Source organism: Apostichopus japonicus, chromosome 19 (genome assembly GCF_037975245.1).
Source record: "Apostichopus japonicus isolate 1M-3 chromosome 19, ASM3797524v1, whole genome shotgun sequence".
In the NCBI taxonomy this organism is placed as follows: Eukaryota; Metazoa; Echinodermata; class Holothuroidea; order Aspidochirotida; family Stichopodidae; genus Apostichopus; species Apostichopus japonicus.
Window position 1 is genome coordinate 29,947,708 of NC_092579.1, and position 271,435 is coordinate 30,219,142.

Below are 271,435 nucleotides of genomic sequence, written 5' to 3' on the forward strand. Positions count from 1 at the left end.
TGATGTACCAATTGAGAACATATCGATTTTTTTATTTTATGTAGGCCTATACAATGCAGAATTCTCAGTTTTTCCCATTGAAAATCTGTCGTGTCTACAATATATTGATTGTATTCATATTTAGTCAAGGTTGACATACATTCATTCCATATATGACATTCAGCTCTTGTTTATGGACGAGGTCAATGTCATTCTCTCGAGTGTTCAAAGGCTATCTCTCTTTTTTCTTCTTTTTTTTTGCATCTCTTTTATTTCATGCCTTTCTTTACAAACTTCCATATTTTTTTTTATTACATATGAACAGTATATGGTATTTACAAAGAAAAAGTCTTACAACTTTCTCTTAGTAGTGAACTATTGCTCCATACACAGACAGAAAACCTTAAGGTGTGAGCAAGAAAACAAAGGGAATGATGCACAGTACCGCAAATCCAAAGCAATTGAAGAAAGACTTGCACTTTCTCAATCATTTCAAGTGACTCTTGTTTGGTGAGAATGAAGAGTTCAACCTCAAAATATGAAGTTTATCTTAAAATAGAAAGTCATTGCATCGGGAACTACGGCCCTGTTCTTGCGGTTAAATAAATAGATCTTAAAATTGATTGCATAACAAAGACGTTGATAGGACTGTTCATTTGAACTAAATCTCCGAAAGTTTACAATTAATTCATATTCATGACACTTTTCTTTCAAACAGTACAATGTTCTCCTAAACATTCTCAGGATAGCTCCTTTCCGTCAATGCACATTAGGTCAAAAATATTTAAAGTTTGGTCCCCATTTGCCACTCTGAAAGTGACCAAATCCGCGCCACGTATTCACGGTGTCTCCTTAACAGCATCATTATAAAAACCAATGTCTTACAGCATTGAAAATCTCTTCAATGGTGTACGTCTACTGTCTTTTCTAAATTACCGCGTTAATCGTTTTTAAATAGCGCCCTGTATTTTCTATCCGGTTTCAAAAACCGCCCTGATTTGTAAAGAACTAAAACTTTTCTGTAATCAAACTGGATTTGCTGGACTTCCTATAGGGCAGCTGATTGTATAGTACGACTCAGTATAGGAACCACTGATGACATTGGAAGGTTAGCCCGCTGAGGAAGAACGCATAATTAAACAGGCCTGGTGAATTTTGCATGCCAATTTACTAGCATTGCGCTTTTCGATATATTGATAGTTGAAATTGTCGCAGTGTGTACCATATGTGAATGAAGCAAACTGGTGTGATGGCATATAGTTACACGCTGACAAGAATATGTGTTTTTTTTTTTTAATCTTTCACTTTAGCCTTTGACCTTGGATTTGAACATAGGAATTGCAAGAATACAATTTTCAAGAAAGGTTGCCTAGAACAATGTTCCTCTTTCATCAGCCAAAAATAATTGTTTACATCGGCTATACTATTAATTGAACAATAATAGTTATGGAACTGCATTTTTTGTTTGTTTTTGGATTAACCGAATAAGCAGTTAATATCTCACTCATTAAAACAGCTAAATGATTACAAATATTCATTAGATAGAACTTGCTGGACTGGGCGGGTATGAAAAGGGGAAGTGACGTCATCATCAAATTTGTCATTCACATTACCGTGCAGTCTTACGGCGAGTCTCTTGAAAAACAGACCCTAGAGATTTTTTCGTTCTGAAGAATTACAAGTCGAAAAACGCAACCGTAATTATAGGGCCAAAAGTCGTCGGGTCCAAAATGTTCCAATCCGTGTAAACCTATACCAATATCTGTTATACAGACATGGGACATGAATTAATGTATCTACTTTTTTTCGTACATAAACCATTTTTCATACTTTAGCTTATTCGGAAATGAAAACGGCTAAGTTTGGGACACATAAGCCTATCAAAGTTCTGACGCGTATTTAGTTAATCAAAATAGCTTTTTGCCGCTACTGTACGTGTTGTCACGACAATGCTGTAGTATACTTTTTAAATTTACCAAACCTAAAGTTACTGAGCTCCTTGATCAACCAATCCGAATACTCTCCTAGCGAGAAATTATTGATTGAATTTATTTGTAAAATTTCGCCGCATATTGAAAGTATATCAAATCTAATGATTTAAACGTGCACAATTCTTGACTAGATGTATTCTCAAAGTTTCTTGATAGTTGATCATGGTTAACCGTGTGTTTATAGTTTATTGATGCATGTGGTCGATATGTTGTCCACGTAGAAACTGTAATCGTCACCGCATACCCAAATAGAACATTGAATCAGACCTCTTTTCAACTACAGCAGCCTAGCCTAGCATTCATCAGGTGACCACAGTACGAAGGTTGATCCAGCTGTTGTACTTGACGACAACAGGGCCTAAAATTGAGAGACAAATTTGGAATTTTGAGCCGATATCAAAAAAATCAGCAGAGGATTGGCTATCTCACCTACAATTTAACCAACGTGAAATATCTTTACAAAACATGGACGTTTCTTCTAAACGATACCTTGCCTGTTAAGATAATAAGAGGTTTATCTAACTAACATTACCTACATTGGCCGAACAGTAACACTGCAGTCACCGACTGAGCTTCATTAGACTAATGTTCCCGTCCGTTACATTTGCTTGTTTAGCTGTTAACAGTTACGGCTGAAGTAAGCGCTTTTCCGATCAAATAGAGAACAACATGGCAGGACCAGTTACAGATTCTGGCGATGGATACAGTCCATGGGTAAGCCTCACTTCATTGATAACTATACCAAAAGCTCTGTTACGAAGTTAGGGCCTTGCTACAGATTGTAGCCAAATTCTAACGTTAGCCTACGTGAGCCTAGTTTTTGTTAGGCTAGACCTACTGTAGACCAAGCTTAACCATGGTGACTTCGGTAAGGTGACAAGACGTCCCAGATTTTCGGGGACAATCCCCGATTTAAATGTATTCTTCCTGGATTAACAAGTGCCCCCCAAAAAACTGTCCAGATTTAACAATCTTGAAGAACTTTTCTCTCAAAGGGGACAGGGACACCCCTCCCCTAACTCATTCCCCAGGCCACACATTCCACCTTCGAAATTTTGTCCCAAATTCAGCACTATTTAAAAAATATGGTCACCTAACATAGTTAACAACAAGACATATTCACATAGCCTTAACTTAGGCTATATGTGAAGCCTTAGTTGGGCTACGTTTATAATAGAAATGTCCTACTCTAACAATGATGATTTGGGGGCCTACTGTCTGCCACAGTTACATTTTCTGCCATAGAAAAACATTAGTCTCTAGCAAGAAAATGCACTTGCCGCCATTTCGTAAAGCACCATTCACAATAACGGATTACAGCTTACCTTTGTGTAAGGCAAGATGATGTATGTTAAAAGACTAAAACAAAGTATGGTGTGTACGGTAACTTCACATGTCCCCGAAATATGTGTACTGTGTTATACATGTAGTTGCACTGATAGTCAATATGGTTGCAGTGTTTGTAAATAAAAATGTAACCGCTGTTTCAATCCCAATTTTAATCTACCAAGCCTTGGCGGAATGGCCAAACTTGGAAACAAGGATACATAGTTTTTGTATTTCGAGACACTTTCAAGGATTACTCCACGCATTAGCCGAGATGAGTATAATCTTTCTATTTCTGGCGGAATCTGGTCAAACCATCAATGAAATCGTCTAGCTTAAGGACAGAACTAAACCACTGAGCATATCAGCCAGATCACCATGACCGCTATGAAAATTTACCGTAAATACCATCATATTAATATTACAGAACACTGGCTACTTTTTTTGTGGGGGGGGGGGGCAGGGCATTATTTAAATATAGAATGTAATGATTTTTTTTGTTCATTTAGAACAAGTTTTTATCAGAGACTAATTAATTCATTAATAGTCCCCAACTCTGTGTGTGAAAAATCTTACACATGAAGATGTATTGTTTATGAGGCTAATTATGGTATATAGTTATGTCATTGGTAATCTTCAGTGGCCAGTTATTACAACAGAATTGACATTCAGATCTTCCAATCTTCAACGTATTGAATGTTGTGATAAATTTCTCCTTGATTATGTTATGTCCTCGACCAACTTATGACGTCAATCTAATTGATATATGAGTCAGGCAAGGTATGTGAAGGGACCCAGTTCATCAATGCTGTGGAATATTGGAGTTTACACATGTTGAGAGGAAGAACATCCTGTAACCTTGGCTGTGAAAAATTTGAAGGTTGTATCAAAGGTCCCGAATCAGAATTGCAGTATGATATGAGCTACAAATCAATTAATTGGTTTTCCGACCTTTTTCCGACCTTTCAGACCACTCGTTTTCAGACCTTCTTCAATTGTTTTACCTCTTTTTTAATTCTTTAATTTAAACATTCCTCAATGTCTGCGACTGATTTTGAGTGTCGTCTGAACCTCAAAAAATAAAGAGAAATACTTTTCCAGAATTCAAAGCAATTTTCAACTTTCAGGATCGCAAACAAACTTGATTTTGAATCAGTTTGAGCTGTATCATCAGCAGTCTGCAGGTTTGTCGTGGATCCCCCAACCCCCCCCCCCCCATGTATTCTAATGTACCCAAATCTATGGAGAACCTTGCTTGCAAAGAAATTTCTCATGAGACTCTTTCTTCATCACTGCAAGCACTGGATAAGCTAATGAAACACATCTGATAAAGTCATTTATCAAAGAAAGAAAATACTCAACATGTAGTAGCCTGTAGATTCCATCCAGTTCTGCCACAAATAAAAGTTGAAATCTTACAAACAATACTTACATAAATCATCTCATTGGAAACTTCTCTTTCATATGTTATGTAATAACATTCATATAGCTTCACACTCCAGTATAATGATATGATATGTTAGTTTAATACTCACATTCATGTTAACAGAATTTTCCAATTAATGACCAAACTGTCACACTTACGTGCAACAAGATTTTCCGACACAGGATTCTAGTATTTGTAACGTTCATTTTTGGTGATAATAAAAATGTATATATTTTTTACTGGTAAGCTGTTGGTAATATTTCTATGTTATTCTAATAAATACTTTTGGTTTATTAACTTTATATAAAGGTAAGGTAGGAATAATAATAATAATCAGGCAGCGATGTTTACGACGCTTCAGTGACCTCAAACGTGGGAGAAACCTGCATGGGCTTATGGGTTACAACTCATGTCGGGTGGCTCCAAATTCAACATTTTAACTCAACTTTTGACTCCTTTCAATTTAGAAAGTCATTTCAAATGAGGAGAACAGTAGTTTGCTCTTGGATGAAAAACCCACCTTGTATAACCCAGCTGGGGATCGAACCCGAAACCTCATGCTGGCTAAGCTTCATTGCTTCAAATGATAATTATATGTACAGTACAGTAAAGTTGAGTAAACCCTAATGCACTTTAGATTAACCATAAGTTTGCAGGAAGGAAGTGTTAATTCAAGGTTCTTTAAAAACTCTGACAAAGGCTAGCTAGATATTAAAGTACCATTGATTTTTTTGGTTCAATATCTGGATTGTTCTGTTCCATACAGCATATTGTACTGTACTGTACACTGCCTAAATGAATAATGAAGTGTAGTAGTTGTATGCTGTGTTCAACTAATTGTTCAAGTTCTATGTTACAATATTGATTTTCTGGCTAGTTCAGCTCAATATTGATCAATGTTTAGTAGTAATAGAACTCTGTTTATTACATATGTACAATTTTTGTTGTTTTGTCAAATTTTGCTCAGAATGATGATCATGATAACAAAGAATTAAATGACTTATTTCCCCTCCCCCCCCCCCCTCCCTGGTTAATAATACAGTCAATAGAGATACTGGTTCTGCTTCATTCTACATTATATCAACTAGCATATACAGTGTGTATAGAACTACCAACTTAAGTACATGTATGTATCAATTCCAGATTGTTTCTAGCAGACGGCTCTCAGTTTGTTTCCTTGTGCGCAGTGCTAAAACTGTTACAAGTCTGCAACAGTACTGTACTACTGTAATGAGCAAAAGAGCAGCTCAAGTCATGACTGTCCACTGATGAAGGAATGAGGTCCTATCGCTACCACAAAGTGATTGTCTCACGAAAAATAGGAGGCATTTTAATACGTGATACTGTTGATAAAGAAGCTGTGAAACAAACAATGACTGTATAATTAGACTGAAGGCCAAACCCGAATTTGGAAAGGAAACAGCATTGTATCATAAATATGCACAGATATATGTAGGAAATGGTACTAAAGAATAAAGACCTTGTAGAAATGAAAGAAAAGTACTTGATAGCTTCCTTAATAAAGGGAATCCGGGATCTTATTGATGAATACAGGTTGTACGTACAGCAAGCCAACAACTGTACTTTTGTACATTAATAGCAAATGTTGTTTTCAGGTAATCACAGTTACAGTACTGAACTACTGTACTTAGCCTCCATTGGATGTGTATACTGTGTACATACAGTACAGCAAAGCAACATGTACAGTACAGCAAAGTAACACATACAGTACAGCAAAGTAACACATGCAGTGCAGCAAAGCAACACATGCAGTACAGCAAAGCAACACATGCAGTACAGCAAAGTAACACATGCAGTACAGCAAAGTAACACATGCAGTACAGCAAAGTAACACATGCAGTACAGCAAAGTAACACATGCAGTACAGCAAAGTAACACATGCAGTACAGCAAAGCAACACATGCAGTACAGCAAAGTAACACATGCAGTACAGCAAAGTAACACATGCAGTACAGCAAAGTAACACATGCAGTACAGCAAAGTAACACATGCAGTACAGCAAAGCAACACATGCAGTACAGCAAAGTGACACATGCAGTACAGCAAAGTGACACATGCAGTACAGCAAAGTGACACATGCAGTACAGCAAAGTAACACATTCAGTAGTACAGCAAAGTAACAAAGAATGAGGTCAGGGAATAATTTATCTGGTATTGCATCCTAAAATGCTATGCAAAGTTGGTCAAATTATGATACAAGTCCAAAGATCCATCACACTTTTTTCTTACACATGAACCATAGAGACAAAATTCAGAGCCTGCAAATACTGCTACACTAAATTTGAACACTAAATTATTCTCTGAAGGTGTTTATTTATATGTAGGGGGAATGTACAGTAATGTCATGTGCTTTATCATTCATACTAATAACAGGGAAAGTACTATATTTAATATAGCTATATACATGTACACAATATTATACTTCTTCTGATTATGTCTATGTTCAGCACGGTTTTCAAAACTTAGTATATATTCGGAATGCTCAGTTCTGCACATTTACAACTTAAAAAACTACTTTGGTCTTCCCTTCTGGCTATTGTTTGATTTGTGCATATATACTGGTTAATTTGTAACTACCATTTATAGGTTTGTTTGTTGGTTGGTTGTTTGTGATTGCTTTAATCTTGTTTAGGTCACACGGGAAGGTCACTTGATCCATGAGAATGGTTCAAGTAATGGCCATCAGTGGTGTTGCCTCTCCCCCCTCCCCCTCATTTGTTGTGACTGGTTAATGAAAAATTATTTTAAAGTTCAGTTTACAGTAGATGTAGGGACTGATAAGACATGTGTTAGCACAATCACAATATTACCCTTATGACAATCATTAAAATATGTATTCACTCATAATAGTTTTATTTTTTCCCCCATAATTCTTGATGTTGGGACATACTGTACATGTGTGTTCAAAGTTCACAGGGGTGGCCAGTGAATTTTGCCCTCAAAGCCTCGAAATATAGCGAGTATGTTTTCATGAGGGCTATTTTGGGTTTCACAAGGGCTATTTTAGCTCAATAGACTTTTCTTGCTTTTTTCAAAAAGCTGTTAAATCAGTCATTTTGTGACATACATGTAGAGCACGTGCATGTAGATGAACTGTACTGTATGAGAAACAACACTCTCATAGCCTAACGGTATGCAGTCTATTGTGAACTGTATAGGATTATAAAATGTACTATTATTTATACTGTACATGTAATTTAAAAATAATGGTCTTCAATCGGTCAAATTTCAGTAGCTTGTGCTGCTTCCTGGATAAAGAACACAGTCCAACTCTTACTTTCTCCACTCAAAATTCAAATCCTTACAATCTCTCAGATTCTAAAGATTTAGCAAGTCCGATGCCACCTTTATTTGCCGTATATTTGTAGCTGCATCACATTGTCAGAAGGTAACGGTATCGATCCAGGAGTTTTTACCGTCGTTCAGCCTCTTTGGCTACCAAGTGCTGAAAAGTTCATTTAGTCTAACTTACTGTTCTCTACTCTTCTCAACTGAAATGTCTGCTTTTCTGTTACTTTTCTTCTCATATATCCATTATTTTATTTTTTTATTTTTTTTGTCAGGTTGGGCTGATTTACATCTTCAACCTGATCGTTGGGACCGGGGCGTTGACGATGCCTCTAGCGTTCAGCCAAGCTGGTTGGCTTACAAGTATCGTAATTATCTGTTTATTAGCTTTTGCTGGGTGAGTATATATTAACTGGGCACCTGGATAATAGCTAATATTTATCATGATTTGTAACGATATCTTTGAAATTTGATTACTTTACATGCTGTGGTGCAGTCATGCTACTACTGTACACAGCTAGGGTACTATTATTTCAGACCAGGTAGTTTATACAAACTGTGTTAGATCTTGGTATAGAATGTCTGTATCAACCGTACAGTTTGTTGTACAATTTCGCATACGCAGTAACAAAAGTTCAGGGTGAGTGTAGTTTTATATGTAATCGAGTGTATTAACTAAATCAAAACGATTTTTGAGTCTCTATTTGAGGAATTGGTTGTAAAAATAACTAGCTATGTGTAAGGCATAGACTCTCACGAAACAAATGTAAGAACACAAACTTAAATCACTGTAGGCCTTTCTCTACTTAGACCAGTTCGATAATTCCATGTCAGAGTTTAGCTATGCTCTTGCGGTCACTGATTGTAAACCAATACTTTTATAGGTTGGTGTTTGAAAATTTTCTTCCCAAGATCAAGCTCATGCAGGTTCTCTCTTTAAACTTTGGTTTGGAAATAATAAATTATATATATTTTTTTGGCCCCGCAGGTTTGTCAATGCGACTTTCGTTATTGTAAACCAATACTTTTCGGTCCGTGTCTGAAAATTGTCTCCCCAAGATCAAGCTCATGCGGCCTGTTTAATGCATCATAAAAATTTGTGAAAAGTATTTAAGTTGTAATTACTTCTCTTTAAACTTTGTTTGAAAACAAAAAATTATATTTTGGTTTGAACGCAATTTTGTTGTTTTTCTTCTCGCAGGTTTGTCAATGCGACTTTCGTTATAGAAGCAATGGCGGCAGCAAACGCCATCATCAAACATAAGCGCAAAGTAAGAAAGAAAGAGGTACGGTCATCCGCTGGTATAAGGCAACAATTTGAGTTTGAACATTGCTGAACCTTCTTAAATACTTCTTACTTCTTTGTTGCATTGGTATCTCTCCAAGTCTCTGCCTCCTTCCAATGGCCCTACTGGCCACCCTCCTGCCTCCCCCCTTCCCCCTTTTTTACACATATTTGAATTTCTTTTGGGCAAAGTCATTAGACAAATCTGCTGAGTTTCTCATTTAAGACAAAAGGGTCTTTTCCATTCTTATTTGGAAGTTTAGCTATACAATTATAATTTTCCCAAATATATGATTTTCTAATTTTACATTGTCCATTCACCTTTGACTAATTGCACTTTCTTCTAATCCAATATTAACTTTGTAACTTTTAGTTCTGGGAGGTGGAATGTTCACATCTCCAAAAAGATGACCCTTACTTCCATACCAGGTCAGTTTTAAAACAGACCCTTGGGTCACAGGGGTGGGGGGGGGAGTTATTTTCCATGACTCTTGGAATCGTTCAGCATTTCAGACTTGAATTGCGGCCTTATGGGAAAGACTGGAAATGAAGTCTGCCTGTCTGTCTATCTGTCTGTGTTACTGAATTTACAGTTTAGGCCAATCCTCAATAGCAAAGACTGCAGTATTAAACAGTCTACATTAAAATGTGAGGCCATGTCATGTCCTGTCCATTTAAATGTAGTGGCTTTATTCTTACTTTATTCCTCAGTGGAAATAGTTCAAGAGACATGGACATTATTGGCTACAGTCACATGAAATAGAAAGTAACTGAGACTGAACTTGGAAAGAATAGTACAAATTTTGACAGCGGGCAAGGTTTCCAGTCCTTCCATTGCATCATACATGTATTGCACGTCATTGTATCACTACACACACGCATGTCACAAACCTATGTCATTATTCATTAGTGTTGTTGTTACCTGGGCAGGGTGAGGTGATGGCTTGGGTGGAAGGGAGGGGATGGGGGGGGAGGAGGTGGACTAGGATGTGGGAGAAAAGGGAGCATTTTCAAACAGAAACATTTGGTGTCAGAGAATAACAGGTGTAATGGACCCTTTTTGCACACAGAAGTATTTCTTGTGAGTGTAGTTAACTGTGTGTTGTAGTAGAAAATATATGTTTGGTGGTTTTGTGCAAGTTTTTTGCTTTGCAATATTACCTGGTGAAATGGATTGCATTGGTGTCTTATCTGAACTTCCTCATAACACAAAAAGGTTGCCTTAGTCTGCAGGCTGCCGTATGAATGTGAAAACTACTGTAGTAAGTATACAGTGCTACTAACAAGATGTTGTAGGCCCTCTCGTGTCCCCTTATCAAAAATAAAATTCCTGTTGTGACCCTTTTCGTGAGCTATTTCCACATTCATCAAAGTAAACCTGTCCCATGTTCATTGCAAGACATTTTTTTCTCCATATAATTCAGGTTTTATAGCATCGTTTCACAAGTTTGCAATGTTGTCACATTTAGCATTCAAAATATTTTGCTAAACTTTCCTTTTTTCCCCCCTTTCCTATTCCACATTGTTCCTTTCCTGTAATAGCCACAAACGTGTCATGCATTTTCAAATATATCGTCATTCACAATTCCCGGACCAGTAAGTTTTTTTGGGGGGGGGGGGGTTACAGTTAATTGGTAAATGTACATGATCATTATCACACCGTTACATCATTAGTACCTGGTACTAGCCAGCTGCCACAGAATGCATGCCAGCATCTATGGCAGCCTGCTATTCATATCTCCTCACTGCTTACACAGACCATGACCAAACTTCACTAACATAGATCTGTTTCCCTGATGACTGACATTGTGGTCATGGGCCTATAGTAAATTATTATTTATAATTATAATATATTATAATTAAATTATAATATATAAGTAAATTATAATATATTATAATTATTAATATAGTAAATTAATACACCTCAGCGGCTGGTCACATGATGTATCTGAATGCCGTCGGTCAATACTTCAGTTTCACTTTATTTATTTCCAGTATAAATATAAATATTTATAAAAAGGACACCAAAAATTCAAAAAGTACATTACGAAAATTGAAGATAAATTAGTAAAAAGTACATTTTAAACATAAAATTAAAATATGAATATTAGTATAGAAAATTAAATATTAAATATTTAAACACATTTTCTGAATATTAAAATTACAATAAAAGTTTAACTTTGCCATTTTGGATATATATAGCAGCTTGGTATACAAATGAATATTTGTAAGCACATATTCTGTATTTGTGAGTTATTGACTTGTTTCTTAGATTATAGTTAGTCATTTTCAATAGAGATTCAAACATACCAAAATCTCTGTTCTGGTAATGCATTCGGCATACGTCTCGGCTGTATGCCAAGCTATAAAGTGAGACTGAAAAGACAGTATCTGTTAGCACTACCACCTTATTCTTTGTGCTGTGATGCTTCCTGTACAAAGAAAAGCCTGTTCCTGTACAAAGAAAAACCTGTTCCTGGTCAAAGAAAAAACTGGTTTCCCAGAATCAGAAATAAGAAATGTTGGCTACTATTGCTCTCATGTGACAGTAACAGTTTGTTTAAGTTCTGAGTTGCTATATAAGTGATGGAAGATTATGTCCCCCCCCCCAAATTTTTTTTTAATTCATGGTTTCAGTAATGGACCCTTATGGAGGATGCATGAATATATGCCCCTCCCCCCTCCCTCAAACAAAAATTCTGCCCCTCCAAACAACACTCTGCACCTCCAAATTTGACAAGTTCTCTTCGTGCCAGTACCAAGTTTTGGAAACGAAAGCTCTTGTGATTTACAAACTTGCTTTCAGTAATGATAATAGTATTTACTAACGAATACTTTCACATTCAATCTGCTGATGAAGATAATAATTATATACAACTATAGCGAATCTTATGAGAGATAAATGCTGTGTATATCCGCCTTATCAACAGTTCGTTAATGAATATAAACAATGGCGATTCATAATCACTTGAAGCACTAGTACTGAGAACATCGAATGACAATGTCAGTAGAGTCAATAACCTTTGGCATTGTTGGCGTATTCTTCTCTCCCCCCCCCCCCGGTCCTCAAATATAATCAGTAGTGCCCATCCCTAACCCCCCCCCACCCACAAATAGTCTAGTAGTATGCATTACAGTTGTCATTACTCTCAACTATTAACCTCAGATTTTTTTTTTGATTACAGTTAACTACAATGAATATTGACAAAGTGAAGTTTCTCAATATTGATTCATTTAGATGGATTTATATTGGTCACATCAGACCGTTACATTGTCACTTTTGATAATTCGTATATTTTCGTGAATTGGTGAGTTTATCGATTCAGGAAATATTAAAAGCACCCTCTTCATGCCTGATACTTTGTTTCGGGGTATAGGGTCATTTAGGGAATGTTGTGTATAGGGTGGTGGATTCAATTAGAATGTTACTGTAGATGTTCCTTGGTCCCGTTAGAAACAGTTCAAGATATTTGAGCAGTAGATTAGCTTCCTTTGGTGAATGTAAAGTAATCCTAACATTAACAAGAGATATCTGTTTACGCAACCTAATTTGAAAAAATTTGCCAGCATGCATCTGCAGAACTTGTGAGAGAAATAAGTCAAAGATGACGACAGCGTGTGGTGTGATTAGAATTGTTGCACAGTGTGTGAGGTTCTGGGTTTGATTCAAAGAAATATTGTCAGATACTGTTACATGACGGTACGATTTTTTAATTACTCCACTGGTAGTTTAATTCCTACGAGTATGGGAAAGACATCAACTGTTTGCAGCACGAATGAACTGAAACCTGTTTGAGCATGCATGGCATAGTATGGTTTAGTTCCACTAATCTCCTGTAACAATATGAATGACTTAATGAAGAGAAACCAAAGAAAACATGGTATTGTAGTGGTGGATGTTATAACATGGAGCTCACACATACTGTAATGTGCCTTAATTATACATGTGTGCGGGTATTGTTTACAGTGTACACAGATAATACGGGCGAATGAGTTACAATGTACATGCGGGCAGGTATTGTAAACAACATACACAGAAAAGGAAAGAAGCTACTGTATAATACAGGCGAATGAGTTATAATGTACTTGTTAGCATACATCGGTGTTTAAAAGTTTATGGCATTCTTTATGGCATTCTTTAAACCATTTCATTGATTTTAGAGTAGTCAGCCTTGAAAAAAAAACACTGAACTTGGCAACCTATTATGTATGCACAGAATCCTGCAAGGTTATTCGAAAAAGACAATCAAGACATACAACAGTAGTGTAATGATAGAGCAGTATCACTGATTTCAGGTGTAACAGCTGGGTGGAGTTGAATAAACATGGAGTAAAACTTAATGTTGGAACTATATTATCGTCAAAATCATGTTAATTATGCAACTTGAATACTAAACGGGATTTTAATGCTCAATGTTCAATATTTATATATATTTCAATATAAATATATATTTCAATATATATATATATATATATATATACTGTTCTTTATGAAGTTACATGAATATTGTCTGTGCACCAATTTGTGGCCAATGCAATTCCCTAGATGTACAGTGTGTAAAACAATAGTTTCACCATATCATTTTGAAAACAGTTGACTATTGAATGGTACTAGATATTCAGTATTGTATTAAGATCTGTAAAATAGGATCATTTATACATATACCACTCATGACACCACTTATTTGGAATTTTGCCAAGTAGCTTTCATACCAGAGTAATTGTTTTTCTTGAAAAGCCCTTGTGAAGTGCAAAGCAAACATTATTAAACTGCAAAGAGTAATTGTGATAATCAAACATTGCTTGTGTTGTTCATTGTATTGCTACTGCAGGCATGTGTTAGTTACAATGGGCTTCTATTGACTGTGGCCTCAAATTGGCTTTAACAGTCACAATTCAGTCGGAGCCGTTATTTTATTCAGTAATGCATTGTCATGGTTATTACGTGTATGTTGATGTGTCAATGGATGTAATAGTGATAATGCTATTTTGTTTTTTTATTAAAAAAAAAAGAACAAAATTTTTGTTAATATTTTCTATTAAAATGTTGGCCATAACACTACATTGCTCTTTCTTTTGTAATCACCAAAAATATTTCTGTAGCAAGCTAAGCAAGTTAGAAAAACGTGATCTTGTGATTTAAACCGATTGTGCTACCTTCAATACCAAAATTACACAGAAACGTTACGTCGAAGTTCTGTATGCAAGTGTGAATATTCATGAGGGCTGTTGGGGGGATGGGGGTGGGGGAGGAGCCACCAGAGGCCAATGAACATTGGCCAAATGATCCACTTAGTTTCCTTATTCAGTTTGCCAGGTGATGGTTGGAATAATTTAGCTTAGGCATTCAAGTAACGAGCACCATACCCTTGAATTAAGTGTGTGTTTGTGTGTGTGTCCTTGTGAAGCTTGTAAAAGATAGACCACGGACAGCTAATCGCACACTTGGCATATCGCTTATTTTGGGTTGCTCATATCTTTGATTCGAACCTCTGATTACAACATCTGTACGTACAGTATGTTAGATCCCTTCATCATGGGAACATTTATTAAATGAGGTTAAAATAAAATCGTTACTTTTGCTTTTAAAAGTTGTCTCAGACGGTCATATATATATTATTAATTAACAATGTTGCGTAAAAGTGAAGCTTGATTATTAGGTAGTGAACTACATCAATTGCAACTTCATATGACCATCACCTCCTGTTGAAATTGACCACTTTCATTGTTTAAAGCTGTTTCAAGTAGGTTCAGTTTTCATGGCAAAACATGTTAGACATTTCATTCTTTTTTTCCCCTTTTCTCTTTGTTGAGATTTCTTTCATCTTTGGCAAATGTTGTTGTATCCAAATGCCATAACAGTAGCTGGATGTAATATACATATATGCAAACAATGGATCATATATTGCTGAGTATCTGAAGTATGGAAAATCTAATCTACCCATTGTTTCAATGAAGTCAAAAATAGAATAAAAACAGAGGGGGTGGGGTGGGGGAGGGGAAGGGGAGAATTAAATCATGTGTTTCCTTTAATTCTGGATTCTTTTCCAGGTTTGGCCAATCTAGGTGTCGATGATAATTTGTCATAAAGTTTTTGCAAAATTGTATTTTAAAAGTTGGCAATGTACAAATTAATTCCTACAATTTTGAGAGAATGAAAGAAGAAGTAAAGATGGGTGAACCATGTTATCCTTCACTGTTCCTAGTCATGTTAAAAAAGATGGAAACTAAATACGAAGAAAATGAAAAAGTAGAAAGTCTGATTAGGTTGAAGTTAAACCCTTGCGCAACCCTTAGGAGGAGAGGGACCCAGCGAGAAATAATTTGATCCCTCTGAGGTATATAGATTATGTTGAAGAGATGCGATGGATTCTTATAACACTCCCATTTATCGTCTCCCCAACAGATGGAAGAGACGGATTCCACCACCAGTGAGGCCAGTCAAGACAATATAGTAGACGCCACAGAGAACACCTCTCTACTCCATTCAACATCAATAAACAACCCTGTGTCAGGTTAGTTCCTTAGAGATATTCTTCACGCCCTCCACACTCTCCCTTCTGTCTTCACCCCCTCTGCCTCCCCCTTCCCGTACCCCTTTTCCCTGAAGTTAGACAGGGTTAACGGGGAGGACGGGAGGGCGTTGTGGTCAAGTGGTTAAGGCAGTGGACTTGTGATCTAAGGATTACAGGTTCGAGCCCTGGCCAGATCATTGCGTTGTGTCCTTGGGCAAGGCGCTTTATCTCCATTGCCTCTCTTCACCCAGGTGTATAAATGGGGACCTGCGAGGTAACTTGTAAATATGATGCGTGCGCCGGTTTGTGGCTGCACCCTATGGGAAGTCCCCCGGGGGACACGTGGTTGTGGTGCACTGTGGTGCCCCAGGAGAGATTGATTGAATTGTGCACACTTTGGTGTGTGGGTGTGACAAGTTACCAATGACCAGGGGTTAAGTTGTAAAGTCGTGTGAGGAGGCATTAGCCTCATACAAGACTGTAAACCTTCAACTTTTTAAGATTTTGCTGCGCGATACTGGACAGATTCCTCTGTAGCAAACCGAAGGTGCGCATTTTAGTTACGTTTGTGTAACATGACATTGTATGTCACTACAACATGCACAGTACTGAGTGTGGTGTAGTGTTAAAGCAATCGTCGTGTGTGTATGAGATGTGCACATCAATATACCGTTATACCGGTGTAGGGTTGCATGCCACATGTACATGCGATGTACAACACACAGTGCAAATGGTCTGTCATATCTCCAATGTATGACATGTAGGCACAGTGTGTACATACACTCAATGATTAAACAATGCATTGCACAAATTCAATGCACGCTATAAGTAGCCACTGGAAGGTCATTCATGACTGTGGTGTGTATAGTACAGGTAGTTAATTTGTTAGATCTAACGATTCTGTCAGCAGTCGATGGGAGTCAACGGTAACAGTCATGAGAGTGCATTGACCCTAAGACAGTGTAGATCCTGGACACAGGAAAACAGAAATGCAAGCTCATCAAGCTATAACATATTTCCTTGAAATCTCGTGCGATTGGAAAACCTTAGTTTCATTTCGGCTGATGTTCAACAGTGATTGGTCAGAGCTATTTTTTAACATACTGTTGGTCTGTTAAAGCTGCCATGGTTCTGAATTAGTATGTTGTATCGATTCCATGTTAATATATCTGTTGACCGCTCTCTTGCTCCACATTTCGGTTGGAATTGGAAATTAAGCTATTTGACCTGCCGATATGGAAGAGTATTCTGTTTCAAGTGTCTTAATGTCTATCCTTAATGCCCTGATAATATTAGTCTGTACTTGGTTAATGTATTTGGTGTTTAATAGCTCTAACCTAACTTTCCCCACAATGACAGGAAGTTGCTTGGCCTGTCATGGCAATGGTTGTCTTGTAAACAGTGTGCAGTGTGTAGTGTAAACATAGTCAACAGAGGAAGTTGACTAGGTTTGAGCTACAGTTCAGAATGTAGATTTTTCCCACTGACTCTTGCCATACAGGAAATAGCTGAAAGTTGGCTGCGAAGTGCTTTGTTTGTCCTGGCCTGCAGGTCGATTGTTTTAATACAAATCAAAATGTAATAAAGATATAGTAGAATAAAAGACAATGTGGCACAGAAGGAAAGAAGAAGGGGAAAAAAGTAAAAAAAAGGCAATTTCCACCCATTAGTTTGAAAGCCGTAGGTCGAAACGTAGCCTTTTGAGTCTTGTTTAAAAAACATTTTACTGAAGCTAGCGTTTATTAAACCAGGATTAAAAACTTGACTAGTCAAGCTAATGACTTAACACTAACTTGGTCATGGGATTTAGGCATACAATAAAAAAAACTAATTAAAAAAACTCTCTCCAAAATCAACTGAACGTGATTGCCTTGTATGGTCTTGATGATCCCGTGATTGTTGGAAAGTAGACAAGTGTTTGGCCTGATGTTGAACACATGTCTATTCTTCAGGAAATGGATCACATTGTCATCAGTTTTATGGAGACCTGGGTTTTACGATCAATCACTTTTAATAGAGGCTTATATGATGCTCTTTAAGTAATTATCAGCTGCCCACAAGCAACACATACAGAATTTCCTTTTAGTTCTTTCTTTCTTTTTTATAGGGGGGGGGGGGGAAGGGGGAGGTACAATAACATGTTTCACTTTGCATTACAGAGTTTGAGAGATACTGTAAGTGTCCTTGAAACCTTTGAAAACCAAAAGTTGAGGATTCTAAAAGGCAGTCTTCTTTAGTTATAAATATTTATAAAGTTAATTGATAAACACAGATACAGGACTGCTTTAGCTGAGGAGGGTGGCAATTGTTGGGAAACCAAACATTCTAGACTTTGATATTAAAAGTATCTATGAAAATCAATATAAATTGATGCAATCTGTAATGCTGACGGTGATGATGAACATAGGACAAGTAAATCATCTTGGAAGGATACTAGCTGTAAAAAATTATTTATGGCAAATTCTTGTTTTATTCCTTACTCAGGGGTGCCTCCAATACCCAAAACTTCTGATTACTTCGAAATAACAGAAACAGTGGAGATGGGGAAACTGGCATCTCTCTTCTTTAATAAAAGTGAGTATCTTGTGTCAGTCCGATGGTTCGTTGGTCACTTCAACTGTTGCCATAATGAGAGAATGTTTTATCTACCGATCTGCTTTGAGGTAACAGTTTGAGGAACAAATTATAGCTTAAATAAATTGGTAGTTGATCAGTCAGAGATTTCTGGGATCTTTGTTATAAACCTGCATCAGTTTCCGTCTGAGTATGGGAACAGATTGATATATGAAACCAGAGTTAATTGTTTTTAGCTCTCCGATGGTGTAAAAACTGTAATCTTTACATTCATGTGGTGTTAACATCTATTCACCAAACTATTTATGTCAAGCCCAGTATTATATAATGGTAGCATGCTTGGTACAGCAGTGCTCATCTAACTGGATTTAATATGCAACACTTGTTGATAATTTTGTTTGCTCAGATCATTAGCATATAAGGAAATTTGGAAATGAAGATGAGAATTAATATTATTTTTAAATGATTAATGTGTCAAAATTGAGTGAAATTTACAAATTTCCTGTAGTCAACAATATGCAAAACCGTCAAATTGTATCTGCTCAATACCATGCCATGTTTTTGGCAATAGTAGTAAAAAGTAGCTGCTAAAGAGAAAGTTACCAAGGGATGGCATATCTGAATGGGGTGGGGGAGGGGGGAGGGGCTACATTTTCTTGGCTGTCAGAGGCCATCTCTGAACATGAAATAGTATAATTGTGCCAATCTTATTTTTCACTTTCCCTTCTCTTTTTCTCTTTCTGCAGTTGGTGTTAATTTCTTCTACATTGTTGTAGCTATTTATCTCTATGGAGATCTGGCCATATATGCAGTGGTTATACCAAAGTCTCTTACCAACATCACATGGTAAGCTATCTAACTCACTGCTCTTGAAAATCACAAATTTAGAATGAAAGTGGAAAGAAAAGAATGGACGTTTTCCAGTCCTTGTCTATTCTGATATTTCTCTGTTAGATGTATGTTTTTGGTAACTTTGTGCCATTCTATTATAGAAGAAAAGCTAAAACATAAATCATGTGTTGCATATTTAATTCATTTGATCTTTTTTCATGTTACTTATGTTTGTCTCTAATTACTTTGCATACTTGTATCAAACATATATGCAAACATGCTAATTAAGATAAAACGTTTAACTGTCTTTCTGTCTACATATTGGTCCTGCCAGCCGCACTACCTCAGCAGTTTACCCCTTTCCGACAAACGTCACAAATCTCCATAGCAACCACTCCCATATAAGATTTCTTATATACCTTCACTTCAGATACACTTGGCTCACAATAGGAACTTGCAGCAAAATTTAAGGGGCAAAACCATGACATGTTCTGTCGCCATGGTAATATGTAATGTTGCTAATGGAGACGGTGGAATGTGTCAATCCAGGCAGTTCTAAGATATTGAAACTTACTCATCCATTGTATTTGATTGTGTTAATAGTTTAAGAAATAGGTTATCATTGATGTCAGAGTATATACCTGTTAGTTTGCTTGGTATTTGATTGTGTTAATAGTTTTAGATATGTGTTAGCATTGATGTCAGATTATATACCTGTTTGTTTCTTGTTATTTGATCGTGTTAACAGTTTTCGATATATACGCTATCATTGATGTCAGAGTATATACCTGTTTGTTTGCTTGGTATTTGATTGTGTTAATAGTTAAAGATATATGTGAGCATTGATGTCAGTGGTATCAACCTGTTTGTTTTCTTGTTTTTCAGTAAATATGCGGGCAGTGGTGACGATCTATGCTGGAAGCATCTGCAGATAACGCACAACGATGCTTATAGATGTTATCTGGTCAGTAGAGCTCTCTTGAATGTGTTTGTTAGATCTTAAAGTATTTATAGGGGAGAAAGAACAATACAGGGTATATGCAGAGGGGTTCAAAGTATGAGGGCAAAAATGGTTCCCTATTCTCAATATTCTCAAAGAAGGGAGAGACCTTCTCCCCCTCCCTGCAGTCTTCCATTTTCAAGATAAAGAATATTTTTAGACCTGTTTTTTTTTTGTACTTCTACTATTAACATGTAATGGAAATGAGAACATAAAATGTCAATATCCTGATCATGATTATTATTACCTTCATGGGTCCCTAGATTAGCTCCCTTTTGTACCCATGTCTCTTGTGGTTTTAACACCCAAACTCCTCATACAAGTTTCTAGTTCACCTGTGGCACTTTGTTAATGATCTTTGTTGGTTTGAGGTCAAAGGTTATCTTGAGGTTAGCTTGCATCATTCTATAGTATATAACCACTTTTGAATTGTGAAATTTTGATTTCTCAAGACTATTCACCACACTCACTTAAGTATTCATGTTGTTACTGGACGATAACTCTTCCAACAATAACTCTTTCAACGATGACTCTTTCAAAGATAACTCTTTCAACGATAACTCTTTCAACGTTTCTTCTCTTCTCAGACGGTATTTGTCATCTTGGTCGGTCCCTTTGTCTTCTTCAACATGCAAAAGACCAAATACCTGCAGGTTGCAACGTCTATCTTACGTTGGATGTGTGAGTAGTTTGCTTCTGTTGCACTAGTTTATAATGTTCTTTTGCCTTCGTGAATCACCCACTAAAATGTCCTTTCCTGAGGTGTTTTAAAAGTTGATATCTTAGTCATAAGCCAGGTAGGTGTATGCTTCCTCCTTGCACTGTAATGAGAGGACCGTCCACCCTATAAATAAACACCAGTAGTATATCCTTACAGCCTTGTTCTGTAATGAGAGGACCGTCCATCCTATCAATCAAGACCAGTAGTTTACCCTTACAGCCAGGCTCTACTATGAGAGGACCGTCCACCCTTTAAATCAAGACCAGTAGTATACCCTTACCGCCAGGCTCTATTATGAGAGGACCGCCCACCCCATAAATCAAGACCAGTACGTACCCTTACAGCCTGGCTCTGTAATAAGAGGACCATCCACCCTTTAAATCAAGACCAGTAGTGTACCCTTACAGCCTGAGAGGACTGTCCACCTCTAAGTTAAGACCAGTAGTATACCCTTACAGCCTGAGAGGACTGTCCACTTCTAAGTTAAGACCAGTAGTATACCCTTACAGCCTGAGAGGACCGTCCACCCTTTAAATCAAGACCAGTAGTATACCCTTACCGCCAGGCTCTATTATGAGAGGACCGCCCACCCCATAAATCAAGACCAGTACGTACCCTTACAGCCTGGCTCTGTAATAAGAGGACCATCCACCCTTTAAATCAAGACCAGTAGTGTACCCTTACAGCCTGAGAGGACTGTCCACCTCTAAGTTAAGACCAGTAATATACCCTTGCAGCCCAGCTCTGTAATGAGAGGACCGTCCACCTTTTCAATCAAGACTAGTAGGTGGAAGTTACCATTCACATGCTACAAACTATTGCATCTCTATAAATAACATCTAATAAGTTCACCCTTCAAGTGTCTAAAATACTCTATAGTTTTACTCTCTTTTCTCATGTTTTCATTTGTTTATCTTTCTCTCCTCACAGCATTTACACTGATGATTCTCCTAGCATGCGTAGTCATCTTCGAGGGCAAGGGCAGCGGTAAACCAGAGATGGTTGGCCAGTTCAAATACATTCCCAGCTTCTTTGGAGTCTGCGTCTATTCCTTCATGTGCCACCATTCCTTGCCATCTCTGATCACGCCGGTGCAGCCCAAGAGCCACCTGACCACCCTGGTCTTGAGCGACTACTTAATCATCCTCTCCTTCTACATGGCCCTCTGCCTGACCGCCATTTTCTGTTTCTCGGAGGACGCTCTCCTGAGCGTGTACACCCTCAACTTCTTCACGAGCACGAACCCAGTATTGAATCACGTCGTCATCAAGTACTTCTTAGCTCTCTTCCCGGTCTTCACCCTGAGCACCAGCTTTCCGATCATCGGGATCACGCTACGGAACAATCTCAGAACTCTTCTCTCCCGGGAGAACCGACCGTGTCCGACTGCCCTGGACCGCTTCGGCTTTCCGTGCCTGACACTCATTCCACCCATTACACTGGCGTACATCACTCAGGACGTCAAAGAACTTGTCGGATACACGGGGTCCTACGCAGGCGTGTGCATCCAGTACGTCATACCGGCCTGCCTTGTGTACTATTGCCGCAAGGAGACCAAGAACTACTTTGGCACCCGCTGCACAAACAGGCACGCCTCGCCATTCAGGAATGTATTCTGGGTCATTCTAGTACAACTCTGGGCGTTCACGTGCCTGGTCTTCGTTTCGTCCGATCACATTTTAGAAGCCCTTGGTAAGGGTTGAAATCGTTACTGGTGCAATTTTTTTGATACTCTAACAACTTGCTTTTTTTTTTTAAGTGCAATCAGTGTTCCTCAATGCAGAGAAGTTTCCTGGAAAGCAAACAAGACTGCCACAGGGAATTGTAACTTGCATACTGTAGCTTACTACCTTCAGAATTCATGGATATATTTTTGTTGAAATTTCAAGCAACAGTAAAATAGATATTACACTTTAAAGGACACACAGACCCAACCATCATCTATAGCTTATATAATAGATATCTTTGTGAAGAACAACTCCTCCCCCCCCTCCCCTCCCCCCAAACAGCTTTAAAGGACACACAGACCCAACCATCAGCTATAGCTTAAATGATAGATATCTTGTGAAGAACAACCCCCCCCCACCCCTCCCCCCAGACAGCTAAGCAAAGATCTTGCTCCCTTTGGGAGATATCCTAGTTTAAATGTCATATCATTTTGTAAATCTGTGATATCACAGTACCACTGGGATCTGACATCCCTTAAGTTTCTCTTGGTTGTTCATTTCACATTTTCAAGGATAGAATGTTGACACTGAAACCATTATGCTGTCATTAGCTCATGTTGAGAGGATCAACATTGTAGATTCAGCATGTTTTCTTGGCAGAACCACTTACATTGTAACAAATGAAAGAAAAACAGAGAACATTGAAACACACATGACGAGATCATGTCACATTTAGACTTGATCAAGTCTTCAGCCTTGTGAGTGTCAAGAAAACATTTAAATCTGTGATTTCTCCCAAATAGAATCAGATATCTCTTAGCTGTTTAGGGAAGTTGTTCAGGACAGTTATATGTACCACAATGATTAATAATGATGTTTGGGTTGGTGTCTCCTGGTTTTGGGGGTGAGGGGAGTGGTGGGATGTTCTTTGCAGTTATCCTATCACATACAGTAGACCAATAATGATGTTTGGGTGTGTATCTCCTTTAAGATAAATTTTACAAAAAAATAAAAAGAGATGTAATTATCACTACAACAGCAGTAATGTGATGCATGGTGTGGATATTAATGACCTAGACAACTCTTAGAGGTCAGTATTGAAAGAGTTTTAGCAACGATCGCATACCTGCAGTATGATACGTCACTCTGACAATTTACTATGTGATTGGATGTAACTAGAACAGAGACAACTCTTAGAAGTAAGTATTGAAAGAGTTTCAGCAATGATCGTATACCTTCGGTAAGATACGTCACTCTGACAATTTACTATGTGATTGGATGTTACTAGAACAGAGACAGTAAAAATTCTCACAGATAGGTTATAATGACAGTAGTGGCTAACATTGATATTTAACAAATATAAAAATTGTTTAATTAAATATCTCTGTGTTATTAGAAATGCATGGAAATTGGCTCTGGAAAGAGTAAAAAGGAGGGTTTGGCCAGCACCAGATTCAAAGCAGCCACTATGACTTCAACGTTGAGTTCTCTGCTTTCAATACAAACTGAACAATCAAACACAGGAGTTGTGTAGTCCACTGACCATGGGATGACGCTTATTAAGCAGTTCTTTACTGGGGGGGGTAGGGGAGCTACTTGCTTATTAAAAAATAATCAAGGTCTTGGTTCTACAATCAGCCAGTTTCCCAGCCATAAGTTAACAGTGAGATGATTGGTTCTGCTATAATGAAGCTTCCACTAAAATATAAAAACAGAATATGATTATTATTTTCTCATCAGGTAGCTTTGCTCAGTTAAATAATTGTATGAAATCATATTTTAGAATTGAAATTAATATTAACATTTAAAGGAAGAATCTATAAATATTGTATTTAACAAATTCATGCTTTCATTACTTTTGCTAAAGTATACCGTGTACGTAAGTTAGATTTCAACCGCCTGGTTTTACCTCATAGGCCATAACAGTTTTAAAATGCAAAGTATTTCAATAGGCAAAAACAAAGAGAAACTGCCTATGTACTGCTAAATAGCTTATGTAAGTAGGTATGTATAAACATCAGAGGGACTTGATGTTTGGATCTAAGCAGGATCTTCTTATAAGATAAACTGTTTATCTTTTGAAGAGGATCCTGCTAGCTGGATGTAAATATCAGGTTTTTGCAATCCATCAGTTTTGTGATTCACCTAACATATTACAAGGAAAGATTAGAATGTAGGGCTGAAATTGAAACTGAAAGGCACGTTTTGGGGGGTTTTTTTGCCTTAATGTTCAACAAACTATGAAAAAAGTAATCATGCTAATTAAGCTGTGTTGTTACAGTAATTTACATAATGCCTAATGAGATGATTTTTGCATAAACAAAGGTCAAATTAGTGTTAAACCCGCTAGCTACGCAATAAATTTTTGTTTTATCAATTTCTTTTTTAAGATGTCTTAAATGCTAAGAAAGAAATATGAATATTCCTCATCATTTAGATAGCGAGGATAATTTTTTTTCTTTATCGGATCTATATTCAAGCTAAATGGGTTCTCTTCATTCTCTCGCTTTACCTCATCATTGATAATTATGAGAACCATTTGTAACAGATAACAACCATGACAAGACAGGAAAAAAAATCCAGTCAGCCATAAATATTTAAACTATTAATACAACTCCAGTATTCTCTCTACTAGTTACTAAACTATTTAAATCTATACCTTTCCTTTCTTGTGTAACATTTGTCTGTAACATTTCTCAGGTCTCTTGATAGTAACTCTTAAAACGTATCCAGGCCCCTCACCGTGTGTACAAAAACTTCACAACTGTTGGAGGTCCTGGCTACGGGCCTGTTCTGACTCATGCATGGTTTATGCAATGTTAAAAGATCTTTTTAATATCTCTTATATCTCACATAATCACATTTTGTATCCATTATATTAAAGTACCAATATCAATTAATTTTTTTTCACAAAATGAAACAAAGATTACACTATTTGTCGATACTTGGGAGAGGGTGTATTCTTCTTGCTGGCATAGCCCATTTGTTGGCTCCAACATGTAGTTCCATGAACAGGCCTTTTTTCAACCTAAATGACGGTATTCGTGGACGATTTTATTCGTTTTCAGCCACAGTTGCTGTATGATAATTACAGAAAAGATCGCTCAGTTGGTATGATCAAACTTTATGATTTAGCCTTTCTTGAAAAGATTTTTTTTTGGGGGGGTTTTATTTTCTGGTTGGTTTATGAACAAACTGTTTAGCAATGAGATATGCCTGTGATCAAGAATTATAGCTAAATATGCCAGGAAAATATACAAAATTATTGTAAGAGATCAAAAGGTTGCATTTATTTTTGATATTATCTTTTTGGTAGTGCAAAGTACGTTATTTAAATAGCTTATGAGTTCAAATACCAGACTGTTTTAATCGAGTGGTGTAGAAATGGTTGCCTTTTGGAAACCGTATGAAGAAGCACCATTGATAGTATAATATGATGTGTGGATAAAATGCTCTCTGAAGAGAGCTCTTGGTAAAACGTCTTACTTTAGCTGTGCTAGTTTGTCAAAGAAAATGCAATTGATGTCACTTTAAACCACCAAAAAAGAGATAATTTCTCTGATTATGCGTGTGCTCTCGAACTATTAAAGGGAAACAAAATAATAAAACCACGGTGATGATAGGAAAGGGCTCTGAAAAATCGTTCAAGAATTTCAGAAGATGTTCACATCAATTGTCAGTCACATTAAACATCGCCAAGAAGTCAAAATCTGAAATAATTTGTTTTCCATGTATGACAAGTGTGCTAAGCAGGTAATATAAACTTTGATCTTCATTTTTTTTCCTTCTGGTTATGTAAATACTTTATGAATAATAAAGTTGTTTCCAAGAAAGAGTTGGGGGTTGGGGTTCGGTTGGGGGGGGTGGGGACATCGTGTGGTAGGTCTAGGAAGGATAAGACCTCACAGAAAAGTTTAAGTACTTTTTATGCAATGCTGTTTCAGCATCGTGCAAACTATTAGTTGTTTATGTTCATATCGTAACGTCTGGGATTATCTTGCAAACTTTGATATAAGCTAGTACTATTAAATGCATACTTGTAAGAACCTGTTTCTTTTTATTGTTGGTTTTTACTTTTAAGATCAACAACCTGTTTGTTGAGTTCAAAAATATATAATTGCAATCATGCTTAGTAAAGCTTCTTAATGAGTGATACATCATTAATTGCGTCCTATTTTGTAATATTATTATTATTTTTATTAATTCAGACCATGGTCACATGATCGAAGGTTTTAGCAGAAATGGTTACTAGACTATTGTTTTTATTGCAGTTTCTACAAATTTGTGAAATTTTGTGCACAAATTTGAAGTTAGGAGGTTTCTAAACTTGGGTGCTTTTTTCTTCAAGTCATCACAGAAATATTAATGGTGACATATTTTCTTGTTCGTGGAAAGAGGTCACTTTTCTGGAGGTAACTTTGCAACCTCTTCATGTTTGACATCTTCAAAATATTTGAACGATGAGATACTCCAGTCAGGTATCGTATCTTTATAGGACAAATGAAGTATGTCTGTGTTTTCTTTCTCTGCTAAAACGTGAGAGATTTTGACTGTTTCCCTTTCAAATATGAAGTTTTGATTTATATGAACATTCTGAACAAAAATAACGATTCATAATAATTTGTCATACATTTTTAGCAGTTGAAATCAACCTAGCTTTTTAAAAGAAATTTACTTTTCTTTAAGTCTAATGGTATAAATATAAAAAGTTTCTGAGGTTGTTATGTGCTATTTTGGGTCTGAATTACTTGGTTTTTGCAGATTATTGGGGCAAATTTTTGAAAAGAGCAGCCTAGTGTTTCTCCAAATTTAAAAACCTTGGCTATTAAAAATGCTGGTAAATATGATTTGAAGCATCTTCTTATAAATTGATGTAATACTCATAAAATGTAAGTAAAAATGATGAGTCTATATTTAAAAGGTGTAAATTTCAACTATAAGCACCCGTCTTCCTTATCATTGATTTCACTCGGTGTTTTGTCAAGATTTTGTTCGGAAAGAAAGATAGAATATGTTTGGTTCTCGAAACTTTACGATGAAATGTTAGCTGTTTGGCGGATATATATACTGGCCTTGAATGCCTGTAAGTAGAACGGCACTGTGACAATGTTTAATGTGGTTTGTTAGAATGGCTTTGACGTCCCTGTATCGCTAAACTGCCTTTGGTGTGGCACGATATTTAAATCATTGGGAATATTGTGAGAAATACTTATCGAAACAACAATTTGGACTTTACTACATGCCGTCATATTTATATTAATAATCATCAAAGATGCTAAAAGGCATTGCGAGAGATACTGAAATTATGGCAAAATCTCCTCAATTATTGCCAAATATTTTATGTAAAGCCCCAAAAAGCAATTCCCACACAGAGTGTTAACACTCTGAAATGGTAATTTTTTTAATACTGTTTGAACAATTCTGTACAGAATCCACAATTGTGGACAGAAGGTCTCGAACAGTATTCAAAATAATGACCATTTCTTGTATTAACTTTAATGGTGTTTTGCTCTACGTGACATGCATTAAATTTAATGACAGGTTTGGAGACTAACAGTTTTGAACATATCAAGCATTGTATACCTTCAGTAGTAATTCTCATAATTAATATAAATCTGTCTGTATTTTCTGTATTCTGTGTGTGTATTTGTCCCTTCTGTTACTGTTACTTGTCATTTAGCCTCTGAAGAAAGATCCTGCTAGGATTGAAATGTCAGGCCAACTTACTTTTACACATTATATAAATCTACTACTATCTTCATATATCCTTTTCTTTTCCTGTCCTTTGCATTCATGAATCAGATTTAGTTTGTGAAATTCTATTGTAAGAGGCACAGATCTGCAGATCAAATTTGTTGAAATACCTCCAAAGATTAATATTGATCAAAACAAGGGACGCAATGGCAAATGTTTGCATGCTTTGCAAATGGGCATTCCTTACTTTTCTATTGTGCTGATGATGATGACGATGATTTCCGATGGGTGGCTATTTGGGTAATAGTTGGATTTGCCAATAGTTAAGGTTACTGCAGGTGTGGGAATACCTTCTAAAGTGCCTTTCAGTTCACTGTGTTATTCGTGGCATCATACCTGTGGTATTCCTTCATCTGTGGGCCAGGTACTTTATAAGTGAGAAGCTGCCTTGCTTTGCATGTAAAAATATGTAACAAAAATATAGAAGTATTTTTCTAGACCTTCCTGTCTGTCTTTATTCGAGTCACAGCTGTTCTTTTTTATCTGTAAAGTGAAGTTTAAAAGAAAGACAATACTAACGTGGTGATTGATAAAGTTTCTTTCAAATTGAAGTTAAATTTTTGACTAATTAATTATTCAACTTTTAACTACAAACCTTTTCCATTTGTGACTTTGAAGACAATGCCCTTTATCAGTGTTCTCTGCAAACCTATCATTCTCATGCACCCCTGATGATAAATGAGGTAAGGGCAGACTGTAACATGATTGTGATGTAATACCATCCATCCAAAGAAGCCAATCTTTCCATGTTTGGCCGTACAATCCTGTCGGGAAGATAGCCTACCGGACGGTGACTTACAGATGGTCCATAACAACAAAGAAGTCTCTCTCAAAAGTATGTATAAAAACACTATTTTACAACAAATATTTAACAAAGTATCATTCAAATGTTTGATATCATCGGGGATTATCCCTCTGGTTCCGGACTCCACGTTCGCAGTCGATGACACGCTGGATAGCCTGCACTCCTACTCAGCTTGGCACTTCTCCTAAGATGATCCTGTTCTGGGCCCGGTTCGTGTTCCTTCCAGAAATCTTCCACTTTCCTCTTGATGTCCGCGTTCTCCTCTCGCCATTCTCTCTGCCAGTGGCGTAATTCCTGAATCTCTTCCAGTTTCCTCACCTGATGAGTAAAAAATTTTTTCAATTTAAAATGAAAGCAGGATGAAAGCAGCAGATAATTCTCAGTATAATCCCTGAAAATACCGACCTTTGACCTTCTAATACTTAACAGGAGAGAAATTATGCTGAGCTTCAATTCATGACAAAAAGTTGTGTTGATTACAGCCCCTGCCCGTTCACTGTCTCACAAAACTTCTGGGAGATAGTTTGAAATAATGTCATGTCTTACCGTGGGATTCATGCAAGGGGATGAGGGTGGGGGCGGGTGTTGGGGAAGGCAGGACTCCAGCCAAGTGAAGCTATAGGCATAAACAACAATTTTCCTGAAAGAGTAAGTTCATCCACTGCTGGCAAGAGGGTGGGGGTGCAGAGTGTTTGCAGTTACTAAGGGGTGCGAGTAGTGGATACGGTTAAGAAACACTGACCTTGTACCCTTTCCAGAATGACTGAATGATGACTGCTGCCTCTTCTTCTGTCCACACCAGCGAGAGAGGGAGAGGGGGTCTGGGACTGAAGAGAAGACCGCAAATTAAACAAAGGTTAGTACAACAAAGGACTCTCATTGTTTCGCAAAATAAAAAAATAAAAGCTGTAAACATTGAGACAAATTTTCTTGGACTAGTGTGTATTTAATCTCTATACATAACTCAGATCAAGTCATTCTTTTTTGTCATAAGCTACTCCTTAAAGCATTCTTTACCCCCCTCTCCTATCCCCTCCCCCTCCCTCCTCTTTTCCCTTTGCTATATTCAACATTATGTCTTAAACATTCGCATTTCGCAGTCAGAGCTCTTTTAGTAAATAGAAATTTTTCAATTCGTTATCAACTCAATAATTATCTGCAAAAACTTGGAAAAGAGTGAGAAAAATATTAAACTCCAAACCCAACAAATCGAAATTAAAGAAAAGAAAAAAAGGAGAGCATAAGTAAAACCATTAGGACAAGAAACTAGCCATAGAAGAGGGATATGTCTATATGTTATTTAACCTGTTCCTTATTTCTAATTTATCTTTATTTCCATGTATACCTCCATGTTATAAAACAGAGAGTATATAAAAAATTCTTACTTTTCTGCAAGAAGTCTTTTGACAAATGGTATGTCCTCCAGATTGTCACTTGCCCTTTCTGGGTGATTTTTGTTATATCTGACAAATAAGAAATCAAGAAACATGATAACATGGTAAAAGAATGCTCAATTAGTTTGCTCTCAATGTTAAAAAAAAAATGAAATAATTATTCATCCATCAGTATTTTAAATTGAAAATGAGAATCATTTGTAAGGTTTGTTTAATCTGTAACATATAGAAGGTAGGCTTAGGCTATAATCACCAAACACCCAAATTCTCATAATGTATTCCATTATCTTCAGCCAACATTTCACAGCTTTGTATCTTTATTCCAAAATGTTCACACTTTTACCTTAAAATTCTCCCCCAGCTAAACAATTTTCAAATGAAGCTAAAAACTTTTTAATCATGCATACAATGTTTATACCTTTGCTTTTTGTTGTTACAACCCTACCTGTATCTGATATTTCAACAGAAGATTACAGTTTCTAATACTTTCCAAGCCTACAAACTTCTTTTTAATGCTTCGTATGTTACTGACCTCCAAAGGAACTCTGTGAGGAAATCACAACCGTTGAATCTAAATCTCTTTCTCTGTGGAATTCAAACCAAAATGACAAGAAATCAATTATTTTGAAAATAGATCAGTTTTTTTGCACAACCAGTTCCACATGATATTTATCTCTTACTCAGTGCTCTTGCACCTTCCACAGTCAATTTTTTTATTCATTTTCTCATTATTTTAAAATTTTAAGAAAAGCTGGACTTTGATCAGACAATACTGAGAATTATTTTTAAACTTCTGATTGTTTCTCCAAGCTTTCTAATTGCTGATGTAATGACAACAACAAAGCACTATTCCTGAATGTTGCATGATCCTAGGATCCAAATTGTATAACACATTTTTAATTATTTTTAATCATATATTATATATTGTGACAGAAGAAGCATGTGTGTATTTTGAAAACAAGATGTTGCATTCCTTAGAATTGTGGGTGGGGTAGCCATTGTTAGTGCCAATGAGTTCTGTCGATGTTCAATGATGAAAATACTTGTACAGTGAGGGAGCTGATTATATTGCCTACCTCATAACATCTCTCTTTCTTGGCCATTTTGAGCATTGCGAGCAACGCAGGTAATAAAACTGGAAAGATATAATGTTCTAAATATTCCCTGGGTGTGCCTGCAATACAAATAGCAACAACAAACAAAAAGTTTTAAGAAATGTTGATGTTTAAAATTTAACACAGTAAACAGCATCTTACATGAAATGCTTATAGAGGTGTTAAACTTCTTTCCAACCATTGTTGCCCATTTTGTTATCAAGCACTTGTTGAAAATTCCAGTGTCTATTTCCCTTCACATGAATAGGTATAAAGTTGTCCATTCAAGTCAAAGTTCATCACTCCTTTTAATAATTCATCATCTTTTTGATAAAGATATAAATGTTGTCCCGATGTCAAACTTGTAATTCCACATATGTATGATGCATACAAAGCATATGGAGTAATATCAAATTCAAGTATGTACCAAAGAAACTAACTCGGCATAAACCTAGTTGAATGACAGTTGAATGACAAAATTCAAAAGCAGTGTGAAAATTTTGTTAAATATGTAAATCAAGCAATTTACTTTAATCTTGTTTTGGACAGAAATATTTCTTCTGAAAGAAAACAAAGCAGTTTCAGTTTGTGGTGCCATAGCAAATGAATGGTTAACTAACAAACACAGCTAGTTAAATAATAGTTCTCAAACATCTCAGGACGTACATGTGTCTTTGGGTGGTGCTGGAGGAGGGGGTGGGGTAGGGGTCCTGGGGGGCTTCTGCAACATAGTGTAACCGACACATGCTGGATGTGACTTGCTGGGGTCGAACTCTTCCAGTGCGTCCCCATCGACAGCTACTTTCTGTGCCATGTGACCAAACATGACAGGCGAGTGAGACGCCGGGTCATAGTCGATGATCTCTGTAGCCACAGATTCTGTATCATCTTCAACATGAAATGGTGGCCTCATCAGAGCAAACTCTGTGCAAAAAAAGGGTGAATGGGGAAAGCAGTGAAGTTTTAAACACATTAAACAGAAATTAGCCTGGGTTTTAGGCTTACTCGTTAATTGTTATTAAATTTACAGGATGACAAAATTGGTTGTTGACTAATGATATGTGATGACCAGAAAGTGGATGATATGTTATTGTTCTATTATCTGTTTAGGTTTGTTATTAATCTCATTTCAATACCCAACATTCCATTAAAGTTCTCACATCCATTGTACAGGACCAATCATTAGTAAAACCTTGCATCCTCATCTCCCACATACTAAGCTTCGATCCTACATTCCTTCTATTCATGTTCATCACACTACAAATTTGCATTTGTTTAGTTACACCTGGGTAGTCAGTTCTTAGTTATAGAATGGGAAAGTGCTTCAGAACTGTGCTGGATGCCTAGGTGTGAGGGTGTGCGTTTCTTTATCCAGAGATTGTAAGTCTAAAAATACTATCTTCTTGTTACATTTCACTTACTATTTATATTAGGGACTCAATTTTATTTATTACAGGTCTATAACTACATGTTTTTTTTTTCTTTTCTTAAATATCGGATACTTTTCAGTAGCCTCTATAGGTATTTTATTTGAGTAGGCCTACATGTGCAGATCATCATTACAGTTTCTAAAGATCTATGTTAACTGAAATTTTCTGGGCTAACTAATTAAGCTGCACTTAGGTCTACTGTGGGCCATATCACTATAATGTTTTCTTACTCCAAACACTAACATTCATGTTCAGCCTGAAAATATATTATAACATTAAATATATGAATTTGGCTAGCCTAGCCTAACATTAGAAGCGCTAAACATAAGGACCCAATAACAAAATATCATGGCTATTTGTTTTAAAATAACAATGTATGCCTCAATATTCTCTTGGCAGCTGCCAAGGGAATACGGAAACATGTCATGTTATTGGCTCAGCAGCAGAATGAATTACAACAGAAGTACACCTTATTTGTCCGGCTGTTGGGACAATAGTGCATGTGTTACACAGCAGTAAAGGTTTCATATTTCATAATTGAAGCACCTTCAAATATCACTAGCAACGATACAGCAGGCAACCTAAACTTATTGCAGTCAAACAGAGTTACATATTTGATGAGTTTTGAAACATTTCAGGTATATGCTGATCAAATTGTGTATTTTATTAAGCTTTTATTATACGTTGTGGCTATTCGCACGAACGTAATCGTGCGAATAACATTGACTATTAGCACGCATGTAACTTGACCAATGGGCGCTCGTGGTTGATGTAACCAATGAACTGTCCTGATATGTGCTGGCCGGGAGGGATGAACAGGACATTGATGGACAATAACACAGCAGTGCATGACAATGGAACAGGAATTTGATAACTATGGGGATTTTCAGGGTTATGTTCAAAGGATATGGATACTTTTTCTATTTTTGTAATAAAGGATTCCAAAACCGTCGAAGCAGCAAACAAGCTACTAGATGAATTAAGTTCATCATATTCCTTATGCATTTTAAGAAAGTTTTGCAACAAATCTTTTCTGAAATATTCCAACAAAATCTTTAATTATTTCTCTGAATTTTCCCAGAATTGATCACATCTTTGATTTCTCTCATATTTTACAGATTTGGCTATTGATTTTGAAAAAGATAACCTTTTTTTTGAGAATCAGCAAATTTTCATCGACCAAAATCTTCAGGGGGGGCAAGTGGGGGGGGGCAAATCGACCGTGCACACCCAACACTGTGGTTGGGGCCATGGTTTACCTTCCCCGCCTACTAAGTGCTTTTCTAATCACTACATTCTAACATGCCTACTTATACCCACATACACGTTCGTGCGAATAGCAATCCTTATTGGCACGCTTTCGTGTGTAAAGTCACTGTCTATAAGCACGAGCATGTTCGTGCGAATATCGATGTTTATTGGTACGTCAACGTAACAATAACGGTTGTTATTGGCACGTGCACGTGCCAATAGACACGACCTTTATTATATCCTCCCCCTGTTTTGCACATATTTTGTGGCATTTGGTAATCTTACTCACTAAAAATAACCAAAATTTCTTCAATATAATACCACTACTCTCTGGGACCTGGCCTGTCTGAGCTTAGAGGCTCAGAGCATAGCAAACTGCATCCAAAGTCAATGGATGTATGTACTTAGGCCTACACTACAGTTAGCTTATCGATGTGTTAATTTAGGGGTATGAAAGAACTTGACACGGCAGACTTTTTGTGGTCAAATTCTGCTCAATTGTACGTTGCGTAGGCACAGAACAATAGATATTTAGAGATTGTTACATTTCTGAGGAAATACACATATAAAGAATGAATACAGTTGAGTGATTTGGACTTTTCTTTGATAGACATCGTTAATCAAATCATTACTAGGTGCATCAATTATAGGCTAGTCCTTATCATCCGGCTGCCAGGAGAATAAGGTGATGCGTTCTCTTATTCGCTAGGCTTATGGATATATTGGGAAGGCACTAAGTTACACATCATTCATCCCGCTGCCAGGAAAATAACATTTTCTCTCATTCTGTCTGCTGCAAGGCGAATATGTGCTAGGCCTAGGGGCCTACCAAGCACCATAACAAAATGCTTCTTAACCGTAACGTTAGCTAATGCCTACCTTTGCATATTTCCTCCCACAGGCTTTTCTCTGGCTTTATACCGATAAACGACATAGTAATTCCACGATGCTTTATCATAAAATCATAAAAAAGACTAAACTTGCTAGACTTAATGTGCAATTAGGCTATTGTGGCAGCTCGCTATTTTTTATTGTTAGCCTGACTGCTGTGCAAGAGCCAGTTACGCGATAAACTAAGCAGTCTGTTGTTTCGGTAGAATATCATGCCTCTTTTGGCAACGGCGGTATCTTGTCCTTCCAATTTGAGATTTCTGTGATTAAAAGATTACATTGAACAGGGCTACATATTTTCTACGGATTTATACACTTAAATGGTTCAAATGATCAAGACTAAAATTCTCAATGAGATTCGTAACCATTGGTTACATAGAGCACTGCACTATGACAATAACTATACTGTCTTTGTCGAACATTTTCTCGTATTGACTTTACACAACCTCGAGTGATAGAGTGCGAAAGCCGAATATAATGGTGCTTAATGGATACCGTAGAAAATACTACCCGTATATATTTTTCCGAGGTGGACTTTACGGCGACCGAAATTGTAATCTTTGAACCTAATGTTATACCCGGTAATTGACGTTGTACGGGTGGGCCTAACATGCAAATGTACGGGAAATGTAGACGTCAATATATCTTAGATATAAAGCATTCATCCCATAAAATGTTATTCATATGTCATTAGGGGATCTAATACTTACATAATTAATAAAATTGTCCGAAACTATGTGTAAACTAAGCAGAACGGGGATACAAATTTAGCCGCAAAAATAAAGCCTGTACGGATGCCCCCTATGTACATTGTATTTTTGCCTATAATATATTCTATGTAGACGCTTTCAACTTTGAATTCAAGCAAACATAAATGGTGGGGCTTATTCGCAGGGCAGCCCTGCGAATAGCCAGACACATATAGCTTATTCGCATGGCAGCCCTGCGAATAGCTGGACACAAACATCTTATTCGCAGGGCAGCCCTGCGAATAGCCGGACACAAGTATCTTATTCACAGGGCAGCCCTGCGAACAGCCGGACACAGACACCTTATTTGCAGGGCTGCCCTGCGAATAGCCAGAAACATACACCTTATTCACAGGGCAGCCTTAGACTGGGTTAATGGGCTCAGTAACTTTGGGGCTATTCGAGTTTGCTTTTGAGCACCAGCTGGCTTTTTGAGAGTCTTAATCGGGAGCTCCTATAGTTTGCCGGGGGAATTTATTAGCCTTTGGGATTCCTATCTTAATTCTGTTAGGATTGGTTTTGGGAGCCTAGGGCCTTAAGATTGAACCAGTCTAGCATTAGTACCGCCAACAGAAAAAAAATGTCATCCCTCATTTTCACCTTTGTTTTTGCAGAGTGACTGCTCATTTGCATGTAAAGGTTTGGGAGGGGGGGGGGGTGTCACACCCTTGACCATATTGGCTTTCGGGCAATGTCGGCTTTTGGGGAATCCCAAGATAAGCTCCCTTGAAATAAGCTTTTAAAATTGAACTGCTGGGGTTCCAAAAATTAGCTTATGAAGTAGCTAAGACTATTTGGGCCCAAAAGGTTGGCTTTTTCAAGGCCCCTAAACTGACTGGTATCAATAGCAAAACCGGCCTTCCAAGCCCCTCAAATAAGGATTAAGTAGCTACCTATATTTGACGTTATGGGGCCATAAAGATTGGCATAATTGAGGACCCCAAAATTGACTTTTCAGAAGCCCTTTTTGCATCTCATAAATCTGGGAACTTGCAAAAGATTCAATCTCATGATTTGGGGCCAACTGTTCTATCCTTTAATATCCTTAATCACTGCCTACACCTAACGTTAGCAAGACTAGGCAGTGGCTAACCGTTGGTCAGTCCATTTAGCCTAGCCTAAAAGTAACGCTTATGACATGTATTTTAGGCTATATATAGCCCTGCCTACGTTAGAACTTACGTACACTCTTAGGCCTGGGGCCTAGGTCCCTAGGGCTGAATCGTAAATTTAATGTGCAATGCAATTAAGTTCTTCTTATGTCAGTCGTTTCAAAAACCATATTTTTCTAATAATTCATGACATTTAAAATGTAGCATCTGTTAACATGTAAAATGTAGAATCTAATTTTGTAAGTCTGAAACTGAAAGACATGAAAGAACTTCGGGTTTGCGCGCCGAGACCCAAATGAATGACGTCACATCAAAAATGATGTCATCGAAAGCCAATAATATACCTATTTCCAAAATCGTCACAGCCCTGCGAATAAGGTGTCTGTGTACGTTATTCGCCGGGCTGCCCTGCGAATAATCACTTCGAACATAAATTATGCATTACTAACTTGTAAAACAGGTACGTGGGGGTTGGAGAAGGGGACCATATCCTGATATCTCCAACCGATATATTTAGGCCTCTGTTATATATATATATACGTTCCAGTGTATGTTTCAAATGAAAATGATTGGGAATTGCAGCTTTCATCTTGCTGCTGCTTCCCCCCCCCCCCCTTAGTGGAACTCGCTTCCTGTTGATATATGGTCTCTGGACTCGTTAAATTATTCCGTTTAAGCGTCGTTCTTTGAACTAATTTCCATGAAGGGGGGACTGCAGGGGTCCTTTCCTGCAAAATTTAGATGAACTGTCTTTCCAGCACACTAGAAATTTAGTTCTACGCGGTGTTTCTACAAGACGCACAATTCAACACTGACGGGTGATGTCAAAGTTCAATGCGTGTTATGCGTAACCGACTCAACGAGGTAAATGAATCTGGAGGATTCATGTCAATTGGGTGCGCGCGTACCATGTATGGAGGGTCATGTGATGTGTTCCAGGGTGGTACTATAGTGATATTTCTCTGTAGCAGTTCGAGAACAGTATTAGTGACTTCGTGAAAGATTGGTCGGTTCGGACATGGGAACTAACGGCATAAGAAGGTACTGGTACTTCAGGCCTACGAAATAGTGCTAATATGCTAACATTCAACCTTATTCTCTTGAATGAAGGCAGGCCTTCTACATAATAGATCTTACTTATTAATACAGCTCTAGGGGCAAGCTTTGTCTCATATGGCCTAACGTTATTACAACACGCTAACACGCTATAAGTGAATGAAATGTGGGGAAATGTTTAGTTCAGTGCAACCACGGAATTCTCCATGGAACAGAGCCTAATGCTGCTCGACGGGAATATAGCTAGCACGTTAGGCTACAGGCACGGTTATTGCTAGGTAACGGGTGTCGTCTGCTGCTCTAAGCACGCAAACACATTTACGTACTAGTTGGGTGAAATCATCATGCGTAATAGGGAAAGTAGTATATTAGTACCACCCTGGAACACATCACATGACCCTCCATACATGGTACGCGCGTACGCCCGTATTTACTGTGTGATAGTTTCTCCAGATTCATTTACCTCGTTGAACCGACTAGGCTACCTGGATGCTTATCGAGATGCAGCGTAGGCTATGTTATACTGGTCAGAGCTCGGGTGACCCTTTAATCATAATGCACAACTCTCACAGAAACGGAACATCAAAGAGGCTATTGATGGCTCCAAAAGTACTCTAGTGTGCTCAATTCATAGGTAGCCTACCGTATATGTACGTTATTAGTAATTTCTGATGCACCGAAAAGGAATAATTAGCTGAAAATATGCAGGTTAATTTATTCAATGACGTTGCATGGTAGCATATTTGCATTCGCCTCGATTTGTGTACGATTGTAGTAGACAAACAGAAGCGCACAGCAACGCGCAGCAGCTGTAGACCAGATAGACGTCAGTTTGTTACACTGACGGACGCAATATCGAGCAAAATCATTTCCCAACATGCGCGCCTTAGGGCAGTACTGCGCGCGCAAGTATATGAAACATCTCAACTAACGCGCACTATTCTGTATAGTAAATAGAACCGAATTAGAGTGTTTCACACGTGTGATGTTCTTATCACATAATATGATTATTACTGGTTGATATCGAACAAGTTAATTCAGAGATTCTCGGGGTCAAAGTACAAACAACATGTTTCAGTCCGTAAGAAGAGCTCTTGTTCAAGGGGTGGAGAAAACGTGGAACACTTTGGCCTCTCATACCGGGGACGGAAAGGGCGATCAACTCTGGGATAATGAGACAAACCTCTACAGAAGAGAAATATTGATAAACGGACAACTTCTCGGAGATAACCAGGATGTGGAGGTTAGAATTGAAGCCGTTAGGAAAATTGGCCATTTAGCATACACAGGTAAATTGCTTAGAAAAACCTGTAACATAAGTAAATTATATATTATCGGTATGCTAGTTAATGTGTGCTTACTGAACGATAGTCAAAATCCGTGCAGGAAGTGACGTCATCCAATATAGGCCTATATCGGGGTCGGTTAATTTTAACCATGTCGTAACATTTTGAACCACTGCATTACACTGTAATCACTGCTAAATATATCTTTGCTTTAGGATGGGGGAGAGGTGGGGGGGGGGGGGGGTCGTCACCATGGTCTAACAGTGGATTCGTATTTCAGTTTTCGCAATGTTAACACTTGTTTTCTAATTTAATTGTTCAACATTCAGGCATAAATGTCAATTATTAATTTATCATACACACTTCAAGCAATTTTCATTCACCGTGACAAATTTATTAGTCTAATGTATCACTTCTCAAAGTCATATAAGAAAACCAGGCTATTTATGTAGCTTTAAACACAGTCAAGGTAGTGAGGGAGAGAATAGAGGAGGTACGAACCCTATTTGAAAATAAAGGTTCCGTTTTTGCAATCACTATTTTCTTAACTTTGAGATTTGTGTGCATTCAGTAATATTGCAGTGATCTTTATGTTGGCAGGTGGCCAAGATGCCGCTAAGCTAGCTGGTATGTACATTGAGAGGATGGCGAACTACCTGACTGATGCTAGAACTCCGCCACCTCTTAGACTTCAAGTGGTGAAAAGTATTTCTGAACTTGGTCGAGGTCATCGTGATAACGTTCAGACTATTATTGACATGGAAATACACGAAGAAATACTTAAAAGAGTTCGCTCAGGTACCGTGACTGTTTTATGTGGTGGAATATAGATTCGATCATTTCTAGGGTGAGATGGAGTGAGCATGCGTAGTACTGTAGTAGAGTGAGCGTGCGTAGTACATGGGGAGGGGTCGGAGAGGGAGGTGGTCTGGTGGGAATAATTTCAGTTTAATTTCAACGTGAAAGAGAAAGCTTGAAAGGTCATAGGTATTGCCACTAAATTTTACAATTCATATTTAAAATATATGTGACAACTTAGCCATGACATTGAAGTTTCGTAACAAGTAGCATTATTTATTCTTTCAAGTAAGTTAGACCTATCCTTTCACGATTACTGACAAGTAGGTTTTCTTTTCTCCTGTTTTCTTTCAGTCCACGATTTCCGTCTAGTGAGATGGAGTTGTTACACCCTGGTGTCTCTATGCTCCATGTCTCTTCATATTCTGAAGACTCTCCAATCATATTGGGACGATAAAGATTTAAAAACACAGCTGATGGTCATTTCTGGATTGTCTTGGAAGGCGTGGCCGAAGAATTATGCTCAAGTATTAATAGACCTGATCGGATTTAGTCATCCATATGATGATCCCAGTTAGCAAGATACTTATAGTCCGATAGGTGATGGGGTGGCGGGGGGGGGGGGAGGGGGTGGCAGTGCCATCATTTTCTCAAATAGAAAAATAACTTCTTTTTCCTGAATCGGTTAATTGTTGCCATAGAGATATGTTGGTCTCAGCATCTGTAACTTCAAATATCTAATGATTCCCAGACAGTGACATGTTTGTTGAATTTTTGAGCGTGGGGTGACCATTATTCGTCTGTCTATCAGATTAGTGGTAATGCGGATGGTTTTAAATGGTTCCCTTTGTCAGAAATCAGAGAAACAAAACTTTACCAAGAACTGGCTAAGCCATCAATAAAACAACATTCAATTGAGGATTTGGGAATAGCTGGCTATAAAGTTGAGATGGATTGAGTTAATTCAGAGGTGGGATATCTTGTTTGGATTATATTCTGTTCACTTCATAAATCGGGGTGTGCAGGGAAAGGAGGGGAGGGGTGGGTGGGAGCAGGGGCGTAGCGAGCGGGGGGGTGTGTCACACCCCCCCAATAATTTGGTCGCTGTCGGCAAATTTTGGGTCTGTCGGCAAAAGGAGAAAAGGTGAAGAGAGCGGAAGGGGAAGAAAGAAGGAAAGCTGAATAGAGAAAAGGAGAACGGGAGCTTCTTCCGTGCCAAATTTGACTTAAAATATGCACCAGATTGCATCTAAGGACGTTTCAAAACTAAAAATTTTCCAAAGGGGAGGGGTAGAACCCCTACCCTTAGACCCCTCCCCCATTTCAGTCACCACTTCCAGATCCGTCGGCAAATCAAATTTGACTTAAAATATGCACCAGATTGCATCTAAGGACGTTTCAAAACTAAAAATTTTCCAAAAGGGTAGGGAACACCCACTCCCCTTAGACCCCTCCCCCATTTCAGTCACCACTTCCAGATCCGTCGGCAAATCAAATTTGACTTAAAATATGCACCAGATTGCATCTAAGGACGTTTCAAAACTAAAAATTTTCCAAAGCGGAGGGGGACCCCCCTCCCCTTAGACCCCCCCCCATTCAGTCACCACTTCCAGATCCGTCGGCAAATCAAACTTGACTTAAAATATGCACCAGATTGCATCTAAGGACGTTTCTAAACTAAAAAATTGCCAAAGGGGAGGGGGACACCCACTCCCCTTAGACCCCTCCCCCATTTCAGTCACCACTTCCAGATCCGTCGGCAAATCAAATTTGACTTAAAATATGCACCAGATTGCATCTAAGGACGTTTCAAAACTAAAAATTTTCCAAAGGGGAGGGGGACACCCACTGCCCTTAGACCCCTCCCCCATTTCAGTCACCACTTCCAGATCCGTCGGCAAATCAAATTCTCTACACCCCCCAACAAAAACCCCTTCGCTACGCCCCTGGGTGGGAGAGGGCCAGTCAAAAAAAAAATGCTATTTCTTTGACTGATATAATAATGAATTTATTGACAAGTAACACTGAAGAAGACAATACCATATTGAGAACCTTTAACTTCTTTATTTCATTATAAAGGAACAATACAGAAATTTCTCTCTTGTTAATTCTCATCGGTTAATGCTGTTCGCTGTATCGTCACAGCTTACTTATATATATACATTGTAGATACATATTTCTTATTATTATTATAATTTTTAATGAGATTACATTTTACAAGAAAGAAGGATGCGATTCCTCCTTCTTCAACTCTTGTTTAAACTATCTAACAAGTATAAGACCCACAAAAATATGTTTTTTGTATAAAAATGTGTAACATCTTGGAATTTAATTCCAATAATAGAATTTCATCCCAATTTATCTTATCTCGATATAATGATGGTCAATTTAATGACTAATTTAACGAGCTGCTTTGCGCCTCACTCAGCCTAAAGATAATTTGCGCTGATGATGATATAAAGTTTGAAACTATTCCATACCAAACTCCTATAACAATGCATTCATTAGACATTTGAAATAATAGAAATTGGCATGTGTTTAATACCAATAAAAACGAGTTGGGCCAACAAAATTTTTCAAAATCAACATGGACTAATACATTTAAACCATTTTAACATATATATCGTAACAAAATCTCAGTGTGTGACTTACTTTGACCAAATGCAATTTCAGATTAAGTAGGTTTGGTCAATTTGGCGACGCCCAAGGTATTAATTACACGACGTAGTAGATACGGAAATTTCTCTTTTCCGTTTGTTTGAAACTTAAAAACAGTAAATAAAATGCTAGGGTATCAGATCATAAATTCAATTATTAATTAAACTATTAAATTAATGAATTAATGATCTTATGGTTCTTATGGATCTTATGATAAACTTGCAAAGTAAAGGCTTAAGTAATTTTCCTTTCTTACAGTTGCAAAGGTAACATCGATACTGAAATATACAAGATTTTAATTTAATGAATTTGCTGTATTTTTGCTCTTGAGAGTTTTTTATGCTGTATGCGGTGGGTACTCGTGTTCTTTGAAAATTTTGCTGAACACTGGTGTACAAATCTTTCATGCTTTTACCTGTATATTAAGTAACTTACATAAATAATGGACAACTTACTTGTATACATTGTGCAAAAATCAACTAGGATATTAGAAAGTGGCAAATCTGAAGTTACTTGCGCATCGGTGTAGATGGTGGAGAATTAAACTGGCGTTTATACTAGAAATACATTTACATGCAGTGAAAAGGAATACAATTTTTCCAATCCTTTAGCTCAGTCTGTTAATATCATTAGCAATAGTCTTTTGAAAATCCTCCCTACCCACCTCGATGGAACCCATCATGTAAGACGTATGCAACTAGTTGATACTTGGAAAATGCCACCTACCATCACGGCAGTTTCAGAAGAACATTTTTCATTTATATAACACTTCTAACACAGAGCAGCTGACGAATGGCTGAACCTCTCATGAGGAATTAATAGACAAAGAGAAAAACATTTGAGGTGAAACCCAAACAATGGCAAACAACAGGCATTGTAAATGCAGCTTCCAAAAAACAAAGAATAACTCGAGATATTCTTACCAATTATAACAATGGCAGCTTTGTGAAGATAAATATTTTATGGCAGTTAACAAAAATCAAACAGTTAATATTATTGGTAGACACATATTGGATAATTGGTTTGGTTAATTTAACTATGCTTACAGCTTATTTACACCCCCCCCCCCATAGTATGCTAAATGACTACGATACTAACCTTTAAAACTAAGCTCAAATCTCACACTTTTTCATTCATTATTTCTTCATCCATGTTCTACCTATTTTTCCTGTCTGATCATAAAGTGTCTGTTTGTCTGTCTATCTGTCTGTTGGCATCTTTGGCCTATGCATGTATCTGTGTCAGTCTATTTGACAGCTAAGACGGCAACTCAAAGTAATTCTCTTCAGAGGAGCTAATAATGATATCTTAGAGAAAAAGACAGAAAAAAAAAGCAAAAGATTGACTTACACCAATATTTGCTCCATACATACAACAACAAAAAATTTTAAAGAAGGAAATAAAAAAAGGGGCAAATCTGACCCCCCTCTTACATTATTGATTAACGAAGCTTTGAAAGTGCAAGTTGTAAGATTTCACGATTGAAAGTCTGGGCTTACTAACTTTTAATTACTTAATTACTTTTAATTTGTTTATAATTTATAGCAAGTAAAGCCGTGTCCTTCTCTATTCATTCTTGCAAAAACACAAAATCTGCATAAGAAAGAAAATGACACAAAAATTGGGACGATTTGGCTTAAAATTTGTTGGAAAATATAGTCATGAAGGTTAACTATGGAAGTTATCTTTATCCATCAATTAGTCACAGCTATCTTCTTGAGGTTTTTAGAGTTTGCAGGATAAGACATAAATGCCGACAATGTTTTCATTGCAATTATAGACATTAAATGTATTTTGGGTGTTGAGAAATTGGCTGGAAACAATTTTTGTTTATTTTCATTTCATTTATGACAAAGTGCCCCAATGTGTTACTTGTATGTTACTGCCACACAAGTTTTCCCTCAGAAGACTCTGTTTATGAACACCCCCACCCTTTTTATAAACATTTACAGTCTTTCTGGAAGTAACATTAGTCACAATAATTTAATATGATACAATAAATCCAATATTGCTGTAATATGGGAAGTAACCAAATTTCAAACTTACTCTTTATGATTACAAACTTTTGTTTCCAATTGCTCATTTAATTACTGATATTTTAAATAATCAACATGATCATGTTTAAACCAAAACAATATATGTCAAATGTCAAGACATGTTTTTCGATACCTACATGACTGGACGTTGAAACTTCCATATAGTTGAAAGTTTCATATAGTCACTTAACATTTGCAGTTTCAGAGGCTAGTTGCGTAGCCAACTTATTCTGAGCCTGTCACAGAGCTCACAAGCGCCCTCACTTTGTAGGTACCTACATGACTGTACTCCCTGGTGTGTTGTTATTGCTGTAACTGCTTAAATATATCACAAGTTCATACGACTTACAAAGGGCCTAAATTGCATGCAGAAATAAGTTAAGGATATTTTCATAGTGAATATTTGCCCAAGAAGCAGTAAAATTTCAGGTAAAATAAAATCATCCCACATTTATTTTGTACTGATTTCTTTTATGTATCATAATAAAACTCAAGTTGCAACGCTGAAGTAATTGAGCAGATACTGAGGTAAATTTATTGGATAAATGCAAACAGTGATATCAAATGAATTTCAAGTTTTGTTACTTAGATGACATCAAGGTTCATGTTTAGGTTGTCTTAACCTGAAGCTACTTCTAGGATACAAAAGAGAGTAAAACCAAAATAAGACGATAAATGGTCAATGTTTGTTTAGCAGAAAATACACATTTGCCAGAGAAAGAATGATAGATTACCACGGCGATTTATACTCTCTCAAGATAGTGTTATATCACTTCTAGAAAATTAAAGTAAAAAAAAAAAAGCAACTAGAATTTTACAAAAAGAAAAGAAATTCTCTATACACAGTTAATCACTGACAACAGCCATTATTAGTTCAATGGGAAATGTTTTAGCACAAAAAAAAATAGAATTAAAGCATAAAACTGACAAATTGTACTCTAACATAACTGTGACAAACTGGAAGCCAATATCCCTGTTCCTAGCTGTGATGGATGGTTAAAAAGGATTCCTTGAAACCATGGAGGGTCCAACTTTGGCTTACCGATTAATTAATCTTTCTCTGATGTGATCAGAAATATACGTCCTAAATTTTGCTTGTACAAAAAAAAAATGTGCATGAATGTACAAAGTGTCCAATAGGGGGAGAGATAGGCGAGGGTAGGTAGACAACCTTTTGAGTTACACAACAATGACTGTTGACCTGCAAGCTTGTCCTTATGACATCTGTCTACATTTAGTTATCAGGGCGAGCACCAAGAAGTAATATTAAATCAACTTTAGAGACTGGGGGCAAGACTTTTCTTTATATTAAGCTTTTACATTCATACTACTCACATTCATTCCAGGAAAGAATTTTCTTTTTTGGCCTGAGAATGTCAAGTGATATTCTCTTGCATTAGGAGGTAAGCCTTCCTGTCCTAGTTTATAACATCATTTTCATATCCTACATTCTTCCAAGAATGTTTAATGCAATGCAATACATTTTTTTTCAGGGGTGGCTTATTTTATTGCTTCTAGCTTTTGATTAAGTGCTTGAGTATTTTCTTTTCCAAGTCATTTCCATCACATCGACACATTCGTCACAAGAGATCTGACTAGTAGGACATTAGGCCCTTAGTACCAGATCATCGGGGAGTTGGGGAGGGGGGAGGGGGAAAAATAAATATGCAAATCTAGCCCTGGTTCATTATTTGGTCATGTGATACAAATCTCACTTTGTGATTGGTTGTTCAGCTTTTGGCATCATCGTCTGTCATTTCTAGAAACTGTGTGTAGACGTCTCGAGTACACTCCCCCTTGGGATTGAAGACGAATTTATAGTAGCTTCCATCAGCGCAGATCGCTGTCAAATGAAAGAAGAAAAACAGAGAAGATGATGTCACTGATTGCTGTAGTTTCAGTAATGCTGCAGTTTTCCAAAACAAAATCTGATCAAAAACTCTAGAAGCAGTTTATCGCAGTAGCAGGAGAATGAGGGAGGGGAAAGTAAGAGAGGGGAGGGGGATAAGGCAAGGGAGGTGCGAGAGCCATCTATGACCTCCCATAAACAATAAACTGTTAGTAAGAATGTTTTTACTCAAACTGTAGCGGCTTATATCGATAATACCCACCAATGACAGAATTTGTGTCAGCTCCGAAGGCACAGATACACTGGGCGTTATTGGGAACTTGGAACTTGGAGAAACTCCACTTGGAGCTGAAGTATTTCGGCAGGAACGTGGCTGATGCAAGGCTGTACAAGGAGAGAGGAGAAAACAAGAAAAGTTGAAACACAGGCAGTTTCCAAGGTACACATGTATGTAATAATATTGGTTAAGTGTCTTTTTAATGATGCTTAGTTTTATGTCTAGTAATTCTTAAGGGTCAGTTAGGATGCCGACAGAAGTTGATTTGAAACTGAGATGACCAATGTGATTGTTGTGGATAAACACTGGTTTAAGTTAAAGCTAAGACCCCAACTCCACCTCTCTGAACTGGACTTCCCACAAACCTCCATACCATCAATTAAACTCACAGAAACGAACACTGTGGTAATTGATTCAATGTAATCTCATGATCCATTTCATAAACAAGTCTCAGAGAAGGAAGCTATTTTTTCCTTAAATTACTTCCAACAGCACATTAACCTAGATATGCTTGTGATATGTCAGTGATAATGTGTTTCTCGAGATTCAAAAAGTTTGTCTGTTTTACTGCGTGTTTAAACCTTGGTAGATCAGCCACTTTGACTAATGAACAATAACGTATAATTTTGTAATCTTCTCAAAAATAAAGAGATGGTCCTGTAACTGTAAAATGCACGGATTAACGGTCGTTTCTAATGTTCTGTTATGAATAAACATAAACTTTACCATTTCAGTTCTTTTAAATGTACATTGATTGATAGGAATGAGTTACACAGAATTCAGGATGGCATTCTCCAAAAAATTTTCCCGGTTCATCAATATTTCTGTCTGGGTGAGTTTGTTTTTCTATCTGACCGAGGACTTGAACAAAAGAATTTCAGGTCCTCGGTTGTGATTTCTAAAGAATCACCATGTCCTCGGAAGAATTCTATTGTATGGGGTACTGTTAAGATTAGGGTATGTGGATGTGAACAATGGAAAATACAATGGGGTCCTCGGTCTGAATGTAATACAAACATGTATATGTGTGTGGGTGTGTAAGAGGGGTGAGGAAGGGGAGAGGAGGGCCAGAGCATGCATAGACATTGTGAATTCAGCCGTTCTTTCTGCGAGACTTGGTACTAACCTAGACTGCTTGTTTTTAGCAGGATCCTCCACGGCGAAGACGTGCACCGTCCCGTGATCGCTGGACACGCAGAGCAAGGAAGAATCTTGATTGAAACTGATGCTGTTGGCACAGAAAATAAAGGAGCAATTTTTAACACAAATTACAGTACAAGTGGTAAAAGGAGTAGTTCATACTTTGAATGAATACATTTCTTGTACTTTTTGATAACTTTTCTTGATCACCCCAGTTGAAATTGATATCAGAGGAATGGTGTGTTTTATGTTACCTTTTACTCCCCACTTTCCCCTCACCCGACTTCTCTCCGCCTCCCCCCCCCAACGGTCTTTGGTTCTTGTAACAGCCATGGATACAGCAATATGCAACTTACAAGTTGCTACTTACCAGTAAATGGCAGCACTACCAGACCCCCTCCTCAACTCTTGTAGTTGAGTCCCAGAGCTGGTGTCAAAAATTCTAATCAATGTTCCCTGCATTCATGGAACAAAAACAATACCAAATTAAAAAATAGGCACGTAAATCCCGGTACTGAATATCTAAGTACAACTTCCAAGTAATATTTGCCTTTAAAATATATTACATGTGGGGAGCCCTAGGTCTCAATCCTTTTATTTTTCAACATTCTCAATGACCCTATCATAAAGTCTTAAATATTTGATGGCCAAGGATGAAATTGCAACACAAATTATTCTTAGAAATTAAAATGATAACATTTTCTGCTTTTCTTCGGGTATCAGAGTATGCAATTGTGACTCTTACATGACACACAGGCAATTTATTTTTCTCATGGATTTTGGCACTGAGGAGATAATGCAGAGACAATGAGGACACTATACAGACAACCATATGCTATTACATAGAAAATACTGTATCATAGATTTTAAAGCAGTTGGCTCAATTTTTGTTTTTTAAAGATATAGGCTTTGAAGATATTTGATGCTCAAGTCTCAGAACAATGTAACTCATTAGCTAGTATTAATCAAGTTTGATTTCAACTAATGTAATCTACTGCTAATGTAAATTGAGTATCTCAACAACAAAATGTTGCAGTTTAAAAGAAATCATTACTTAGTTAGTCTTCATTTGGTGATAAAATTCTAGCATTGTCTCTCAGTTTGATCAAAACCATTTTCATTTTTTAGTCCTTCTCGGCAGGTTTGTTAAAACTGAAGCCCAATCGCAAACATGCCGCCTCGAACGCAGACTGTTATATAATCGCAAAATGGGTGACATCGTTGCTTACAAAAACACTGAACAGAAGAAGATCGCTTTTGTATCATAAACATTGCAATTGCTCAAAGCCAGTAGTGGAGCTTGTTGTAGTATTACATGAAGATAGACAGGCATACCTTCTCAGATGCTGTGGCAAGTCGTGTTCCCTGGTGATTGAATGTTAAGCAGCAGAGCGTGCCCTCGTGGGCCGATATCTCCAACGGTGCCTTCTCTGTATTTGCGAGATCGACAATTTGAACAACCCCTGTATGGCGACCAGGGAAGGCAAGCAGTGAGTTGTTACTATTTGGGCAGAGTACACAGAGACCTATGCAAGGAAAGAATGAGATTTGGTGATCTCCCTGTTCTGAATGGGGGGCACGGGATAGTAGAATCCCATGGGTACAATGCAACCCCACCTCCCTCCCCTCTGCCCTCACCATCCCCCCACCCCCCTCCCAAGTGAACATCACTGAATGATGTCAACATGTCAACTATACAAATGATCAAATTCATATGTACAGCTAACAACCATACTTGCTGATCATCATTTTTACGCACAGGATTGCAAAGGCAGGGAGGAAGGGGACCAAACTCTAAATTGCCCTGAATTATTTATGGAGAGGTCAGTGGTGGATTCAACAGTTTTACAAAGGAGGGGTTTGGTTTGGCCATTGAAGCCACCTCTCTCCAGGAGTCCTCCCCCCCCCCCCTGAAAGTACTTATTAAACGTTTAGACTTCATGTGATGTCCTAGATTGATCGGTTAAAATCTTGCTTTAAAGGACGCATCAGGAAAGGTTTGGCAAAACTGTCAAAAAAGTTGATGAATCAACTCAAAAACAACTGGTTTAATAACTTACGAAAATGATTTTGTAAGTATTTAGTCTGACTGACCTTTGGAGTTAAAGCAAGTGTCAAAGACGTGTAACTGCTGTGGGTTCTGTGTGAATGTATACACCTTGATCATCGTATCTAGCACCACCACTATCCTGTTGAATGAGAGATGGAAGAGATAAAAGGTCATGTTTATTAAAGCCGGTTCACAAAAAACATGTTGAATGATACTGCATATCTATCCTGGGATTTAGTTTATAACTTTTGAAAAACTCACTGGTTCCTCTTTCGTTGGTAGCAACAATATCAGATTTGTGTTTATACATGTAATCCTGTGATTTCAAGTTTGGATTGTGATCATGTGACATAGCAAATGAAAAAACACATTAATAGTTAGTGCTATACTCATGAATGCATTGCACAGATTGGCTAATTTGCATTTCCTAATTGCTTGGTAACGATCTGTCTCTCTCTCATATTTCTAGTTTTCCAGAGGTTTTCTCTCCTCTTGGCTTTGGGTTACATACCTATCTCGTCTCAGTCTCACAGCTTTCACTTCTGTTGAAAATTCCAACTCGATAACTGGCTTCTTTTTCAAGTCATCCCAAATCATCGCTGCAAAGTGAAATAATCCATAACTTAGTATTGATTATAATTACCAGTATGGAGGAAATAGTAAGCATAGGTCAAAGGCCCAGTCAAATGTGTCATAGGTCAAATGCCCAGTATTTTATTTTACCAAATTTATATAGCGCTCTTTTCATGCTTAAGCATGTTCAAGAGCGCTTTACAATGACAACAAAATGACAAAACCCTTAAAATATGATTATGAATAATAAAATTGACTCAGCTTAAATATTAATATAAAAATATATAAATATATTTAACAAAGGAATAATTTAAAAATAAAATAGATTTACAGTGAAATTCCTAAAAAGAAAAAAGTGAGTTTTAAGTAAATTTAAGTAACAAAACCACTTAAAATATGAATACGAAAAATAAAATGGACGCAGCCCTTATATTAGTATAAAAAAATAAAAAAAGTGTCATAGGTCAAAGGCCCAGTCATATGTGTCATAGGTCAAAGGATAAGACGAATGTGTCATAAGTAAATGGCCTTGTCGAATAACGATAGGTGAAAGGCCTAATCAAATGTGTCATAGGTCAAAGGCCCAATCAAATGAGAAAAAATGTCAAATCATTAATAAGAGACATCACCAAGTATGATAACTATATATATTTAGGTTTTGTTTGCTTAAAGTACTGACTTTGAGGACCATGTTTAACTTGATATGTTTAGCTATAGTTCTACACAATTTTCAGAAAGTAATAGATTTGTGTTTGAGATATGGATAACCATGAAGTCTATTTAACGAAACCTCACCTACATCTGCCATGTACCATGCTTAGTACTAACACCTCTATGGCCTTACCTATATTTACATGTTAGGTAACTAAACACCACTAGTACATATGAATATGACAGATACCTTTGTGACCAGCTTACCTTTATTTCGAGGATAAAATATAAATGCCTTCAGACACCAATGACAGCTCCGTTATGTCACTAACATCACTAAAAGGTTTACATGCTTACTTTTTCTTTGGAGGTTATGTGTGAGCCTCCTTCCTCCTTTAATGGGAACAAGGTAACTCCATGTATAGAGCATGTTAACATTGTTTAACACCTCAACATGCTTACCTTTCTTTGGAGGTTACGTGTGAGCCTCCTTCCTCCTTTAATGGGAACAAGGTAACTCCATGTATAGAGCATGTTAACATTGTTTAACACCTCAGCATGCTTACCTTTCTTTGGAGGTTACGTGTGAGCCTCCTTCCTCCTTTGATGGGAACAAGGTAACTCCATGTATAGAGCATGTTAACATTGTTTAACACTTCAACATGCTTACCTTTCTTTGGAGGTTACGTGTGAGCCTCCTTCCTCCTTTGATGGGAACAAGGTAACTCCATGTATAGAGCATGTTAACATTGTTTAACACTTCAACATGCTTACCTTTCTTTGGAGGTTACGTGTGAGCCTCCTTCCTCCTTTAATGGGAACAAGGTAACTCCATGTATAGAGCATGTTAACATTGTTTAACACCTCAGCATGCTTACCTTTCTTTGGAGGTTACGTGTGAGCCTCCTTCCTCCTTTGATGGGAACAAGGTAACTCCATGTATAGAGCATGTTAACATTGTTTAACACCTCAGCATGCTTACCTTTATTTGGAGGTAATGTGTGAGCCTCCTTCCTCCTTTGATGGGAACTAGGTTACTCCATGTATAGAGCATGTTAACATTGTTTAACACCTCAACATGCTTACCTTTCTTTGGAGGTTACGTGTGAGCCTCCTTCCTCCTTTAATGGGAACAAGGTAACTCCATGTATAGAGCATGTTAACATTGTTTAACACCTCAACATGCTTACCTTTCTTTGGAGGTTACGTGTGAGCCTCCTTCCTCCTTTAATGGGAACAAGGTAACTCCATGTATAGAGCATGTTAACATTGTTTAACACCTCAACATGCTTACCTTTCTTTGGAGGTTACGTGTGAGCCTCCTTCCTCCTTTGATGGGAACAAGGTAACTCCATGTATAGAGCATGTTAACATTGTTTAACACCTCAACATGCTTACCTTTCTTTGGAGGTTACGTGTGAGCCTCCTTCCTCCTTTAATGGGAACAAGGTAACTCCATGTATAGAGCATGTTAACATTGTTTAACACCTCAGCATGCTTACCTTTATTTGGAGGTAATGTGTGAGCCTCCTTCCTCCTTTGATGGGAACTAGGTTACTCCATGTATAGAGCATGTTAACATTGTTTAACACCTCAACATGCTTACCTTTATTTGGAGGGTAATGTGGGTGTCTTCCTCCTCCAATGAGTGCTAGGTTACTCCATGTATAGAGCATGTTAACACTGTCTAACACCTCAACATGCTTACCTTTATTTGGAGGTAATGTGTGAGCCTCCTTCCTCCTTTGGTGGAGTCTAGGTAATTCCATGTATAGAGCACGCTAACATTGTTTAAAACCTCAGCATGCTTACTTTTATTTGGAGGTAATGTGTGAGCCTCCTCCCTCCTTTGATGGAGTCTAGGTAACTCCATGTATAGAGCACGCTAACATTGTTTAACACCTCAACATGCTTACCTTTATTTGGAGGGTAATGCGGGTGCCTTCCTCCTCCAATGAGTGCTAGGTAGTTACACCTGAAGAGCATCTCCACGTGGCCAATGCCTCCATCAAAATCTGTATAACAGACCAGAAATGAGATATTTCAGTACCCTATTAATAAATAATTTATCCCAGCTTTTCCAGCGTGCTTTTGCATTAAATCATGCAACGTTTTATATACTGTATTTGCAGTGATAAATTGCATATTTAAAAAACTGGCATTTGGAAAATTTTCATAACATTTTTAGTTAATTTTTGACAAGAAATAAATAAAGGATTTTGCCAATAAATTATTATTTTAATAAGAAAAATTGATAGGCCTTAATTTTTGTAGCCATTTTACAGACAGTCATAGATATCGTAAAGGTATTCACATAGAACAAGGTTGTGCTGTATGGTCTCCAAAAAGCCACATACCGGGCACACATATGGTATCCACATAGAACCATGCTGTGCTGCAAGGTCTCCAAAAACACATACAGGGCACATGTATGGTATCCACATAGAACCATGCTGTGCTTCATGGTCTCCAAAATCACATACTGGCACACATATGGTATTCACGTAAAAACCAGGCTGTGCTGCATGGTCTCTAAAAAACACATACTGGCACACCACTGATTGCATTACTAACAATTACTGATAATAGGACTGTGTGAAAGAGCATTAACTCATTTATTTTTGTATAGACAAAAGTTTCAAACCTTGTCTTTCTTTCTCCCTCAGAGGATCTGTGTTATAGACACGGAAACCAGTCTCCATACCGCAAGCAAAGCAACCTAAAGAATAAATCATAAAAAACAAAAGAGAGAATTAGTCAAATTTCAGATAAAATTCCTCCCGTCACATGGCCCATTGATACATATATGTAGTATGCACCATTTCTGTTACACATGTATATGACTGTGTAATTTTCAGTTACAAGTGTAATATGACGTAATCATGTTATATATCATTGGTTGTGCTGTACAGTACAGTACTTCTATTCTTTCGTGTATGGTTCTATTTCCTGCATGGCCAGGAAGATGGTTCTTTATAATCATGTTTTGATTTGCTTAGAACTACGTGCTTGCAACAGTACCATTTTGAAGGTCTTTCCTTGTTACAAACTTCCGCCGAGTCCCCACTCGTCTTCTCGGGTACATACTGACTACACTAACCGTGGGGAATGTTCTGTGATTGACATGAGCTGATGTTAAACATGTCCAGCCGTAAATTACTCTGGTCTTCTGGTTACCACCGTCCAGACTAAATCTTACTATATAGTAAAATCTCAAAATGGTTTACCATGGTCCTGATTAAATGCTGCATGTAGCAAGCCATTGCCAGAGGAGGAGGAGTTGGTCAAGTTCATGGCAGAGTGGTGACGTTATATCGGCTTCTGGGACTGATCTCAACCAATCAGAAAGATTAGTCAGGGCTTAGGAAAATGCCACAAGAATGAATCTTGGACCTCTGCTGTTGGAACAAAATAGAAGTATGGTTACATTTACATGTACTCAAGTCACCTCTTCTGTATCCAAAGACATGTTTGTTTTGGACAAAAATGAAACATACAGTACACAACCTGTGGTAGTTCAAATAATTGACTGCACTGGTAACTGAAACACTAATTGTGAACTCAAATCACTGCTGCTAACTCTTTAGTTCCATTTTCAATGGGATGTATGAAGTAGCTGGTTCACTGTGCAGTACATAAAGTAAGCATCTGGTAGTGGTAGGAGAATAAATATATGAGGATGCCACCTCTAGAACATTTGTATGGAATGGTGCTACACACCTTCATTTGTCAATATTCAAAGGCAGGGAAACTTCAAACCTTAAGATTGCATGTATTGGCCCTAGAGATTTAATCATTTATCAGCATCCAGTACTTTGTGAAGGATTCAATGCTGCATTGCCTGAGAAGAAATTCTGAAATTGGCACATATTAATAATAAGGGTCAGGCTACTGTGGGTATTCATTCCTAACTAGTATGCCTAGCTACTTGTGTTGACAACTCTTCTTTTTAAAGGGTGTGAAGAATCGCGCAAAAAGAAACGTCTAATGCCGGTAATCTGACCTAGTTTCGAATGAGGTGTAACAGAAGTGTAAGACACTACGATCGATCCCAGAAAATACAAACACAGCTTGCTACCGTCATTAATTAGACACTAGTGTACAGTCAGTACATACAGCTGCGGTCAATACCTACAGCACAGTGTATAAACGATACAGCGATGGACATCTCAGGTCCAGCTAAAGATAACAAGTTATCATGTTTCATTACTGTCTACATTTTGTAGCGACACAAACAAAACGTCACTTGCAAGCAACAGAAAGTGAACTTTTTCAGATGGCCGCACGTGATTTGGGAAGAGTCTTCAATGCCTTTAACTGTAAATCCCTTAAACTGAGAATAGGTTAATGAAGGATTATTGCAATGGCTGGTTAATATTATACTTTCCTGGGAGTGTACAGTAGCCCAACCTTAATAAATATTAATAGGCCTCTGGTAGCAATACTAAATTACCACTATTTTAATGAAATCTAATGTATTTTTGTCAGCAAATTAACCTGATTAAATAATATAAGGTCATTGAAAACTCAGAACAGCATATTCAAGATTATAAAAAGATGGCAATCAATAAGCTGATCAATATTTCTCAAAAGTTGGATAGCATTTACAATACTGTTAGACAAATCGCCAAGGGTCAGAAGTATCTAAGGTGCCGTTCACCACTTCTTGGTTAAAAAATTCTTCTTACTAACAACATCGAGATGAAAAAGGTGAGCCAAAAATTAGAAAATACATGTTCCAGTCAACCACATGAAAATGATTGGTAATTGAGTCATAGCAATTCTTCCCAGGATATTTAGATTTTACCTTGAGATCACTACTGTGAATCACACCATTGAGATATGCAATCTAACTGTCAAAGCTAACTCGCTCTAAACATGTCAAAGTAGCATAAAACTAACAACTGTAATGTTACAACTGGACACTACATAGACCTAACGTTAGGCTCTAATAGTCTAGGCTACTTAAAATTGTAAAGTTTCCTGATTGCATGTCTGAGCATAGGCCTAGGTTAAGTCTCAGTCTGGGTAAAACACAGAACCTCACAAAATGGTTGGCCTAATTAGTGGTAAAAATAATACTTAAAACCAATGGACATAGTTCTACGTTGACCTTAATAATATTCACAAATACTATATGTTGATCTAGGCCTAGAATTTCTCACAAGGAAACATGCAATTACGTTCAGTCAATGATCTCACGATCTCAATTATGACGGTGATATAATTAGGCCAAAATGTGTTAAGTTAGTGGAGTCAAATGTAAACTGCACAGTACAGATCTATACTGATAGTGATACTGTGGTAGATTCTACTTCCCCATTACACTTCACTACGGAACTACTTGAGATTGTATAATTGAGGATTAGCTTCAGTGTAGGCCTAACCTAGGCTAAGTAATGTGTACAGAGGGCTATTCTAAAACTTACAAGTACAAGTCAAATGAGTGGAACACTGGGAGTGACTAACGTAAAGTTTGTCGAACTTGTGAAATTCATACATGGATAGATGGTGTTAAAGTCCAGCAGTCTACAAGTTCTGAAGTTTCGATCGGCGTTCAAGCAAACTCTTAAAGTAGTTCAAGAAGGGAATTTGAGAAAAATCTGTCAAAGTGGCGGTTTTGACGTCGTGTGAAATAGTGATTAAAATCCTAGGCTTCTTATTGAAGGAAGTATTTCCGCGAATTATTAGTGGGGGCGTCAACATCTCAAATTCTTAGTATCTTGTCCCGAACTCGACCTCAGTACTGATTGAAGGAAATCTAACTTTAGACTGGTTAAAATCTCCCTTACTGCTGAAAAAAATCTCGCCTCAAATTGTCACTTTCTTATTGCAATCTTTTTTGTGAACTTATCGTTAAAATTTGATGCACATGGATGTTTAGTACCTGTCAAGTTTTGTCTGCATGTTGCTTATATGTCGCATAAACAATATATTGTTTTACAAATGATATATTCCTCTGTGGTTGAAAGGGAAAACATTTCAAGTTCAATTGCGATGATATGCCATTATTCAGTATACGACTAGTGTTGCCAGATAAACAGATGTCACAACATTCGCAACATTGATATCTTTACCATGTGTCATGAGTATGTGTTTTTGAACTAAAGATGCAACAGAATTTCCAGAAGTAGTCTTTTTGGTTTGTTAAGGAGTTATCTTGATCCACCGGAATTGTGCTGTTGGGGGTGAACACTACAACAAGACATACAAACAGAAATTGTGATTCGCCGATCCTTTGGACGGAGGGGGAAAAATCATACAAATCGTATGATCAAATATCAGATTCATGTGTTCGATAAACCTTTTTACGGAAATGTCTTAATTAATATTAAATTGTCCCTTATATGGGCGCCGGAACTATATTGTATTGGTGGGGTGGGGTGGGGCACGACTTGGCTTCATGAACTTCAAGGGGCACTGTGGACGTCAAGGCCGGCGGAAGCACTTTCCATCTGGGGGGGGGGGGCACCGACATCAAAGGGCACTTTGCAGAAATTCGATTGGACCGATGCAGCCTTATATTTAGTACCCTTTATAACTCTTATTGTATTATCTTATTTGCGTATACAATGATCACTCCATCAACGCCCCCCACCCCCTCAAGGAAAATATGCATACTAGCACTGCAATATCCAATGTGCTAATTGGGAAACAAGGAAGAAGTTTTCTTTTGAGACAAAATGAGGTGAAATCATACTAGTTGCTAATGTAGGAATCCTCCGAATTAGAGTTTATTTCTTGTTAATATCTTAACAAATTTTTTCCATTCGAAATAGCTTGAGTTTGACCCACAGAAATTCATTAAAAGTCATGGGCGTAGCCAGGATTTGCAAAGTTGTGTGCATGACTATCTGAGCGGAGCGCCACCATCGGTTGGAGGGGGGGGGCAAGAAAATTTTTGGTTTTACTAACCCCTCAGATGGTCGGAAACGGCCCTTCCCGAGTGTTCATTCTGGTTCCCTGGCCTCTTGCTAACTTGAGACACCTCAATTTTTATTTAGAAAAAGGGCAGATTTTTAACCTGAGGAAAAGTGGGGGGGGGGGGCACGTTCCCCCTGTGCCCCCCGGTTCCGCCGCCCTTGGTGGACGTGCGACCTGAATTTGAGGGGGGGGGGATCCCAAATCAACCCAAACCATACCGAACAACATATCAAATCATAGAAAGTAACACACCTGTATATTTCATGTGCTCTCAACGAGCTAATTGTTTCAACAAAAGGCCCTTGTAATTATAATTTCCGAGAAAGAGCCCTAGTTGAATATACCAAAATGTTTAAAGGAGATTTTGCATTAACAAACAGTAGCACTGACCATTTTCAGATATTCACAGAAATATGTAGTTTAAGGAAGTGGGGTAGGGGTGTTCCATGTATTCTACGGTTTGCATCCCCTTTCTCCCACCTTCTAAATATTAAGCTCAGTGTCTCCTGCCCTGTAGAATTATGGCTGAGGTTAGTTCCAAGGTGTTTCGACAACAGGGAAGTTGAACTGTGACGTACTTCCGTTTTCAAAAGCCCTCACTAGTATTCCTACGGCACCTCGGAACTAACGTCAGCCTTGCTTTGTACGGCAAGAAAGTACCAGCGCGAAGTACAAACACTATGCGGTATGGCTTTGACATAACTAAAGTGATAAAGTTTACATAAATCACTCCAAATGGTGATATCGTGTGCCGCATTTCGCCAAAAATGTGGCAGTGTACTGCAGCTTCACAGGTAATTATTAAGAAGCGATAGCAGAAGCATTTACATAGGAATATAATTACTTTAGTGTCGTCTGCCCATCTAATGATCTAGTGAGTAGTGCTGTATTGTTATTCACTGGACCTTGGAAAGTTGGATGTAGGCTAGTTAGCCTACTGTAGGCCCCTAGGCCTAGACCAGCTATACGGCTGACCTTTTGGATGCGAAATGACTTAAGCCTTATGACAGCAATTATCACCACCTCATTTTACTTATCTTTATCCTTCTTTATCCTTTATCCCTAACGATAGATCCACATGCCAGAATAACTGAAGATGACATTTACATAGCCTACCTTGCCCTTGGTCTACTGAAGAGCCATACTGGAAGTACGACCTTTCACACAAAGATCTTTGGCGTATGGAAGTGTACGCCAATAAATTTGGCGTACGGCGTACATTACTGCCCCAGGGAAAAGTACAACAGTTGGCGTATCGCGTCAGCGTGGAGGAAATTCAGCCGCAACAGTGCGAGTGACGCAACATGGTTCATACCATCGAGTTTAATCAATCTGGAGAAACTTTCACAGTAAATACGTGCGTACCATGCATGGAGGGTCATGTGATGTGTTCCAGAGTGGTACTATTACTATCCCCATTACGCATGATGATTTCACCCAAATTTTCATTACACGAAACCTCCAAATATACAATTACAGATGTAAGTTATAAGGTCCGGGAAGTGCCATTTCCTGCAATCTGGCAGGCATTATTGACCAAAACTTTTTGTGTACACTCCGCGCCAACCGAGGGTGGTGCTCCGCTTAGATAGTGTGGCGGACAAATACAGAACAAAACCACATCCACCTTGGCGTATTTCTTTGGCGTATGGTCACAGTTCTTTCCAGTCTGAAGAGTAAGATTCTAATGTAGGTTCGCCTAGGTCATAACGAAGCCTACAATATTTCAGTCTATTAATATATCTACTAGAATTGTACAAATATTCAAACACATTCTCCATTTGCAACATATTCCCAACAATGTACAAGTTAGTGTGGCAAAAGGGTATAGGGCCTAAGCAGTAAAGCAGGCTAAAGCCTAGCCAGTAATCTGAGTCTTGAGGTAGGCTAGGCCAAAGCCTATAGCCAGGTATGTTCTGGATAGTAACTTTAATTACAGGCAATTTGCATAAATTTACTCAACTATGATTTAAAGGCCTAATGATCTTCACTTACCATGTTTGGACAAAGCTTTGTAGGCAATACAACACACTCAAGCCACTACTTGTGATAACATCTCATCTATTGATGACAATATGTGACTGAATGTAGATATGCATCAAACTGTTTGCACTCTCACTTCATAAGGTGGGATTCTGTTATCCTGCATAATCTACTACCCACTTTGCAACATTTACATTTATATAACTGAAAACTGCATGCACAGACTAATATGGAAATATTACACAAAAGTAGGTGTGTGGAAAGAGGGAGGGGAGTGGGGTGGAAGGTGGAGGGAGGGTTGCTTCTTCACTGCATTTTCCTGGGACAACTATGACACTATCTGAGTGGAGCACTAAAATAATACAAGCAAGAAAATGTTTGCCATATGCTTCTCTGATACCGGAAATGACACTTTCCAGACATTAAAAGTTGCATAAAGCACTCCACTTGTTCATAAGAGGCGAGAAAATGTTTCAAAGTTGGTTCTTATAAGTCAGGAGTATAGTAATTACTACTCTGATCTGGTCACCATAACATGTCTCTCTTGTGAAAAGTACACCTACTCTTTCGGAAAAATGGGTAAAATCAAATTCCGTTTTCAAAGTCTAATGGACAATGTATGTATGACGACTTATATTTGATCTGGCTCTTTGCCTCACTTTTCTCAAGGCTTCACCGCTTCAACACCCGATTACTTTAATTATGTCCCATTGAGATACTCTTCTTGACTCACAGGCAAAATGTTTATCGATCCTTCCATACAGAATCTCATATAATCTTTGATACAGCAATTTTTTTTATTCTCGTATATTCTCCTATAGGCAAATATGGAGAATAGATGTGCAATACAGTGTCAGTTGTGGGAAGCATGTCCTCTACCTTGCACACCATGTAGCCAGACAACACCAGGTGAAGGACAAAGGCCAAAGATTGCGGCTTAAGTACTAGTGAGGACAAATGTAAGTAGGAAATGTTTGTGAAAAGTATCATATTCACACAATGTAAGAAGTAAAGTTCTAATATTTTGACAAGTAAAATTTAGTCCATCGGGGCAGGCCTCAAAATGTGCTTAAAAAACGAGTTTCGTTGCACATATTGAGTACCAAGGTTTGTTGCTTGGAAGTTGTAGAGGGATGTCCTAGGAACATTTTTCACGATGTTGGATGATTGGAGAGGTGTTATTTTTCAAGTAAACAACAAACAAATGACGTCACTCTTATACGGTGTATGACGATTACAACAAAGCAGTTCCTTGTCACAGCAACACGAAAATGGCATTAAATGCATTTGAACTTATTAGAACCAAGATGTTTGTTGACAGGTATAGAGGGATGTCCTGAGATTATCTTAGGAGTTGTTGGATGCTTGGAGAGATGTTATCTTGCGGGTAAACAACAAATTACCTCACTATGAAGTGTGGGCTAATTTAAAAATCAGCAACGACTATTCACAGCAACATGATAATAGTTTTCAAATGTTACTAAACCTATTTAGAACCAAGGTTTGATGGTTGGATGATGTGAAGAAATGTCCTTAGAATACTTGAAGAGTTGTTGAATGCTAAGGGGGGGTAATACTTTACGAGTAAACAATAAACATATGACGTCATAGTCCATCAAGGCAGGCTTCAAAACGTGCTTAAAAAACGAGTTTCGTTGCACATATTTAGAGCCAAGGTTTGTTGGTTGGAAGTTGTAGAGGGATGTCCTGGGAACATTTTTCGCGATGTTGGATGCTTGGAGAGGTGTTATTTTTCGAGTAAACAACAAACAAACGACGTCACTCTTGTACGGTGTACGACAATTACAACAAAGCAGTTCCTTGTCACAGCAACATGAAAATGGCATTTAAATGGTCTTGCACTTATTATAACCTACATGCTTTTGTTGACAGTTTTACAGGGATGTCCTGAGATTATCTTAGGAGTTGTTGGATGCTTGGAGAGATGTTATCTTGTGTGTAAACAACAAATGACCTCACTACGAAGTGTGGGCTAAATTGAAAATCAGCAACGACTATTCACAGCAACATGATCATAGGTTTTAAGTGTTACTAAACCTATTTAGAACCAAGGTTTGTTGGTTGGATGCAAGAAATGCCCTTAGAATACTTGAAGAGTTGTTGGATGCTAAAAGAGGGAATACTTTACGAGTAAACAATAAACATATGACGTCACTGTTATAGGTTGGACGACAATTAAAACTCAGGAGTTCCTTGTAAAAGCAACATGGAAACGACATAATTTAAATGTTCGTGCACTTATTTAGAAACAGGATGTGTTGGTTGAAAGTAATCGAGCGATATCAAAATGATATTTAAAGAGTTGTTGGGTGCTAGGAGAGGTGTTATTTTACGAGTAAACAATATACATATGACGTCACTCTGATATGTTGAAAGATAATGAAAATAGAACAGTTTCTTGTCACAGCAAGATGATAAAATAATTAAACACAGTATTAAGAGCCAGGATGTGTTGGCTGAAGTAAAAGAGGAATGTTCGAAGTATATTTTAAGAGTTGTTGGATTCTTAAAGCAGTGTTATTTATCGAACCTACACTGGTGTTGATTTCATTTCTTTGTTTCATGACAAATAAAACATGAAATAAATGGTATCATAAAATAACAGATCTATACCAGTATGTAGTAGCTGTCGATCTATCCTTCATGGGTGCTACGTTAATCACTTCTAGTCTAAGGCAAACTAGTAGTAGTATAGTATTGAAGTTATGTATACTTTCTTGTCACAGTAATGCTCTAACGTGAGTATTAGTAACAGGCCTTGAAACCTTCATCGTTCGTGTACTGAATCATGGAAGCACCTTCTAGGTATGAAAATTTGCCACCCTCAATACTGCTTCATATCTCGGCACATTTGACGTCGGTTTGCCAACTGTTGGCTGTAAATTTCGTTAGACTTTCAGCCCATCGTTCTCTTGTTATGCAGTACGTTATGCAGACTAATTGTAAACACGTACCAACGTTACATACACACAGTCTGTGCATATACATCACGCCGAGCCGAGCCGAGCAGTTTCTCTATCAGCTGACATATCACATGCCATACAATAAGGATTTTGATTGGCTCTTGACTGAAAAAATCGCTGCGTTCGGAGAAGTCCTAACAACGCAAAGCGGACTAAATGAGTCCGTCTTAAACTGCTGTTTACTCTTAAGATAACACTTCCCGAACCATCCAACATCGAGAATTGTAATTAGCATATGAAAACACACCATAATATGTGATCAAACCTTGGTACTAAATATGTGCAACGACAGTGAACGATATCGAGCCTGCCCCGATGGACTAATTACTGCCTTTTTTTATTAAGGAACTCACATTCTTCTTCCAATTTGAATGACAGCATCTAGCTCTCTCCTTTTCTGCTCAATCAGCATGCAATTGTAGTAGCATCCTGTACTTCTGCCCTTAATCAAAAGTACTTTTATTGCAAGTTACTTTCAGATATAACCCTTCACGGTTCAAAAGGTCTCCTGTTAGAAATAACCCTTCACAGTTCACAAGTTCTCACCTTTTAGATCTAAAGATGCAGTACTTTAAGTGGCTAGACCATGTTTCATATTGTGTGATGTGACTCCAGTCAGTCAGGAACTCTATTCCAGCTTGATCTGAAGATGTTGTAAGTGGCTAGACCATGTTTTGTGTTGTGTGATGTTACTCCAGTCAGTCAGTAACTTTATTCGGCAGTGGATAACTTTGATTTGTCCAGTGGAAAATCCTGGAAAAGTAAAGAAATTTCAGTTTCAACCCTGATAGTTTGATAGTCTGATAGCCAAGTACTGTAACAAATTTGTGTTGAGATAATTACTAATAGTATGAAATGTTATAAAAAGGTGAAGCTAATATGTATAATCAAACCAGGTTTTGAGACTGAAGAGTTTTATTAACTTGGAGATAGTGAGCTTGGTGTCTTGGTAGCACATGCAATAAAAATACTATTTTTATGTCATAATATTTACTCACAATACTTTTGTTAAATTTTGAAAGTAAATATTTTATCAAAATGCCACACTTTTGGACCCATAATGTATTGAATAACCCATCATGTAAGTTTCTAAGATAGTAACCATGTTTTAATTTATTTGTATCTTCACAGAGGGGCAATCCTATACTGTACAGTAGTTACTCAGATTTTGATGGCAACTAGAGTAAAGAATTTAAGTGATCACACACTGGAAGGAAAACCTGCAGATAGAAATAGATGGAAGTATGTTGAAATAAATTATTCAGAGAATGAATTGTGACTTGAATATATGGCATATTGCAGTGATTTTTTGATGGACAGGAGAGTTTGCAGCTAATCAATTCATTTTGCTGCCATCTTAAAGTGTTTAAATGATTACCTGCTTAAATATTGATATCATACAACATGGTGGATACCAAATCAAATTCATCAGTTGTGCTATTTTGCCTTGGTTAAATATTTTGTAAAAAGTGTGATGTTTGTTGACATAATTTTCAAATTCATCCTCAAAGCATATAACATTGTTGAACTGATGAATTTCAAATAGACATAAAATAGCAATGAAAAATGAACTAATTGACATGATTATAGCAAAGTATGGTCTGTGAAGGGGTGTGTCTCTTGTCTCAGGACTGATAGATGGGAACCTAGGTAGACTCACAGATGGCTGGAACAGTTAAGGATCAACTTACAAACAGTTCCAGTCTGAGACAGTGAGTATGGTTTATTATCCTTGGTCAGATTGTAGGAATGAATATCTCTGATATGGGTAGTCAGTCTGTCATTGTACAAGCCAAGGATGAACCTTGCCATATCAGAGGCTGTAGAATGTTTGCATTTTGACAAGAGTGTCCTGTTCATCAGTAGTTTAATTCCCTAGCCTTTTGGCCATATATTGTATGTCCAGTTAGACTTTGGCAGAAAGCTCATTTGTGGCATGATGAAAGTGGTCCTTCCAGAAATTGGTGAAGTAGAGGGGTTAGAAAGGGATTTTCATGACATCTGTAAAAGGGCAGACTGTGTCCTATGGATATATACTTGATTTAAGTCTGCTATGAATAGAAATGATGTGTGTTTTGTGAGTCTCGAAAATTCAGGTTATGGAGAAAGGACAGACCAAGTTCAGCATTCTCTTATTAATGATAGCCTATATAAATATCAGGTACGCCTAAGCAGTTCTCACTGGTCAGAGGTTGAGCACTGGTGCATGAGTTGATGATAATTTTGGTTTGTAACCTAAAATATTCCCATCATCAACTCTCAGGCTGAATTTACTTATGTTCTTGTTTGATGATTTGTACATCTTTGGTTGTGCCTATGTGCATGCAGGCATTTCTGATTATTTTTTTTATACAGACTATATGTTTGAGCTAACATTGGCTATGCTTGTCCAGTCAGGCTGTGAATCGGAATTCCTGTTCATGGGTCAATTATACTATCTTTCACTTGCATCATTTCAGGAAAGCAGGAATTGTTGCTTGCAGTGCTGAACTGTTTTTATCCAAGCTTACAGTGGCTTTTCTTATTGATTAATGTTGAATGTGTTTCTGTAATTTTTTAATTTTTGTGGTTGTAATTTCATGTTTGTCCTGTAATTTTTATTTCTGTTCTCTTTCCTTTTTAGCTGTCATTTCCTTGCCCAACATGCTGATTTACTTCGCTCCTCGCTTACCTGTCTCCTCACAACCTTAGCACCTCATTCTACCGTGCCTATAAAGTCCTGGTAAATAAATAACACTGTGCGCCCTCTATGACCGGACCCCCCTTCCGGTCCCTCCTCCTTTTTCATTCTACCATTCCAAGTGCCTACACGCATATTTTTCTTGTGGATAGTTTCCTTGGAAAATTGTCTTGGTTTTCTTCGACGATCGCCGGAAGTTTTTTAGCTTCGGATCTTTAGAAGTTTGACAGTCCTTTCCTGACCGATAAGTATCCTTTTTATCAAAAAGGGAGGGTTTTGGGGACTGTTTTCGTAGTGCGTTTCCTCCTCGGGTTGGTTTGCGGCGGGGTTAGCAGTTCCGCGAAACTGCCTAGGTTCCCGCCCTATTCCTCCCCACGCTATAGCGTGTTGTTGTTTTTGTGTTTTCTTAGCTTGTTTACTAGCTTTCTTCCCCCCAATTAGTTTCTCTCGTCCCCCTTTTGGGGATTCATATTGCTCACATATATTCACTCTTTTTCGTATGTATTTCTCGCTCTCTCATTTTTGTTTCAGCTTGCATTTTCATGTTAGGCCACCCCGTAGCGTTACCTTGTTTACCGTTGCTAGGTTACGCTACGCTCCACCTAAGCCTAATTCCCTCCCTAGTTCTCCCCTCTTACGTTAAGCTTCTATTGTTGTTCATTTACCACTAAGAAGTAATCTTCCTTAATCCGGTTATTCAGCATGTCACGCAATCCATTGAAGTGCATCAACTGCTCTATGTTTCGTCCAGGCAGAGCCTGGGACGAACACGACCTTTGTCCAAAATGCAGATCCTGCACTCGACGAGACCCCTGCCTGGTGTGTATTAAGTTTACACCAGCTCAGTGGCAGGACATCGACCTGTGGCTTGAGGGCTTACGTAGCAAGCTCCAGGGAAGGCTGGACTCGATCCCGAGCGCAATCGGGGCGCCGGAGGTTCCAGGAATAACGGGAGATAGAGAGGAGGAGGGAGTAGTAGAGAGAGAGGTGGAGGAGAGTGGCCAGGAGAGGGCCGAAGGAGAGAAAGAGGTAGAGAGAGAGGAAAGAGAAAGAGAAAGAATTCCCCTAACGGCCCCGGCTACGTCCGGATCAGTTACGGCCAGAGGGAAGGGCAGGAGCAAAGGCAAGGCTCCTGCCAGGAAAAGACCTCCAAAGCAGAGGCACAGCTCGGCCGGGCTGGAGACTCCGTCTCAGTCCGGGCCGCAGCTAAACAGACCCACAGAGCGCGGCCCCCCGGCCGTGGGAGGCTCGGGTCCTAAAGAGAGAGCAACCGAGGGGACGCGGAGACGGAGCCGGGCCCGTTCCAGGGAGCCGGACAGGGAGCCGGAGAGGCGGGTTCCGACGGAGATCCCGGCCCGAGAAAGTAGGGAGAGAGAGTCCTCCCGCCGACCCAGAAGGGAGAGATCGGGGTCGCATACAAGATCCCCAAGACGTAGAGAGAGGAAGAGATACTCTCCAATCTCCGACGAGTCCTCGGACTCTTCCGACGATGGATACAGAAGATCCAAGAGGAGGCGCCGGTCCCCGAGACGGCGTCAGGAAGAGGAACCAGCTTGGCTTTCCAAACTCACCGGCCTGCTACGGCCCCTGCTGGAGCAAAGGACGTCCACGGTAGCCGACGTGGCACCGGGCCCTACCAGCCCCGTATCGACCATGGCCCCGCAACCGGCCCCGGACCCGGACGCTCTGGATTGCAGAGCGTCGGTGAATCTTTCCGGCTTGGAGGACGAAGGGGAGCCCATAGATCCAGATCCTCTCGACTACGATCCTATGGAGGACAGCTTTGGTCACAATTACGAACCGGAGGAAGCACCCGTGACAGGAGGAGCCCTCCCACAGGAGCTAATAACACGGGCGGCAGACATATTCAGAAGACACCTGGGGTTCGAGGAACCCGAGACGCAACCGCAGAAGGCGGGCCGGGTATCAAAATTGACGGCGACCGGCGAAGCGTCATATAAGCCCAAAACTACCATACCAGTAGACGCAACCTGTTATGACAGATTTGAGGCCATTGCCAACAAGACCAAGTGGACGGCCTTCCCGGCCAGGGCAGATAGAGCGGTCAGGGTACCTGACGAGGCATGGAAGGATCTATTCAGATGCCCAACCATTCCCCAGGAGGCCAAGGAGAGATTAAAAGCCGAACAAGGGGCCTCATCCACACACGTGTTCAAGACCCCGGACCAGAGGAAGCTAGAAGAGCTTTTGGTAGAGGTGGACATGGCAGCCCGTTCGGGCATGAAGTTCGCATCGGTACTAATGCTATCAGCCGAAGTCCTTATGCGACACCACCAACAGCCCCCTGAGGACAGCAGCCAAGTATCCAGGGACGAAGCGGGCCAGCTCCTCCTGCTGCTGGGCCCCCTCGTCAGACTCGCGTACGATCAATTTGCAAGGGTCGCTACCAGGTCCGTTAAGGCCCGTAGACAAAACATCGTCTCCGCCATCCACTGGCCTTCGACGGAGGCGAAGGACAGAATGCTGGAACTACCAATCCTCGGGGAAGACCTTTTTGCGGGCTGCTTCCAAAAGAAACTCCAGGAAGAGGTAGCCCGAAGGGAGACTCTGGCCAAATCAGAATTCCGACCCCCACCTACCCAGAGAACCAGACCCTTCCGCCCGAGGGAGAGCAGAGCACCTAGGGGAACGAGAGCAGCACCCGCCAAATCTATGAGCAGAGGAGCTCTCAGAGGCCGAAGCCGGGGGGCAGCCTTCCGTCCAACCCGCCCCTGGGCCCCCAGAGGAGGCAGAGGCTCCACGTCGACCAGACGGGACAGTGACCGCTCCTCCAATCGACCAGCGTTCGCCGCCCAGCCCTAGGGGTGCCCACCTCACCGCGGCCATTCCGCCGGTGGGGGGAGACTAACAAACTTCTCCCAGCAATGGGAATTTATTGGCGGGGACAAGTGGGTGTTGGACACAGTCAAACACGGGTACAAAATAGAATTCTCCTCCAGCCCACCTTTCGGGGGCGGAGGAAGGCAGACACTCACACCCACGGACCCCGTCAAACGCTTAGCCCTAGAAGGGGAAATTCTGGCCCTGCTGGCCAAGCAGGCAATTACAAGAGTTCCGGAAGAGACGGGACCACTCTTCCGGTCCTCCTTTTTTCTGACCAAAAAACGGGACGGCACCTGGCGTCCCATTCTAAACCTAAAACCCCTGAACACAAAACACATCAGACCAAAACACTTCCGTATGGAGACCTTAAACTTAATATTACCCCTACTCAGAAAGGGCATGTGGGCGGCGACCGTAGACTTACGGGACGCCTACCTGCACATCTTGATACACAAAGAACACCGACGATTCCTAGCGTTCCGGTACGCAGAACAAGACTACCAGTTCCGGGCGCTCCCATTCGGCCTAGCCACGGCTCCCAGAACCTTCACGAGAGTCGCGGGAGCAGTAGTCGCCTACCTCAGAAAAAGAGGGGTCACCCTCTACGTATATCTAGACGACTGGTTGGTAGTAGGGAACAGTCTATCGGAAACAACCAACAACGTCCACAAAACGCTCCAGACCCTTCAAGAACTGGGCTGGATCGTGAACCAGAAGAAATCACGGCTATCACCCTCCCAGACGATCCAGTTCCTCGGGGCCATACTGGACTTCACCACCGGGGTAGCCCGACCCTCAGAAGAAAGAGTCGCGGCAGTCAAGGCGACCACACAACAGATCTTGGCACACCGGGGGTCACCAACGGGGACATGGCTCCGGGCCCTGGGACTCATGGCCAGCCTCGTCGATATAGTGAGACTGTGCAGGCTACACATGCGACCTCTGCAACTGCACCTGCTGAGGTCCGCAGACCCTACAGACCCAGACAAAACAACGCTCATCTACAGGTCAGAGGAGGTCACACAACACTTTCGATGGTGGCTCGACCCAAACAACGGGAGTTCAGGGGTACCCTTTGCGATACAGCTACCAATGACATCGATAACGACGGACGCGTCACTGTCCGGATGGGGAGCTCACTGGAGCAATCGCACAGCATGGGGGACGTGGTCCCAAACAGAAACATCTCTCCACATCAACATCCTGGAGATGATGGCGGTCAAAAGAGCCCTGGAAGCTTTCAACGACCACGTACAGGGAACGATAACCACAATTTTCACCGACAACACGACAGTGGTGGCCTACATCAATCGGCAGGGGGGCACCCGCTCAGAGAGACTGCCGACTCGCGTGGGAGGTGATAACAGCGGCCGAGGACTCCGGCACGATCCTAAGGGCTTCCCACATCGCAGGCAAGCTCAACGTGATGGCGGACGCCCTATCCAGGGGGCATATAGACCCCAACGAATGGTCTCTGGAACAGGAGACTTGCGACAGAATCTTTTCGATCTTCGGCAGGCCCACGATAGACCTGTTCGCAACACACAAGAACAACAAACTCCAGACCTTCTGTTCCAGACGATTCCACCCCCTGGCCTACCACACGGACGCAATGTCCCTCTCCTGGGACCACATGGATGCGTACATCTTCCCGCCGCTATGTATGATCGGACAAGTCCTCAGGAAAATTCGGAACTCCAAGGGCAGGTTCACACTAATAGCCCCGTTCTGGCCTCGCAGACCCTGGTTCGCCGAGATCCCCCAACTCCTCATGGACGTCCCAGTGAGTCTACCGGACAAGCCCCACCTACTGTCCCAGAGACAGGGAACTCTCTCCCACCCAGACATCAAGGGGTTACAATTAGTTGCCTGGAGGCTGTCCGGTCTTCCCTACGACAGAGAGGCTTTTCAGAAGCAGCTGCCGCGATGGCAGCCGACGCTAGAAGGGGAACGACCGCAGCGACTTACGATTCCCGTCTGCGGAAGTTCGACCAATGGTGCCGACCGAGACAGATACTGCTGCCTGCTGCCTCTGTGACACAGATAGCCGAGTTCCTCCTCTCACTCTTCGGAGAAGGGAAACAAGTCTCCACTATCAGGAATTACAGGTCGGCCATCGCTGCCATCCACCAGGGCTTCCCAGATGGCTCCACACTGAGCAATAACCCGTACATTGCACAACTCATCAAAGGCATGGCGAATCGTCGCCCACAGATCAGACGGCTGGCCCCCTCCTGGGGACTCTCAGCAGTGTTACATGCCCTGGCAGGACCACCATACGAACCAATGACTAACGCCTCCCTGGCTGCCCTCACAAAAAAGACACTCTTCCTCGTCGCAGTTGCGTCAGCAAGAAGGAGGAGTTGCCTCCACGCCCTATCCACCAAGCAGAATCACATCAGATTTGAGGGCCACGGGGTGAGGATGGTTCCAGACCCGTCATTCATTGCAAAGAACCAGACCTTGACCTTCTTGCCAGGAGACATTTTCATCCCGGAAATTAAGACCATGTCATCAGTAGCCGAGGACAAACGATGGTGTCCAGTCAGGGCACTGAAGTGGTACCTGAACAAGACAGAGAAGTTAAGACAATCAACTTCTCTCTTCATCATACCACGACCACCCTACGCAGCGGCCTCCAAAGACACTCTATCCAGGTGGCTAGTAGAGATCATACGCCCGTTCACATCGGGGACCTCCCGACCAAGGGCTCACGACGTCAGAGGGGTCGCGGCCTCTACAGCCCTATTCGCCGGCATCCCGGTAGAGGACATACTCAAAGCAGCAGCGTGGAAAACTCCAACTACGTTCGTCGCCTGCTACTTGACCGACACTTTACACGCCGAAGCGGCATTTGGTAGCGCGGTGATGCGAGGTCCGGTGGGTAACAGGTCCCACCCCTCGGGCCTCCCACCATCGGGCAGTGCCACTCGGTGCTAAGGTTGTGAGGAGACAGGTAAGCGAGGAGCGAAGTAAATATTCCAAAACTTACTGGTTTGGATATTTACGAGTGACGAGCTTACCTGTCTCCATTCCCGCCTCCCTCCCCCGAGAGGGTGGTGGGACACAGCCGGACGGAGGAGCGGTCGCTCGACTTGACTCATGACTCCGAGCTTCACACCAGATAGACAGAACCACCATCCACCAGAGAGCCATCGACTATGTCTATCGGTGAGTGTACCTATGTGTTTCCGTATGCGTTTGCGTACATAGTCTTCCACTTACGTTCTCACCTAAGTTGATCTAAGGGTAACAAGTGGCGGACCGTAAATCTTTAGGCTCCTTGTTAGTGTAAGGGGTAGTTCCGCCTGCAGGGTCCAGGAGAGTGTCCCCCCTTCCCGCTGCGCCGGGGAGGGTTACACTCCCCCCTGCTAAGAAGGCGTCAGTGAATTTTTTGTTAGGGGTTCACTTTGGGAAGTTAACTCGACGGGGGTCGTTGGGGGTGGCCAGACCTTGCCACCCCCACTCCCGTGTCCGTGAGGCCACTCTTTAGGAATGGTCTCATGAGAAAGGAGGAGGGACCGGAAGGGGGGTCCGGTCATAGAGGGCGCACAGTGTTATTTATTTACCAGGACTTTATAGGCACGGTAGAATGAGGTGCTAAGGTTGTGAGGAGACAGGTAAGCTCGTCACTCGTAAATATCCAAACCAGTAAGTTTTGGAATTTACATTGGAAAAGCACTTTTATATATGGTTCATCATTGTTTATACAACTACAATCATGGCAATCTAATGTTTTACAAATATCTAAGTAAAATCACAACTTCAGTAGCAGTATCTCGAGGCCAGCCAATTTGACGAAGTTCAGATTTACCATTTAAAAATTCATAAAATATAGTATTTTCCCATGTGACCTAATTAATATGATCTGAGCAACCAATAGTGAGGCATATAGCAGGGCTCTAAGCCAGGTTCACTTGTCCAAAATCAAGTCCAAGTCAACATGTCCTGAGTCCAAGCCATGTCAGAATCAGAGTAAAGGCCGGGACAAGAATATCAGAGTCGAGAATCCAGTTGAAACATAATTTTGATTTTTGTTGATCACACCAACTTGGCTGGCCTGGATGTATTGCCATTGCTAATGTTGTTTGTGATTGTACTTAAATATTTGCAATATTGGATTGCCATTGTGTTATCGATAAGGCATGATAAGTATGGACAGTTTGTCAACTGCTTGTGACAATTAGGATTCAAAGACATTTTAAAACTCTTGGCATAGAAGTGTTAATGAAGCAGTCTATGAGTCATGTATTACAAGTTTTCCCTGTCATATTGTATCGGAGGGGCAGAAGAGAGTAAAGGAGGCTATTGGGGAATGGTGGGTACGGGTGTGGAGGAGGGGTAGGGAAAGATTAAACTTTGGAACAGGAGGACTCCCAGAAAAGTTGTCCATAGCTGTTTAAAACTATGAATGCATCATTATAACCTCAAACCTTGTTTATTTTCAGTGTGATAATCACCATGCAAAGCTCAAAGATCATCATTCAAGGGACTCGTGCGAAGAGACCAGCAAGAAAGTTAAAATCCTAGATTAGAGGTGAGAGGTTTGATCAGACATAGTGAAGTCTGCATGTTTTTGTGTGATTATGTGTGTGTGTATGTCTTATAATGGAATCTTGGGTTATATAGTTAAATGAGCCAATATGCCATGTTATGTTGGATTGTTGGTACTCATACCATAAATTAATTATGAATTAAGTTTTCAATATATACACAACTATAAAGTAGGTAAAATTTCATCAAGCATGGAATGTGCTGCTGTACAACATAAATTGACCTTACCAAAATTTGAAAACTTTATTATAACTCAAACATAAAATGTAAAAACTAATTTTATGGACCAATACAAGATTTCTACATGCCAATAATTGGGTGAATGTTTTGTTACATTTCATAAAGTTGTATTTGTGTTGTGTGGATCATTCCATTCTAATGCCAATTAGTCCAAAAACATATCATGACTGTTACATTTAATAATTGTGGTTTTTTTACCAGATTTTCTTGGTTGATTACTGTAGGTGTTTACATGTACTAGTGAGAAATTATCATATTGGAGAATATTTTACCATTTTGTTAAATTTGCTAAACTAGAATGTTAATTCCTGTATGGCTATAACATTATTTAATTTTTTCCATTTGGATTGAACTCATGTAAATATGATTATTATCATTACTTTATCAACAATGCAGATTTGAATAATTTGCACTTTTTAGTAAAAGTTAATTAATAACAACTTTTGTGGCTAATAGCTCATTTTTAGCAAGGAAGTCATTTCTATTGGTGGTTGATCATATGCAAACTCATCCCTTACTAATTTAATTATGTGATTAATTGTTGGTAAACAATGAAAAGTTCACACTAACTATCATTTCATGCGAAGTAATGATCAGTAGTGCAAGCAAGCCATGATATTTCTACTGGTCTAGGTTGTCATTACATATTTTTCTTTTATATAGACAAAATGATTGATGCCAAAGATATAAACACAGTAGTTATGATGCTGAAGAAGGAGAATACACCATACATCAGTGAGTTGTATTGTCTTGAAACAATTGACTGGCTCCTTGTTAATTACTTCCCATACTGGAGGCAACTAAAATTTATGCAATGAAGTTGGTGTCTGGGTGTGTATGTGACAATGAGCTTGTGAACAAAATATCTCTACAAAATGCATACTAGAGTGATACCATACTTGGTTAATAAGTTGGGAAGTTGGTGATCCCTATTGTTTTGGTGCACAACTCATGAATATTAGTGATTGGGCTTGGTTTACTGAGGCCTATAACAAATAGCTTTGGCCATGTTAGTTTGCGTTTCCAATTTTTAGTGCTAATCTATTGGTATCTCAGTATCTGCCTTCTACTTTAATCTTGTCCCACTAAACATCTATAACATGAGAAGGTGTGATAGGGAGGGGGGGGGGGTGGATTGGATAACATGGGAGTGAGGAGGGAAGGTAAAAAGGGTGGACCATTGCACTTTTCCCCAAAACCTTCAGTTTTGTTTCTCTGATTCACTTTGTGCAGATACCATAATTTCAGAGCCAAACACATGGCTAAATCTGGGAAATAAGCTATGGACACCCCTCCCCTCAGACCCCTGCCCCTTATTCAGACATCAAGGCTCTATGCAGCTATTTGTGTGATCCAAAGAAAATATCATGATGTACTTGTTAAGTGAGAAGATTCAAATTTGGCCACCCCACTTTCCAAACCCACTGCTGATGCCGTCATGAGGTGATCCAAAAAACTTTCATTCATGAAACTACACAAAATCTATAAACATTAATTATTCCTTAACAATTACCAGCAAGAGTCTAATCATGGATAGTACCATATTGACTTTTAAGTCTAGCTAGTTTTCCTTGTTGAAAACAATTCTCCTCTCCTTATGACCCTCCCAGTTTAGTAGGGCAGCTGAAAGGGCTGTCAGCTGGGGCAGGTCTCACCCAGAATGCCCAGGGCCACTAGGCAAGTGTCTATACAAAGATTACACAAGTGGATAAAATGCTCATTTTCCTGTTGTGATCCTAATGAAGAAAAAGATTGATGAATTCAAAATAAAATTTACAAAAATTGAACCCCAAAATGACATGTTTGTTGGACAGTACGAATGCATATATTCCATTATATTTCAGTAACTAAACTGATTGAAAAAGAACCTTTTTTCCTCTCTGCATGCAAATTATTATTTTTGTTTTGTCTAAGGTTAACTTCTAGCTAGGCTGACTCCTACTGGCTCCTGCTCAACTTGCTCACCACATGGTAGAGCAAAGAAATACCATCATAAATGCATACAATTCAGCCATTACATCTTAAAAATGAAAATAGTGTTATTGAACTAAAATGTTACAAAATATCTTACTTATATGATGAATATTAATTATCCTTCCTGAGTGGATGAGATTGCAAGTCTCAGCTCGACACATGGTCATTGTCATTGATGGAATGTGTACATGAGTACAGGTGATATTTGATATTAGAAAGGAGGTTTGAAAAGTTTGGTTTGTCCTATTGCTGTTGTCTATCAGGTGCCTGGATGACTCTGATGAATTAGCTGAGAGTATTGATCTTAAAGGGGAGCATTGGTTTAATTCCTTTTAAGTTGCTGATGTGATTACAAGTCTCAGCTCATCACCTGATTGGTTGTTGGCATTGATGGCATATGTTCATGAGTTGCCAAGGCCTGTGCCATTTAAGTAAATTGTTCATGTGGAACATTGTCCTTATTTACAACTTTTTATATCTAAACAATGAAATTAAAACTTCATTGTTACTTAAATCACATCAAATTTATGCATGTTGATGACCCACATTTGACCTTCATCACTTCTCAGCAATAAAGTACCTGTCTGAACATATGATATTCCACTCTAAATTTGCTGAACATGACATTTTGTCACTAATATCTGAGAGTTAATCCTAATATTTGAATATTCATAACAGCATCTGGCAATTTTTAAAAGTACACATTGGATAGATGTGAGGAGGCAAACTGTTAGGTATGTGGGAATTTGAAAGGATTTCTACTTGGGAGGCACACTGGTAGTGTGCAAACTGGTAGTGGGACAAAATGACCTGTTATCTTCTCAAACTGCCAAAATGTTGATGAATGAAAACATAGTATAGAAGCTTCTACTTCTTAAATGCATTTTCATATATTTTGATAATTACTTTCAAGAAAATGTAACAGTAATTTCAGTCCCATACAGAAACTAGAATTTCTTCACACATTTACTGTGCAAAAAATGTTTATATATTCAAAGCTAATTGTTAAGTGTACATTCCAGTTGGTTCATGGTGAGTCACTGTAGAGATCACAATTTTGTTTTGAAGTACTGATCAAGTTAGGTCTATAAACAATTATCTCTACATTTGACAAATTTCACCATGATGTCTTTGTTGGTATTTCAACAAAACTAACAAGTTAGTTTTAAGCAAAGTTCTGCAAAAGTTTATCAGCTGCAAAACCTCACTTTAAACATACAGCCGGCTGTTGGCCAACAGGTACTGATAGAGTGCTGCAATATTTCTGTACCTTTAAAGTAGGGGGCTACCATGGACCATGATATTTTCTAAACCAGCCCCTTACTATTAACCTCAAAATAACAAAATAAATAACTGAATGCAAATGAAAACTCCCATTTTATAAGGGTAAATTTCCACTCCAACCTGTTTTTTATTATTTAACCAATAAACTCATTTGATTATAAATGAATTTGGATTCTACACTTGTGCAAAAGGAAATATCATCTGCCATTAGATAATCACTAGTTATGGCTGGTACTTATAGTGGCTATCTTTGGTGTGGAAGCTATAAATAATCAAAAGTTGCTGTGAGTCTTAACTACTCTGTATTATACCTTGCCACTTGGATTTTTTTTTAACAAATATTCATTTTCAGAGCAACATGTCTCTGATACAAAATGGAAAAAAAAATCAAACAAACCATATTAAAGAATTCTTTCTTAAACTTTCTACCTATTATTAGATTAAACAGAAGTAATTATTTCTTAAGCAGCGACTTATGGGACATCATCCAGTTTTGCTTCTGCTTTAAACTTACTGCTTTCAATGTCATTGCATGTGTATTGTTTTTATGATTTTAAATGTTTTGTGATGTTATCTCTCTTTTTTATGTAGTTTCATAATAAGATCACCCTACACCAGGACTGCCTCCATCATGTACAATCAGAGTGTGATAAGGAAGACTTTCAAGTGAGGTTCATCATTGATACCATTGGTAAGATGTAAAAAAAAAATCATTTAATGCCTTTTTAGGATATTCTGTATGATAGTGCATCAAATTCAAGTGGAAATGATCCACAGCTTAAACTATAAAACTAACACTAAAAATTTCAACTTGAACGTTGGTCAAATTCCTTTTGCTGACATTGGAGTACAGTATGTTAAAGTAGTCTGTATTGGCCCTAAATTTTGGCATGCTTAAATTGCTAGAAGTTTTCAAAAAGCACTGACCTTGAGGTCTTTACTTTCCAAACTGTTCTCATATTCTAAATGAACACACAAGATGACTGAATGTCCCAGTGAGGTAAATTGATTTAGTTCCAATATGGAAAGTACTGCCATTTACTGTTGCTCAATGGAATACTATTATGAATACAAAGCAATTTTTCTTCCTGCCACTAGGATTGGGGTGGGGTGGGGGGATGAGGGGGTCATGCCCAGTGTCTCTCTCATTTTGTTTTGTCCTTTTTGTGAGTGGGGGGATGGGGGGTGTTCATTTAGAAGAGTTGGTCTTGATAACATTACTGTTTCATTATAATGGTTGTACAGATGGAGGGATGGGGGTGAGCAGAAAGAAGGGAGATTATTTAAGAACAGAATCACTTGTAGAACACCAACTGTGTATGGCCTTCTGTGATTGTTCCCAATCCGATATGGAACGCGGGAAGTGAGGCTGTCCAAGATTGAAGACATTGGACACAACATCAAAGAACTCTTCTATTTTCTTTCCCTGTATCAGAAAATCTTTTTCAATCCATTCCTTTTTTTACATCTTGACAGGAAGAGGAGTGTTTGCAACAAAGTAAATCAGGCAAGGTGATTTCTAGCTAGAGTATAGAGGAGAAATAATTTCTCCTGAGGAGGTATCCAAAATAGCTAGAACCAAGGAAGATGGCAACACCTTCTTGTACTTTTATGAGAATGGTGGACTATAGAATGGTAAGTTAAAATGTTTGCTTCCCATATTATGGTCTGTAAATGTTTATTTTTCTTTGACTATTCACAACATTAAGGATAACAATTTAAACTTTGAAACGCATATTTTGTTCTATAAATATTCACAAAATGGAGGGTTCGAATGTCACACTACTTGCTAATTTGTGAGTAGGATTTTATTATTACCAGGAGAAAATGAAAGGCACTACTATTTTTCATGGCGTAGCCTAAATTCCCTGAGAATATTCGCTGCACATTTCTACAAATAAAACCTAGTCTACTTTCCAAAGATTTGTCTGATGGAGCGAGATATCACCTTTGAATTACACTGATTTTTCACCAGAAGTGGACTTGAAGCAAACAAGGGTGATGTCAGAGTTACGCACTGACAACAAATCGTTTTTTTTTTACTTTTCACAAACTACTGTATGTTTGCACCTTGGAATGAATAACTTGCAAATCAGGAATCATACTTGATGCTTGGGGTTGACTTTTGTGTGAAAAGAGACAACTTCAAATGTACATCAAAACATATGACTTGAATCAAATTCCTCCAGAATGTTACATTCATTTTCCTATTTAACCTGTCAAAAATTCATTTTGGCTTGTACTATCATATACAATGAGTGATCTGTCTATGTAGCTCTCTATACAGTGTGTCAACTTTTACAGTTGTTCAGTCCTGCTCCTTTGGTTTCATAGTCATTCTGAATTGTTTTTATAATCCACTTAAACTTTCAATTTGTTGCCCTCAGTATTGATGCTACAGACACAGCCTGCATTGCAAAGATGGTAAATGATGAGATTGGCAGGGAGGCCAATTCTGTTATGAAGAAACAAATACTTGCAAATACTTGAAGGAAGAGTCTGTCTCTGTTTGTTTGCCCTAAAAGACATAAAACATGGTCAAGAACTTCGGTACGACTATGGGCAAACAGATTTACTGTGGTGAAAGATGGTAAGAAAGAAATTGCAAGGCATGAGTAAATATTTACTTAATAGTTAAACTTTAATAGGGTATGGAGAAATATGTTTAAGATAAATTCCAGTATACCCAGTATCTGAAGGAGATCGTTCACTGAATACCACCTGGCTGAGGATTCTGTTTGTTACAAAAATCTTGGACATTCCTCCAAACAACATGAATCTTTATTCATATAAGAGATGCAGGATTTGCACAAAATTGCTATGCCATGGTGATCAGTTTCTTACAGAACAAATCATGAGGGTGGGATGCAGGACATACATGAATGTATGAAGGAGTGAGCCCTTCTGGCTATCTGCTTAGCTGCTTCACTTTACTTTGGCAAATCTGCCTTAAAACATCGAAAAGACCGTTTAGCTCAGAACGATAAGATAACTATTGAGAAATGTACAAGACCCTAGGAATGAATATAAACATCAAGTATGGAGAGTGGGGGGGGGGGGGGGGTACTCTGAGCAAAGATGTGTTCAGCTTTGTGTAAAGAAGGAAGGTGTACTCTGTGTACACTGAAGCAGCTGAAACTATGGTCTTAACAAGACTAAGTATGATAGAGGGTTTTAACCTTTCGCAGGGCTTCAAAGATATCTCTAACTTTTTCAACCTCTTACTGTAGTAAGTGTTTCCTGAAGAAAGACCACCATTAGAAATCAATTAGCAAGGTAACAGAGAAAAGTATTTTAGTAAAATAAATAGAACTTGACAAGAAATGTTCTTATTGATTGTGGGATTCAAATGTTGGAAAAGTTGGGGCAATAACATACCTGAATGATAAACCCTAAACAAGAGCTTACAGTAACCACTTGAAAGTATTCTACAGAATGTAGTTTTGGCTTTCAAAGTGTAATTGATCAAGCATTAGCTTACATACTACATAGGAAAGGCCAACTGGAAATCTTTACTTTCCAAACTATTCCTCATATATTCTACATGAACACATAAATTGATTGAATGTCCAATTGAGGTAAATTTATCAAGTTTAAAAAAGGAAAGTACCTCCATTTATTGTTGCTCAATGGAGTACTATTATCAAGACAATCCAATTTTCCGTCCTGCCACCCGTGGGGAGGGGTGGGGGTGAGGGTGATTGGATCATGCCCAGTGTCTGTCTCATATTTTGTAATATGTATAGTACCAGGGTAATGCAGAGTACTGTTGAAACAGCTTTATGGAACTTTATGACACTTTCCTTTTCTGGGGAAGGGGGGTGAGTTGGTCTTGATAACATTACTGTTTCATTATAATGGTTGTACAGATGGAGGGATGGTGTTGAGCAGAAAGAAGGGAGATTATTTAAGAACAGAATCATTTGCAGAACACAAACTGTGTATGGTATTCTGTGATTGTTCCCAATCCGATATGGTATGGAGGAGTGAGGCTGTCCAAGGTTGAAGACATTGAATGCAACATCAAAGAATTCTTCTATTTTCTTTCCCTGTTCAACCCATTTCTTTTTTAAGGTCTTGACAGGAAGGGAAGTGTTTGCAACAAAGGAAATCAGGCAAGGTGATTTCTAGCTAGAATAAAGAGGAGAAATCATTTCTCCTGAGGAGGCATCCAATAGAGCTAGAACCAAGAAAGCTGGCAACACCGCCATGTACTTGTATGAGAATGGTGGAATTATAGAATGGTAAGTTAAAATGTTTGCTTCCCATTTTATGGTCTGTATATGTTTAATTTGTTTAATGACTATTCACAACATCAAAGATAACAATTTAAAATATGCATATTTTTTTGCTATAAATATTCACAACATATAGGGTTCAAATTTTGACTATATCAATCACTAATTTGTGAGAAGGATGTTATTATTGCCAGGAGAAAATGAAAGGCACTAGTAATTTTTGGGGAGTAACCTAACTTACCCTAGAATTTTAGGTACACATTTCTACAAATAAAAGTCTCCTTTCAGAAGATTTGTCAGATGGAGGGAGAGGGGGGGGGGGAGGACTCAGGGTAGCATGACCAGAGGTTGATATTTAATGTTTTGAAGAATGTGGAAGAGAGGGAGGAACTTTTTTTCTGGAGGTAGGGAGTGGAGTGGCTGGCACAAAGCAATCCACTAAGTTAAGTGCAGAAAATCTAGCCTAAACATTTGTTTAGAAGAAAAAACAATTTTTTTATGAAAAACAAAACAAATGCATAGCCATGCTTACAAGTTTTACATGTAGTCACCTGTAAGTGGATCGTGGGAGCTAAGAATAATAAATTGGGAAGAGGGGAGGACTGGGGAGAGAGGGATGGGTGTTTATAAGGTAGGGACAATGTAGGGAGAATTTGTGGAAATTATTAAAAATATGAACACTTTTGAACTGTTCTAGACCTACCAGGAATTTGGACCCTAAACAAAGACCCAGAGAATTATAAAACTTATAATTTAAAGCAATGTTTATAATATCACCTTTCATGGGATTAATTGTAAGGTACATAACCTTGAGAATCTGTAAGATAAAATATATACTTTACCGCAAAATAGCTAAAACTACTTGCTACTAAACTTTAAGAGTCTTGCTAAACTGTGAGGTTTGTGGTACAAATTGTAATGGAAGTTGTCAATACTTGGTAAACTATTTACAAGCTAATAGTGGCCAAACATGATGTGGTAGGAATTAGAAAATATGCAATGAAATATAAGCAAGATTTGTGTACAGAAATAAATGAATTTATAACAACCTTCTAGAACATCTGCTTAACCACCAAATCTGCTAGAAATTAAATAATGGTCACTAATGCTCTTTGCTTCATTCCTCAAATAATTTTTCTGTTGCACAAAACGTTTAGAACCATTTATTGTGAATAATCTTTCTCTTCTCAAAACAATAAATAAAAGATGTAACTGTAAGTAAATGATAACAAAGGAATATATTTCTCAAGTTTATTTTCCTTTAATAATGTTGAAATCAAATATTACAAAACGATATAATGCATTGTATGAAATATTACAAATTTTTGTCCCTGGCACCGAATGTTCCTATTTTCACCCATCAATCCTCGTCTACCCCCTCCCCACCCCCACTCACTATTCACTCATCTAGTAACCTTTGTTATCTACATAAACAGATTAAGAGGGAAATATTCTAAATATGTTGCATGATTGGATAAACTTGGAAGTAAATAGTTAAAAGCCCATCTCTGTGATTTCTTCCTAAAAAAAAAGAACTATTTCACACATTTTTGTAGAAAAATAATTATTAAAAAGTTTACTTTTGATAATAATAACATGGGATTGCAAAATAATATATATCTGGAAGTTAAGATTTCCCTCAACCACATAAAAATGACAGAAATGTACCAAAAAAACCCCCCAAAATCTTGCTATTGTTTGAGATCTTGAACATAACATACATCATATTGCATCTTGCTCATATCCAGATGTTTAAAGGAGCATTTGGAGGAAAAGTTCAATTTTTTTTTAGGCCCTGTCAAGATACTAAAATCCCATGCAACTGAAGGCCATTAATTTCACTTAGACAACTTTAACCTCAAATAATGTATTCCAAGTGGAACAATTTCAAACATGATCCATATGATTTCTGTGCTTAAAATATGAAAAGTATCTGAGTGTTAAATATTGAAGATTAATGGATTTGTTAACCACTTTAACCACTGTCGGCTTGATTAAATTTACAATTAAACGCATAAAGCTTCTGTAATTGCTCCAAGAAAGTTGTTGTTTTTGGTTGAAAGCAATTTATTCCTTTCCTGTTGTAAGTCGTATTCATATAGGGTAAAATGAATTGGTTTGTTTACGAGGTAAATACCCCCACCCCAATACAGAAATCATTGATACAAATATGTAGCTAACCTGTTGCATTATTGTTCAGCATTATTCATGGCTTTAGAACTCATTTGTATACATTTCCTCCAGTTCTGCTTGTGTTAATTCTTGTTAAGAATGAAACTTCATGTCTTCTTATGGCATATATACATTTTTGTTTCGTGCGCAGTTTTTATCAAGTTTTTTAGAAACACACTTAGAAGGAAGTGAAAATACAAGGAACTCTTTTTCTGATACAACAAACTTGTTCCCATTGAAGAACAGAAAGTAAAACACAAAGTGTGTAATGTAGTCTAAGAGGTAAAAAATACTAACTTTGTAACACAAAAGAAGAAAAAAACTTTATGAATGTTGGTCCGTCAAATGTAATACAAACTATTCCTGTGTAAATAAAAAATATCTACAATGGCAGAAAAGGAGACAAAAGTCCTCCAAGCAATTCTGGGATACATATAAATATTGCAAAATTATGATGAGATATCAGAAATGAAAAAGTTATCATGTGTGACACATTGATTTTTGGTTCCTTGCTGAAAGCAAAGGAACCTATGTATTCAGGTTGGCGTGTGTGTGTGTGTGTGTGTGTGTGTGTGTGTGTGTGTGACGCTTAAGCTTGTATGCACGATAACTCAACAAGGGATTGACTGATCATGATCAAACTTGGTGGGTGGGTGGCCCATAGTGAGTAGATGAACCCTATTGTTTTTGGTGCCCACAAAGGTCACCAAAGGTCAGTTATGGTCCAAAAACCCAAAATACTAAAACTGCAATAACTCCCAGTGCCAATGTGCGACAAGGTTGATATTTTGGGACAAGTTGTGAACTGGTTAGGGCAATATTTTGAAACTTAACGGTCATGTGATCTGAGGTCACCAAAGGTCAATTAATGTTAAAAAACTAGTATTTTTGCGATAACTTGAGAACGAATTGTCCGTTAGGGTTAGGAGTTGCTTCAGTGTAATCCAATTGTCGACCCACATCTGGGTGACCCTTGACCTCAATTTGACCTTTGGTGACCTTTTCATGTTTTGGGGATTTTTACAGTTTCGATGCTATTTTCAGATGTCAAAGGTACCTTCCGATCATAAATATGGATAGGTTGACCCCCGTGTGACCTTTGTGTGCGAACTTATATGGGGTCAAAGTTTTCGGTCAGAGTTAGGATGGCTGTACAGACTTATCGTGTTGATTTTTGGAATCAGCAGATCAAACTACATTTGAAACCAAGGTCAAAAGGTCAAAGGTCACATTAGAAAAAATGTGCTTAGTTTGGGAGAAAACGGGCGAAAAAGAAAATGTTTGGTTTTGATGCTAGATTTGGATATCAAAGGTACCTTCCGATCAAAAATGTCAATGGGTTGACACCCGGGTGACCTTTGTGTGTAAAGTTATACAAGGTCAAAGTTAATTTTCAGACATTTAATGCAATAACTCCCAGGGCCAAGGTGTAACAAGGTTGATATTTTGGGACAAGTTGCAAATGGTATAGAGGAATATTTTCAAACTTAACGGTCATGTGATCCGAGGTCATCAAAGGTCAATTAATGTTAAAAAACTAGTATTTTCGGTGAGAAAATGGGCAAAGAAAAAAATGTTTGAATTCTTACAGTTTTGATGCTATATTCACGTCTCACCAATCAAAAATGTCAATAGGTTTACCCCAGGTGACCTTTGTGTGTGAAGTTTTATGAGGTCAAAGTAAAATTTCAGACATTTAGTGCAATAATTCCCAGTTCCAAGGTGTGACACGGTTGATATTTTGGGACAAGTTGCAAATGGTATAGGGGAATATTTTCAAACTTAACGGTCATGTGATCCGAGGTCACCAAAGGTCAATTAATGATAAAAAACTAGTATTTTTGCGATAACTTGAGAACGAATTGTCCGTTAGGGTTGGGAGTTGCTTCAATGTAATCCAATTGTCGACCCACATCTGGGTGACCCTTGACCTCAATTTGACCTCTGGTGACCTTTTCATGTTTTGGGGATTTTTACAGTTTCGATGCTATTTTCAGATGTCAAAGGTACCTTCTGATCATAAATGTCAATGGGTTGACCCCCGTGTGACCTTCATGTGCGGAGTTATACGAGGTCAAAGTTAATATTCAGACATTGAATGCAATAACTCTCAGTTCCAAGGTGTGACATGGTTGATATTTTGGGACAAGTTGCAAATGGTATAGGGGAATATTTTGAAACTTAACGGTCATGTGATCCGAGGTCACCAAAGGTCAATTAATGATAAAAAACTAGTATTTTTGTGATAACTTGAGAACGAATTGTCCGTTAGGGTTGGGAGTTGCTTCAATTTAATCCAATTGTCGACCCACATCTGGGTGACCCTTGACCTCAATTTGACCTCTGGTGACCTTTTCATGTTTTGGGGATATTTACAGTTTCGATGCTATTTTCAGATGTCAAAGGTACCTTCTGATCATAAATGTCAATGGGTTGACCCCCGTGTGACCTTTGTGTGCGGAGTTATACGAGGTCAAAGTTAATTTTCAGACATTGAATGCAATAACTCTCAGTTCCAAGGTGTGACATGGTTGATATTTTGGGACAAGTTGCAAATGGTATAGGGGAATATTTTGAAACTTAACGGTCATGTGATCCGAGGTCACCAAAGGTCAATTAATGATAAAAAACTAGTATTTTTGTGATAACTTGAGAACGAACTGTCCGTTAAGGTTGGGAGTTGCTTCAATGTAATCCATTTGTCAACCCGCATCTGGGTGACCCTTGACCTCAATTTGACCTCTGGTGACCGTTTCGTGTATTGGGGATTTTTACAGTTTCGATGCTATTTTCTAATGTCAAAGGTGCCTTCTGATCATAAATGTCAATAGGTTGACCCCAATGTGACCTTCGTGTGCGAAGTTATACGAGTTCAAAGTTAAATAATATTAATGAGGTCACAGGTCAAACGTGAAAAACTCCCAAGTTGCAATAACTTAGCTACTATTTATTGGAATTTCGTCAAACTTGGTATGATGATATTGGTAGATAGTCTCCACACACTGATGTGTGTTGCAATTGATATCATGCATGTTTTTAAGGGGGGGGGGGGGGGGCTAGCATTATTTCGTTATGAAAAGTTTGTATGCACAATAACTCAACGAGGGAATGACCAATCATTACCATACTTGGTGAGTGGGTGGCCCATAGTAAGTAGATTATCCCTGTTGATGTTGGTGCTCATTTCATGAATATTAATGAGATCATGGGGTCAAACGTGAAATACTCCAAATTGCAATTACTTGGCTACTATTACTAGTCGGAATTTCGTCAAACTTGGTATGATGATAATGGTAGATAGTCTTCACACACTGATGTGTGTTGCAATTGATATCAGGGCTTAGCATTACTTTGGCAACAAAAGTTTGTGAGCATAAATTACTGTTGTTGTATTAGGGCTTTGTTATAAATTTCCCTATGAATGGAACTAATGAACAGCAGCAAGGAACCATGAAATGCTTTCATTCTGGTTAATTTTGGGGAGAACATGAATCGCCCATTAACCTTAAATAAATATAAAGAAAATGCATTTCTTTTCCAAATGCTGAAAAAAATAGCCATCTTAATGAGCACTCGATCCAAAACTTTTTTGGATTTAATACAAACCAATGACCTAGTTTTACAAACTCATTGTAATTAGTGACCATTTAGCAGTACATGTAATGATCCAGCAATGAGTAATGTCATAGACCCATTGAAATTAGTGACCATTTAGCAGTACGTGTAATTATCCAGCAATGAGCTATTTAATAGACCCCATTGTAATGAGTTACCATTTAGCAGTATGTGTTTTCTATTTTCTATTATCTATTGTTGTTACATTGCAAGACAATATTACAACTGTATTATTCATTATGAGAATTGAATTCATGTTATTGATCCACTAACCAAGCTCTGCCTGTATGAATTTCAATATGTTGAACAATCAATATGTTTTGTGCACATTGGGACAATCAATATTAACTTTTGCATATGAACCTCATTTTCATCTTTCTTTCTTCAAATATTTTCAATAGTTTCAAATCAATAATCCAGCTTTTTGCCTGCAAATGGTCCAATAGTGTGATACAAACTTTTCTTGCAAAGCAAGTACTGCAAAAGCAAATACCAAAGAAGCAGCTTGTGTCTCCAACATGGCTAAAAACTCATTGGATATATTTCCCTTGATGTTATTGATCAAACTTTTTTGTTGCCAATTAATTTATAAGAAGTATTTGAAATTTCCTGATACAGAAAAAAAAAGAGTTGGAACACAAACACTGATCAAATTTACTTTGCCATCAACTATATCAGAGTAACTGTGGTAAATATGCTAATGGCCGTCACAATGTGACAACGAACAACATCTCACCTTTAAATAACAGACCTGGTGTCATCCCATGACAAAATAGTTAACGAGAATTACCATTAATGTATATCAGTTGGAATTTAGGTTCACTTACTTAGGTACACTTACTTAATCAAAACTGTTTCAAACTGTATAAATGACAATTAACTCTACAGGGTGACAAATATTTGTAAATAGATCATTTCTTAACAAGACTGCAATTCTACGATGATTGGATGAGTACTGTCCTGAACAAACTAAACGTAGGTAAATGCCATGCTATGTATAATCCATTTTGAATCTGTTATGGATTCCAATCGTTCCAAGAATCCAGTGTTTGATAGGGGAACCATGCAACCCATATAATCCATTCTCTTCTTCACCAGGAAACACCGGCTAACATGAAACATTCTCAATCACATTCTTTAGGATTCACGTTATCGGCGGCCATATTTCTGGGATGTTTCCTGAGCAAACATTGGCAATAGATTTGTAAAGATGGTGGCTTTTCACCTCTGTACCCTTGAGTTGTATCAAACTGAATCTCACACTATTGGATGTTGAAATAATTGTATTTTTTACAAAGAGATTACATTCTATTTAAATATTTTATGTATCTTCTTCATCGCTGTCTTGATTTCTGAAAAGTTTGGTCTGTCCTCTGGTTCTTTCCTCCAGCAGGCCTGGATCCATTCCCAGACAGCACCTGGACATTCCGGAGGCTGGTTCATCCGAAGCCTGAAATTGAGGGGAAGATAGGCTTATAACCATGACAACGACAAACTGGCATCTAACGGTCGCTATGGTAGTGGTCAATAACGAGACATTTTAGGCATATTTCCAAGAATGTCAGACTTTTTTCTACATCATTTGTATCATTCATATATATATGTAACTAGCAGTAGTTAGTGTATCTAACGTAAATTAAGGTGGCATTTTTCTTGAGGACGAAAATAAGGAAGCAGTTACAGCTTTACAAAAATTAACCCCCCCTCCACTCCCCCAAAGAATAATTCATTAACTGTCTGGTACAGCTTTGGAAACCCTCTATTATACCTACTGTGGCTTTCTTGTGTAACTATAGTAACCAACTGAGGACCACCTGGTGTAACTTTTGTTATCTATTATATATCATCTTTTAGTTGTAATTTGAATTGTATACAGTGAGTACTATTATTTTCCAGTTCATCTGGCCAATATTCTTATTTTCCTTAAAGGGGGGAGGGTAAGGTTAAGGTGACTTCATATTCCTCTCTCATTGTTTTTCAGTACTTATCGCCCTCTATTTTCTCTCTGGCCTAGTTCATGCCGGGGTACAGAGTGCTACCTCTGGAGAATATCTCCCAGAGGAGTACTCCATAACTCCAGACATCAGAGAGCGATGTGTATCTTCCTGAAAGAGGATAGAGAGAGGACAAGCAGAACGGGTTGATTCGTGAGGAGATAGATGATGCAAGTCTCACGTTGAATGGAAGAGTCTAAAAAACATATTTATATATATATATATATTTTATTATATATGCAATCAATTTAATATGTATCTGAACAAGATTTGAATGCTAGTACCTGTCTGTTAATGTTTCATGCTACGATGTTAGCTAGGGGCAAATTTTTTACGGATTTTGACTGGTTGTCCATCTGACAACCCGGCCTAATAGTTGATATGTCGAGAAAATTATAAAAATATCAAAATAAGAATCACTAATATATCACTTTAGGAGAGATTGATTAGACCATTAAAACTGATTGGTTGGAATTAAACAGGACTAGATCTGAGCCTTATGATGTTTTGATTTATATATTTGATTATTGATTCCTAGAGCTACAGTATGATGTGTCAACTGTTTTTAACAAGTAATTCTTATTTTTCAAATTGGGGGCCTGGGGGGGGGGGGTGATGTGGGGTGGGGGGTGATGTGGGGTGGGGAAATACATTATCAATGAATTTGGACAAAAAATAGCTAAGATGCCAATCAGGATGCTCATTATGGATTCCAAGGGCTCAGGTAAACTCTTCAATGAAGTGGCAGGGTTTGGGATTGAAAGTGTTTCACATAATAAAACGATTTTCAAAATGTTTCCTTGTCTTTTATTTCAAATTGTGAATGTTCTGATTTTGGCCAAAAATGAGAAATAAAATCTTAATGCTTTGGCCAGACAAAATCATTAAATTTTGAAAGAAAAAAAAAATGTTCTCAAATGCCAGTCAGGATGCTCATTATGGATTCCAAGAGCTCGGGTATACTCTTCAATGAAGGTAAGTGTCGGTCTATGGAACACTAATAAAATGATTTTCAAATGTGTCTTTGTACTTTCTTTAAATTGAGGACGAATAATCTCATTATAGCTTAATAAGAAGGACACCCTCTATACAGTGTAGAAAAAACTTTAAAAAATGGCCAAAAAAAGAAGAGAATTGATAAGGCTATAAGCCATACAAAATCCCAAAAATTTTGACCAAAAAAAAAAAGTTCTCAAATGCCAGTCGGGATGCTCATTATGGATACCCAGAGCCCAGATATGCTTCTCTCTGAAGTTAAAAGTGGTAGCCTATGGAATTTTTAGCCTATTAAAATGATTCTCAAAATGTTTCATTATAAATTCCCTCAAATTGAGAATGAATAATATCACTGTTGCTTTATAAGAAGGACACCCTCTATCTAATGCATATGCATGGCAAGAACTATAAAGGTCATGATTTTGGCCAACAAAAAAAAAAACTCCTTAGGCTATATAGCCATACAAATTCATTAAATTTGGACCAAAAAAAAAAAGTTCTCAAATGCCAGTCAGGATGCTCATTATAGATACCAAGGGCCCAGATATGCTTCTCTCTGAAGTTAAAAGTGGTAGCCTATGGAATTTTTAGCCTATTAAAATGATTCTCAAAATGTTTCATTATAAATTCCCTCAAATTGAGAATGAATAATATCACTGTTGCTTTATAAGAAGGACACCCTCTATCTAATGCATATGCATGGCAAGAACTATAAAGGTCATGATTTTGGCCAAAAAAAATAAACTCATAAGGCTATAGCCATACAAAATCATTAAATTTTGGAAACAAAAAAAAGTTCTCAAATGCCAGTCGGGATGCTCATTATGGATTCCCAGTGCCCAGATATGCTTCTCTCTGAAGTTAAAAGTGGTAGTTTGTGGAATCTTTAGCCTATTAAAATGATTCTCAAAATGTTTCATAAATTCTCTCAAATTGAGAATGAATAATATCATTGTTGCTTAATAAGAAGGACACCCTCCATCCAATGCATGTGTGGAAAGAACTAAAAGGGTCATGATTTTTACCCCCCCCCTCCCCAAAGTAAGGCTTTGGCCATACAAACTCAATAAATTCAGACAACAAAAGTTCTCAATGCCAGTCAGGATGCTCATTATGGATACCCAGAGCCCAGATATGCTTCTCTCTGAAGTTAAAAGTGGTAGCATATGGAATTTTTAGCATATTAAAATGATTCTCAAAATGTTTCATTATAAATTCTCTCAAATTGAGAATGAATAATATCATTGTTGCTTAATCAGAAGGACACCCTCCATCCAATGCATATGTGTGGAAAGAACTAAAAGGGTCGTGATTTTCACCCCCCTCCCCTTTGTAAGGCTTTGGCCATACAAACTCAATAAATTCAGACAAAAAAAAGTTCTCAATGCCAGTCGGGATGCCAAGAGCCCAGATATGCTTCTCTCTGAAGTTATAAGTGGTAGTTTATGGAATTTTTAGCATATTAAAATGATTCTCAAAATGTTTCATAATAAATTCTCTCAAATTGAGAATAATATCATTGTTGCTTAATAAGAACGACACCCTGTATCTAATGCACATGTGTGGAAAGAATTAAATAGGTCATGATGTGGGCCATATGGCTGCAAATTTAGTGAATTTGGAAAACGAAAGTTCTCAATTGACAGTCAGGATGCTCCCTATGTTTTCATACAGAGCTCAGAAATATGCTTTACTATGCAGTTTCTATGTTTTTTAGAATTTCTTTCAAGGTGGGAATGGTTCTTCTCATTCCATCTATTTTTGTAAAATTAAATGAAATTAGAAAATCAGAAATTTGCTTTTCTATCCAGATAAAAGTGGTAGTCTATGGAATTTTAAGCCTCATGATATCATAACAATTTTCAAAGTGTTTTAGAATAACCTTCTTTTAACCTGGGAATGAATAATACATTATTACATAATTCAAAAAGACACCCTCCATCCTATGCATATACTTAAAAGGTCATGATTATGGTAAAATATAGAGTTATTTTTAAAGGGTTAAAAATTCCCAATAAACCACTTTAAACTGATCCTAGACAAGCATGTCTGGTAACTCATAATGAGCATTCTATCTGACATTTGAAAGGGTTTTTTTTTATCGACTGAATTTAGGGTTCTATTTATTATTGTTTAGCATTGGGTGTTTATTACTATATGTTTTAGGCTTTTACAATAATTGTCTTACTGTACTATTGTTTCTCATACTTATTTATATTTATAAACATAGACTATGATTTAATCTTTTGTGCATTTTGTTAAGTTTTTAAAATTATTTTACTATTTACATACTTCTGAAGTTGTTTTGGACTGTATGCGTTCAGGTTGTATATTTTTATTATCGTTTAGTACAAGTGTTTTTTATATTGTTGGGCTTTTACATTTTATGCCTTATTGGTTCTATACATTTAATATTTAGGTTTTTGTTACTATTTGTTTTTAGGGTTTACATTTGCAAAGCGCTTTGAGCAGTGTTGCTGATTATGCGCTTAAAATATTACTTATTATTATTAATATTATTGACTGATGATTTTTTTGTCTTAGCTTTTTAATTCTTTCCAAAACTATGGTTAGGATGGAAGTTGTCCTACTGCATTAAGCTCAAATAATATGCTACATTCTGAATTTGAAAGGAAGTGAAATGAAACATTCTGATAATTATTTTAATATTAAGAGGTTTAAACAGTCCATAGACTTCAACTATTAGTTTCAGTATAAAGCATATTTCTGAGCTCTGGGAATTTATAATGAGCATCCTGACTGGCATTTGAGTACCTTTGTTGATTTTTGCATGGCTGAAACCTAATGATTTTTTTGTGGCAAATCATGTCTTCCTGTTTTTTCCACAAGCAACAATGATATAATAAATTCCTAATTTGAAAGAAGTTATAACAAAACATTTTAAAAATCATTTTAATATTTAGCGGCTCTAAGTTCCATAGACTAACTATTTAACTTGGAATCCATAATGAACATCCTGACTGGCATTTGAGAACCTTCTATTTTTTTGGTCCATATTTAACAGTTTTGTAGGCTGAAACCTTATAATTTTGTTTTATTTTTGGCCAAAAAAATGACCTTTTAAGTTGAGGGTATCCTTCTGAATTAAGCAACAATTATATCAATTCCTAATTTGAAAGAAGTTATAATAAAACATTTTAAAAAATCATTTTAATATTTAGAGGCTTTTGGTTCCATAGACTAACACTTTAACATCAGAACTTTCTATTTTTGTTTGTCCAACTTTAACAGTTTTGTTACTCTAAAACCATAAAATTATTTTAATATTATAAGAGGCCTAGCTCTGAGAATCCATAATGAGCATCCTGACTGGCATTTGAGAAATTGTTATTTGGTCCAAATTAAATAAGTTTGTAAAATTAAATTTAAGTTAAATTTAAATTAACTAAGTTATGATTTTCTTTAGCTAAACCATGACCTTTATAAGTATTTCCACAATGATGCATAGGATGGTGTGTGTCTTTCTGAATTAAGCAACAATCATATAATACAATCCAAATTTGAAAGAAATTATTATGACAAATTTTGAAAATCATTTTATGCACATTTCTGAGCTTTGAGATGCCATTATGAGTATCCTTACTTCTGTCCAAATTGAATGATTTTTGATAATATTTGAAAACAATCATGACCTTTTATGGCCTTTCCAAAATTACGCATAGGGTGGAGGGTGTCCTACAGCAAAAAGCAACAATGGCATTTGAAAACTTCTGCCAAATTGAAAGTTTTGTAGGGCCATATATAGCCTATGACTTTTTTTTTAATTCTTTAGCAAAAATCATGACTGTTTTAGTTCTTTCCAAAATTATGCATAGAATGTCTTTTATTCTCAATTATCAGGTCTGGATGCTCTTTATGGATTCCTAGAGCCCTGGTTTGCATTTGTTTAGTGGAAGTCCCTAATTATCAAAATGATTTCATATAACACAAAATCATTCAATTTAGATTCTCAGCATCAAGAATTTTATGCTTTTCTCTGAAGCTAAAAGTGGCATGTTAAGAGGGTTAAAACTCCATTTTTTGCTGTGGCTAAAATTCTGACCTTTTTTTAATTCTTTCTAATATTATACCTAGATTGGAAGTTGTCATTCTGATTTAAAGTTATTATTACTTCTGAATTATTACTTCTGACTTATTACGTCTGAGTACTTATTACTTCTGAGTTATTATTACTTCTGAATTAAGTAATATAATCAGTTCCCACATTGATAAAAGTTATAGCAATTTTGTGTAAAATCACTTAATTTTTAGAGGGTAAAACTTCTAAAGACTACCACCTTAAACTCCATTTTTTTTTCTGTGGCTACAATCGTGACCTATTTTTAATTCTTTCTAATATTATACCTAGATTGAAAGTTGTCATTCTGAATTAAGTTAGATGAATATGATCTGTTACTACCTTGAAAGAGGTTATAGACATTTTTGGGGGAAAATCACTTTAATGTTTAGAAGGTTAACTTTCAGAGAAAAGAACATTTCTGGGCTCTGGGAATCTATTTTAGAACTTTCATATTTTGTCCAAACTATAATGATATTGTACATGCTTATAAATACCTTATTTTGTTTGCCTTATGATGATTTTTAATTATTTGCCAAAATAATGACCTGTTTCTAAAATGATTTGATCCCAATTATTTATTATGTAACGGGCAATAGCCTTGTGATTCAATTTGTTTTTGGCCACACTCATTTTATCTTTTCATTTTAACTCAATACATGTTTCTGCATTTGAAAACTTTCGTTTTAGTCCAAATTTAATGATTTTGTAAGGCTAAAACCTTATGATTTTTTTCATTTTTGGCCAAAGTCATGACCATTTAAGTTTTTTTCCACAATTACACATAAAATGGAGGGTTTCCTTCTGTGTTAGGCAACAATGGATACAATCAATTCCAAATTTGAAAGAAGTTATAAGAAAATATGTTAAAAATCATTATAAATATTTAGAGGCTTTAAGTTCCATAGACTAACACTTTTTACTTCAGAGAAAAGCATATTTCTGGTCTCTGGGAATCCATAATGAGCATCCTGACTGGCATATGAGAACCTTTTTATACTTGTCCCAATTTAGTGTTTTGTAATGCTAAAACTTGATGATTTTTGTTTTACTTTTTACCAAAATCATGACCTTTTAAGTTGTTCCACAAATATATGCATATGATTTAGGGTGTCCTCCTAAATTCAGCAACAATGATATAATTCATTCCCAATGTAATAGAAGTTATGAAAAACATTTTGAAAATCATTTTAATAAGCATAAAAATCCATACATTACCACTTTTAACCTTCAGAGAAAAGTATGTTTCCAAGCTCGGAGAATCAGTAATGAGCATCCTGACTGGCATTTGAGAACATTTTGTTTGTTCAAGTTAATTGATTTAGTAAGACTATTCATATCGCCTTACGAATTTTTAAATTTTCCACCAAAACAAAATATCATGACCATTTTCATTCTTTCCACAATGATGCGTAAGAGACAAAGGCTGTCCCTCCTAAAGTAAGCAACAATGATATAATACATTCCCAATGTGAAAGAAGTAATTATGAAACATTTTGAAAATCATTTTAATAAGCAAAAAAATCCATACACTACCACTTTTAACTTCAGAGAATAACATATTTTTGAGCTCTGGAAATCCATAATGAGCATCCTTACTGGCATTTGAGAACTTTTTTTTTGTCCAAAATTTAACAGTTTTGTAAGGCCTTGTAAGCCTTACAAGTTTTTTTTTTGGCCGCCAAAATCATGACCTTTAAGTTTTTCCACAATAATGCATAGGATGGCGGTGTCCTTCTGTATAAAGCAACAATGATATAATACATTCCCAGTAATTATGAAACATTTTGAAAATCATTTAATAAGCGTAAAAATCCATACACTACCACTTTTAACTTCAGAGAAAAGTATGTTTCCAAGCTCTGGTTCCGTCATGGGCATCCTGAGTGGCATTGGAGAACTTGTTGAGTTTTTGGCCCCAATTTAGATATCATGAACAGTTTAATTCTTTCCACGGTGATGCATTAGATGAAAGGTGTCCTTCTGAAGGAAGCAATATGATATAAAACATTCCCAATGTGAAAGGAATTTTTAGAAACATTTTGAAAATCATTTTAATAAGCATAAAAATCCATACACTACCACTTTAACTTCAGAGAATAGCATATTTTTGAGCTCTTAGAATCCATAATGAGCATCCTGACTGGCATTTGAGAACTTTTTTTTTGTCCAAAATTTAACAGTTTTGTAAGGCCTTGTGTAAACCTTACAAGTTTTTTTTTTCTTTGGCGGCCAAAATCATGACCTTTAAGTTTTTTCCACAATAATGCATAGGATGGAGGTCGTCCTTCTGTATAAAGCAACAATGATATTATACATTCCCAATGTGAAAGAAGTTATAATGAAACATTTTGAAAATCATTTCAATAAGCATAAAAATCCATAGACTAAACACATTTTAACTTCAAAAAGAAGCATATTTCTGAGCTCTGGGAATCCATAATGAGCATCCTGACTGGCATTTGAGAACTTTCTCTTTTTGTCCAAAATTTAACAGTTTTGTAAGGCTAACACCTAACAAGTTTTTTTTTGTGGCCAAAATCATGACCTTTTTAGTTCTTTCCACACATATGCATTAGATAGAGGGTGTCCTTCTGAATTAAGCAACAATAATATCATACATTCCCAATGTGAAAGAAGTTATAATGAAACATTTTAAAAATCATTTCAATAAGCATAATAATCCATAGAATAACACATTTTAACTTCAGAGAGAAGCATATTTCTGAGCTCTGTGAATCTATAATGAGCATCCTGACTGGCATTTGAGAACTTTTTTTTTGGTCCAAATTTAATGAATTTGTATGGCTATAAACCTTATGAGTTTTTTTTTGTTGGCCAAAATCATGACCTTTTAAGTTCTTTCTACACATATGCATTAGATAGAGGGTGTCCTTTTGAATTAAGCAACAGTGATATCATACATTCCCAATGTGAAAGAAGTTATGATTAAACATTTTGAAAATCATTTTAATAAGCATAAAAATCCATAGACTAACACATTTTAACTTCAGAGAGAAGCATATTTCTGAGCTCTGGGAATCTATAGTGAGCATCCTGACTGGCATTTGAGAACTTTCTACTTTTGTTTGTCCAAATTTAACAATTTTGTAGTGCTAAAACCTTACAATTTTTTTGCCAAAAATCATGACCTTTTTAAGTTTACCAACAATTATACATTAGATAGAAGGTGTCCTTCTGAATTAAGCAACAATGATATCACCAATTCCTAATTTGAAAGAAGTTATAATAAAACATTTTGAAAATCATTTCAATAAGCATAAAAATCCATAGACTAAACACATTTTAACTTCAAAAAGAAGCATATTTCTGAGCTCTGGGAATCCATAATGAGCATCCTGACTGGCATTTGAGAACTTTCTTTTTTTGTCCAAATTTTAACAATTTTGTAGGGCTAAAACCTTATAATTTTGTTTAATTTTTTGCCAAAAATCATGACCATTTTAAGTTTTACCACAATGATACATAAGTTAGAGGGTGTCCTTCTAAATCAAGCAACAATGATATAATCAATTCCTAATTTAAAAGAAGTTATAACAAAACATTTTAAAAATCATGCTTTAAGTTCCATAGACTAACACATTTCAGAAGAAAAGCATATTTCTGAGCTCTAGGAATCCATAATGAGCATCCTGACTGGCATTTGAGAACTTTCTATATCTGTTTGTTCAAATTTAACAATTTTGTAAGGCTAAAACCTTATAATTATGTTTTAATTTTTGCCAATACTATTGACCTTTTAGGTTTTTCCACAATTATGCATCAGATAGAGGGTGTCCTTCTAAATTAGGCATCAATGATATAATCAATTCCAAATTTGAAAGAGATGTAATAAAACATTTTAAAAAACATTTAAATATTTAGAGGCTTTAAGTTCCATAGACTAACACATTTCAGAAGAAAAGCATATTTCTGAGCTCTAGGAATCCATAATGAGCATCCTGACTGGCATTTGAGAACTTTCTATTTCTGTTTGTCCAAATTTAACAATTTTTTAAGGCTAAAACCTTATAAATATGTTTTACTTTTTGGGCAAAAATAATGAGGTTCTAAGTTTTTCCACAATAATGCATCAGATAGAGGATGTCTTTCTGAATTAAGCAACAATGATATAATCAATTCCTAATTTGAATGAAGTTATTACAAAACATTTCAAAATCATTTTAATATTAGCGGCTCTAAGTTCCATAGACTAACATTTTAATTTTAGAGAAAAGCATATTTTTGAGCTATGGGAATCCATATTGAGCATTCTGACTGGCATTTGAGAACTTTCTTTCTTGTTTGTCCCAATTTAACAATTTAAAGTTAGGTATATCTGAGCTTTTGAAATCAATATTTTAGCACCCTGACTTAATATATAGTCCTTTTTTAAAAACCTTCCATATAATTATTGTAAGTCTTTAGTCGTTATGATTTTTTTTCTAGAATCACAAATTTTTTAAATTGTTCCCAAAGTGATGCATAGGATGCCCTGTTGATTATAAAAATGCAAAGGGTTCAATTAAATTCAGTGTTATTCAAAGCTATATCATAATGTGAGGCTTAATATTTCATAGAACCCCACTTTTAACTCAAGAATAAACCAGACCCTAGTTTGGGGGGGGGGGGGAATTCCTAGTTTCTAAACTGTTTAATTTTTGCTAAATTTTAAGGTTTCATAACGTGTCATAATTTTTTCAATTTTCAGCAACAAAGCACAAATTCCTCTTGCTTAATAAAAAACATGCCATCATTTGATGATGACGTTATATTGCCCCTAATGTTAATTATTATGACCAAAAAAAAATAATAATAAAAAAAAAAAAAATGGTAATAATAATATTTCACTTATATATAGCGCTTATACCAGCAATAGGTCTCAAAGCGCTTTACAAAAGATATGTTACCCCTGGTCAATGATAACCTGTCCCAGAGACAATCCCTCCAGGTGGCTGCAGTTATATACTGCGCCCAATGACAAGTTACCTAGCAGGTACCCATTTAACCCCTGGGTGGAGAGAGGCAATTGAGATAAAGCATCTTGCCCAAGGACACAAGGTAATGGACTAGGCAGGAGTCGAACCAGCAATCCTTGGATCACAAGTCCGACGCCTTAGCCAATCGTCCACAACACTCTCTAAGGTTTTGAACACGCAGGTTTTAAAACAGACCCACAGAATATTTCACTTATATATAGCGCTTATACCAGCAATAGGTCTCAAAGCGCTTTACAGAAGATATGTTACCCCTGGTCAATGATAACCTGTCCCAGAGACAATCCCTCCAGGCGGCTGCAGTTATATACTGCGCCCAATGACAAGTTACCTCACAGGTACCCATTTAACCCCTGGGTGGAGAGAGGCAATTGAGATAAAGCATCTTGCCCAAGGACACAACGTAATGGACTAGGCAGGAGTCGAACCAGCAATCCTTGGATCACAAGTCCGTCGTCTTAGCCAATCGTCCACAACACTCTCTAAGGTTTTGAACACGCAGGTTTTAAAACAGACCCACAGAATATTTCGCTTATATATAGCGCTTATACCAGCAATAGGTCTCAAAGCGCTTTACAGAAGATATGTTACCCCTGGTCAATGATAACCTGTCCCAGAGACAATCCCTCCAGGCGGCTGCAGTTATATACTGCGCCCAATGACAAGTTACCTCACAGGTACCCATTTAACCCCTGGGTGGAGAGAGGCAATTGAGATAAAGCATCTTGCCCAAGGACACAAGGTAATGGACTAGGCAGGAGTCGAACCAGCAATCCTTGGATCACAAGTCCGTCGTCTTAGCCAATCGTCCACAACACTCTCTAAGGTTTTGAACACGCAGGTTTTAAAACAGACCCACAGAATATTTCGCTTTTATATAGCGCTTATACCAGCAATAGGTATCAAAGCGCTTTACAGAAGATATGTTACCCCTGGTCAATGATAACCTGTCCCAGAGACAATCCCTCCAGGCGGCTGCAGTTATATACTGCGCCCAATGACAAGTTACCTCACAGGTACCCATTTAACCCCTGGGTGGAGAGAGGCAATCGAGATAAAGCATCTTGCCCAAGGACACAACGTAATGGACTAGGCAGGAGTCGAACCAGCAATCCTAGGATCACAAGTCCGACGCCTTAGCCAATCGTCCACAACACTCTCTAAGGTTTTGAACACGCAGGTTTTGAAACAGACCCACAGAATATTTCACTTTTATATAGCGCTTTATACCAGCAATAGGTCTCAAAGCGCTTTACAGAAGATATGTTATCCCTGGTCAATGATAACCTGTCCTAGAGACAATCCCTCCAGGCGGCTGCAGTTATATACTGCGCCCAATGACAAGTTACCTCACAGGTACCCATTTAACCCCTGGGTGGAGAGAGGCAATCGAGATAAAGCATCTTGCCCAAGGACACGAGGTAATGGACTAGGCAGGAGTCGAACCAGCAATCCTTGGATCACAAGTCCGACGCCTTTGCCAATCGTCCACAACACTCTCTAAGGTTTTGAACACGCAGGTTTTAAAACAGACCCACAGAATATTTCACTTTTATATAGCGCTTATACCAGCAATAGGTATCAAAGCACTTTACAGAAGATATGTTATCCCTGGTCAATGATAACCTGTCCCAGAGACAATCCCTCCAGGCGGCTGCAGTTATATACTGCGCCCAATGACAAGTTACCTCACAGGTACCCATTTAACCCCTGGGTGGAGAGAGGCAATTGAGATAAAGCATCTTGCCCAAGGACACAACGTAATGGACTAGGCAGGAGTCGAACCAGCAATCCTTGGATCACAAGTCCGTCGTCTTAGCCAATCGTCCACAACACTCTCTAAGGTTTTGAACACGCAGGTTTTGAAACAGACCCACAGTAACTGCTTTTACCACTTCTTTGCCATACTCAGGCGCGTAGCCAGGAATTCGCCAAGGGAGGGGCGAACCTGTAGGCAAACTATCAGAGCCAAATATGGCTCTGCAAACTATCTTAGCGTAGCGCCATCACGAGTGGCATGAAGCGTACAAGAAACTTTGGCCGAAAATGCCTCCCAGATCGCTGGAAATGGCACTTCCCAGGCCTTGTAAGTTGCATTTAAGCATTTTCTATTTTGAAATTACTAGGGATATCATAAAAATATACAAAAAAAATATGCTCAAGGGGGGGGGCGGTCGCCCCCTTGGCCCCCCCTTGGCTACGTGCCTGGACATATGTATACACAACCTTTACCATATTTCATGGCCTCAGGGGCCGCCATTTGATTGGTATCTGTCCTATGTTGTTGCTGTCGATCTGTTATTCCTCTTCTTCTTCTCTCGACATTCCAAAATCGCTGATCTTCAGAATATTCTTCGTGCCGACCAGACAATTCCTCGCTGCCAGGTCTCTGTCAATGAGGTGAAAGCATGACCATGAGTTTTACAGAGGTATACTGTGGGAGCATGGCAGTGACCATATATCAATCTACTAGATCTGCTGTAATATACAGAGCATTTGGCATCTCACGTTATTGGGCCCCTCCCAAAAATTTCTCCCTACCTTGAGGTTTCATTCCTTAATGTTGCCGCATTTTTGATAATGTTAACATCATTTCAGTTCCACAGAGTGTTTTATTCTAACATTCGTGTAGATGGATAGGAGATCAATGGTGTGAGGTGGGGAGGGGGGGGGGGTTGCATGATGGTGGTGAGGTTCTATCTGTTAACAGAAAGTTACTTATCACTACAATTTACTGGCAGCATTCTACAATTACAACCATCAAGAGCAAAATGTCTAATTTTTAAAAGCAGTGGGAATGTCCCATTCTCCTTATTTGGTTAAGTAACGAGAATTGTCTTTAGTATTCAGGTTTGACATTTTCCCTTTGAAAGCAGATATCACACAAAGTTTCAAATAGACAAGAGTCCTGATTACTTATCTGAGTTCTTCTTGTTTGTTCCTCAACAAATACATACTAGCATACATGCATACCCATGCCTACATCCATAAACCCACACACATGTTTATTAATCCCAGGACAATTTCTAGTTTACCTGTGAATACAACTTTTGCCCTCCAAGTAAGCCATCCCTGATGTTGCGTCTTCACTCATTTTAATCTTCTCGGGGACACTCAAGGTCTTGCTGTCATCTCGAAGCAACTTCAAAAGATCTCCTCCTGCAAAGGTGACAGAGAAGCAAACATCAGTCAGTTAAATCAATCTTTTTAAACAATTTACTGATTTCATCTCATAAATCTATTTTTGTTGCTTTCTAGTCACTTCGCCCAACAACCATTTCGCCCAACAACCATTTCGCCCAACCAGCCTGGTCATTTCGCCCAACCAGCCTGGTCATTTCGCCCAACCAGCCTGGTCATTTCGCCCAACCAGCCTGGTCATTTCGCCCAACCAGCCTGGTCATTTCGCCCAACCAGCATGGTCATTTCGCCCAACCAGCATGGTCATTTCGCCCAACCTTATTTTTACTAATATTCAGTCAGAATAATATTACTTTTTCTTTTCCACTACTTCAATTTGATTTATTTTGGGTTAGGTTACTTCGTAATAGGTAAATAAAAAAGTGAGGTCCGCTCGATATCGATCGGAGTCTGAGCAGTTATTTCGGGTATAATGGGAGGATTACACTACTTTAGGCGTTTACGCATACAATGGAAGTTATATTATTATACAAACACAGGGGAATCGGTCTTCATAAAAACCTATCAAACCTAACCCCTAAAACACTGATTCCATCCTACTGACTAACAATTCCCGAACGTTTCCTTATTAAATTGAAAAAAATATATATATAAAACCCGTCCGTAATATTGAATTACTATATTTAATCAATGTAACCACTTTATCAATGTAACCACATATGTGATCACATATGTAATCAGTTTAACCACGACTTCAAGTTTCCTTAATACTCGGTTCGTATCCCGTAACGTTAACAATTCCCGAACGTTTACTATATGAAACCTATCAAACCTAACCCCTAAAACACTGATCAATCCTCAAGTTTCCTTAATATTCGGTTCGTATCCTGTAACGTTAACAATTCCTTTTGAAATAGACTAACATTTTAATTTTAGAGAAAAGCATATTTTTGAGCTCTGGGAATCCATATTGAGCATTCTGACTGGCATTTGAGAACTTTCTTTCTTGTTTGTCCCAATTTAACAATTTAAAGTTAGGTATATCTGAGCTTTTGAAATCAATATTTTAGCACTCTGACTTAATATATAGTCCTTTTTTAAAAACCTTCCATATAATTATTGTAAGTCTTTAGTCGTTATGATTTTTTTTCTAGAATCACAAATTTTTTAAATTGTTCCCAAAGTGATGCATAGGATGCCCTGTTGATTATACAAAATGCAAAGGGTTCAATTAAATTCAGTGTTATTCAAAGCTATATCATAATGTGAGGCTTAATATTTCATAGAACCCCACTTTTAACTCAAGAATAAACCAGACCCTAGTTTTGGGGGGAATTCCTAGTTTCTAAACTGTTTAATTTTTGCTAAATTTTAAGGATTCATAACGTGTCATAATTTTTTCAATTTTCAGCAACAAAGCACAAATTCCTCTTGCTTAATAAAAAACATGCCATCATTTGATGATGACGTTATATTGCCCCTAATGTTAATTATTATGACCAAAAAAAAAAATAAATAAATAAATAAAAAAAAAATAGTAATAATAATATTTCACTTATATATAGCGCTTATACCAGCAATAGGTATCAAAGCACTTTACAGAAGATATGTTATCCCTGGTCAATGATAACCTGTCCCAGAGACAATCCCTCCAGGCGGCTGCAGTTATATACTGCGCCCAATGACAAGTTACCTAGCAGGTACCCATTTAACCCCTGGGTGGAGAGAGGCAATTGAGATAAAGCATCTTGCCCAAGGACACAACGTAATGGACTAGGCAGGAGTCGAACCTGCAATCCTTGGATCACAAGTCCGACGCCTTAGCCAATCGTCCACAACACTCTCTAAGGTTTTGAACACGCAGGTATTAAAACAGACCCACAGAATATTTCACTTTTATATAGCGCTTTATAACAGCAATAGGTCTCAAAGCGCTTCACAGAAGATATGTTATCCCTGGTCAATGATAACCTGTCCCAGAGACAATCCCTCCAGGCGGCTGCAGTTATATACTGTGCCCAATGACAAGTTACCTCACAGGTACCCATTTAACCTCTGGGTGGAGAGAGGCAATTGAGATAAAGCATCTTGCCCAAGGACACAACGTAATGGACTAGGCAGGAGTCGAACCAGCAATCCTTGGATCACAAGTCCGTCGTCTTAGCCAATCGTCCACAACACTCTCTAAGGTTTTGAACACGCAGGGTTTGAAACAGACCCACAGTAACTGCTTTTACCACTTCTTTGCCATACTCAGGCGCGTAGCCAGGAATTTGCCAAGGGAGGGGCGAACCTGTAGGCAAACTATCAGAGCCAAATATGGCTCTGCAAACTATCTTAGCGTAGCGCCATCACGAGTGGCATGAAGCGTACAAGAAACTTTGGCCGAAAATGCCTCCCAGATCGCTGGAAATGGCACTTCCCAGGCCTTGTTAGTTGCATTTAAGCATTTTCTATTTTGAAATTACTAGGGATATCATAAAAATATACAAAAAAAATATGCTCAAGGGGGGGTCGGTCGCCCCCTTGGACCCCCCCTTGGCTACGTGCCTGGACATATGTATACACAACCTTTACCATATTTCATGGCCTCAGGGGCCGCCATTTGATTGGTATCTGTCCTATGTTGTTGCTGTCGATCTGTTATTCCTCTTCTTCTTCTCTCGACATTCCAAAATCGCTGATCTTCAGAATATTCTTCGTGCCGACCAGACAATTCCTCGCTGCCAGGTCTCTGTCAATGAGGTGAAAGCATGACCATGAGTTTTACAGAGGTATACTGTGGGAGCATGGCAGTGACCATATATCAATCTACTAGATCTGCTGTCATATACAGAGCATTTGGCATCTCACGTTATTGGGCCCCTCCCAAAAATTTCTCCCTACCTTGAGGTTTCATTCCTTAATGTTGCCGCATTTTTGATAATGTTAACATCATTTCAGTTCCACAGAGTGTTTTATTCTAACATTCGTGTAGATGGATAGGAGATCAATGGTGTGAGGTGGGGAGGGGGGGGGTTGCATGATGGTGGTGAGGTTCTATCTGTTAACAGAAAGTTACTTATCACTACAATTTACTGGCAGCATTCTACAATTACAACCATCAAGAGCAAAATGTCTAATTTTAAAAGCAGTGGGAATGTCCCATTCTCCTTATTTGGTTAAGTAACGAGAATTGTCTTTAGTATTCAGGTTTGACATTTTCCCTTTGAAAGCAGATATCACACAAAGTTTCAAATAGACAAGAGTCCTGATTACTTATCTGAGTTCTTCTTGTTTGTTCCTCAACAAATAAATACTAACATACATGCATACCCATGCCTACATCCATAAACCCACACACATGTTTATTAATCCCAGGACAATTTCTAGTTTACCTGTGAATACAACTTTTGCCCTCCAAGTAAGCCATCCCTGATGCTGCGTCTTCACTCATTTTCATCTTCTCGGGGACACTCAAGGTCTTGCTGTCATCTCGAAGCAACTTCAAAAGATCTCCTCCTGCAAAGGTGACAGAGAAGCAAACATCAGTCAGTTAAATCAATCTTTTTAAACAATTTACTGATTTCATCTCATAAATCTATTGTTGTTGCTTTCTAGTCACTTCGCCCAACAACCATTTCGCCCAACTGCCATTTCGCCCAACCAGCCTGGTCATTTCGCCCAACCAGCCTGGTCATTTCGCCCAACCAGCCTGGTCATTTCGCCCAACCAGCATGGTCATTTCGCCCAACCAGCATGGTCATTTCGCCCAACCTTATTTTTACTAATATTCAGTCAGAATAATATTACTTTTTCTTTTCCACTAGTTCAATTTGATTTATTTTGGGTTAGGTTACTTCGTAATAGGTAAATAAAAAAGTGAGGTCCGCTCGATATCGATCGGAGTCTGAGCAGTTATTTCGGGTATAATGGGAGGATTACACTACTTTAGGCGTTTACGCATACAATGGAAGTTATATTATTATACAAACACAGGGGAATCGGTCTTCATAAAAACCTATCAAACCTAACCCCTAAAACACTGATCCATCCTACTGACTAACAATTCCCGAACGTTTCCTTATTAAATTGAAAAAAAAATATATATAAAACCCGTCCGTAATATTGAATTACTATATTTAATCAATGTAACCACTTTATCAATGTAACCACATATGTAATCACATATGTAATCAATTTAACCACGACTTCAAGTTTCCTTAATACTCGGTTCGTATCCCATAACGTTAACAATTCCCGAACGTTTACTATATCAAACCTAACCCCTAAAACACTGATCAATCCTCAAGTTTCCTTAATATTCGGTTCGTATCCTGTAACGTTAACAATTCCTTTTGAAATAGACTAACATTTTAATTTTAGAGAAAAGCATATTTTTGAGCTCTGGGAATCCATATTGTGCATTCTGACTGGCATTTGAGAACTTTCTTTCTTGTTTGTCCCAATTTAACAATTTAAAGTTAGGTATATCTGAGCTTTTGAAATCAATATTTTAGCACTCTGACTTAATATATAGTCCTTTTTTAAAAACCTTCCATATAATTATTGTAAGTCTTCAGTCGTTATGATTTTTTTTCTAGAATCACAAATTTTTTAAATTGTTCCCAAAGTGATGCATAGGATGCCCTGTTGATTATAAAAATGCAAAGGGTTCAATTAAATTCAGTGTTATTCAAAGCTATATCATAATGTGAGGCTTAATATTTCATAGAACCCCAATTTTAACTCAAGAATAAACCAGACCCTAGTTTGGGGGGGGGGAATTCCTAGTTTCTAAACTGTTTAATTTTTGCTAAATTTTAAGGTTTCATAACGTGTCATAATTTTTTCAATTTTCAGCAACAAAGCACAAATTCCTCTTGCTTAATAAAAAACATGCCATCATTTGATGATGACGTTATATTGCCCCTAATGTTAATTATTATGACCAAAAAAAAATAATAATAAAAAAAAAAAAAATAGTAATAATAATATTTCACTTATATATAGCGCTTATACCAGCAATAGGTCTCAAAGCGCTTTACAAAAGATATGTTACCCCTGGTCAATGATAACCTGTCCCAGAGACAATCCCTCCAGGTGGCTGCAGTTATATACTGCGCCCAATGACAAGTTACCTAGCAGGTACCCATTTAACCCCTGGGTGGAGAGAGGCAATTGAGATAAAGCATCTTGCCCAAGGACACAAGGTAATGGACTAGGCAGGAGTCGAACCAGCAATCCTTGGATCACAAGTCCGACGCCTTAGCCAATCGTCCACAACACTCTCTAAGGTTTTGAACACGCAGGTTTTGAAACAGACCCACAGAATATTTCACTTATATATAGCGCTTATACCAGCAATAGGTCTCAAAGCGCTTTACAGAAGATATGTTACCCCTGGTCAATGATAACCTGTCCCAGAGACAATCCCTCCAGGTGGCTGCAGTTATATACTGCGCCCAATGACAAGTTACCTAGCAGGTACCCATTTAACCCCTGGGTGGAGAGAGGCAATTGAGATAAAGCATCTTGCCCAAGGACACAAGGTAATGGACTAGGCAGGAGTCGAACCAGCAATCCTTGGATCACAAGTCCGTCGTCTTAGCCAATCGTCCACAACACTCTCTAAGGTTTTGAACACGCAGGTTTTAAAACAGACCCACAGAATATTTCACTTATATATAGCGCTTATACCAGCAATAGGTATCAAAGCACTTTACAGAAGATATGTTATCCCTGGTCAATGATAACCTGTCCCAGAGACAATCCCTCCAGGCGGCTGCAGTTATATACTGCGCCCAATGACAAGTTACCTCACAGGTACCCATTTAACCCCTGGGTGGAGAGAGGCAATCGAGATAAAGCATCTTGCCCAAGGACACGAGGTAATGGACTAGGCAGGAGTCGAACCAGCAATCCTTGGATCACAAGTCCGACGCCTTTGCCAATCGTCCACAACACTCTCTAAGGTTTTGAACACGCAGGTTTTAAAACAGACCCACAGAATATTTCACTTTTATATAGCGCTTATACCAGCAATAGGTATCAAAGCACTTTACAGAAGATATGTTATCCCTGGTCAATGATAACCTGTCCCAGAGACAATCCCTCCAGGCGGCTGCAGTTATATACTGTGCCCAATGACAAGTTACCTCACAGGTACCCATTTAACCCCTGGGTGGAGAGAGGCAATTGAGATAAAGCATCTTGCCCAAGGACACGAGGTAATGGACTAGGCAGGAGTCGAACCAGCAATCCTTGGATCACAAGTCCGTCGTCTTAGCCAATCGTCCACAACACTCTCTAAGGTTTTGAACACGCAGGTTTTGAAACAGACCCACAGTAACTGCTTTTACCACTTCTTTGCCATACTCAGGCGCGTAGCCAGGAATTCGCCAAGGGAGGGGCGAACCTGTAGGCAAACTATCAGAGCCAAATATGGCTCTGCAAACTATCTTAGCGTAGCGCCATCACGAGTGGCATGAAGCGTACAAGAAACTTTGGCCGAAAATGCCTCCCAGATCGCTGGAAATGGCACTTCCCAGGCCTTGTAAGTTGCATTTAAGCATTTTCTATTTTGAAATTACTAGGGATATCATAAAAATATACAAAAAAAATATGCTCAAGGGGGGGGCGGTCGCCCCCTTGGCCCCCCCTTGGCTACGTGCCTGGACATATGTATACACAACCTTTACCATATTTCATGGCCTCAGGGGCCGCCATTTGATTGGTATCTGTCCTATGTTGTTGCTGTCGATCTGTTATTCCTCTTCTTCTTCTCTCGACATTCCAAAATCGCTGATCTTCAGAATATTCTTCGTGCCGACCAGACAATTCCTCGCTGCCAGGTCTCTGTCAATGAGGTGAAAGCATGACCATGAGTTTTACAGAGGTATACTGTGGGAGCATGGCAGTGACCATATATCAATCTACTAGATCTGCTGTAATATACAGAGCATTTGGCATCTCACGTTATTGGGCCCCTCCCAAAAATTTCTCCCTACCTTGAGGTTTCATTCCTTAATGTTGCCGCATTTTTGATAATGTTAACATCATTTCAGTTCCACAGAGTGTTTTATTCTAACATTCGTGTAGATGGATAGGAGATCAATGGTGTGAGGTGGGGAGGGGGGGGTTGCATGATGGTGGTGAGGTTCTATCTGTTAACAGAAAGTTACTTATCACTACAATTTACTGGCAGCATTCTACAATTACAACCATCAAGAGCAAAATGTCTAATTTTTAAAAGCAGTGGGAATGTCCCATTCTCCTTATTTGGTTAAGTAACGAGAATTGTCTTTAGTATTCAGGTTTGACAGTTTCCCTTTGAAAGCAGATATCACACAAAGTTTCAAATAGACAAGAGTCCTGATTACTTATCTGAGTTCTTCTTGTTTGTTCCTCAACAAATACATACTAGCATACATGCATACCCATGCCTACATCCATAAACCCACACACATGTTTATTAATCCCAGGACAATTTCTAGTTTACCTGTGAATACAACTTTTGCCCTCCAAGTAAGCCATCCCTGATGCTGCGTCTTCACTCATTTTAATCTTCTCGGGGACACTCAAGGTCTTGCTGTCATCTCGAAGCAACTTCAAAAGATCTCCTCCTGCAAAGGTGACAGAGAAGCAAACATCAGTCAGTTAAATCAATCTTTTTAAACAATTTACTGATTTCATCTCATAAATCTATTGTTGTTGCTTTCTAGTCACTTCGCCCAACAACCATTTCGCCCAACAACCATTTCGCCCAACCAGCCTGGTCATTTCGCCCAACCAGCCTGGTCATTTCGCCCAACCAGCATGGTCATTTCGCCCAACCAGCCTGGTCATTTCGCCCAACCAGCCTGGTCATTTCGCCCAACCAGCATGGTCATTTCGCCCAACCGTGTTGGTCATTTCGCCCAACCTTATTTTTACTAATATTCAGTCAGAATAATATTACTTTTTCTTTTCCACTAGTTCAATTTGATTTATTTTGGGTTAGGTTACTTCGTAATAGGTAAATAAAAAAGTGAGGTCCGCTCGATATCGATCGGAGTCTGAGCAGTTATTTCGGGTATAATGGGAGGATTACACTACTTTAGGCGTTTACGCATACAATGGAAGTTATATTATTATACAAACACAGGGGAATCGGTCTTCATAAAAACCTATCAAACCTAACCCCTAAAACACTGATTCCATCCTACTGACTAACAATTCCCGAACGTTTCCTTATTAAATTGAAAAAAATATATATAAAAAACCCGTCCGTAATATTGAATTACTATATTTAATCAATGTCGCCACTTTTTCAATGTAACCACATATGTAATCACATATGTAATCAATTTAACCACGACTTCAAGTTTCCTTAATACTCGGTTCGTATCCCGTAACGTTAACAATTCCCGAATGTTTACTATATCAAACCTATCAAACCTAACCCCTAACACACTGATCAATCCTCAAGTTTCCTTAATATTCGGTTCGTATCCTGTAACGTTAACAATTCCTTTTGAAATATCATATTTAATCAAGGTTGGGCGAAATGACCAGACTGGTAGGGCGAAATGACCAGGCTGGTTGGGCGAAATGACAAGGCTGGTTGGGCGAAATGACCAGGCTGGTTGGGCGAAATGGTAAGGATGGGCGAAATGGCAGTTGGGCGAAATGGTTGTTGGGCAAAGTGTCCTGCTTCCTTGTTGTTTAGTCTGTTTTGTGTGTATTATTTATGATACAAGCCTAAACGTACGCAAATAAAGTTCCTCTGTTCATGGTACATATTGCACATCAGTGTAGAGCAAGCCAAAAACTAATAAAAGAGCTTATATATAATTGCAATCTTCTCTGAATGTGTAACCAGAAATACACCGTACAAAACTTCAACTTCTATAAAATGTCACAGTATATTTAGAAAGATATTTATAAGGATATTTATGATATACGGATATATATGGACAATATAAGGATATTTATAATATTTATAAGCCGGTCAAAATAGGTTACATTCAATCAACCAATAAATCTCCAGTTAGGTGCATAGATCTTGAGTTGGGCTATTAAACTAGCAGTGAGGAAACATTTTCCTCTTCGATAAAATTTCACATTGTTTGCGACCAGAAAATACTTCTCCATACAACTAACCAGAGTGGCAGGGTTTCCATATACAATGAGATGTTTACGGTGTACCATATTCCCTAATAAATCAAAGGCCAAATTTGCCCCCATAATCTAACTAATTTGATAGCTGTCACAGAAAAAAAGAAATGATGTCAAATCCATTTTTTACTGGTTTTTGACCTTGAACAAGCTCCATGACGATGTAGATTGGATGTCTGTCTGTTGCCACGCCAATAAGTTTGACGATGTTGGGATGGTTGTAATTCTTGAGGATGTAGGCTTCTGAGAGGAACTTCCTTCTCGTTGCAGCATCTACTGTGGCCTTGCACGTCTTGACGGCGACAGGTTTATTCTTAAATGTCACTTTGTGGACGTCACCTAAAATGTCCCTGCATGTACACAAGAAAAAGGACGCTTATGAAACTAAAAGAACAATGCAGTCAACAAACTCACCCCCTCACCCACCCCAACCCCGTTTTCATTTTTTAATATTTTATTTCACTTGGGGTGCAATAGAGAAGAGTTACAACCATATGGGTTGTAATTAATACAGTTCTAACAAGATATTCATATAAAAATTCACTTTTTTTCTTCTTTTTTTTTCCACCTTAAATAAAGAATGCAGCAGTAGTATAGACAAGGAGATGTCACATGCGAGGTCATGTGATATGTCACATGAGAGCTCACAATATATGTCACATGAGAGGCAACCAGTGGCTTAATAAACCTTAAAACAGTAATTTTTCATTGCCTACAGCTGAAGGGGTATACACTAGAATTCAGCTAACATCTTACGTTAGCCCATGTACCAACAGTAAGAATCTCCCCAAATAACTCAACATTAGTGCACACACATACTGTGTTGATAGGAATAGACTGGAGTAAACAACATGACACATGTTGTGCACAAATGGTCATCCCTGTTAGCTTCAAATACAAGTCAATTGGCCAAACAAAAATTACAAGATTTCAGGGTCACTGGTACAAAGTGGGTAAATGTCAGTGAAATTAACTCATCTACCAATTAACTTTTCATTACCATTAAAGGCAATGAAGACTCGCCCCAAACAGCGTGCTGCCATCTGAAAAAGTTAACTCTCTGTTGCTTGCAAGTGACGTTTTGTTCGTGTCGCTACAAAATGCAGACAGTAATGAAACGTGATACCTTGTTATCTTTAGCTGGACCTGAGATGTCCATCGCTGTATCGTTTTTTACACTGTGCTGTGGGTATTGACCGCAGCTGTATGTACTGACTGTACACTAGTGTCTAATTTACTGACGGTAGCAAGCTGTATGTGTATTTGCTGGGATTGATGGTGGTGTGTAACACTTCCATTACACCTCATTCGAAACTAGGTCAGATTACTGGCATTAGACGTTTCTTTCACACCCTTTAAAAGATTGAATCATTGTGTCTTTCATGAAACTCACCTGTCCTAATTTGGTGTCCAGCAGAATGTCCTTGTGTCGAAGGTCGTGCTCGTCCTTGACCTTACTTATTGGATTTCTGATCATCATGGCTTTCGTCACCGGTGTTTGAGTTGACATGTGATGGTTCACCAGTTCCTGGATTGACCGAAAACTCCCTCCTTCCAATCAATACTGTTAAAAACCAGAACATTCAGACATTCAAAAAAATTGTGTGGAGGAGAAAAGTCAGGCTTAATGATATATCATATCAAACACACACAGTATGCCATTTCAATTTTGTAATGTGAGGGAGGACGGGGAAGGGGGACCAAGATGTGTGGAAGGGGGGCCTTTGAGGACCCCTGGCCCCACCACTGCCTACAGAGGATGGTATTGTAACACCAAAATGTGTATTTTACATGGTGTTTTTACATGCTTTTATTTAAAAAATATTATGCTATTATGCTAATATATTACATATAATATATATATTATACTATTATTAAAAAAGAAGCACTATTGTAATAATAGCTATCAGCAAATATAAGTCCCAAGATTGATTTGCTGTCATAGATAGGTTAACTCTCTGCAGGTTTAAAAACTCACAATGGACTGACCGTGCTATCGTCTTGTTTCACGATCGGGAAGTGCCTCTGTTTATCGGCGGACCTGCAGGAGAGCACGTACTGGCCGGAGGCATCGCTCTTGAATCTGACAATGAAGTCTCCCTCCTGTTTCAGCAGCTCCTCTGTCTCGTCTCGGCAGGGCGCCGTGGTACCAGGCTTCATCCTCCAGGGGCACGTCCTTGTTGGAGCTACTGTAGGCTGTATACACAAACATCTCTGCTGTAAGTTACTCAACATCAACAACATTCTGTTAAATAACAACTTTGGACGACAAAAAATATAACTGAACCTAACAGTATTATGAGACTGACTTGACACAATGAAGTCAGACCACAGTTGGAGCACGCTTCTCCCATCTCATGTTTGTTCAGCTGGAAGATTTCAATTATCATATGACATGTGCACACTGTCACCTGACTAAGTACACTTGTCACCTGATTGAGTGCACACATCAACTAACTGAGTACACTTGTCACCTTGATTGAGTGCACTTATCACATGACTGGGTGCACTTGTCACCTGAATGAGTGCACATATGACCTTACTGAGTGCACTTGTCACCTGATTGAGTGCACATATCACCTGACTAAGTGCACTTATCACATGACTGAGTGCACTTGTCACATGACTTCAGTGCATGAGAATGGTCTACCCTTCACCCACCTCAGACCGAAATACTTGCTAACGTCACAGAACCTAAGCAGACTCAGAGATTGAAATAAGCCAAGACAAAAGGATTAACTCACATCTCCCATTCTTGGTATCATTTAAATGTACTATGAATTAACCATTGTCCACAATTCTTCAATTATCGGCCAAATGCTTAACATGCTAAAATTGTTCAAAGTACTTCCCGAAAGGCTTTCATCCTCTCTACATTATACTGAGATGGGTGGGTGGGTGTTCAATTAGATAAATATGTCGCAGTGAGTTTATATGCTTTGTGGGTTAAAATAATATACTTCTCGTTATTTGATGTTTTTAGTATGTGTAGGGGACACACTGATTACTATTAATATCAGTGGTTAATGCTTTAATATTCACATTCATATTTATTGCTTTAATATTCGAATCTAAAACATATCAGTACAGAATTGCCAAGGTATAATAAATTCAGGTTGCAGATAAGCCCAGCTTCCTTTAAAAAAAAATGGTATCAATAAATCTGAGATTTAATCTTCCTTCAAATCTGTAATATAGTATTCCCACCTAACATTTCCCAAGAAAATCGAACATGCGACTGAAGCACTGGGAACCTAAATAACTCAGACAAAGTAAAACAAGAAGTGAAAGCAACAAGGAAACGGTCACCTTTATCACTAGTATACTAGCACTCTCTATAGCTAAATCAACTTTAACACACCTGCTGGCCTTGTTTATCAAACACGAGACACCTTGCAGCTAGCATTACGTACAGGTTAACACAATATTAGCAATACATGTTTTGGAAATGTCATGTCATAAGTGTAGTAATAGTAGAAATCAAGTCAGAAAATCTGCTAGAAATAAACACTTCCTTGTCCAAGGATATGTTTCTCTTGAATCTCCCAGAGGAAGGAGTCTTGAATATAAAGACAACAATGGAGATTCTTAATTCAGGATGTTTGTAAATGAATAAAGTTTCAACTAGCTTCAATTATGTCTCTAGTTTAAGCAACAGAGGATAAGAGGAAAGAGGAGAACTAGCACATCTCCAAGCAGACACAAATTTTCTCTGACATTCAGATCAACTCTTAAGGTGGCATAATCCTATTAGGGTCTATATCAATCCGCGGCAAGTGTTCTCTTTCAGGAAAAGTGCCAATTAGGAGCAGGAGAACAACTTTTTTGCTATGTTATCAATTAGGATGAGCTTTTTTGTGGCTTGGATGTTAAAGAACATGAATGGAAGCACATGCGGTTGAAAAATTGTGTAAAATTGAGGCAATTTTAGATCAGTTTATCCCTCCCAGGAGCAGCGGACGAAGATTGTTTACGGCCGAGTAAAGAGGTTTGTTTACAAGTGACGAAAAGTTCCGGCTCTCGTAGCAAAAAATTTTCACGGTCATGGTACGGAAAATTGATGGTGCCATGAAAGGCCAACTTGTCAGCTATCCAGTGATGGGTAGCGTTTAGCAAGTGAAAACTTCTATCTAGACTTAGAGAAGGCATTACTTTTGTGATTTAGTGTGTAAGTCAATGGGGCTTTTAATGGGCGTATGCTACCTTAACAGTTAATATACAGAATATAGTAATTTATCATGTCTTATTTATAGAGGTAGGTTAAAGGTCATATGTATTTTCCTCCCAAGTTCATTGCAGACATTTCTAGTCAGTTAATTAGGACATTTAAGTGTCTCATGCCATATGGTGGCCAAAGCAAGAACTTAAGTGCAAATGATTGGTCATGGATTACCACTTTTCTAGCACATTTTCACATACATATATGGTCATTTTCACAATCAGTGGTGTAACTTTCAATATTGGCACTTATTGCTTTGTAACTCAGTGACCAAATACCAGAATTCTTAGATTTTTTGCCATTTGACCATCCTAAGTGAAGTCTACCTTGGGTAGCTTAACAAACTTTCTCGGTTTCTTCAGGTGGATTTGGTGGCCGTAAATATGCTTAAAATATGCTAGTTCAGCCATACACTTTCAACTACACTGTTTTTGTCAGAGCCTGTACTTTTTGGTGGAAGGTTTTTTCCAGTTCTTATTTGGTTGATATTATCAGCAAGTGTCCAAACTAAAATGCAATTGTGTTTCCCAGGTTTCCTTCCCTTCCCTTCTCCAAGGACTGGTGGCTAGATTTTGTCGTTTCGGAGGTGACATTTTCCGTTAACAATTGGTACCTAAGTTTGACTGCAACTAAGTTCTAATTAAGCAGTGTAAATTTTGTTTAGTATGGTTGCATTATTACAATTACTAATGTGTCTAATATCTGGGCCCTAAAATATTTTTCATTTGGAAATTTTAAAAGAATTGTGTAAATTTCAAATTTAATGTTAACTTTTCCGTTAACTTTTCCGTCACCTCCGAAACAAAGCATTCTTCAGCCCAAGATTTATGTAAACAATAGTATAGCTATTTTAAACTTATTAAAATATACCACACCCCCTAACGTAATATTTGAGTAAAATTTGTGACAACATGACCAGTCGTTTTAATTTCTGGGAGATTCTTAACTTTCCGTTAACATGCGTCACCTCGGAAACATCTTGTCACCTCCGAAACAGGTTAGTTGGAAATTTTATCTCTACTTATCCAATAAACATCTTCCTTGGCTAAAAATCATATTACAGTTATTCTGTAGAGGTGTAGCAACCAGTATGATGATATCTTTTAAAAGGTCCTTCATTGATTGGGTCAATCCATGCCAAATCAACAGATTTTTGGGTCGATTCCACGTCGACCCTCTCAGAATCGCCTGAAATTGATATGGTGTCTTGCCACATGTTTCAAAGGATGAAATTGGTCAAAAAAACTTTTGAAAAGTTTTTGGTTGCTAGGATATGGCCACACCTAGCAACCAAATCCAGATTGCATTTTGATAGCCCTAAATTTATGTCAAGTTTGGAGGCATCTTTTGCATAAAGTATTTTATGTCTGATATTACAAATATTATGGAAGACATGTGACCAGCTTTCGAATTTAGCTAATTTTGAGGACATTTTACAGTCTCAATTTTTCGTATTAAAATGGCAAAATATGAGATAGGGGCCTTTTCTGGCCCTACTTTGAGTGTGCTCTATATTCACAAGCAATGGCATGTTTGAGTTTTAATTTGCATAGGATCCTTGTCCAGTGGTAGTTGTACGGGAAAAGTGCCCAAAAAATGTTGAGCGGGTCGTACCTTTTACGAACAGCGCCCTCAAACTTAAGAAATCTCACTTCTGGCCCTAATTGGGGGTCCAATTTGGGGCTGTGGGCAAATTTGAATTTTTCTTTAAATACCATTTTTCAGGAGTGTATTGACTCTATTTTTAAAAACTCAAGTCAAAAAGTTGTGTATTTTGTGTTATCTACTCAAATTCACGACTCGAAAATTGCGAAAATCATGTAGTTCATATGTATGAAAATGCCTGCACAAGCCGACTTGAGTAATTCAAATAACAACAACTTATGCATTAGCATACAGGTGCTTAATAATTAAGAGGGTGGTTCACTAGCAATAAGGACTACCAATAAACTGCATTTTCAGGGTCACATGCTCAACGATGCCTGTGAACAGCGTCCTCAAACATCACATTTTAACAACATTTTGGGCTATTTTGAGCATTTCAAGGTCAAAATTTGGTCACAATTAAAACATTTATTTTTTGTTTTCAATACTAAACTAGTAAGACATGTATAGTTATGATGCAAAGAATGAGCTTTGGGAAACTTGGATTGGATATTAGCCCTCTGTGAGGAGGGAGACATTATTTAGGGTGTTTGACTTGGCCTTATCTTTTTTTTAAATAGTTTAAAGTTAAAATTAAGAAAAACAATCCTTGATTTCCAATAAATTTTCAGTTAACATGGAAATATCTGTAATAGTTTTAAAAACTTTCTGCCAAATCCTTTTCATTTTTAAGTAACATATAATGATTTAAGCATTTTAAAGTTTACTTGAATCAGAGTACTGTTTTAACACTGTGTAAATATGGTTGCTTAAAAATATAAAGTTTCCTAGAGTCATACAGTCACCGAAAAATTACACCCATAAACGTATATGTTTAAGCTCCAAAAAGTTGAAGTTACAAAAATTTGAACCCTTTAACATGTGATGTTAGTAAAACATGGTGTTTGAAATTTTGGCCCTGAGTGTACAAAAGTTACACCACTGATTGTGAAAATGACCATATACATGCACGCATACAGGGAGATAGGAGCTTGGGGGGGGGGACTGGGGGCATGTGCCTCCCAACTATTTTTCAAAATAGCAAATGTGCCCTACTGGCAAATAAAATGTGCCCCTTTGATGAAGAACTGTCTTTTGGATATCTTAAGCCTTTGTTAATTTAAAAAAAAATTAAATTATTATGTGCACCAAAATTGTATTGATAGCATACTAACACATCAAATACAGTATATTTAAGTGATTTGGCCGGTGTGTATCGGTTTATAGCATAACGAGTGGTGGTTGTGGAATGAGAAAGTGCCCCTCTGATGTTGTGCCCCCCCCCACTTTTTGGAAGCTTACTACCCCCTGCACCCACACATACTTATACATGAATACACATACATACTATACACACACACACCCACACACACACACGCACGCACACACGCAATCACCATCACATAGATTCCTTCGGCCTTTGGCAAGGAATTGTTACGCCCTGGGTTGTTCGGGATGCGTGTACCCCGTATTTCGAAAAAAGCCCAGGGCTACTAAGAATATGTTTTCCCGTTTTGTTTGAATAATTTACCCTGCGATTTGTTGTCCATTCATTCACCATTCCATTTACTTTTGTTTTATTATGCAGGTCTCTTTCGCTCTCCCCGTCGTCTGCCATCACCAGCATTCCAGGCATTCGCTCTTTTATTACACGAGTTGTTCTGTTTACCGTTTATCTATTTTACTTTCACTTGCTCTCTTTACCTTGTTTAATTAAGACGTTGTTTTTCTTATGTATTTTGTTTTGTGGACACTTAATTTATTTCGTTGAAGTTCGGGCAGAGAACTGGAAACCAGCGGTGAGCAGCACGGCTATAACAGTAAAGTATTATTTTAAAGGCAAGGTTCATTTATTTTAGAGAGCGGGTCCGGGAGTGAGGGCTGACTACGGGGCGCCATTCCTTTTGTATTGTATAACTAATAATTTCCCGTCCTGGTTGGCTTCTTTGCATGTTATAGACTCCGGAGGTAGGGTCAAATTAGGGCTCTCCCCGGAGGTATTGCAGAAGTTAATCGGGGCGGGACCACATTAGGCAGTATTTGTTTAGTCTGCCGTTGGCGCCACGTGTCAGGTATTCACTCTCGTGATTCTTAAGAGCCGTGCTGCCCACGCCCTGGTATGTAGTGTATTTGTTATTTATTTAAACTGAATCTCTGCCCGGAACGTTGTTTGCTTTTATATTTGTGTACGGCAGAAAGTCACTGCCTTATTTTTGTTAAGTGTATGTTTAAAGTTAATTAAGCTATTAAATTGTTGATTTGAGACCCAGTTCTCTTTAACTATATTCTTCTCTCTTTTTTTTGTATTGGTTCAAGCCCTGCTAGCATAAGTCTTCGCCTCCCCCTTCCCCTGCCCTGACATCAGGTGGCCTCCAGCTGCCTGATTTCCCACGCTACCGCTCGGCCGGGGTACAGGGGTGTTACAGAATCAATAAATTGTTAAAATATCCTACCTGTAGTGAAGGATTTGTGTAATATCTTCAATTGGTTCCCAAGACTCTGTATCAGATTCAATATCACTTTCACAGTCCTCCTCATATGGATCAACTGGAACAAAAAAAATTATAAATGCTATGAATGATATCTGTTGCAGAATTAGGCATAAACCCAAGAGGTAATTGAATTGCCACTGGTAGTAGTTTTACTTAAGTGTAATCTTTTTTGGCAAACAGGTATTGAAAAATCCCAATCTGCTCTTCTCTAGCTATAGTGGTTAGCACAATATAGCTATCTCTAGTTGATCTTAGCATCATATGACCAATTCTTCAGCATCAATTTAAGATACAGTACGATACTTTACTGAGTATTTGCTAGTGTGACTACAACTATGACTTGAGCAGAAGGAAAAGAAACAGGTCTATGCAGTCATGTTTGTGTGTATGGATGTATATGTGTATATGTAAGTGACATGCATGTGATGCCACTTGTAAACATAATAACTTGATACTTAAGGCAAACTTCAGTAGAGCTCATACTAGTTAGGTAGAATACCTTTTGTGAGTACATGGTCCCTATTGCTTTTGGTTGAGGTCAAAGTTCATCTGAGGTAAAAAACTGTTAACCTTTAATCATCGTAATTTGAGACAAACTTCAATTAAATTCATGCTTGTTATGTAGATTATTCATAGTGAGTACATGGTCCCTATTGTTTTTCTCAAAGGTCAACAGATGTCAAACACTGACAACCTTGTAAAACCCTTATCTTGACAAGACACACTTCAATTGAGCTCATACTTAGTATGTGTATTCTTTCGAGTGTTTATATGACCCATATTGTTTTATATGGAGGTTAACAGAGGTCAAACATAGAAACCTTGTAAACAATATATATCTTAATGAGGTAAAATTCAATTGAGCTTATACAGTACTTGGTGGGTAGGTTACCCATAGTGAGAAGGTAGGTAGGTTCTCTTCTGTGCCAGATGGCTCATAAGGTTGGTGCTTAAACCTGGTTTCCATGATGCAAGTAAAATCAGAGTGAAACACTCCCCCAATCCGTCAATCCCTTGCTAACTAGCCCCTAGCCGAAGCTAGCGCCCATTTTAGAGATGGGTGGACTGTTCAAAGCAAATGGAGTAAAGTGTCTTGCACAAGGATTCAACGTATTGACTATGCCACCTGTGGGACTCAGACTCACAACCTGTGTGTTAAATGCAAAAGGCACTAAGCCACCATGACCCATAGTGAGTGAATTATTTCTATTAGTTTTTTCGGCAGTCAAAGGTCATGTGCGATCAACAGAGGTCCAGCAATGTGTGGGACTGTGTGCGTGCCATAATGCAAAAGTGGACCTTTTCCAGATTGGACTTTGTTTGGGGACCCCTGCATATGTCACTGGCTTAAGGATAACAATTTTCCTTACAGTACCAGGCAACAATGCTTTTTGCCTTGTTGGACAAACTCTCTTTGGGGTTGACCTGGAAGAACATGCTTGGTCAAGATCGCTACTTTCACTATCTTCATCCAGGGTACCTGCAAACCAAATAAAAGAACCATGTACAATTTAATTAATTGTAAGTATGAAATTAATTCTTTCAACAAGAAATTGATAGGTAGATATTGATGGTTTGGCATATAAGAATTTCAGGTATCCTTTGACTCCATATTCAAGAACATCATATTCACTACAAATATTGTATTCTCATAATTAATTTACAACAGTGTGATTTCTTCTGACTAGTAGCCGTAATGGTAGACTTACATGGACTGTACTGTATGTTAATCAGTCCATGTACAATATTCAGCCCATAGCCATGTACTGTTGGACACCTCACTAAAGTATGTCATTCAACACATGTGTTGTTTAGAATGATTTAGTACTTAAGCACACTTTTATAACTAACCTTTATTTTTTGCAGTGGCATAGTGAGGGGAGCAAGGGAACTTTCCCCAAGGCACAGGGTATAGGCCCCCCTGCCCCTCGGTGCTGATAATGCTCACTATGCCACTGATCGTACTTGGAGTTTTTGCATGCAAGACATAATCAAAATTTGCAATATATTGAAGAAAATACAGCAATTACAACAAAATGAATGTTGTACATACAGTATGACACCCAGCATGTAGCCATCCATGCGTGTGCATACTGTAGTAGGACACTTGTCACTGGTCCATCTTATTCCAGGGAGTTCATAAAGTTATGGATTTACCACCAGAGAGAAGACATGTACATGAATAAATAGGAGGTGGTGTACATGTGATTTCCTCTATCTCAAACAATATTTTGTGTCACCTTTACATATAAGTAACATTACCATATGAGTAACATATTTAATGAGTAACATTAGGATATTCAAAATTTCCAATACCTCAAAATATTGAAATGTTGAAATTATACAGATCAATGAATGGTAAGTAGGACAATCAGCATACAACCATTCATGCATGAGGGTGAGACACTTGTTACTGGTCCATCTTATTTCGGGAAATTATTAGGTAAAGATGATAAACCTGTCTAGCTCCTATTGAAGCACTACACAACCATTGAATGTTTTGTTACATCTTCCATACACTACTTCATATATAGACTAAAGAATTCCTGCTATATATAGAATGAACATAGACTTGTGTGTGTCATGAACACATGTGGCCTCCACTTCTGAATATATATATAATCATAGTTTTTGTGTGCGCTTCGGCTGCCACTGTAAAGAGTTGCTCTCTAGTTATTTGTCATATTTCTGTGTTTTCAATCGGATCGATACAAAATATTAGAAACAAGTTATTGGGAACTAGACATACAACCTTTTTGTAAAGTTTGCAGCTTTTCTCTGTTGTTTAAATTGTGAAATTCGAAGGAAATTTGTCAAATTTTCTGTTCTACTCTCACTACGGAATCACTGGAGCGAAACGCACAATGGTTATACTGTAAGGTACTCTTGCACGCAGCTACTTGCACTCTCCACAAGATCGTCGTGTCGGGTTCCTAAGGCAACTTACAACAAACTTCAATTGTTAAGGATTTGCAGTAAAGCCCCTAGACATAGGGGAACAGTTGCTGGAAAATCGAGAGAAAGATCGATTCCTACGAGGATTACAGAAAGAGACAATTATGTTAGACAGTCTAACAGACAAAATTATTGTGAGCCGGTCATTACCCACCACACCAGTATTACAAAGGGTAATCTGGTAAAGATCCCGTTGTTGAGATCATTGACTTACATTTCTACAAAGAATCTTAGCTTCTGCAGTCTAAATACCAGATCAATCAAAAATAAAACGGTGTCATTATCAGACTTTATCTCCTCACACGATTACGATGTTGTTGCTCTAACTGAGACTTGGCTCGGATCAACTGTTGACAGATCGTGTCTGGGTGAACTAATTCCCACTGGGTATGAAATTAAACATGTACCGCGTCAGAGTAACCGCCACGGCGGTGGGGTTGCAGTTATTTACAAAGAGAGACTTTCGCTCAAAGTATTGGATTCCACAAAGAACCAAAATATCACCCAATTCGAATTTATGGAATGCAATTTGAATATTGGACCTGCCAACCTTCACCTTTCGGTTGTTTATCGTCCCCCTCCATCTAAAGGCAATGGGATGCAAAGGAGTACATTTTTTGATGAATGGCCACTATTTCTTGAGAAACTAGCCACTAATCATCACGAAACACTGCTTGTTGGAGATCTAAACTTTCATCTTGACACCGAAGGCAACCCTGATACACGTCGATTTAACAGTATACTTGATGCTTGTGGACTCAAACAACATGTGAATGTACCCACTCATATATGGGGGCACACCTTAGATGTTGTTATCACCAAGGATGTCAGCACCATCATCACTGATATGTCAGTTTCAGACCCTTGTTTATTCAATGACAAAGGAAACCTGTCAGGTGATCATTTCGCGGTATGTTTTAACACTGCTTTCATGAAACCATCGAATGTGAGGAAAACTGTTTCATACAGGAAGCTGAAAGATATTGATATAGCTGCTGTAAAATTGAGTATTGATCAATCAACAAATCTTTGTGCTCAAAATGGACTGATTGACGATATTTTGTCATCTTACACTTCCGGAATCCGTGATATTATCGATCTTCACGCACCACTGTGTCATAAAACCATAATTCTTAGACCACATTCTCCTTGGTATACTGATGAGTTACATATAGCCTTAAAGAACGTAGGAAGCTGGAGCGTACTTGGTTGAAGCATCGTCTGGAAATACATCGTCAAATTTATAGAGAACAATGTAGAGTTGTTAACAAGCTCTTGGTCAGTGCTCGCAGGAATTACTATGTGAGTAAACTTACAGAATGCCGCGGAGACACGAAGGGCATATATAGGGTTGCCCGACATTTGTTGGGTGAACAGTCTTCCGTCCTACTTCCGTGTTATACATCAGCTAAAGAGCTTGCCAACCAATTCAGTGAGTTTTATGTTAACAAAATATCATCTATTCGTGACAATTTAATAAACTGCCATGGTACGCCTGTCGAAGGGGACTCAGTTGCCGATGTCATGATCAATCTGTCAAATTTTGATCCAGCAACCGATGATGAGATTAGAAACATTATAAACAAATCCAGTAACACATCCTGTGAAATGGATCCTATTCCTACCTGGTTACTCAAAGATTGCCTGGAGCCTCTACTACCGATTATTACATCACTGATAAACATATCTCTTCGGAATGGTGAAGTACCCGATAACTTCAAGTATGCGCACATTCGACCTCTTTTGAAGAAGGCAACCCTAGATCAGAATATCCTTGAAAACTACCGTCCTGTCTCAAACCTTAGCTTCTTGTCAAAGGTATTAGAGAAAGTTGTTGCTCGGCGCCTCGATCAGTACATGGACGACAACGAACTTCAAGAAAAATATCAAAGTGCCTATACCAAGTTACATTCGACCGAAACAGCCCTAATCAAGGTAATTCCGACATCATGCATTATAACATAGATGACAGAAAGGCAGTAGCATTAGTTTTACTGGATTTATCTGCTGCATTTGACACCATCGATCACTCAATTTTGCTAAATCGGCTTCGTAATGTGTATGGGATAACCGGAAACGCCTTAAAATGGATGACTTCTTATCTTCAAAATAGACGCCAGTCCGTCATCATTGATAACATAAAATCTGCACCTTTGTTACTTACAGATATGGTGTTCCTCAGGGATCAGTACTAGGACCAAAGTTATACACCATGTATAATAAACCACTGGGCGATCTTATAAGGCAGCATGGCCTTGATTACCATATGTATGCCGACGACACCCAAATTTACCTTTCGTTTAAGCCACTTGATTCTCCCGATGCAATTAATCCTCTACATATATTGGAGACATGTCTTGAAGATGTCAGAAAATGGATGGCTGATAACATGCTTAAGCTTAACGATGACAAGACAGATGTGATATTTTTCCATTCAAAGCATAGCAAACGAACGATCCACCTTCCTTCATTGAGAATGGGCAATGATGTCATCCCACCCTCGTCATCAGTACGGAATCTTGGTGTGTTATTTGACTCATATTTGTCTATGGAAAACCATATCAATTTAATTAGTCGGTCTTGCTACAACCAATTACGTATCATCGGGAGAATTCGTCCATCCCTTAACGAGGAGGTAACCAAGTCTCTTGTCCATTCGCTGGTTACATCTCGTCTCGATTACTGTAATGCTCTCCTGAATGGAACGTCATGCTCCTCAATCAAGAAACTACAGAGGGTCCAGAATACGGCTGCCAGAATCATCACCAGAACCCGTCGTTACGAACACATTACTCCTGTACTCCGTGACCTGCATTGGTTACCAATTCATCGCCGGATAAACTATTCTTAATGATCAATCTCCGAGTTATATGTCTGATTTAGTTAAACGCTACACGCCAGCTAGGGCATTACGGTCCCAAAGTCATCTTTCTCTAATCATTCCTCATACTAACAAAGTCACATATGGAGATTGTTCTTTTAGTGCTGCAGGTCCTAAACTCTGGAATTCTCTTCCCCATCACTTAAGAAATATCACACATATTGACACTTTTAAGAAGCACTTGAAAACTTATCTTTTTAGGCTCGAGTATGGGCAATAATCTTATTCACATTTCTTTGTTTTATTCACTTTACTGTGCCCATATTTATATTTTCTATTTTCTTTATTGTGGTTTATTACCCTGTCTTATATCAGGTTTTACTTTTACTGCTGTTGTTATTACTTTTAGGTTTTCTTAAGTTTGGTATTTTTATATTCCAGGTTTTGGTTCTTTTGTGCAGTGCTCTTGAGCATGTTTTACTTCTACTTTTACTGCTGTTGTTATTACTTTTAGGTTTTCTTATGTTTGGTAATTTTATATTCCAGGATTTGGTTCTTTTGTACAGTGCTCTTGAGCATGTTTTATTTCATGATAACAGCACTTTAATATATGGTATTTATTTATATATTATTATTATATTATAAATAGGAAACATTAGGGGGACATCTTAAATCCATATTCCTTATATGTTAAAGACATACAGCTAAATGAATACTGTAGTAGGTAGGCCATTCAGCAAGCAGCCATGTACTGTAAGACAAAGTTTGTTACTGGTCCATCTTTTGTCAGGGAATTTATAGTTGAGTATGCAAAACGTTTGCCTAGATCACTGTAGCCTATATGTCCATGACCTTTGAATACATATTCCATATACTACATTCTGTACCCCACAATGTACAATGAACATGGATTTGTGTGTTTGGAGGGGGGGGGGGGCTACTAAGTAGGAGAGACCCATTGAAGACGAGTGTACTTGATTTAGGGATTTTCTTGTACACACATTGCTTCCACCGTCTTATGTCAAATTAAACATTTTGTGTCAACTTCAACATAGGCAACATTAGGGGGACATATTCATATATGTTGAAGACATGTACAGCTAAATGAACAGTACAGTTAAGACAAAGTTTGTCATTGGACTAGTGTTCAAACGATTATGCATAACAGAAAATACCGATTACTGATTATTTTTTTCATAATCGTACCGATTCCGATTCCATTTAATTTGAAAATGAGAAAATATCCCGTTTATACGAAATCGGCAATAAAGTTTGTGATAGAAACAATTATTGTGATTTTCATCTGTTTCCTTTTGCTTCTTGTAATACAAGGCTCTTAGATATCCTTTTGTATGTACCAAGTAACCTCTGGAGTTTCTCGGAAAGAAAAAAAAAAGATGCAATAATCGTACCGATTCCAATTCCGATTAGGTTAATCGTTTGAACACTACATTGGACCATTTTATTTCAGGGAATGTATAGTTGAGGATGATAAATATTGGCCTAGCTGGCTCTCACTGTAGCCCTTCATGACCTTCGAATACATATTCCATATTCCATACTACATACCTCACAATGTGCAATGGACATGGATTTGTGTGTGTGGAGGGAGAGGGGGCTACTAGGTAGGAAAGACCCATTGAAGACATGGGAACATGTTTTAAGGATTGCCATGAACACTATATGTGGCTTTAATGTCTTACAGGCCTATCAAATTAAATATTTTGTGTCAACTTACACATACGCAACATTAGGGGACATATATTCATATGTTGAAGACGTGCTATTAGCCACTGTGCCCCTGCTTATCTTGAACCCTGGTCCATCTTATTTCAAGGAATTTATAGTTGAGGTTGCTAAACATTTGCCTAGCTCACTGTATCCCTACATGACCTTTGGATAAATATTCCATACTACTTAGCTCACAGTGTCCAATGGGCATATAAGTGGAGGGGGGGGGGGGGGGTACTGAGTAGGATAGACCTGCATTGGAATCATGTGTAACTAGGCTATACCAAAGTTCAAACACAAGCGTTAAAATGCCTCAGAACTCTTTTTTTTTATAAGTAAATATTATATGTACTTGCCCAATGTTAAATGAATGGTGGTTATGACATTCAGCACACAGCCAAGTATAGTAACACAAAGTTTATCACTGGACCTGTATTGGGGTACACTTCAATCCGAACATCACAAAAGACATTTTTTGTACGCAGTTGTCAAACTCATTATCAATCACTACATGAAATATCAAACCTTTCTTACCTGTCAAGGTTTTGTGTGTTGTTTCAGGAGATGACTACTGTCACAGGAGCTTGTTTCAGATTCTGTACAATTTTCACAACTTTCCTCATCTTGTGGAACTGAAAGATATATGTGCAAAAGGTCATGAAGAATTTGTAGCTACAGAGTATACAGTTCATAATTATTTAAGAATGAAACAGATCCAACAGTAAGCTAATGGGGTCTTACTTTACCAAATGCTGTAACGTTAGCTAGGCGTTTTGGACTAGTCACTGACCATAACTGTGTGTTATGGTTTATCAAAGGTGGAAGCTGTTTAACCGATCGTCAGCCAAATACCCAGAATTTGTAGCAAAGTACTGTACCTGTAATATATATTGTCATATTTTCCGAGAGTATTTTGAACTCATAGAGACAGATATTTTGATTATTTATTTCTTCAATGTTGTTTACATTTTAGACTGTTGAACAGTGGCTTAATAAATTGGACAGATCATTAAATGTTTTGTTTAGTGTATTTTCAATAAAACTACTGTTTTTTTGCGTGCTTTGGGCGCTGTTATTAGACCTCCTAATCAAAGGTTTATTCTATACTAATGAGGTTATATTAATTGTTGCGGTTGGATTAACTAAATCCTTTTGTCTCGATGATTTGTGTTTCAAGGGTTTTAAGTTTTGTTCTGCTTGAACCTTTTATTTATTTACCATTTTATTAAATAATTACTATACATAATAATTTATGTTTTATGGTGTTGCTTCATATTTCTTATTTGTGTCGATGGCCACCAATACTAATGAATGGTTGATCGTGATCTGGTAAATAAGTCAAGTTCCTTATCTGACCGAAATTCGGGTAAATATCCACAATGTTTACTAAAACCTCCACAACACAGTCACTGCTGTTTGCACGATTCTTACCCACTTTTACTAGTTTTAACAATAATTTTTTTCTTACTTAACTGTGTGTAGCACATCTTCATCATGGACAATATCTTGTAATTATATTTTAAAAATGAATTTAGTGATAAAAGACAACAAATTTTGCCAAAAGTTTACACACACAATACGACAGGACAGACCTCTAAGTAACCATGCTGTTACCAGGACATTTGTACCCAAACCGCAGTATCAGCCAGTGAAAACAAACAATAGATACATTCACTAAGTACTATGGTCTAGCTTGATCGCCAGAGCTAAAATACTCTTATTCAGAAGTTTAAACTTCAAATAATTCAAGTAATTTCAAGTAATTTCAAATAATTCAAGTAATTTCAAATCATTCAAATAATTCAAGTAATTTCAAATAATTGTGTAGTTATTTGCTACTAAACACTAATCGTTTAAGTCAAGAAACCTTTTTTTTACTTAGCTATAGAGCCATTATCTGTACGTTATCTACACTATTCAAGAGTAGAACAACACATTGACATAAACATGATGCAGCTCAGATTTGCGACCCTTATAACGTCTCAGACCAAGATAAAATAGAAAAAATTCAAAGGAAGGCAGCACAATTTGTAACTTGTGATTTCCGTAGGCAATCCAGCGTCACTGAGATCTTAAAGACTTTGAAATGGGAACCCCTCATAGAAAGACAGAAAAGGGCCAGACTCATGCTTTTTTTATCAAATTATAAATGGCCTAGTTGCAGTCCCAAACGAGACTAATCCCTTCTTGAAACCAGGGAGACGTGAAAGCTATACTCAAATTCCTTGCTTTTCATTATAGTTTCTATCCTAGGACTATTAAAGTCTGGAATACGCAATCCTTGGCCAATAAGGAGAGCCATATTCTTTGAGGTGCTTAAAACTAGATTCCCCACGTATGGTTGTTAGTGTTACTAGCACTGCTGCCCTGAGTAACAACATCCTCGTTGTGATACCCGAGAGGGGTTTTAACAAGTACATAACAGAAACAGAAATACACTGTAGATTGGTGTGTGGTCACCGGCAAAAATCTGGTGACTGCCGAAAAGTGACTTCAGCCTGCGCTGCCCATAGACGTTAACTCGAATTAGGCAAGTCTGATGTAATTCACATATATACCTTAGCCCTAGCCTCATCGTGCATCGTTTCATTGTACATCAACCAAGGACTCTAGTGTGGAGGTTTGCGAAAAGTTCCCATTTTCATGCAGAAGAGGTTATAGCGCTTACACATGTTAAATCTCTGACCAAGGTGGCTAAATCCTGACTAGTCCAAAATCACAACGTTGCACCACGGTGCACACACACAGAAATATTTTCTGAGTTCTCCGTACGCATTGATTTTGCACAGGAATGCGATCTCAAAATAAAATATAGTTCGTTATATACAGTAGATACAGTCAACCATCTCCGTGAGGCGTTGCAAATGTTCAAAGCCCCCAGTCCCAAGTCCCCACGGTATGGTACTCATACTTCATATGGTACATGAACACCTAGCTTGTACATACGAAATTTGGGTCAGGAATTAGTTTGGGTCAAATCCCTATTTTCCTTGGCGCACAGGGCCCGAATCACATGCCAGATATGCCAATTTTGTTTTTGACTTATAAAAAAAATGAAACAGCTCCCATTGACTTTGTGTTAGCTCCGTGGGTGGGGTGTTGCAAATGTTCAAAGCCCCCAGTACCAAGCCCCCCATGGTATGGTACTCATACTTCATGAACACCTAGCTGGTACATACAAAATTTTGGTCAGGACTTAGTTTGGGTCAAATCCCTATTTTCATTGGCGCACAGGGCCCGAATCACATGCCAGATATGCCAATTTTATTTTTGACTTATAAAAAAAATGAAACAGCTCCCATTGACTTTGTGTTAGCTCCGTGGGTGGGGTGGTTCAAATGTTCAAAGCCCCCAGTCCCAAGTCCCCACGGTATGGTACTCAAACTTCATGAACACCTAGCTGGTACATACGAAATTTGGGTCAGGACTTAGTTTGGGTCAAATCCCTATTTTCCTTGGCGCACGGGGCCCCTAACACATGCCAGATATGCCAATTTTGTTTTTATCTACAGATGTATACATGTACTAAGTAATAATGTAGCATGACAATGTTGCCTCTTTGGTGATTGGAAAAGAGTTAACTAACATAGCAAATTCTTTAACTTTAAGACTCGCGCAAAACGAAACGTTAATCTGACCTAGTTTCGAAAGAGGTGTAACAAAAGTGTTAGACACCATCATCAACCCAGAAAATACGCACACAGCTTGCTACTGTACCTTTGGTAATTAGACACTAGTGTACAGTCAGTACATACAGCTGTGGTCAATACCTACAGCACAGTGTACAAACGATGCAGCGATGGACATATCTCAGGTCCAGCTAAAGATAACAAGGTATCACTTTCATTACTGTGTTCATTTTGTAGCTCAACAAGCAGAAAATTTCACTTGCAAGCAACAGAAAGATTCCTTTCTTAGAGGGGCGAGTCTTCAATGCCTTTTAACTGCCAAAATCTGATGATTAAATCAAAAGATATTTTCAGATACTACTAGACTGGATAAGAGGAGCTTAATTAGGCGTTAGGTGAGACATTTCTTCAGGTATTTAGGCTTCATTTTGTTTCCTTTAAATTACTGATGCTACAACAAAAATTGGGGGTTGGGGGCCGGGGGGGGCAGAGTAAGACTCAAAACTTATTATAGATTCAGAACCAATTTACCACCTTGAGTTTTTAAGTTGCAGAAAAGGAGCTTTTCATCAATGGTCTATATACGTCTCATGCTTTACTTATATCTAATGATTGCTGTGTAATGAGATCCCTTTTGCGAATATGATTTGAGGTAATTCTAAAAAATAAGTATGTGGAAGCTTGGGGTATAGGAGCACAAGGCCTAGTTTTACTAAGACAATGGTCTCCATACAGGAGAGCAGTGGCAAAATTGTGTTCCACGTCATACATTATTTTGTCAATCTGGTTATATGTGAAATTTAAAGGTCTTGTTCATATGAAATCTTGAACAATAAAAATTATAATCTTTGCAGTCATGCTGGCATGTGTACATGGGTGTGTTATTAATGTGGTCATGCTTAGCAGCTTGTAAACACAATATCTCAAGAATGGAAACTTTGACAGTCCCCATGTTTGATATGTAGGTGGGCTACATTGAATAAAAGAACCTGATTGTCTTTAAAGATCAAGGTTTGGGGTCAAAGGATTTACAGAAATCCTTGTAAAAGCAATATCTCAAGAAGAAAAGCTTTCAGAGATTACAGGTTACCTGTGCTGATGTATTACACTGTTGTACTAAATAGAAGACTACAGTAAGACCGTTTTGGTCATCAATCACTCTTTGTAAATGTCTTTGTCTTTGTAAATATTCTTAATGCCACATCTCTTCCTCAATGCTTTTTGCTATAATACTTAAATCAAGTGTGTTGTTCATCCTGGCTATAACTTTTGATAACATTGAAACCACAATGCAGTTTTGCATTCTGGTTATACATCTTTCTTAGGACTGTTGTATATATTCCTGTTTCACATGCTGTTTATGATGTTTAATTAAAGGTTCACCTTTATTGGTATCTTCAATTCCTGTGTCTCTTATCTGTGACAGTGTCGGATTCTGTAATTTAAAATTGTCCAAGAAAGCATGGAAAACGATATTCATAGAAATTTGAAAATATAATAACCTGGTTCTGTTTTTATATGCATACTTCTAATGCATGTTTCAAAGGATTTGGTACTCACGTCACCCTAAGTGCATTTTGCACATTACATTGTTTTCAAGCACTAAGTATGACAAACTATAAAGTGTTATGCTCTCGGTACACTTGGTAAAGCATTTTCCTCCTATTACATGTAGGTCATCATTCAAACACTTGATATGAAATAATGTACTGAGTGTTTGCTATATATGTAGTGCAAATGTCCCTTTACCAAAAGACCCTGTTTAATAACAAGAAATTGCTCTGCTGTGAATGGAACCCTAATTATAAACCTATTAGCTTAAACCTATAATCCGAAACCAAAATGTCTCCGCTTTGAAGCAGCCAAACAGGCACCATGAACAGCTTCGGCGCTGCAATGCAACATCAAACAAACAGTCAAAGCATTGTAGAAGAAAATATGTCAGTAAGACATCTCAAATTCTAGCAGGCCTATGTAGTTTTTCACAAAGGTAGTATGCTATTTTACTATTCTACAGCTCAGTTATTTTCTGTAGTGTTTCACACCAAGATAGCAGTCCAAACACTAGGTTGAACTGGTTTTGCCCACCATGGTTATTCACACACTTGATATTCCATTCTGGGTGTCACTTACCACATCAAAGACACAGTGGTTCAAACACTTGGTACAAAACACTGAGTGTTTCGTGTACCATCTTAACCAGACAGTAGGGTTGAGGCTAGTGTCAAGGTGTTTCGGCAACACGACTAATTGGTTTTGCATTCTGAGGGTTTCACTGAGATAAGTGTCAAGGTGTTTCGACAACGCAGCTACTTGAGGTTAATTTCAAGGTGTTTCCACAACGCCAGCTAGTTGAGACTAGTTTCAAGGTGTTTCGACAACAAAACTTGGTATTGCTTTCTGAGGGTTCCACTGAGATTAGTGTCAAGGTGTTTCGACAACACAGCTAGTTGAGGCTAGTGTCAAGGTGTTTCGACAACAAGACTACTTGGTATTGCATTCTGAGGGTTTCACTGAGATTAGTGTCAAGGTGTTTCAACGACGCAGCTAGTTGAGGCTAGTTTCAAGGTGTTTCCACAACGCCAGCTAGTTGAGACTAGTTTCAAGGTGTTTCGACAACAAAACTTGGTATTGCTTTCTGAGGGTTCCACTGAGATTAGTGTCAAGGTGTTTCGACAACACAGCTAGTTGAGGCTAGTGTCAAGGTGTTTCGACAACAAGACTACTTGGTATTGCATTCTGAGGGTTTCACTGAGATAAGTGTCAAGGTGTTTCAACGACGCAGCTAGTTGAGGCTAGTTTCAAGGTGTTTCCACAACGCCAGCTAGTTGAGACTAGTTTCAAGGTGTTTCGACAACAAAACATGGTATTGCATTTTGAGGGTTCCACTGAGATTAGTGTCAAGGTGTTTCGACAACACAGCTAGTTGAGGCTAGTGTCAAGGTGTTTCGACAACAAGACTAATTGGTATTGCATTCTGAGGGTTTCACTGAGATTAGTGTCAAGGTGTTTCAACAACACAGCTAGTTGAGGTTAGTTTCAAGGTGTTTCCACAACGCCAGCTAGTTGAGACTAGTTTCAAGGTGTTTCGACAACAAAACATGGTATTGCTTTTTGAGGGTTCCACTGAGATTAGTGTCAAGGTGTTTCGACAACACAGCTAGTTTCAAGAGACTACTTTCAAGGTGTTTCGACAACACATATAGTTAAGGCTAGTGTCAAGGTTTTTCGACTACTGTACAAGACTTGAAATTGCATTTTGAGGGTTTCACTGAGATAAGTGTCAAGGTGTTTCGACAATGCAGCTAGTTGAGACTAGTTTCAAGGTGTTTTGTCAACAAAACTTGGTATGCATTCTGAGCTAGGGTTCCACTGAGATAAGTATCAAGGTGTTTCGACAACACAGCTAGCTGAGGCTAGTGTCAAGGTGTTTTGACAACAAGACTTGGTATTGCATTCTGAGGGTTTCACTGAGATTTATAGGTGTTTCGACAACGCAGCTAGTTGAGGCTAGTTTCAAGGTGTTTCGACAACAAAACATGGAATTGCATTCTGAGGGTTCCACTAGATTAGTGTCAAGGTGTTTTGACAACACAGCTAGTTGAGGCTAGTGTCAAGGTGTTTCGACAACAAAACTTGGTATTGCATTCTGAGGGTTCCACTGAGATTAGTGTCAAAGTGTTTCGACAACACAGCTAGTTGAGGCTAGTGTCAAGGTGTTTCGACAACAAAACTTGGTATTGCATTCTGAGGGTTTCACTGAGATTAGTTTCAAGGTGTTTCAACAACACAGCTAGTTGAGGTTAGTTTCAAGGTGTTTCCACAACGCCAGCTAGTTGAGACTAGTTTCAAGGTGTTTCGACAACAAAACATGGTATTGCTTTTTGAGGGTTCCACTGAGATTAGTGTCAAGGTGTTTCGACAACACAGCTAGTTTCAAGAGACTACTTTCAAGGTGTTTCAACAACACAGCTAGTTGAGGTTAGTTTCAAGGTGTTTCCACAACGCCAGCTAGTTGAGACTAGTTTCAAGGTGTTTCGACAACAAAACATGGTATTGCTTTTTGAGGGTTCCACTGAGATTAGTGTCAAGGTGTTTCGACAACACAGCTAGTTTCAAGAGACTACTTTCAAGGTGTTTTGACAACACATATAGTTAAGGCTAGTGTCAAGGTTTTTCGACTACTGTACAAGACTTGAAATTGCATTTTGAGGGTTTCACTGAGATAAGTGTCAAGGTGTTTCGACAATGCAGCTAGTTGAGACTAGTTTCAAGGTGTTTTGTCAACAAAACTTGGTATTGCATTCTGAGCTAGGGTTCCACTGAGATAAGTATCAAGGTGTTTCGACAACACAGCTAGCTGAGGCTAGTGTCAAGGTGTTTTGACAACAAGACTTGGTATTGCATTCTGAGGGTTTCACTGAGATTTATAGGTGTTTCGACAACGCAGCTAGTTGAGGCTAGTTTCAAGGTGTTTCGACAACAAAACATGGAATTGCATTCTGAGGGTTCCACTGAGATTAGTGTCAAGGTGTTTTGACAACACAGCTAGTTGAGGCTAGTGTCAAGGTGTTTCGACAACAAAACTTGGTATTGCATTCTGAGGGTTCCACTGAGATTAGTGTCAAAGTGTTTCGACAACACAGCTAGTTGAGGCTAGTGTCAAGGTGTTTCGACAACAAAACTTGGTATTGCATTCTGAGGGTTTCACTGAGATTAGTGTCGAGGTGTTTTGACAACGCAGCTAGTAGCCTAGTTGAGACTAGTTTCAAGGTGTTTCCAAAACAAAACTTGGTATTGCTTTCTGAGGGTTCCACTGAGATTAGTGTCAAGGTGTTTCAACAACACAGCTAGTTGAGGCTAGTGTCAAGGTGTTTCGACAACAAGACTAATTGGTATTGCATTCTGAGGGTTCCACTGTGATTAGTGTCAAGGTGTTTCAACAACACAGCTAGTTGAGGCTAGTGTCAAGGTGTTTCGACAACAAGACTAATTGGTTTTGCATTCTGAGGGTTTCACTGAGATTAGTGTCAAGGTGTTCCAACAACGCAGCTAGTTGAGGTTAGTTTCAAGGTGTTTCCACAACGCCAGCTAGTTGAGACTAGTTTCAAGGTGTTTCGACAACAAAACATGGTATTGCTTTTTGAGGGTTCCACTGAGATTAGTGTCAAGGTGTTTCGACAACACAGCTAGTTTCAAGAGACTAGTTTCAAGGTGTTTCGACAACACATATAGTTAAGGCTAGTGTCAAGGTTTTTCGACTACTGTACAAGACTTGGAATTGCATTTTGAGGGTTTCACTGAGATAAGTGTCAAGGTGTTTCGACAATGCAGCTAGTTGAGACTAGTTTCAAGGTGTTTTGTCAACAAAACTTGGTATTGCATTCTGAGCTAGGGTTCCACTGAGATAAGTATCAAGGTGTTTCGACAACACAGCTAGCTGAGGCTAGTGTCAAGATGTTTTGACAACAAGACTTGGTATTGCATTCTGAGGGTTTCACTGAGATTTATAGGTGTTTCGACAACGCAGCTAGTTGAGGCTAGTTTCAAGGTGTTTCGACAACAAAACATGGTATTGCTTTCTGAGGGTTCCACTGTGATTAGTGTCAAGGTGTTTCGACAACACAGCTAGTTGAGGCTAGTGTCAAGGTGTTTTGACAACAATACTTGGTAATGCATTCTGAGGGTTTCACTGAGATTTATAGGTGTTTCGACAACGCAGCTAGTTGAGGCTAGTTTCAAGGTGTTTCGACAACAAAACATGGTATTGCTTTCTGAGGGTTCCACTGAGATTAGTGTCAAGGTGTTTCGACAACACAGCTAGTTGAGGCTAGTGTCAAGGTGTTTCGACAACGCCAGCTAGTTGAGACTTATTTCAATGTGTTTCGACAACAAAACTTGGTATTGCTTTCTGAGGGTTCAACTGAGATTAGTGTCAAGGTGTTTCAACAACACAGCTAGTTGAGGCTAGTGTCAAGGTGTTTCGACAACGCCAGCTAGTTGAGACTTATTTCAAGGTGTTTCGACAACAAAACATGGTATTGCTTTCTGAGGGTTCCTTGAGATTAGTGTCAAGGTGTTTCGACAACACAGCTAGTTGAGGCTAGTGTCAAGGTGTTTCGACAACGCCAGCTAGTTGAGACTTATTTCAAGGTGTTTCGACAACAAAACATGGTATTGCTTTCTGAGGGTTCCCTGAGATTAGTGTCAAGGTGTTTCGACAACACAGCTAGTTGAGGCTAGTGTCAAGGTGTTTCGACAACGCCAGCTAGTTGAGACTTATTTCAAGGTGTTTCGACAACAAAACATGGTATTGCTTTCTGAGGGTTCCCTGAGATTAGTGTCAAGGTGTTTCGACAACACAGCTATATAGTTAAGGCTAGTGTCAAGGTGTTTCCACTACAAGACTAATTGGTATTGCCTTTTGAGGGTTTCACTGAGATAATTGTCCTTGGTGCTTCGACAACACAGCTAGTTGAGGCTAGTTTCAAGGTGTTTCGACAACACCAGCTAGTTGAGACTAGTTTCAAGGTGTTTAGACAACAAAACTTGGTATTGCATTCTGAGGGTTCCACTGAGATAATATCAAGGTGTTTCCACTACAAGACTAATTGGTATTGCCTTTTGAGGGTTTCACTGAGATAATTGTCCTTGGTGCTTCGACAACACAGCTAGTTGAGGCTAGTGTCAAGGTGTCTGACAACAAAACTTGGTATTGCATTCTGAGGGTTTCACTGAGATTAGTGTCAAGGTGTTTCGACAATGCAGCTAGTTGAGGCTAGTTTCAAGGTGTTTCGACAACACCAGCTTGTTGAGACTAGTTTCAAGGTGTTTCGACAACAAAACTTGGTATTGCATTCTGAGGGTTCCACTGAGATATGTGTCAAGGTGTTTCGACAACACAGCTAGTTGAGGCTAGTGTCAAGGTGTTTCGATTACAAGACTTGGTATTGCATTCTGAGGGTTTCACTGAGATTAGTGTCGAGGTGTTTTGACAACGCAGCTAGTAGCCTAGTTGAGACTAGTTTCAAGGTGTTTCCAAAACAAAACTTGGTATTGCTTTCTGAGGGTTCCACTGTGATTAGTGTCAAGGTGTTTCGACAACACAGCTAGTTGAGGCTAGTGTCAAGGTGTTTTGACAACAAAACTTGGTATTGCATTCTGAGGGTTTCACTGAGATTAGTGTCAAGGTGTTTCGACAACACAGCTAGTTGAGGCTAGTTTCAAGGTGTTTCGACAACAAAACTTGGTATTGCATTCTGAGAGTTTTACTGAGATTAGTGTCAAGGTGTTTCGACAACGCAGCTATACAGTAGTTGAGGCTAGTTTCAAGGTGTTTCGACAACAAAACTTGGTATTGCATTCTGAGGGTTTCACTAACTGTACCAGGACAAAGTGATTCAAACACTTGGAATGCCATGCAGGGTGTTTCAATTACGACATCACAGACACAGTGATTCAAACACCTGTTACAGCAAACTGAGTGTTTCGTGTACCAACTTTACCTAGGGCCTAGATCTGAGGGTTTCGCTTACCTTAGTGATGCAAACAGTTAGTATCGCAAACTCAGTGTTTCGTTTTCCATCATTTCTTGACTTGATTTTATGCATTTCGATTTAACAATGCTCTAAAAGTAACTAGCATCTTCATCTCTATCCCCAACACATCCCAAAACTCCATAATACGATCAGCGAATCCGAAACGGAAGTGACGTTAGAGGTCAACTAGCTGTGTTGTCGAAACACCTTGGAACCAACCTCAGCCGTAGAATTATCATGGTGGTATTGGACGCTCACTGTAACTCTATTGATTGAATTCATGTATAGCGTCCTCATTCCATGCTACACACTTGCATAAAAGTTTGTGCTCACGAGATACCTCAAAGTATACAAACTAGTGGACCTACAAGATAGTTGTTTGATCAGAAAGCCGTTCTTTCTTCCGTATTTCCATGGTGTTCATATTTTTATAATATATGCTACCTACCCTATATAGAACCTCTGATAATGTTACTATATACAGTCTTCTCTACAGGAATTAATGAGGATTCGATCAACGGTATGGGGAGGAGAACTCGAGGAAGGGCCGCGGGAGGGGATTCTTGTATCGTTGCATGGCTAAATATAATATAAGTTAATCAGAAATAGTGGCCAATTTAACTTTCTTAGAATCTGCCTAGGGGGTGGGTGAGGGGTGCGGGGAAGAGCATTTAATGTCTAAAATATATGAATCAATACACAATGCAGTCAATTGTTTAACTATACCGATAACTGTATGCAACGTTTGTGACAATATTGATATAGGTCTACACGTCCAACCTGATAACATAAATATATAGTTTCACTAAGTTCAAGAAGAAACCTCGATGGTCTGAGTAAGGGGGTCGGGCGGGTGGGTAGGGTTTGAGAAATGGGATGCCCAGAGTAGACAAAAATCCATACCGTGGATGTAAATTAGCAGCCCTCCACCCTCCCCCTCCCCACCCCACCGATTCTCTAATCTCTGATGATACCAACTAGCACCAACAACAATCGACCCTTCGGGGGACAATCCACTGTTTTCAACAGGAGTGTCTAAATGTTCTCGGTAAGCTCATTTTAAACTGACCATAAAGATTTTCATAACATTCGAAAATAGTCATACACTAGACAGACTATAGCCTATATAATAATCCTTAATCCGAACGGAAACGAACGTAAGTGCTAATTGTATACGGAAGTGGTTTGTTTTCTTATATCATGTCGGCGTTGGTTTTCATCCATTTTCGGGTGATAAGTTAAAAAAGTTAATACCGAATGAAAAGCTTTCATTGTCTGATACTTCCGTTTCCTTTGCCAAAGGGCACAGGGTTATAAACATAGATAATTCGGAAACTGATCCATATATATATATATATATATTCGGGTCAGGTGACAGGAGCATGATATCCGGGCAGGCGGGGTTCAATGACAGTGCGAAAGTTAAAATTCATGCTTTACATAGTAAATTTTTTATGATGAGCGTGATCACATACTAGAACATTAAAGGGAAGAATTGTTATTTAAAAAGAAAGAAAGAAAGAAAGAAAGAAAAGTAAATCTATATAATACGCTATAATCCACAAATAATTGTCACCAGAAATGATGAACATATCATTATATATGCATAGATTTCAAAGATTCACAACAGACTGAAACACAGACTAAATGTTTAATATTGTAATAAATTATGAGATGCAAAGTGGTGAAAAAACACCTAAATCCCTTATATATATATATATATATATATATATATATATATATATATATATATGTATCCCTTATGTATATATATGTATATAATATATATATATATATATATTATATACATATATATATATATATGTATATAATATATGTATGTACTCCAAAAAATAAAATATTCATAGTTAAAAAGCAATAAAATAAATACTACTTATTCTTGACCAATAAGTAGTACTGTTGTAGAACTTACACTGGAATTTTTGGTCGCTCTGGGAAGTTCGTCAGCAAAACCTGGCAGTCGAACGAAAAGTACAAAATGCAACACAGTGAAAGTATGACGCTGGAGAAGTGTGAGTGGAATTGTCGGAAATAATACCAAACACCCTGACGATACAGGAAGCGGATTAAGGATCTAAGCATAGGAAAAACGTATTACACATGTTTGTAGAACTGGTAACTGAACGTAAACTGAAAGTAAACAACTCGATACCTGTTCCACAAACTAATTTCATCAGTGCCACACACATTTATCAAGCGTGATACCTTTATCGTTACAGGTTTATCTACCGATAAACCAGGTTTATCGGTTTAAATTCCTGGTTTTTCGACGTAAATCCTGGATTATCGACCGATAATCCAGGTGTTTCGTCGATAATCCAAAAATTGTCATTGATAATCCTATAGTTTATCGGCGGTATATTCCAGGTGTTTCAAGCAGGTTAATCATCTGAAAACCTGGATTTTCGGTCGATATGCCAGGTTTATCGGTCGAAAATCCTGTTTTTTCGACCGATAAACCTGGAATATCTAATTATTGTGCATTTGGCTTGCCATAGGCTGGCTATATTAGCCAGGGTGTCCGCATGGGGGACCGTCGCAACTTCACAGCACTGGCAAATGCCTCGATAGCCTAATACAGGTCTATTACACTACTACTATATAGTCTTGAAGAAAACTAGGCTTATATAAGCCTTATTGTCCACCAGGTTTTTTACATATGAAAAGTTCAATCTCGATTGGCCTTAGCAAATCCCATGTTAATACGTAGCAATTCATGCATTGACATTCGTAAACAAAAAAATAAATAAAATCGTAACCCAAATGCTTGCCATATTGCCACTGAATTAAGAGACCTGTTTGGTTTGCATTATTTGGTGAAGGGTTTCAGAGAATAACCAGGTATAAATGACGTCATGGTTGTTGATAGTAGATCTATATAGAGAGGTGTAGAGTACGTATAATAGGTATATTCGATAAAGGACATATTTCAAACCGTGTGCGTAATGACAATTCATATCGTGTTATTGTTATCTAATTTTGTGACGCAATTAAAAGTGGGCGGAGCTTGGAACGTCACTCCATGACGGTACTCTAATTTTGTTTATACGATGGTGTGCAAAATAAAGAAAATAAGTATAGTCTATAAAAATGAAACCTAATAAGAGCTAAGAAAGAAAATAAAGAAAATAAACATATTCTATAAAAGTGAACTCAAATACGAGCTAAGGAAGAAACAAAAGGAACGAACAAGACAACTGGTGGTTTTGCTCGTCTATCCGTTTTGTTTACTTTTGTTGTTCTTGTTTTGTTGAATCCTGTTGTTGTATTTCTGATCTTGATTTCTGTTTTTGTTCGTTTGTGTGATTTGTTTATTGCTATTGTTCATATCATTTTTTTCATCCTTTTATTGTTGTTTTACTTAACATAAACAGAAAATAAAATACGAGGGCGAATGTATGAATGAGTTACGAAATACTACAACAAAGTAGACATTTATGAAGTAAGAAACCCAAACAATCGTTCTTTTCTTTCTAAGCTCCAATTACATTTGTAGAATGTTTTCGTTCGTTTGAGTGATTTGTTTATTGCTATTGTTCATGTCATTTTTTTCATACTTTTATTGTTGTTTTACTTAACATAAACAGAAAATAAAATATGAGAGAGAATGAATAAATGAGTTAAGAAATACTACAACAAAGTAGAAAACACATGAAGTAAAGATACCCAAACAATCGTTCTTTTTTTTCTAAGCTTCAATTACATTTGTAGAATGTAGTATTGGGCTACAACGTGTTACCATCCCCCCCCCCACCCCACCCCGGGCCCCAGCCTGGCTACGGCTAATTATATCTCAGAGCAGAATTTCTCTTTCATCTAGCAAGAAAATAACAGAAAACAGAGAAACAGAAGCAAGCGCTCGCTGAGAGGGAGGCCACACCCAGCCACTTTAATCGTGGACCAATCAGGTGTCCTCTTTTCAACTTTCTACCTATAGCGAACCTTTGGACGGATGTAATTAGTGTATAACCTCCTATGTAAAATATACAAGAAAGGCAAATAGACTTGTATTGTACGTACAGGCTTTACGAAGCACACGATAACGACAGTGTGTATCCTGAATAGGTAATTTGTTCACTCAGAAAGTTTCCGTTTTGAGTTGTACTGCTTTCTGTGCGCAAGTTCCCAGTTAGACGGTGCCTTATTGGAAAGTGAATATAACCTTCATATTCGATATGAAAAGTTCACTCAGTTTTCACAGCAAGTAATCCCAACGTGTCTTGTCAGAGGTGCTTTCCTGACGTGAAGGATAAAAAACTCTTAGGAGACTTGAAGAACCAAATTAAATGTAAAGTTGCTTCAGGGGGAAGTCCCGTGCACAAGCGTGTGGTAAGTTGTCAAGCTAGCTATGTATGTACATGACATAGACCGACCTAGGTTACTGTCAGTGCTCTACAACAGGTATTAGTGTGTTAGGCCAGGGCTGCTCAACTTGCTGCAAGCAATTACTGGGATTGCCCACATAGCCTAGTTATGTTTTTTTTCAGTACTTGGGTTTGTAAAAGTAAGCTGTCAAAAATCCGTGAGTGCTAGGTTGCTAGGAGAAGAGCTAAAATGTTTATCCATATTCGGTAACATAATTTCTGATTAATTAGTTGCTGGATTATTAATTATCCAGTCTGTCAATCACTCAGTCTCAGATTACCTCAAACATTTAGGCCTAGGGTCTAGGCTAGGCCTAACCATGACAGATTCTTAGCACTTGGTAGGCATTATCCAAAACAATAATAAAAGAGCTGATTATAAAACGCATCACCAAACATATACACCTGTACAGGATATATAGTTACTCTTAGTCTTACTTAAGTCTATAACCTTATTAGGTCAACTAGGCATACCTAATTATCAACTGCTAAACTTAATTCTATATTGCCATTAACTTTTTATAGTTTTTGATCAATGTGTATATAGGCCTAGTTAGCCTTTATATACTGATTTAGTTATAGAGGTAGGCCTAGTAAAGTATTGTTTAATATCTGGGTAAATCCTGAACAGGTGAGTGTATTTAGTTCCACAGTAATGTTCAATGGTTCTCTAAAATCTATACAGATATCTAAATGAGCATACATAGTATCTATTCTTCAGCCTTAAAATTAACCTGCCCTTGCATTAATTGTATTCTATTAAGTATCGGATGAGCTTCAAGTCTATTCAGATAGCATAGCTAAGCGAATGAATAATTTCCCGCAAGTACACATAGGCTATATAAATTATTGCCCAGCAACAATTTCTGCCATAACAGGGATATAGCCATCTGGCAATTTGAGGGGAGGGGTTGGGAGCACTGATGACCTATGCAACTTAGTTAGATAACAAGTTGATCTAACTTGAATATAGTTTAGTCATGAGTATGAATACATGCTTCTGACAAACTGAAAAATGCCCCTGAGTACGTATAAGTGCAATTGATTAATTGAGACGGTGAATGGATACAGGCATAGATGCTATAAATTTTGAGTATGAACAGGGACTCCTTACATATATACAAGTTTGATGTGCACATGTTAATTGCTACATACCATCACTATATTACATAAAATGACAGAAAACTCCTTAGAGGATTTACAGTAGCCAACATCACCCATAATAATTCTGTTTGTGAAGGGTTTATCATTTGAAAATGTGCCCTTTAATACCACTGCAATAACAGTGCACACCTGCCTAATAGGCTCTCGCGATAGATCTCGGGAAATTTGAGCTGTGCAAGTGAGATTTCCACCCTCGCTTTCTTTGCAAGGCTTGTCGAATTGATTACGTAGCAAACAGGCTAATGTTCCAGACTAATAACCTTGAAAGGTGAAGAAGTGGGCAGTGGCAAAAAATGAACGGCAGTCTTACTATTAAAGGGCGGATTTCAAATGTTGACACTCGTTGTTTTCTTAGGAAGAGGGTGAAACTACTGTATGCTGGCATGTATTAAACCAGTTGTGAAGGCATCAAAACAGGTTGAAACAGGTTTGGTCCCACTGTACGTGTAAAGTATTTTTTCTTGTGCCAGCTGGCATTTCTGCAAGTCCATATTGACTGTACTAGTGTGCAAGTACCACAATGACATACATGATACATAGACCGTGCAAGTTAAATGTAGCATAAGTTGTGTATTCCAAAAGAAAACAAACACATTCAAATAGAAACGGATCAAAGTTTGGGGATTTGCAAGAGCAATATTTGAAATGGTTGATAATGTTGTTGCCTTAACTTTAGGTTTAGCAGAGCTTGGTGTAACAAACATGTTAAATGCCACAATGGGAAAATTAACTGTTCATTTTTGGCTGCTTGACTGTACAATAGAATCGTCTAACACACAGGGTACCATGCACTATTCTCTTTCTTTCTTTCTTTCTTTTTTAGGCTTTTTATTTACACTTTTACAGTTCACTGGTTATGACAGGAATTGCCTACTCCAAAAGATATGATTTGTAAATTTTAATACTAGTTAGCAATTGTTGAAAGGGTGTTTCAGAGAAAATGTTATATTACCACTTTGAATATTTGATGGGCATGCAATAGTAGAATTATATTCTGTATGTGTACTAGTGCTCACAAAGGTTTGCACAGGTGTTTATGGAGGCATGCAAGTTGCCACATATAATGTATACTGTCTATGCTGTGCTATGGCATGAAACACATAAAAGTGCTTTCATGCACTTTCCAATTGAAGAAACTTTGGAGAAAAATAAATCAAACAATCGAGAGAAGGGAGGGCAATAAGAGAAAAAACGGGGTAGGTGGGAGTGGTGTGGGGTTCTGGGAATCAGCACACAATATATAATTTAGCCAGAGATACATTTCTCTTTTCATGCTGAACAGAATTTTTACAAATATGCAATGATATACCTTTGGATGTTATGTGGAAGATTCTCTGCAGAATTTGGAAGAGACTTATGGAAAAGTGAAGGTGGCTTTTTCTGCTTGAAATTCTCACCAGAGATGCTACTACCAAGTCTATCATTATGAATGTGTTTTAGCAATCCCACTCAAATGTATTTTGTTAATGGGACAGCTCCTCACATTGACCCATCCCTTAGATCACATAATTTACACTGTAATTACATGGTAACATTTTTCTATTCTTGAAATCAAATAAAAGATGTTTGATTTTGTCATTGCAAATCGTTTTTCCTGTCTTTCTGTATCTTCCGTTAGGAGTAAGTTATTTAGCGATTTAAAACAGTACTAAGTTAACAGACGGGGAAAGATGTCTTTCAACGATGAGTGCCTGGAGAAGCTGGACGAATTTAGGACCAGGTTGGTGGCCTTGGATCCCCGGCCGTTCGTCGACGAATTGCGTAGCCTGACAGTATTGAACAAAGACGATGCAGAACAAATCTTAAACGAACACAGAAACCCGACAACAACCCAAAAGATGGGTAAGTTTATCAGTTGTAGATAGGCTGATAAGATACTGATAAATTTGTCAAATGGTGATAGGGGGGTTGGGTGGGGGGGAGTGGGGGGGTGGGGGGTTGTTCGGAATGTTTGGAATAATATTAGCCTTCCTATTCCATGTTACTGACAGAATACAGTTTTATACTTGGGAATTTCCAATTTAAAGCTGTCAGTTAACAGAGTTTGCTTATATGGTAGGATCCAATTTTGGTCTTTTAAAAAAAAAAAAAAATTGATATCGGTATGTATATATATAGCCATCTTTCTATTAAATGTAAAAAGATTTATGTGGAGAACTCCTGGGAAGAAGAAAATAAATACTGTAAATAATAGGGAAAGAGAATAGAGAGAAAAGAAAATGAGGCTCGAACTTAAATAGGAATAAAAAGGAAACATTGTTTCTTTTAGCTTCGCTTCTACTTGTAATCTATTGTGTGGTATCCGTGACGTATCATTCCTTGTTTCGCTTCTTATCGTCATCGTGCTCTATTATCAACTGAGTAAATGTGCCCAAGTAGCATGGAATCATTGATCACAAAGTATTAACGTTGAACGTGGAAAGCTGCTTTAAAGGCTTACAGTTTTGAGACTGGGGTGAGGCATGTAACCAAAGGTCACATCATATTAGTAGGAGGGGGATGGACACATCCACGGTGTCTTGACCGGGTGCTGTAAACACCTGAATCTGTCACGCAAAATTAAATCCCCAAATGATTATTACTTTGATATATATGCATAGTCTTTAAGTCTATACATACCATTAGTGCAAGCCAAGTACAGTTTCAAACATTTGAGATTAATACCAGGGTTATGTGCACCTGTTATCCTTGAATAAAACCCTCTTTCTTGGCAACCGGTACCTATTATCTTTAGTGCATTACGTCTTGTATAAGTACTGTGAGTGTCAACACAAGGGCCTCGTAAATGTGCCATATATATATTGATATCACATAAAATCGTCACAATGGTCCGCTATGTATCTGCTACTGTATCACTTGAGTGCTACCGTCTATTTCTCACACTTTGATCTGAAGATGGATTCCATATAGATCTACTTCCTCTTTCTCTATACAATGAAATCGCAACAGTCCAAGACAGACCAAAAATTTGTTTTGGACTCGGTTATTACAGTCTGGTCACTCCTTTTTTGGGGGTGCAGTAGGATACACTTGTACATACAGTACACACATAATTTACTACGTGCCTCTTGGTGCTTGAGGTCAAACAAGGGGTCAAAATTTATCCCGCCCAAAAGCATCGCCCTTAGAAAAGCCAAACCCAGGGATCAAAGCTGTGTCCAGGTGTTGATGTCAGTCAGTGAAGTGAACATTTAATGTTTAAGAGATATTATTTGTCAAAGCATATTTTTCTGAAGAATGGGCTTGAGCCTGTCTGTTGCTCATTTGATGTACGTTAGGAGTTTATTAAGATGTGGTACAGTAGATGGATTCTGCAAATCACAACATTTGAAATTTATACTATCCTTTTTGGATTCTCATAACATGTATGCAGATATTTTGAGTCTTTTCAAAGTGAAGCTTATTCCAAAGTGTTTCTCCTCAAAAGAATTTACTGTGGAAGTTACTCACAAGCTTCCATACTCTGAAAGAGGACAGTCTTGCGACAATGCAGCAGCAAATTTGGTCATGATCTGTCACAAAAAGAGAACATGGAATGATTTTTTTCTTTTGGTTCACAGTGTTTGAAACAAGCTAGTTTTTACAAGTCGATTAAATTTAAAAAAAAAGTCCATTAAGCTACAACATCGCTGAGGTGCTAGTTTTCCAATTTCAATTGGGTGTGACATAGGTTACTGTACTAAGCAATGTAAGAAGTTTTTTATTAAAACTAATTACGTTGAATATACAATGAAATAAATCTTTTTGTATGTTCTATAAGTTTCTGCTGTATAGTTATTTACTTTTGTGTGCTCACTTTAATTAGCTTCACATAGTACTTGTTGATTGTCAAACATCTTCAAACATACAATGTGTTGTACAGTAAAGTGAGTTAAAAATTTAATGAATTCGTTTGCTGAAAGTTCCTTTGTTTTCTGTATCTTCCATTTGTTATCAACATAATTGTGGCATACAATTGATATATAATGTTACTCTAGCTTTGGTTATAGAGAGTGAAAGTGATAATTTGCCTGGTAACTTCTGAAATGCTCTTAAATTAGCCATTAATAGACATGTGAAATTGTTCATGTGAAAAAATTCACACAGATCTGTAAGCTTTGTACCAGGCGCAGTGAATCGATTATTGAAAGTAGCTTCCAGCTACTGATCTTACATACCCTGAAGTTAGTTTTTGACATAATTAATGTGGCCCAATACGTGTCACATCAATGAGGAATTTTTCTTCTAACCACTATTAAACTTTGTATTTCAAAGATAGCTCGACATATTTGGATTTTGGATGATCAATTAATGCTAGCTGCTTTGTTCTTCTTCAAAGGTTAAAGTAACATTTGTATTGTCGGGAAAAACAAACAAAATGTTAGTTTTACCATGGAGGCTCGGGGCAAATTGGTTAAAATGAATGAAGTTAACATATACAGTTATATCATTTAGCAGTGCACGAAGGAAACCAAAGTTTGGAGTTATTTCAATTTTATTTCTCATATGTTTGTACAAGATTAATACAAAACTAACATAGCAGTAGGAATGTTAACATATGAAGGACACTAGAAAAACAGCAAGGCTGTTATCTCTGCTATGTGTACTGTGTGTAGCCTACGAACAGAAAGGAATGTATACAAAGTTGAAAGGTAAATTTTGAAAATAATAAGAAAGCGAGCATTATTATAATTCCATAAAAAATTTGGACAGAGAGAAAGTGAGTTGTGAGGGTGGTGGTGGTGGGGGGGAGGGGGAGGGGTGTAGGAAACGTATTGTCCTATGTAGAGAAGATGAGTGCATGGTAATGGAAGGTTACAGGTAGAAGAGGGAGTAAAGGGTGAAGTGGAAAATGGGGAAACAAGGTATTGATCATGTGAATTTATTTCAATTTGGGGATCATGTTTCTAACCAAAAGGTAGAATGTTGCAGCTCAGTGCAGGACTGAGAGGAGATCTTCTAGAATTGTGTGAGTCATGTCGGACATTTTTAGTTTTAATATGAGTATAATTAGGTTGAAAATGTCACCCTCAACTAGTAAAGTGATCAGTTGTCAATTGCTTGGTGTTGATTCCCCTGGCCATTGAATGCTTCTGGAGAGGTTATACATTTCCATTTTCATTGTGCAGCCTGATTGTTAACAAGTTACACTGCACGTTCAAGTTGTTTACCCAGGATCCTCAGAAAAAACTTAAACAAGGAAAAACTGAACAATTAAATTCTCTGGATCTTGAGCCAACAGGAACTATGACGAAGGTTGCGTTTCCTGTCCATGGTGTTTGATTACTCTCACACATTTGATACGGCACGAGGAGCAGGTTTCTTGTTGATTCTAAATATGGGAAAAAATATGCCAAAAAAAAAAAACCCCCAATGAATGAGTGAGTGAATGAATGAAATGGAAACTGCAGCTTATGGACACTTCTTATTAATAACCATTGGGGAGGTGTTGTTAAAAAAAGCTGTATTAAATAATATGAAGCACCACTATAGGATATTCAAGTATGCTTGAAAACTTTTGAGTAATGTTTAGAACATTGTTCATTATGAGGGTGAGTGGGGCACAGATTGAGGACCAGGGGGAGGGGGTTGGGGAGGTTGGAAGGAGAGGCTAAAGGGACCAAATGAAAGTACTGAAAGTGTATCTGTGAGCTGTACCATATATATATTTTTACATATTTATTCCACATTTCAAATTACATTAGGAATGCATAAAAGTCATGGAGGGGTGAGAGATTGACCATGGAGGATGTGGGGTGGCAGTGGTTTTCCTTGGATGGGGATTGGGGAAAATCAGATATATACAGCAGTGATATGCAATTGTGTTTTAATCTTTTGCTATATATACACATAAGCTTTTAACTCCTGCATACCTGTTTATTGTAAGTACTGTATATATATATATACAGTACATATCGTGGCATACATTTTGTATGGATTATCATATGTACTGTGATGCCCGTTTCATTCCGACCAATAGCAAAAGGAAATGAACATAAGTATCCAGTGAGACAGTATGACATTATAGCTGTGTACTACTGTGTGGCTAACATTGTATGCATAGCATGAGTATTATAGCTATGTGTACTGTGTGTGACTAACTTACTGTATGTATCCATAGCATGATATACTGTATCCCTAATGTACTGCATGTAGCTAACATTGTATGGATTGCATGAGTACTGTATAGCCAGGGAGCTGCAGCTCCCTGGTATAGCTATGTGTACTGTGTGTGGCAGTTATCTGGCCCATTTGATCCAGTTTCAATGTAGCTTTTACACATAATTTGTATCTTCTGAGGAGGATGTAACATAGAGAAAATTGATGTGAACTATTTAAGCATAATATGTACTAGTAGTAAACAGCCCTGGTGCAAAAAGTATTGAGGGCGGGGCCAGGGGGATGGGGGGGGGGAGGGGAAGCACTGTACAATTGAGGAAAAACAATAAAACTATAACCTATATAACTGCCATGGGACATTCAAGTTTTGAGTCCCAATTAACTGCTGGAATAATATCAAAGTTTCATCTAGTATAACCTACAGCCTTGATATACCGTGTCTCGTGAAAGGTTAGGTTGATGGAATTGAACAGCTTTCTTACTGTACTTTCAATTATCATGTGAAGTTCCTGTCTTATTATCATGTTTAACTTTCAGTTTGGTATGACATAAATGCTGTCGACAATACAGGCAGCTGTAAAATTCTTTGAGGATTTTACAAGGTTGTAGGTAATAGGTATGTGTTCGTTGTTCTACCGAGTGTAATTCATTGAACTGGTTTATGGGTACTTAACTCGATTACACTGTAGTATACAGATTGTAAAGAATCCTGTTTTGTTGATATAAATATATGGTAGGTTCAACGTCATCTCATCAATAGATGGGATGTTATACCAATACATCGAACCAGAGCTAGTTACCGACTGTCACAGAGGGCCCTAAGTTATGACTTGTACCATATATAGCAATTCAAGTACAATCAAGTGGGCACGGTGATGTTAAATCAAACTAACAAACATTACCCTAGGAGTTAATCTCCACTTAAACAGGGATGCAGTGTGTAGATTAAGATGATCATGTTTTTTTTCAACACTAAAATCTGGAAACTGGACTTTGAGTCCTCGCAAGTTGACATTTATAGCGCAGCTGCTGAGCTGAAAAGTTACACTGTAGAGTTTCTTAAGGGATATATATGGGTGAAATTTTAGAGCATATCTTTGTGTTTGGTATGATGTATTTCTTAAAGGGTGGTAGTCAAATGGATGCATAATGTTTCTAGGCATCCAGTACCATGTCCCAATCAATGCATGTTGTCCAAATTTAAACTAGGGAGAGCCAATTTTGTTGGTATCAGTCAGGAATTAGGCCTGGGATACTTACTTGTCAGGACCTTAGACAGACTTTACATGAATCCTGGGGACACTCTGTACGGGGGCAGTCTTTACTACGTGGAAGGCAGAAATGTCTGGTCGCCTTAAACACTATGGATGTAACAATGTAAATTTAACAATGTTTTCACCTTTATACGCTGTACAGAAAGTATGCAAGTTGAGAACTTGCACAAAAATGTAAACATGTTTTCCCTGCACAGTTTGTGCATGTATAAAAGGTCAATTGAATTGTGTCACAAACACCTTTTTTATGTCTTGTTTAAATACTTCCCACCTTTCTTAGCACTCGAGCTCCTTTTTATGAAAATCATACGATTTTTTTCACAGTAACTAGTTCAACTCAGTTTGTACTGTAGCTTTAGGGAGAATTTGGGGGAAATTAAGAAATGAGAGCTCACGGAACAAAGTATTAACAGAAGTCTTACATGGAGAATGTCTTGACGATGAAATCTTTATAATCAAATGCAAGTCATTGATTACCACCCAGTTGGGACGATTGTTTCTATACTGTAGTGTCATGCCCCGCTTCAGAGCAATCGTATTGTCAATACGAGCAGTACGAATATCATGTTTCAAGCAGATCAAGGTTAGGAACTGTTTGTGCTGACAATACCAGTGCTTTGAGAGCATGACATTACAACAGTATGGAGAGGTATTAGCATTAGGTAATTCTCCCAACTGGCTGTTTATTACTTGCGATGCCATGAATATTCTTTCGCAGAAAACAGATCTGCATGACTTAAGGGAGAGGGGTCTCTTAGTTGGATAAAATTGTTGTCGTTAACTTATTTGGAGTAAAAAACTGCAAAAACTGCCTTTAAACGGAATTAAGTGCTCAGTAGCATTTAAAGGGTGTGAAGACTCACGCAAAAAGAAACTTCTAATGCCGGTAATCTGACCTAGTTTCGAACGAGATGTAACAGAAGTGTTATACACCACCATCGATCCCAGAAAATACACACACAGCTTGCTACTATCAGTAATTAGACACTACTGTACAGTCAGTACATACAGCTGCGGTCAATACCCACAGCGCATTGCATAAACGATACAGCGATGGACATCTCAGGTCCAGCTAAAGATAACAAGGTATCACTTTTCATTACTGTACTGTCTGCATTTTGTAGCGACACGAACAAAACGTCACTTGCAAGTAACCCCGGATCAAAATCATGCAGTGCACATATTGCAAGGATATGAATGATACGAAAGGATGCGGTTTGATACAACTGTAATATTATCCCATGCACTGGGTTCAGTTTCCGATACTGCGTTAATTATACAGCATATGTGCACAGTACCACACTGTACAATTGTGCAGGTTTGGCACAGATCTGCAGTTCCATTTTAAGGCCAGTTTTTTTGTCACTTTCATCATGAATTGTAATTAACCACGAAGCGTTTCAGATACAGGCATATTTTGGGTGTTTGCGCCTCGTCCAGTGAGTTTATTTATTGACACAACCTAAGTGGTTTCAGACTTGATCCGATAATAGTAGTTGGCATTCTCAAATGGACAATGCGCAGGTGCAAATATAGCCTCAGGAGGGAAAAAATTGGGTATTCCCCTTAATAATCACGTGACAACAGGTGCAAGCTAGTTCAAACTGTTCTAGGATATAGAAAACCTTCACCTTACCTTGTACGATCTTTATTGCATTTAACCATCATGTGTATAGGGATATGTACTGTACCCAGACATTATCATGGAAGTAAAATTCAAATAAAACATTTTAATCAGTTTGCAAGGCATATTAGTAAGCCTGTATCTAATTTACCTGCCTTCATGTCATGACAAACTTTTTACTTCAAAATTTCAAGATACAAAGAATGTGAGAACTCTGTAAAGTGACCGATTGTGTGTGTAGGTCTAATTACATTAATAGTAATTATGGCCTGAAAATATTCTGTCTATAGATAATGTATCAATTTCCGCAAAGGTTCTGCAAAAAGTAATTCTTAAAGAGGAGAATTACAGAACAGGGTTGGTGGGGAACTGCATGTCATGAGGTATGGGGTCAGAGGAGGCAGTGTTGATGGGGTACAGGTCATGAGGTATGGGTCAGCGGAGGCAGTGTTGATGGGGTACATGTCATCAGGTATGGGGTCAGAGGAGGCAGTGTTGATGGGGTACAGGTCATGAGGTATGGGGTCAGAGGAGGCAGTGTTGATGGGGTACAGGTCATCAGGTAAGGGGTCAGAGGAGGCAGTGTTGATGGGATACAGGTCATCAGGTATGGGATCAGAGGAGGCAGTGTTGATGGGGTACTATATCATCAGGTATGGGGTCAGAGGAGGCAGTGTTGATGGGGTACAATACATGAGGTATGGGGTGAAAGGAGGCAGTGTTGATGGGGTACAGGTCATGAGGTATGGGGTCAGAGGAGGCAGTGTTGATGGGGTACAGGTCATGAGGTATGTGGTCAGAGGAGGCAGTGTTGATGGGGTACTATATCATCAGGTATGGGGTCAGAGGAGGCAGTGTTGATGGGGTACAGGTCATGAGGTATGGGGTCAGAGGAGGCATTGTTGATGGGGTACAATACATGAGGTATGGGGTGAAAGGAGGCAGTGTTGATGGGGTACAATACATGAGGTATTGGGTCAGAGGAGGCAGTGTTGATGGGGTACAGGTCATCAGGTATGGGGTCAGAGGAAGCAGTGTTGGCAGAGGGGGGGGGTGGGGTGTGAAGTAACGTTTAACTTTCCCAATTGTGGTGAAGAATATGTTGGCCAGTCAGATGGAACCCTATCCTCATGAGGAAAGAAGACATTTCAAGTTTAACAGTTCAGCTATGATGTGATAAGTGATTGTATCATGGGTGGCTGGGACTTCATGACTGCAGAAATCTTCATCAAATGGTAAAATCCCAACAAGATTCCAAGGGATGCAAACATACCCTGGATTTATGAATCAAGTTGAGTTTTAAGAACGGTAAATTTGGATGGAAGATAGGACATGGGCTGATTGGCTTTGACCGAGAAGTGCATCACATGAGAGTGCATGTTTACAGATACATTTACAAATCTGGGTAGATTAAGAGTGCATCTGTTGAGTGGGGACAGGTGAGTATCACTGTCAGTAAATAACCAAAGGGAGACAAGATTTGGTGTTGAACTCTGTATACACCTTATTTTGATCCCAGCAATCTGAAAACTGCCGAGCCATGAAATTTGAGGATCGGCTCCGGCAGTTGTGGTTTTGTTTATATACCCCTCACTTGCTTCACAACAAAGCTACAAACTCCCTTGATTTGGGATTGTATGGGGTGTGGTTCGATCTTGTTTCTTTCTCCATTATAAACAGATAGTACAGTTCAACTTTCTTTGAACTTTCTGCGAATATTTGTGGTTTTGTGGTCCGGTTGTGTGTATAGACTACTGGTAACAGTGTTCCCATCAAAAGTTAATAAAGTCAGACAGTTGATTTTGAATAATTACTGTCCATCAATTTTTCAAGTCTATGATTTTGCTGTTATTTGTTCCTAAATATTTCCAGTCACAAAATATTTTCACTCCTACACATTCCAAATGGACGATCTGAATGAAAACGGAATGCACTCGAAAGAAAATTGGTCAATTTCCGTAGTTATACAATTTTTTTGAACAATAGCACCATTTGTAAAATTATTATTACTATTATCATTATGATTATTAAATTACATATATAGCACTTATTATAATAGAAAGCTTTCATTGCTTTGCAAGCAAGGATTGCTGATATATATCAAATCAATTTAAAACATCATTGATTTAAATCACAGATTTGAATCTATCACACATCGGGTCAGAAAATGTAAAGATACTTAGAACAGAAATATAGTTATTACTTTGGGAAATCTTTTATTTAACATGTTAAACACCTGCAAAAGGGTAAAAGAATATACAACTTAAGGTTATAATTGACCAAAACTTTACAGGATGGCCAAGTAGCATGAACTTTCCTATCTTGAAGTCTTCATTATAATCATCAGATTAGTCAATATTAACATTTTTACAGTCAAATTTGAGATCAATTTTTTTATATAGAATGTTGCAACATGAAAATTATTTCGATTTGGCAGCAAAAAGGGACAAGTTAATAATGCTGTGAGGGCTTATAAGTGCAGTCAATTACAATAAGCTTCACTAAAATTACTCTGTAATTCAGTTTTCTAGTCATTTGAAAGTATGAAACTTGGTGATCTGGCCGGGTTGTTAGAATGTATAGCATATTGTGGTCAGATCTGTGGCCAGAATACAATCTTGTCAATGCTAGAACAGACATCAATTTCAGTGTGAAGTACTGTTAACAATATATACTAACATAACTTATCTGTGATTGGTTTAGTACATTAATGCTAAATTACAGTAGCAACAGAGCTACATGTAACTGTGTCCGTTGAAGAGAACAAGGAGAAATATTAAATCTGATTTAAAAAGGGGAGGTGATTCCATTCTTTAGGGGCATAACCCTCAAAAGACCGATCATCAGTATATTTGTGGAGGGTTTTGGTATTTCCGTTAAAAGCTGGGTAGCTGACCTTAAAGATTCGGTTCATAGACTTTTGTTAATTCAATTAAATAGTTTCAGACAATTGAAAGCAAAGTGCTCAATTTAATCTTAAAAACGCCCAGGATATTCAATAGGGAAGCAATGACGGTATTCCTAGAAATTGTTCCGGTCTATTATTATGCTATTAAGTTCCTAATATTTCCAGTTTAAAAAATATATATTTCACTCCTACTACGTGTTGTATACATTCAAAATGGATAAATTGCAATATATGTATATATACTGTACATATGAATAGCAACAATGTGTAGAAGTGTGTTTATACTTGCGGTACATGTACCAATTTCTCCTGTGTTTGGAATCCATTTTGCTATATGATAAACAAAAATCAATTAATTTAAATGTCATGTACTCTATAGAGTTGCTTTACAGAGTAACATTTTTTTAAAGACAGGTTATTGGCATTGCTCCCTCCCTCTATCCCCCAATGAGCCAGAATGTTAATGGTCACACATACCAGCACTTAAACATGCAATTACTTCAACCAAACACATTGCGCGTACAGCTTGTACCATAGGCTTATATGTTTAAGAATATTCATAAATCAAATTGTGTACATGCTGGAGACGTCACAAGAAGATTTAGTCTGATTCCCCTGATAATTGATATGCAAGCATGAAATCACTTGGGAGGGAGGGGGAGGGAGGGGGGAGGGAGGGGGGGTGATTCTACTAAGGCACTTTCCCTTCTAAATAGCCTATTAACTGGCAATATTCTAGGACCATACCCGCCATCGATCCTCCTCCTGGTCCAACGCCCATCAAGGCTTCCTTCAGATTGAAAAAAACATAATCCTAGTAATTTGCTTACAATCAAGTGGGGGAGGGGAGGGATGGGTATTGAGTAGATGAGAAGGATGGAGGTTTTTAGACCTCACGACAACAGTGCGCAGTATCATACGACTACACAGTGTACGCTTCAAATTGTAACAATGTAGCATTATGTTTCACCATATATAATGAAGATAAACAAGCACACTGCATATATACACATATATATGTAGCTCTAGGATTTATCAAGCAATTTCCTTCTCTGGTAGCACTGGATGAATTCACACAAACTTGTATGTTAAATTAACCTTATATTTGACCTAACTAGAAGTCTCATCCCTGATCCCGGGTACTAATACAGTATACATGCACCACTAACCACCATAACCAGCAATTACTAGTATTGGCCCAGTAGCTATATATGCTTAGAAAAGGAAAAATTGCAAAATAGTTTTCAATAGTCTACACTTTCCATGTGGTTTGAAGTGCATCCACAAGTTACTATGAGGAGTGCTTTATAATTATAGGGAAGTGAGTAATGCTTCAGTAAGTTGTGTGGGTGTAAAATGCTTTGTTTAAACTGAAGAATGAGTGACCAAAATTGGATTTTCTAGCATATTTAGTGGCAAAACTGTGACAACCTTCAACATTTTGCCGGGGGAAAAAAATTGGAAGTCAAGCAGTGCATTAAATGTTTTTTTTTTTATATCAGGTCTGTATTTAGGTATTAATGCAAGGTACTTGTTTGTTGTAAGATTGAATGGGAAAGGATTATGTAAATGACACAACTATCCCCTTTGTAAATAACCCTATACTACCCCCTTCTACCTTGCCCCTTCCTGCAGGATAAATGTCTGGTGTGACCAGTGTAAATATATAAGAAAGTACTGCAGCAGAAGTGGATGAAAATTCAACAATTGAAATGAAATTAAACTTGGCCTGATGAGAAATTCTTTTGGGGGATCCCCAAGTTGTACGTGGTTTGTTTGTCTTAATTGCTAAAATTGTTTTTGAATTTACATATGTTGCATTTGTTGATGTTAATTTCAAAGGGAAACCATTAAATGGCATCTCTGTATTGAACAGACCAACCGAAAACCTGTGCTGTGTGTACACACATGCCACATAATTCATCATTGTGTTTGTGTGGGACTACAAGTTACAAATTGGGTTTTATTCTTAGAAGCAAAATGTGCTCTGGATATGAAATCACCAAATACAAAAAAATTGCTCAATAATCAAGAAAATTTACAAGTTATCACAAGTTCAAGAAAAATAAAGGAGAGGAAAAAAAGCTACCATCTAGATGAAACTGCTCATAAATTAAGTCCCTATATGTTCTAAACAAGAACTATAGCTGTCAAAACAGCTTGTAGCTTTATAACATCTTAAAAACCTGATATTTTATAAAGCCCCAACTTGGACCGTTGCATCCTTGGGACAATGTAGTTTGCCATCAGCGGGACAATATACCTTGTGTTTCAAAAATGGGACGATTAATTCTGATTATTCGGGACCGATGGTAACACCATAAACTCTTTTTGTTGTAGTGCACGCCATGGCTATTTGGTGATTATAACACTGGTCTGCAGCCTGTATTGCATATACTCATTGCTAACTTATCTCCCCATTACAGCAGCACTCCCAAACTTCTACTGTACACTGTTTGACAGTGTTTGCTTTTAAAAGGACTGTAATGTCGACACTGCTTGGCCCTACACTGTTGCCACCTCAACACACACTTTGAAAACATGAGCAGTATGTGTCCTATCTGTTTATATGTGCTGTGCTCGAGTGGATAAAGGCGGTGGCATTTGAAGCAATGAGGCACAGCAATTGGGAGGTTGCGGGTTCGATACCCGGTCAGGTCATAGTAAAGTGGGTTTTTCATCCAAGAGCAAGCAACGGTTTTCCCATCTGAAATGACTTTCTAAAGTGAAAAGATACCAAATTTGAGTTAAAATGTTGAATTGGAAGCCACCCGACATGTAAGTTGTAATCTGTAAGCCCATGCAGGTTTCTCCCACATTTGCGGTGTTTATTATTATTATTATTATATACCATATGGCACTATCTCATTCTACAACCAAACAACAGTAGTACCATAAAATATAACATAGAAAGGGCTTATGGTAGTATATATTAAAAACCATCGAAAACTTTTGCAACCATAGAAATACTTGGGTTTCCCTTTAAACCATCGAGTTGACTTTTCATTTAACACAGGAAGTCGTCAGGTTGTATTGGTACATGCAGACACTCTGTTAGTATGAGAACGATGCATGTTAAAGGATCTTGAAGCCGATCAGGAAACAGACTTAGATATTTATGTACTTCTCACGTAAGATATGTCACTGCATGTTCACACAATGTACTATAATTACATTGTGTCATATAGCTCAGCTTTCATGAGGCTGAAGTGCAGATATGTAACATATTTTATGGCATCAATTGTATTTAAATTTAAAGTCAACTTTTGTTTAAATATAAAACTGTGACAGTTGGGGGTCCTGAGAAATTCCTTCTTGATGTTGGTTGATGCATTACTTGAGTGTTAATATAGTCAATATGGAAGAGCGAGCTTGGGGGGGGGGGGGACTGCTAAATTGTGCATATTAAACATGGTTTAATATTAAGTGGTTGGTAATTATATACTCTACGGTCGATAGTTTACAGCCATCCATGAGTTAATATTTACTTTGGAATAGTTGTGACTGGTTATAGTTCTGTAAAGTTCTCTCACAGTTCAAATTGTGGTATATATTTTATGTATGTACGTATGTATGTACATTAGATCCTCCTGCAAGCAGGAACTCGCGAAGAAGCCTCAATGGCTTATCAAAGCCACAAGCTGACCGAAGTCAATCAAAGTACAGTGCATACATATATAGTGCACATGGCAGAATCTGGAATTTAAACGTACTTGATACGTAAGGGTTATCGGCAAACATTTCCACAACTTCTTGCTTCGTCAATCACCGTGAAGGAAGGTTGAACCAAGGAGGTTCCGCAAGGAACATCCTCGATCGAACACCAATGTTCCAAATATGGTTGATATCCACACAGGTTCCATCGCAAGTTTGCCCTCCAAGGTAAAAAAAGGTCAAAATGATCAAAAAAGAAAAAAAAAAAACCTTCAGGACCTTAATACTCTCGAACAAAGTAGAAAGGAAAGGCTGTAAAATTATGAATTATGAACTTTGACAGCAAGATTTAGAAGAACGATGCATCATTCATAATTTGTAGTAAATTTTAAGCAACTCTCAAATTTTCAAACTGACTGGTTGTGCTTGATATTTTGATATTAAACACTAGTTGTTATTTTACTCTGCATCATGATGGTTTACCCGTATTTTGGCAAACTATTGAACAACTATTGAAGGTAGCATCTGCTATCTTCAGGAAAAGAAAAAAAAAACTGACGAGCACGCACTGTACATGTATCAATCCTATTCCAATAACCATCATCAATCATGTCTTTATCTTCTAATTTCTGTTTGTCTTCGAACTTTGTGTCACCCCTTTGTTTTAAAGTGTGTCTTAATTGGTAAAGTTCAGATCCTGTTTGGGATCAAAGTTTATCAAATGAAAGTACATATTAAACTAACAAATTACTATAATTATTAAAGGAGAGTATATATGTTTAAGCCATTCACTTGAAGTTTCCCATTTGTCCAGATGTGTGGCACAGTATTGTTTTCAAATCTGTCTAAAAGTCAGTCAGTCAGTACTATTCTAAAGGTGGTCTTAAGTTGAGACAACTATCCATTTGCTCTTTTAACAGTGGCTGTATAATCTCTTCAATCAGTACCTCAATAGATGGAAGCCGCTTAAGTTCACGGTGGGCTATTTCCTCTAAGGAAATCATGATGGTTAACGTATAGGAAGAGAGCGGTAGTGAAATTTCTGTGTCCGTTGCCTTTGCGGGAAAAGAGAAACTATTAATTATATTCAATGACAGGATGAATGTCATTGGAGCATATCTCTGAGACTATACTCTGAGGTTTGATATCACTGCAAACTGTGCAAGTAGCTACCAGTCTGTATTAAAGCTAGGCCGTCATTATAGTTCCCATGCATAGACTTAGTGTAGTAGGGGTTACAGTGCCCATCACACGATCGTTAGGTTTCCGGTTCAAATATTTCCTCACCAGGAACCAGATTCTCCCTTGATCTATTCAAAAACCGCTTGCTTTGCAGCGTCGTTGAGCGGATCTTCTTCCGTGGATTTGGTATTTTGGGGGGGGGGGGTTGCAAATTGGGAACTGCAGATTAGATCAGATCCCAATTAATCAATTGCCGAAACCTATTTGAACACATTACTGCAATTGATACTTTTTGTCAGACATAGATTTGCTTCGCTCCTAACTTACCTGTCTCCCCACAACCTTGTGTGTATGTATGTATGTATATGTGATCTTCCCGCAAGCAGGAACTCGCGAAAGAAGCCATGGAGGCTTATAGACTCGCAAGCTGACCGAAGCCAATCTCTCAGCACACATCCATTTAACGTCCATGTCGGGCACTCTTGTTCTCTATGTTAGCACTCTTGTTCTACTATGCCTAGAATGAACTGGTTAACCTTTTAACACTGCACGCCCGCTATGACCGGCTCCTCCGGTCAATGCCCTTCCTCATTCTACCATCCAAAGTGTCAGCATCTTGCGTTTTGGGTATCAAACAACCAACCTCTAGTTATAGCAGATATCAAAATAGTACGGCAGGATTAAAGTTTGTACACAGTAGTCTGAAGGTTTGACATGAAAACACAAAGTGTCACATTATCCACAATTTCATGTTGCGACGTCAGCTTCAAGCTGTCATTGACTTAATCGGAAGATCTTTACTTTGTCAAGGAACCTGCCACTCACTTGCAGGCTAGAGGTGTCTCTCTCAGTTACAGCAGACCTGTTACATAATTCCCCCCCCATCACCCCCACCAACCCCACCACCCCGCCACCCCCACCAACCCCCACCAACCCCCTCCCCCTATATCAATTTATCAAATGTGTTAGTGGCTCCAAGTCAATGCTGACCTTATTACCCTGATACTACTTGGGGCGACCACCATCCTTTGGTACATACCTCCTTCACTAGCTTTGCTTGGGGAAGTTTACTATAGGCCTGCATGTTAATAATTTAATACGTTACCATGCAGGTTGGTTAATGTAAGTTAAAAATTGCTGTACGGTTGACATTTATACACAGTATATCCCCAGATAATCTACAGACAGATGATCCCCTCATGTGATTGTATATTGTATTGTATTGTTATTGTATACATGTAGCATTCATTGATGAATGCATTTGGTGTTTTTTACTCTCTACAGGTGAGATGTTAGATGTTTTGAAAACAAAGGGCACCAGAGGCTACAATGTGTTCATAAAGATACTGGGTAAATTCCACGGTGAGCTGTACACCAACATGACAGGAAAGATTCCTCCCGAGTCACCTCTCGAGATCACCGATTCCAGTAAGTTTAAGCTAGCCGACTGGCTGACCAGTATCTTATTCATTATTTGGCTAAATTGAAAATTATAACAACATTATGTAACATCTTGGCCAAAGACACTGAGGTATCCATCTAAAGTGAAAGTTCAATTACAATTTGTCTCCTTTAATGCCACACATGTAGCAATTTTGCCAAACGTGCACAAAAATTTATTTAATCGAGTCGACTTTTAATGCAAAATTTTAAAATCTATATCACTTTGCCTGGCCGTGCCCTCTCCACCCGTTGTCGTCGTTGGCTGTAGGTTGCTAGCGCTCAAGCTGACAGTCTTCTGCAAGACACTTTGGGTGGGTGGGCATGGTAATGTATGGAGGCGTGGTAAATAGAGCAGCCCTGCAGCCATCCTGGCAGAGAAATGTTGGGGTAGTGGCTAAAGTTGTTATTAAGTGCTGATCCATAGATATGCGGTAACTGATAGTGGAGTTATTGGTAGGAGACGGTCATGTTTTTATCGTCGGTAATTTATTCAATGCAGGTAAGTATTGGCCCCCCATCAGCGTACCTACCCTGGATCAGGTGACTGCCATGTTGAAGGAACTCCGAAATGTGGAGACGGAGTTGTTGAAGATGAAGACGACCAACGGGAGACTGTCTAAAGAGAAGAAAGAACTTCAGGAGAGGATTGCGCTGTTGTGGCGCCGTTGCCGAGTCGAGAAAGAAAAGAACTTGGACAGAGATAGGGTAAGATGAACCTCCAAAGAATCTCCATTTTTGGGGGAAGAATTTGTGGAAAAACCAAAACCAAGTATTGCTATGTGGCAAATTTGTCTATAATTTCCCAATAATTAGTTTTCATGGTTATTCCCTTTTTTTTTCCCCTTTCATTCTGTTTGCTTTATGAAAACGTTACAAAGCTCAGACATTTTGTGTTTTGGAAATTGAGCTTAAAGATCAATAGAGGATATGTGTAAAAATGAAATATGAAATCTAATGAAAAAACTATGGAAAGTGAATATACAGAGATAAATATCATGTAAGGCAGATTCACCGAAACATTTTGTTTAATTATACATTAAAAGAACGTAAATAAATGTCTTGTTTGCAGATCCGAATGAAAGAAAATGTAGTTGTAAATCAAAAATATATGTCTTTCATATTTTTTTCTGATTTTGAAAGATATTTCATATATTTTTGAGTGGATTTATGTCATGCTATATTTTTCTCTATATATATATATATATATTTCTCCTTTTGTTTTTTATATAATTTTATTCTAGTTGGAGGCAGAGAGGAATGACATGATGGAACAGTTGACCAGTGTTACCGGGAAAGCCCTCAGTTACAAGGAGGAACTAGAGATTGCCAACAGTAATCTGCATGAGGTAGGCGATGTTTAAAGCCACAATTTACAACAATATAAAGAACATCTACAACCAGTACTGTATAGCTAAAACATTTACATTTCTGGCCCTTTAGCAGGTACTAAAGATTTTAGGAAATTAGCCGCATTCTCTGGCAGAATGAATGTCCTCCAGAGTCTGTTGTCCACTAATAATTTCTGGTCAGTTTGGGATGACCGTTAGAATTAAAGGTGTGGTCCCTGTGTGATTAAGAATATTTAAAGGATAATTCCATCGCATACACATTGGGGCTTTTAATGTGAAGATGAGGCTCTTTACAGGCATGAGAACAAACAGTCATACAAGTGGTGTCGATTTGCCGAGCTCAGTGACGGGGAGGGGGGGGGGTGTGGTGCATTGGGGAAAGATTGTAACTTACATGAAGTCCCATACAGTGTCCCTCCCATCCCTCTCAAATTGGACATCGATGCTCGGTGCAGATGATGCTATCTTTATAGACAGGTCTAACGGTCACCCCCTTTCAGTGTCTCACAAAGTCGATAAATTCCTTCTTTTCCTCCGTGTAGCTGAGGCTGAACAACCTGCAGGTGAAACGAGAGCTGGAGAAAGCCCAGCGAGGTTTGAAACAGCAGAGGCAGAAGTCACTCCAGATTGAGAGAACCTACAGTCAGAGTAATAGCCGAATCAGGGAGGAGTTACAAGAAAAAGTCTCCAAATTGGAGGAAGAATTGAAGAAGATTGACCAAGGACAGGTAAATCGTTTTTTTATATACGAAGATGATTCAACTGGTCGATTTTACTTTGCAGATGGGATGGTGAATGTGAGACCAGTCATCTGGTCGGCTGTACACCAGGGACATTTATGTCGACAGGAGTATATTATGAAAGTGCAAATATCTCCCCTTAGTTGACCCTCTGACCTGGGGCTGCAGTGCCTCTCTGACCACTTCTCTCGTCAGGACGGATCAACGTAGCTGTATTTTGAAATAAATTTGTTCATCTAAATGTTGGTTTTCATTTGACAATAAATTGTAACCAAATCCTTTACCATGCATCCATGTTTTATTACTTGATCAAATGTTTCTGGTTTAGCCGTTATGGTACATGGCCAATTATGGCGTCCAAAAATGCGAGAAAGTGGTTTATAGTGTCACTTAAGAATCAATCCGTGACTAATTTTTCCCCCTACAGTTTTAACGCTGCAGTGATTCCTACCAGGGATCTTTAAAATTCTAGATGGCTGAAGGATATTTCAGTCTTCCTCTTACCTACATGATTTTGTGTGGATAAACTGTTAAATCTGACTTAATAAGTATACTAACATTCCACCCATAGGCGTAGGAGGCTGGGGGGGGGGGGCTGCAGCCCCCCTAACCAAAAATTGTCTGTGAAAATTCGGGCAATATGCTGAGAATTTTCAGGCACCTACTGAAAGAAAAGTAATTTGCAATGTGTTTTTCAATCCCTAGAACCCTTATAGTGCTTGAAGTAGTTATGGTTACTTAGACAATTGTTTGACAATTATTATTATTTTGTATTATTATTTTTTTTAATCCTCTCACTGCCAACAATTGTTTAAATATCTACGTTTGTGCTATAATTTTTATGATCTAAAGTTTTTAGTAGGGGGAAAAATCCTTGATTAAATCATTTTGACCCCCAACAATTTCTACTCAATAGGCAATTTTTTTTCCTTTTTTGGCAATTGAGTAAAATGCTTTGGATAGGTACCGACATTTATACCTGTCGGTGATTAAGGAATATGATAGCAGGATCATGTGCACACTCCTTCCTGCCAACCATGGTGAAAGATGCACCTTGAGGAAATGATATATTCGATCAGGTTACAGAAAATATTTATACTCTGGCAGAAAAAACAGTACCAGTGGATGCATTTTGATGTAGAACTGTTTCAGCAGCTAACTAAATATCGAAAAATTATATCCGTATTTTGAAATGTATGAAACTGTTTTTGTATGATATTACCTGACTGTTTTGTCGAGATGAAGAACGGCTTTTTTTGTCGGGTCTAATGTTGATTTTGCAGCTGCAATTCTGTTTGTCTGAAGGGTAATGAGCCATTAAAATCATCACACCTGACTGGTACACCCAATGCTGAGATTCTTTTGCTACAAAAAGCCAGGAAATCATGAGTTTTGAAAGACCCCTTGGTTTCATCATATTTCTTACTGGCAGTGAAAATAGCAAAGAGTGTTTTAAGAAAAAGAAAAAAATTCAACTTCAACAAATTTAAAATGCATTCTTGTGTTGTAGAATGCAATAAAAAGATTGTCAATGGTGAAGTGTTCTGAAAGGTATTATATTTCTAGAAGTGTTTTTAAAACAAACCCCTCTGAATAAAGATTGTTATAAACTCTGTAAAGGTTACAAGTGCAAATGCATTGTCTACTTCTGATGCATTCTGGGTTTTTTTTTTCTTTTTTTCTTTATAAAACAGTAGGGAGTTGCTTTTATACTTTCTTTAAATTGTCTTTAACATCTGTTTTTTCATTTTTGAAGGTCACTAGATGCATCAAAACATTTGAATGTTTTATAATGTTTGTTAGTGTCCTGTTGATATGTGTGTATGTGTGTATTGATTTATATGTATGGATATTAGTAATATATATACATATGTATAATGTATATTTTCATATGTATTCATATTTATTTCATTTAATTGCGTTTCGTTTCCAATGTATATATTCTCTTAAAAGCAGTACTCCTTATTTGTCAATTATGATTCATATCTTATTTCTCTGCTATTGTCTAATACAATTTTCTTTTGGAGTACATGTGGATTTTTGGTATCATATATTTGTTAATATTCATATTTATATATATATATATATATATATCCATATATACGTAAATGAAATAATTGAAATCATAGATGAATAATCAACTGATGACATTTTCCGTCGATTCCCTGTCACCCTCTAGCACCATCGTATATCTCAGCCGGCGTCTATGCAGAACTTTGACAACCTCACCAACACACCAATCAACCAGCAGCTACTACAGTTACAGACAGATCTCGAGATAATGACCAATGACAGAGACCAAGCCATCAGGAAGGCAGAGGACGCCACAGAGAGAGCTTACAGCATCATCAGGGAGCTGCACTCTGCAGAAGAGAAACTGGCAAAGGTAAGAGCAAAGGTTATAAAAGTATCAATTTAAACTGTGTTAAAGGGCTGTTCTTACGTTTAGGCCGTTACCCTTGGTCATAGCTTGTGATTTAGACAGGCATACTGATGTACCCTAGCACTTAGAGGCTGAAGTGATGTCTTTTTGGTTCTGATGATACCCACTGTTTGTTGTGTTACACTGGTTTGTAAAGTAGTGTTTATATTTTCCACAACTATTTGAGCAGCAACTTTGCGAATTCATTCTTGGCAGCGAAAGTCCGTCACCGACCCGCGTCAGCGTTTTTTTGTCACGATAATGCAAAACAATGTTTGGAATACGTCCAATACCAAAGTGGGTCTAATAATGTTTCGAAACAACATGTTTTGGAGACACGATAAAGCTGTTTAATCATTTTCTATCGGGAATTGTTAAACTAAGCTATTTTAAGTGCCCTAGCTTGAGCAAAGGTTAGGCCATGAAGTAAACATCCTACTAAGAGCATGTGTTGAAGAGATCAGTAGCAGGTATGGCTCTAGTGACAAATATGAGTGAACAAACACAGCAGACTGTGTCAAGGATGACCGTGATGTTCCTGTGTCAATAATGAATCCGCTGTTCGGGTGATGTTCAAAGATGTCAACCGCGACTGGAAGATTTTCTATCCAGCAGAGCCATGAGGGGGAGGAGGTGGTTGGGGTGGTGGGGAGGGGGAGGTGCACAGGTGTATATACTCCTGCCTGTTTGTAAAAAGCTTCAAGTACCCCTATTCATTAATAAGAAAGACTAGTGTCCATTTTTGTACTGTAAAAGTATCCATGTATCAATTAAAAAGTGATCTTTTCTCGAGGAATTAATTTTTTTTTTTAAATTGTAAATTTATACATGTTGATTTGTTTGCAAAATATTTCATAATACTGGAATTTGTGCACCAGATCTGCAGAGGATCCATTTTGCTTGCCTTGAGGTAATTTTGTGGTTTGCCCTTTCAAATTAAAGTCATGTGTCGACACCCTGCGCCTTTGAAGTCTGCACCCAACCCCCTCCACTGGATGGGGAGGGGGGAGGGCCAACACTCAACCTAGATCAAATCCTCTCCTATGAAATTGAGTTTCAAAGAGGTATATTATAGCATAGATCCTGCAGTGATATAAACCAGTCACTGTGATACATAAATCACTCAGTTTTGGGTGTGTGTGCACTTTTGGAATATATTGCAGTACTGCTGTATGTCTGTCTACAAACATTGGAGCTTGAGCTGTAAACATAGATTATGGTTTTATAACCCAGACTAGAATCTCTCTCTATAATCCAATTTTATCCAGGGATTAATTTTAATGTTCATATATATTGCAAAATGTGTTACTCATAAAATAGTGAAGATGATATTTATATATAAAAATATTAAAATAAAATTAAAATAATAATAAAAGGCTTTCATTTATTTTATGTTTGTATTCGTGTAACAATTGTACCATTGTTTTTTTTCTACATTGTCGTATAACATTTTCCGCACTGGATATTAAATTATTCCCTTCATGCTGCTATCCCATATTTTCAGTTCTCCCAGGAGAGGGATGACCTGCTGATCACACTGGAGACTCAAAAAGACGAAGCCGAGATGCAGAAACGTTTTGTCATGCTAGCCGAGCACCAGTTGGCGAGAGCAACGGAGGAGAGGAAACAGGTACTGTGAATTAATAGTGTATAGTGTAGGAATCTTGTAAACGATGATCCATCGATTAAGCGTAGGTTGAAGGCTCTTAACGTTACCAGCCTTGAAAGATGTAGGGACCGATGTGACAGACGAGGGGGAGGGGAAGGGGGAGGGGGGAGGAGAAAAGCATCTTTCATCATCTCATATGTTTGTGCAGAATTTTCTATCGATGCATTTAAATAAGAGATATTCATATGTAAAACGAAAGTGCAAGTAAATTTTGATCCAATCTGTAGTTTTACAAAGAGCAATTAATTTCCCCCTGAGACGAATATAGAGGCCTTGAATAGATTAGTTTACATAGCACCCTGAGTACTATAATTAAGTCCTCACATAACGGTTCTAGTGAAAGAAAACAAAGACAAACATGCCATTTTTAAGTTTACACCAGCTTCCTGTTCCTCTTTTGTGTGATATGGCCATGGTGTCAGACTTTGTTAATCATTCGCCCAGCTAAGGCTAGGCAAGGGGATTTCCAATCCCATTCCATTCTGAACTAAAGATAGATATATCTAAAGTAAAAATCCTCCTAGCTTCTGGAGTTGGGTGTCATGTGTGTTTGCACTCTCCTGTTGAACATTTGTGCTAAAATTTTTGACTGGTGGAAGTGTGTCAAGGGTCATTAATTTGCTCAGCTGTCCAGGCAGGAGGGAAATCCCCCATAGGTCACACGTGATCGACGACCCACCGAGCCTGTTACAGGAACTTAGCAAGGGGGAAGTTGGAAGTGCAATTTGTCATTGTTCATTCCTCACTTATGTATACAAGTTACTTATAAAGGAAAGACAAATTGGATTCTCGAACATTCTCAAGTACCTGTTGACCTTTGAGTATATTGTCTTCAGTGTACCCGGGCTTCATCTTGTTTGCTTTATTAATACTATCATACGTGGGATCCTGCTTGCAGGAGGATCTAAAAATACATACAAATACTGTACATACATACAAAGTGCAGTACAGCGATACATTACTCTGAGTGTGCAGTGAAAATAACCCACCATTTTTGTTTTCCGGGAGGAAGTAGTGAGGTACTACAATTGCACTTTGAGCTCTGTGAAATCCAGATGATATATAAGAATGTCAAAGTCCCATGCAACAGGGGAAATACTAAGGTATTTAAATGACATTCACAATGCATAGGATAGCCGGTTATATGTTTGTTTTTTAAAAACCATCGGCCCTCCTGTAGACCTGGAAAATATTGTCGTGCACAAAATATGTCACTTATATATAGTTATTGTCAAAATATATACTGGTGATATTATAGCCTATATGAAAGGACTGGGTAAGTTTCATAACAACATAAATCTTTCTAGCTCTGAACTTCAAGAGGAAACAGTATTTCCCTCCCCACCCCCACCCCTCCCTTTTTACCCACCATCTGCACTCGTATTTGCAGTATAATTTCTCTCGCAATTACACTTTATTTGTTTCAGTAAATAGTTGCACAAATTATAGTTAATGTCATAACAGATGCTTATCTGATGCTCGAAATTTGGCAACAGAATATGTTCTGTTGCATGTCAAAACAGACATTAATCGTTTTTATTCAGCCACTACAGTTTTATAAAAGTGTTATCTGGCCTATAGCCTATATCACCTGATTTGCATATAAGAAGCAGGGCTGAAGTCCATTTGTGCCACGACCTGCGGAGGCTGTAACAATTTCTCCTTGAATTAATCTTTTGGATGCAAAGAAGAATTCTATAGAAAAGGATTTCACTTCAAATTACTACAATGTTCGAGATGAGTTAAGGGTTAATCTCTTACTAATTGAGTTGGTTAGAGCATTTTAATGAATTTAAAAGTGACCCTTTTTCCCTTCGTATCTCTGAATTCCCGACAACCCTCATGGCTGTATTGAATGAGATTGGCATGTGATTGTGGTTACTATGCAATGTATAAGCACACAGGATATGATCGCATGTTATTTATCGTTTTTTGATTTTCAACAGAGTTTGCGTCACGATGAAGAATATATATTTTTAATATCCACACATGTCTCATGAATATTAAAGTCACACCATGTGAACCTAAGTTTTAGATCCCCGGATGTTTTTCTGGCGTATCGGGAACGTATCTGGTAATTCCTCTTCTCTCTTCCCTTGCAGGCTCTCACAGAGAAGAACTCACAGACAGAAAAATGCGCCCGCTTGATGTTGCAGAGAGACAAACTCATTCAGGAGCAGAGAAGTCTCCGCGCCGAAATGACGACGCAGATGGAACGGCTGACCAGTGCCAATACCAGATTAGTCAAATACAAACGGCGTTACAGGGTTCGTATGTATGGACGTGAAGTCCAAGCCTATAGTCCTTGTTTGTGCGTCAGTATGTAGTAACCTTGTTTGGATAAGCTTGTCGCTAAAGCTATAGGCGTGGATATTTGGCGTCCATTATTCGAACAGTCATAATTTCTAGAGGCAGTTCAATGAGCTACACTGACAAGACTGTTTAATACCTGGTTTGTTTCTAACAGTCCAGGAATGAAGCCAAATCTGCTGTTTCTCATTTCCAGGACAGCTGCACGTAGGTTGTTTATTGGAATAGAGGCAGAGATATACCTGCACTTAGTGTTCCTCAGAACACAAGGAAGTACTAAGTGAAATAAAGAATAACAGCAACGTTGTCTGTCTTACCTTATTGTCAGAACAGTCAACAGTACAATAAGGATATACATGCATAGCCTGTATGTATATATATATATATATTAAATTGAAATCGTAGTGAGTTGGAAAATATTAATGTATTTATTTATATACCGTATGTATAATTATTTACATACATTATATATATTATTACATATATTTATATATATATATATATATATATGTATATATATATATATATATATATATATGTACCGACTGTTTGTGATCTTTAAAGCAAGAGAAAGGGAGCTTAAAGTATGAGTAACATCAATTCAGTAAGTGATATTGTAAAGGATTAACAGCCAAGTTGTTTACTGTTTCTCGCCCCGCACAGAACACTAGTATCAAGCTACATGGTGAATACAAGCAAGACACCGAGGAGGACACAGCCAGCACTTCCAGCGAAGACTTGAACGACAAGGCGTCCTACGACCTGGCACCCCAACCAAAGGAACTGGACCCACCGGAAGAGGTTAGGAATGGGACAAACTTTTATTTCAAAACATATATATTGCAAGTCTGCAGCTAGCAATTATTTAGCGATTATTTGTACTGGGACAGTTGGAAGTGAAAGGGGGCATGGGGGGGGCAGGCGCGGATCCAGAGGGGGGTCCAGGGGGTTTGGACCCCCTGCTCTTGGCCAAAAAAAAAAAAAAAAAGAGAAAAAAAATGAACTATAGTGTGCACGCGTGCTACACGTGCCAAATATGCCTAAAAATGTCAATTTTCAGACCGAAAAGTTCAAAATTGAGGTGGTGTTCGAATTTTTTTGGGCAGTGATGTGGCAGCGCAGTAGGCTGCATAGGATGCGCAAACGAATTCTTCATGAGAGATCGTTTTCTGTGGTGAGAAGGCATAAAACTGTTCTCCGATCAACAATGGGCGAGGAACGTCTCACAGCTCTTGTTCATATGAACACGTATTATAACACTCCTATCGACACTGACGAAGTGGTCTGAAAGTTCATTGAGAAATATCCACGGCGTTTGTTCTCTCCAATCTACCATGAATAGATCATCAATAAAACTAGCTAACTCGTACTGATGCAGATACATTTCGAGTGAGTTTTTGTAGGTGCTTTGAATGGCTAAATTGAAGGGGGTTCCCTGTTGTACTTAAATATCCAAGAATTTCACAATGGATAGAGGGAAACCCACTCCCTTTAGACCCTAGGAGCACTGGAGGCCAAACCCCTCACCCTTCCAGAATCCTGGATCCGGCCCTGCATCAAACAGTGGTGACGAAACGGGAGTGGGATTGGGGGCTAAAGGCATTATGATTTTTGTATCATCTCAACTCATCTGATATGTATTACCATATTTCATAGATTGTTTTTTTCTCATCAATTGAGAAATAGCAGACATGAGATCCATATTTTCAGGCTAGGTACATGCAGCTTAGAATACTCGGGAAGTGCCGTTTCCGGCCATCTGGGGGGGTTTGTAAAGCCAAAATTTTTCTGGTACGCTCCGCGCCACCCGATGGTGGCGCTCCGCTTAGATAGTCTTACGTTCAGGCGTGGCTGGACCAGTCAGACCCCCCTGACACAAATCCTGCATCCTCCCCCGCGGGGGGGGGGGGGGAATTGGTGGCTTGCACATATGCTACTAAATATATATATATATATATATATATATATATATATTTATAGTAGCATATATGCAAGCTGCATACACAAGCTGCTATCATCATTCTTAGCTTGTAATAGTCAGTAAGTTGTTATGACAATGCTGAAAATCTTGGGCCCTCGGTCTTACAGATAAGCGTGAATGTCTTCTTCTTTGAATGTTATGGAATATAACTGTGTGTGACAGAAAAGCACATTTAATACGAAATCTATATTTTAGGGCCAGGACAAAGTATCATCACACTGGCTACACTGTACAACATGTTTCTTTGTACATCAAATCCAAAGGTAACTAAGTTATGTCTTTTCATTTTGATCGTTTTTTTTTTTTAAGAAAACCGATGTGTCGACTTCATCAGACAAGAGGTCTTCGAATGCCACCACAGTCTCTTCTCACACAACTTCCTCCGAGATAGCATCGTCGGGGCACATGCACGACTCTGATGATTTGGAGGAGATCACTCCCCGGCCCCGAGATCGGGCCCATGCATTCTCTAAGGATAATTGCGAACGTAGACCCAGCGACGACCTCATAGTAAGATTTGCTCTCTGAGTAGTCGTTTAATTTCTAGTACATGGTGTTAAAATGACGTGTGAAATGTGAAATTGTCAAAATCCTTTTTTTTTCTATCGTAGTTCCCCTTTAAGGTGGGGAGGGGGAGTCTGGGGGGGAGTGGCTGGTATAAAATGTCCCTAATAATGGATTCATTGTCTTGCCACGAGAGGTAACGAATAACTTTACACCTGCTAATTGTAATCAATTTTCCTGACAGCACAGACATATTTGTTAATTACCAATATCGGTAGACTTAACGACTTATTCATCTCAACTGCCTGACTGAACATGACCCAACTTGACGGTCTTGACCGTGACCATGCATAGTCATTCCATTGCACTGACCACCCCCCCGCCCTCCCCAATACACACTCACAGTCTGATGTACGTGCAAACACAGCTTAATTTCTGTTAACGACATAACCACATGATTCAGTAAACATAGTTTGTATAGATATACCCTTTACTTTACTACTAGTCAAACCAACCAATCTTGCTTTGAATTTGTCAGAGCAAGTGTTTCTTTCTTTATACTGTCGAGTATAGCTAACAAAAACAAACTGATCTTATTAACTTTATTGCTCAATATTTTAATATGCACAAACCAAACATGAAAGAGGGTCTCTTTGTAACAGGGGACACTAAAAAATATCAAAAACTCTGCCCCCTGAATTTTTGAAATTCACCCGTTATACACCTTGGCATATTATGCAAATTAGATGTGACGTCTACTGCCCCCGTTCTATTATGAATACCGTTATGTTTGTTCCCGTTGGCTCAGCATTTTCTTTATTTCTTGATTTTTGTTTGACTTTTATAGGATGGATGTTTCTCAAAGAGTGATTTTCCTGATGGAGCGTCCACTGATGAAGATTCGATCAGTTATTGGACCAGTTGCAGGCAAAGAGGGAGGACCCAAAATGACTCCACCAAGGTCCATGTGAACAATGACGAATTTCCACTGAAAAACCCTCTGATCGGCTTCGAGTAAGTGAAATGTGTATCACTTTCATCTTTAAACTTTCAACTTATACAGATCAGCCAGACAGCAGAGTCCTCTTTAAGTATATCCCATATCGTTCTCCGTTGTTAACCTGTTCACATGTATTCTTCTGACAGATTCAGTTGTGAATTTGTTAACTTGCTGTGTGCCAGCACTGACATGTCATGTATAAGATTGGAAACAAAACTGTCACGATTTTAATTCTAACAATTTTGTCATAAACTGTGTAGAGATTCGATATGTCATGTGTTGTGCATGTAAGCAATTGCATCAAGTATTTTGTCAATCAAAACCAGCTGACTTTTTTCCTTCTTTTTGAAAGCCTTTTTCCTTCGGGTGTAATGTCCATGTAAATATTCATACTTATATTTTATAAATCCAATTTTGATTATGATCGATAGGTCACTGACAGGGTCTGCCACCAAACCAGTTAGGAGAAGAGGTAATTATGAATATTCGTTAATAAAGGTTAAAGTTGATACCCAACTGTACGAAAATGTTATCAATGTCATTTCATACGTTTCGAATTCAGGTTATCTGGAACTGTGCATATTTCTATTAGCCACATTTTTTGCTGGTTTTAACTTTGAACTCTGCAGCACCCCATCCGCCCCCCCTCCACCTGCATTGTATTGCCCTGTATGGCGGTGTACAGTGATGCATAAAACCAAACTTACCTGCAAACAATAGGGTTAAGCATTGTTCTATTTACACCCATTGTGGAACAACTTAACAAAGTATTTAGTAGTTTACTTGAGCTTACTATCTTTCGGCTGTACGGACCATCAATTTCCTTGTTACGCCTTGCATATACAGAATTTGTGACATGTAGCATGAAAGGACTATTATTTCCCATCCCACGCCACACATTTGAAAACCTACTTATTTATCAAGACAGAAATTTATCCTTTTGCAAGTTTGAAGTTGGACTGAATTAATTGAAAACACACTACATATTTTCAAGCATCATTGGTATCATTACCTCTATCAAAGAGGTAAACAAAATTGCTGCAACTTAAACTGAATATTTCTTCTAAATATGTTCGATTTTTGGTTCCACCTCCTTTTTGCACATTTTTCTTTGTATTTTTAATAATATAGGCTACACTTTTTTTCATTGTATTTATAATAAATACACCATTTTCCTCTGTATTAATACAAAGGAAAAAGGTGTATTTATTATAAATACAAGGAAAAAAGTGTATAAATTTATAATAATATACTTTTTTCTTTCTATTTATATTACTATACACAGTTTCTTTGTATGTATAACAATATACACTTGTTTCTTTGTATTTATAATAAAGTACACTTTTTCTCTGTATTTATATTAATATACACTTTTCCCTTTGTATTTATAATCATGTACACTTTTTTTTCTGTGTATTTGTAACGGTATACACCTTTTTTCTTCTTCTTCGAATCTATAATAATATTACTACATCGTTTTTGCCTCTTAGAACGAAAACACAACAACGGGCTGAAGCGAAGGTCCAAATCTTTCAACGACCTCTCGAGCCTCTCCCTGGAGGACGAACTGAACATTGATTTAGAGTTTGACCTACCTTTCCAAGATCACCAGGGATCAAGGTATAGTCCATTTAATAAGGGAGACTTTTATCGTGATAAATACTACAATAGGAACATGAATATGCAAGGTTCGCTAGAGACATCCCTGGAGAGGTCCTCGGACGGAGGAATCGCCGATATCGACTCCTCCGGCGAGATCAATTTGGAAGAGCTCTTTAGGATGCGCAACCGTAGAAAACTGTCCTCTGCGTGGATTCATAAGCTATTTGAAGTCGGCAAGAATATGATCCATGAGCCCAAAAAAAAGTATAAGGAAGATGGCATATTTAAAAACTTTTGAGGGGTTTTCTTGCGACCCCGACATAAAACTAAGGAATGATTGTGTGTGTGTGGTCTTGATTTTGAAGTGATTTGATGCAGTGATAAAAATTTGAAGGTTCAAATTAAAAATCAGGCCATTAGAAACACGACTGTCGTCAGGATAAGAGGGTAATTGTAGATATAATTTTGCCAGGATCATAGATCTTGTTTTAAGATTTCGGATCCATTTTTGCCCTCTAAAACGATCGCTTTTTTCCTGGATATCGTATCTGAAATTGAAGTACCGTTAGTATTATCCGTGTTCAAAACTTCAAGAAGATTCCAAAGGTTTTTGGCCCCAGCAAACTGTGCTCGTGCAGATAATGATCTGTACAAATCAAATTGGAACAGGCGAATTGCTCAGCGTTGTAAAACTATCTCAAAAGAGATGAAGTTTTCAACAGTTTCTGTTATAACAATTTCAAATCTGTTTTTTTCTTGAGTAATATACAGTCCACTTGAAATGAAGACAGAACAAAGCAACTAAAAAAAAAATTTTCTTTAAAGTGCCATCATACCATCATAATATTTACACGATACTGTGTTACGATTTTATGTGACACTGTTGGATCTCCACCCACATGATATTCAGAACAGTATTAGCATAAATTAGCATAAATTCATCTATTTCTGTCTCCTGTCTAAAAAGTGCATTTCCAAAATTGCTGTCTATACAGCTCCTCCACCCGCCCTTTATTCATTTCATTTTCATAATCAAATCATTTCCATTTTCTTAATCAAATCATTCTGGGCGTGAGTCTCGTGTTAAAAGTTGAACCCAACCTATAACTTTGTTGGTCTCAAATGTACCAATTTGCACAGATAGATAAGCCTTCCAATTACACATCATCACACCGGGAGGGCCCGGTTTGCAAAGCAATGTCTGGGCCGCCATTTTTATAATTTGGACGTCCTTCTTAATTTTACCCGTTCTAGGGTAAAAAATTAGCCAAAATTTGTCACCAAGGGTACATAAACTGTTCTGCTTATTGTGATTCTAGAGTACCTTTTGGTACTACAGCGTAGAAGATGACGTCAGGCCTGCAAGATTGGTACCAGGGTTCGTTAGTATTAGAAACGACATACTTGTCTACTCATTAAGAGTTATGTTTATAGGAAAATATTTGTATGTAAATATAGCAAAGAATGTTTTGGAAAGCATCCTTCCATTATGAATATGATTTATCGCAGTACTTTAGCCAAAAAGCAATTTTCTTTTTTATAACTAATTTTTTTAATTTTTTATCAAAATGTAAATATTTGTGTCTGGTCTTGTAAAAAAGTGAAAGTTGTAGCAGGTTGTCATAGTGATTGCAGACATCTTTGTATTATACATCATTGTCTCATATTACATTTATAATCATAGCCATAAAAAGAACCATGATAACAAAATTTCTAGTAGCAAAAGGTTCATAATTCTACCCAATTTTTCCCTGCTAGATGCTATACAAATAAAATTGCAGAAAGGCAATTCTTGGGGCCTAATAGTCATGCAGTTGTGCAGCTGCTGTGTAAATAAAGCTAAAAAAATGTACATCTTGCAACCATTGGAAGTGTGTAATATTTTGATACCATGTATCTTCAAATCATAGCCTTTCTTTGAGTGCATGCTTGGAACTTTCCAAATGAAGTCAAATAAATCCAATGTACCTTTCCACTAGGTCGTCATAACGACATATTGAATTATGTCACAATGCAAAAATGGTAATAGTTAAAAGCAAACACCAAACTTCACTACAAGTTTATCTCTTCTCGTATGTACAAAAATCAGACAGGGTTCCTCAATGGCTTTAAGTTAAAATAAGAAAGTGGTCACCAGAAAGACAAAAAGGTATTTGAATTAAAAATATAGAGATCTGCGGTAATTCAAACTGTGCGGTGTACTATGGCTAACTTTCATATTTGTTTAATACAGTATTAAAACATTAGCATCATTTCTTGCATGCCCAACTGGATTATTAACTTAATTAAAATGAGATTGGCCAATGTGTATGAGAAACTAAGTAATATGCATAAAATATAAATACATACTAATCATCGCAATTAATGCTTATTAATACAAACTATCTGCACAGTGTGGACTACTGTGCATGACATTGAAATAGTGTAGTTTGTTGCCTAAACACTGTGCAAAAATCTTGAAGCTGGCCAGTTCAAGTGTAAAATTCATGTAACTCTGCTAATGGCAAATATAACAAGCATGTAGTGGCATGATGTGGCCTCGTGTGAACCTATGCTTAGGATGGGATATGCATGTAAGAATGAATACTCTACAAGTCAGCTTAATGTAGTCACATGTAGGCTTATACTTAGGTTGGGACATATGCATGTAAGACTTTGTTCCCTACTAATTTGAAACTGTAAGTAGCTATCAAAAAAGATACTCAGAATACCATAGGATGAGGACAGAAAAATGACTAAAGGGAGAGCTTTTTTGACAAATTTTGGTTTTGTAATTTACAGGTCTGGAAGCAGCGTAGATGGTATCAGGTAATGAAATTGATATCTTCCTCAACATCGGCTTCACATAATCCCAGATATCCATCGCTACATAACAGTCAATCTGCTTTTATTTAGAATTAATTTTATGTTTGGTTAACAAGCAAGGTCATAATGAGTCGGTGGACCAGAAAGAAAAAAACCCCAAAATAAGTAATGATAATTTGGGGTTGTGCCATCTGAACTTCAGAGAAGTTATATTTAGGGTGGAAAACAAAAGATATTAGAAATACTGTATAAATGTGTTATAGTTGAATGTTGTGATGAACAAAGTATTATCCCCTCCCTGCCTGACCCTCCCCTCTCTCCCTTGACCCTACCCTTAGCCAATGTGATCTTCATCATAGCATCCAATGAACCAAAGCTTAATGCAGTGAAAGTAGCCATCATCTATTTACACCTAAGATGAGAGCTATATCGCCTTTGGTTTGTGAATAATTTGCTTGCAAAGTTTTCATCGGGAATGTGTTTGAATGTTGTTATCAGGTTTTTTTTATTCATAGTTTAGCTTTGCTAACATTTAGCCAAAATCTGTCTCTTACTCATTAAATCAAAAACAAAGCCAATCTCTGTTGTATCAATTTTCATCCGTAGTCAGAAAGGTTGCCTTCCTAATTGGTATTCTAAAATTGACGGCAAGTAAGTGGAAACATTTACCGCTGGATATCGCCAAACCTTACTCTTCATTGAAACTTCTGTTTTCATACCAGTGGCCATTATAATCTTAGTTCATGGCTGTATACCAATGCGCATATCTTTCATGTCTGTGCCACTATCCCATGTTAATTTGCCAGAGACATCCTGCCCCACATTTCACTATGTACCGAATTCATCTACTGTTTACACTGTTTCTCTATTCCTTATGAAGAACTTTCAAGAACAGGTACAGGCTCTGAAGTAAAGCTAATTACATGCACACATTGTGTATTCTTTACCAAAATGTCTGAAGTATCACACCAAAATCCTCCCCCTCCCCGCTCCCCCCTCCCCCCTGCCCCAACACACACACTCTTCTCCATCTCGACAGATTCATGGAACACTGATTCATGTCAGCAAGCCAAACGTTTGAAGTTAAATCCTGATGTGAATTTTTCCTTCACAACATTTTGCGTGCTGGACGAGGGGTATTATAAAAAGGATCATGATTGGTCCATTCATGACCTCTGACACGTATTCTCTTCCTTCTCTCTCTCTTACGATTCTCAGGTTTAATGCAAGGGACGCCTGTAAATCCTTTCTCCTTGCGCTGAAAGGAACAGACTGTTTGTCTGAATAAATCAAAAGACTCTACCCTGAAGGTTGGTCACATTTGTTCCATGAGCAGGCATAACAAAAAAAACTGCACTGCCCAACCCTATAGCACTGCATGATGGAGACCACAATTCTCCCATCAAACACAGAGTCGCACTGTTAATCAAAAGTCTTACTCCGTTGTTTTAGCGGAGTAAATATTTGGGGACTGAATCTGTAGATTCGAGTCGAAATCAATATAAAATGCAGGAATAAGGAATTCAAAATTTTGATTCTTTTCAAGCAGTCAAGAGTTAAATAATGTAGTTTATGTACTGAGTCACAGCGCTTTGCCCAAATGATTCAAAGTTTTCGTAGCATGTTGAATAGAACAGTTAAACTTGACCTGTCAATCATCGTCAGTTTGTGAGACCATCATCCCCACCCCCGAATTAAATATGTAGAGAAAAAAATTGAGTTAATTCTCACTGTTTCGCTCTCTATGGGATCACAACTAAGCAACATTTGCATCTCGTCATCAATATGAACATTAAAATTATTCCATATTTTAAATTTGGCCTACCTTCATTGGTGGTGTATCCTCATCTAATCTCCATTACACCCCCACCGCCCACCGCTGCCCCCCCACACTGCCCACCGCTGCCCCCCACACGCCCACCGCTGCCCCCCCCCCACACCTCCACCCCCCACTGCACAGGAAGCATTGATGAAAGCATTGCTATGGATTTGTGTGTCTTTCACCCTCCAGACTTGGATTTCACACTTTCACAGCAATTGCACTTATTCTAGGCTAATTTGCATATAAGAAGAAGGGCAGAAGATTGTTCATTCTGTCCACGACTGGTTTGGTTGGCTAAATGAAATCATATTGGCAACATTGCTGGCAGACAGATAGAAAAGAGATACTTCACAGTGCTTTTGGTGAACTTTTAAAAAATAGTAATAATAATAATAATAATAATTAGATAGCTGAGGGGATTTGGTTGTGGCGATTTGAGGGATGAGGGGATTGGTTGTGTAACTTTAGTCCATGAAATGAGACAGATAATAAACAAGTCTTTGAATAACAATAACTTACTGTAAACCATGTCAAAGGATGGAAAATCATTAAACAATTATGATGCAAAAACATAATCAAACATGACTGAATCAGGGTATTCCCCAGGGGTAAGGATATTAATATTTTGTTTCAAATTTTAGAACTTAAAAAACTTTTTTTCATAATTGTGTACAAAACTGTATGTAATTTTTTTATTGATTAAGAAAACTAGAAAGTGCATTATATTTTCTCTCTTTTTTTATTATTGGTATTATTATTCGAAAATTTAATTTTCACAATGTAAATAAAAATCAACAGTTGGGAAATACTGAGAGGTTTTCAGTAAACAAAAAAGAATAAAGTAACTCTTGACTTAAGTGAAAGAATAAGTAGCAATCATAACAAAGTACTTTGTATCCGACATAAATAATCCAGGAATTGAGAACTGATAAGTTGCTTGTTTGGGTGTATAGGTTTAAGGTGAGGTCTGTATAAAATTTGCATTACAAACTGCATTACAAACAGAAATTCTTATCCATATAAAAGGATAGAATTTTATTTTATCAACGTTTTTTTTACATTTTCTTCACAAGTGCACTCACTGTGTGTATACTTGATATTTTTAAAACTACGAGACATATTAGCTGTGAGTAAAAAGCAGTCCCCCTTCTTTGCAAACACCAGGTTAAAACACTACTTTCAAGAGCAGTTGCACCAAAGATTTGCGATATTTCCGAAACCATCATAATAATAATAGTAATGATAATAATGAGGTTAGAGTACTGTTAATCGTAGAAACTGGACCAATTTGGCAGAGGAGTCAGGGAAAGAGGGGTTGAGAAAAAAGCGAAAGTTTCGAAGTACTTGAAAACTTATTAGGCAACTGCATGTTTGTCTTTGCAGCAGAACTTATCATTGACAAACCATAACATTTTCTAAATCACAGTGGCATTATGAGATTCCCGTAATGCATGTTTTAGACGAATAGTTAGAAAACAAAGGATATGAACGGGCCATGTTTCATATAGAAGAAATGAAATATTCTCTTGATTCATTTCTTTGGTTCTTACCCTTTTGTTTATTGATTTTACATTTTGTTGTGGGGGAGGGGTATATATATATATTTATATATTTATTTATATATATATATATATGTGTATATATGTATTTTTTTGTGCACAGTTCATCACATTGTTTGCTTGATATGTAATTGATATGTTGCTGTTAGTATGACAATGAACATCTGCCTAGTCCACAGAACTTGTAAGCCCTTTAAGTCCTTCTGATGTTCTTTTGTGACCACTATTTGGCAGAGTATGCATGCGGTTTAATACATATTGCACTGTTCAGGAACATGACATTGAAATTTATGCAGTATGCAAAAAAAAAAAACAATTTCCAAGCAGCTTCTTTGGGGGGATCTAGTTTTGTCAGTTTTCGATTCTATGCAAATTACTCAAATCTCGAAACAAGACTCCTTCGGTTTCAGTTGAAATACAGATGGAATTTTTGGTCAAGGTTTTTTTTTGGGTTTTGCATGCGAATGATGATATGAATGTAACGTATAACAAGAGTTTAAATTGTGAAATGGGTCCGTCAAAATTTCAGATATAAACATGAGAACAAGATAATTATTAAGGACTTTCACCTCCGAAGTAGGGCAATTGCTAATATGTATGTAGTATGGGTTTTAATTGGGCCCCCTAAGGTTTACATTATTAATTAAGCAGAAAGATTGGTTAAATTATGCCTAAATATTTGATACTTAGTCACTGGTTTAGATTTACAGATGAAAAGGCTAACAAAGTTGGCGTCTTGCATTATAATCATGTTCACTTTGGTATGATGAAATTTCTCCATTTTTGAAAATCGAATATGGTAACAATAAATTCAGGTAAAGTATTTCATATATTTAAATGATTCAGCTCTGTTAACAGAAATTTCCATACGAAATGAGTTTAACTTTGTAGTACGTCTTGCCCATATATCGGTGTTTAGTGGTTTAACTTGGCATTCTTCCAAGAGCCTTGGTAGGAACTTGGCCTGCCTTGAACTTTTCTCCCATCATCATGTCTGTTGTAGTTTTGCTTTTTTTTCCCTCATTTTTCTTCTGTTTTCCCACTTTTCTTCTCTTGCTTTTTTTACAAAATTTCTCATCTTTCTTCGCAAGAGTGACTTTTCTAATTCCCTGTCAATGTCAACTATGACCTTAAATGGATTGGGTGGGGGTGGGTGGTGGGTGGGTGGGCATGGGGGAATTTAAAAATGATTGACGTTACTTCAGAGCTAGGAGCTAAAATCATGGAAATGAAATATGTTAAAATATTCATTGGTTTTCGGTGACCAAATTTTGAGAACTTGATAGCTTACTCTGTGTCTGATCTGCTAGATTTAAAGCAGCTTTTTGAGTTAATTTTTGAGACAGCATTCGTGCCAACCCTTAATCAAATCCCATAAGATATTTCGATTGAATTATTTGGGCAAGTCAAGTTTCATTTCAAAAAGTGAAAATTGAAGTCGAAATATGTGAATATGAATATGAGGGTATATGAATATATGAATATGAGGGTAACACAAAAATTGAAGAGCCGGGGTGTGAATGAAATTTTGTATAGGGATCGGGATCAACACTTAGACTTTATGGCATTCAAGATCTGTATTTGGCTTGACCAAATTCTAACCTTAGTTCAAGAACTATAAATTCGGAAGATTTGGGGTAAGACTGCCGACCTAACGCAAAAAGCTGCTTTATGGAAGCAAAGCGTAGAAAGTGTTTCAGAATAATCGTGAATTAGAATTGTGTCGCTATCTTAACCATTTCATTTAACATTGGATATTTAGTCTGTTTTAGATACATGCAATTATTATCTACCAAGTAGTTTAAATATTCATGAGCCTGGATTGCCGTATACACAGTTTTATATTATTGCTATAATGCTATACATACTTCATGAATTTTTGCCAGGTGCTTAATTTAGCTTAATTATTGTTACAATCTTTATAAACAAAACATACAATGTAGCCCATGCCAAGTGCCAAGATCTTGGTCTTACAGTATGTATCAATACATTTCATTCAATGGATATCATAATCTTTATCATCATTTTCACAGGTGGTGTCGTTTTTCTTTGTAGTACATTTTTTACATTTTTATTCTTCTTTCCAGTAGTAGCAGTAGTACACACTTGCCTTCTTTTTCAAGCCGGTCTTCTCTCCACATTTTAGCTCTGTAGTAACTGCCTCTTCCTCATTATGTAGGGTCCTTAATATAAACATCTCATCGCGATGATCACAAAACTGAACATGTTGTCATGATACAAAGAGTATGTTAACCATAACTAATATATACACGCTTCAAACATTGCCCAGTAGCAATATCTATATTCTCCCTCCCCCCTCCCCACATTAAAAAAAAAGTATAAATGTTACTTGTAAAAGATATTTAAGTAAAATTTGCAATGTACAACCAAAATTTATAGATTTTAATTTTAGTACATATAAAGTTAACCATGTGTACCATCCCAGTGGGCGTACTATTAAACTGTTAGTAGCTCAATTTGTAGTTTTTTTTTTTTTAGTCCAAGTAAGATCATAATGGATAATTCCTGGAAACTAACCTTACTTTAGAGAGACTATACGATAAGATACAAATAAATGATACCTTAAATAAACCAGAATTAAAGGTAAGTCCAACTTAAACATGAAAACTTCTAGTAATTTGAATTGAAACCTATTTCTAGATATATTTGATTAATTGTGGACAATGTTTGATACGGACTAAATCCACCCCACCCAAGTTAATTTTGACTATAAATCTAATTTCATATCATAAACAAAAGAGGAATGTTTAAGAAAATTTGTGATCTATTTTGCATAAGATCCGTGAAATGAAAAAGTGTCTGTCTGGGCGACGAAAGTTTAGAATGGATAAAAACCTACACTTGTTATACAAATGTCCACATGTTGCAAATCATATCTAACCGTCTTACTCTGATTAAAAATTGCATAGTTTCTTGTGAATAACATTTTTAGCTAATGGTAAGAGCAAAAGTGGCTTTTCATAAAGTAAGGAATAACTAGGTACAAACCTTTGAAGATACAGATTCTTATGTTAGCCTCTCATAATGTAGATTTTAAAGAAATTTATTAGCTGTCCAAGTTAGGTAATGGAAGGAAGGAAGGGAAGGGGGTATGGCATTTCAAAATCAATCTTTGACCGACAAGAAAATTAAAGTTCACTGATTTATTAGACTACCCACACTAACAATACAAAAATGGAATCAAGTCTATTTGCCCGATCGAATCGCAGGTTTTTTTGTTTCGTGGTATATCTCCATCTGCTACAAAGTAAACAACACGTTTTATAGACAAGACTTAGCATTGGGAAGTGTATAGTGGGAATCCCACTTGCCTTCTACAATATGTTGTGTTCACAAGCAACGTTGTTATGGAAGAAAGTGTATACACTCGTCAATACATCAGGCAAATGAGAATACCTTTTCTCTACAGATCAAGTATATAGATAATGTAACTAATTAGGTTCTTATACCGCAGGAGGATTTCATGCCTTTTCCCCGCTGCGATCTGAATCTTGTATGTGGCCGGTAGGAGGAGGGTTTTAGCAGTTTACCCAGCACTGGGAAGGGGTATATTTTTGGGTACGTCTGTTTGACGTTATGTAATGTTTCGACGTCATCTTCGTGCAAGATGCGGGTTGCTTCGGAAATGGTGCCAGGTAGGTCAACGGAGGGTGAAAGAGGGGTAAGCAAATCGGACATAGATTCATTTTTCAATTGGATGTACTTGCTTTCTGTATATTTTCAGGGAAAGATCATTGCGACTTATAAACTGGTTTTCATCACAAAAAAAGTACCAACGCAGAAGAGCTAAAGAGAACCGTTCACAGGACTGTGGGTACTAGCGTGAGCACGTCTTTGGAATATTTGTACTGTGGGTACTAGCGTGAGCACGTCTTTGGAATATTTGATTATAGGTGACATCTAGAGGCATAGGGTGGATCTCACATGACCGATCACCGAAGGATGTGAAGGCGTATTGGAATAGTTGATTATAGTTGACATTAAGAGGCATAGGATGGATCTTGCAGGACCGATCACCAAAACATGTGAACCCGTTTTGGATATTCGAGTATAGTTGACAGGCATAGGGTGGATCTTGCAGGACCGATCACAGAAGAATGTGAACACGTATTGGAATATTTGATTATAGTTGGCATTTAGAGGCATAGGGTGGATCTTGCAGGACCAATCACTGAAGCATGTGAACGCGTATTGGAATATTTGAGTATAGTTCACATTTAGAGGCGTAGGGTGGATCTTGCAGGACCGATCACAGAAGAATGTGAATGCGTATTGGAATATTTGATTATAGTTCACATTTAGAGGCATAGGGTGGATCTCGCAGGACAGATCACCGAAGCATGTGAACGCATATTGGAATATTTGAGTATAGTTGACATTTAGAGGCGTAGGGTGGATCTTGCAGGACAGATCACCGAAGCATGTGAATGCATTTTGGAATATTTGATTATAGTTGACATTTAGAGGCATAGGGTGGATCTTGCAGGACAGATCACCAAGCATGTGAACGCGTATTGCAATATTTGATTATAGTTGACATTTAGAGGCATAGGGTGGATCTCGCAGGACCGATCACAGAAGAATGTGAGCATGTTACAGGAGCATGCAGGATGGGATGGTTATCTTTGCTAGAATGTGAACCTTTTTTCTGTTGGAAATTTTGCTAGATCAGAGGCCTATGATCAGTACTTAATATAATGTGAACCCTTTTGTGATGTTTCATAGACTGATATGTAGCAGCATAAAGTGAAAGAATGTAGGACTGAGACGGATTACCAGATTGTAATAAGTCTGAGAATGTGAACGCAGAAAGGGAAATCGCAATGGTTGACTTATACAAGCAAAGAGCAGGTAAACCCAATGCTCTGTAACAGAATGTAGTGAACCATCTCTTGATGTTTCGTCCCTGCACATGGATAACGATAGCATCTCCACTGAGCCCATGGAGGAGGAACTGAATGTGAACCATCTGTGGATATTTCATCGGTTTGGCAGCTTGTGTGAAGAAGCACAATGCGGCGGACTAACTCGAGGAGAATCTATCACATGACTGTAACACTTATACTAAAGCTAACATCCTCATCATGTATAAAGTACTTATGTCGCCATGGAAACATGTCCAATCATGTTCTTATGTAATATATAGTGACTTCTCCTTTCGATAGTTAAAATTTGCCTGTGAACGGAGCATCCTGGAGTTGGGGGGGGGGTTGCGATTGGGGGCTTGAGTGGGGGGTATACTGTTCTCAATTCAACTGAATCCCTCGGTATACTTACGGACAGTACCGGTTCTTTTCACGCATCGCAAAGGTTACCGTATATCACGTCTAGCAACTCATTTATCAGAGTACAATGCATACGGATTTGAGGGCATCTCCGAAGGAAATCATATCTCAATGAACAAGAGAAAGCATTACCTTCACATCTATCTTTCACAAACTAGAACGTTTTCTATGGATATTTTGCCAGTTAGGACGTGGATAATTATTGGTTTGTGCCTAATTATGGTCTCATGAATATTCAAGCCATCATACCGTTTGTTTTTCAAAGACCGAGCCCAGTGGAAGTTTCGAACACATGATTTCTCCGGAAGACAAATTTTTTTTTTTATGGTTTCAAAATGTTGTTTTTTTTCTTTTCTTAGGTATTTTTTTTTCGTTTTGTACTCTTATTTCTTACAAATATTACAAACAATGTCAAGATTTTCTAAATGGACAAATTAGACATATTTAATCAAATAAGTGATTTGAAAGGGAAATTTTCTCTAAATCAATATTCTGCCTTCTTATATCATTCTTTTATATACTCTGTCTGGTAAATACTGTTCTATATCCATTGCGGTGTATATGGTAAATGGGCACATACTGTGTATATTCTGCTTATGGAAGTTAAAGGTGGTGTGTTGTCTCGCAACATGACGTCAGATTTTACTGTGCGAAAACTGCTTACTAATTGGAAATACAAGAATTATGTTGCTGTGCGCTTTTTAAACATACTGTTTCTGCTACGAGGTGAAAATTACAAAAAATTATCTCAAACTTATTTGCTTCAATCCATCACCATAGTAAAAATGCTTTACATATGCAATCCTGAGTTAAGAGCCAAACATCATCAGTTTTTCTGTTTATATTTATTCTTTCGTTTATATTTAAAGTGAATGACTGCATGAAAAGAATTGTCTTTCTATTCACTCTATTTTTCTTTCAAAAGACCAATATTTTTATTTTGAAAAATCTTATTTTTATTTTTGTTATCGTCAGTACTACATAACGCTCAAGTATAACTGTTTAACATTACATATGATATTGTGTAGTGAATTGAAATTAGTTTTGCATGTAAATATTATTTTGAAAGTTATTTGCATATATTACGTAATCAATTTTGTACATCGCAGCTGGATCAAAGACTCGCTGTTAATATCTCTACTGAAATACCGATTTTCATATTTTAAAGAGGTTAGGCTGTACCACTGTATTAGACAGTGGAATTATTAGTTTTTTTTTATTCTTTTATGAAAAAGCGCCGATCAATACAAATTCGTTCTTAGGGCATCGACCACTTAAAACCGGTTGCATTTTAAGTTTGGTTTCGATGACCGTTTCAAGGATATTGACAAATTGAAGACATGTTACGTTTTGAGAGAACAAAATGTAGCCTATACACACACACACACATATATGAATAAATAAATATATATATATTTATATATATATATATATATATATATATATTCATATATATATTCATATATATATGTATTCATATATATATATATTACTTATCAAGCAATATAGAAACTGAAATATCACAAGGATTCAATTAGGTTGACTGGCGCCCAAAAAAACCCCCAAAAATGGAAACTGACTAGCTATATACACAATAATGATCATTTTTTAGGATAGCACTAATGTTCGTGGTTTTCATGTAAAAATAATTGTTTATGATATTTCTTGTCTCAATTATCATCAACTTATATGATCTTCATGTCTCTCAAAAGTTGCCAAAAATGTAAATATTCAGTAAACCAATCAGACAAAGGAATAGAAAGAAGTCCGGTTCAAAGAACTGGTGCAAACCAAACATTGAACCACAAATGTGGGCGAATAACTTCAAGCGTTCTTTACAGCTAATGATGCATATACATATACCGTGTTTGTAGCAATGAAACAGTTGATCATTGAAGACAGGAATGCCCGTGTGTATATATACAACTTGGTGAAACCCAATTTGCCTTCTTCACCGTTAAGTCAGATCACCAAGAAAATTACCAGTTAAATGGAACTTGACAACTCTATGGTGATGGGAATTAATGTAATCAAGAAAATTTGCTGCATAAACAGTTTTATTTTATCCGTCACTCAAGTTGCAGCTGTAATGAAGATTTCGACAAATAAAGCCTTTAAAATGTGATATGTTGTTTGAAAGTGTCATAGGAATTATATATCATATGGTAAACATTCGAGGACGAGGATGCCAAATCTCGATCCCATAACGACTGACCAGGGAACCCCCTTCCAACAACCCACCCCCCCCCACATCACTCAGTCCTAAACGTGATATGGTTTCCGTCAGATAAATGTATGCCCGAACAGGGAGACTGGAATTAGGACAGTATAACCCATAAAACGTCCCAGTCTGTTCTGACACAGAGACTATACATATCTTATATGCCTACACCTCACAGGGGAGTATATCTAGAGAAGTCTCCGAATACAGCTGTGGTAAAACTTTTATCAAACTTAGGGGCTCAAACCGGCCAGGGGCGGCGAAAGAGGGTTCAATCAGCGTGAGGAGAGTAGGGGTGGGGGCACATACTTCGAGGATAGTGGAACATGTGACTTTCATCTGTGACTTTGAGGGATTGCAAACCACAAAGTCACCTCAAGCTCAAATCTTCCGGACAAGACGTAACCTCTCTCTGTACAACCAATCACATAAAAAAAAAAATTATAGTAAAATGGATAAACACTGATAAATACAAAATGGTCACTTTTTAATATCAAATTTGATTCAATTTTTCAACAAATACAACCATTGAAAAATAGTGTATTTTTGGGGGGGGGGGGGGGGCCAAACAGTGGCACTTTCTGTTTATGAGAAAAGGCACTTTAATTTTATCTTCAAAAAACTGTGGGGTGGGGAGTAGGAGCGTGTCACTTGTATAGGGGGGGTGGGGTGTGCCATTTGTGGGGGGCGTGTCAAGATTTTGTTAAGCTGAGCGAATTAATCACTAGAAAATTTGAATTTTATCGATGGCATTCTTTATGCAAGGTATCGATTGAGAAGAGGCGTAAGAGACACAACAAGAACTTATCAACCCTATAAGATGGTGTTTATCATGATGTCATTTAGGAGACACCGTAGATATGTAGCATGAATTGTTTGCTGTATGAGCGGCAAGTGGGGACTCAAAGCTGAACATTTTGGACCTAATGTTATAGTCGTGCATTGACGTTGAACAGAGAGGCCTACCGTGAATATGTACGTGAAATTCATTCATTAATTTCTCAGCGATATGATTACACTGGATGCAGAAATACAATTCAAGGTTATTAAGATACTTCCATTATTACAATTATTACAACAGATCAATTTAGAAAGGAGCTTAAAGACATGATGGAAAGGGAAATTTGCCGTCAAAAAGAACACGATTGTACTACGGATGCCATGTAATGACATTTATACAGTCTGTGTGGAGGTACTGTCATTCTTGTGTTAAAAACTTGGGGAATGTGCTACAAGTCGGGAGTTGTTCATGAATTACATCAAGGATTAATTGAAAAGGCCATAAAAGCTTGCGTGATGAGGGTCAGCAAACAATTTCCCTCATTAGGATGGAAAGAATCGGTGAGTGAGGGTTGAAGAGGGGGGTTAAAATTTGACGGAGTAACTAGGGGAACTGATTTGTTCCATGAATAACGTACGCTATCATCAGAATTGATCCATTAAAACTTGAAATTGGTTTTACAAAGAGAGTCCTATTGTTATAATTTACAACTGTGTAGTATCTATTAGCGATTGAATTCCACGGTTTGGAAAATGCGTATTAACTTTCATTAAAAGTTTAAGTTCATACCAAGAAACTGCCGAGTGACAGAATAAATTTTATACGACCACGTATTCCTTAACGTAAGCCGAAACATTAAGCTTAGGATTTTCGAGGCTTTATTATAAAGTATTGTTTGTACACTTGCGAACTGTGGGGCACAACGAAGGATCTTAATCGCAAAATTGACACTTTTCAAAGGAGACTACTTCGTAATATTTTCGACATTAGATGGACCAATAACAATTTGTTATCAAACGATGAGCTCTACAATGAAACCAACCAAACACCTTGGTCATCCATAGTCGCACATAGAAGATTGAGATTTTTCGGTCATGTAGCAAGACTCCAGGAGGACGCTCCAGAAAAGCCTACTTAATTTAAAGAGGCTTTGAGTCATACTGCTGTACCAGTAGGAAGGCCCGTGACTACCCTGCTTGGAAAAATAAAGACGCAATTTAAGGACGTTAACATAAACAATTTCGAGGAAACAATAAACCTTGCACAAGATGGTGATACGTTGCGGAGGTTAATCACTGAGCATGTCGGATACTACTACTACTACTACTACTACTAATACTACTACTATTACTACTACGACGACAACTACGACTACTACTACCACTGGGGGCCAAACAGTGCAGCTTTCTGTTTATGACAAAAGGCACTTTAATTTTTCTTTTTTCTTCCGAAAAAAAGTGGGGTGGGGAGGGGAAGCGTGCTACTTGTATAGGGAGAGCGGCCATCTGTGGGGGGGGGGGGCTGATATCAAGATTTCTCAATTTTGTTAAGCTGAGTTAATTAATCACTAGAAAAGTTGTATTTCATCGATGGCATTCTTTATGCAAGGTATCGATTGAGACGAGGTGTAAAAGACACCACAAGAACTTATCAACCCTATAAGATGGTGTTTAACATGATGTCATTTGGGAGACACCGTAGATATGTAGCACGAATTGTTTGCTGTATGAGCGGCAAATATGGACTCGAAGCTGAACATTTTGGACCTAATGTTATAGTCGTGCATTGACGTTGAACAGAGAGGCCTAACGTGAATATGTACGTGAAATTCATTCATTAATTTCTCAGCGATATGATTACACTGGATGCAGAAATACAATTCAAGGTTCTTAAGATACTTCCATTAATACAATTATTACAACAGATCAATTTAGAAAGGAGCTTAAAGACATGATGGAAAGGGAAATTTGCCGTCAAAATGAAAACTATTTTACTACGGATGCCGTGTAATGACATTTATACAGTCTGTGTGAATGTACTGAAGTTTTTGTGTGGAAAACTTGGGAAATATGCTGAATGTTGGGAATTTCCCATGAATTACATCAAGTATTAATTGAAAAGGCCATAAAAGCTCGCGTGGATGAGGATCAGCAAACAATTTCTCTCATTAGGATAGAAAGAAACGGTGAGTAAGGGTTGAAGAGGGGGTTAGATTTGACGGAGTAACTAGGGGAACTGATAAATCGTTCCATGAATAACGTACGCTATAATCAGAATTGATCCACTAAAACTTGAAATTGGTTTTACAAAGAGTGACCCATTGTTATTGTTTACAATAGTCCATTAGTTAGTAGAGTAGTCCCTATTAGGGATTGAATTCCACGGTATGGAAAAGGCACTGAAAGTTATAAATATATTAATACGACTACGCATTTCCATGTTCTCTATTGACCGCCGTACTTCGCCGTAGGTATCAAAATCAAAATAATGCATAACAACGAAACGTCGTCGGCTAGGCAGAAAGAAACCTGTTTAATTACATTAACGCTTTTCTGGTTAACAAACTACCTATATCCTGATCAAGATGCTACTTTGGCGCTTAAGTAATGGTATAATGACTGGCTTTTTCATTCTGGCGGCATATGTGCAGGTAAACATTGTTCAAGGATCTAAGTTTTGTGTGAAGTATTCTAAGCCTTATCATTGGTAGTATTTACGCGAATTTCTTAAACGATGTGGCCGTATAGGCCCTAGGCCTATCTACCCTACACCGTGAATTAGATTGATCGCTCACTTTAGTAACTGGTCCTGGTGAGTAGACCCAATTTGGTGTAACTTTAGAATATTCCACCACAGACACTCTTCTGAAAACAAGTATGTTCAGTTGCAGTGAAGTAAATAGCCCTGATGGAGCCATGTAATTTGAGAACATTGCAATGCTGTACGTGTCAAATTATTTTCAGAAAAACTGAAACTTAATCTGTATAGTAAAGGCTTCATAATTGACGCACCCCCGTAATTGACGCACCTTCAATTATTACTAGCAACGATACAGCAGGCCACCTAAACTTTTTGCAGTCAAGCAGAATTACATATTTCATGAGTTTCAATCCATTTCAGCTTTTTGCTGACCAAATATTTTTTAAGCTTTTAACACCCTCCCCCCAATTTTGCACGTTTTTGGGGCATTTGGAAATCTTACATCCTAAAAATAACCGACATTACCTCAGTGTGATAACACTACTCTCTGGGACTTGACCTGTCTGAGCTTAGAGGCTCAGAGCATAGCAAACAGCACCTAAAGTCAATGGATGTATACTAAGTCCTACACTACAGTTAGCTTATCGACGAATGTGTCAATTTAGGGGTATGAAAGAACTTGACACGGCAGACATTTTGTGGTCAAATTCTGCTCAATTGTACGGTGCATAAGAACAGAACCTTAAATATTTTGAGATCATAACATTTCTGAGGAACTACACATATGAAAAACACATTCAGTTAAGTGATTTGGATATTTCCTCAAGTGATAGACATCGTTGATCAAAGCCTTAAGTGCGGCAATTATGAGCCCACCATGCAGTACTACTAGGATGGAGGCTCCATCACAGTTTCAGTGGGGATGAAACTTTTATGTTGAGAAAAATGCATGTTGTGTACAAGTTTCATAAAGAGGACAAAGCCTCCTTTCTCAGGCCTTCTTTCAAAGCCTGCATCTGAAAGAAGCTGTTCATCTTCTAATTCTATTCTCAAAAACAGAAGAGATTCACAGGATGAGCAAACTTGAACAGAGAAACTTGCAAATTTTTATGATCAAGGTGTCCTTTATTCATCCAGTTGGTCAATTCCTTGATATGAAGGTGTTCCCTGACAGTCACAGGATGTTTAATACTATGTGTTTATACAACATGGCCAAACGATAGCATATTTTACGGTCAAAGCATTATTTGACTGACATTAAAAATGCTACTAAAAGAGAATGAATTTAGGACCCTCCACACTATTTCCTGGTACAAGCACTGACAGAGAGAAGTTTACCCTGTTTGTCAAATATTGTTTTAGTAGGAAATAGAGTGATTTCTTGCTGCAACTTTGAGATACAAATGAGAAAATCTTGCAAAATTCCACTTTCACTGTCAAAGCACGACTTGGGAATTTGACTTGGATCTCAAATATTCAACTTTTTAATCTTAAAGTTTCAGCACTTTTAGAAGATTTCATTTGCTTTTACTGTGCGCTACAGAGACCGCTATACTTTGCCTTAGGTATAAAACTCAAAACAACGCAATACAACAGTAAACAGCCGGCTCCTCGGCCGGTCAGATCAAATACTGTCTGTATTTAATCTCCTTTGGCGCATCAGTAATGGTAGTTTTCTAGTTTGTTAACAGCTATATTTGTTAAACATTAGTGTCATTTACTGAATACAAAGTTTGTTTGATCTGTACGTTCTAATTTTGGGGCATCTGTATTTGTTACCATGGCGATTATGTATGGTCGTACACTGAGTTAGTCTAAGTTTTCACCATTCCTTTCACTTTCCATCATCCTGCAGAAAAATGATCCCGATTCATACCTTTGGATGGTGAGTGTTTTGCATGATTACAATGGTTTTACAAATGTTTTATACAAATGTTAAATGTATAATATCTGAATTGTTTGTCTAGAACTGTAAACGTGATTTGCTCAGATATGAAACTATGAACAATCTTTGTTACAATCATTGGTGTGTGGCTTTATGCTGCCAATGAATTAACAGCTGGTTTGTGACTCTGTGTTTCAAGCCTCTGAGTAAAAAATGCAATAAAAAGAGTGAGAAAGAATTACTTATAGCCTGTTTCAAACTGGCTTCCTGAATTGTCAGTATATAATCATATTTTTGTAAATATAACTGATCCAACTGCTGTAGAATATTTTGAATTCATATATCTCTCTGTTGAACTTTACTTAACAGCTAAAGTACTAATGATTATTTATATATATTTTCTTCCAGACATTATATTCTCTGCCAGCAGTCATCTGTTTCATGTATTTTCTTCGCATAACCAAGCCAGGTAAGTTCATTAAACTTGATTCTTTTTATGAAAATAAAAAACAAAGGTCTAGCAAGTTTTTTTTAACCATTCTTTGTAAGGAATGTCACTTTAACAATCAGGACAGTAGATCGAGTGGAATGATGGAAACTGAAATAAATAAACAAATGATTTTGCACCTCTAATCATAATTTATCATGAAAAGACAATTTGACAAGCCTGACTTTTTAATTTTAGTAGAAAATTGCTTCAGAGGCAGGAGGCTGCCAAAGTTACAAATCAGTCAGTTACTAATAGATATATATATTATTTCAAGGACAAGACTTCCAAGACACTTTAATAGTTGGAAGGGATGTCTGGCAATGTTGCGTACTTTTCGGAAGATTGTTGAATGGATACCTGTTGACGTCTACTCGTAACAAGTGAAGCCGGTGTGGCCAACACTTCAGCTTTACGCCATTTATTTCAACCTAAGTGCCTGGAACATTCCATTGAGTACATTCTTCCACCCTCTTGGTACTTGGTTTCAATTACTTGGTACGGAATTAAATCCGTTTGGATACTCCCCTACAAGAATGTGTTCAATATTAAAACAATTTTACAGCTAAAACAATATTAGCAGCCATTTCTTATACTGTAGCAGCTATCTTCCCTTTCATTGTTTTTGAAGTCTTTGGCAATTGTTTACTTTTCAGTTGTCGATTGTGATGGAACTTGACCTTGTACGATACATCTCTACGGTTCAGTGTGATGCCTGTCATAAACTTTTACCCACAGATATCACAAATGTTTAGATTTATTGTTTTTTTATTTTGCATCCAGAATTTCGTTACGATTCGGCAATTTTCATTTCTACTTCAGATAATTTCCTACTCGTCAAGTTTGCTCAGCTACATATTGTGGTCTGTTTAATGGTTGGAGCCTACACCTGCATTAAGCTCACTAAGGCGATGGGTTCATCAGAAGGCAAGAGGTTACAGCTACATGAACATGAAGAAGCAAGGTATTGTAGCTTTTGCAGGCAGTGGTATCATTTTGGGATAACCATGAGATCATTACGGGATAACCACGGGGTCATTACGGGATAACCACGGGGTCATTACGGGATAACCACGGGGTCATTACGGGATAACCACGGGGTCATTATGGGATAACCATGGGGTCATAGTTTACAGTTCTCATTTTACATTGTATAATGAGGTATTTACCACTTTACTTACCCAATGTGTAGATGTCTACGCCACGGTCTGCTACGTTCTAATGTTGTATTTGTCTGACTGAACAGATCTCAAACCATAAGCAATACCTACATAACTGTAATGTAAAATGTAACAGAAAATGTGTAATATTTACCAGTTTTTCTAATAAGTTACAGCTGAATAAAAATCTTTTCCCTTTATACCCCATCAGAATGAACTTTAGTTGGAGTATGTAAGCAACAAAGCCACCTTGGCATAGTTCCCAACATTTCCAAATTTGTATTCTTGGCAACCCATGTTGTAATTTTCCTAGCCTGGTGGTTTCTCGTAAATTTCTGTGTGGCCTAAAATCCCCAGATCACAATTTCTGCTCGATAATAATTCAATTGCACATTGGCTGCTGGATACGATTGCGTAAGTTTGTGCGTAAGATAGTAACGGCTCGCACAAACATTTATCAAATCTTGGGGAAACAAATCATTACAGGACAGGGCAGGAAGTTTACTGTCAGTTTCTGCTGGAAACATTGTTCACCAATCACATATTATGTTTTCCACTACCTAGTTTGTGGGCCCCCATTGAAGCACTTGTGACCCCTTTTTTTTTTAGTTTCTGAACCGTACTTTGAGAATTCTGAACTTATTAGAAATGCCACATGGCAAGTTATAGAATCGAAGGTCTTACCACATAACACCAAGGAATATGTTGTAGCTTGGACACTAACAGGAATATCTTGCAGCCTGGGCACTAACAGGAATATCTTGTAGCCTGGGCACCAAGAGGAATATTGTTTAGCCTGGGCACAAAGAGGAATATTTTGTAGCCTGGGCACTACAGGAATATTTTTTAGCCTGGGCACCAAGAGGACTATCTTGTAGGCAGGCATCAAGAGGAATATCTTGTAGCCTGGGCACAAAGAGGAATATTTTGTAGCCTGGGCACTAACAAGAATATTTTTTAGCCTGGGCACTAACAGGAATATCTTGTAGGCGGGGCATTAAGAGGAATATCTTGTAGCCTGGGCACTAACAGGACTATCTATTAGCCTGGGCACCAAGAGGAATATTGTGTAGCCTGGGCACAAAGAGAAATATTTTATATTCTGGCCCCAAGGAAACATTTGTAGCCTGGGCACTGAGAGATCATAAATAAAAGTTGTGAGAATAGATGGTCCATAACTGCGTTGTCAACAGTGAAGTCTCTTTTCTCTTTCAGAGAATTAGGAGGCCTCTGTTTCGTAATCTGCTGGTTGGTGATAAATCTGAAGTTTCTGAGGTAAGTACTTCATAATAAATGAAAAAATCATATCAAAGAAGAGAGGGATTTTTTATCAGAATGTAAGTTTTGAATCTAGTGGAGCTCATTCAGGTGTAAGTTAGGTCACTGCTTGAGGCCAAGTTCTAGCTCCACAACTACCCTTCGCTCTTTTAGAAAGTTTATAAATGTGAAGCAATGAGTATTTCTGTTTTTGCTCTGCACCTAATGCATACATCAGATTTTCAAATTTTTAAAAGATTATGCAATTACACATAAAAGTTACAGTAAATGTTTAAACCAAACATGTTAAATCAGACAGAACTTTGACCAAAAGAAATTATTTAAAGTAGAGAGAGATAACTTTATAGAAATTTCTTGATCTTCTCTTCTAGATCAAATCTATGGCAACAGAGAAAGTTATCCTTCCTGCAGCTTTTTGTGGCGCTGTTTCCTATATTTTTATGGGTTACTGCTCATCGTAGTAAGACCTACCAGTCCAAAATCCCACCGCACTGTAAAACGGCTTTCCAAGGTCCGTCAGGGACTATGGAATGCATGTCCGAGTGAAACACTACCATCAGCTGTTCTCGTTAAAGTGAAAACTTTTCAAAGCAATTTTTTGCTTACATATTAATATTGCATTCCACAATGTATCTCTCTGTTGCTTCGAATCGAGATTTCTAAAAGAGAAAAGCAAGGAAAATTCTCAAGAAAATCAGATTTTGCATGCGAGTTATAATATTAAGATCGCATGAGGAGGAGCCTGTTGTAATGGATGGATGTTGTAAGGATTATTTAAACTATGATGGTATATTTCATCAGAACATACTTATTCATAATGGACTGTCCTTCATTTGTAAATGGTGTGTTTCATACTCAACTTGCTGTTTCCAATCTACATGGTAGTAGCATTGTGTCAGAGACAGTGGGGGGGAATGAGAGTGGGTGAAGGGGGGGGGGGTGAGGAGGGGGATGTCTGGCAATGCTGCCTTCTTTTAGGTACTAGATTTTCGGTGCTCTGTAAGACTCAAATTGTATCTCTTTTGTATCACCCTACGTTAATATTATACCAATAGTTTTCTTGTAATTATTTTTAAAAAGTCTTAGACTACTCCCCATTCCCCTCCCCCATTTGTATTCCCCACACCTCAGTGCCAGGTAACCTCACTGTCATCTTTCATGGAGTTACCTTCAGGTAACCAAATGAAGTAACACTGTAAACTACCGTTTGTGCAATTCCAGTTGACGTGTGTGTGCTCAGTCGTGTGCCGTAATAAATTAGTTTTAATATTGATGTATAGTTTGGAATTTACTCAACTGTATCAGCTATTGCTAAGTTTATATGGAAGTTTTTAAAATAAAGTCTTTGCTTTTTCAAGGTTTTCAAATCTGTCATTGGTGCAACTCAATGGAGTTCTCAGAACTTTGTTCACTTTACCTGTTTTGATAGCAGAATAAGTTGGGAGTTTAAACATTGATGCATTATGGGGAAAAAAACCAAGTATACCAATCTTTGTTTTGCTGCTGCAACAAAAAGTATTAGAATTCAGTCAATAAATGTAAAATATATTTGGTAACGAGTGAATTGGTTAATAATGATGTTATTTTATTCTGTTTTATGAGAATTTTAAAAGCTATAGAATTTGAAAACAGGTTTACAATAAATTATTTTTTGGCAGAAAATCATGGTATTTTTGGAGTGAATTTTTCAGTCAGATCATATTTTTCTGTACATAGTTAACGACAAATTCACTTAAAGGTTACTCACTCTCTTGATGTTATAGAATCATAGTTTATGAACCAGAGTGAGAATGCATGAATTTGTCAATTCATTAATTTATTCATTAATAAGTATTTGGTGAGCTCAGCTTTTTTGCAATATATTAAAGGAAAACTTTAGCCACAAAATAAATGTTTATATGTTGATATATACATATATATTTATATATATATATGTATATATTTGTACAGTATATATAGATATATATATATATATATATATATACATATATATACACACACACACACATTTGCTAATTATATATGATTAATCACAGGTTTCCACCAGTGTTCTTGGAGCATGTACCACAGCCCTTTATATTTGTTTTTGTAAGGGAGAGCACTGTAGTGATTTTCAATTGACTTCTAAGTTCTAACCACATTTTTTGGGGGAAAGCTGATGATGTTAAAATAATTGTCACATTTTTTGTTGTGATATTTATCAATCCTACTAATTGATTGTACTACTTCTCAAAGGCTTGGTTTACAAGTTGATGAAAACAGAGATATAGACAAACACAAGTTCATATTAAATGTTGGTTTTACTTTATTCAGTCTTAGATTTTGCCCGAAAACAAAGACTTGCCTTCACTAAAATTGTACATATTTAGAAAGCAAAAGGTGAACATAGAAATAAATCATTTCATATTTTTAGATGTATGATGTACAACTGTAAATTATAATTTTTGCAAGGTTGTTCTTTTCTTCAAGATGACTCATAGTGCTTCAAGGTGACTTGTTAAAGTGAATATAGAGACATTGCGATAACCATTAGAGAGACATATAGAGATATATATATAGAGACAAATAGGTAAAGTACATCGGCATTCACAACACCCATTAACTAAGATGATGGAATGACTTTCTGCAAGGTAAAACATCCCCAGCCTCCACTCCCACCCCCCCCCCCCTCCACACACACACCAAATAACCACAAGTATCCTCCTGTTACTTCAGTTACACATACAATACTGTTTTGCAATTGGCTATAAATTTCATGCGGAGACTACATCGCTAAAGCATCAATTCTAGACCAAACTTCATCTCAGATAAATCTATATTTTAGCCTTAAACTTAATGGTGAAACACAAATACAAGTTTGCTCCAGAAGCATGACTGGTACCCCACATCAATGGTACAACTTGTCACTCCCACCATGACTGGTACACTACATCAATGGTACAACTTGACTCTCCCACCATGACTTGTACACTACACCAATGGTACAACTTGTCTCCCACCCGGACTGGTTCCCTACATCAATGGTACAACTTGTCTCTCCCACTTTGACTGGTACACTACATCAATGGTACAACTTGTCTCTCCCACCATGCTGTTATTACACAAATTAGCTTGTTTCCAAAGCATACCTGCCACACTAGACCTATCTTTAGCTCAATAACCGGCATCCACTCAGCATGACAGCTAACAACCTACATCTAATCTTCTCCACATAACTCTGCCTCTGTGAGATGTTAGCCACAGTTGCCTCCTGATCTCTTGGGACTCCCTCAGAAATGGTGTGCAGCATAGGCTTGTGCTTCGGCAATCCTCTGCCGGCTGTGAAAAGAAAAATGAAATAAAAGAACCTGAGATATGAACTCAAACCAGACAATACTCAGATGATACGGTCAGGATTTGAGATTATAAAATGATACTTGGTTTGAAGAGTATTAACCTGTACCTGTCTCCCCAGGCTTCACAAATGCACTCCATTTATCTGTACCAGTAAAGCAGCATCTAGTGATCTTAGCCAGCATATCTCCCCTCTCATAACCAAGCAGAATCAGAGATTAACCTTGTAAGTTTGACAGGAATGGGGTACGTGGGAGGGGAAATGCTGTCCCAAAATATTGTCATGAAAAGTGTAAACATTGTTTCCCCCCCCCCCCCCCCACATTCCTTGGGTTTGTGGATTTTGTGTTCCCTCTATATCATATAGATCTGTTTACTCTATCTTTGTGTACAAATATATATAATATCTTTAGTCCTTTTAAAAACTGGAATATGCTAAGCTGTTTAGATTGGAGATGTTTCAAACCATTTTAAATCTTTGCAAAAACAATATATTTAAACATTTTCATTGCCTCTCTTGAATATAAAAGTCTGCACTAATGCAACTTATTATTGACATTGACCTAACTAGGCTACTTGCTAAATGTACTCAACTTTGTGACCTTGTGTTGGTATAGTGCATTGTGGGGGATGAATTTCCAATATGGCTGTTCTGATACCATGTCTTACCTTCTGAGTAATACGTGAAGAGGATTTGCAGAAACCATTTTCCTCTTTTACGTCTCAAAAATATGTTAACTTCTGAACTATTCTATCAAAATCAAAACTGGCTCTGATTGTATAAAGTAAAATGACTTTTATACCTGCCACACCTGCTGCTTGGTCGAGGAGTGGTGGGGGTGATCGAGGGGGGAGGTGTTGATTTCACTCCACGGTGAACAGAGGAGTCCGACGAAGAATGGTCAGTTTTGTCCTTAATCACCTCTGATGGAAGAAAACTCATAGAGGCTCTAAGATCTGCAAAGCTGGAATATAAACAAACACAGAAAATAGACCATCGTCAAAGTAAATTATGTGAGGTCGATACCACAGGCTTGCATTTAAATTTTTTTTTATATTTTACATTCAAAAGAGAAAAGGAAAAAGTGGGTGCCTTACTGTACTAACACAAAATTCAATTGAAACTGCATCGGGCAAAAGTCATATCCAGTATCAATGTCAAATCTTGTGAAGGTTTCTTTATACATTTATACTCAAATTTCGAAAGAACAAATACATCTTCTTTGACAAGAGCACAGTTCAAATCGGTGATTTTTGGAGAACAAGAACAGAAATGTTAGATCTAGAGTATAGCCATTAATTAGGGCTGGAGTACTCAAATTAATGCTTGAGTAGTGGTCTACGAACAAAAGGTCACTGCAGTGAGCATCCTTGTAGGTGAAATGAAAACAAATTTCTGTCAATAAATGCATGATGTATGGTGGAACAATTTAAGATGAACTACTAATATACCCCAAGTCTGAGGTAAAGATGCATAAATTACTAAAATATTAGACAGTATTTACCTGGATGACAGATCTGCTTCAAACGTCGACAAAGAACTTTCTACATGTTGCAGTTGGTTTTCAACCTGTCTGGTACTCAATGCTGGAAAAAAGAATTTAGCAATCAACAGCCATCACTATAAATATGAAATACAGTTGTGCTGAAATAAAATTACTTGCAAATTCTACGAGAGAGTTACTAATGCGAATAGTTTGTGTAACAAATAAAAGGGTATTTATTACGATCCTGTACAGATCTTCTGCAGAGGCAGACTAAAGTGAAAACAGAGGAATGCAAGTAAACTTGACTTTGAATAATGGCATCTCATAATGGTGGCTACATGAAGGGTGTGTACTCATACCTCATGCTGCCGACATGGGTCTCATCATAGGTACATCAGGGGTGTGTATTCTCACCTGATGCTGTCTTATAATGGGTACATGAGGGGTGTTGATTCGTACCTCATGCTGCCGACATGGGTCTCATAATGGGTACATCAGGGGTGTGTATTCTCACCTGATGCTGTCTTATAATAGGTACATGAGGGGTGCTGATTCGTACCTGATGCTGCCGACATGGGTCTCATCATAGGTACATCAGGGGTGTGTATTCTCACCTGATGCTGTCTTATAATGGGTACATGAGGGGTGTTGATTCATACCTGATGCTGCCTGCATGGGTCTCATCATAGGTACATGAGGGGTGTGTATTTCCACCTGATGCAGACTTATAAAAGGTACACGAGGGGTGTTGATTCATACCTGATGCTGCCGACATGGGTCTCATAATAGGTACATGTCCGAGGCCACCTCTTTGTTTCTTAACATGGAATCGATCCACCATTTCCAGACTTTCTAAAGACGAAGCTAAGTCTTGTTTGAAGGTTTGATAATTGGAGTCATCAGCGCAGACTGGATTATCTTCAAGGATTATCTCAGTTAGGTAGGAACACTTCTGTAAGCAGAGCTGGCAACAAAGGAAAACAGACATCACATGACCAACATTGCAACTGACCAAACTTTCCCCAGAAGAGCACTTAAAAACTAAGCTACATACACTTTAGTCTGCATACTGTTAGTGTGGAGGGTACAAATGTTCTAAATATTATTTTAAAATTAAACATAAATGGTTAGCAAACTATCCACTAAGAGAATGTTTTCAAGTGAGAAGGCCTGCCATTTCAATCCCAGCAGGATCTTCTGCAAAGGCTGAATGAAGTGAAATGAGATACTGCTCAAACATTATGCAAGAAAAGTTTTGGTTGCCTGGCAACATGTTATGCATTCTCTCTCTTGTCTCCTCAGGAACAGTCAACTGATCTGATTTAATATGCCAGCAAAAACAACACCGATATCTGGAGTTTTCCTCTCATAACGAAATGGTCACCACTATGACATGCATCGACGGTTCGCAAGCTATAGGGAACAACCCAAAGGTAGGTTGCAAAATATTTTTCGGTGGGCCAGTTTCTTTTTCCATATGTCAGAATATTTCTTTATTTTTAATTCTTTTACAGCTTTCCCACATCCATAGCCTAATGTAGCTTTCTCAATGTCAATTCTGAGGTGTGAGTGTGTTTGGGAGGAGGGGATGGGGGAGGGTTGGGGAGGGTCTGGTGGGTTGTGGTACACTCCTCATGGAAGCTCCTGGGTCATGGCCATCATGGGCCTAAAACAGTCTGCAGACTAGTGATGCAATGTATTATTTTCTAGTCGTATTTAAGAAATGTGGTACTACAATAAACCCATTACAATAAACCCAATTACATTACAGTGTCTGCCACCAGACTAACACAATCCCTGTGTGCAATGTTCAGCATTAATGCTATGGAGTGAAAGTGATGATATGAAAACTTACCAGCTTCTCAATATTATCTAGCTTGTTTCTTGCCACTAGTAGCACTTCTAATCTGGGAAACTGGTCAGGGAATGTAGATAAGTTACATAATTTGTTGCCACTGCAGTCCAGGTACTGCAAGCATCTGAAAGAAAACACCAACTCAAAATCAAGGTGAATCCTTTACGAGGCAAAGGAGAGGAGAATGTTACTCCTGGATCTTTTTAGTCTCTGTCCTCCAGGTTTGCTTTTTATCTCCAAATTTCCATGAACAGCCAGTGAGAATGTTTCTGAAAACTTCTGTAAGCGGGCCCTCAACTTATAAATATACCCATCCATCCCAAGCTCCTCCTCTTCCCACAACCAAAACTGGTGTTTGGAACAACCCTCCCCACCTCCCCCCCCAGCCCCATATTTTCTGTTACATATTGTGCATCTTAGAACCTACCTATCTTTTCATGTCAGTACACCCACCTGATACTATAAACTGTAATGTTGTTAGGGTTACACTTACTGTAATTTCCACAGTGCCTTGAGACTATTGTTCGTGGTCAGTAGGTTATGTCAGTACACTCACCTAATACTAGAAACTGTAATGTTGTTAGGGTTACACTTACTGTAATTTCGACAGTGCCTTGAGACTATTGTTCATCAGTAGGTTATATCAGTACACTCACCTAATACTTGAAACTTTAATGTTGTTAGGGTTACACTTACTGTCATTTCGACAGTGCCTTGAGACTATTGTTCGTGGTCAGTAGGTTATATCAGTACACTCACCTAATACTAGAAACTGTAATGTTGTTAGGGTTACACTTACTGTAATTTCGACAGTGCCTTGAAACTATTGTTCCTCAGTAGGTTATGTCAGTACACCCACCTCATACTAGAAACTGTAATGTTGTTAGGGTTACACTTACTGTATTTTCGACAGTGCCTTGAGACTATTGTTCATCAGTAGGTTATATCAGTACACTCACCTAATACTTGAAACTTTAATGTTGTTAGGGATACACTTACTGTAATTTCGACAGTGCCTTTAGACTATTGTTCGTGGTCAGTAGGTTATATCAGTACACTCACCTAATACTAGAAACTGTGATGTTGTTAGGGTTACACTTACTGTAATTTCGACAGTGCCTTGAGACTATTGTTCATCAGTAGGTTATATCAGTACACTCACCTAATACTTGAAACTTTAATGTTGTTAGGGATACACTTACTGTAATTTCGACAGTGCCTTTAGACTATTGTTCGTGGTCAGTAGGTTATATCAGTACACTCACCTAATACTAGAAACTGTGATGTTGTTAGGGTTACACTTACTGTAATTTCGACAGTGCCTTGAGACTATTGTTCGTCAGTAGGTTATATCAGTACACTCACCTAATACTACAAACTGTAATGTTGTTAGGGTTACACTTACTGTAATTTCGACAGTGCCTTGAGACTATTGTTCGTCAGTAGGTTATCTGCAAGGGACAACACCTGGAGGGAAATAAATATCCCGGAAGAATGTTTGAGATTCTCATAACATTTGTGGGTTTCCAATAGCAGTGGCTACTGGTATGTTATGATTCGATCAACTGCCTGGCATGATCCATAGCAGAGGGATTAATTTAGTCGGTATCATATGGCAAAGAGCTATGCAAAATGTTCAAAGTGCACAGATGTATATAACAGTTTTGTACACAGTGCAAAAATGTATATAGCAAGTTTGTACACAGTGCAAAGATGTATATATAACAGTTTTGTACACAGTGCAAGCAGTTTTGTACACAGTAACTATGGGTTATTTTGGTACTAAGCCCGACCTCACGCTGTACCAATTGAACACGACCTGACTAAACTTGACTGCTTTAACATGGATAATGGTTGGTAGTCAGGCAGTGTATTTGTGCTTAAGACTGGAACTGATCAATATTTTACCAGTTTTACATTGCATTGGATTTAGTTAGGAAACTCATCATGCAGTAGAGGTCTGATTGGCAGTGCAACAGTGTGTGCGGTGGTTTATGACTAACATTGTAGTTTTAATATATGAAACCAACCACAGGGGAATGATTGTGCTTGTTATCTAAATGAACAACGGTCATAAACAGAAAACAGTCATTGTATACACTCATCAGTCTTGCAGTACGCAGGGTCAGTTGTAGGACAACGCATCTTCAACGAATATCAAAAATACAAAAGTATGCCACAACGGTAAAGTTTGGTGGGGGGTAGCCTAGTGGGGGGGGGCAGCGTGTGGCCAGCTTAACAAGATCTTCTTGGATAAATATAACTTTTAACTATCCTGACCTTCAGGTGTGTAACATACCAATAGAGACTGGACTCCACTCAAACCAGAGATATCTCGGAGCTGATTGGACGAGAGATTCACTTCCTTTAACTGTCAATGAAAGTATAAAAAGAAACCAATCAGTCAGTAACTTTTGGCAAGTTTAAAACATTCCCTATATACTGTAATGTAACAAACTGATTTTACGTTAGTATTGAGATCATAATTTAAAATGTCAAAGTGTGACATATTTTTATTTTTATGAATTCTGCAGAATATTATAAGAAATGGTAGATGTTGTGTATGCAGTATATTTCTTTTAAATATGGCAATAAAAGCTAGACATTGGGCAAACTTTGGCAGAAATATGGCGGCTACATAGTTTTTGCAACAAGACAAGTCGCCAAAAAAAAAAACATTCCATTAAAGATGATGACTTTTTTTCAGAAATTTTTTTCAAAGACATAATTTTTGTTTTTTTTACATTTGGCTTCTAAAACGTCCTTATACCAACCCTGTTTGCCACACTTACACATAATCATCCATATTCGATCGAATATAACCAAAATTGATCAGAAGACAGAATCTGAGATGCATAGGAATACACAGCAGGAACATTACACTCACCTTCTTGCATCTTCCAATGTCTGCTACAACCTCTAGTCTGTTATGTGAGGCATTAAACTCTTCCAACACTGATAAGGTATTTATTGACTGAAAAACAAAAAAACAAAGAAAAAAGTCTATCTTTGTCAGTTATTATTATCAAAGATGTCCCACCTATAGATATTAGAAAAGCAAACATCTCCAAGATTATTCACATCCTTCAGAATGTCTCATTAGTCAATGATATCAAAAATTAAAAAAATCTGCTCATTTTAATCATAACTAACTTTATAGTTATTATGTATCTTATCAACCAGCCCTGATATAACTTTGAAGTATTTGAAATGATCAAGGACAGGTGACAAAGAAATAAATGATAGCTATTGTAATTCAGTGTATAGTTGTATACATCTGTTGGTTTAATTGACACAGTAGATCATAAAAAGTTTTTTTTTTATATTTAAAGCTTGTTATGGAATGGGGAAGTAAGAAACATACAAGTACAAGTTAATACCAAAAAGAACAGAAAATAATAACATCAGGAAAAACAAAAAAGCTTGACTAGATCAGGTCTGTCACCAGCATACTGTACCTCACTTCCTGTCAGATCTATTCAAATTAGGGTGGCCCGTTGCCATGGCATCAAAATGGAGGCGGAAACAATAAACAACTTATGGACATAGAAGATCATACTAGCTGCTGATCATCAACCGATAATTCTGTACATTTGATATTTCACTACATGTAAATACTTATGTACACTATACATAACATGCAATGGCTTGTCTGTTAGCAGAGTGGGAACTACATGCAAACTGTATGTGTGGATGTAGGCCTGCATTGATATGCAGATACCAAATTACAGTAAACAAATACTACCTGTTTTCCAAAAAAAAAAAGCCTTGCCGAAGGATTCAATCAAAATTTTAACAGCGATCTTTTGATTTTGCCACAAATCTCTTATAAGAATTACCGTACATATATATGTGTCCCGAGAGATATCATGGCAAAGGATCAGGACAGGAGTCTCTGGCCTAATGCCACCTGTTTTTGAAAAGAGTAAATTTGGATTTAGTGCCCAAATTTCATAAAAATCAAACGACGCAACTCACAGAAATGTCTCGTAATTTGTTGAAACTGACATCAAGAGAGACCAGAGCTGATAAAGGTGCGAGTTCTCTTGATTCGATCATTTCGAGATGGTTGCTATCAAGGCGGAGGATTTTCAACCGCTTCTTACTTTTCAAACCGCTCCCTGCGAAGTGAAAACAATTTAAACGGTTAAAAACCGTCACGCTTACAGTTTCCAAGATGTCCATCTTTGTACAGGGCCCATTTTGTAAAAACAGTTCTTACAATGAAGATACAGTACTTTGAATTTTTCTTTTTCAATTACCATCTTTTCTTCAAAGCCAAACGAGACAATAAATCGATCATTGCAATCCAAATTTACAAGTTGTTTGCAATAGATATGAAGTGAAATAATCTTTGTGAGTGCCTAAGCGAGAGCTCGCAACCCCCCCTCCCCCCCCCCTCCCCGTTATCTCATGAAAGGATGTTTTAGTATATTAAAGGTTATTCCAAATATGAGATAAATATAATATCAATTATCCCAATGAAATGTTGCCAACAGTTCTGAAAGTTTATATTGATGTATATAACCGGTTTCAGAAGCAATTCAACCTAGAATCATGCGTTAAAACCCTGGCTGGATAAAGTTAGTTGGGCTTTATGTCCAAAAGAAATCCACAGTTTGCCTATCTGCAATTGTAAATTGTAAAAACAATCCAAAATGAGCTACTATAAAAGTGTAAATTGGATGTGATGTGATCTGCAAGTTATATATAAAGCCGATCGGATTCTCTCACATGAACATGTGGCCTGCTTGGCGCTGATATTATTAAAACTGACCTCTTTGCATTATGACAATGTTTCTGGATAGTAATTAACTCTAGCTCATACTGTTTTATTAAATATCCCTACTGCCCTCCCCTGCCCCCTCCCCATTCCCCTCCTCACCAAAGCATACTGTAAAGTAATGACTGTATTGCACTATTGCTCCAACAATGGAACTAGCCTGACTGGCTTGTCAAACAATACACTGCCTCCTTAAGATGCTCCCACTCCCACTACATTAGGCAATATCTTTGAAGGTGTGATTAAAGAACAGAAAACCCCATAGAATATTGGATTCTTTATGTAAATATATCATATTTTTATAATTTATACCTATTTTTCTAATCCTGTTGTGCTGTAGTTGCAAGTGACATAAATCGTCAAGGCTGAAAAAAAAGTAAAAAAAAAAAGAATGAATATAATTAATTTATGAAATACTTTGCAGACCAATTAACTCAAGATATTTTATGGACTTTCGGTTAAAAAGAAAAAAATGGAAAAAAAATGTGTAAGAAACATACAGAAAAAAAAATTGAGCGCAATATTTGTTTTCAAACTATAACCAGAAAATGAAATGGATGTTACAGTGCCTAAACATATTCATAGTGTGGTAAGCCATACATGAACTTGTGAACACCATAATGAAGAGGATTATCTATTGACTAATGCGCAACATATATAAAAAGGTATCATGAATCAGTTATCATGTTTACAAAGCATCAAACATTTAATTCACTAGTAAGATTTTTATATATAGAATTTTTATTAATTCCTTATGCAAATCTCTGTACGATTCGTTATGATGATCTGAGAGCAGCTACTGAGATTGGTTAAATGCAGTGGAAAATATTTTGACAAGCTACAAGTCATCTGGTATAAATCACAAAACAAATTGCCAATTGGAGACTAATAGAGTTAACCTTTTGACCCCATAAAACCAATTTTGCCACCAATTTTCCCTACCCCCTTCCCTTAATCCTCTCTTTGTCCCTCCAGTGTTTATCTCCCACTTCTCCTCTTCCCCTGTTGGTTTCTTTCTTTCATTTCTCCATCCCTTGTCTACTAATCCCCTTACATTTATCTCTTTGTGTTCATCATACTCCTTAACCTGTCTGTATTCTGTGTGTGTTTTTGTCCCTTCTGTTACTGTTACTTGTCATTTAGCCTTTGAAGAAGATCCTGCTAGGATTGAAACGTCAGGCCAACGTACACACTCATTCAACTTGTGAAAGAAAACATGTTTACAAGCTGTTTTTGACTATTTCCCATTAATCCCCACCAACTCATGAATATTAATGAGGTCAAAGTTGTTGTTGCAAAAAGCATATATACTTACTATGTAGTTATATCACCATATCAATTATGAACTAAATTAGACATACTGTTGAAGAGATATTGACTTTATGAAGTTTATGTTAAGCCTGGCAAACTCATTAATATTCATGAGATGGGAACCACAAGTAAAAGAGCACATCTACACATCATGGGGTATCTACCTACCAAGCAAGGCCGTCACATACACACACACACACACATGCCAGCATGATTGCAAAGGTTACACAGCCTTTGGCATCACAACCCCAAAATAATATCATACCTTTCCAATCCTTTTATTTCAGAAATTTTATTATCATACAGCTTCAATTCTTTCAGTTCCTGTCGGTTAAAATTTGAAAAAAAGAGAAAATACAATTGGCATTATGGTATTAATATGGTGATGAATGGGTGGCTTTTTATGGTGAAAATATACAGTAACTTCTGGTACCATTCCTACACCATATGGAACAGTTATGTGTAACTTATGCAGAGGAAATAGTACCTTTACCCTTCAAAGATCAAATGAGAACAGACTGTAATAATGAATGTTTATTTGAGGGATTATTAATGTAGTTCTATTGTTATTATTTGCCCACTTTAAATTCAACATTAAAATTTTCTTTGTATGAAACACAAACAGACTAATTTTCCCTTTATGTATTAACACATTTTAAATATTCATGAAAGGACCTTGTGAGGTAAGGAAATTGGACAATACCTTTGGAATCAGCACAGCAATCAACTAATAATAAATGTCAATATGGGAAAACACTAACACTGCACCAAACCAACACCAGTGTTGTGCCAATGATGTCAATATACAGTACGACTGCAGGAAGTCATCAACAATACAAAGCCAGGTCCTGTACTGCAACCTTACCTTGTTTTGATCTAGGTTTTCAATCTTTGATATTCTGTTGCAGGAGAGATCTAATGTTCTGAGCTTGGTAAACTGCAAAAGACACAAAGAAAAAAAGAAAAACACCAAACCATGGATACCTGCACATATTTCTAAAGGCAAGTAGCAGTATTTTATAGGACAATGTAAATAGAAGTAGTGTATTAACATTTATTAGTCTAATTTGAGAGTTCAGAGTGTAGCTCTGTCCCTAAAAAAAAAACATCCAAAAACAGTTAAGTTCTACGTTATGCAAAAAAGACATTTAAGTAATTCCTACGTTGATAAAGTTGCATATATCGGGACGGTTAACCTAGACTGATAATTCTGTATCGATTTCTGGCCAACCAATCACAGACAAACAGGGTATGACACCTTTATGTACCTTCATTAATATTCCAAAATTTTGGATTGCTAATTTTTCTAACATAACGGTCAAAGGCATAGCATAAAGCATCGCACATCTCTGGACTGTAGCACAATCTTGCCATTTCTGTCTTGGTGTTAGAATGTTCTATATACTGTAGCTCTACTCACTCTCTAAAGCAATGAGAAACTCTAAATTTCTTGTGCATAACATTCCAGGTATTAAAGGGTGTGAAGACTCGTGCACAAAGAAACGTCTGATGCCGGTAATCTGACCTAGTTTCGAATGAGGTGTAACAGAAGTGGTAGACACCACCATCGATCCCAGAAAATACACACACAGCTTGCTACCGTCGGTATTTAGACACTAGTTAGTGTACAGTTAATACATACAGCTACGTTCGGTCAATACCCACAACACAGTGTACATAGCAGTGATGGACATCTCAGGTCTAGATAAAAGATAACAAGGTATCACATTTCATTTCTGTCTGCATTTTGTAGCGACAAGAAGAAACTTCACTTGCAAGCAACGGAAAGTTAACTTTTTCAGAGCGCGGCATGCGGTTTGGGGCTAGTCTTCAGTGCCGTTAGAGATGAAAAAATTGCAAGTGGGTTTTTTTTTTTAACAATTGATTATTGTGTATATAGCTATCCAAACCAGAACCTGAGGTTTGGAACTCTTCAATTTCCTTTATTAGAATTATGTTTAATACTTAAGATTTTTAAGCTTTTTTCAATCTTCTGTACCTTTGAAAGATTCTCAATTTTGGCTAAAGCTTGCGAGTGGAGGTCGACCTCAAAGACGGAGTCACAACTTGAAGCACCACTGGAAAACATCTACAGGTGTAGGAAGAAATAAAGTAGGATAAATTGAGCTAAGATGTGATTATATGACACAAAGGAAAAAAATCACATATACATAAAAAACAAAACAAAGGCAAATGTTATCAAAGCACTACTTCTAGTCTGGAGTGATAAGGCTGTTTAATGTTTAGTACAATTAAACTGGGCAGGTATACTCTTGAATCTGTCCACTGCCAGTTGGGAAAACACAACCTTTTGAGTTTGACCTATGGAATCAAATGTGATTGAAGGTGTCACACTACCTTAAAAAACGTATTTTCAAAATATTTGACCAAAATTGAGTATTTTACATTTTTTTATTACTTCAGTGTGTCAAGAAACACCCAAAAGTTTCAGATATATATCTTGCAGAAAAGTAGCAAAATTTGATCAATGATTTTAATTAAAAACATTCATTTTATGACTAGTTTTGACAGACTAAATCTTGATTAATCAATCTTATCAACCTGATTTTGCGTATATGATTGTTGAGTTCAGTTTGGTTGTATTCAGTTGGGCAGCGTGCAACTTTATTGCATGTTATGAACTAACCACATCATTTGGAGAAATTAAGCCTGCGTTTTCTGCCCCATCATCCAGATTAACTGTTGAATTTTGGTCAATAAAAAGTACTCTATCTGATTCAATCTCTTCACACATCTCATGATCACTGTCTGAGTCAACGTCAACATTGTTTACGGCATTCCTGAAGAAAAAAGGAGAAAAGAATATCGTTGTTTAATAAAAAGCGTACATCCTTTTGATAAACTGTAAAAACAAGTTTATAGGTCTGCCTAATGTGTGTATTCTGTTACATGCATAAGCTAATACAGTATGTTCAGGCTACAATATAATATGGTACAGATTCATGAAAATATGAGCCTTTGCAAAAATATCTTGTTAAAGGGTGTGAAGACTCGCGCAAAAAGAAACGTCTAATGCCAGTAATTTGACCTTGTTTCAAAAGAGGTGTAACATTGATCCCAGAAAATACACACGGCTTGCTACCATCGGTAATTAGACACTAGTGTACAGTGAGTACATACAGCTGCGGTCAATACCCACAGCACAGTATACAAAAGATACAGCGATGGACATCTCAAGTCCAGCTAAAGATAACATTTAAGGTATCACGTTTCATTACTATCTGCATTTTGTAGCAACACGAACAAAATGTCACTTGCAAGCAACAGAAAGTGAACTTTTTCAGATGACCGCACACGATTTGGGGGGAGTCTTCAATGCCTTTAATACTGTATTTGGAAGAATTGTAAATTGTTCTCAACATATAATGATATAGGCTGTGGGGTATTCTATATTTCCACATCTATTCTCAGGATACTTACTGTCCACTATTATCCTCCTTGGTTTCTTTCGTATTTTCAACCCTGTTGAGTCTTGAGTTCTTGTTTGTGCCATGTTCATAATCAGTCTTGTGCAACCTTGCTCTTTGTGCAGATCTATGCCCCTGGAGTCTTGTGTCTGACTTCTTATCAGTATCATGCTCTCTAGAACGAACTCCAAAACTACGTCCTCCTGCAGAAGTAACAGTTTTTATGTGATGACTATTTCTTGATAACTCATCTTGCACCGAGGTAGGCCTTGAATCAACATTGCGTGTACTCACTTTAGTGGCTATCTTAACGTTTGGCCTAACCTTAACAACATTAACGTTAGACCTAACGTTAGTTCTAGGTTTAACTTTAGTAACCGTCACTGCCTTACTACGACCATCGCTATTTATCCAATCCGGTATCTGAAAGAGCTCTTTGCCTTGTATTGACATGATAACGTTTCAAAGGAATAATCGTCTCATGAACTTTAACTGGACCTTTATAAATTATGTTGAGTTGGTTTATAAATGACATTAGGCTATCGTTATACTACTGTATATTAACAATAACACAACAGTGAAACCAATACTAGCCTAGGCCTAGACCCAATTTGTTTTGATAGTTACGATCGATGTGAAGTTATCGGACGCGGACTCGAAGTTCAGCAAGTGATTTACTACAGTATTAGAATTTATTTATCTGTTGGCTCGGCGCGAATATGACTATAACATGATGATTTTAGGTAGGCCTACATTTTGAACACTGCTAATAGTCCAATGGTTTTGTTTTATACCACTTCATTTCTTGAAATATTGCAGCGTCTTCAATCAAAGTGGCTAGACCATATATGGCCCTACAGACCGTGAGATTGGTTCCTTATTGAACATACTTACAATTGATGATTCGTTACACATTTTGTCAAGGACAAATGGTACTGAATGTCATTCAAAGGTGCTGTGTTGTTTATATGAAGTTAACAGAGCATGTTCTAGTTGAGTTGCTAGTATTATATCAAATGGATTAACATGTACTTTTAGAGAGAAGCAGACACATCAATTTTCTTTTCTCCCGGTTCACTGTACATCACAAATTCATTCTTAAAATAATGACAATGAAAACTGAATTTTTGTATTTTCAGCCCTCTCTCACATAGTTCACTCTCTTTTACTAAATTTGGAAGCGATTTGTATCTTTATGCCACTTTTAGATTATTCAATGATTAACATACAAAACTTCATTAAGATATGATGAGCACCCCTAAATAATAAACTATTAACGAGCCAAACAAGTCACGTTGTGGTGGCGCTATACAAAAATACAACAATGGTAACATTTAGTTACTGAAAAGAACTGATGTGAATAAGCCGAACTACATATGAACACTATTGCATTTAGCATGCTAACAACTGCTGGCAATTAGTAAACAGTACTTTACCAGAGGCACCGATCCTCCAAATTATTTCTAGCTATTTAAACAGATAATTAAATATCTCAGGATGGGTCAACTTTTTTTTACAATGGCAGTAAAATACAGTTGAAATGTGAGACATTGCCGACCATTATTTGACTTTCTACCATAATTGGGGGCAATACTGATCACTGGCGGATCCAAGGGGGGGGGGGGCAAGGGGGGCCATGGCCCCCCCCCAAAGGTGAGCCAAAAAGTGTTTCCGAACATCCGCTAAATCATATGATTGGAAATTAAAAAATCGAGAGGAATAGCAGTGGTAGACTAGTCTTAACCTTTTCGTTTTCTGGTTTAAAATTAAATGCAGAGCTCCCAACTGACCCGCAATTCGCGGGAATTAGACCCGCATTCTAACAGCCAAACCCGCTGACCAGCACAAGCGTCCGAAAAAACCGCATTGTAATTGTCAAGTATACATAAAAAAATTGGCATCAAATTTTGACTTAGCAACCATCATTTCTTTAACATTTAGCATAATAGAGTATAAAACCTCCTTTACAGCATCATTTGAACCTCAAATTAGCCTATAATTCTTTTCATTGGGCGAGCAGCGAACATTTTCATGCCACGGGAAAGAATGAATTATCACCTACTATTCAATTTATTGATGTTACACACAAAAAAATGCATATTTCTCAGAAAATTTTGGGTGACAAAAGCCTTTCTAAGTGCCACCATTTTACATGTAGGCATCACCAGGATTCCAAAAAAAAATCAAAAGGGGAGGGGGACACCCCCTCCCCTTATACCCCTCCCCCAGCAGTGGCGGCGGAACCGGGGGGGCTTGGGGGGCTCAGCTCCCCAATGAAAAAGTTGAGGGGCAAAAGCATGATAAGTCCCCCCCCCCCGATATTTACCAAGGCTCCGAAACGTGCATCTGCCCATTTTTCAATGCATACTTGTCGATCTGTCCGATGCACACGTATACTATATAGGTGTAATAATTTAGTAATTGCTGGGGGACCCTCGGCCCGTCCCCTGGCTATAGACCACATTGTCACCCCAACCGCTTCTTCACGCCCCGTGAAAAGTGGAAGCAGTGAGTGTGAGTACCGGTAAGCGTAACACAACTTCGTCTTAGGCCAATGACTTGCCTCATTTCAGCCAGTTCTCCAACATCCCCTTACTTAGCGGCGGAGCGTATATATACACAGGCAGGGGGCGGATGCCCCCCCCCCCCCCGGACGGACTCAAATGGACTGCTGGCGCCCTTTTCAGCTTTTATTCGCGATTATTGACTATTTTTTTGCGCTCTCATATACCTATTGACATTTGTCATATTCTGTTGGTGTAATTTTCCGACAAAATGGCGACGACATCTATTTATTCTCCGTTTATCTGCAAATTAGCAAGGCCCGGAAAGGGTCATTCCTGCAATCTAGGGAGTATCTTTATCCAAAATTTTTCTGTACGCTCCGCGCCAACCTGTGGTGGCGCTCCGCTTAGATAGTGTTGAAAGCGCCCCTACAGACCATTCTTGCCCCCCCCCCCCCTGACCAATACCCCAAGTTCCGCCACTGCCCTTACTACACTCAAAAACGTCTTTGCGAGTACACTGCGAGTAATAGCTACTCTCTTAAAGCACCATCGAATATACAAAATTACAATGTTTTTACAGACTTTTACGTGCAATCTGCAGACTTGAGACCCATATTTTAGGGCTAGGTATTCGCAGCATAAAACACTCGGGAAGTGCCGTTTCCGGCCATCTGGGGGTTTGAAAAAACCCAAAATATTCTTGTACGCTCCGCGCCAACCGATGGTGGCGCTCCGCTTAGATAGTCTCCAGAGCCGTATATAGAGAGAGTTTGGCCAACCATGTAACCGATTTGGATTGGTCGAGAGGGAAAACGCCCACACAGGGTGGTAAAATAGGTCCACTTGAAAACTTTATAGCAGGCGACACGCATACTCACAGTGTATAGACTATCGTTTGTGTACACGAAAAAGTACGAAAATATGAAAGAAATGGTGCTGGGGATGCTGCAATCGGTCAGAACATGGATATTGTTGTTTGATTTTCCGACTGACCATAAAAGAAGAGGATTTTTTTGGAAGTAGAAAGAACAAGATGGAGATCTAATGAAAAAAGTCTGTGTAGCCTAGGCCCATACTAGCCATAGGCCCTAGTGTAATACGAGTAATGTACAAGCAATGCGAGAATTTTACGTTCAGACTGGTTTCTGTAATTACATTCATGGCTATTCTCTCTCGTTTTACGATCCACAAATTCGATTTCATTATGCCAGCTCTCCTAATAATAGGCATGGCAGTTTCAGTCGCACATATAGTTATCCTAATTCCTAGTTATTGTATGCCTAGGCTATGCCTAGCCTAAAAAAGTATCACTTTTAGTTTAATGTAAAAGGGTGGGCTAGCCTCTAGGCATCACGTAAAGCCCTATAATCCTTAGTTAAGCCCAAAGCATAAGTTAAGCCTGGGCTTAGTTAGACCTGGACCATTCTTGCTATTACTACAACTGTTATAGCACATTACATAATATGGCACAGTATAAGGCCCAATTAAACTAGGCCTAAGGAAAACAAAGTAGCCTAGGCCTAAACTAGTTAGGCTAGGTCTATACTCATTGACAACTTGTGGGTTGTGTACACATACAGGCTTAATTATATAGACCCTTTTAGTATGCCATAAACAAGTGCCCAAATGGTTAAATGATCTTGGTTTGTGCTAATTGTCAGCATTGGCCTAGCCTTTTTAGGCTAACATGAATTCAGCCTAATTTTTTCTTCTTCAAAAGTATAGCCTAGGCCTTGGTTTAATTTGGATGCAGTCAACTATCATTTATCAAAGTAGCAGGGGCCTAGGCTGCATTTCAAAGACCACTAGGCCAAGGCTTATTAAGGTACTGGTAGCCTAGCCTTAGTCATGCTTATTGCAAAGACTACCCTACACTCTTGTCTTGGTCACTGAATTATCTTAAGAGCCCTGTCACCACATGTTGATAAGAAATGTTCAAACTATTGCGTAGGCCTAGCTTAGGCAATGCACGGTTTCGTTTGACTGTTTTAAAGGAAGACTTGAAAATTTAGTGTTAACTGGTATTTCATTAATAAGCAAAACTGTCTGTGCATTCCAACGGAGTGCAAATTAAGAGGGGGGGGGGGGGATGCAGTATGATACACCTTTCAAATTTTAAAACATTATAAATGCACTTATGCCAGAAATTCATTGCATCAGTAACTCCATATTCCCTTAATTGACACCCATGTTGACAATTGAAGTTAAAAAAAATCTTTTTAAATTATCTTTAGACAGTAAATTTTAACTCCCTGAATTTCAGGACTTTTTGTACAAATCAAAGGTGACATGTGCTCTGAAGAAAAACTCCTAACATAAAAAGCCACAGTTAGCAGACTGTGATAAAGACGAACCTGGTGAGTGACTACTAGACTGAAATTCAGTTCCTGCAACCACAGCAATAAAGTCTTTGTTTTAATCAATGCACTTGTGTGTTTGAAACTTTCAAATGGACACTCAATGGCAGTTGGTTAAGATATAAGGTTTTACCTTCATCATGGAGAGCTGAAGGGAATCTGCCCCATCATCTGAATAATGGACTCAAGGTTAGCAACAAATCATGATTGGATAATGATTTTGAGCAAGTAAATATCTGGCAATTTGAAAGTTTGTATTATTTTTTTACATATTATTTAAGCTGTTTAACTCACACACAAGCAAATGATCAAGTGACAACAACCGATGCAGTATATTTAAAGGTATTGAAGACTCGCCCTAAACCGCATGCCGCGCTCTGAAAAAGTTTACTTTCCGTTGCTTGCAAGTGAAGCTTTTTTTGTGTCGCTACAAAATGCAGACAGTAATGAAACATGATACCTTGTTATCTTTTATCTAGACCTGAGATGTCCATGCTGCTATGTGCAGTGTGTTGTGGGTATTGACCGTGATGTTTGTATTGACTGTAAACTAATGTCTATTTACAGATGGTAGCAAGCTGTGTGTGTATTTTCTGGGATCAATGGTGGTGTCTAACACTTCTGTTACACCGCATTCGAAACTAGGTCAGATAACGGGCATGAGACGTTTCTTTGTGCGGGAGTCTTCACATCCTTTAAGGAGAAGTATTTATATCCAATTAATAGAAAAGAATTATGTTTCAATTGGTAGCATGCAACTTAAAATTTCGCAAACATTAGATACAATCAAACAATAACAAGGTTCATTTACAAGGTAATCTACTGCCCTTTATTTCACATTAGTCTGTCACATCAGAAGGTCACAGCTTTCAATAATTATACAAACAAATTCCCTTGATGGGTGCTTCGTTAGATTCCTGCAATTTTCAAGTTTATCAATGTAATAAGTTCTGAATGTGGCAATGTGGAGAAGCTTTGGGATAATCTGTGGATAAGACTGCCAGACTATCAACAAGATTCCACATCCATGCAACTCCAACTGGTTCCTTCACCTCCTTGCAGATGTACCACATGTCCAAAAAAAAGTCAGCATTGGTTAATGTAATTAAAATCTGGCTTCCTCCTGAGCTGGCAAATGCACATGAATTGTCAAGTACCGAGGTAAGTGTGAAACCACTGAAAGATCTTCTCAGCTTTCAAGAAAACAAAGACTTGAAGCCAAATTGACAGAGGCCACACTGATACCATTCCACTCTCATAAGATGTCTAGTCGTCATCCTGTCATGGTCTTGAGCAAGTTGAACCCAATTCAACACAAAGCAGCTATTGAATTCTTGTCTAGGTACTGTCAAATCCACATCACCATCATTGCTGGTTCCAGCTCAGCCGACCATAATAAAAGAGTACAATGAGGGTTTTTTAATTCACCCAACAGAGCTTGCATTCCAGTACCTTTGGGCAGCTGAAAAGATATTCAGAAATTGTTATATGAGTGTGTTTGTATGCATGCATATGTGTGATTTTCTTGCTTTACAGAACAGCTCCATTTTGATAAGCTATGTAACGTGGAAACCTGCCAATCATATGTTTGAAATAGGACAGGCTGAAACGATTCTTAAATGAAAAGCTTAACGACTTCTTGCATTTTTATACATCACTGTTCAGGTAAGGGCAGTATGAAGAATAAGTAACAATTAATAATTTTCATTATGGCCATTTGCTCTCTGCATAATAACACACTGAATGATGTCATCAGCCCTGTGCTCAGTTGACAACACTGACAAGTGGGCACACTATGTCAGTGTGATCCATGAAACCTTATTAAGGACATGACCGTATAGTATATATGTTAATGGAAAATACATAAGCTACAACATACACCAGTATTCAGTTGCTGCAGGGTTTTTTTTTTCTCGACAGGCCCATTCAATCTGTTGCACCTACTATAGCCTAGTACTACATTCCTGAGAAATTAACACCACAATATCAGTCTTAGGTTTGCCCACAGACTCCCAACTATTGCTAACTCCTACACTCAAGTATATAGTTTAGTTTAGTAGAAAAAAAGACCAGGAGAGACATTCAAGTCCCCATTAAGGACCCTAAGGCTATATGAGAGGAATAAAACCGAGGACATCAAATGTCATACCCAATTACAATGCTTAATGTACTCATCCAAAGTATTCTTAAACCCATTCACACTACTTGCAATTCAACCTTCTCAGGCAAACCATTCCATCCATTCACAACCCTTGTATAAGTTGTATTAGACTTTAGAGAAAAAGTTATGCCGAATATTAATCCTACTTTGTAACTTCTGGAGTTTAATACAATGACCTCTGGTACAACTACTTTTGGCAAACCTGAAAAGATCAGTGAAGCATAAATTGTCATTTTATGTGTAGGCCTACTTTATTTAATTGAAGGATCTATTAATGTAGGCCTGATGCTATAGTTGTGCGTCTGTAATCTAGCCTAGCCAGGACTGTGATGTGTGCTTTTCGTTTGTATGACTAAAGTAGGACTAGTATAGTATGAGGCGTAAAATAAAACAAGTGTAATGACAGGTTTTCAGCTAGTTTTCTATGCATTTCAGGTGTGAAGATAAACGTAAATGTCATTAACTAACGCATACTCTCATTCATTACCTGATATCCATTTTGTTCCTCGTATGCCTGTCAAAATCTGACATTCTGAGTCGCTTCGTTTGTTCGCAACGAGCACAGTGTGCAAAGCTGCTATATATTGTGTGTGGTGTTTTTCGTGTTTCGCGCAACTGGTAACGACAACTGGACCTATTTTGATGCCCATGGTTTGCGTGTGACGTCACAAATCGCCAGTTGGCCAAACTCTCTCTATATACGGCTCTGATAGTCTCCATACATTAGCCCCCCCCCCCCCCCCAATAATTTTCCCGTTCTGCCGCGCCTGTCCCTCAGGACGGCGATTCGTGGCATGGACCAGCATCTGCCTTCTCAAGAGTTGGGAGCTATGTAAATGTATGAGCATGAGGATTTACAGTTTAACACAATTTTGCAGTTACAGGCTGGTTGTAAGAAATTTATAACCTATGAGAAATAAAATTTCTTGAGAAAGATGATCCCAACTTTGTTTTATAAATATTTTAGAAAATTACACCTGGGAAACGTTTTTTTTAGAAGTAAATTAACATCACCATTGTACACTTTTGTCGCACCAAATTGCATCTGAGGGCATTCAGCAATAGAAAATTTTCCAAAGGCGAGGGGGCCCTCCTCCCCTTACACCCCTCCCCCATATCACTCTAATGCCACTTTGGCCCCTCCCAAACAAAGGCCCTGGATCCGCCAGTGATACTGATAACCACTTTTAAAGAGAACAAAGAAAAAATATTGGATTTCCTGCTGATGCAGTATGATAATCTTTAGTTTTTTTGTCTTCTTTTGATTGACGTAACAGCTACAAAGACTTAAATGTGTTCTTCTTCATGTAATCAGTTTTTCTTCTTCAGAACACTCGAATTGAAAAGTGCTAAAGCCCATTTGTGATACTCTTCAAAGCACAAGTAAAATTTAAAGAAGTTGAGGGGGGGGGGTATTGGGGGGGGGGGTGACCATTCATAAGTATAGAACTAATGCTTTATGACTACACCATCCAAAATCTTGGCTAAACTATGCATGTCCCTGATTGATGTTGGCTTTTGGAGACTGGGTGATTGTGTTATACCAGCGCATGTAAATGACACTAAATCACAAAAGTAACGTGGTCTCTAAGTCTAGATAAAAGTTTCACTAGCTAAACGCTACCTATCACTGGATAGCTAAACGTTACCCATTACTGGATAGCTGACAAGTTGGCCATTCATGGCACCATAAATGTTCCGTATCATGACCATGCAGACTTTGCAATGAGAGCCTGACGTTTTCGTTACTTGTAAACAAATCTTTTTACTCAGTAGTAAACAATATTCGTACGCTGCTCCCGGGAATTGCCCTAATTTACCAACCTTTTGCACCACGTGTACTCGTGCTCTTCAACACGCAATCCACAAAAGCCAGATCCTGATTGAGAGCATATCAAAAAATGTTCTCCTGCTGCTTTTTGGCAATTTTCCAGGCGGATTAATATAGATCTAATTTGCATATGCCACCTTGGCGATCTTAAGTATTTGTAGTTAATGATTAACTGCGACACAGTTGTGTTTTTCACACCACCTCAATAATTTGATTTTACTACCGTCTGGAGACAGTAAAGAACATTCAAGTTGCGGGTCATGTGAGTATTCATTTCATGTCTTTACTGAAGTTGAAGAGTAATTTATGACCAGCCAATTTAAAATCCGGCGTCTGGATCTGGATTTGATCATATCAAACCAAATTGATTAGGCAGCCTATTTGTACTATATAGGTGTACCCCACGGCTAAATATATCTCATGTTATCTTTGGTTGTTTTTCTCATTTCTGCGAAAGGTTTTCTCATATCGGGTTTATACTTAGTTAGATTAAGTTTTGGAAACAACGATAATCCCTTCATTAATCTAAAATAGAATGTAAATAATGGATAAAACCTAGCGTGTAATTAATTTACAGTACCGGCTATTTAGACATATATGCACAACGCGGACATATGAGATAGCGCTATGATCTAGATGATCTAGATGGAATAGCGCTATATAAATATTAATTGTTATGTTATGTTATGTTTAAGAAGGCTGCTGACGTCATAATGCTTTATTTTTAGATCGCTTGGAAAATACCTAAATCCGCATATCCAAGGAGCTTTTGAAGTGCCAACGAGATATTAATATATCTTAGGTGAATTATCTTAATAGCTGAATACTTGCGCATGATGATATTAAAATATTGAGATGCGACATTTTAATTTCAGTATCTATACGCTGAGATGTTACAAGATCTTAATGAACACATTTTAAGATATTAATATAATTCACCTATACTGTAGTAATATCTCGCTAGCACTTTAGAAGCTCCCGTACATTCGGTATCATATTTTCACATAGACAATTCGTTCATTCTGATGAAGACTGTAACACAACCGCCATACAATTCATTATGTCGTATAGGGAGGTTTGCCAGTGTATTAGGCTACTCCAGACTGGTAATAATGTATGTAATATGCATACGGAACTCTTAATGAAGGAAGATCAATTGAAAACCTCGATCTATTGCAGTTTGAGTTGGTTTGTAACATGGCGTCAATTTGACAAAACCATAGAGTCTTTCCTTGGCAATTTAATTCCATTTTGTTCCACGCGTTTTTCTAGTGGTCAGAGCCTTTGAGGGCGATAGAGATGAAAATCTGAAAACCTTGTTATAATTCTAAAAGTAACACTGGGATTCATTCATTCACTTCATAATTGCTATGTGGATTCATCATATAAAGTACAAAACCCTTATGTGTAGTTTACATTAATTATCCTCATATCAAACATGGCAAGGAAAAACTAAGCATATTGGCATTATGTTGGTTTCATTGCGATGGTGTGTGTATGTATGTGTGTTATTGACGCCTTGTTAACATGATAATTCTCAAAGTGGGTGAAGTTTACAGTGGGTAAGTAGATGTAGGTGGTGAGTGCAACACCCATATTGAAATTAGTGGAGGTCAAAGGTCATCCATGTCACTAAAGGTCAAATTCTAAAAACATAAGTAAACACACACAAAGCGAAGCTTGTATGATGTCCTTCTTGAGAACAAGAACCCGATTGCAATTTTTGTATTTTCAAAGGTCGTTTCAGGTCAACATAGGTCAAAGACTAAGACATTGTACACACGATAACTGACAAAATTAAGCTTTGGTGAAAGTCTTACTTGTTACGAAGATCCCTCTTGGTGAGTGGCGGAGGTCATAGGTCATTTTAAGTCAACATAGGTCAAAGTTTGCAAACCTTTTATACACATTAACGCTCAAATGAAGCATGGCTGGAGTTCATACGTGGTGTGTAGGGTTTTCTTGGTGAGTAAAAGCACTGTTTTGAAATTGATGGAGATACGTAATATAAATGGGTCAATCCATGCCAAATCAACAGACTTTTGGGTCGATTCCACGTCGACCCTCTCAGAATCGCCTGAAATTGATATGGTGTCTTGCCATATGTCTCAAAGGATTAAATTGGGCATAAAAAACTTCTGAAAACTGTTTGGTTGCTAGGATACAGCCACGCCTAGCAACCAAATCCAGATTGCATTTTAAGAGCCCTAAATTTGTTTCTAGTTTGGAGGCATCTTTGCATAAATTTAAAGTATTTTATGTCTGATATTGCAGATATTGTGGAAGACATGTGACCAGGCTTCGAAGTTAGCTACATTCGAGGAAACTTTACGGTATCAATTATACGTAACAAGTAAATAAAATAGCAGAACAAATGAGATAGGGGCCTTTTCTGGCCCTACTTTGAGTGTGCTCCATATTCACAAACAAAGGCATGTTTGAGATTTAATTTGCATAGGATCCTTGTCCAGTGGTAGCTGTACAAGAAAAGTGCCCCCCCCCCCTAAAAAAAAGTCAAGCGGGTCGTACGTTTAACGAACAGTGCCCTCAAACTTAAGAAATCTAACTTCTGGCCCTAATTGGGGGTCCAATTTGGGCCTGCGGGTAAATGTTTTTCTTTAAGTACCATTTATCAGGAGTGTATTGTCCTTTTTTTTTAAAACTCAAGTCAAAAAGTTGTGTATTTTATGTTATTTACTAAAATTTACGACTCGAAAATTGCGGAGATCACGCACGTCATATGTATGAAAATGCCTGCCAAAGCTGATTTGTTTAAATTTGACTTTGTTGCGTATGTGTGCGTATGTGTGTACTCGTGCGAACATTAGAGCGTGTAAATACAAGGGAATGGGAGGGGTGTAGAACATTAAGAATGCGTCCAAGACTGAGAATGTATTGCACCAAGTTTAACTTCAAATAACGATAGTTCTATCACGTTCTCTGGTTATCACAGTTTGGATGGCTCATTCTTTACTTTTACAATTAACTAAAAGAAGTTCATTTTTCATTAACAACACGCTTAGACAAAAGCTAAAACAAAGTATCCATGTAACTGTCACAGTACTCATTTTCAACCGCTTGTTTTCATTCACATCTATTTCTCTTCTTCTAGGTGAAGCCATAGTTGTGTGTTGTTTCATTGGTGACCCATTGAAGTCTTATTTTACTCGTGAAAATGGCGGCGAAAATCGGTGATATTAGCGAGACACTTCTACTGACGCCACGTGGAAAGGTCACTCTAATTGAGAAGAAAGATTTAAGGCGGCTAGATCTTCGAGTATTTGATCGCATAGCTTTTCATAGGTCATACATGATGATACATGAGGCGATTGTACTCCAAGTCAACGGGCCTTGTGAAATAGTAGTTCTGGAGAGAACCAAAGAAGATGGACCTTTCAGCAAAGGCACGGTTCGAGTACACAAAATAAACTTGTACGCTGAGAATGGACAGCTGTATCGGTATGATGATAGACCAACGGAAGCAGACAATCCAGACATCATGAAAAGAGTCTTAGAGTATCATGGAACAGAAGGTTACAACGTGTTGTCCTATAATTGCCAGCATCTTTCATCCTCCATTCGATACGGTAATGAGAACAGCCATCAGACTTGGTGGATGATTCTGAAGATCGGGATTGATTTTTGCTGTTATCTTGGGATTCCACTCGTTTCCGAGAAATACGAAAATGGTAATGGCGGCAAGGACATACTTGGCGTAAAGGCATCTGCTTTCTTGCATCTTGGCCTTCTCGCGGCCGAGTGTAGTGTGGCGTCTATCAAGGTATTTCGTGGACGGATGTCTTGGAGGGATTTTTTTAATGTCATGCCTAGACAGTTGCGAATGCACATATTGGGCTTAGCTGGAAATTCTATTCAACCAATTCTCAAGAATCTTGCTTTTTATTTCTTGCCAACGACGGCAATGGCATCGTTTGGGAGGGTCGCCCCTTCCTGTACAGTGTCTCTTGTGTTCGGATTCTGTGGATATCTTGTAGTTGATGCCGTCCTTCCTGGCAGTGCTTCGTGTACTGACGACGAATGCTACAAGAATTTCCGTCTAGCTTCAATAAGTGCAGCCTCCATCAGTTCTTTTTTTGCGGGTTTTTTTTTTGTTACTGGCTGGCCTCTTGAAGCCTTTGTAGCAATGATTGGAGGTTACTCTGTGCCTATTCTTGGGAATTTGCTTTATACCGAAGCAGTCAGTTGGTTCTCGAAAGAAACTGTAGGTGGAGGGTGGATTCAAGACTTTGCAGACTTAAATCCTGGTGACCACATTACAACATACAGGAATTTCATTCACCGATATTCCCATGCAATATTGTTGGAAAGAGCGGCAAGCAACAACAGTATGGTCGTCATTCGTAACAATAAAGGCAGGGGTGTCATCCAAGTTGAACTTAAATTTGAGAAGGATTGGGTCTACCGTTATAATTACCCATCTTCTGAAGTGCGATCAGCCCAAGAAGTGGTCGCTGTTGCGCAGTCAAAGATCGGGGGAAAGTATCATCATGATTGCTGGAGTTTTGCTAACTTGTGTAAGCTCAAACATACGGGTAGTGAAGAACGCAGTGCTGTTTCTATTGATTCCATTTTCGATACTATTAAAAGTGACGAATTTCTAAGTGAGAAAGAGCTGGAGACATACATCAATAACTTTGATAGGTTGAAAAAAGAAATGTCCAACGAATACAAGGTAGATGATGGAACAACTCAAGAGCACATTGAATCCTTGTCGAAAGGTGAAGGACTAATTATAAGTTCACTTGAATGTGTATAAAGAATTCTTCGAACTATAAACTTTTATTTGACTACTGGTTTGGTAAACGTTTTTATTTTGTGTCATGTTAAAGTATAAAAATGTTTTCTAAACAAACGATTTTCAACTTCTAACATGAAAACTTGACGTGTAATGGCAATCCCTGCAGAACAAGTGTCGCAGAGATTCCACGTGTATCTTACCAGGGAGTTGTTCCATTACAACTCCCTGGTTTTTCAAAAGGAACAATGTCTGCTATTGGTTCCCCCCACACTAATCAACAGTTTAAATGTCGCAATAGCTCTATGTGAGAAACGAAAATAACGCAATTTATCATGATCATTATCAATGAAGATACTATCATTTATCATTATTATTGTCACTATCAATCAATCACTAACAATAGCAATAGCAAATATATATTCCTTTGTTATACCTTTTTTCACAATTTTCGTTTCAAGGACACTGACGACAGATTGAAGGCCTAAGACGATTTTTTGAATATTTTATTCTCTTCTTTGAAAAGAAGAACATCACATTATTCAAATGATATATGTTGGCTTGTAATTAGGGATTAACTTATTAAGGGCTAACGTAAGACATTTTGATGAGCGCAACATTCTACGTCATTGTTTGCACATAATCAATGATTTCCCAGATGTATCAAAACTTCAAGTGTATTTATCTTGGAACCCCCCCCCCAAAAAAAAAAAAAAGGAAAAAAAGGAAAAAAAATCAACAGATTTTGAGTGAGATCATCACATACAACAAATGTACTGAATATGGGCAAATTGGCTTGGTGACCATATTACTTTAAATCGATATTCCTGTGCTTGACGTTGATTGCTTACTAAAAAAAGTAGAACGTTTTCTACATCTTTAGGTCAAAACCACGTCCCCATAGCATTTTGTATGGTTAAGTTGTAAATGGCTCAAATTTTGCGGTATTTTGTGAATGCTTCTGACAACAGTGTGGAATATATTTTCTTTTCCATATCAGTCTGACAGAAATAATATGTGAATTTAAAGAACAAGTTTAAGAAACTGTACTTTACATGGAGAAAGTTATGATATCTATTTGTTATCACAAAACGGTGAAGCAAATTTTAACTTTATTTAAGTTTTCACCGACAATTTTTACTTAATAACATGTGCATGGGGAAGCGGAATTTATGTTAACATAATCTCACATTATTAAGAGTTATGATTATGATTATAATCTAACTACATTGGTAGCCTTAACACTCCCTGGAGTGGCATTGTAGTCGACACATTTAGCCTAATCGATATCGATTTCGGCTACGTCAATTCTCTGTGAAATTTCGTTATTGACCAAATTGGAATATTTGATATAAATAACCACACTTTGTCTATTTGGGTAACAACCCCCTGCAGGAGGGAACACGACCTGACGCCGCCGTTTATTATCCTTCTAGACATGATGTTTTCAATTGGTTTCTTCTTCTCTCTCCTCTCTTTGCTCCCCCTCCCCTTCTTTCCCTCCCTCCCTGCTTTTCTCCCCTCCTTCCCAAATAGCTTGCCATCGTCAACATTTTCATATTTCTCTCCTTCTCTTTCTCGACGTTAGGTACGTTTCCAACTTCAGAGGGTGATATCGTCGAAACTGGCTGTGCATATCGAAATAACGGAAGCTATAACATCAATGAAAAATTATTTCAACAAGGCCCTCGATGTCTCCTTGGAGAAACAGAACGAGATGGCTTTATCTGCTCAGATTTTCTTTGTAGTGGAGAAAGCAATGCTGTTTCTATTGATTCCATTTCCGATACCATTAGCAGTGACGAATCTCTAGTTGAGCAAGAGCTGGAGGCATTCAGAAATTACATTGATAGGTTGAGCAAGGAAAAATACAAGGAAGACGATGGAACAACTCAATTTTGCCATACTGCCAAGGTGAAAGGTGAATGACTAATTAGAAGTTCACTTAAATTTGTAAAAGAATTCTTCGAACTATAAACCTTTATTTTGACTGCTGGTTTGGTAAACGTTATTATTTTGTGTCATGTTAAATTGAAAAAATGTTTTCTAAAGAAACGATTTTCAACTTCTAACATGAAAACTTGACGTGTAATGGCAATCCCTGCAGAAAAAGTGTCGCAGAGATTCCACGTGTATCTTACCAGGGAGTTGTTCCATTACAACTCCCTGGTTTTTCAAAAGGAACAATGTCTGCTATTGGTTCCCCCCACACTAATCAACAGTTTAAATGTCGCAATAGCTCTATGTGAGAAACGAAAATAACGCAATTTATCATGATCATTATCAATGAAGATACTATCATTTACCATTATTATTGTCACTATCACTATCACTTACAATAGCACAGCAAATATATTCCTTTGTTATTTTTTAATTGGCTAGGTGGCCATATTCTTTAAATCGATATTCCTGTGCTTGACGTTGATTGCCTACTAAAACGGCAGAACATTTTCTACATCTTTAGGTCAAAACCACGGCCCCATAGCATTTTGTATGGCAAAGTTATGAATGGCTCAAATTTTGCGGTATTTTGTGAATGCTTCTGACAACAGTGTGGAATATATTTTCTTTTCCATATCAGTCTGACAGAAATAATATGTGAATTTAAAGAACAAGTTTAAGAAACTGTACTTTACATGGAGAAAGTTATGATATCTATTTGTTATCACAACACGGTGAAGCAAAAAATTAACCTATTTAAGGTTTCACCGAGATTGCTTCATTAATTACATGTGCATGGGGAAGCCGAATTTATGTTAACATAATCTCACATTATTAAGAGTTATGATTATGATTATAATCTAACTACATTGCTAGCCTTAACACTCCCTGGAGTGGCATTGTAGTCGACACATTTAGCCTAATCGATTTCGGCTAAGTCAATTATCTGTGAAATTTTGTTCTTGACCAAATTGGAATATTTGATATAAATAACCACACTTTGTCTATTTGGGTAACAACCCCCTACAGGAGGAAACATGACCTGACGCCGCCGTTTATTATCCTTCTAGACATGATGCTTTCAATGTGTTTCTTCTCCCTTCTCCTCTCTTTGCTCCCCCTCCCCTTCTACCTTGCCATCGTCACCATTACCATATTTCTTTCTCTCTCTCTCACCGTTAGATGCGTTGGCAGCTGTCGAGCGTTATTGCAAAACTGATCTTGATAATAACGGAAGCATTTTCAGACAAGAAGGAATCATCTTTGACGGATGTTTAATTGAAGAAATAAGAAATGAACGAGATTGCTCTTTCTGCCCAGCTTTTTTTTGTGGCTTCGGCATGACTTTTGTAGCTAGTCTAATGGTAATCACACCTGCAGCTGTCACGAGTATATCTGATGGCCTACTTCTTATGTAGTGCACCCCCTCTCCTTTAGGTGCAAAATAACGGACGATGGAGTGATTGGGGGAGGGGAGGGTGATTTTTTCTTCAAAATATTTCGTCTATCTGCCCCACCCCCGATCGCTCAGTAACGCCACCTATATATCTGCATTTATGCTGAATTTTAGAACGTCGTTATAGAAATCTTTCAAATTTGTTGAAATGTTTTTCGAAAATCCAAACCTAGAGAAATACCATTCCATCTTTCTTTTTCTTTTTTGCTTTCTTTTGTGCAAAACATTCAAGAAATAGTCAGTTTTTTAACCCTATCTTTCTTTTAAACAATAATTTTTGGTAATAACGCAAAAGACATCGAGAAATAGTTTACACTAAATTGTTATCTTTTGATTGGGGGTAAAAATGATTAAGTATGGTTTTTGTATTATTACTGAGGAAATATCGTTAGTGTTATATTAAATATAATATATACGACATTTTAACTTCTGCTATGTTCACTAATTGTTCGAAGGATTTAAGATAATTTTACTTTGATTTTTTCTTTTAAAGTAGATTAATTTTTCGATAACATTCTTCCTGTATTGTGTAATCAAATGTAAACAATATTTCATATTTGGTAGCTTCTCTTTGTTAAATAATCTAAAAATGCTGAAAACAAGATAAAAGCATATGTTGATAATTGTGCACGCGCGATACATTTCAATGAAATTAATAGTAACACAACTTGAGTTTCCTACTTTGGCTTATTATATTGAAAAATGCTTTTTTTTTTCGGAATCTGTAGACCTGTTTGTATAAGTCTTGATAGATTTAATAATACAATGGAAGGAAGTACGTGTAAACCATTCAAAGATATATGATTCCTCTATAGTATCTGCACACGAAGACCCATATCTGATAGGGCTTTCCAACCAGGTTAGACATTGTTTGTAATGAAATTAGTAAACGCTCTCAGAAGAGAAGCCTCGTCTTGTAACTTGGTTCCCGTTTTCCTCAAGGAATTATTAATTATTAATGGCTACACATTATGTCTAAAGCATCCGTGACAGTTTTTCATTTTTCCTTGTGAAATATTGTTTCTTTAATAGGAAATTATTTAATAAAAGGCTCTTGTTTAAGCGTAAAAGAAACAAATGCTTGTGAATGTTCTCTTCTTGTAAAAATAAAATCAATATTTACCGGGAGGGTGTTAAACTAAAAAATTATTCATATCATATCGTGAGGAATTTATTTGAAAGGGAAGCAAATTCAATCAACCCGGGCACTTTATTTTATGAATGTAAATATTGGGTCCGTTATGGTACGTATAACAGGTTAAGATGAATCAACTGGTGAAAATTGTACACCCCTCCCCCCGTCCCCCACCCTTGATCCTCTTCCCTTCCACTTACATTCATGTTATTCAAAGAGATGTGTTTGCCTCGAAGATTGTTACTACAGAGCTAAAGGGAACTATACGTCACGGCGTTTGGCAGTCTAAACAAGCCTTTCATTCCCTGTAACAAGGAACAAAAGCTTTTGTTTGGCATAGTCAGATCTTCATTGTTATGTGATGTAGTCAAATTAACAGTCAATAGAAATAAATAAGTAAGCCACCCCCCCCCCCCGGTCTTTATAAACCTAGTTCAAAACAGGTGGCCTCAAAAGGGATCGAGTTATTACACATTCAAGAAACTAAGCGTATTAACTGGTGAATGAAATAGCATTTCCACTACGTTGTGGATGCTAACACCTGATCGTCACAGTAACGTATACATACTGGGCATACGGATAGAAACGTATAGTTCCACGAACAAACATCACGCATACATATCCATCACAAACAAGAAGATTTCCTTTGGATGATTGAGAGCGGGGATGTGAATAATTCGGTGAGCATATTCTGTGATCAAAATTTAATCATAAGATCGGGAAACAACAAAAAACGGAGGCTTACGATCTTGTCAAGGATAGCCTACATCAGTACGTACGGTTAGTTTTCTACCAAACAATTAATGTTTGACTCTCAAAGCTGTGTTCGCCTTCATTAATTGTTTCAAACATTATACATATATCATGAGGCTAGGAATACTACATCTAGACTATATGACTTAATGACCCTATGCTATTCCGACGATCTCTCACAAAAAGTTCTGGGATCTTCGTGAACCCAAGTTACTTCATTACTGTACAGAAATACGAACGGATTATGGAAACGCTGATAATGGCATCGCGAAACAGGGTCATATGATAATCGTATAAGAAAAGTCTGTAAGCAGGTTGGCAAATGTAGTCAGGAAGAGGATTGTGCGGCTGAAAGCTATATACACTATATGCGATACTGGTTATCAATACACGCTCGTTCAAGTTGACCAACCTAATTAATCGCGGTCAACAACAAATATAATATGATGAGCGTTACGGTCACATGAAACACTAGTAGGCTTTTACATTTGCCGTACAAAATGAATTACGGAAAGTGAAAGTCTTCTCTATGGAAACTTTGTTTCGGCAATTGTAGCATGATTATTGCCTGTAAACACACGTCCTGTTTACTACACACAATTTCAACGGAAGTATCGTATGCTTACATGTATAGACTACACAAGACTCTTCTTAACTCCAGCTACATTTTTATGCAAATTAATCAGGAAGTGACTCAACTGACGATATCTTGTTGGATATATTTTTGAATGAGTTTGGAGCTGAAGGAACATACTGTTTGGAAGTTTCGCAATTCAACGAGGGTGAGTACACTTTGTTTATTGACCAATTAACGATCACCGCAAAGAAAATGACATTTTCAGATGATTTTCACGTCCGTAACATCTAGAAATAACTTTGTCATGATGAGCCGATATGTAGTCCTAAAGGCTACTTGTACTTGCATTTCCTTAAACCCACCACTTAGCTCAGCCCCTCCCACAAATACAGACGCATAATAGAAACAACTACTTTAATTGAAATGATATTACATAGTTCATTCTCAACACTTCGACTTAAAAACTGCGAACATTTTGAATTTTCGCTGTCATACCGTGTAAAACAATAGATGATAGAAAGCCGTTTCTACACAGGCGCGTAGCGAAGGTGGGAGCGAAGGGGTGATCGCCCCCCCCCTCCCCTTGAGCAAATTATGTTTGTATGTTTTTATGATTATACTAGTAATTTCAAAATAGAAAATGCAACTTACAAGGCCTGAGAAGTGCCATTTCCAGCGATCTGGGATGCATTTTCGGGCAAATTTCCTTTACGCTTCGCGCCAACTTGTGATGGCGCTACGCTTATATAGTTTCCAAGGCCGAATCTACGGCTCTAATACTTTGCCTACAGGTTCGAACTATGTATATATACATATATAATTTTCCCTCCATTTATTCAGCTTTCATGTGTAGTATAAGAAAATGATATGGGTGAATAAATCATTATCGTACCCGAAAAATATATTTCGTTTTGAAAAGAAAAACTGTTGCTTTAAAAAACGATTCTCTATACGTCTAATATGAAAGACCCAGTAAAATTACAGTCCCCAAAAAGTATGCTGATATTCTCAGTTTCTCTGTTGCAGAAGGAACAAACCTCTATATCATTTATACCCGTTAACGCTAACAGTTTATTTGTTGCAATAATACGGTGTAAAAATGTATATACTGAGAGTATTGGAGCTTTGTATCTTTGTATTAACCCCAATACAAAGTAAAAGGTATACCAGCATTAAAAACCTGTTTGAACCTTACAAAAGTTAGAGGCTTATATAATGCTCATCAAAAAGGTCACTAACATTAATAACATTTCTATCCATTAAAATGTGATTCATAACAATTTTGTTGTCAATACGAATATGAGAATATTTCCAAATGACTTGGTTACCGAAAGTTTCTGTTGGAGTAGAGAATAAAATATCGCACCAAGCATAGACTATTTGACGAGTGAAAGAATTTCTAATACTATTCATATCCTTTTTAGAACAGTTACAATGAAAAATAAACTGTTTCCCAAACGGCTTCAAATAAATATCATTTTTTTCCCATCAAAGTACCGTTTATATCATTTGTATAACGCCTAATCCAGGTACACTTTAAACTACTTATAAAACTGATGATGTGTGTAACTTTTAATCCTCCGTTGCCAATAGTATTAATCATGACCAGCCTATTTACTTTATCGGGGTTCCCGCCCATATTAAATCGAATATAATACTTTATAAATCCTTTATGAAACTATTCGGTGGATTTAGCAACACCATAAAGAGGAAAACGAGTTGCGACAGAGCAAATGTTTTCACAATGATATTACGACCTATAGGGGTCAAATCTCTAGATGACCATAATCTCAAAGTATTTATATCTCTTTTCTTTAAGTCTAGAAAGTTTCGGTTGATAATTCAGCTGGTACAGGTCATTGCCATCACCCGTAAAAGTGATCCCAAGCATCTGAACTGCATGGTCCATGCGTAATTGTAATATTGTATAAGTCATATACTGCAGCTGGAATATGATTGCTTTATGGGCCCAGCGGGAAAAAAGGACTTGACTTGGACATGTTCATTGACAAACCGAAGCTTCGTTTGACTGCTTAAAAATACGAATCATCTCCGCAATCGTGGTAACACTGCCATCAATAAAAAGTGTGTTGTCGTCGGTATATTGTATAGTTTTTACTTCTGTGTTACTTATTCTAATACCCTTAATAATCTCATTATTCTGTACTTTTATGGCAAATACCTCGGCCACCAAGATAAATAAATATGGGCTTAATGGGCATCCCTGACGGACCCCCCCCCCCCCCGGTTGAAGTGGAAAGAAATCCGTCGAATAACCTTTATTACAAATACAACTATGACAATTACTATAAAAAAACGTCTATCTCCTTTTTAAAACTAATACAAAAGTTGAAATATGAGAGAGTTGTTTTAACGAACGACCAGTCTAAGTTATCAAAGGCTTTTTCAAAATCTACAAGAAACAAAAACCCTGGAATTTCACGATGAGAGCAATACTCTATTAAGTCTAAGACAAATCTAATGTTTTCCCCAATAAATCTATATTTAAAAAAACCGGTCTGCTGAGGACCAATGATATTATGGATGACAGATTTTAATCTAGAAGTTATCGCTTTCGCGCCAATTTTATAGTCAATGTTCAGGTGTGTGATGGGCCGATAATTTTGTAAAAAGGCAGGATTCTTATTAGGTTTCAAAATTAATGTCACAATGCCTCTTGACTGCTCCGCCGCCAGACTCCCATTATCATACCCATAATTTAACGAACCTAGTACCACTTGCCCTATCGAAGGCCAAAAGGTTTTGTAAAAGTTCACAGATAGTCCGTCACTGCCTGTTTGGGGCTTTGTCGTTTGGCATCGCTGATAGAGCTTGGTAGCACTCATCTAGAGTAAGGACACCGTCACAAGACTGTACCTCGATATGGTCAATATTTTGGTCGGGTAGCCCGTTGAAGAAAAATATCGGGAATGTACCATCTGAGCTGTATAGAGTTCCTTGTAAATATTCTTCATCTCCTCGAGAATAACGTCCTTGTCCGCGTTACAATAATACCGTTACTTTTCCCAAGTCGTTGAATCGAATTAAGTAATTTGTTCCTTCTTTCTAAATTTAAAAAAAATATTTTGAGTTTTTTTTCTCTCCTTCTTCCACCCAACGTGCACGAGACCAGATGATGGTACCTCGGAGCTTATAATCATAAAGTAACATAAGTTCGTTGTGGGCTACCTTAAATCGTGATCGTTAATTTGTTGATTCCTCCAGATGTAATTAATTGTTGTTTAAGCTCGCCAATTTAATGTTCTTTTGCCCGTCTCTCTTTGGCCCGATCTTTCGAGAAAATCATGCTAGTCTTACGAATGTTAAACTTTAACATCTCCCATCGCCGTGTAGGGTCCTGATCAGTAAGTATCCTTCTCTAGCCCGTTACGAATTAGTTCATTGATGAGATCAATATATATATAGAGTTGGTCATGCAAAAGCGAGTTGTTTAATTTCCAATAGCCTGGGACTCTGCTAACTTATATGGTGGATATTGATAGACAGATAAATGAATGCTCGGATTGAATGCCAGGGGAGAAAATATTATCAGTAACTTTATAACTTTCAGGTCTTGATATAAGGAAGTCCAGCCTGCAGTGTATACTTGGTGGTACATTGGAGCTCCAGGTATAGTTTTTAACAAAAGGATTTCGTTCTCTCCAGATATCAATAAGGTTATATTAACTCTAGGCATTTATCTCGCGCTTTGAAAGTAGTTCTTTTGTTTCCGCCAATTTCATCCCGGTCTAGGTTAAAAACAAAGTTAAGATCTCCTCCACAGATAATGGTATCGCCCTGAAAATTATTTAAAACATTCGATATGCTGGTGAAAAACATAGGTGTGTCAATATTTGGAGCATAAATACTGGCGATTGTATATACCTCCTACACCTGTATACACCTCCTGACGATTGCTAGTAAGTATGAAACTCTGAGTAGAGGTTTGGTTGCAAAAATCAAAATTTATATATATATATATATATATATATATATATATATATATATATATATATATATATATATATGCAATGGAGGTAAACGACAAAGGCAAATGAATATATATAAATGAAAATCGTAATGAGTTGGAAAATCAAGAACAGTGAAAAAACTTTCAGCCTCCACCGGGATTCGAACCACGGGCCTCCCGCTCTGTACGCGGACACCCTAACCACTAGGCTATGGACGCTGATTGTATGTCCAGAGGTTCGAAACCGGTAAGGAAGATCGTAATTCCACTGTAGGCGTTTGTCACCTATATCGAACAATACTAGTTCTGTTTTTGGTGACATATTTTGCCCTACTCTAGAGATCAAACATGATGCTATCCAACTCGAAAAACATTTGTGATTCCTAAAGCCATACATACATATATATATATATATATATATATATATATATATATATGTATATGTATATATATATATATATATATATATATATATATATATATATATATATATATATATATATAAATAGATTGTTACAGAACACACGACTCATTATAGTTGAATCAATGTTAAAACAAGCTCTTTGAAACTGTAATTTATCGCTGTGTTAATCACAAACAGGAGAATAGAAAAAGTTACAGAAATAAAAAAGGTTAAATATTTCGACTTTTCTATACTTCACTGGAATTAAAAACTTGTCCAATTAAGTTAAAGATATGTATTGTACCTAAGGGGAATTAATAAATCATAATATTTCATTGAATTTATGAATACTAACACATATATGTAAAGCCCTCTCTGACCAATGCATCTTAATAACCAAAACTGCTTTTTATCGATGACGTAAAGAAACAAGTATAGGACAAGCGAGAACCCGAAGAGAAACTAAAAGTATGATTGCAGGGTAAACATGCAAGCACCGTCTTAAACCGTCGTATAAAGCACTTTCACTTTAATTAAAATAAGATTTGAAACATTTGTATAGTTTTACTAAAGTCTCCCCTAAAAGTTACTTCAAAACTTCGTCCCTTCTGGAGACCATGGGTGGTGTTTCATATAATGTTGTATAAAAATGTACTAGTATACATTATAACGATTTACGAAACATAGTTACAAAGGCGAGAAAAAACTAGAGAACATTTACATTTGTGGTGATAACGTTATGAAGTCATGAAATAAAACCCTTGGGAAATAGTATTGTATATATCCAAGTATCAGTGTTATACCTGCTACGATCCCTCGTGTGTATAGTCTGCAGGTTCAATGGTTGTTTTAGCATACTTATGTGGAGAATTATGGATTTTTCGATTGAATTCAGATCAAACATATATACCAGCAAGAGTGACAGGTGATTTGAGAATAATTAATTGGTGGTCTTCGTAATAAATCACCAAAATAATTGTCCTGTTCCTATGAAACTAACGTAAATAAAACTCGTATGACTTCATTGACTCTCATACTGGCTACAACGTTGTAAACGCTGTATTTTATTACACGGCATAGGCCAGCTGTACCGTTACCCAAGGGCAATATAGTCGAGAAACCTGGAACGATTTTAACGCACTGATTTATCATAATAGTCTATGTAATGCCAACAGCTTAGCTGCCAAGTATGCTATAACTATATACTGACATCACTAAACGGTTATGTCGCTTATCAGATGTTACGGAAGACGATAAGTAACTGTTTGTCATGATAAAGTGGGAAAAAAATGAATTTTTTTTGTTTAAGATAGAGAAAGGTCAATATCTTTCAATACTGCGAACTTTTGCGTGTTTTTTTTTACATTCTACTTTGGCTGTGCATATACTTTGTACGAGAATGTAGAGAGAAGATGTGAATTGAAAGACAAGTGACGTCACGGAATGAACCAATCTCATCGTAACCTATCAGCCTTTTGATGGAGCATACATGTTTCCATTGTAATCTGTATATAAAAACAGGACGTGTATAGAGATCATCACTTCACTATACAAACTGCAGCGTATTCGCTACCGCTACGACTTTACAAGTAAGCCGCCTGAAATGAACATCTGAAAGGAGAATTCTCGTCGAAAAAAACTTCCAAGAAACTGCTATAGATATTGAATATTTGCCGAGAAAATGGAAAACCGTCATGCTTTGGTATGTAAACGTATCCTTTTTCATTTACAATTTCTTTTCTTTTGATGAAGAGAAGGAGGTAGGGGAAGGGGGGTGGGCCGGAGGGGGGGGGGGTGGGAGGTGGGACGGTCGCCGTTGTGAAGGATGGAGTTGACGGCTATGTTGAACGAACGGTGGAGTTTTGCTTTGATTTCACCGGCTTCACTTCTTAGCATATTTATAAAGACATAATCATAATAAGGCATAAACAGTGAATCTTCTATCATGATTTAATTTGAAAAAAAAAATAAAACTGTTAGCAAGCTGCTTATCCACTAGAGAGCCTGTGTAAGAGAATGTGTAAAAGTAAGTTGGCCTGACGTTTCGATCCTAGCAGGATCTTCTTCAAAGGCTAATTGACAAGTAACAGTAACAGAAGGGACAAAAACACACACATAATACAGACTGGTTAATGAGCATGGTGAACACAAAGAGATATACATGATTTAATTTGGTCTGTGATATGTTCTATTGCAAAATCAAATCATTAGCAGAAGTCTCGAACTTAACCTTGCCAAATTTCGTAATCCTTTCCACTCTTTCTTCAGGAGCTCTTCTTCAGGTACTTGTCGGTGATTACTGGATTACTAATCTCCATTTATGTCAGCCAGGGATATGGTAAGCTGTATAGTTGCAATATTAATGATTGTTCATTCATACTTAGTAAAGATTCCTAAATCCTATTGGTCCATTCAGGTCAGCTGACCGTGGTTAATCCTGTGAGTAACGCACGGTAAAATTACGGGGCATCACTTTAATAAATCTTTGTTTATATGTAACCAAAAATGTTTTGTTTTATGATTTTTCCCCCACACAAATTGTAGTGTATGAATGAACGGGTGTTAATGCTATCGCTGGATGCACTCGGGGCTCCGCCCTCGTGCATCGCTTGCATTATCCCCCGATTGTGCATTAATCCTGTGAGTAACGCACGCTAGACCGTTGATTAACCCCTTATTAAAGCACACTGCGCTGAGTATGACGCGTAAGGACACGCAGTGTTCCTTGCTTCTGTTTTGTAAACTTCTACGTTTTTTCATTTTGTGTAGCATAAACTTACTACTGCTTCTTCTTCTTCTTTACATTTTTTGGGCTTTGTCCTTTTTTGTCTTTGGCACATTTTGATAATGAAATGTTTTGTCCCTTTAAGTGTATGCTGTTTTGGTTTGTTTTGTTTTGTTTTCACTTCATAAAAATAAGATAAAATAGATTGCGCAATGTACCATAACCAACACAAATGGAATTTGGGACAGGAAGAATTTGAAGCACACCTTTAAAGTGTCACACTGTACGTTTTGATAAATTTGTAATAATTAATAAGCTAACCAGAGTAGGGCGTGTTTTATACCGTTAAAGATCCTGTCTGAAGAAGTTCCGCCCTCTCCCAACCGACCCAGCCCATTCCCAATGGCTAGATATATTCGGATATCAAATTCCAAACGTGCCAATATAAAAAGAGGATTTTCATTTCAAATTTAAGTTGCATTTACACTGCAGTTTTCGTGACCAGACAAATACCCCCCAGACAAATACCCCCCGGACGATTACCACCCAGACAGTAACCCCCCGGACGATTACCACCCGGACAGATACCCCCGGACAAATACCATCCCGGACAACTACCCCCCAGGACAACTACCACCGGGACAGAAACCCCCCGGACAATTACCCCCGAGGACAAAAACCCGCCGGACAAGTACCCACCCGGACAACTACCCCTCGGACGAATACCCCCTAGACAATTACCCCCCTAGACAATTACCCCCCGGATAAATGCCCCCAGACGAATATACCCCTGGACATATGCCGTTAACTTTAGGAGACGGATACAGCGACGGATACGCCCGTCTTTTTTCGACTTTAGTTTCCCGCGGGCCTCAACATATACACTGGTCCCTCGGGCAACTCCGAGAGCATATTTACAATTGGGTCAGGGTGACGGTTAAACTGGCACCACTAGGTCGTCGTGTGCCCTGGCCCTTATAACCTCCTCCCGACTTTTAAAAAGATTCGAGCTTTTCATATATAAGCCCCCAAAACTCCTGGATAGGGTTTGACAATGGACCGAGGCCCGGGGGTTGGGTTTTGAATTGCTCACTGCTGGTAGTAACCAGGGGCGTATCCAGGATTTTCTAACCCGGGGGCGCGAATTACTATGTAAGCGGAGCGCCACCATCGGTTGGCGCGGAGCGTACAAGAAAATTTCAGGTTTTGATACCCCCTAGATCACCGGAAATGGCACTTCTCGGGCTTGAAAATGACCAACCAAATGTACACTTTTGCCTGAGAACCAAGTATTTCCCAATAATTTTTTTTTCATGCATAACCTTTTTGAAGATTGTAACCAGTCACACATCATGTTCGACCTCATTGCATGTCCTGTTGATCATTGCTTTTGTAGGTGATTCTACGTCACGGCCCACAATATCCGAAAGCCCCACTTTTCAAAGTTTAAAGCCCATTATTTGTTCAGAATTTGAAAATTCACATTTCTCGTGAAGAAAATCACTTCAAAACATGTACATAATGTTGCACAAAATTCAATCTATGGACAACCAATATAGAAAAACCTCCTTCAACCCCTAACAGACCGGTCAAAATTGCTACGAGTAGAGGGAAGTATGATGAAGAATGTTGGTCAGGAAGTTTTCGAAAATTCCGACACAGTTAATTTATTGGTGTAGAAATATTACAACCTCTTATAACGGCAATTATAAAACTTGGTTGAAGGAAATGAAAAATAGCAGATATTTCCTTCCGATATCAGATATTTCGAAACCGAACACTACACACATAGGCGTAGGAGGCGGGGCTGCAGCCCCCCCCCCCCCAACCAAACTTGTTCCCCTGAAAATTCGGGCAATATGCTGAGAATAAATGAATAGTTTAAAAATGATCTCCTTGGTAATTAAAATAAAGTTCTAAGCTTGGCAGACTAATTCGCCATTACTACTGTAAAAGAGAGTTTTGACATAATTGGACCTGTATGCTTTTTCTCCATCTACATAAGACATTTCGTTGTTTACATTAGCATCCTGCGGATGACTGCGCAACTTTCACGGACCGTACGGTACACGATGCCATGCGATGTAATGACCTATGCTTGCTTATATGATATTGTATGTATGTATGTATGTATGTATATGTGATCTTCCCGCAAGCAGGAACTCGCGAAAGAAGCCATGGAGGCTTATAGACTCGCAAGCTGACCGAAGCCAATCTCTCGGCACACATCCATTTAACGTCCATGTCGGGAAGTTGTTATTGAACAACACCCTTGCCAGACGACACACCTTGCTGTCGGCGGGGAATCGAACCGGGGATCTCATGACTGGGAGACGCCGGCGTTAGCCACTAGGCTATACACTCCGCCTATTGACATTAACATGTTGAACGCGCGCTTTGCGCACGAAAAATTTTGGTTATATTTTTCGGGCAAGTCGTTACAGCCCCCAAATCCAATTGGGCTCCTACGCCTTTGACTACACACATAGACAGTTTTGAGGCTGTTCATTTTTGAACATGCATTTTCATGCTCACTGATATTATGTGATGTCTGCTCTTTGCTTTACAAATTCGAACAGGCGTGTAGCGAGTAATTGCCAAGGGAGGGGCGAAGACTGTATGCAAACTATCTAAGCGAAGCGCCACCATGAGTTGGCGCGAAGCGTACAAGAAAAATTTTGGCCAAAAATGCCTCCCAGATCGCTGGAAATGACACTTCCCAGGCCTTGTAAGTTGCACCTAAGCATTGTCTATTTTGAAATTACTAGCGATGTCATAAAGAAAATTTGCTCGGGGGGGGGGGGCGGTCGCCCCCTTCCCGAAATGCGTCATGTTCCCGACGACCCCGTCGAGTTCAAGACCAGCCACAGTTGGTTCCATATAGCACAATTGTACAATTGTTTAAGGCGTCCATACACACACGTGTTATGATAGACCATATATAGAGTATTTATATAGATACATTAGTGAGAGAGGGAAAAAAACGTCAAAAATGGAGTTGTTGGTGTAAGGGGTAGGGTGAGGCGCACACCCCCTCCGTAATCCTTGATCTGTCACTGGCTACCCTGTGTATATAATAGGGATCAGCGCTTTAACTATGACTGTTCCTCTTTCTCTTCCCGAAGTCTTGGCTATCTTCTACTCCCTCCTTTTCTCCTTTTTCTCTCTTTTTTCTTTTTCTTTTCCCTTCCTTTCTCTCCTCCTTTTCTTTTTTCCCCCTCCTTTTCCCTTTTTCTTCTCTTTTTTTCTCTCCTCTTTTTCTTACCCGGGGGGCGCGCGCCCCCAACGCCCCCCCTGGATACGCACCTGATGTGCGTTAGTACAACTCATACGAATAGGAGGCTGCACGGTAAACAACTTTTAAAATGTTATAATGTTGTACTTATAGGCTATGCATATACGCTGTGAATGTCGGAAATCAAGTACAACGTCGAGTGTCTAGACAAAGTACCAGCATAAAAATACTGCATTTTTAAACTGATTTCATTGAGCCCCTCCAACAATGTGTAGAGATAATATGGGAATGTCGGTAATCAAGTAAAACGAGTGTCGAGACCAAATGCCAGCATAAAATACTGTACTTAAAATTGAATTATTGAACCATTACATGATGTCTGGATATGTTGTGGGGAATGCAATCAAGTAAAGAGCAGATATAACATCATATCAGTGAGCATTGAAATGCCTGTTCCACGATGAACAGCCTCGAAAACTGTCTATGTGTGTAGTCGAAGGCGTAGCCCAATTGGATTTGGGGCTGTAACGACTTGCCCGAAAAAAAAGCCAAAATTTTTCGCGTTCAACATATCGATGCCAATATCATATAAGCAAGCATTGGTCATTACATTGCATGGCATCGTGTACCTTACGGTCCGTGAAAGTAGCACAGTATACCGCCGGATGCTAATGTAAACAACCAAATGTCTTATGTAGATGGAGAAAAAGCATACAGATCCATTTATGTCAAACTCTCTTTTACAGTAGTAATGTCGGCCAATCTTAGAACTTTATTTTTATTACCAAGGAGATCATTTTTAAGCTATTCATTGCTATTTATTTTTCTCTCAGTAGGTGCCCGAAAAAAATGGGGAAAAAATTGGTTGCGGGGCGGGGGGTGGGGGCTGCAGCCCCGCCTCCTACGGGACCTACGCTTATGTGTGTAGTGTTCGGTTTCGATATACCTGATATCGGAAATATCTGCTATTTTTCATTTCCTTCAACCAAGTTTTATAATAGCCATAATAAGAGGTTTTAATATTTGTACACCAATAAATTAACTGTGTCTGAATTTTCGAAAATTTCCTGACCAACATTCTTCATCATACTTTCCTCTACTCGTGCAATTTGTACCTGTCTATCAGGGGTTGGAGGAGGTTTTTCCTATTGGTTGTTCATAGATTCAATTTTGTGCAACATTATGGGTATGTTTTGAAGTGATTTTTATTCACGAGAAATGGGAATTTTCAAATTCTGAACAAATAATGGGCTTAAAACCTTCAAAAGTGGGGCTTTCGGATATTGTGGGCCGTGACGTAGAATCGCCTACAAAAGCAATGATCCATAGGACATGCAATGAGGTCGAACATGATGTGTGACTGGTGACAATCTTCAAAAAGGTTATGGATGGAAAAAAAATTGAGAAATACTTGGTTCGCCGGCAAAAGTGTACATTTGGTTGGTCATTTTCAAGCCCGAGAAGTGTCATTTCCGGTGATCTGGAGGGTATCAAAACCAGAAATTTTCTTGTACGCTCCGCTTAGATAGTAATTCGCGCCCCCCGGGTTAGAAAATCCTGGATACGCGCCTGTACATGTTATCTGATAGGCTGGCTGTGGGAGATACGGTAGCTTATAAAACAAGGTTTCCACAAGTTTGCGTTTGGTGACTCTAAATGGACTTGGACCTCCAAGACCCCTATTGTTTTTGGTGCAGGTGTGTATAGCCACGTACAATAGACTGACCTGTGTTTATTTAATGTATCAAAATGGTGGTTCGGGCCATTTCTACAGTAACAGCTAGTTCTGCTTATACTAACACCTTTCTAGTGTACTGAAGTCATCGAAACCTCAATGCATTTTGCATTCTGGTTTACATTACGCGGTTGAGCAATTTTGAACAGCGCCGATAGCAACAACGTAAGTTTAGACAATGACGTATGTTTAGACAACGGAAGTTAAAATAACAACGTGAGTTTGAGCAACAACGTGGTAAAACAGCAGCAACAACTTTAGTTTAGACTGCAGCAAACTTAGTTTAGACTGCAGCAAACTTAGTTTAGACAACGAAATATGGTTGCCCTTTTCGCGTTTCATACTGAAGCACTCCTTGCCAAAATTTTGGCTGGCTGCCTACATACCTCAGGCTCAAAGACTTCTAAGAATCGGCAAGTGCTGATTGGCTATAGGGCTCTCATGCTTACAGTTCAACAGTTAATAACAACTCCCAGTCCTGCTTTAATTCCACTAACAGCCTCTGCAGAGCTTAACCACAAATGTCAACAAACACTGCAGAAACTGGGAGACAAATTAAAGGAGCTTTGGCAAAAGGTGAAGGCTCAGATTTTTTTAAACAATGGGGATTCATTGTAATTAATTAACTTTTGACCAAAAATTATTAGGCATTATCTTATTCATACACAATCCAACAATCATCAGTTCAACTTTGAATATGATCCATCAAAATCTTGAGGAGATTGAGATATTTGAAAATATTACAAAGAATGACCCCTGATGACCCCCCTAAGTGACATTTGACCTCAATTTTCCGAACACCCCTCATAACCCTCATCCCGAGGAACGTTGTGACCAAGTTTCATTATAACTGGCCATACACTGTACGAACAGGAGCAATTTGAAAATATAGGGCGGCGGCCCGGGCCACAAAAGACCCCTAGTTGATCTTTGATCTCAAATTCATGAACACCCTGAAAGTAAAACTTCTATAGTACTATCGTGACAAACCCTCAACATTGTACCATGGAATCTGTAGGAGAAGAAGCATTTTGCGTATTTCCACAAAATGGCCCATTACGGCCCACAGGTGACCATTGACCCCAATTTCGGACCATCTCTGATGGCCCTATACCCAATGGTCCTTGTGTCCAAGTTTCATGAAATTCCATTAAATACTGTGTGAGTGGGAGCGGTTTTACCAATTGTTGACGGATAGAGTGATAGACGCCGCACTGTAACAATAGCTCACACCAGCATGCTGGTATGAGCTAAAAATGGAGTTGTCGGTGTAAGGGGTAGGGTGAGGCGCACGTCCCCTGTGTTATCTTCGATCTGTCACTGGCTACCCTGTGTATATAATAGGGATCAGCGCTGTAATTTTGACTGTTCCTCTTTCTCTTCCCGAGGTCTTGGCGTTTATCTTCTACTTCCTCCTTTTCTCCTTTTTCTCTCTTTCTTCTTTTTCTTTTCCCTTCCTTCCTCTCCTCCTTTTCTTTTTTCTCCCTCTTTTTCCCTTTTTTCTTCTCTTTTTTTCTCTCCTCTTTTCCTTACCCGGGGGCGCGCGCCCCCAACGCCCCCCTGGATACGCGCCTGGTAACTATTAATTTACTATTTGTTATAGTGACACTATTCTGTATTATTAATCTCCGAACAATTCAGGCTTATTGCGGCTTACCATTGTCAAGTTTTCTTCTGAGTAATTTTACTTGATGATTTGTTATGTTATGTTAGTTTTTGTATAGCGCTTTATATGGCACAGCCATCTCATAGCACTTTGAATCCCTGGTCATCAGGCTGGCTGCTGAGATTCCAGCGCACACAGCTTAGTTACCTCACAGGTACCCATTTATACACCTGAATGAATAGGGGCAGTCGAGATAAAAGTGCCTTGCCCAAGGACACAACATAACAGGATTATATATAAAACAAAAGCATTAGCCACTCGGCCTCCACGCTCCTCTTGTTTTGCTTATTCTAAGCTATTTTTTCCTGTAAGTGCACGCCATTTTAGGATGGGAGGAGCAGAAGGGAGGGGCGGGGCAAGCACAACCACGGTCCACCCCTCTAGTTTAGTGTGCATGATCATCATCCATACCCCCATGCATTGTTTCATGGACCGCTGGGCTATCATAGTCAAACCCGGTTACGGTGTAGCCCGTTACACCAACATAATTGCCTGTAAGGTTTCATAATAGTATGTACGATTGTATGAAACATAAGTAAAGAAAGAGGCTTGAGACCACGACGTCAGTACCATTTGAAAAAACCTATTCTCTGGTTATTCTGTTTGCAAAAAGAATGATGATAATCTAAGAAATCAATTTAATTTTCCCTAGTTATAATAACGTTTCATATCAGAATAATAATCTGATATATCAGAAAAATAATCTGATATACCAGATTAAGAAAATTGTCTTTCATGGCCCTAATGGGCTTTCGTACTACGTAGTTCACCAGCTAAAGGTCCGCTTGGTTAACGGGCTCGTGGGGGGGGGGGGGCTGGGCGTATTCTGGTTTAGTTCGGGTAGTAACCTGGGTGAGGAATCTGTGCTGGTGTATTTGTGCGGGTAGAGTTTTCCCGGAGGTAATTGCTGGGGGTGGGTTAATTGTCCTCGGGGGTATTTGTCCTCGTTGATGTATGTCCGGGGGTAGTTGTCCCGGGGGTAGTTGTCTGGGGGGTACTTATCCTCGGGGGTATTTGTCCTCGGTGGTGTATGTCCGGGGGGTATTTGTCCGGGGGTAATTGTCCTCGGAGGTATTCGTCCTCGGGTGTTTTTGTCCGGGGGGTGATTGTCCGGGGGGTACTTGTCCCGGGGGTATGAGTCCGGGGGGTATATGTCCGGGGGGTATTTGTCCGGGGGGTATTTGTCCGGCAACCGCATTTACACTGCAGTTTTTCATATTATTGACAGATTTCGACCCCTTTCATCAAAGCTAGAAATTGAGTTCTAGTTTATTTTAGTAATGGGTGATGTGCGACACATTTTGTACACCTTTGGATAAAACCGGAAAGCCGAAAATCAGCCAACAAGCAATGTTACGCAATATTTATAGTCTTTGAAGGGACAACCTGAAAACGTCGTTGATTGAGATCATTTCGGTGAACGGTTTTTACTAATCGGTACTTTTCCTTTCTACTTTTATATCGGGGACCCTGTAATGAGCCATGGGCCATGGGATTAGGATCATCTGACACAATGGTTAATCCGGCTCTGGGAATAACGCTAGGTAATAACAATTCTGAAACCAAAACGTTACATAAATAATCGGCATATAAACAAACTTGCTTTGATGTTTACACCTCATGGAACGTATAACGCTTACTAACGATAACTTTTTTCTTTGATCAGGTGACAGCGTTGTGGTAACCGTCGATTATGTTGCTCCCACGGTCAACGCCATTGCTTCCTCTGCTATTGATACTGCGGACATCACTACTGAGAAGGCAGTCACCGCCAATGTTGTGGGCACTGCAGAAAAGGCCACTCATTCTCTGGGAACAGTAACGGCTACGTCTGCTTGGAACACAGCAACGGCTACTCACACGATGGACACGGCCACGCATGGTTTCGGTACAGCAAAGGCCAACCACATCATGGGTACAGCCACGCGAGTTTTAGGCACAGATATTGCTACTCACACTGTTGGCACACTAACAGCCACGCCTGCTTTGGGCGCAGCAACGGCTACTCACACGATGGACACAGCCACACTTCGTTTTGGTACAGCAAAGGCCAACCACATCATGGGCACAGCCACGCGAGTTTTAGGCACAGATATTGCTACTCACACTGTTGGCGCACTAACAGCCACGCCTGCTTTGGGCGCAGCAACGGCTACTCACACGATGGACACAGCCACGCATGGTTTTGGTACAGCAAAGGTAAACCACATCATTAGTACAGCCACGCGAGTTTTGGGCACAGAAGCGGCTACCCATACTGTTGGCACACTAACAGCCACGCCTGCTTTGGGCACAGCAACGGCTACTCACACGATGGACACAGCCACGCATGGTTTTGGTACAGCTAAGGCCAACCACATCATGGGTACATCCACGCAAGTTTTGGGCACAGAAGTGGCTACTCACACTGTTGGCACAATAACAGCCACGCCTACTTTGGACACAGCAACGGCTACTCACACGATGGACACAGCCACGCATGGTTTTGGTACAGCAAAGGCCAACCACATCATGGGTACAGCCACGCGAGTTTTGGGCACAGAAGTGGCTACTCACACTGTTGGCACAATAACAGCCACGCCTACTTTGGGCACAGCAACGGCTACTCACACGATGGACACAGCCACGCATGGTTTTGGTACAGCAAAGGCCAACCACATCATGGGTACAGCCACGCGAGTTTTGGGCACAGAAGTCGCTACTCACACTGTTGGCACAATAACAGCAACGCCTGCTTTGGGCGCAGCAACGGCTACTCACACGGTGGAAACAGCCACGCATGGTTTTGGTACAGCAAAGGCCAACCACATCATGGGTACAGCCACGCGAGTTTTGGGCACAGAAGCGGCTACTCACACTGTTGGCACAATAACAGCAACGCCTACTTTGGGCACAGCAACGGCTACTCACACGATGGACACAGCCACGCATGGTTTTGGTACAGCAAAGGTAAACCACATCATTAGTACAGCCACGCGAGTTTTGGGCACAGAAGCGGCTACCCATACTGTTGGCACACTAACAGCCACGCCTGCTTTGGGCACAGCAACGGCTACTCACACGATGGACACAGCCACGCATGGTTTTGGTACAGCTAAGGCCAACCACATCATGGGTACATCCACGCAAGTTTTGGGCACAGAAGTGGCTACTCACACTGTTGGCACACTAACAGCCACGCCTACTTTGGACACAGCAACGGCTACTCACACGATGGACACAGCCACGCATGGTTTTGGTACAGCAAAGGCCAACCACATCATGGGTACAGCCACGCAAGTTTTGGGCACAGAAGTCGCTACTCATACTGTTGGCACAATAACAGCCACGCCTACTTTGGGCACAGCAACGGCTACTCACACGATGGACACAGCCACGCATGGTTTTGGTACAGCAAAGGCCAACCACATCATGGGTACAGCCACGCGAGTTTTGGGCACAGAAGTCGCTACTCACACTGTTGGCACAATAACAGCAACGCCTGCTTTGGGCACAGCAACGGCTACTCACACGGTGGAAACAGCCACGCATGGTTTTGGTACAGCAAAGGCCAACCACATCATGGGTACAGCCACGCGAGTTTTGGGCACAGAAGCGGCTACTCACACTGTTGGCACAATAACAGCAACGCCTACTTTGGGCACAGCAACGGCTACTCACACGATGGACACAGCCACGCATGGTTTTGGTACAGCAAAGGTAAACCACATCATTAGTACAGCCACGCGAGTTTTGGGCACAGAAGCGGCTACCCATACTGTTGGCACACTAACAGCCACGCCTGCTTTGGGCACAGCAACGGCTACTCACACGATGGACACAGCCACGCATGGTTTTGGTAAAGCTAAGGCCAACCACATCATGGGTACATCCACGCAAGTTTTGGGCACAGAAGTGGCTACTCACACTGTTGGCACAATAACAGCCACGCCTACTTTGGACAGAGCAACGGCTACTCACACGATGGACACAGCCACGCATGGTTTTGGTACAGCAAAGGCCAACCACATCATGAGTACAGCCACGCGAGTTTTGGGCACAGAAGTGGCTACTCACACTGTTGGTACAATAACAGCCACGCCTGCTTTGGGCGCAGCAACGGCTACTCACACGATGGACACGGCCACGCATGGTTTTGGTACAGCAAAGGCCAACCACATCATGGGTACAGCCACGCGAGCTTTGGGCACAGAAGTGGCTACTCACACTGTTGGCACAATAACAGCCACGCCTACTTTGGGCACAGCAACGGCTACTCACACGATGGACACAGACACGCATGGTTTTGGTACAGCAAAGGCCAACCACATCATGAGTACAGCCACGCGAGTTTTGGGCACAGAAGTGGCTACTCACACTGTTGGCACAATAACAGCCACGCCTGCTTTGGGCGCAGCAACGGCTACTCACACGATGGATATCTCCAAGCGTGGTTTGAGTACAGCAAATTCCATTAACATTATGGTTACAGCCACGCGAGTTTTGGGCACAGAAGTGGCTAACCACACGAAGCACACATCAGCGATTACGTTTGGTTTGGGCTCAATAGGGCTCAACCGTACGATTGCCATATGTCATGGCTTTTGTGGGCAGAGCTATTTCGGCCCTGCCATATCTTCATTTTAAAGGCATATAGTCACGAGCAAGTCTGATTTACAATAAATTTTCAATTGATGATGGAGAGCTCCATTACGTTTATTAGTTACCATCGGTGCTGGTTTATATATATAATCAAGTTATTAACACATAAAGGTTTGGAATGTAATTGGCAAATGATTATGAAAGTTAAAGGTGAGGTTTTTTTTCGTATTTCACAAGGAATGCATGAGGACAGCTTGGCTTAATATCACGAAGTGAATCGGCACGTTGTTATTCTTCAATATGTTACTTTTCAATCGTTTTACATTTGGTATTGCGGCTCAAGAACCAATTGACGAGTTAGTCTAGGTAGGCCTCTTTCAAATTAAACAAACGGTTGCTTAAAAATCTATAACATTCTCATATGGCAAAGAATATATCTGAGTTCGTATTAACTTACACGTATCGTTATATTTCTTCAATTTGCTTTTGTCTTGTGTTCAATACCGTTCTTTTTCGTCATCATTCTCTAAAATATAACAATTTATGTTGTAAAATAAGAACTATTTCACTAGCCAAGAATACAACACGTGAACAGCTAAAAATCGCGGGAAGTCTTAGAATTGTTATTAAAAACTTATCCGATAGTAGATGAGGGGGGGGGGGGGGGTGGAGAAGCCGCGTAAGAGTTATTTTGAGCTGCATTGACTAACACATTGAATGATACTCTTATCGTGGGCGCCAGATCATTGATATGAGGTTTTCGTCGAGGAGGACATTGGCTAAAGTTTTTTTTGTTCAAAATCTAAACGAATCTTATATAATGTTTACAGGTTACAGTAGGAAATCTTTTTAGTCCTTTTTTGGATATTTTTGTGAATAAGTCCTACATACATTTGAGAATTCTAAGATACTTAAAATGTTGGAAAACCTGGCAACGTATTGTTTCAGCATTGAAACAATAGCTGTAATATTACTGATGAACAATTATGGAACTTCACATTATCCATAGCAGACATTGTCATATTTAATTTTATCTTTTGATTTGAAACTTTCCAGGTAAATGCTGTTTCGTTCATCCGCTACCTTTCTGTGCATCGTCAAAAACATGATGCATTGACTCTTTGTATTCCTTACAAAAGGAAAAAAAATCGGATTATCAATATTATCAGTAGTAATCTTTCTAAGAAAAAAATCGTTTGTAGCAATGATGCGAAAATGAAGTAATTCATATTGACAATTTCTAACTCCTTTCATGTTATTACATGAAACAAAAAGTTGACTCCAGTTCGAGTGTAGTGCCTTTTTAAATGTCATCTATAGATAATTGCCCAAGGCAATCCCAGAAACAACAAACTGTAGTTCTCCGTGTACTTGGCATGGAATGTACAATAATCCCATCCAACTTCGTAAAAGGAAAATTTAGAGCAGTTGTATTCAGCAACAAAATCTCTATATATTTGAAGTGGAGTACCAGCTGAGTCATAAAAACCCCGAACATAAAATACATTTGAATTAAAGCAGCTTTAATCCCAAACTTCCTCATTATTAATTCTAATAAAATTATTATTCCAAACAGTTTGATCACAATATCTCGCAATGGCTTTCTGTGTTGTCAGATCACCGCAGGCACAGCAGCAATTGAAAATAATATTTTATTTAAATTTTCTTGTATAATCACAGTCTATTACAAAATCTTTCCCAACCTTGTTAAGGAAATGTTCAAAAAGAGTTTTCCTAAGACCTGAAGAGTGGTCAATCTATCTTTTAACACAGGCAATTTGTCATACTCAAAAGAAAATCGTAGATATTGACCATATTCAGAACCCCAAGCTCGAAATTTTTAAGTCAAAAAGAGGTACGGGGCAGCCTTGACGCACCCCCCCCCCACCCCCTTTCAACTGAGAACAAAATCGGTAAACATGCATTCCATAGTTTAATATTCAAGCAGAACAATTCGAATACAAAGTTTTAAGCCATCGAATAATATTCTAACCAAACTTGAACAATTGCAATGTATAATTTTAAAAAAATACTAAATACTGTCAAGTGCTTTTCATGAATCCACGAGTAAAATATAACTTGAGATATATTTTTTTTTCCTGCGCATAACTGAATAACGTCCAAAATAAGTCATCTTATTTGCATTAATAAAACATTTCTTTGAAAAACCTGTTACAGGTTCAAGTCATCTCATATCAGCCTTGGTTGTTACATATAGAAGATTTGATATCGGGAGACTGTCCTGGTTAAGGGTATACCTTCATCTCTTTGTTGGTTTTTTTATTAATTTTGTTCGAGACATTATATATTGCCTAATATTGCATATCAACTCCACTGCCTCTATGTGTTCAATCATGTGTGCTCAATTAATTAGGAATGATGTCCGGGCACTATATTCATATATATATATATATATATATATATATATATATATATATATATATATATATATATATATATATATATATGTTGTCTGACGATCGCTATAACGCGTGAAACTCCGAGTTGCAACTACTAGTGTTCCACTAGTCTCAACTAGTATCAACATATATTCCGCTCTGTCCACTGGACATATAGAGCACTCTGCGCCAAGATAGACGCCTACCAACCAACTCTCTCTCTCTCTCTCTCTATATATATATATATAGATATGTATATATGTGTGTGTGTATATATATATATATATATATATATATATATATATATATATGATGTCACACGGTAGTTTCGCGACAATGTATATGTAAAACGGCAATGTGACCATCGGGCATTTTATAATGCCTTTCATGGAATGGGGATAATTGCGGGCATTCGACCTAAGGCAAGAGCAAGATGTACATTGATTAGATGTAAGAACTGAATCGATGGCGAAATATGTCAATGTAGAGAGAAAGAGTGAGAAAGAGAAAGAAGGAGAGAGATATTGTAAGGCAGTTCCAATTTACCCAAATCATTTTCACTGTGTCGCTACGTATATGTATACATTTGTCACGCACAGGTTTGATTTGGTTGTCTCTCTCTCTCTCTGCAGCAATAGGCTCGTTAATCTTGCAGACTTCTGCCCACGTTCAAACGGACAGGGAAGAGTTTTCACAGGTCGCCGAAGTCTTGCTTTGAGTCTTTGGTTCAAGTCATTGACTCGTTTTGCGACTTGATTCAAGTCATAAGCTCTTCGTTGTGTTATTTTAGGGGTTTAAATTTCCGCAAGTCGTTCGCGTCACCTTGAGTATTGACTCGATCTATGCCTCGTTACAACACAGGCACAACATTAATACGTACTAATAAGACTATAACATTAGGTCCAAAATATTCCGATTCTGCTCCCAGTTTGCCACTCTTACCGTCGTGGACTCAAAAACCTCAACTCTCCTCCTATGGCGATCAATACGCTCAATTTGTTTAAAAACAGTTGCAAAGTGTCGTAGTACTTTTTTATTCGTTCCTATTTTTTAATCATGTTTAACACTCGAAAAAAACATGACAAAACACCCCCACCCTCCCCTTTCCACACACACAACCCTGTCATACTCTTTCTTTAACCTGATTTGCTCTCTCTTGGTCTTTTAGTGGAATAAAATCACAAATATGTCAATTCTCTCTCAATGAAAAAAACAATGCAGGGCATAGTTGAATGAAATGTATTCAATCACGAAGTTTTTGGTTTAAGTAGCAGTGATGACATTTGATCAACGTTCTCTAAATGTAATTAAACGTGTACAGTTTTAAATAAGAAATTATAAGAATCTCTTCCTTAAACCATTGTTTAATTGTTCCTTTTTAGATCCGTGTAACTTAATCTAAATCATCGAGAACAGGCATTACTAACATAATCTTAGAAGTGTTTTTTTCAAATTTCATTTCACAAATTATCACTTCCCCTGGTTACACCGGAGTTTAACCCCTTTCTCAGTTCTCTCTTTTTGGTTTCGATGATAATCGTAACCTTTGTAAATTGCAGTCATACTGGCGGATGAGTGTGTGTGCGTGTGGGTGTGACGCCTTCCTTGTAAACACGATATCTCAAGAAGGAACGCCTGGACCAATCTCATATTTGTTGTGTAGTTGTAACACGTTAAGTTCAAGAAGCCTATTGTTTTCTGTGGAGGTCAAATGTTATTTGGAGTCATCAAGGGTCAAATTGTGGGAACCTTGTTTTATAATCTACCGTATCTCCCACCGACCAGCCTATTATATAGCCTATGCGTTACGTCTCATAAGAATATGAGAGGCTGGTGGCAATTGGAAATTATCTTAAGGGCATCCGTAGATAAGAATCGGACGTCTCGACCAAAGCTCCATTGACTTAAAGGCACTGAAGGCTCGCCCCAAACCGCGTGTCGCGCTCTGAAAAGGTTAACTTTCCGTTGCTTGCAAGTGACGTTTTCGCTTCAAAATGCAGACAGTAATGAAACGTGATACCTTGTTATCTTTTATCTAGACCTGAGATGTCCATCCCTGAGTGGGTATCGACCGCAGCTGCATGTACTGACTATACACTAGTGTCTAATTACCGAATTGTAGCAAACTGTGTGTGTATTCTCTGGGATCGATGGTGGTGTCTAACACTTCTGTTACAGATTACCGGCATTAGACGTTTCTTTTTGCGCGAGTCTTCACACCCTTTAACTGAAGTCACTGTGGTAGATCTACAATTTAATTATGAAGTTCATACATACTTTACTTTTAGAGTTGCCTTCCTTATTAGGTTATGATCACAGTTGAAATAAAATGCCATACAGTAAAGTGTCATGCAATGAAGTACCATGTAATAAACTGTAACAACGACTTGATCAGTTTACATGAAACGAGCAATTGTGTTTGCAATTTTAAACTTTGTTTGTTGCCCCGTTAGTGTATCGACTACCTGGCCCATTTTGAAGAACAACATCGTCGGTAACCCGTGGACGCCATAAGTCTTTGGAATCACCTAGAAAAAGAAAAAGTTTGCAGTAGTTCTCTTTATTTACAATATAAATAATTAATTCCTTTTTTAACACTTCTTCTAATTTAATACATGCCTAACTTTGTATGTTTAATCTCCCTTTATTTCGTGTGGTTACATTTCTATCATGTATATCGAGTTTACATATTGCAATAAACCTACTCTATTATAGTCGGTATTCATCTTGTAGATCTTCAGTTGCCCATCATACTCTTCTGCAAGTTCGTCAATAATGGGTGCCATCTTTCGACTCGGACCATTCCTTTAAGGAAAATAAATAAGCTTATTGTTAGGAATTTATTTATATGTTACAACGAATACCGGACATATTAAACTTGCATGTATTTTGTCCTGCGCATCTTTCGCTCGAAAGCCCCGGCCCTTTATCAAGCATTGAGTCAATGTAAGTATTATGGTGATATTGGTATTCATAATTCATATCCAATGTCCGTTGTCCAATGTCAAATGTCCAATGTCAAATGTCCATGGTCCAATGTCTCCGTGGTGGTGATTACGAATATTATGATTACGACGATGATCCTGATGACGATGATCCTGATGACGATGGTGATGATGACTATGATCATTATTATCAGGATCATCATCTTCATCACCATCATTATTATTATTATTATCATCAGGGCATAGAAGGAGACAAATTACAGTTAGATTGAGTTACTGATTACAGCTATCATACTGATCCCAGACCAAGAATTACACCCTTGGAGCCCGACGGCACCATAGACTTGCCCCGCCGGCTTTGTTAAGATTTCTCAGTCACGACCTGAAAATGAAAAGTTGGTATGTGTCTTGCCTGGAAGGGCTTTACTTAGATCTGGACCCCTTGACCGTGAGGCACCTTGACTGTGGTGCCCCTTCACCGTAGGCCCCTTGACCGCGCCGCACAATTGACCGTGGCGCATCTTGACCGAGGCGCACCTTGACCGTAGCGCATCTTGACCGTGGGGCACCTTGACCAAACTTGCCATTTTCTGCCTATTGGATAACCATGCACTGTATGGACCGTTTTATATCATGTTCCATATTTAGAAGGGTTAGTATTATTCTATTTTCAGTTGGTTATCTTTATTATACACCGGACTGCAATCACTGTCTCTACATACATTCCGACTATCGTTTCAAAGTTTGTTATTGTTATCTGGATGCCTATCATTTTAGAAGCATTTTTGTGAACCATGATACTCCTTACCATTCAGCCCAGAGGAAAACCATCATAGTGTCTCCCTTTTCCAGCTCGGTCTGAAAAGTGGCGTCGGTAACTGTTATTGGTGCTGAGGCATTTGTGAAGCCTGCTGAAAGAAATCAGTAAAGGATTAAGGAGAAAAGGTAAAATCTTGTAAATTCATATTTTGTGCTCAATATTCATATAGCAATTGTGCGACCGTTTGTGATTTCCGATCTAAGTACTGGCCATGTTTATGCTATACATTACAGCTTTATAGCAATTTTTCCATACATAGACTAACAAAAACCTCAATTCGGAAAAGGAAAGTCCCTCTTGAGATATTATTGACTAAGTTTCGTTGGTATTTTCTAGATATGATATAAGTTAAATTGGCGGCGATTGTATTACACAATGCCCTGGATCCTTGTCTCGGTAGCAAGACATCCCACCTCTCCGTCAGTTACATTTCGTCCCATGTAAATTACCTGTCCTACAGAGGCGTCGGAGCCGGTACGGCAGGTCCGGCGAACGCCGGACCAATATTCACGGCGCAAAAAAAAAAAATGGCCAAAAAAAAAAGAGTAGGACTAAGAAAAAAAATTGGCAAAAAATAAAGAACCAAAATGATGCATACTTCAAAAATGTGTTTTAGAAGATTAATCGGGTACAAAAACAGACAAGGGAGAACGCACAGAAGAAAAGCCTACACCAGCAACGCATTCGCTGATTGATCTACCGGACACCTCTATTGATAATTACGGTATAGCGTATTTGATCTAGTATATAAAAGATCAGTGTATAACACCAGTTCGCAATGCATAAATATGCGGTAGAGCAGTGCTTTTACGCGCAATTCGTGAATCTGTTTTAATCTGTTTACGAGGACCAAAGTGTTTTTCACTGATTTCTATATTCTAACCATCATGAAAAGAATCACGAAGGCATTCCTTCCATGGATGGCCGACTTATGAGGCTTTCCGTTTTTCCCTCAGATCGCGACGCTAGCGCCAGTATTGTAAGTACAGGTTTCCCCATTGACTTTGGTCGTCGCATCCTGTGTGGGGCCTTGGCCCCGTCTCTCGGGGAATCAGGCTACTTCTCCCTTCCCCGAGCATGCCTGGGTGTCCCATTTTTTCCGCGGGACCCGTGCGGTTCGTTTGCGCCATTTCCCGGCCTCCCGCGGCCTCACTCAGTTTAGGCAGGTATATTTTTAAATAATTTTCATCATGATGACGGCAAGTAGGCTAAATGTGACTACTCTGGCATGGCAGGGGTCTTGTTTTCAAGCTCGGGAAGTGCCATTTCCTGCAATCTGGTAGGCATTTTTTTCAAAATTGTCTCTATTACGCTACGCGCCAACCGGTGGCGCGTAGCGTAGTCTGACCTACCAAACGTCCCCCCCCCCCGATAATTATGATGGATGGCAACACTCTGATTTGCCGTACCAATCCCAAATAGCTTCCGACGCCCCTGTCCTAGTCCCAGATCCTTCTAACCATTGCACGGACGGAATATCCCAATTGTTCGTTAGAAACGCCCCATAACAGCTCACAGAAGTGCCCCGCCAAACTTTAGGTTGATTTTATTGTCGAACGCAAGAAATATGTTGGCAAATGAACCCAGTTCATTGAATGAATAGCCTATATACAGGTAACAGAATTGACTGTTAATATGCTTGCTGTGTACATTATCGTATAAGACAATGTACATACCAGCTATCACAGTATGAGCGTGCTGACTTGTGATGATTAGAAGTAAAATAAATATAGACGGTGACCAACTTTTTCTATCTAATAACAACAGGGCCAAGCGTCCTTGCCAATGGCTGACATTAAGTGACGGTACAGCCAAATCGATTTAGTTTTGACTGTAGTCAAAGTTATCTGGGGTGTGGTCTTGAGTCAACTCGCCAGAAAATACGACTTGAGTCCAAGTTTGTGACTTGACTTGTTGGAACATCATTGATATCCGGTTACCAGTTGTAATTACAGCAAGTGGTATCTTAAATGGATTATTTATTGGCCACGTGTATGCAAACACACGTAAAGCCTACACGCCATTAAATCACACCATTATTTACCTTTGCCTAAATATCTATACACAAACCACAAAGTTACAAAGACAGAAGAAACAAAAATTAAGCGAAAGTCACTCTCTACAGGGCAGACATGGTTTACACACAGAAAACGGAAGTAAATAAATATATATATATATATATATATATATATATATATATATATATATATATATATTTAAAAATAAATAGTAAATAAATATATATATATATATATATATATATATATAGTTACCTTGGATGTGTCTTCGTTATACACAAATATCCCTAACGAAGAGGGCATTTCGGCCTGCACAAAAGCATTCAAACCGAAACGTGGCAAAACCCCCACGAAGAAAGAATTGGCCGAATTAATGCAACTTATCTTGACCAACAATAATCTGGTATTTGGCAACAAACACTACCTCCAAATTCATGGCACCGCAATGGGTACCAAAATGGCACCGTCTTTTGCCAACATCTTTATGGGAAACCTCGAGAGAGAATTTTTATCTCGACAAAACTTGAAACCACACACGTGGTTACGTTACATTGACGATATCTTTATGATATGGACCCATGGTGAGGCAAATCTAAAACTCTTCATTGATGATATAAACTCGTTTCATCACACTATCAAATTCACTGCTGATTTTTCTGGACATGGCGTTCACTTTCTGGACACCACCGTGACCCTACAAAATGGTTCACTCAAAACAGACTTGTCCAATAAACCCACGAACAAGCACAACTACCTCTTACCAAGCAGTTGCCATCCACGTCACTGTACCAGAAATATTCCGTACAGTCAAGCGTTGCGCATTCGACGCATTTGCTCCTCTGAAGTCGATTTTGATTCACGCACCAAAGAACTGTCACAACACTTCCTAAACAGACAGTATTTTCGGGGTACTATTGAAAATGCCATCAAAAAGTCTAAAAGCAAACCCCGTACCGAAACATTGACGTACAAAACTCGTCAAACCAGTTTCAAAAGGGTACCATTGGTTACTGAATTCCACCCTGGTCTCCCACCACTGGCTAATATCATTCAGAAGAATTTTCACCTACTTCAAGGCACCGAACGCCTGAAATCAGTATTCCCAGAATTACCTGTCATCGCTTTTAAAAGACCCAGCAACCTACGGGATATCTTAGTTCGGGCATCCTTTCGGGATGACACCCCATTAGGGGAAAGCAAAACAGAAACTACAGGATCATCGCCCTGTACACAAAATTGCAAAACGTGCTTACTTGTCGACTCGACTGGGGCCTTTCAGAGCAACCAAACCAAACGCACGTTCCAAATTCGGCACAAAATTAACTGCCTATCCAAAAATGTCATTTACCTCATCAACTGCAATATTTGTAACTTACAATACATTGGAGAGTCAAAAAACACTCTTAGAATGAGAATGACACAACATAGATCGGCGATCAAAACAAAAAGATCTACCAACCTGTTGCAAATCACTTCAATCTCCCAAATCATTCAATTGAGAATTTGCGTGTTATTGCCATTGACCAGAACGATTCTTGGACAGATAAATCTAGGAAAGCGAAAGAAAATTTCTGGGAACTAAACCTAAAGACCACGGCACCATTCGGTTTAAACATCAGAAACGATTTGCCGTCCCAGATAAACCAAAACAATTCCTTTACAATTACGACGGAATCGGATTAAAATAATCCGACGCGGATTAAAATAACCCGAATTTCTAAAATTTCTGCTCAATTCAGCAGAAATCAGTAAGTCGCTTTGCCTTTACAACCATGCCGACATCTTCTCTCTAAAACAGTTTCAATTCCTGCTACTCCTTGTCACTTTCGGTGATCATGCACTGAAGAAGAGCTAGTTTTGCTCGAAAGCTCTGCAAAAACCAAACATTGGCTGTTTTACTTCCAATCACTTACCTAATTCAATTATTGTATCTCACTCGAGATCCAGCCTTTCTCTAAATGCAGCATAGTTGTTTAACAGTTTCTCCGTTATTCCTATATATATATATATATATATATATATATATTTATTTACTTCCGTTTTCTGTGTGTAAACCATGTCTGCCCTGTAGAGAGTGACTTTCGCTTAATTTTTGTTTCTTCTGTCTTTGTAACTTTGTGGTTTGTGTATAGATATTTAGGCAAACGTAAATAATGGTGTGATTTAATGGCGTGTAGGCTTTACGTGTGTTTGCATATACATATCACTCATGCACGAGAATCTCGCACAAAGATACTCGTTGTTCGTATCTTTAACTTCGCGATTATTTTTTTCTCAGGTGAGTTGAGCCTGTTGGTTATGTTAATATAAAATAATATAGTACGCACGCACAGTTTTTATTGATAACTAGCGTTATAAAATCGTTCCAATTGGGTGCTCCCGATTGACAATTATCTGTGGGCCAATTGTCCGGGGGAAATTGTCCTGGGGTGGGTTCTAGGGGAAAATGTCCAGGAAGGTAATTGTCCGGGGGTAATTGTCCGGTGGCGAGTCGACCGGGGTGGGAATTGACCAGGGGGAGTTTTCTGGGGTGGGAACTGTCCGGGTGGGAATTATCTGGGTGGGAATTGTCCGGGGGTACTCGTCCAGGGGGCGTTGTCTGGGGGTATTTGTCCGAGGGTAATTGTCCAGAAGGGAGTAATTGTCCAGAGGGGAGTTTTCCGGTCTCCCTCTAGTGGGATTAGAAACTTAAACCGAAAAATGTTGGGAACGAAAACTACTTCAGATAAGTAACATTGCATACACGTTGAGGCAAACCAAGGACCCTTTAATTTACACAAATTGTTTGCGAAGGTTATGCCCCAAGCCTAAGCATTAACTTAACATAATATAATAACATAGTGGCAATCTTCATGTCAGGGGAGTGGGGCTGGGAGTGTGTAACGTTGCTAAGACAAATTTGAAAACAAGCTCTATCATGGGTGACTTTCATTAAAAAGTATTAGACCTAAATGTAGATAAAAACTTACCACAAATTAAAACAGCTAAAAGGCATATGACTGCTGCTGGTAACTTCATCATCGGTTGACTTCAGGACACGACTTTTCGAGGACAATTCTTTAGACGGTTAATGTCTTTGGGTCAAGTAATAAATATAAAGCGATTAATTGGTTCAAATCCTATTTAGTTAATAGAAGTCAATGCACATACTTAAATGGTGTTTTATCGAGTTCAAGACGAATTGCATGTGGTGTACCCCAGGGAAGCATTCTTGGTCCACTTCTGTTCTTAATTTATATTAATGATATAGATCTCACTCTGGAATATTGTTCAGCGGATATGTATGCTGACGACACAACATTTTATGCCAGTGATACATCTACCATTAACTTGAATAACAAATTGCAAAGAGACATGGAAAAAGTTAGTGCCTGGTGTGACCGAAATAAAATGGCAATCAACACCACTAAAACGAAGGTATTGTTGATGGGATCTGGTCAGAGACTGGCTTCATTACCTGACAATGCAAATACTCTTTCTGTGACACTCGGGGGCAAAATTCTCAAGACTGTCAAATATGAAGAACTATTAGGTGTAAAAATTGATAACAATTTATCCTGGCATATTCAGGTTGACAACGTTTGTAAAACAGTCTCAAATCGCCTTGCCTTACTGAGACGCATACAACCATATATTGATTTAAATACGAAAATTATCTTCTATAATGGGTATGTACGACCCATTCTAGATTATTGTAGTATAGTCTGGGGTACGTGTGGAGCAAATGATTTACAAAAGTTGTTACATATACAAAAAGCAGCAGCGCGTATTATTACGAACTCGGGAAGATATGAAAGCTCGACAGAATTATTTAAAATGCTAAAGTGGCACCCTGTCGATACGCAAATACGTATACGACGATTGATCATGATGTACAAGACCATGAATGGCCTCTCCCCAAAATATCTAACCCAGTTATTCAACTTTACGCACGAAATTCATAATCACAATTTGAGATCCACGACCCAAAGTAACTTATACCTGAAAGATGGTAAAACGGAATATCACAAGCGTAGATTTTCCTTCATAGCTGCCAAAGAATGGAATAGTTTGCCAGCTGAATGCAAGCATGCCAAATCTTTACCTATTTTTAAACGTTTAGTCAATGAATTTTTCAAGTCTTAATCATCTCATTACGCTTTTATGTTCTATACTCATTTTTACAGTTTTGTGATTTACTGTTGTATATTTGTATGTTTAATTGTCTTACTCTTTGTTTATTATTTTATAATATTATTCTTTTTATATTGATTGTATTTTAGGGCCTCGGGGAAGATTAGCTGTGGCTAACCGAGTCACCCTTTTAAAGGTTAATAATAATAAGTAAACTGAAACGACTGTTCCTATTTATACAAATTGGATGTTTCATTTTGTTTTGTTACTGGTAGTCACCTACTGCACACCGATTTAATTACAAACACTGAAAAAATAAACTAGTCAATATTGCCACGGACTAACGTTACATTAGTCTGTAACGTTAGTCAATGCACACGGACTAGCAAAAATCTTCGTTTCATCGCTGCTTAGTTAGTTTACACTGACTAAGGAAAATATAATCGCAGCTTAGTCGGTGGCGACGGACTAAGGTATTTTAACCCATGGACTAAGAACGACACGGACACCCGATTTACGCCATAATCGTAGCTTAGTCGGTGTCGACAGACTAATGTATTTTAACCCAATTCGATTCACTTCAATTTGGAAACCGAGAGGCAACGGCAGCTTGCTGGGCTTGGCATAGTTTCATACGATCACTCTAAGCAACTTTCAACCGTAAATCACCCAAGAAGGTCTTTAGAAGAATGGAGGTATTAACTGCTTCATCGGCCTACCTGTTATTCCTTTAATTTGAAGGTAAAATTAAAGTTAATTGTTAGGCCACTGGCACTAGTACTGTATTATGGTTAGTGTAACGCTACCGTTGTCACGTTGGCGTTTCGCAATACACAAGTGCAATGACAGTGAGTAGCCTATAGGCTTCTACTGGGTACTGCAGTGCATTCTCAACACTAAAGTGTGCATCCTAAACACCAATTTACAATGTGTTATGTGTGTATTGGGCTAGATTGAACAGTGGCACATAATCTTCTTATTTATTCCCAAACAAATGCTGGAACCATAAGGCTCAATAGTTTATTTGAAGTCTACACTCATTTGGTAAAGATTTCCTGTAATTTCCCATGTGAATCTAAATGGGTAGGCTTTATATTGAATAAGCAAGGCTAGACCTTCAAACGTACAGTCACAGTAGGCTGAACAAATTATGTTGGCTAGTCAACGGTATTATATATTGCGAGCAGTCAGGATGCACGCTTCAGTTCTATTTAACCTTTTCATTTATCATTTTTTAGTATTTAATTTCCGGTCACGCCCAGGAAACAATTGCGACATTCCTTCACGGTCGACTTGCTTACTGTAAGAAGTATTAACCGTTTTTTCTCAGGAAAGCTTGATAGTCTGAAGTTATTATAACATGTGCTTTTAGTATACTGCCAAAAGAGTAAGTTGTTGTATTTGCATTGATATTTTATGTAGAAGTAACGGAAAATTGAGTATGTTTAGTTTGGTCTAATTGCACGTTTTTTTTCTGTCCAATGTAGTGCAGGGTTCACTTGCGCGAATTCAAATTATTCTGTTTATGTATATGTAATATGCATCGATTCTTAGATTATGATGTTTTTTTGACATTTATTTGTAATTCAAGCATATCTGTTTAGTAGCAAAGTTTAAAGGTTAAGATTAATTAGTTTTCTCTTTTAGATCCTAGATTGAATGAAACTCATTGGCGTAAATAATAGATCAGATGATACAGTTTAACGCAGTTGCTAAAACTCTGGGTATTCTCTAGTCTTCGCCGGTCCATTATATCTATTATATACTTTAGTACTACTAGTAGACTATATCAAAACGACCGAAGACAAACTTAGTGTAACAAAGTACTGATTCTCCTCTAGCCTAGGTCTAAACAGGCTTGTTATGTGAGCAAGCAAAATAACAACTACAAACGATTAGGCCTATAAATAAGTTGGCTCAGTGCATTTCTGTTTCTAAAATTTTATATTTTTAAAGATCATAAAAACAAACAAAGATTTAGCCCATGTTTTATTATCTCTGTATTCTGGGCATTTGATTCTGGTTGCAATGGTGATGACACTCTCGTTCAAATTTTCAGCTTTATACAGTCTGCTTCAAACTTTGGGATTGCTTTTTGAGACTATAGTGGAAGCAAATCTCACATAACTTTGTGGTGACAACTTTATATATTTTTTTTTTCAAATGATGAATACTTTGCTGTTTCTTTCTTCCAGCAGGAATTGAAAAGCCAAATATCTAAGTCAAGGGTGAGCTTTCCTGTGATGTACGACACCAGTGTGGAGGCAACAACAGAAGAGGAGAACTGTTATATATGGCTTAAAGACATGTTTTAAGATGATATATTGGTACCCTTCGCAGAACAAAAGAGTTTATCCAAGAGTCCAAAAAGCAAAGGAACAAGTACCATAGAGAAAAAAGATGGAAGAGTGAGTTTAACTATTGTACCCAACTGTTTAATGATATTTAAGATACTTTTCATAACCTGTTTTAAAAAAAAAAACCAGTCTAGTATATCATTTACGTGCAAGCTTCATAAGTTTGGTCAAATTTTTCACTGATCTGTAGAGCGGGAGTCCAGAGGGTTTGGTTAGCTGGGAAGGTAACCAATTGCCTGGTACATCACAATGTTCACAATGCATTCCTGTATATGAAACCTGATGACTGGCAAACCGACTGTGGTGGATGTGGCTGGGAGAGCAATTTTAAAGTCACCTAATAGCTAACCTAGAGCAGCTTTCATGGTAACCACATCAAAGTAAGAACAATGTGTCAGGTATGGCCCCAAGAGCAACAAATGGCCATTGCCTACCTATCATTTTCCTGTAGGTTTCAACTGGTCAAATCATGAGCTCACCTAGGTCAATGAGGGGATGGGCATATTGGGGGTCTACTAGCAGGGGTACCCCACCAATAAAATTTACTGGCAATGCCCATCCCTTGTATCTGAAGCCTTAACCAACATTTTCCAGTAGGTTTCAAGTGGTTACCTCATGAGCTGACCTAGGTCAGCCGTGAGGGGTCAATTATAGATCACTGACAGGGGTACCCCACCACCAATAGTTACTGGCAATGGCCATTTGTTGCTCTTGGGGCCATACCTGACATATTGTACTTACTTTGATGTGTTACCATGAAAATTGATCTAGGTTAGCTATCAGGTGACTTTAAAATTGCTCTCCCAGCCACACCCACCACAGTCGGTTTGCCAGTCGTCTGCTTTCATATACAGGAATGCACTGTGAACATTGTGATGTACAAGGCAATTGGTAACCTTCCCAGCTAACCAAACCCTCTGGGATCCTGGTCTATTGGGATCATTATTAACATGATTAACATAATTATTAAGCTTTGAGAAATAACTTGGTGTTATGCTGTGCAAAGCAAATAATAATTTGGTAAAGCTGCTATTCCTGGCTTATAATTTGAGGGACCTAGATTTAAATGTATACCTCCCAATATGTTATAAAATTTTAATGTAAATGTATGTTTATGATAATGTGAGTTATCATGTGCTATATCTGTATCTGTGCTTACACGTATATCATATTTTCTGTTCACAGGTCAATAATGGTGCAGATTTTGGCTTCCTGAAGACAAGTGGGAGGCCATTTGTAGTTAAGAGAAACACTCTTTGTTCGTGAAGACTTAACTGGTGTCGATTTGGGGTACCACTTTAAAACGAAAGTCATGAGGAACCCTTGCCCAAGACTCAACTTTGCATTATTGTGCAGTGCTATACTTTTACGATTCATGTTTGATCCATTAACTTGTCTTAACTTTGTTGGAAAAAAAATCAGATTTTCAGATTTTATTTACAGTGATTTCTTCTCTATCTGTCGAAAGTCAGCCTTTTGTAGACATCAGAAGTTTTATCAGAAATAAATACTGCCAACGTACACATTATTTGTGTTTCTTCTGCTCTCTTTTCTTTCAGTGATACTAGTCAGTGAAACTAGTCGGGTTTAATTCTTTCAGTGAATCTAGTCAGTGCAACTACTCAGTCGATACCGACTAAGAAAGGTTAGTCGGGAGAGGCACCATCCTGACTAATGTAAAACCTGCTATAAACTAGTCGGTGGCTCATATAAATTAGTCGGTAAAGACCGACTAATGTCACCAACTAATGTAACTGACTAATAAACATTTACCGACTAAAAAATTGTTGATCGACTAAGCTGACGGACTAAGATGACCGACTAAGAAATCCAACTGACTAAGGAATAAATTGGTCGGTATAGCAACTGACTAAGGCTATGTTAGTCGGGAGAGGCACCAGATGGACTAACGTTTTGTTAGTCGGTGAACCAATTTAAGTTTTCAGTGAATACAGTAGCCAATGAGGTATGACGTTTACAGCAATAAGCCAGATAAGAGCTTTTCGACAGCCTGTCACGAAAAACAGGCCAAAGGAAATATGGGTACGTGTGCTGCTCAGCGCGGTAGCTGTGTTAAGGCAAACCCAGAATTCTACTTGATCTGTGCGACATTAAGGCAGTGCTTTTTAAGAATCCAGGAGTATTTTTCCCCCTGTGTATACTGAATAACGTCCGAAATAAATCGTTTATTTTCATTAAGACAACGTTTCGTTGAAAAACATGTTACTGGTGCAAGTCATCTCATATCAGCCTTGGTTGTTATCTATAGAAGATTTGATAACGGGAAACTGTCCTGGTTAAGGGTACCTTCATCTCTTTGTTGGTTTTTTATTAATTTTGTTCGAGACATGATATTGCCTTATATTGCTTATCAACTCCACTGCCTCGATGTATTCAAGCATGTGTGCTCAATTAATTAGGTATGATGTTCGGGCACGTTTTACAGGCGTGAACAGTACATTACCCATACAACTGCTAAGCTAGAAGAAAGTGTAAGCAGAAATGTGTGATTACATTTTTTAGGGAAATACATATATTTGTATGCAAGTTATTCTGAGCCTGTCACGGCGCTTACAAGCACTCTTACTTTGAGGGTACCTACATGACTGTACTCCCTGGTGTGTCGTCCGCTGCAGAAAATAACACAATGAGCAACCGTAAAGTTCTTCCTAATACTGCAAGCACTCCACGCGCACTACAGTACTACGTATTTGCATGTAAATGCAGTTCTATTTATTGTAGTGCGCGTGCGCGCGACAATATTGGTATTACTGGCCAAGTGAACGATACCTACATGACTGGACGTTGAAACTAAAAGTTTCAAATAGTCTCTGTACATTTGCAGTTTTAGAGACTAGCTGCGTAGCCAACTAATTCTGAGTCTGTCACGGCGCTCACTAGCGCCCTCACTTTGTAGGTACCTACATGACTATACTCCCTGTTGTGTTGTCCAATCAAAACTAACACCATTAACAACCAAAAAGTCCATACTATAATTATACTGCAAGCACTCCACGCGCACCGTATAAAAATGCAGTTCTAGTTTGTATCCGTATTTTGAAGTCATAAAAGTGAACAGCGCCATCGGATTCAAAGGATACAACAGCATCAAAGTAGATAACAACATCATTGAAGGAGACAACATCAAAATAACCATCAAATGAGACAACGGCACCCAAGGAGACAACAACATAAAAACGACAGACAACATCAAAGTAAACAACATAATATATACACTTTTCGGCGTTCCATAACATTATGCCAACTTTAATAAGATTTATGCTGTGACTTATTGAAGAATTATAAACCTAAAAGCAGTTATGCAGTTATAACAATGATACCTCAATACACAGTCCTTAATGTACTTTACATTAACAATGCTACCTCAATAAAGCCCTCAATGTACTTCATATTAACAATGATACCTCAATCCTTAATGTACTTCATATTAACAATGCTACCTCAATGCACAGTCCTTTAATGTACTTTACATTAACAATGATACCTCAATACAGTCCTCAACAGGGGCGTATCCAGGATTTTCTAACCCGGGGGGGGGGGCGCAAATTACTATCTAAGCGGAGCGCCACCATCGGTTGGCGCGGAGCGTACAAGAAAATTTCAGGTTTTGATACCCCCTAGATCACCGGAAATGGCACTTCTCGGGCTTGAAAATGACCAACCAGATGTACACTTTTGCCTGAGAACCAAGTATTTCCCAATATTTTTTTTCCATCCATAACCTTTTTGAAGATGGTAACCAGTCACACATCATGTTCGACCTCATTGCATGTCCTGTGGATCATTGCTTTTGTAGGTGATTCTATACGTCACGGCCCACAATATCCGAAAGCCTCACTTTTCAAAGTTTAAAGCCCATTATTTGTTCAGAATTCAGAATTTTTTCACATTTCTCGTGAAGAAAATCACTTCAAAACATATACATAATGTTGCACAAAATTCAATCTATGGACAACCAATATAGAAAAACCTCCTTCAACCCCTAACAGACAGGTCAAAATTGCTACGAGTAGAGGGAAGTATGATGAAGAATGATGGTCAGGAATTTTTCGAAAATTCAGACACAGTTAATTTATTGGTGTACAAATATTACAACCTCTTATAACGGCAATTATAAAACTTGGTTGAAGGAAATGAAAAATAGCAGATATTTCCAATATCAGATATTTCGAACCCGAACACTACACACATAGGCGTAGGAGGCGGGGGCTACAGCCCCCCCCCCCCCCCAACCAAACTTGTTCCCCTGAAAATTCGGGCAATATGCTGAGAATAAATGAATAGTTTAGAAATTATCTCCTTGATAATTAAAATAAAGTTCTAAGCTTGGCAGACTAATTCGCCATAACTACTGTAAAAGAGAGTTTTGACATAATTGGACTTGTATGCTTTTTCTCCATCTACATAAGAAATTTCGTTGTTTACATTAGCACCCTGCGGATGACTGCGCAACTTTCACGGACCGTACGGTACACGATGCCATGCGATGTAATGACCTATGCTTGCTTATATGATATTGACATTAACATGTTGAACGCGCGGTTCGCGCGCGAAAAATTTTGGTTATATTTTTCGGGCAAGTCGTTACAGCCCCCAAATCCAATTGGGCTCCTACGCCTTTGACTACACACATAGATTTTTTAAATTTACCGCAGTTTTACCATGGTATTACCGCGGTAAAAGTATGGTAAAAGTGCGGTACATTTACTGCGGTAAATTTACCGCAGTTTTACCATGATATTACCGCTGTAAAAGTATGGTAAAAGTGGTAATAGCATTAACACCCGGAGTGCATTAATCATGTGAGTAACGCACGCTAGACCGTTCATTAACCCCGTTCATTCATACACTACCATTTGTGTGGGGGGAAATCATAAAACAAAACATTTTTGGTTACATATAACCAAAGATTTATTAAAGTGATGCCCCGTAATTTTACCGTGCGTTACTCACATGATTAACCACGGTCAGCTGACCTGAATGGACCAATAGGATTTAGGAATCTTTACTAAGTATGAATGAACCACTGATTTATTTTCATGCCTTCATCACTTTAGCCACCACTCACATGGGACCTATTCTAAGTCTGACGATACATGCGCATGTGTGAGGTCCTGAA

The 271,435-nt window shown here is 38.2% G+C and overlaps 10 protein-coding genes and 3 long non-coding RNA genes across 51 annotated transcripts; 8 read left to right on the forward strand and 5 right to left on the reverse strand.

The window, feature by feature from the left end:
* Positions 1–2,221: 2,221 nt before the first annotated feature.
* Positions 2,222–28,815, forward strand: LOC139959774 (transmembrane protein 104-like). Of its 2 annotated transcripts, none has more exons than XM_071957616.1 (9): positions 2,222–2,684; positions 8,307–8,428; positions 9,233–9,317; positions 15,723–15,831; positions 18,316–18,405; positions 19,152–19,251; positions 20,122–20,200; positions 20,824–20,917; positions 21,888–28,815. In XM_071957616.1, exons 1-9 carry the CDS (start codon positions 2,640–2,642, stop codon positions 22,658–22,660), a joined length of 1,497 nt encoding a protein of 498 aa, XP_071813717.1. In that variant the 5' UTR covers positions 2,222–2,639; the 3' UTR covers positions 22,661–28,815. The 2 variants fall into 2 exon arrangements, with proteins under 2 accessions (XP_071813717.1, XP_071813718.1); XM_071957617.1 differs by having other exon boundaries at positions 9,233–9,302.
* LOC139959775 (IQ domain-containing protein K-like) lies at positions 25,789–35,677 on the reverse strand. The gene is made up of 7 exons (XM_071957618.1): positions 35,232–35,677; positions 32,338–32,595; positions 31,654–31,751; positions 31,110–31,162; positions 30,569–30,646; positions 29,926–30,010; positions 25,789–29,501 (listed from the first exon to the last, which is right to left on the reverse strand). The coding sequence occupies exons 1-7, from the start codon at positions 35,308–35,310 to the stop codon at positions 29,286–29,288; spliced, it is 867 nt and encodes a 288-aa protein (XP_071813719.1). The 5' UTR covers positions 35,311–35,677; the 3' UTR covers positions 25,789–29,285.
* Positions 35,678–38,998: 3,321 nt separating this feature from the next.
* On the forward strand, positions 38,999–46,418 carry LOC139960088 (armadillo-like helical domain-containing protein 2). Its single transcript, XM_071958165.1, has 3 exons — positions 38,999–39,449; positions 40,047–40,244; positions 40,599–46,418. The coding sequence occupies exons 1-3, from the start codon at positions 39,230–39,232 to the stop codon at positions 40,820–40,822; spliced, it is 642 nt and encodes a 213-aa protein (XP_071814266.1). The 5' UTR covers positions 38,999–39,229; the 3' UTR covers positions 40,823–46,418.
* On the reverse strand, positions 42,294–57,133 carry LOC139960083 (WD repeat domain phosphoinositide-interacting protein 3-like). 7 transcript variants are annotated; one of them, XM_071958157.1, is made up of 12 exons: positions 56,908–57,133; positions 54,706–54,876; positions 54,123–54,197; positions 53,395–53,493; positions 50,766–50,853; positions 50,299–50,393; positions 49,540–49,730; positions 48,575–48,660; positions 48,191–48,292; positions 47,050–47,171; positions 46,654–46,781; positions 42,294–44,209 (listed from the first exon to the last, which is right to left on the reverse strand). In XM_071958157.1, the coding sequence occupies exons 2-11, from the start codon at positions 54,770–54,772 to the stop codon at positions 46,669–46,671; spliced, it is 1,038 nt and encodes a 345-aa protein (XP_071814258.1). In that variant the 5' UTR covers positions 54,773–54,876; positions 56,908–57,133; the 3' UTR covers positions 42,294–44,209; positions 46,654–46,668. The 7 variants fall into 7 exon arrangements, with proteins under 7 accessions (XP_071814258.1, XP_071814262.1, XP_071814260.1 ...); XM_071958161.1 differs by having other exon boundaries at positions 42,294–46,781; positions 54,706–54,873; positions 56,948–57,132; XM_071958159.1 differs by having other exon boundaries at positions 42,294–46,781; positions 56,948–57,132.
* A 1,468-nt stretch (positions 57,134–58,601) lies between these two features.
* Positions 58,602–89,586, forward strand: LOC139960098 (uncharacterized). Of its 9 annotated transcripts, none has more exons than XR_011790356.1 (11): positions 58,602–59,196; positions 59,475–60,091; positions 61,207–61,344; positions 63,849–64,023; positions 64,501–64,611; positions 73,342–73,430; positions 77,537–77,636; positions 78,422–78,580; positions 79,333–79,535; positions 81,020–81,189; positions 88,361–88,487. It is a non-coding gene; the product is annotated as an uncharacterized lncRNA (long non-coding RNA). The 9 variants fall into 9 exon arrangements; XR_011790358.1 differs by lacking the exon at positions 63,849–64,023 and adding an exon at positions 74,351–74,422 and having other exon boundaries at positions 58,603–59,196; XR_011790352.1 differs by lacking the exon at positions 63,849–64,023 and adding an exon at positions 88,952–89,586 and having other exon boundaries at positions 58,604–59,196.
* Positions 86,832–221,574, reverse strand: LOC139960090 (tyrosine-protein kinase Fer-like). 11 transcript variants are annotated; one of them, XR_011790316.1, is made up of 14 exons: positions 138,341–138,522; positions 127,711–127,808; positions 121,045–121,149; positions 119,631–119,724; positions 113,304–113,510; positions 112,708–112,878; positions 111,456–111,664; positions 109,657–109,780; positions 108,857–109,013; positions 105,554–105,677; positions 104,754–104,910; positions 102,071–102,194; positions 101,268–101,424; positions 86,832–88,420 (listed from the first exon to the last, which is right to left on the reverse strand). XR_011790316.1 is itself a non-coding variant. In XM_071958168.1 (13 exons), exons 11-13 carry the CDS (start codon positions 104,779–104,781, stop codon positions 101,334–101,336), a joined length of 243 nt encoding a protein of 80 aa, XP_071814269.1. In that variant the 5' UTR covers positions 104,782–104,910; positions 105,554–105,677; positions 108,857–109,013; positions 109,657–109,780; positions 111,456–111,664; positions 112,708–112,878; positions 113,304–113,510; positions 119,631–119,724; positions 121,045–121,149; positions 127,711–127,808; positions 138,341–138,521; the 3' UTR covers positions 89,749–101,333. The 11 variants fall into 11 exon arrangements, 1 of the variants encoding a protein (XP_071814269.1); XR_011790317.1 differs by lacking the exon at positions 86,832–88,420 and adding an exon at positions 88,964–89,075; XR_011790313.1 differs by lacking the exon at positions 127,711–127,808 and having other exon boundaries at positions 138,341–138,842.
* Positions 113,548–119,442, forward strand: LOC139960099 (uncharacterized). The gene is made up of 2 exons (XR_011790360.1): positions 113,548–115,482; positions 118,766–119,442. It is a non-coding gene; the product is annotated as an uncharacterized lncRNA (long non-coding RNA).
* LOC139960074 (caspase recruitment domain-containing protein 10-like) lies at positions 142,370–196,121 on the forward strand. Of its 10 annotated transcripts, XR_011790311.1 has the most exons (18): positions 142,371–142,693; positions 145,511–145,734; positions 161,918–162,061; positions 162,576–162,781; positions 163,318–163,422; positions 163,968–164,153; positions 166,345–166,551; positions 168,092–168,217; positions 170,359–170,523; positions 171,230–171,367; positions 172,857–173,057; positions 173,899–174,065; positions 174,483–174,523; positions 175,542–175,671; positions 178,435–178,461; positions 194,703–194,732; positions 195,141–195,201; positions 196,042–196,121. XR_011790311.1 is itself a non-coding variant. In XM_071958131.1 (17 exons), the coding sequence occupies exons 2-16, from the start codon at positions 145,563–145,565 to the stop codon at positions 179,744–179,746; spliced, it is 2,085 nt and encodes a 694-aa protein (XP_071814232.1). In that variant the 5' UTR covers positions 142,371–142,693; positions 145,511–145,562; the 3' UTR covers positions 179,747–179,768; positions 185,585–189,270. The 10 variants fall into 10 exon arrangements, 7 of the variants coding, with proteins under 7 accessions (XP_071814229.1, XP_071814228.1, XP_071814232.1 ...); XM_071958131.1 differs by lacking the exons at positions 194,703–194,732; positions 195,141–195,201; positions 196,042–196,121 and adding exons at positions 179,677–179,768; positions 185,585–189,270; XM_071958128.1 differs by lacking the exons at positions 194,703–194,732; positions 195,141–195,201; positions 196,042–196,121 and adding an exon at positions 185,585–189,270 and having other exon boundaries at positions 142,370–142,693.
* On the reverse strand, positions 199,945–214,560 carry LOC139960078 (uncharacterized). The gene is made up of 15 exons (XM_071958141.1): positions 213,868–214,560; positions 213,074–213,227; positions 212,426–212,515; positions 211,292–211,363; positions 210,692–210,750; positions 209,428–209,480; positions 208,311–208,453; positions 207,220–207,306; positions 206,632–206,703; positions 205,738–205,799; positions 204,333–204,456; positions 203,237–203,441; positions 202,496–202,577; positions 201,794–201,955; positions 199,945–200,975 (listed from the first exon to the last, which is right to left on the reverse strand). Exons 1-15 carry the CDS (start codon positions 214,305–214,307, stop codon positions 200,927–200,929), a joined length of 1,854 nt encoding a protein of 617 aa, XP_071814242.1. The 5' UTR covers positions 214,308–214,560; the 3' UTR covers positions 199,945–200,926.
* Positions 203,784–231,941, forward strand: LOC139960077 (uncharacterized). Of its 4 annotated transcripts, none has more exons than XM_071958139.1 (5): positions 222,873–222,972; positions 224,985–225,063; positions 225,823–227,449; positions 229,055–229,387; positions 230,590–231,941. In XM_071958139.1, exons 3-5 carry the CDS (start codon positions 225,886–225,888, stop codon positions 230,823–230,825), a joined length of 2,133 nt encoding a protein of 710 aa, XP_071814240.1. In that variant the 5' UTR covers positions 222,873–222,972; positions 224,985–225,063; positions 225,823–225,885; the 3' UTR covers positions 230,826–231,941. The 4 variants fall into 4 exon arrangements, with proteins under 4 accessions (XP_071814241.1, XP_071814238.1, XP_071814240.1 ...); XM_071958138.1 differs by having other exon boundaries at positions 222,875–222,972; positions 224,985–225,043; XM_071958140.1 differs by lacking the exons at positions 222,873–222,972; positions 224,985–225,063 and adding an exon at positions 203,784–203,910.
* A 7,144-nt stretch (positions 231,942–239,085) lies between these two features.
* Positions 239,086–252,099, forward strand: LOC139960447 (uncharacterized). The gene is made up of 3 exons (XM_071958810.1): positions 239,086–239,403; positions 239,970–240,039; positions 248,729–252,099. Exons 1-3 carry the CDS (start codon positions 239,383–239,385, stop codon positions 251,686–251,688), a joined length of 3,051 nt encoding a protein of 1,016 aa, XP_071814911.1. The 5' UTR covers positions 239,086–239,382; the 3' UTR covers positions 251,689–252,099.
* A 2,023-nt stretch (positions 252,100–254,122) lies between these two features.
* Positions 254,123–264,168, reverse strand: LOC139960452 (thioredoxin 1-like). 2 transcript variants are annotated; one of them, XM_071958818.1, is made up of 4 exons: positions 262,795–264,168; positions 257,796–257,898; positions 256,748–256,847; positions 254,123–256,570 (listed from the first exon to the last, which is right to left on the reverse strand). In XM_071958818.1, the coding sequence occupies exons 1-4, from the start codon at positions 262,844–262,846 to the stop codon at positions 256,439–256,441; spliced, it is 387 nt and encodes a 128-aa protein (XP_071814919.1). In that variant the 5' UTR covers positions 262,847–264,168; the 3' UTR covers positions 254,123–256,438. The 2 variants fall into 2 exon arrangements, with proteins under 2 accessions (XP_071814919.1, XP_071814920.1); XM_071958819.1 differs by having other exon boundaries at positions 257,796–257,895; positions 262,795–264,166.
* A 927-nt stretch (positions 264,169–265,095) lies between these two features.
* On the forward strand, positions 265,096–270,520 carry LOC139960455 (uncharacterized). Its single transcript, XR_011790524.1, has 3 exons — positions 265,096–265,325; positions 266,134–266,346; positions 267,481–270,520. It is a non-coding gene; the product is annotated as an uncharacterized lncRNA (long non-coding RNA).
* The last annotated feature ends 915 nt before the right edge of the window (positions 270,521–271,435 follow it).

Coding starts and splice junctions, on each gene's coding strand:
- LOC139960447 (XM_071958810.1), top strand. CDS start 239,383: ATGGAAAACCGTCATGCTTTG. Junction 239,404..239,969: donor TGGAAAACCGTCATGCTTTG/GTATGTAAACGT, acceptor CTCTTTCTTCAG/GAGCTCTTCTTCAGGTACTT. Junction 240,040..248,728: donor TTATGTCAGCCAGGGATATG/GTAAGCTGTATA, acceptor TTCTTTGATCAG/GTGACAGCGTTGTGGTAACC.
- LOC139960077 (XM_071958140.1), top strand. CDS start 225,886: ATGGCGGCGAAAATCGGTGATATTAGCGAGACACTTCTACTGACGCCA. Junction 227,450..229,054: donor CATTGAATCCTTGTCGAAAG/GTGAAGGACTAA, acceptor TCTCGACGTTAG/GTACGTTTCCAACTTCAGAG. Junction 229,388..230,589: donor CCATACTGCCAAGGTGAAAG/GTGAATGACTAA, acceptor TCTCACCGTTAG/ATGCGTTGGCAGCTGTCGAG.
- LOC139959774 (XM_071957616.1), top strand. CDS start 2,640: ATGGCAGGACCAGTTACAGATTCTGGCGATGGATACAGTCCATGG. Junction 2,685..8,306: donor GCGATGGATACAGTCCATGG/GTAAGCCTCACT, acceptor TTTTTTTGTCAG/GTTGGGCTGATTTACATCTT. Junction 15,832..18,315: donor AATAAACAACCCTGTGTCAG/GTTAGTTCCTTA, acceptor TTCCTTACTCAG/GGGTGCCTCCAATACCCAAA.
- LOC139960083 (XM_071958157.1), bottom strand. CDS start 54,772: ATGAACTTGACCAACTCCTCCTCCTCTGGCAATGGCTTGCTACATGCA. Junction 50,854..53,394: donor GCATTACCCTCCAAATAAAG/GTAAGCATGTTG, acceptor TTCACTTTGCAG/CGATGATTTGGGATGACTTG. Junction 50,394..50,765: donor GTGAGACTGAGACGAGATAG/GTATGTAACCCA, acceptor CTCATTCAACAG/GATAGTGGTGGTGCTAGATA.
- LOC139960452 (XM_071958818.1), bottom strand. CDS start 262,846: ATGATGAAGTTACCAGCAGCAGTCATATGCCTTTTAGCTGTTTTAATT. Junction 256,848..257,795: donor GTTTTCCTCTGGGCTGAATG/GTAAGGAGTATC, acceptor TTTTCCTTAAAG/GAATGGTCCGAGTCGAAAGA. Junction 256,571..256,747: donor TGAATACCGACTATAATAGA/GTAGGTTTATTG, acceptor TTCTTTTTCTAG/GTGATTCCAAAGACTTATGG.
- LOC139960090 (XM_071958168.1), bottom strand. CDS start 104,781: ATGGCGGCCCCTGAGGCCATGAAATATG. Junction 102,195..104,753: donor CCCTGAGGCCATGAAATATG/GTAAAGGTTGTG, acceptor TCACCTTTGCAG/GAGGAGATCTTTTGAAGTTG. Junction 101,425..102,070: donor GGCAAAAGTTGTATTCACAG/GTAAACTAGAAA, acceptor CCTCATTGACAG/AGACCTGGCAGCGAGGAATT.
- LOC139960088 (XM_071958165.1), top strand. CDS start 39,230: ATGTTTCAGTCCGTAAGAAGAGCTCTTGTTCAAGGGGTGGAGAAAACG. Junction 39,450..40,046: donor TGGCCATTTAGCATACACAG/GTAAATTGCTTA, acceptor TTATGTTGGCAG/GTGGCCAAGATGCCGCTAAG. Junction 40,245..40,598: donor ACTTAAAAGAGTTCGCTCAG/GTACCGTGACTG, acceptor GTTTTCTTTCAG/TCCACGATTTCCGTCTAGTG.
- LOC139960074 (XM_071958127.1), top strand. CDS start 145,563: ATGTCTTTCAACGATGAGTGCCTGGAGAAGCTGGACGAATTTAGGACC. Junction 145,735..161,917: donor GACAACAACCCAAAAGATGG/GTAAGTTTATCA, acceptor TACTCTCTACAG/GTGAGATGTTAGATGTTTTG. Junction 171,368..172,856: donor AACTGGACCCACCGGAAGAG/GTTAGGAATGGG, acceptor TTTTTTTTTAAG/AAAACCGATGTGTCGACTTC.
- LOC139959775 (XM_071957618.1), bottom strand. CDS start 35,310: ATGATAAAGCATCGTGGAATTACTATGTCGTTTATCGGTATAAAGCCA. Junction 30,011..30,568: donor AAAAGACTTCTTGCAGAAAA/GTAAGAATTTTT, acceptor TCTTCTCTTCAG/TCCCAGACCCCCTCTCCCTC. Junction 29,502..29,925: donor CATTCTGGAAAGGGTACAAG/GTCAGTGTTTCT, acceptor TTTACTCATCAG/GTGAGGAAACTGGAAGAGAT.
- LOC139960078 (XM_071958141.1), bottom strand. CDS start 214,307: ATGTCAATACAAGGCAAAGAGCTCTTTCAGATACCGGATTGGATAAAT. Junction 211,364..212,425: donor AAATTGAGAATCTTTCAAAG/GTACAGAAGATT, acceptor TGTCTTTTGCAG/TTTACCAAGCTCAGAACATT. Junction 208,454..209,427: donor CAACAGGATTAGAAAAATAG/GTATAAATTATA, acceptor TTCACTTCGCAG/GGAGCGGTTTGAAAAGTAAG.